The 226,827-nt window shown below is 37.0% G+C and overlaps 2 protein-coding genes and 1 long non-coding RNA gene across 3 annotated transcripts in view; 2 read left to right on the forward strand and 1 right to left on the reverse strand.

Annotated features, from left to right (window-relative positions):
• Nucleotides 1-12,320, forward strand: part of olfml1 (olfactomedin-like 1) — a 29,101-nt gene extending 16,781 nt beyond the window's left edge. The window contains exons 6-8 of the mRNA XM_030137444.1: nt 8,236-8,416; nt 8,500-8,659; nt 11,573-12,320. Of these exons, the coding sequence (XP_029993304.1) occupies nt 8,236-8,416; nt 8,500-8,659; nt 11,573-11,729 (498 nt within the window). The 3' untranslated portion in view covers nt 11,730-12,320. The remainder of the gene's footprint in view (nt 1-8,235; nt 8,417-8,499; nt 8,660-11,572) is intronic.
• A 4,696-nt stretch (nt 12,321-17,016) lies between these two features.
• On the forward strand, nt 17,017-183,060 carry LOC115421520 (rab GTPase-activating protein 1). Its single transcript, XM_030137443.1, has 15 exons — nt 17,017-17,217; nt 22,680-22,767; nt 22,881-22,988; nt 25,463-25,655; nt 27,872-27,997; nt 28,905-29,028; nt 29,227-29,296; nt 33,195-33,309; nt 35,938-36,055; nt 48,600-48,712; nt 103,042-103,137; nt 113,730-113,914; nt 122,263-122,378; nt 132,209-132,502; nt 182,623-183,060. Exons 1-15 carry the CDS (start codon nt 17,075-17,077, stop codon nt 182,687-182,689), a joined length of 1,956 nt encoding a protein of 651 aa, XP_029993303.1. The 5' UTR covers nt 17,017-17,074; the 3' UTR covers nt 182,690-183,060.
• On the reverse strand, nt 35,263-36,190 carry LOC115421522 (uncharacterized). The gene is made up of 3 exons (XR_003935693.1): nt 36,180-36,190; nt 35,436-35,438; nt 35,263-35,389 (listed from the first exon to the last, which is right to left on the reverse strand). It is a non-coding gene; the product is annotated as an uncharacterized LOC115421522 (long non-coding RNA).
• Nucleotides 183,061-226,827: the final 43,767 nt, after the last annotated feature.

Here is a 226,827-nt window from a genome sequence, read left to right on the forward strand (position 1 = left end):
ACATTAGAGTTTCTATAGTTATAAAGCGTAATGGCAATGGGATAAAAAACAAAACAAAACAAAACAAAACGTGGTTATAATGGAAGTCAATGGGGCATTTTTGTCCACGAGGGAAACCAGAGGGTGTATCTGACACTACAGAAAAAAATACTAATGCAATCAAATCAATTTTGTTGATAATCTTTGACCTGTCCAGGGCTCTAATAGCACTGGTCTACAAGGAAAATGCTTCCAGAATAAAAGTAATGAAATTTTACCACATGAGAGTCACTGATAAAGAAAAATCAAGTCAAAAATGCTGGTTGGCTGAACTTTCCAAGATACAGCCTTGGGTCAAAATGTGAAATTCAAGAATTAACGATAGAATGGGTTTGACTCAAAAGGAATATTTGTCTCAGAGCTACAAGATCTACTTCAAAACACTGTCTGCACATTAGAATACATTCACTTTACAGGTTCTATTTAGTGGAAGATTTCTAAAACTATTCTATAAATGTACATAAACCAATATATATGTGTAATAACACTTAATCATATACCTGGAAAACATCAGCAAACCGGCACTTTTGTCATTTATTTTCCAATTAATCTTATTAAAATAAGTAACATTTAGCACATTTAATCTCTGAAGCAAATCATTTCTAAAAAATTGTAGACCAGTGTAATCACCAAAGTTTCATCCACCTACTATTTATTTTATGGAAAATATTCAGTATTTTCAATATATATATATTTTTTTTTTTTTTTAATAATTCACTCAGAATTCAAATCATTAAACTGACTTTTAAAGGGTTAGAGTCCTGAAAAGTGTTGAATGTGTGGTAGTTTTGAACACAGCACAAGTTGTTTAAGAGATTTATTAAAAAAAAAAAAAAAACAATAAAAAATGTTAATGTATTATGATGATTTCATAGTAGCTTTTTTGTGTCCATGAGGGTGACCAGAGTTGTTTTTTTTTTCTGCGAAGCATAAGGATTAAAAACCACACTCAGTCATTAAAAACACAGTACAACAGATAAAAACAAAACTAAAAACACAGTCCAATCTGTTTTGTGTTGTTGAGAACATCTATTGCAGAAGAGATGGAAGGTTTTTAGTAGATGTTTTTCCAGGCCAGTGGGGGTCTGGAGCGTCTGAGAAAACACAAGATTTCTGCTCATCCATAGTGAGTGGAAGACTCAGGTCTGGATGATGCAGCTGAAACATCCTGTACAGTTCAGTTCAGTTTAAGACCAGCTGCAGCCCAGGAGTGATCCCATATGGAAGAATAGAAGAGCTCCCCTCAGGGAAGAAGAGGAAACAACAGGTCAAAGGTCATGAAAGGCACTGCAGAATGAAGAGGAGGTATACTATGTGTCTTTTGGCTGGATATTGATCACTTTAAGGGCTTTTAAATAACTCTTTGTTTTGTCATTTCCTTTGTTACCCCACCCCCCGAAGCGGAGGAGAAGGGTATTCTTTTTGATTTGATTTATTTGTTTGTTTGTTTGTTGTTTTGTTAACACTCTAGCAGGAAAGCTATTGGATGAATTCATACCAAATTTAGTTTATAGATTGTCAGTGACACAGAATACATGTCATTACATTTTGGAACAGTAGGTCAAAGTCCACACTTATAATGAATTTTTTTAATCTTTATTTTCCCCCCAATTTACTTATAATGGGTGAAATTTCAAATGTCTGTAGCAGCAAAACTATTGGTTGAATTCATACCAGACTGGGTTTATAGATTGCCAGTGACCCAGAATAAATGACATTTCATTTTGAGAAAAGTAGGTCAAAGTTACATTTTTTTATGAATTTTTAAAATCTTTTTCTTCTCCCATTTACTTATTATGGGAGAAATTTCAAATGTCTATAAAACATCAATTTTGTTTCAATTTACTTCAAACTGAACACATATATAGAAGCAGTTGGTATGTTGACATTACCACATGCACAGACATGATGACATCAGCTGGATCGATGTCAAAATAAGTTACAATACATGCGAGGGGCGGGGTTTGTTGTGCCTGGAACCACTTGTTTTCTAACTATCCACATCCTGTATATTAATCACTTTAAGGGCTTTTAAATAACTCTTTGTTTTGTCATTTCCTTTGTTACCCCACCCCCCAAAGGGGAGGAGAGGGGTATTATTTTTGATTTGGTTTATTTGTTTTTTTGTTAACACTGTAGCAGCAAAGCTATTGGTTGAATTCATACCAGATTGGGTTTATAGATTACCAGTGACCCAGAATAGATGTGATTACATTTTAGGAAAAGTAGATTAAAGTTCAAATTTTTTATGAATTTTTAAATTCTTTTTCTTCTCCCATTTACTTATAATGGCAGAAATGTCAAATGTCTGTAAAAACCAGGGTTATTATCGTTAATGAAAACTAACGAAATGACGAAAACTAGAATTGTAAAAAATACTTTTGTTAACTGAAATAAATAAAAACTGTAATTAAAATTAAAAAAAAAAAAGATAACTACGGTAACTGAAACTGTATTGTGTGTTTACAAAACTAACTAAAACATGTAAAAATGATGGATAAAATTCCCTTTGTTTTCGTCTTTGTCAATGTCGGATTGATATGAAATTGAATTATTTTCCTCAAGCAGTTTTAGCTGCTGGTACTGTATGATATTTAACGGTCCGTCACTTGTGGTTTACAGTCGTCTTCTGGTCTCCACTCTACCTGGAAACATGGGAGAAAGCAGCAGAGTCCTGTCTGGGATTTATTTGAATATGACGGAGAAGAAGACAAAAGATATAAAGAAACTAAAACTAAACTAAAACTAAGCATTTAGAACATAACAAACTAATAAAAAGTAGCAAACCTGCTCTAAAAACTAATTAAAACTAACTGAATTAGAGAAAAAAAAGTCCAAACTAAATAAAACTAAACTATAATGAAAATCCAAAACTATTAGAACTTTGGTAAAAACATCAATTTTGTTTCAATTTACTTCAAAATGAACACATATATAGAGGCAGTTGATATGATGACATCACCACACACTCAGACATGATGACATCAGCTGGATCGATGTCAAAATAAATCACAATACGTGCAAGGGGCGGGGTTTGTTGTGCCTGGAACCACTTGTTTTCTAACTATCCACATCCTGTATATTAATCACTTTAAGGGCTTTTAAATAACTCTTTGTTTTGTCATTTCCTTTGTTACCCCACCCCCCAAAGGGGAGGAGAGGGGTATTATTTTTGATTTGGTTAATTTGTTTTTTTTGTTAACACTGTAGCAGCAAAGCTATTGGTTGAATTCATACCAGATTGGGTTTATAGATTACCAGTGACCCAGAATAGATGTGATTACATTTTAGGAAAAGTAGATTAAAGTTCAAATTTTTTATGAATTTTTAAATTCTTTTTCTTCTCCCATTTACTTATAATGGCAGAAATGTCAAATGTCTGTAAAAACCAGGGTTATTATCGTTAATGAAAACTAACGAAATGACGAAAACTAGAATTGTAAAAAATATTTTCGTTAACTGAAATAAATAAAAACTGTAATTAAAATAAAAAAAAAAAAAGATAACTACGGTAACTGAAACTGTATTGTGTGTTTACAAAACTAACTAAAACATGTAAAAATGATGGATAAAATTCCCTTTGTTTTCGTCTTTGTCAATGTCGGATTGATATGAAATCAAATTATTTCCCTCAAGCAATTTTAGCTGCTGGTACTGTATGATATTTAACGGTCCGTCACTTGTGGTTTACAGTCGTCTTCTGGTCTCCACTCTACCTGGAAACATGGGAGAAAGCAGCAGAGTCCTGTCTGGGATTTATTTGAATATGACGGAGAAGAAGACAAAAGATATAAAGAAACTAAAACTAAACTAAAACTAAGCATTTAGAAGATAACAAACTAATAAAAAGTAGCAAACCTGCTCTAAAAACTAATTAAAACTAACTGAATTAGAGAAAAAAAAGTCCAAACTAAATAAAACTAAACTATAATGAAAATCCAAAACTATTAGAACTTTGGTAAGAACATCAATTTTGTTTCAATTTACTTCAAACTGAACACATATATAGAGGCAATTGATATGATGACATCACCACACACTCAGACATGATGACATCAGCTGGATGGATGTCAAAATAAATCACAATACGTGCAAGGGGCGGGGTTTGTTGTGCCTGGAACCACTTGTTTTCTAACTATCCACATCCTGTATATTAATCACTTTAAGGCAGGGGTGTCCAACTCATTTTAGTTCAGGGGCCAGATTCAGCTAAATTTGATCTGCAGTGGGCCGAACCAGTAAAATAATAGCATAATAATGTATAAATAATGTCAACTCCAAACTTTTCTCTATGTTTTAGAGTGGAAAAAAGTAAAATTACATTATGAAAATGTTTGCATTTACAAACTATCCTTTCAAACAATGTGAATAATATGAACAAACTGAGAAAAAAAATGTAATTTTAATAATATTCTGCTTCAGTTTATCATTTCCACATGTACATTTTAACTTACAAATCACAGTGGATCTACAAACACAGAAAACATTTAGTAACAGGTAGAATATTATTAAATTCTTTCTTTTGTGTGTTTTTCTTTTGTCAGTATTTGTCTCTGTATTTGTTCTTCGATTACCATTTAGTATTAACTTCGTATCTGTTTACCCGTTGGATGTATGTTTGTCCCTTGGTTGTTTATTGTAAAGCGTCTTTGAGTACTTAGAAAAGCACTATATAAAACTGACGTATTATTATAATAATAATAATAATAATAATAATTATTATTATTATTATTATTATTATTATTATTATTATTAAATTTGCACTTACTTCTCTTAAGACATTTCAGGTTGTTCATATTTGTTCAGGTTATTTTTGCAATATTATACATTGTTTTAGTGTAAATACATGAAAATATTTACATTTACAAAGAGAAAAATTTGGAGTTGTGAGTATTTATAGGTTATAATGACCTACCTGAGACTGAATTGGTCTGAATGTGGAACCTGAACTAAAAGGATTGTTAATATCTTAGTGGAATTTTTGCATTTCACAAATTCCTCCCAAGGGCCGGACTGGACCCTTTGGTGGGCCGGATTTGGCCCCTGGGCCGCATGTTTGACACCTGTGCTTTAAGGGCTTTTAAATATCTCTTTGTTTTGTCATTTCCTTTGTTTTCCACATCCTGTATGTTGATCCGAGTCGCTGAATTAACCTGAGCTTATTCTGAACACACGTAGTTGTTAAAATGAAAGACAAACACGGTCCACTTAGTCTGTTTTATGTAATTTCCTTATTGACAGTTCAGAGAATCAGAATCAGAGTCAGAAAAGCTTTTATTGTCATTTGACGGCACAGAGTACATAAAATGAAATTAGGATCGAGCCGCCAACTTCAGTCGTGCTGCCATAGAACCCTTTTCATGGAAATTTGCAGTGAAGAACAGAGGATAATGCAAACACAAATAGAAGACATCATACAGTTTTCACACTGTGGTGTAAAAAAATTAGTTTTATAATAAAAGTATTCCTTTTTTTATACACACGATCAAGAGTATTCATTTTATAATCAAAAGTATTCATTTGCATGCCATAAGTTAAATTTCAGTACAATGTGACGGTTGTAACAGAGTGGTTGACTTTTTTCCTGGGAGACCCACAAAAAGGACGAAAACGTGCAGCCATTGAAGGAACACGTCAATTCATGCAAAGTTACAAAGAACATGTGAGCTCGTGGAAAGTTCCGGAAAACGTGGTGTACAAAAGAAGTACACGTGAGTGGAAATTTTTGAACATTCTGGGAAGTACCTTACATTTTCCGGGAAAAAGTTAAATGACTTAATTAAGACTGGTTTTAAATGCAGATAAAACACAAGTCATGATGTTTTCAAACTCAAGGTCCAAAGTGTCAAACCTGCCTTCACTGATCACTACCCAGGGAACACAGATATAACTCGTCCCGACCTATAAATATTTAGGCATTTTAATTGACAGCTCCCTTTCTTTCTCTGCGCACATTCAGCAGCTTGTTAAAAAACTAAAACTAAAACTTGGCTTCTTCTTTCGAATTAAATCATGTCTGTCTTTTGAATCAAGAAGGAGACTGGTCTTAGCTACATTTCTGTCTGTGTTGGACTATGGTGATGTCTTGTACATGCATGCCTCCACCCATAGTTTACGGTCACTGGACACTGTGTATCATGGAGCTCTGAGGTTCATCAGCAATTTTAAATCTCTTACCCATTATTGTCTGCTTTATGATCGTGTAGGATGGTCTTCTTTGTCGGCTCGCAGACTGAATCATTGGCGTATTTTAATTTACAAGTCTATTCTAGGTCTGCTCCCATCCTACCTTCAGACCTACATCAGTCGGAGAACCACAGACGCTTATAATCTGCGTTCTCAGGATCTTTTCTTGTTGTCTGTTCCTAAAGTTAGAACTGAACAGGGGAAAAAGACCTTCAGGTGTGCGGCCCCATTCACCTGGAATGAACTACAAAAAGACCTGAAACTGAAGGATCTGGTTTTGTTGGACACTTTTAAGAGGATGCTGTGTGACTTAGAGAGGGAGATATCTGGCTGCAGATGTTTTACCTGACGCGCTTTTGTCTACATTTCATGGGCACTTTTTGAGTTGACTTTGGAAGGTTTGACTTGTCTATGTGCTTTTTATGTATTCGTTTTATGTATGGAAGTCTGTGTCTGTAACTATTTAATGTACTGCTGCCCGTCTTGGCCAGGACACTCTTGAAAAAGAGATTCTTAATCTCAATGAGGTTTTCCTGGTTAAAGAAAGGTTGAATAAAGAAAAAATAAAGTTACATATTTATATATGTTTGACCAATCCTGACCGACACCAAAGAAACCTCACCCTATCGAGAACAAGCTGAGAGGGGGGTTTCCGACGTGACTAGATTAATGTTCAAAATATGATAAAAAATGGGTATGGATTGTAGTAAACCCAACCTACTTTTGATGGTATAAAAGTGGTCTCCCAGAGCGAAAAAGTCAGTTGTTTCCGCAGATTTCAACTCAGTGTTTATTTTGTGTATGAATAAACACTTTTTGCGGCTCCAATTCTGCTTGATTTCTGAGTTTGTCTTTGACTCTGTGTGACTGTTATGTCATGAAAAATGTATCGCCGCAGGTGGGAGACATCTTTCGTCCCTTTGACGCTCTTCCTCACTGTCCTCTGGCATGTTGAATTTACGTCTCTTTACTCCCATCTACGTAGTGGAGCTTCATCAAGTAAATGCACACAGAGTCAAATCAAAGTCGGAGATCGAGCAGAATTGGAGCCGCATAAAGTGTTTATTCATTCATAAAATAAACACTGAGTTGAAATCTGCGGAAACAACTGACTTTTTCGCTCTGGGAGACCACTTTTATACCATCAAAAGTAGGTTGGGTTTACTACAATCCATACCCATTTTTTATCATATTTTGAACATTAATCTAGTCACATCGGAAACCCCCTTTTTTAGCTTGTCTCCGATAGGGTACGGTTTTCTTGGTGTCTATCAGGATTGGTCAGAGAATATACATATGCAGTTGATTCCTAGAATTAATTTGTCATATATTAATATTAAACTTTTATCCCAGAAAATGTAAATTATTTCCCAGAATGTCCAAAATTTTTCCTCACATGTACTTCTCTTGTACACCACGTTCGCCGAAACTTTCCACGAGCTCACATTCTCTTTCTGCCCGCCCCATTTTGTAACTTTCTACCATTTCATGTGTTCTTTCGATGGCTTCACGTGTTCGTTCTTTCGAGGGTCTCCCAGGAAAAAAGTCAGCAACTCTGGTACAATCCACACATTACACTAAGAATAACTTCTGGCATGCAAATGAATACAGGTTAAATACTTAATGAACACAGGTTAAATACTTTTGATTACAAACTGAATACTTTTGATTAAAATACTGATTTTTTGACACCACAGTTACTCGACAAAATTCCACTACATAGATAGGAGTACAGGCATAAATACAACTGGAGAAGAGCGTCAAAGAGACCAGAAATGTCTCCCACTTTCGGTCGTAAATTTTACACGACAACACATTACACGTGGACACATGTTGGTACTTTTTCGATGGATTTGGTAGGATTTGGGGGACAGGGTGAAAAAACCAAATTTGAGGGCAGACGGTTGGAGTGGGGAGGGGGGAAAATGTGTGTATGTTGTGTGTTTGTCCTTGGAAGATTGTGCGCAGTTGGGCTTCTAATGCGTTTTGTGTCGGTTCTGTTGGATAAAGGTGGACCTGCTGAACGGTACAGTGGTGGACAGTACGCTGCTACCTGGGTCCGGCCGTCTACCGGTCTACAGCCTGAACCCCAACACCTACCTGGACATGGCTGTGGATGAACTCGGCCTGTGGGTCATCCACGCAGACCCCGAGTACGGAGGGAACCTGGTCATCACCAAACTGGACAAAGGTAGAGGAGCCTCCCTGTCACCCAGACGTAGAAACAGAACCCACCGCTGCACACTTCTGTGTTTTCATGTGCTTTGTTCTCAGTCAGTTTGGCAGTAGAGTATACCTGGGACACACGGTGTAAGAGCCATGACGCTGAAGGAGCCTTTCTCATATGTGGAACCCTGTATGTGGTCTACAACACACGCTATGGAGGACGCTCCACCATCCAGTGTCTGTATGACATCCATGACACCATTCACAGGTTGGTTTGTTCACCTACAGACACAGATATTACACCTTTATTGGAAATATATATATAGTATTTAAATCTGAATGTATAGAAATATTTATATAAATAGTAGGTTTCTTTTGTTTCTTTATATTTTGTTTCACTCTGTATATTTTCAGCCTGTCTTCTCTGCACTTTAGTTTTTGGATTTGTTGCTGTCAACTGGGAAATTTCCCCATGGATGGATCAATAGTCTTATCTTATCTTATCTTATCTTAGCCTATCTTATCTTACTTTATTTTACCTTACCTTACATTATCTTATCTTACTTTACCTTACCCTTACCTTAGCGTTCCTTTCCTTACCTTATCTTATCTTATCTCATCTCATCTTACTTTATCTTATCTTATCTTATCTTATCTTATCTTATCTTATCTTATCTTATCTTATCATATCTTATCTTATCTTATTTTATCTTATCTTATCTCATCTCATCTTACTTTATCTTACCTTACCTTACATTATCTTATCTTACTTTACCTTACCTTACCCTTACCTTAGCTTTCCTTTCCTTTCCTTTCCTTATCTTATCTTATCTTATCTTATCTTATCTTATCTTATCTTATCTTATCTTACTTTATCTTATCTTATCTTATCTTACCCTTATCTTATCTCATCTCATCTCATCTCATCTCATCTCATCTCATCTTACTTTATCTTGTCTTATCTTATCTTATCTCACCTTACATTATCTTATCTTACTTTACCTTACCCTTACCTTATCTTTCCTTTCCTTTCCTTTCCTTACCTTATCTTACCTTACCTTACCTTACCTTACCTTATCTTATCTTATCTTATCTTATCTTATCTTACTTTATTTTACCTTACCTTACATTATCTTATCTTACTTTACCTTACCCTTACCTTAGCGTTCCTTTCCTTACCTTATCTTATCTTATCTTATCTCATCTCATCTTACTTTATCTTATCTTATCTTATCTTATCTTATCTTATCTTATCTTATCATATCTTATCTTATCTTATCTTATCTTATCTCATCTCATCTTACTTTATCTTACCTTACCTTACATTATCTTATCTTACTTTACCTTACCTTACCCTTACCTTAGCTTTCCTTTCCTTTCCTTTCCTTATCTTATCTTATCTTATCTTATCTTACTTTATCTTATCTTATCTTATCTTATCTTACCCTTATCTTATCTTATCTCATCTCATCTCATCTCATCTCATCTCATCTCATCTCATCTTACTTTATCTTGTCTTATCTTATCTTATCTCACCTTACATTATCTTATCTTACTTTACCTTACCCTTACCTTATCTTTCCTTTCCTTTCCTTTCCTTTCCTTTCCTTACCTTATCTTACCTTACCTTACCTTACCTTATCTTATCTTATCTTATCTTATCTTATCTTATCTTATCTTACTTTATTTTACCTTACCTTACATTATCTTATCTTACTTTACCTTACCCTTACCTTAGCTTTCCTTTCCTTATCTTATCTTATCTTATCTTATCTTATCTTATCTTATCTTATCTTATCTCATCTCATCTTACTTTATCTTATCTTATCTTATCTTATCTTATCTTACTTTATCTTACCTTACCTTACCTTACATTATCTTATCTTACTTCACCTTACCTTACCCTTACCTTAGCTTTCCTTTCCTTTCCTTTCCTTTCCTTTCCTTTCCTTTCCTTTCCTTATCTTATCTTATCTTATCTTACTTTATCTTATCTTATCTTACCCTTACCTTACCTTATCTTATCTTATCTCATCTTACTTTATCTTGTCTTATCTTATCTCACCTTACATTATCTTATCTTACTTTACCTTACCCTTACCTTATCTTTCCTTTCCTTTCCTTACCTTACCTTATCTTATCTTATCTTATCTTATCTTATCTTATCTTATCTCATCTCATCTTACTTTAACTTATCTTATCTTACCTTACCCTTATCTTAGCTTACATTATCTTATCTTACTTTACCTTACCTTACCTTTACCTTATCTTTCCTTATCTTATCTTATCTTATCTTATCTCATCTCATCTTACTTTAACTTATCTTATCTTATCTTATCTTACCTTACTTTACCTTATCTTATCTTACCTTACCTTACTTTACCTTATCTTGTCTTACTTTATCTTATCTTATCTTGTCTTATCTTATCTTATCTTATCTTATCTGATCTGATCTGATCTGATCTTATCTTATCTTATCTTATCTTACCTTATCTTATCTTATCTTATCTTATCTTACCTCACTTTATCTTATCTTATCTTATCTTATCTTACCTTTTTTTTTAAATCTCATTTCATCTCATCTTAAATACTACAACATACACAAACAAACAAACAAACAAACAAACAAACAAACAAACTACTAACTAGACTAGTAACTAGACACTGAGTATTTGATGATTAAGGGCAAAAAAAAAAAAGGTTTTAGGAAGCTGATGATATAGAAGTTAATGAAGAAAATTCCAATTTGTACATTTTTTTAATGTGCCACCTTCCAATAGACAGGGGTAGATTTCTCATTTTAATGCAAGTGACAGACTGTGAAATGAAAAGTCCCTTCTTTAGGAGTTCATTCTCATAAATTTTTTTACTTTTTTAACAGAAAATTATGACTTATTTCTCACAACATTGACATTTTCCAAGAAATACTCATAATTTACATCATGTCTCTTAAGTACGACTTTACCCTTGTATTTTGACTGTATTCTTGAAATACTTCGGCCTTATTTTCATGATATTATTTTTATTTTTAATGTGACTTTTTCTTTTTTTAATCCTCAGTTTGACACTAATCCTCTGTCGTAGTTTTCTCTCATTTTACACCGTTTATTTGAAGTGTAGTCATTTCTCAGTTGAAGTCATGTCATAGTTACTTCTGTATTTTCTGTTCCATCGTCTGCAGTGAAGAGAGTCCTGTGATGTTCTTCCCGAAGCGTTACACCACCCACAGCAGCATCCACTACAACCCCAAAGACAAACAGCTGTACGCCTGGGACGACGGCTACCAGACCATCTACAAAGTGCAGACGCGCAGAAACGATGAAGTCATTGCTCAGTGATGTTGACGTGGAGTCATGCTCTTACTCTGAAGTAATCAAGTAAATACAGACAAGTGACAAATTAAAGGAAAAAACTAAAGGTAGGATGATGATACCCCGTCTGAAGAGCATGAGGATTTGACGGGAATGACAATGAAACAAGAATGAGCTCTGTTCCCCTGCTACAGTTCAGCGACTATCACATCATCACCTTATTACACATTTTAATTCTTTAATCCTTGAATTTTTCTCTATTTTTAACCATGCATTATAACATAGTTTTCTGTATTTTCCATTTTTCAGTATAAAACAGGTATTTTCCCATATTTAATTTACTGATCATGTGGATGTTTATAAAAACTCAGCGTGAATTCAAAGCCTGTCATATCACAACAGAGAAAACCGAAGAAAAAGAGACTTCTTCAGCTAAATATATCATTAACTGAGTATAAAAATAAGTGGGTTTTCCTGGTGAATCAACGTTGCGGAAGATCACGTTTCCATGTTTACTTCAGAGCCTGTGAATCTCCAAAAGCAACACATCTGATACTGTAAAAAAAAAAAAAGCACAGAAACAGCATTTTACCTGAATTATTTCACTATATTAATAGATTTACTGGTTTAGAAGGGATTAAACATTTCAGATCAGTAGATGGTTTTGTTTCATTAGATTAGACTAGACTAGACTAGATTAGACTAGATTAGATTAGATTAGATTAGATTAGATTAGATTAGACTAGACTAGACTAGACTAGATTAGATTAGACTAGATTAGATTAGATTAGACTAGACTAGACTAGATTAGATTAGATTAGACTAGATTAGATTAGATTAGACTAGACTAGACTAGACTAGATTAGATTAGATTAGACTAGATTAGATTAGATTAGACTAGACTAGACTAGATTAGATTAGACTAGACTAGACTAGACTAGACTAGACTAGATTAGATTAGATTAGATTAGACTAGATTAGATTAGATTAGATTAGATTAGACTAGACTAGACTAGACTAGACTAGACTAGATTAGACTAGACTAGACTAGACTAGACTAGACTAGACTAGATTAGATTAGATTAGATTAGATTAGATTAGACTAGATTAGATTAGATTAGATTAGATTAGATTAGACTAGACTAGACTAGACTAGACTAGACTAGATTAGATTAGATTAGATTGGATTAGACTAGACTAGACTAGACTAGACTAGACTAGATTAGATTAGATTAGACTTTATTGATCCTACAACGGGGAAATTCAACAGTGGAGGCAGCAACAGAATAAAGTGTAGGAAAAAACTGTACATGCATAAGGATAGTACAAAAAACAAGATATTGCAAAAGCAAACAATATAAAACAAGAAAAGCACTCGGAGAGCGCAGACCTCCGCCAAAACAGATCTGCCCCCCCGACCCGATCACCACCTATACCACTGGTCTACAATTTTTTAGAAATGATTTGCTTCAGAGATTAAATGTGCTAAATGTTACGTATTTTAATAAGATTAATTGGAAAATAAATGACAAAAGTGCCGGTTTGCTGATGTTTTCAAGGTATATGATGAAGTGTTATTACACATATATATTGGTTTATGTACATGTATTGAATAGTTTTATAAATCTTCCACTAAATAGAACCTGTAAAGTGAATGTATTCTAATGTGCAGACAGTGTTTTGAAGTAGATCTTGTAGCTCTGAGACAAATATTCCTTTTGAGTCAAACCCATTCTCTCGTTAATTCTTGAATTTCACATTTTGACCCAAGGCTGTATCTTGGAAAGTTCAGCCAACCAGCATTTTTGACTTGATTTTTCTTTATCAGTGACTCTCATGTGGCAAAATTTCATTACTTTTATTCTGGAAGCATTTTCCTTGTAGACCAGTGCATTTAATCATTTCTTCCTTGTGCCAGTATCAACATTTCCTGAAAATTTCATGAAAATCCATCCGTAACTTTTTGAGTTATCTTGCTAACAAACAAACAAACACGCACACAAAGCAAAGTGATCACTATACCTCATGGTGGTGGTAAGAAGTGGTTTCAGGCACAACAAACCCCGCCCCTCGCACGTATTGCATCTTATTTTGGCATCGATCCAGCTGATGTCATCATGTCTATGCATGTGCTGATGTCAACATATCAATTACCTCTATATATGTGGCAAGTGTGAAGGAAATTGAAACAAAATTTCTGTTTTTTTACACATTTGAAATTTCACCCATTATAAATAAATGGGAGGGAAAAAAAATTGAAAAATTCATAAAAATTTTAACTTTGACCTACTTTTCCCAAAATGTAATCACATCTATTCTGGGTCACTGGTAATCTATAAACCAAATTTGGTATGAATTCAACCAATAGTTTTACTGCTAAAGTGTTAACAAACAAACAAATAAAACCGAACCAAAAACAGTACCCCTTGCCTCCCCTTCAGGGTGCCGGGATAATAATAATAATAATAGTAATAAAGGTCTTTGAGGGTTGAAAATCAGTTGTTGCTCAGTTTATGTGCCCCAAAATATTTAATCTGAAGAGAACTGTTCTGAATTGTGCAGGGATTTCAGCGACTGTAAAGAGTTTAGTTGTTTTTTTCCTTTAATTTGTCACTTCTCTGTATAGTACATACCAGGTTGATGAAGTTATTGTGAAGAGCTTTTAATCTAATATGATCCTTTGCTGGCAATGGACGCTATTATCATTGTTTTGGTTTTTTTTTCATATTTTCATTCGCATCAAATTCATTCTTTTCATTTCAGGTTTTATACATTTTGTAGACCTTACTTTGTATCAGCTCAATAAAAGCATATAGTGTGCGCGTCATTCGGCCTCGTAGGTGTGATTAAACAGTCCAGTGTGATGGAAGTGGGGACGGAGGATCTTTTAGTCCTGATTGTTTTAGTCACGTGGCGCCATGAGCTGAGTCGACCACTGCAGATGGAAAGATCACTCACAGTTGGCCGGAAAGTGGACACGACATCCCACATGTGTACTGAGCAGACTGTGGATCTGAATGGTACGTCAGTGGGAGTGAACATCACCGTGGTAACCATGTTTTTATAGAGTTTATATACAGGAGTGAAGTCCTGCCCTGTTCGGTTCTGCCCCATGAGACCTCAGTTTAAAAAAAAAACTAGTATTGCATTGAATTATGACATCATTTACACATATATGATATTTGACAGAGTTAAAGCTAATTTTATGTTTAGTTTTAGTTGCTGTTGAATGTTTCCCAGGCTTGGACAGATATCGGCAGAACAGTGTTTTCATATAATGCACCAAGATTATGGAATAAACTAAAAATATTCTTATCTGTTAATGATTTTATGAATGTAATGAGAGAGGAATGTCATTAGTTTTGTTGAGAGGCTGTTGTGCTGGAATAGCTATGATTCTGTTTCATTGTTCTGGTCTCACATGTAAAAGAGTTTTCTAGCCTCAATAGGACTTCCTGATTTTTTTCTTATAATAAAAATTAAACAAAGTAAATAATAATATACATAAAGAACATGAATCAAAACAAACTCAAACACCCACAGGTAAACTGGCACCAAATTATATATATAAATAAAGGACTTCCTGATCAAGTAAAATAATAATAATAATAATAATAATAATAATAATAATAATAATAATAATAATAATAATAATAAAATAGGAGCTGACTTCTGGGAATAGATGTTAGTCTATATCTTATAAGTACTGACATTAAAATTGTTTGGTAAATCATTCTTTTAAATCTAAATGACAATTGATATATTAATACTGCTATCTAGGGACTGAAGTTAGTGAATGTGTCGTTCTTGTTTTTAACTTCATTTCCCATCATGCAGTGTGGCACTGTGCTTCCTGTTAGCCATCATGGGCATAGCAACATGATTGCAAGGCTATTGTGTTCCAGAATTACTAATATCTCCCTAAATATTGGTCCTATCAACTTGCCATTTTTGTTAGTCTCTTCCTTAATCAAAAATACATAAACTAAAAAACAAAAATTTAAGGATATTTTTAATTTTTGGCCTATTTTTTTCAGTTGGGATTCTTGCACAGTGCTTTTTACTTTTTTTGTGTGTGTCAATTGAATTTAAACACATTTTTTAATGATCAGACATAGTGTTATGTACAAATGGCAAAAATGACAAAAAAAAGTAAAAAAAAAAAAAAAAAAAAGACAAATATCCCAAACTTGTAGTGTAAGTATGACAATCTGCAGCAGTCAGCTGTTTCTGGATTTTGCGTGATGCCTGAGAGACACACACACACACACACACACACACACACACACACACACACACACACACACATACAGAACCCATTTCCCTTTTTAACCCTTTCATGCATGAATTATGAGAACCTTAAACAAGATTTTTTTTTTTTTTTTTCTGAGTGTTTTTATTCCTCTTTAGGCAAAAAAACAAAAAAGCAAAAAAGACAATGTGATTGAATTTTTTTTTTTTTTTTTATGAACCTATTTTTCAAGAAGTTACAAAAAAGTCCACTCAGCTGGACACCATGCGTTTCATTTTTGAAGCAACATACTGTGTGAAAACTATGAAATAAAAACATTTTTAATGCTGCTAATCTGATGTTTTCTCACATTTTAACATACTCTAATACTAGTTATTACACACACAGATAATGTGCAAAAAAAACCAACATCTTTTTCTTTTTCTAAAAAAAAATTTTTAATTACAGTCTAATAATAATTAGCAGTTGATTTATACTCAAGTATGTCACTGCAGATCAGGTTTATCAAGAACAGGAAAGCTACAGTAATGGTATGAATTACAGTGTATGGGATGATGCATTAGTGTCCACTGTGTTGGCTGATATGGAACTAAAACAATAAAGTCCATAAATGTACAAGAGAACAGTTGTAGCATAGCTGTCCACTGGAGTGACCACTATGCATGAAAGGGTTAAAAAGAAAAAAAAAAAAGATGATGTTAATAATAATAATAATAATAATAATAATAATAATAATAATAATAATAATAATTTCTAACACTGTTTTGTGAGTCTGTGCAGTAGATGAACCCTTTCTTGTTCAGTTCCGTGGACAGTGTGTTCTGTTTGCCGTGGGCCTGGTGGACACAGTGTGTGTGTGTGTGTGTGTTTCCAGTGTGTGTGTGTGTGTGTGTGTGTTTCCAGCGTGTGTGTGTGTGTGTGTGTGTGTGTGTCTGACTCTCCTTTGTTTATCCGTCTATGAATCACTCAAGCCCCGCCCATTTTCGGTTGACCATGACGCTATCGAGGGGGCGGGGCCTCTGTGACGTCACAGCCGCTGACTTCAAATCTGTGAATAACAGTGACCAGTGCTGAGACTGACAAACGGACTAAGGAGTTTTAGAAGTGTGTTTTTAGAAATATGAGGAGGAGAAGCAGCAGTAACTCCAGCAGGAGAAGCTCCACGTTAAGAAGACGCAGTGAGAATAAACGGTTTGACGAGTTCGGCTTTGCTGTTAAGAAGAAAAAGGAGCAGAAAGTTCACCATCGATGTCACGAGTACAGGTGGGACACAGCTAGCTAACACTGAGTCAACATGCTAGGCTAGTATTATTATTAACCAGAAAGTTGTGTTTTATTTACGTAAGATAATATACTGCATATATTCTACTTAATTATTTATGTAGGGGTTTTAACAGCAAAACATATTTAACCCATAAAGACCCGAATATACACCAGTGACTAAAACCATCTACTGATTTAAACTGTTTAATACCTGCTGATCCACTAATCCTATTAATACATGTAAATAATTGGTGTAAAATACAGTTATTTATCTTTTCATGGTCATCAGATATGACCCATTTGGACGTTCAGAGGTTCCATAGTGAAAATGGAAAAAACATCTTCTACAACATTGATTCACCAGTAAAACCCATGGAGTTGGATCAATGACAGTGGATGGACACACTGGGTTTTTCGTTCAGTTATCGGTATCTTTGCTGAAAACGTTTTTTAAATAATTAACCCTCAACTTTAATCTGAGTTTTTATGAACATCTACATGATCAGTGAATTAAATATGAGAAAATACATGATTTACACCAGAAAAATAGATAAATAAATAAATAAACACAAAATACAGTGGATAATTTAATAATAAATGGTGACAAATCACTTAAGAAAGGTTAAATATAAAGATAAAAATATTTTGGAACTGCCACAAAAGTTAACACTGGGTTTTTATGGATTAAACTTTAAGGAAATATTGATGTTTAAAAACTGTACGGACAAAAATATTGGGACACATTGTGGATACAACTCAAAAGATGTCCTGTTCATGCTGATTTGAGATAAAAACATCAATTAATTTCGTCCATATAGTGTATTTTAAATGAGAAATAGTAGCTAAATGTCACTATATGTAAAATGTTAGATAAAAGCTTTGACAAATTATGCTCGAAATGTTGTTCAGTTAATGAGAGATTTTACTGAAAAAAGGCACTTTTTCCTCAAGTTTTTGTTGTTATTGTAAGTAAGCAAATTTTATTTATAGTGCACTTTTCAATGACAGAAAGTCACAAAGGGCTTTAAAGTGCAAAATAGAAATAAAATAGAATTAAAATACCATTTACAAATACAATTAAAATACCATTTACAAATACAATTAAAATGCAATAAATATATATTAACCCTCAAACATAATCTCAACATGATGATTAACCCTTTCATGCATGAATTGTGAGAACCAGAGTCAAGATTTATTTTTTGAGTGTTTTTATTCCTCCTTAGCCATGAAAGAAACAATGTGATCGAGTTTTGTTTTTTGTTTTTTTACTATGGAGTTACAAAAATATCCATGCATTTAATTTTTGAAGTGAAGAAACATGTGTTTAAAACCCAATATCAGAAAGTAATATGAAAACAATGAAATAAAAACATTTTTAAAGCTGCTAATCTGATGTCTTCTCACATTTTAACATATTCTATTGCTAGTAATTACTCACTTCATGGAGATAATATGCAAAAAAAAAAAAAGAACCTTTTTGTCTAGCAAATAACAATTGATTTACATTCAAACATGTCACTGCAGATCAGGTTTATCAAGAACAGCACAGTTACAGTAATGGTCTGAATGTCAGTGTATGGGATGATGCATAAGTGCCCACTGTGTTGGCTGATACGGAACTGAAACAACAAAACCCATTAATATACAAGAGAACAGCCGTAGAATAACTGTCCACTGTAGTGACCTATGCATGAAAGGGTTAAAGTACACGAACAGTAAAATAAATATGGGAAAATACCAGATTTTCGCTGAAAAAATGCAAAACGTAGAGAATAATATAATGATAAGAGGTGATAAATCACTTAAGAAAAGTTAAATAGAGAGAAAAATTAATTTGGAAACCACGACAAAAGTAGCAGGAGGTCTTTATAGGTTAAAAATAATAAAAAATACAGTAATTCTAAACTCTTTGGCCACCTTTAGCTTTATTTTTTTAGGGTTGAAATGTAAACACATTTTTTTCTTGTTCCCTTTTATTCAAATGCAACGAGAAAATACAGGGAATATGTGCACAGCCTGAAAAGCCTCAGCCTTAAAAACGGAATTAAATGGCTTGTAAAGGTTTAAGTCACTATTTAGTTTGACCTCTGACCCCATGACAAGAAGCAGCACAAACAATTAGAAACATCTGACATGTTTTAAATGAAACCTGATATAAAACATCAGAAAATTAATGCAATAAATCTTATATTTACCCATAAAGACCCAATGCAACTTTTAGGTCAGTTCCCAAATGAATTTTTTATTCTTAGATTTAACCTTTTTTTTTTTAATGATTTATCACCATTTATTATAATATTATCCCCTGTATTTTGCTTTTTTTCAGTGAAAATCATGCATTTTCTGACATTTAATTCACTGATCATGTAGATGTTCATTAAAGCTCAGAGTAAATTCAAAGGTTATTAAACCAGAAATACAGAAAACTGAAGAAAAAGTGACTTTTTCAGTGAAGATATAAATAACTAAATGTAAAAACAAGTGTGTCCATCTGCTGTCATTTATCCAACTTCATGGGTTTTACTGATGAATCAATGTTGTAGAAGATGACCGTAATCACGGAGCCTCTGAACGTCCAAATGGGTCATATCTGATGACCATGAAAAGATAATAAACTGCATTTTACACCAGTTATTTACATGTATTTATGGGATTAGTGGATCGACAGTTATTAAATAGTTTAGATCAGTAGATGGTTTTGGTAGATGGTGGCTGTTTGGGTCTTTATGGGTTAAGTGCAAAACATGGTCACACTAAATATGTCACTTTGGTTTATAGAAGCTTTTTTTCCCCTGAAACATTTGCTTTTACCGCTATGCATACTTCATATATATCACATATATTTTTTGTGTGTATTGTTTATTTGCTTGAGGAGGTATTTATATAAGCCTTTTTGGTTTGTGATGTGCAAATAAATAACAAATAAATATCCAGATTATATATTAATGCAGAGACTGAGAAATGCATGTGTGGACATTAGACCCCCCCCCCTCCCATTGTTTTTATTGCAGTTTTTTGTTTTTACATTTAACAGAACAAACAGTGTCTTCAAAAAACTAGACACAAAACATACACGACAGCTCTTACATGAAAAATAAAAAACAAAAAACAAAAACATATCTTAATACAGAAGGTGGTAGGTTAGACTTACAGTGTACAAAGTCACATTTATGAGTACCATTTAAGTGCATATCAGTCCTTTTAATAGGGTAGAAGAAGAGAGATCCAGTCCAATACACTGCAAAAATCAAACTCTTACCAAGCGTATTTTTCTCATTTCTAGTCCAAATATCTCATCGCACTTAAAATAAGACATAATCACCTAAAGAGTGACTTTTCAGTGAGATGTAAGATCTGATTTTTAGACAATAGATCTGGAAAATCTTATTTCAAGAAACCTTGCTGAGATAATGTTCACTTGTTCCATCGGCAGATTTTTTTTTTTTTTTTTTGCTTGAATTAAGCACACACAAAAATCTTGCATTAAAAAAAAACAATCTGCCAATGGAACAAGTGAAAATTATCTTGGTAAAATTTCTTGAAATAAGATTTTCCAGATCTACTGTCAAAAAATAAGTTCTTATATCTCACTGAAAAGTTATTCTTTAGGTGATTATGTCTTATTTTAAGTGTGATGAGATATTTGGACTAGAAATGAGAAAAATACGCTTGGTAAGATTTAGATTTTTGCAGTGTATAGTCCAAAAATGGGCGCCGTACTGTGTAGCACTGATCTACATTAGAACTTTATTAAACCAACAAGCCTATTGTTGGATGGGGACTTTTGCACAGTACTGTATTTACATACTAGTAACGTATTTTGTATTTGATTTAAGAGAGGACATTGTACCTAGCAATAGCTTTTTATTCAGTATGGGTTCAATGGAGGTGATAATTATTTCATTATTTTAGCTATAATACAAGTTATAGATGGGGGTGTAAGAAAATATTGGCTCTGCAATATATCGCTTTGTTTCATTTCACAGTACTGTATTGATATTAAAAAGTACTGTATCGATATTTTTAGGTATCTATTCAAATACAGATATTGTGGAGGTTCATTTTTTGTTTTTTGTTTTTTTTGTGTATATTTTATTTTTTATTATTTAACACTCTTTTATTAAATAATGTTAGTTCCTTTGTTGGGATTGCACAAAAATGATATTAGTTGTGAACTAATAGAATATGAACGTTTGAGCAGGATCTTAAACTGTAATGTCTGTGAAACATAATTCAAGTTTTAACACAGGAACATTTTGTGATATAGCATTAGAAAATTAAGTGTAGAACAAACATAAAAAGCCAATGTATCTCTGTCAGAGGGATACATCTGTGGAATAATCTGGAGCAAAACTTAAAAATGTCTGTGCATTTAAAAAGATGTATAAATCCACTATAATAACAAAATATAGAACAATATCTGAATAAGTGAAAATGTAGTTATAACACAGAAGTACGCATAAAATAAGATATTATTGTAGTTAACTGGTCATCGTGATAAGAAGATATCACATTTATTGATCATTGTATTTGGAGTAAATATTTAGAGTGCATATAAATATTATAGTCGATATTAAAAACGGTTGATCACGCAAATCTGATTGTGTGTGAGGTGACTAAAAAAGTGTATATGAATGGTTTGTATGGATGTTTTGTGTTACTGCAAAAATATACAGAGGAAAATGTGTGTTAACAAAGCAAAGGAAGCGGATCTAGTTTGATTATTAGTTTGTAAAAAGGGGGTGGGAGTCAATAAGTTATACTTCTTCCCACTCCTTTTTGAGTGCAGTAATGTTTTTTTTTTTTTTTTTTGACCATGTTGTATGATTCTTTGTTACCTGATGATTCTATGTGCTCGGAATAAAACTACTACTACTACTACTATTACTACTACTACTACTAGATCCTGTTCTGACCAAATAAAAATGTGTTTAGTATTTGTGCGTATTTCTGGTGTAATTAAATTCTTCAAGGAAATAATAAAAAAAAAAAAAAAAAAAAAAAAGAAAGAAACAAAAAATTGCCTTTTTAACAGTATCATGATATATTGTGATATATTCTATTGTGATCCTAGTATAGTTATTTGTATCGTATCACCAGTTTCTTGCCAATGCACACCCCTAATTATAGACGATTAGCTTAAATGATTAATTCAGATATCAATCAGCATTAAATTCCGTTGCTGTCTGGAGTGGAAAATATCTGATAGGATTATTGCGGCTTAAGAACTGGATAATACTGGGGCCTGTAGGTTCTCCTCGTGCCTCACGGGGATGAGATCAGTGTCCACACATGAGCGAGGGCAATAGAGAGATAGAAACGTGTTTATAAAATACACGTCTGAGGATTAGTCTCCTGTGAATCACCAGTATTTGCCTCTCCAGAAAATGTCAACATCTGATTCTTAAAAAAGTGATGGTGAATGCAGCTGACCATGTTGTGTTTGTGGTGTCTGTCAGTTACCCTCAGCTGAGCTCAGTGCGGGTCAAAGAGCTGTGTGAGCTGCTCAGCTACTGGAACGGAGCCAGTTTCATCTGCCGCAGCCAGGTGAAGCATGTGCAAAACTAATCATAAGCACTATAGCAGCACGTTCTCACCTCTGCTGGAGTTCTAATCCAGGTGCTCTTCTTTGTGTCTCCACATGTTCGTTACGGTTTCAGATTGAGCGGTTCATCAGGATGGGTATTCCCCCGAGTCTGAGAGGCCGAGTGTGGAAGTGTCTGCTCTCTATCGACCCTTTGAAACAAAACAGTGACTTTAACTACCAGGTAGAGTACAGTTAGGGGTTAAAACATTTATTCATGCATTGGGTTGATATATTTATGTTGTACTTAGTATATTATTGTTTTATTACCTCCGCCAAGGAGGTTATGTTTTTGCCAGGGTTTGTTTGTTTGTTTGTCTGTCTGTCTGTCTGTTTGTTTGTCTGTCCGTTAGTGTGCAACATAACTCAAAAAGTTAAGGACAGATTTGGATGAAATTTTCAGGGTTTGTTGGAAATGGGATGAGGAAGAAATGATAAAATTTTGGTGGTGATCGGGGGTGGGGGGGGGCCACGAGGGGGGGCCACTGATCGTTAGTGTGCAACATAACTCAAAAAGTTATGGACAGATTTGGATGAAATTTTCAGGGTTTGTTGGAAATGGGATGAGGAAGAAATTATTACATTTTGGTGGTGATCGGGGGTGGGGGGGCCCACTGGGGGGGCCACTGATCAGCCTTGGCGGAGGTCTGCGCTCTCCGAGTGCTTCTAGTTTCTATTGTCTTTCTTTATTCAATTCAATTTTATTTGTAGAGCCATATGTAGGGATGGGAATCGAGAACCGGTTCTTTTTGGAGAACCGGTTCCCAGTAGCTCGAGTCCCTGGAATTGTTTGTCTGCCTGCTTAACGATTCTGCTTATCGATTCCGCCTTCATTGTGCATGCGCAATGACGTCACACGTACACTGCAGTGTTTTGGTCAGAACGTAGTCAACATGTTGTTGAGGCAGAAACGGTCTAAACAGACGACACCAGGTCCACTGGAACACTGTCAAAGCTTCCATGTCTTCAAAAAGGTGGAATCCCTCCAATATCCTCAAACATTTGTCCACAGCATGTGACTCATTTACAGGAATGTCACGTATTTGATACTCTACTTAGTGGCGCTTGTGAATGTAGCGGCAGAGTGAACGCCGGGCCGGTTCCGGTGTGGGCAACAAACGTCGTAACTCCTCAAATACAAGTTTCTGAAAGTAAGAAGGGAAAGGAAATGAGGTGCACAACAACGGGAGACAAGCCGAGCCGAGTGGAACCGGTTCCATGTAGTAGAAATGTGGCAATAGAGGAATTAGTAAAGCGTCTTTAGTTTCACTTTCACTGCCCCCCCCCCCCCCCCCAAACCAGCCCGGTGTCATCTGTTATTATTATTTGTACATACCCGTTTCTACTCTTTTATTCCCTCACCCAAAGAGAATTGATAAGGAATTGGATCAATAAGCAATGTCGATATCGGAATCGTTACATTCTTAATGATTCCCATCCCTAGCCCTATATCACAACAAGGTTGCCTCACAGGCCTTTACAGAATTAGCTGAATATGGAAACAAACAGTCAAATAAATGGCAGGTGATTAGCTTAATGCTAATGTTGTAATGAAGTGAGATTACTTTTATAAGCCCCATGTGGTTTTCTGATCTCACCTGCACATTCTGTTCGTTTGCTTGACCTAATGTTTGATTTGTTGTTGTGTGCAAAATAAATAAAATAAGATAAATAAAATAAAACCAGTTAAATGTTCACTAAAAGGCAATAAGTGTTAGAGGTTGACCGATATGGGTTTTTCTAAGGGTGTTAAAGATTTTTAAAAATGTGGTTATACGATGGCCGATATCTACAGCTGATTTTTAAGGCCGATATTTAAGGCCTCTTCTTTTTTTTTTTTTTTTAGAATAGAATAGAATAGCCTTTATTGTCATTTGAACGCACAGTACAATGTAAAGGACATTGATCGTAAAATACAATTGAAATGCTTAGATAATTAAGATTTTTATGCAGCAATATAAATGAAATTATTAATACACATACACATAGTACTTTTTTTTTTGTTTTACTTGTCTTTTCCAGCATCATAACAGTAGAATGGTAGTCTGCCTTTTGGTGCTGAACAAATTTTCTTTGCCAAGGGAAACTTCAGAAAGTATATGAGGCTTTATTATGAGTTTTGTTGAACCACATTTCGGTGGAGGAACAGAGGGAGGAGAAGAAAGGGAGAGAAGAGAAGGAAAGAGTGAAGGGGGGAGAAAAAAGAAGAAGAAGGTGGCGAAGACCCTCACAAGAAAATATCAACAATACAACCATGTTGACAATTAACAATAGCTCGAACCAGAACTGAGTAAACTGGGCAGAAAGACATTAAAAAAATAAACAAAATAAATTACAATAAAATAAATAAGTCCTATTAAATGAGGAATATAAGAAACATAGTACTCATAGCACATAGAACTCTTTTAACATTTATTGAACTTCAAGTGCTGCCCACACAGATGCCTGATCAAATATCATAAATTTTTTACTACTGATCAAATATTGGCTTTCAAAAAAAAAAAATTAAGCCCGTTATTGAAAAAAATAAATATATCGGGCTGATATATTGGTCTACCTCTAATTAGCATTGATGCCACCATCTTTTACAGTAAATTGTTTGAAATAGTATAAACGTCCTTCCTCCAGTGATCACATGTGTTGCCTCCTCCTCCTCAGAACTGCTTGTCAGAAGTGCGAGGCCCCCTCGTGGACTTGGGCGTCAGTGAGTACGGCATCCTGTCGGCCATCGCCACCCTGAGTGACACCCAGAACGATCTGGGTTCGGACCATCAGCAGCCCCCCACCAGCCCAGAGCAACGCTACTCTGTGGATGACATCACACTGTTCCGGCAGATCGCCCTGGACCTGCGTGAGTTTAACCAGGACAATCAAACAGTTAATGACAAGGATGTTAGAATAGAATATATCTTTATTGTCATTGTACATTTGTACGATGAAATTAAAAAGTGCGATCCTAAAAGGTACAATCCCTGACATAAAAAAACACACATACACAATCACACTCGCATAATAAATAGATAAAGAAAGTAGAAACACACAGACACAATCACACTACCATAAAATAGATTAAAAAATAAAAACTCACAGACACAGTCTCAAGAAAAAACACAGTTCAACATTCAGTGAAAACGAATCAGCCGATGTTCAAATAGACTGAATCAACAAGAGAGAGAGAGGCTACCATTTACTGTAACATGTTATTTGAACCAAGCGGCGGTTAAAACAAGAAGATGCTTATTAAGACGACAACAGAAACTAGAGTTTTCTCTTCACTTATAACCCCTTGGCCCCTTACCCCTTGACTTTTGCACTTGGCACTACCCCTTGAAACAGAGTTGTAAGGGGTAGGGGTTGAAACATTCCCCAATGAAATGAGACGACCCTTCCAGACCTGTTCCGTCATCAGCAGTCATTGATGCCGCTATAAACAGATGCGACAACTTTGTTTCTGAAATAATTCCTGTAAGGTGGTTAGTATGTTTGTGAGATGATAAGTGGAGGTGACAAAGTAGCCAGAAGTAAACTTTACATATGTACACAATATTGCCAAAAGGATTCGCTCACCTACCTTGACTCACATATCAACTTAAGTGACATCCCATTCTTAATCAATAGGGTTTAAAATGACATTAATCCACCCTTTTCACCTTTTCCACCCTCTTCAACTCTTCTGGGAAGGCTGTCCACAAGGTTTAGGAGTGTGCTCATGGGGATTTTTGACCATTCCTCCAGAAGCACATTTGTGAGGTCACACACTGATGTTGGACAGAAGGCCTGGCTCTCAGTCTCCGCTCTAATTCATCCCAAAGGTGTTCTATGGGGTTGAGGTCAGGACTCTGTGCAGGCCAGTCCAGTTCATCCAAACCAGACTCTGTCATCCATGTCTTTATGGACCTTGCTTTGTGCACTGGTGCACAGTCATGTTGGAAGAGGAAGGGGCCAGCTCCAAACTGTTCCCACTAAGTTGGGAGCATGGAATTGTCCAAAATGTCTTGCTTCAGCATACCAAGAGATTTGGTATTGCTTCAGCATATCAATAGATTTTGTGTTCTTATTCTGGTTTTTGTCCCGGATTGTTCTTATCTTTTGTGGTTTTTATTGTGTTCTATTACATCTTGTTTTTATTTATTTGATCTTATTTATTTATTTTATTCTTTTACTTATCCATGCTGCTATACTGAGGAATGGTGGAACACTGAGCACTTTTTGTCTTTTTGTTCTGTCTGTAAGCGTGATCAAGTACCTGTCTTACATGTTCAACGTATGTATTGTTGTAATACCAAAGCAATCACCTAGACTGCAAAGCAAATCTGCCTACGGGTACAAATAAAGTAACATTGACCTTGATAGAAAAGAGAAAACACTGGGTTCATGCTGTGTTTTAGTCTAGTGTTGGGAGACAAAATGAAGTATTGATAACACTGGTCAACAACAAATTTATTGTTTAAGTTTTTTTAGTTGATTTTGGATAATTTTGGTGTGCTGAATCCAAAAATCACATTAATTTTGCTCAATCAGGTCAACTTTCTGAACTATGCTACATATTGGCTTTTTAACATTTTTGCTTACATTTATGGGCATTTTCACATCATATGATACAAAATTCTTTCATATTTCTTGCAATAAACGAGTTCTGAAGATTTTACTTTTGCCAATTTATGATTAATGGTTTTTTTAATATTACAGGTGAATGAAATGGCTTCGACTAGAAGATCTTGCAAAAATAAGCGTGACGTATTCTGCTACATCTGCAGTGAATACACCATTGTACCTAACAGGAATCCTGTTAGGAAATGATTTTTTTTTCTCTTCAAACCTATTTTGGGTGAGAACTATATAAAAAAATCAACTGATAAAGTCACAAAAATGTTATCAATTTTGTGAGAAGATCAAATTTTTCAAAATCAAATTAGCAAAAAAAACCTGACCTGATTGAGAAAAACATGTCATTTTTGGATTTAGCGGTGCAAAATGGTCCTAATTCAGTTGAAAAAACCTAGACAACTTGCAAAAAACATTTTTTTGTAACCCAGTGTTATTAATGTGATCTGATCTGATTTGCAGAGCGTTCCTTCCCCACCCACCGGACACTGATGGGGGACAGTCCAGAGGCCATAGAGGGCAAAGCTAAACTGTTCAGGGTCCTCATCGCCTACGCAAAATACAACCCACAGGTCGGATACAGCCAAGGTAACAGACTATATGAATGTGGTGTTATATAAACTCTACTGCTTTTATCATAGCAAAAGAAATGTAAATTCTGCATTTTTGGAATTTATTTTTTTGTTTTTGACTCTTGAGTTCATCTTAGTCCCTTTGTGTTATTATAATGTCTTTATTTTTATTGTGTTTTTAGTTTTATTCATACAGTCATGGAAAAAATTATTAGACCACCCCTTGTTTTCTTCAATTTCTTGTTCATTTGAATGCCTGGTACAACTAAAGGTACATTTGTTTGGACAAATATAATGATAACAACAAAAATAGCTCATAGTAGTTTAATTTCAGAGCTGATATCTATCCATTTTCCATGTTTTCTTGTTAATAACCAAAATCACTTCAGTTCTTACATCAATATCTATGGCATTGTACTGACAAAAACAGTGCTTTTAGGCATTCCATGTTTTCTTTTCTGTCTGTTTTAGTCACATGATACACACAGGAGTTAGAACTGGATTGCATAACCATTGTTTTTGATGACTTTTGATGGTCTAATAATTTTTTCTTCGACTATATGCGTTAAATCTCATTTAATGGAAATAGCTGCAGTAAATAATATGACCACTAGGTGGAAGCAGAGGATCACAATCACACAGTCACTGTTCAGCGGGACCTCATTTTTTGCTCATGTTTTATTTTGTGTGTGAGTAATAACATGAATTATTTTTTGCAAAACTTGAAAATTTGATGAAAAGCCACTGTTTCAAAAGTGTAGTTAAAAGTCAGCTCAAAGTAAGACCTCCAGAACTCAAACGTCCTACATTTTCTGTAAATAAAGTGGTTGCGTTCATGTTATATTTTCATCACAATACGTTGAGTTTAATGTAGAATTTGGATTAAAATCATGCTGCATCTGACGAGTGTGTATGCTCCACAGGTATGTCCTACATAGCGGCGGTGCTGCTGATGCACTTGGGAGAAGAGGAGGCTTTTTGGGCTCTCACAGCCTTGTTGGATAAACCCAAATATGTGGCAGAACTGTTTGATCTCAACCTCACCAAGTAAGAACCAGCTTACAGTTTAACAAAGGAAAACAAAGCCTAAAGCCACTAAAAAAAAACAACACTGGGGTTTCAATGTTTACTCCACGTGGTTCTGAAAGGAGTTATTGCAGCTTCTCTCAGAAATGTACTGTAATATTGTGTTGGTGAACTGTAAAACTAGACACGACTGTAAGTTGTATGTTTGTGACTAACCAGGGTCCAGCATCAGGTGGAGGTGTTTGAGCAGCTCCTGAAGCACAGAAAGCCAAAGCTCTTTCAGCACATGGTGAGTGCACCTGGATTTCTATTGAACCCAGTTAACCCAGTCCTTCAACAACAATAATAATAATAATAATAATAATAATAATAATAATAATAATAATAAAATATCCTAAAATGTCTTCAGTATGACTTAGAACTGTAGACTCAGTGCATTTTGTCAGGGGTCTTAAAAAGTCTTGAATTTACAAATCTGCATTTAATACCTTAAAAAAAGTCTTTAAAAGGTATTAAATATGATATGGTAGGTCTTAACTTCTGTTGCTATAAACTTGTTGGCTATGTTGTGGTTAAATGTGTCTGTTAAATGTCTAAGCTGCAAAGAAAGTAACGTCAGTTGACTCAGTTTGATTTTTTTTTCTTTTTTTGTTTTGTTTTTTTGATTGAAATTTTTATTTGGAACATGTAGACAGTGAAATCAAAACAAAATCAACCAACAAAATATGAGTAATGACACATAAACGTAAGATAAAGATAAGTAAACAAAAGAAATGAAATTAAACTCACTAAACTTTCAGGCACAACAGTTGTTCGTTTTTTTTGTTTGTTTGTTTGTTTTTTCTATTATTTGATTTTTTTGTGTATTGTTTATCATTATTATTATTTTTCTATTGTTTGATTTTTTTATTTGTGGATTGTTTATTATCATTATTATTATTATTATTATTATTATTGTTTCATATGTTTTGTATTATGTCTGTGTCTGAAATAAAGTTACCTAAAACTAAACTAAAAAAATTTGCTTGAAAAGGAGTAGGCAGAAGTAAAAACTTATACTCCTACCCTCAATCTCTATTCCGGTTCCACCCGTTCCAACTCAGTTTATACTGAAATTATTAATGACTTCTTCTTCTTCTTCTTCTTCTTCTTATTATTATTATTAATGACTTATTATTATTATTAATGACTCAGAAGGGTGGGAATCAAGGCGTTGGTGTAAATAATACAAACTGTAAAGAACTGGAAGTATTAAAAACTGCAGTGACAGGAAGGTGAAAGGAAAATTGTCTGTTTTGGACCAGGTGGCCGAGGGTAGGGGGGTGGGTGGGTGTGTGTGGAGGGGGCACTGTGGCGTATCCATCGTCGACTGGGCCTCTATGTCATTCACTGCATTAGGCTCCGGGCTGGTTATGGTAGGAGCAGAGGGGCCCTGTCCCTGTTTTTATTTAACTGTTTCCTGTAAATGTGCTTCAGCATCACCTCTGAACACTGTCATAGTCCTGAAACAGTGAGAAGTAGAGTCACTTTAATGTGCACTAATACTCGTTTTGAAGTTACCATGCAAATGTTTCTTTGATGAGTCATAACTGAGAGATGAACACTGGGTAAATATTGTCTAGAGACCAAGCAATGCATTTTTGTTCTCTGTACAGGACAAGAGTTTCACAGCTTTACGTAAAAAAACAGAAAAAACCAAACCAAAAAAAAAAAACGTCCATTGTAAAGGATATTCTAGTAAAAAAAAAAAAAAGTATCTTAAAATACCTGTTGCATTACACTGTTTCTAAACAAGACAATTATTTAATGTAAAAAGGCCAAAACTTTTACTTTTCTGGGTCTCAGCAGGACACAACACTGGCCTCTAAGTTACTGTATTGATTATTTATTTATTTATTTATTTATTTATTTATAACATGCAAAGAAACAAAATACAACAAAACAAAGCAAAATAAGACGAAAACAAAAATAACATAACATTTAAATGTACAGCATTTATCTTCAAGTACATGTCTGAATGTGCAGACTTGGCAGATTTTTTTTTTTTTTGCTTGAATTAAGCAAAAAAAATCTTGAATTAAGCAAATAAAATCTGCCAATGGAACAAGTGAAAATTATCTTGGTAAGATTTCTTGAAATAAGATTTTCCAGATCTATTGTCTAAAAATCAGTTCTTATATCTCACTGAAAAGTTCCTCTTTAGGTGATTATGTCTTATTTTAAATGTGATGAGATATTTTGACTAGAATTGAGAAAAATACCCTTGGTAAGATTTAAATTTTTGCAGTGTACGGTCCAAATACACAAATAAATGTACGCAAAGACAAATAAAAGTGGGTTTAGGAAAATATGACCCCTTTAAAGCCAAGTTTTATCATCCTGGGAAATGAATGAAAATGAATAGTCTGCACAGTTTAGGTTTAGGTTAGTTTATTTCAGACACAGACATAATACAAAACATACGAAACAAAAATAGAAATAATAATCATAATAATAATAAACAATACACAAATAAAAATTCAAACAATAGAAAAAAAAAAAAAAAGATAAACAATACACAAAAAATCAAATAATAGAAAAAAAACAAAGAGCAACAGTTACTAATACTGTATCACAAAACATTTGCATTTCCTTATGTGCATTTTATTTGATACCCAAGCATTTAATCTTATACTGTAATCCGTCATAATCAGTATGAGACGTATTCACCAAATGGTTCAGCTGTATACGGGAATGTGACCATCAAAGGAAAAGTCATACCTTCCAGATTTTGATTCTAATAAGATTAAGTCCTGCTATTCAGACACACACATCCCAAATCCCCATTCTTCACAGCCTTGTTACAACTTTGTTCCCTTCTCCACACGCACGCACGCACACACTCTCACACACACACACACACACACACACACACACACACACACACACACACACACACTCTGCTGCTGCTGTTTGTGCTGCTCATGTGTCTTTAAAGGGATTGTGGTGCTTCACGTCGACTCAGCAGGTCTGAGGAGAGGAAAGCTGCCCTTTTGGAGCCAAGACACACACACACACACACACACACACACACACACACACACACACACACACACACACCCAACAGGAGCTTATTGTAGGCACAATAGTTTCCCCCTTACTGAAAAAGCCTATTAGAGATCAGAGGTCAGCATTTTGTTTGTAATAGAGCTGTTCAGCAGAGTTAAGGCAAGTGAGCTGTAAACAGATTTTTGTACTTGTGCAAACACACACTCAGTGCATCCTGCCAGGAGAAAAATGCAAGACTTGTGTTTCTTTTTAACCTTTTTACCTTTTTTCTCTCCATAATATACCTTTTACTCTGTGACCAGTTAAGGCAGTGTTTTTCAACCTTGGGGTCGGGACCTCATGCGGGGTCGCCTGGAATTTCTAGTAATTGATAAAAATAAAAAAAAACAAACCTTAATAACAAAAAATATATGATGAGTTGAGAGAAACAATCACAATCCATAAAAGACATGACAAACTGTGAAGCTGAAACTGAAGCACTGTGGTTCTGTTTATCTGTCAAATGTTCATTGTGGTCGGTTTCAGATGCTGCAGCTCTTTCGTAATTCATAGTTTGAGTTCTTGTTTTTTCAGTATTAATTGTCAGCCTTGCAAATTCAAGTTGGACTGACTGTACGTATCCTGACCAAGGAAAATCAAATTCTCACTTTGTGCTGTGATCTCCACCAGGCTTTTCTGCCTCCGTCCATAATAATATACATTATATGGACTAAATGTCGTCTGAAATTAAGGTTTATTTGCAACACAGTATAGCAAACTATTGTGATACAGCAAAAAAAAAAAAAAAAAGTCTCTGTTTTGAATGTCTGGGGTCACCAGACATTTGTGATGTTAAAATGGAGTCACGAGCCAAAAAAAGTTGGGAACCACTGAGTTAAGGTTTAAGAAACAGCAAAAACATCACCACGTGTGACTTTATCCTGGAATACTGACAGACTGATTCCCTGAAAGGATACAGTTTTCGAAGGTCATTGCACTGGCAGCGGAGGTAACTTTAGAGCACACATGGACAGATGCTTCAGTCCACTAAGGAAGTTTGCTGACAGGAAAATGATGCTGACTTGAATGCATCGTTGGGGTTTTGTCAACCGTCTCCTCTGTGCCCCCCCCCCCCCCCCCCCCCCCTCCTCTCTCTGCAGGAGTCAGTGGGAGTCTTGTCAGTCCATTTTGTGATGCCTTGGTTTCTCACTCTGTTTACTTCCCTGCCCTGCTGGGACTCTGTCCTGGCTGTCTGGGATCTCATCATACTGCATGGTATGTACACACATGCACACACACACACACACACACGAGATTGGACAAAACTGACTGCAATTTTTTTTTAACACTGCGAAATATATTGCGATATGAAAAACTACTCAGGAGGATTAAATAGCTGTGTGGTGCTGACGTAAATGGTCAAACAAATTGGTTGTGTTGACAGATGCATGACACTCTCAACACTGAACACGTGTTTCAATATCATCCTTCTTGTAGCCAAAATAATTCCAGATATCTGACGTTGCTTTTCTTTTTGGCACCAAGTCTTCATTTTCAGTGATTTTTCTCTTGTTCGTTGCTTATTTTTCAGTAGTCGCTTTTCCATTGGACATCTGCGCAAAACTTCACCAATATTTACCAAATGTCGAAAAAACAGAAGTGCGGCATATCGGTTTTTCCGTTAAACCACAAATGCGATGATTTGTTTATTTATTATCGCGAGATGACACGAGAAGTCATTCCATAAACATGGCAACGAACGTAAATATGGTGTTGATTTACAGATATATTCATTATTATTATATATTACCCCTCTATCTCGTACTAAATTAAAAAATGATTGGGTTTCCTGGTGTGTTCACACATACAACAACATGTTTCTTCTTCGCTTGTAACATTCGTCAACATCATTTTTTTTTAATTCACCTGACTCTAGTTGCAAAAAAAGGTCTTTCCATTGCAGTTTTGTGTGATATACCATTTACGCTACGCCCGAAAAACCACCTCTTGCCAGCGCAAAAACTTTTAATCAAAAAATGAGACTTTTGGTGAAATTGTCGTTTTTCCATTGGGTAAATTTTTATACGCAAGTTATATTTGCGCAATTTGAGGGTCAATGGAAAAGCGACTAATGTTGTTATCAGTGACTCACTCCATGTGCAGGGGCGTGGTCTGCTTCAGCAAACTGATTAAGAACGATTGTGATTGGTGGATCGCTGCATGCACTGTGTGTCATGTACCCAGGTTGAAGTTAGATGAGAACACGTTGAGTTCATTGGCCTCCTACATCGCAGGACCTGCGATGTGACTATTGCGCACACGTACATTGCGATGATGATGCTCAAACGATATACTGTGCAGTGTGAACACAGCATTAAGTTGATTTTTAGACAAAACCTTAGTTTAAAGTCTGTTTCTTTTTTATTTTGTCTCTTTCTACACTGCAAATCATCTGGTTCTTACAAGATTAAAAAAACTCTTAGATTTAGAAGTATTATTTGATATTTGTTTTTTATTTATTTATTTTGAACATGCAAAGAAACAAAACAAAGCAAAATAAGACAAAAACAAAATAACATTTAAATGAACAGAATCTATCAAGTGCGTGTCTGAATGTGCATGGTCGAAAAGGAGTAGGAAGAAGTATAAACTTAGTGTTAGATAACTGATCTTGTTTTTAGAGTTAGTTTCTTATTTTAAGTGTTCATACATCGTAAACATTCTTATTCCTAGATTTAACTATCTTAATTCAAGAAATCATGTCAAGTGAAATTCTCTTGCTGCATGGACAGATGTTTCTCTTGTTTTGAGTACCTTTTCCCTCAGATTTAGTGTTTTTATCTTGTTTTTAGACACCCATTTTTTGCAGTGTACAGCTCCTTTGCCTCATTTGCATGCAATAAAATATTCAGATATTAGTTTGACATTCTGGCGAGTATGCGTCAGGGTTCCCACGGGGTCTTAAACGTCTTGAATTTACAAATCTGCATTTAATACCTTAAAAAAGAAAGTCTAGGTAAGGTATTAAAGTTGGCATACACTTGTTGGCTGTACTGTGTTTAAATGTGTCTGTTAAATGTCCAAACTGCAAAGAAAGTACAAGAGGTCCTCGGGTTACGCAGTACTCGACCTACGCTGTTTCGACTTTACGACGCCTGAGTCTCGTCCGCAGAGGATCCCAATATGGAACGATTTTTGAAAGCTTCAAGGGGAGTGATGGACAGTGTACAGTGCTACCGTGAGATCTGGGAGGAAAAGAGGAAGATTTCCTTCCAGACGGACATCTCCAAGTACTTCACCAAGGTGGAGAGGCCAGTAGAACCCGTACCTTCAACGTCTACAGAAGATCCTGCACCTGCTACCCCTCCAGATAATCCGGATTCCCCAGCAGCAGCTCTCACAGCCTCCCCTCCTTCTTCTCCAGCCACCTAGTATTAGGTATTTAGGGGGTATTAAAGGGTTCATTCTGATTTACGCGAAAATTCGGGTTACGTCGCCAGCGTAGGAACGGAACTCGTTCGTAACCCGAGGACCTCCTGTAACATTAGTCGACTCAGTTCCACCCGTTCCAACCTGATAATTTATACTAAAATTAGGAACCAGTTATCGCTAACTTCGCAGCCCCCGGTGAGAAATGATCGCAGAACATTTAGGCCAACATGTGCAGCTGTTACTCGCCTGGGAAAGCTGACTTTGGGAACTTTTAAGGGTCAACTTGCAAATGAAAAGTACAAATTTAATAATGCCTGGTTGGAGAAAACCAGGCTGTGAGATGGGCATTAAATTCTGTTCTAAGTCATCTTAAAAAGGCTTAAATTTAACTTGTAGGAGCCCTGATACATATTCCCATCAACTTGTTGTAATGTTCCAGAAACGACTACAGGGTCTTGTTTGTTTCCACAGGTCTGTCCGCTGTGTTCCGCACCGCTCTGACCATCATTGAACTCCTCGAGCCTCGACTGTTGGACCTGAATGATGAGGGAGCTGTGTTACCTCTGCTGCTCAGAGTACCTGTGGACATGTGAGTACAGTCACATTTAGTGATAAGTTATCTGTTGTTAGTGAAGAGTTAGAAAAAAGATGGAATCAAAGCACTTTATTTTAGAATTTAACTACTAAAAATAATTAACAAAGTCTCAATCTACCACCTAGAGTCAACATTTTCAGTCTATTTACCACAGAACTATGAGCACTGTTCACTATGTGAAGGACTGGTGTGTGTTTCTTCATTTGGTTATTGTGGCATTACTGATACCATGACACTCTCTTTTTTCTGGCGTTTCTGCAGAGTTTTGTTTTTTTTTTGGATTTGTGTGACCACTAGAGGGAGTCACTCTCCCGGTCTCCCATACTGATGAAAACTATTACCATGTAGATGTCAGGGTAGAGACTGCGATCTGGTAGGATCGGCGATTCTACCAGTAGAGACTCCGATCGTAGTCTCTACCAGTAGAAACTCCGATCAGAGTCTCTACTGGTAGAAACTCCAATCCGAACCCTAACCCTAACCCTAACCCTTCTACTGGCAGGATCGGAGTTTCTACCAGTAGAGACTCTGATCAGAGTTTCTACTGGTAGAGACTACGATCGGAGTCTCTACTGGTAGAATCGCCGATCCTACCAGATCGCAGTCTCTACCCTTACATAGACTTTGACCTAATCATCAGAAAGTGATCATATGGGATGAGAACCATTAAGAAACAACTTTTAGAGTGAGAGAACATAGCAAAGGGATAAAAGTTCGAAGCACTGTTACTGTTTTGGAGTTTGATGCTGAAATGGCAGCGTTTCTTCTACACAGGTGAGGTATATTATGAGGCTTTTGAAGGTATAAAGTTATTTAATTTTATTACCTCCACCAAGGAACGGCAGATGTTATGTTTTCATCAGGGTTTGTCTGTCTGTCTTTTTGTTTCTTTGTTTGTCTGTTTGCAAGATAACTCAAAAAGTTATAGATGGATTTGGATGAAATTTTCAGGAAATGTTGATACTGGCACAAGGAACAAATGATTACATTTTGGTGGTGATTGGGGGGGCGGGATCTGCCTTGGCGGAGGTGCTTTTCTAGTTATATTTGTCAAGTATCTGTCAGACTAATGTGCAACAGTTCTGACCTTGTTTGGACGATTTCAAACAGATCTTTAGTTCAGCTATTGACAACACACACCGCACAGTAAACAGAGGTGATTAGTGGTTTTACTGTGGCTGTTTTCTGTCTAAATACAGAGCTAAGCTAATAGAACTATAATGTGAACTATCAGCTGATGCAGTACATGAATATTATAAGACACAGTGTGAAAAAATATGGCTCTGAGTTTTAGTTTCAAGAAGAAAACTTGATGATACCATAATACAGATGTGCGTAAACAATGAGCTTTATACTTTATTCAGTGACTTCATATAGTCTGCCGATACCTGGAGTTGATTCATTGGTGGTTTTGGTCCCCACTGTATTCTAGTACATGATTTGATGCAGATAATTTGGAATATTAATTACCTTATAAAACTTTTTTAGCAAACGACAACTAAGTTTGAGAGTCTGGTTCCAACCGGCTCTATATGTTGTGTCATGAGATAAGTTTTGTTCTGATTTGGCACTATATGAATAAAATTTGATTAATGATTGATTGATTGAAATTTTTAGACCTTTCTATATATTCATCCATCAATGGGCAGGTGTAAATAGTTCACATTCTGTCTTCCACAACTGAACCATGAATGCAGTCCCAGACCACCATCACCAGTGTGTGAAAATGATGGTTCCCGCTGAAGAATGCGCAGCAGAGTTCTCACAGCTGAGTGTTCAGACTTGGCACTAAATAAAACCGCAGGCGGCTCATGAATATGAATCAGCTCATCAGGAGTGGACATGTTTTGACATTCCAAAAAAAGTAAAGTGTCATTGTTTGGTTTGGTTGCTTCACTTGTTGTTCGGTACATGTGGATTAAACATCTTTTATGCTAAATTAGTTCCTTCAATGGCATCCCACGCTGCTTTCAGTAAGACCCCTCCGTCTCTCTGTCCGTCTACGTTGAATATAAACGTCACATGTTTTGTTGACATGGAGCTGTAGTTATGGCAACTCAGCTGGGTCACTGGGTTTGTGTATGCAGCTTGTGTGTGTGTGTGTGTGTGTGTGTGTGTGTGACGAAGTGGTGCACAGCAGTTATTAAAATCCACTTTATCATATTTATTTTAATAGATAAGCTCGCTCAAACTACTTAAATTTCACAAAGAATGACCCACTGTTTGGACGTCGGTTTGTTTACTTTGGCCAAAGATCTGTGGAGCAGACTTTGGATAAATGGGCCTTACGCAGCCAAGTAGTTTCCACAAACGTAGTCCTGTCACATTTGGCAGTGATAAAGTACTTTATCATGAGCAGGCGGCAATGACTGGCAAATGGATTTATGAAGGACAAATCTGTAGGGTTGTTCAACAGCTACTCGACTGACTGTTTTTGTCGGTTTATCCACAGCACTCCAAGTGTTGTTCAAGTGTCAATGTAATGAGCAAATGTGTACAGCCAGCCCCGATTTCTGAGCTTTAAACAAAGGATCAGCGTATTTTGATCCACTTCTAGCTTTTAGCGTATGGAACACTCAAGGGCAGCACTGACAGTCCCATTCTGTTCTACCTCTGGTGTTCACTCGGGCAGCCTGCCATCACGTCACATTGAGAAGGCCTTGTTGCTGCCTTGGCATCATTATGAAAGCTTGGTTAGAAGTCAACACTAAGTGGTCCGACTGTCTCCCAGGGCGGGATCCCCTTACGCTGGGAAGACGGTGTGGAAGAAAAAGGGAAAGAAGCGAGTGGGGTAAAAAGAATGAAAGATGAATGAGGGGGCAGAAAGGGACACGGGTAGAAAAGAGGTGACGCTAATTTATGAAGGGACAGAGACGGAGAGGAGGGCAATTAGTTTTCTACAGTAATCTAATCCAGTAATGTGAATTTTCGAGCCTAAAGTAAAGATTACTAAAGGCATGGGGGTCCAACTTATTTGAGTTCAGAGGTCACAGACAGCCCTGTTCGACCTCAGACGGGCCACACCAGTAATGATGATGATTATAATAACAACCCCAAATTTTTCTTTTAGCTTTAATGCAAAAAAAAGTACAATTACAGTATGAAAATATTTATATTTGGATTTCTTTAAGGATAAGTGATGTGTGGTTTGTCTCAGTCCTGTGGAATGATATGTAGACTGCTGCTCTCAACATTTAATTGTGTAACTTGATTGTTATTTTGTTGATGTAACCTGAATTTCTTTATTAGATTATGTCTATATCCGTTGCCAACTGTTGTTTTTTATGTTCTGTTTCATCATCATCATCATCATCATCATCATCATCATCATCATCTTTATTTGCAGACTTGGGAGTCTATTTAAAAACAAACAAACAAGCAATCAACAAACAGAATACATTTAAAAAATACAGGGTAAAAATACAAACAAAACATCATCAATATTATAAAAGACAACTGTACCAGTGTCACCACAGTTGATGACTGGTATCGCACCGAACTATGACTGGGATTAATCAAAAGCTGAAGCTGTTTGTTGTGTATGTCAAAAATATAAATAATGAATAAAACTAAGTGTAAAAAAAAAAGAAAATATTTATATTTGGGTCTTCCCATGAAACTGGATTCATTTTGGTATCTGGCACTTTATCAGCTTTTTAGACCCAATATAAAAAGAGAAATTTAGACATATTTCCCCCAAGAATGTATCTAATGATGACCTCAGATAAATACAAAAAAAAAAAAAAAGATATACTCTAGCTCTGAGCCAGTTCCAAATTAATGAATTTTTAATCAAATATTGGAGCCAAAAATAGGACCAAAATTGGGACAGGAAAAGCTACACTGGAAAAAATCTAAGTCTTACCAAGTGTATTTTTCCTCATTTCTCATCAAAATATCTCATCAGTCTTAAAATAAGACATAATCACCTTAAGAGGAACTTTTCAGTGAGATATAAGAACTTATTTTTAGACAATAGATCTGGAAAATCTTATTTCAAGAAATATTACCAAGATAATTTTCACTTGTTCCATTGGCAGATTTTTTTTGCTTAATTCAATATATATATATATTTTTTTGCTTAATTCAAACCCTGTGTATGGTTCTGTTATTATATAGGTCATTGTGATGGATGGTTGTTTCAGAGGTTCATCCATTTCCTGTGATTGTCCATCTCCTCTGGGCTGTCAGTCAGCTGTCACCTCACACCCAACACCATATAAAAAAAACATCTTCTCCTACGCTCCGTGGACACATTTATCCCGTTTCTTGACTTCAGTTTTAGTAAAAATCTGTAAATGACTTTGACTGGCTTTCTCATCTCAACCCACACTTTCCTCCTGCTCGTCCACACACACATCCAGTCCACCAGTCCTACCCTTGCCTGTCTTTCTCTTTTGTTTCCCACCTCTTTCACAATTCCCAATTCCCATCAACCTCCCTGGGCCGTCCCTCCTCCCCTGTGTTCTCATTTTCTCCTCTGCGTCCCCCCTCTCCTCCTCTAGGCCTCCTTTCATTCATTCATTTATCCTCATTGACACATTGACACCCTCGTTCAGCAAGAAGGGGTTGACACATCATTTGTTTACTTCACACTGACGAGGCTGGCTTCAGTAAAGTCTCGGCTGTTTTTTTTTTGTTTTTTTTTCTTCCACTATTCTTTAACCTTTTGATAATGCTCAGCTGGCTCCAGACTGACGATCACTCACCAGGGGTTTCTGGCTTATGTATTGAAGAACATTTTGAAACAATATGATTCCCCCCCCCCCCTTTCCCATTTCACCGTTTCCAGCACTGTGACTTTGTTTTAAACGAACCTTTCCCTGAGTAATCCGATACAGGAAATTGTCCCCTCATCGCTTTTAACATCTTGTAATGTAATCCTTCCTCTAAGTTACACAAAGCATATACTGACGCTTTGACAGATCTATTCGAGGCATTTGCTTTGTATTTGACAGATACAAAGTTCATTCACATCGGGGGGGAAAAAAGCACTTAAATGGTGAAGAACAGGCAGCTAGAACACCCTTTAAAGTGTTTTACTTCTCCAAGTTCTCTCCAGACAGATTAAACCGTGCAGATAAGACACTTTCCAAACTATCGGCTGAAGATGGGACCAACAGCAGAAGTAGTCGTTTCATCTGGAAATGCTCTCTTCAAGGGAAAATCCCGTCGAGCTTAAAAGATTTAATTTCAAAATTCAGAGGGTGCGCACTACTAGGAAAAACTTTTAGCATATCTGTGTGTGGTGTTAATGTATGGAAACGATTGAGGGAGGAGCACAAGGAATGTTCAAACATAAGCCAATTCAAAAACACATGTTTTTCACAAGATATAGGGATGAGGGTTATTCATTGTCACCATATGTTCACTGTAGGGATGTGACGATATGAAAATTTCATATCACGGTTATTGTGACCAAAATTATCACGGTTATCATTATTATCGTGGTATTGTTGAAATTGTGCTCAAAATGTTGAAAAAGTACTAATACACACACTGAAATAATTTAACCAAGTAGTATTCTGAAAAAAAACAAAAAAAACCCCAAATAAAATAATTGTTACAATGTGTTTATGCATTTGGCAGACGCTTTTTTCCAAAGCGACTTATAGGGGAAAACCAATTAAATCACTCAATCAATCAAATTTTATTTATATGTTGCCAGATCGCAACAAAAAAGTGATCTCATGACACTTTATGTATAGAGTTGGTCAAAAACCAGACTCTAAGCCAATTTACAGAAACCCAACAGAAACAATGTACCTTCTGTTGCAGAAACATTCAAATATTAACCCTTAGCGGTCTGAGCCTATTTTGTCCGTTTTTCAGTCCTTTTGATTTTGCCTTATATACTATATAAACAAATGTTTACTATACCCATGTTTGGTATCTTTTTTTCTATCTCATCTGTCTATTATTTTTTCACTTTAACCTACTATATCAACACAAAAGGACAAAAAACACACAAAAAATATAAAATATATAAAATCCGATTTGAAAAATGTATTTCCTTTATTGCATAAATAACACACAGATGCTTAACGAACCTTTTCAAAGACCTTAAAAGTGAATATCGGTTCCAAATATTAGGTATATAAAATCGAAATTGTAATAAATTAAAACTATACTCAAATATTTGACATTAAAATATATCTTTACATAGGTGTTTTCTCTGGAAAAGTGCGGCAATCAAACACGGTGATCATGATAATTAGAATTTAAACGGTAATACTAACCGTTGGCAATTTTACCGTGGTTTATCGTTATACCGGTAATCGTTACATCCCTAGTTCACTGTTGTTTATGTATATAGTTCCTTCTTTGAGGTAGTTAGTTATTTGTTTATTTATTCGCCAGCACAACTAAGAAAGGCATTGGTAAAATATTATATGTGTATTTATATATTGTGTGTATGTATAAACGTATGTCTGTGTATATGGATGAATGTGTGTGTATGAATAGATATATAAATATAGAGGAGTAATGTAAAAGGAAGAGGGACATATAATAACATTTTAGAGAGAGGGGGTGGGATTAAATAAGTGGCACTTCTTCCCACCCCTTTTTGGGCATGTAAATGGAAGTATTGTGCTGTTCTTCTGCCTAAGATTGTTATGATTCTTGATATTTGTATTATTATGTATGTTTTGCTAGTTTGCATATATGTTAAGTTCAGTTTATGTTCGGAATAAATCACTAAATCACCAAAAAAAAAAATCACAAAAAGATAAAAATCACTCTCACCTTGATGTTTGTTCCTGAACTTATTGATTAATGACTTTGAGCTTGACGTTCAGGGATTCAGATTTACTTATGTAGTTATTACTTTGACTAGATGTACAGCTGGAGCCTCTTAAATTCAGGGAAGCTGCAGGTCCGTCTGTGTTGCCATGGTAATGCTTGTAGGAATATACAGTCACGGAAAAAATTATTAGATCATCAAAAGTCATCAGAAACAGTGGTTATGCAATCAAGTACTAACTCCTGTGTGTATCATGTGACTAAAACAGACAGAAAAGAAAACATGGAATGTCTAAAAGCACTGTTTTTGTCAGTACAATGCCATAGATATAGATGTAAGAACTGAAGTGATTTTGGTTATTATCAAGAAAACATGGAAAATGGATAGATATCAGCTCTGAAATTAAACTACTATGAGCTAGTTTTTGTTGTTATCGTTATATTTGTCCAAACAAATGTACCTTTAGTTGTACCAGGCATTAAAATGAACAAGAAATTGAAGAAAAGAAGGGGTGGTCTAATAATTTTATCCATGACTGTACACACTAGAGCCAAACCGATTAATCAGCAGGCCGATTATAGCGTATCACCGATTAATCAACATCGGTCAATATGTAACTGATGTGTTGACTTTTTTGCTGTGCGGAGATTCTGTCACTCTGCACCTGTGTGTCTGTGCTGCCTGGAGAGTTAGAGGAATAGTAAAGCGTGGTCAGTTTCAGTTTCATTTTAATAATCACAGACCACTATCTACCCCACCCCCGTCTTACAAAATATTCACCCTCCATGCCTGTCCCTGTACTTCCTGTGTACCTCATAATTTCATTCTGCAGGCGCACCTGGATATTAATACTGTATATTAACCCATAAGGACCCAGTGTGACTTTTGTGGGAGTTCTAAAATGTTATTTTCTCTGTATTTAACTTCCTTAAGGGGTTTATCTTCATTTGTTTATAATATTACCTTCTGTGTTTTTTTTTTTTAATGAAAATCATGTATATTCCTAAATTTAATTCACTGATCATGTAGACGTTCATTTAAGCTCAGATTAAAGTTGAGGGTTATTATATCAAAAATGGAGAAAACTGCTGAAAAAGTGACTTTTTCCAGTAAAATATATCATTAACTGAACATAACCCAAGCATTTCCATCCACTGTCATTGATCAAAATCCATAAGTTTTACTGGTTAATCCATGTTGTAGAAGATAATGGTGTTTCCACGTTCACTACAGAGTCTCTGAATGTCCAAATGGGTCATATCTGATGACCATGAAAAGATGAATTGTGTATTTTACACCAATTATTTACATGTATTGATTGGATTAACGGATCAACAGTTTAGATTTGTAGATGGTTTTGGTCGATAGTGGATGTTTGGGTCTTTTTGGGTTAATTGTCATTTACAGAATGATTTACCAAACAATGTTTATGTTTCTACTAGTGGTGGGCAGCGGTTAAAATTTTTAATCGCGATTAATCGCATGGCTTTCTGCGATTAATCGCGATTAATCACATAGTTGTTGGGGGGGGGGGGGGGGGGGGGGGGGCATGTATTGCCTTTCAGTGATATTCCAGACTGGAAGTACTCCGGTGATAAAAATAATTGCACGTCAGTGCTTCCAAACAACTGTGTCCTTCTCAACCCCACTATCTGAAGACATTTAAAATGAAAATGTCCATGTAAAAAACCACTACTTTTACACATGTTTATGTCCCCACCAGTGTATTTACAGTTGTGAGTGATTGACAGGAGTCTTAAGCCCACTAATCAGTACTAATACTAATAAGCCCATTAATATGGGATGTTCAGTTGTTCAAAGCAAGCAAAAGGGGCCCTGAAGTGGTCAGAATAAGTTGCACTAATGTATGTTTTATCCTTTCCGTGTTACCGTAGTTAGTTCGGACATAGAACTAACAGACATGTTTCTTTCACTCTGTTTGTATGGCCCCAAAAACGTTTGCCTGTGAGTATTTTATGTTCACTTGTTGTAAGAATGAATAGTATCAAATATCTCTGATGTGAGCCTTTGTTGCTGAATAAAAAGACGTTGTAAATCTTTAATTAACCTGTAAATGCTAATCGTTAGCGTGTCTATGGATTTTCCCATTCAAGTTAGCATCGAGATAAAATGACTGCTAATACAACATTCACATCGTAAATGAGTAAAGGTTAGTTCAAAGGTTGACATATTAGACCTAAACACAACCAATGAATTTACATAAACTTAGCATGAGCCTGCATAAAGAATTAGCAACCCATCTCCGACTGCTTGCATAAACAAATTAGCTTAAACATCAGCATTACTTGTAAAGTGCGCCGGTTTTCTCCTCTCAGCTGCACATACACACAGCACCGGTGTGTGGACCGGCAAAATAAAAGCATGAGTTTCAAAATAAGAGTCCGTATGTATAAATCAACTAAGACTTGCTTGAAAGGCAGAACAATAATAAAACGGCGTTAACGTGAGATAAAAAAAATTGTCTGCGTTATTTAATGAATGCGTTAATGCGGTAATAACGCGTTAACTTGCCCACCCCTAGTTTCTACTAATATATATAATAATCTATATATAGATAATATGATAATAATGTATAAATACAGAGTAGGGAAGCAAAATTTACAATATTTGAGGCAGGGATTGAAAGACAGTGTATGACCAATTACTTTATTGAAAGTCATGAGAATTTATTTGCCACAAGAAAATTGACATAATAGAAAATGTTTTTATTCTATGTGTCCTCCTTCTTTCTCAATAACTGCCTTCACACGCTTCCTGAAACTTGCGCAAGTGTTCCTCAGATATTGGGGTGACAACTTCTCCCATTCTTCTTTAATAGTATCTTCCAGACTTTCTCGTAACGGTTTTGCTCATAGTCATTCTCTTCTTTCCATTATAAACAGTCTTTATGGACACTCCAACTATTTTTGAAATCTCCTTCGGTGTGACGAGTGCATTCAGCAAATCACACACTCTTTGACGTTTGCTTTCCTGATTACTCACATGGGCAAAAGTTTCTGAAAAGGTATGGATAATAGTGTTAGGTATGATTATGACATCAATATATGTTTGGTTTCAAAACAATTGACGTAGTGCCTGCTTCCCCACCCTGTATAATATATGGACTTATGGACTTTTTGGCCAATGATGCCAAAAAACTATCAAGAACTGCAGCTTTAAGACAGGTGAGCTCTGACATACAATATATGGATAAGGGTATTCGTTGGGCCTTAACCAGGGGCTCCACCATCATCTGAGATTGTTACAAATGAGCTGACAAAAAGTCCCATCACAAACCTGTGTGTATCATTCATTCATCTTCTCCTGTGATCTGTGTTTATTTTCAATCTCACCCAGACTCTATCTATTTGACACTGTGATGATTTATCATTATGTACTGAGTTGGATCCCTGCACCATGTGATCTGTCCTTTGTCTCCTCAGTCACTGTCAGCTCACATTAGTATTATTCACCTGTTTGTCCACACACGGATACATTTGTTTTATTTTTATGTATTTTATTAAACATGTATTTAACCAAATAAAGTCCCATTGAGATCGAGATCATTTTTACAAAAGTGACGTGGCCAAGAGGTCAGCAGCACACACCGTGAAAGGATACAGCTTTAAAAGACAAGTAATAACAATAAATTAAAACATACAACAATTTAGTAATAACAGAAAAGTTTGACAGTTTTTATTGTGCAGTTAAATTTTTTTAGTGCAAATTTTGTCAGACATTTAACAGACACATTTAAACTCAATACAGCCAGCAAGTTTATGGGAACATAACTTAAAGGAGTGATATTTTGCTTCTTTAACCTCCTAAGACCCACTGTCCACATTTGTGGACAAGAGTTTCACAACTTTATACAAACAAAAAATAAAAGAAAATTGTCCACCACAAAGGACATTCCATAAAAATTTTAAAAACTGCATCTGAAAAAACTGTTGCCTCATGATGTTTCCAATACAGGCACTTATTTCATAACAAACAAAAAAGCTTGTACTTTGCTGACATTTCCTGGGTCTTAGAAGGTTAAATGGAGTTATGCATTTTAAAACATATCCTTGTGGTCTTTATAAACTGTAAATGCTATACTTGGGTCTGAATTCTTCATTAATTCAACTCCACAGGTCCATCTTCAACCCTATTTCTGAGTAATGACACCAGAAAGGTGGTTTTGAGTGCTGGCCCTTTAAATGCAAATGAGCCACTTCAGGCCCCGCCCCCTCCAGGTTGTTGGCTGTGCTGCTCTGTCCCGTTCAACCAACAACTGAACATTTTAGGTAATCGGGTCGAAGTTTGGACATATTTCCAACCGCTGCTTCTGATAAACAGTTATGTCGTACTCTGAGAAATGTTCATCGGAAGTCTTGACCTTATATGTGCAAATGTCATGACGCAACTACTTCTAATACATAACAAATTTAGCAGGAATTAAAACTGGTTGTAGAAATCCACTCAATTTTTGCCAGAATGAATATAAAGATAGCTTTGCAGCACCTGGAGGGTTCAAATTCAAACTTTTTGAACTATTAGGGTCCAAATACACAATTTTTTTTATCCGAAATCCTGATCTGTTCTGGAGCACTGATGATGACAAGATGAAATGGTTGTTTAGTTCAAATGTACATAAATTAGCATTATTTGTTTGTAAAGCCTGGAAAAAGCGGCAGATATGTTTGTTTAAATAGGTCAGTATTTTGTTTTGTTTATATACTCTGCCTGTTGTCTGGTACTTGATCTTTGGTTTGTATTTATGGTGTCTTGTAAGCCCATGGAAGGGCTGAGCATGTCTGTATGCAAGACACAATAATAAAAACATTCATTCATTCATTCATACACAAATAAATGAACCAAAGACTAATAAAAGTGGGTTTAGATCACAGGTGTCAAACATGCGGCCCGGGGGCCAAATCCGGCCCGCCAAAGGTTCCATTCCGGCCCGAGGGATGAAAGTGCAAAAATTAACCTGAACAGTCAAGGTTGTCAAAAATCATTTTGGTTCAGGTTCCACATACAGACCAATGTGATCTCAAGTAAAAATAACAACAAAATAACCCATAAATAATGACAACTACAAATTTTCTTTGTGAAAAACTGAAGTGAAAAAATAAGATTGCACTGTGAAAATATTTACATTTACAAAACTGTTTTTTCCACGATAAAATGCAAATAAATACATAAATATAAACAAAGATGAACAACCCGAAATGTGCAATTTTAACAATATTCTGCCCGTTACTAAATGTTTTGTGCGTTTATGGATCCACTGTGATCTGGAGTTGTGTTAATAACAAGAGGTGGAAAATTGCAGAAATTGTTCAAGTTTTAGTTCCTCCTAAACTCCTAAAAATCCTAAAATTTTAACACTATTCTGCCTGTTACCAACTGTTTATGTAATGCTGTGTGTAAATGTACATGTATAAATCATAAGTCGAGGTATAATATTGTTAAAATTGCACTAATTTTTCAAATGAAATTTCTGTTTTTTCAGGTTATTCACATCTTTTTTGTAAATGTAAATATTTTTATAATTTAATTGGGGTTTTTTTGTACTAAAACAAAATGAAAAACTTGGATTTGTCATTATTTATGGGTTATTAAGTCATTTTTTTTACTGGTGTGGCCGACTTGAGATCAAATTGGGCTGAATGTGGCCCCTGAACTAAAATGAGTTTGACACCCCTGGTTTAGATAAATATGAGCCCTTTAAACACCTCATTTTCTCTGGTGAAACTTGGATTGTGCTTTGGTTTCCTTACCTGTTGTCCCTTTGCCTGCCCACAGAGCCCAGTACACTGTGTTAATCCCTGCCCTGTGGAATACCGAGCTCCAAGACTGGGAGCTGAAATGTATGAACAACCTGGTTCTGGATGAGACCCACCACGGACCCACAGCAGGTAAACAGTCAAACCCACCGGGGACCACTCAGCAGACAGTCGCTCAAACTCGGCTAACTCTTTCAGCCTACATCACTTAACCTTCAGCACTACACATGAACCTGAGCCTGTTATACACACACACACACACACACACACACACACACACACTGTTTTGTTGTGTGGTTTTAATGTCAGCGTGTCTGGCGTTTGGACCTCTGGGAGGACATCTCTGGTTTACCCAGAACAATGTTTCAGAAAGAGGGAACAGTCGGTCTTTGTTCACCAGCCTCTCTCACTTTGTTCTGTTTGTTAAATGTTGAGTTACCCAGTAGGATGCTTACTTTTCACGTTACCAGCTTTACTTCCATCAGTTATCTACGTCATTTAAAGATTTGTAACAGAAGTTTGACTTTTAGATTGTAAAACGCTGAAAAGCTTCAAACAAAATCCAGGTACTCAAGGGAAAACTTGTTAACAACAGTAAGGAAATATAAAAAGTTTTACTATTTATTGCATAACATTTAAGCTGTTGCCTTCACTTCTAATTAAAAAAATGTGATATAGTGCAAAAACTGTAGACTAAAGCTGATAATGAAAGAATCTTTAATATTATCCATTTTTACCTCCGCCAAGGAGGTTATGTTTTTGCCGGCATTGGTTTGTGTATCTGTTTGTTTGCTTATTTGTTTGTCTGTCTGTCCGTGTGCAAGATAACTCAAAAAGTTATGGACGGATCTGGATGAAAATTTCAGGAAATGTTGATACTGGCACTAGGGCTGCTCGATTATAGAAAAAAAAAATCACTATTATTTTAGCAATAATTGAAATCACGATTATTAAAAACGATTATTTGTTAACCTTAAAGTTGTTTATTTTTTTCTTGCAAAACAATGTAAAATATACTCTTTAAACATAAATAAAGCTTTTAACCACTAAAACAAAGTATTTTCACTTTTGTACGAAACAAAAAAATCTTTGAAATGAAATAAGTATACTGTAAATTCAAGTATGTTTCCTTTTGTAAACAAATAATGCACTGTAATTAAACTGCTATAGACTTGCCATAGAACTGTAGCAATTAAAAAAAAAAAAAAAAAAAAAAAAACACGTAAAGTGCAAATTATAAATTCAAGTATGTTCAATGTAGTATGAAACATAGTAAATTCAGTGGCGTGCCGTGAGGTTTCAGTTCAGGCCTTCTGTATACATCAGCCATCTACAGGGTGTCCCATAAGTTTCCATACATAGGAGACATAATACATATTGTTCTAACATGTATTTCTATATATTTCTTCTTTATAGTTCTTCAGCAGTGGAGGACACGCATTGAAATGTGTTCCCAACAAAATGGCAGTCATATAGAGCATATTATATAAATAAAAATGGTTTATGTCAAGAAACGTTTATTTTTCCTATGTATGCAGACTAATGGGACACCCTATAGAATACGCACGTTAGGGTTATACGGGTTAGGGTTAGGTTAATACGGGAGTTGCAGCGTAAAGAGATTCGGAGACTGAAGATTGCATTGCGGACGAAGTTGTTTTTATGCATTTTAGTTTTTCATAAGATAAAGATTATGATAAAGGTGGCGGTGGTAAAACTTTAGATGGTTTAAAAGGTTTGTTGTGTTAGCGGTCGGTGCGGACACAACTACGAAACACTTTTTGCACGTGATGTGTTTTTGCTCTTCGTCGTCTTCATCAAACCCAAAGTGATTCCATACAATTGAATTTGACTTGCCTGTTTTGTTTACCAAGCACTTCTGCTGTGATTCTCTTGCCGTTTTTCCAGACCACTAGGTACAACTTTCCTCTTGGGGTGGACCTGCCGGCTAGCAGGCAGCAGTAGCTTAGAGGGGGGCGGGGCAGAGCAGCTCATGGTAGCTTGCGTGCGCGTGAATTAAAACAACTCAAAATTAATAATCGTTTTTTTCTCGATTACATAATTTTTGTAATCGTTGCGTGTAATAATCGAAATCGTAATTGAATTTCGATTAATTGCACAGCCCTAACTGGCACAATGAACAAATGATTAAATGTTGGTGGTGATGGGGGGGGGGGGGCGATTGATCTGCCTTGGCAGAGGTCTGTGCTCTCCGAGTGCTTATCTAGTTTGTTTGTTTATTTATTTATTTATTTATTTAGTTGTTTAGTTTATTTTGAATATCTAACAAGACAAAGTAATCTTACTTAGTCCTTAGAAGTAAAAGAGGTAGTAAGAAGTCATGAAAAAAACAAAAGTTATACATATACAAGATTTCATTTGCACATTCGAAAAGGAGTGGGAGGGAGTATAACTTATTTAATCCCGCCCCTTCTCCTTTATCATCAGCATTATCACTTGGTTTCCATTCAAAATCCCACACTATTTATTACATTACATACATAAAGTCCATACAGATGTTCAGCATAACCTTTTACCCAAACACTAGAATGTGCTTTTCTAGGAACACTGCTCCAGGAGTGAATACAGGCCACTTCCAGACATTCACTGGCCAGCTGGGTGTACCTAACCTTGGTCATCAGACAGTCTCACCTCTACCGGAATATGTGTAACAGGACTGCATACAACTGCATAATATTGCAGAAAGCACCTGTATGTACTGGCATCTGCATAATACTACAGACTGGGAATCGTTGACAGGTCAGTCATAATCAAATCGTGAAGCTAGTAGAGATGCCCCCCCCCCCCCCCCCAGCACACACACACACACACACATATTTAGTAGGCCTGTAACGGTACAGAAAATTTTCGGTTCGGTACGTTTTTGGTTTTGAAAGCCACGGTTCGGTTTTTTTCGGTTCGGGAGGCAAGAAAACCCCTCAAAATGTTTTCAATGCATTTATGAATTTTTGAAAAATTTTCCTCCAATTTTTAAAAAAAATTTGAATATAGACAAACAGGAATATAATTCTGCTGCTATAAATCAAATAGAAAATAAAATTAATTATTAATATTACTAAATGTGTTTTAAACATTAGTATTGCACTTTTCCCTAACAGGTAGTTTTGAACAAACAACAAAAATCTAATCACAGTTCTGTCAGTTCACATTCTGCATAAAAATAACATAAAAATTCCACCTGAAGTGCAACATTAACAAGAGGACAAACTGATATTCTCTTTAAACAAACTGAGGAGCAACATTGACAACAAAAAATTAATCAAATTATTTATTTAGGACAGAGAACAAACTGTTTAGGACACTGTGTGTACGTGCGCACGTGTGTGCAGGGTGCGATTTGTCGGGGGGATGTTTTTTTTGGTCGGAGCCGGGGGGTGGGAGGCCATAACTAACGTAACAAACGCTGGTGTGAAACGAAAGCGAAACTTTATATACTTTCAACGTCCAACTACGAGTTCTATTCCTCTGTTATACAGCGTGTGTGTGTGTGAGAGAGACAGACAGACAGACAGACAGACAGACAGACAGACAGACAGACAGACAGACAGACAGACAGACAGACAGACAGAGCAAGTTTAAGTGTTTTAGAACTACCGTAGTTCCTGGGGGCCAAACAACGTCCGCCTTGTTAACGTCTTTTTCCTCGTTGTTGTCTTTCACCTGAACCTGAACTGATCCCAAACTGGACTGTAATGATGGTGGAGGGTCTTCAGTCTCTTCTTTCCAGGTTCACATCATATATATTTTTTTTTTTTACTTTATATCAGCTGCTATTTTGTATTTCGGGTCAATGTGCACGTCCTTCAATATGTCCATGTAGAACTTGTGCAGATTTAAAGTTCCGCATTGAACAGTGTCTTTAGTTACTTTTTCTTTTTCTCAACATACTGTGCTGTTTCGGTACAGCTGTGTACCGAACCGAACAGGTGTGTACCAAAACGGTTCGGTTCGGTACGTGTACCATTACAGGCCTAATATTTAGTGTTCAAAATAACATACTAACACATTGTCTTGGTGTCCATAGTACCCAAGATTGTCAAGTTTCAAAAAAAATAAAAAAACTAACATGAAATTTGCTGTGATTAATCAAGATTAATTACTTTTTTTCCTCTTAAGGTTGAAGCTTGTAATTATGGATATTTGATTCTGTAATTTTAGATTTAATTTACAAGCCAAACAAAAGTATAGTTTGAACTCTGAACACTTCTTGTCTATGAACTGCACATTCCAATGAGCAAAAACACATCAATAGCCACAGGACAAATGTAATAAAACCATCAAGGCCATCAACATGACTGAACCGCACTAACAGAAACAACAAAACTTAGGTTGTTAAAGGCACATATATCACATTTTCCTAAAAAACTCTATATGGACTCTTATGAGTTCAGAATGATGAACCTTTTTCACTCTTTTGAAACTGCTGGCTTCAGTCCTTTACTGTCAGTTTTTGAGACAACACCATAGAATGTACATGTTGCGTGTCGTTTGATAGTTGGATCAGTAATCTACAATCAATAATCTTTGCTTGAATTAAGCAAAAAATAAAAAATAAATCTGCCAATGGAACAAGTGAAATTATCTTGGTAAGATTTCTTGAAATAAGATTTTCAAGATCTACTGTCTAAAAAGTTCTTATATCTCACTGAAAAGTTACTCTTTAGGTGATTTTGTCTTATTTTAAGTGTGATGAGATTAGGCATGTAATGATTACCGGTATAATGATAAACCACGGTAAAATTGCAGACGGTTAGTATTACCGTTTAAATTCTAATTATCATGATAAGCGTGTTTGATTACCACACTTTACTGGAGAAAATGCCTATGTAAAGATCTGCTTTTATGTCAAATATTTGAGTATAGTTTTAATTTATTACAATTTTGATTTTATATACTATAATACTATAATATTTGGAACCAATATTCACTTTTAAAGTCTTTGAAAAGGTTTGTTAAGAATCTGTGTGTTATTTATGGAATAAATTATATACATTTTTCAAATCAGATTTTATATTTTTTTGTGTTTTTTGTCCTTTTGTGTTTTTATAATAGGTTAAAGTGAAAAAATAATAGACAGATGATATAGATGAAGTTGTGCTGAAAAAAAAAAAAAAAAAAACAGATCCCAACCATGGGTATAGTAAACATTTGTTTATATAGTAAATAAAAGCAAAATCAAAAGGACTGAAAAACGAACAAAATAGGCTCAGACCACTAAGGGTTAATATTTGAATGTTTCTGCAACAGAAGGTACATTGTAACAATTATTTTATTTGTTTTTTGTTTTTTTTTTCAAAATACAACTTGGTTAAATTCTTTCAGTGTGTGTATCAGTACTTTTTCAACATTTTGAGCACAATTTCAACAATACCGCGATAATAATGATAACCATGATAATTTTGGTCACAATAACCGTGACATGAAACTTTCATATCGTTACATCCCTAGATGAGATATTTGGACTAGAACTGAGAAAAAATACACTTGGTAATATTTTGATATTTCCAGTGTATTTCTAGGTTGTTATGATAGTATTTTACTGATCTGACCCACTTGAGATTAAATTGGTCTGTATGTGGAATCTGAACTAAAATTATTGGTATCTTCAGTGTAATTTTTGCATTTCACATATTCATCCCTTGGGCTGGGTTAAAAAATTGATTTAATCAATCTTAGATCGATCTCATTTTAATTTTGTGTAATCGATTAATAGTGGATGAGATCGATTTTTCAGAGCAGGGGCGGGAGTACGCGGAACCGTGGGCCACTCTGTCTTGTGAACCCCTGGGGAAGACTTGGTCTTGTTCGCGAAAAAGACGTGGAAAAGACGCGGTGGGGGAACCCCTTCTGCTGGAGGTCCTCCGGCCTCAAACTTGAACCCGCAGTGTGAAAGAACTGGCCACCCGGCAAGTCGTGGAAGCCGGTTGTTCTTGGAATAATATCCCCGACCAACATTCACGGAGTGCGTGCACCCCCCTGCCCCGCTCTGCTCCAACCAACAATCATGGAGCACCCCCCCCCCCCCCAGTGAGTAGAAGCCTCCAGCCATAAAACAGAATAAAGGTGACGAAGTCCGTTCTGTACAAACATGGGAATGTTTCTGTCTTGTTCATTATTTAACTCACATTCAGCTAATTACTGCTGAAATGTCATATTTATTTCCCTTCTGATATCAATATTGATCCCAGTATTGATGTGTTGCATGACTGCAGTACTTAAATAATCAGGTTACAACTCAAAATTGTACTTTGGTATCACTAAATTACTCTAAATCAATCAGTCAATTAATACTGAATCGACTCAATATTGGATCGAATTGAATCGTGATTAATCGATTCAGAACCTTATGAATCAAAATCGAATTGATTATGGAAATTGGCCATGATACCCAGCCCTATTCATCCCACGGGCCAGACTGGACCATTTGGCGGGCCGGATTTGGCCCCCGGGCCACATGTTTGAGACCTGTGCTCTACAGGGATAATAAAGTGGGTAAATGTTTGACAGAGTGGCTCAGTGAAACATACTGCTGTAGTTCTAAATGTTTTATTTTTTGCTCTAATTAGCTGTTCATCATGGTCTTTGTCCAGTTGGATGTGTCCCTGAATAGGACCTGGAGCCACCCATGTTTTCTAAGATCACCATGACACCAGAGATGGAAACACGCCCACGCATGACTCACTTTCACTCCCACTCTGATCAATTTTGATGCCACAGGGAGTTTTCGGCCATGTTGGTAGCGTTGTCTTATTTTGCTGACAGTGATACATGTGGATTAATATGACCTGCACACACACACACACACACACACACACACACACACACACACACACACTGCGTCGGTGCTGCATCAGTCGACCGTATGAAAAAGCCTGTGAATGAGTGTGTGCTTGGCAGATGAAAGCACCTTTAATCTTTTGAAGGTTGTTCAGGTATCTGTAAACCCCTCACTACTGGAGACTCATCTTTACAAAGCACAGACAGATTGGAATGCAGCCCCTGTGTGCGTTCGTGTCATGTCAGTGTGCGTACATGCTGGTGTGTATGTGCGTGCAGACTCCAGTAGACTAGAGGATGAGTCACAGGTTGGTGGCTGCAGGGCTGTGTTTGTCAATGTAGAAGGAGGAAGGGGGGGGGGGGGGGGGGCATGTCTATGGGTGCTTCTACTTAAAAACACAAATTCAACCAAGATGTAGACAAATGTTATGAAGCAAGTTCGGAGGCACTTTGGGTCTATTTTAAAAAATAAATATTTACTGAGATAAAAGAGAAACCTTTTTTTCAGATAAAACACATTTTTCTAGTGTTAGCTTACCGGCCGATAGGCTGTAAGCTATTGTCGTCATGCGGCCTCCGTCGGCGTCATCTGTTGTCTGTCGTCGTCGTCTGTCGTTTGTTACAAATATTTCAATCATCTTCTCCAAAACTACAATTTCGATTGACTTCAAACTTGGTATACAGCTTCTTTATGATGATGTCAACAAAAGTTAGCGAAATTATTTGGATCCAGCTCTGATTCTGGATTTGGTGCGACTTTGAAACATTTCCCCATTATAAGAGATAGGAAATGCCGGTAGCCTACAGGGGCATTGGTCCTATTTTTTTCACATTATATTTAATACAAAAATCTGCATGTAACACGGTCAAAAGGACACGAAAATTACACGCTTAGATTTTTTTTTTTAATATCTCTTTATTTTCTCACAGGTACATTTTGAGAAGGGAACTAGTTTTGCATGGCAAAGTGATTCACAAAAATGACTGCTGTTGCAAAATCATTCGCGATTTATATGTGTTTAAAAGGGCAGGTTCTGCATGTAACGAAAGTGGACACGATGGGTTACATACAAAACCTGGAATGAGACTGAGATTCATGAAAAACCCACATGTCTGGATTAGATATAACCACTAGGATCAACAAATTTAACACGATGTCTTTATTTATAGCACTATATAAAGCCATTTACAGCCATGTTTTCCAGATCAAATGCACTGACACCTAGGTAGTTTTAATGTCCCAATTTTGGTCCAAGTTTTGGCCCCAATATTTTATTAAAGATTCATTCATTTTGGGATGGATCAGAGCAAGAGTATATATATTTTTTTTGTAGTTAGCTGAGGTCATCATTAGGTCCATCCTGGGGGGAAAAATGTAGAGCTGCAACCGATTAATCGACTAGGTGCTTGAAGTCAGTGCAAAAAGTCCCGATTCGATTAATCGACTCGAATTGATTGAAGGGAGATATTCTATTGCAGTTTTTCTGAATTGAAGCTTCTTTGTGCGTCACAAAAAGCGTCCGTGTGAAACACAACAGTGGAGCCAATGTTTAACACAGTGTTTCTCAAAAAGTGGGGCGGGCCCCCCCGGGGGGGGCGCAAAGGCTTGCCAGGGGGGGCATGGGGTCATTCCTAGGTGCTTATTTTTTCTTCAGGTTAGAACATGTAGCAGGTGGAACTAATGTTTTAGGGCTGGAGCACCATGGACTCATTTTAGGGACGTACAACAAACAAATCTACTGCCATGGTGATCTGTCACTAGACTAGAATTTAGGTTTGGAGAGTGGACAGGAATTTGACTGGAAAAGAAAAATGTGCAATGTTTCTGTTTTTGCACAGTTTGTACAGTTTGCACTTCGATGTTCTGAGATGTGCAACTGAAACAGGCTCATTGCAGCCACTGATATTGTTAAAATGTTCATCTTTGTTACCAAAATGTGTTTGTTCTAAAAAAAAAAATTTACCGTATTTTTCTGACTATAAGTCGCTCCGGAGTATAAGTCGCACCACCCAAACAATTTATAATAAAGAAGAAAAAAAACATGTATAAGTCGCACTGGACTATAAGTCGCATTTTTGGGGGAAATTTATTTGATAAAATCCAAGACCAAGAACAGACATTTCATCTTGAAAGGCAGTTTAAAATAATAATGGATTAGAGAACAACAGGCTGAATAGGGTTACGGTATGCTAACGTAACACATTCAGCTACATGACGCATAGACGACGAACTGAGTACATGTCGGTATGTTAACGTAACATATTAGCTGGGCGTGGAGACAACTGCGCTGTTGACAAGCCTCTTCCGGCAGCATATTGAACTCGTTCCTCTAGCTGTGGCCACCTAGCTTTTAGCCCGCGATTCGCTTTTTTTGTTTTCTCCATTGCAGTAAGAGTAACCTCCGCTTTTCGCCAGTCCCTCACAAGTTTCTCGCTCACTCAAAACTTTCTTTCTGCTGCTCAATTACCATTTTCGGCTGCATATTTCATCACTTGCAGCTTGTAATCTGCAGAATATGATTTTCTTTTTGATGGCATTTTATTCAGCCCATCTCAGTTGTCTTTATAAGTTACCGGTAACGTTGAAATTTAAAATTTTCAGGGGTACAGAAGTAGCAGGTACAGGTACACAAGCCTAGAGCGCCTTCTTGTGGTTATCAGTGTGAAAATAATGAACATGTTAAATTATATAATAATGTGTTAATAATTTCACATATAAGTTACTCCGGAGTATAAGTCGCACCCCCGGCCAAACTATGAAAAAAAGTGCGACTTATAGTCCGGAAAATATGGTACATTATTGCCATAGTTGTAAGATAATTACACATTTCCTATTTTATTTTGAAAATAATGTCTCAGGAGCAGTCTTGTTGAGTTCATTTGTATTGTTCAATCAAAAATCTACGTTATTTTTAATTTGCACAACAAATTATTCAAGGAAAAGCAAAAAGTATTTTTACGATATTGATGTTTCTTTCAATACAAGTAATAATTGCACCACAGGTACAATGTTGCTGGGGTTGAGGGGGGCTTGGAGATTTTTCGTGCTCCAAAGGGGGGCCCCGACAGAATAAGACTGAGAACCACTGATTTAACAGCAAAGAAATGAAGGAAACAAAGCTTTGATTCAGGACAATTGTGGTTGAGTGATTCTTTTGGATCACTTTGAGTCGATTAATCGGTTGCGGTTCTAGAAATATGTCTAAATTTCTCTTTTATTATTGGGTCTAAAAAGCTGGAAAAGTGCCAGATACCAAAATAAACCCAGTTTCATAGAAGCACCCATATGTGGGGGTAATAAGCATGTAATAACAAGTTGTGTATCTGCAGAAGCACAGGAGAATCCGAGCCTGCACGAGAGGTTTGCTTTTAGGCCAGTTGGAAGCCACAAAAGCATATTTTACAGCGGGGATAATCCATCACTCTTGTTTTTGTGTGTGTGCGCTCCCACCTGTATATGTAGATGTGTGTGTGTGAATGTGTGTGTGTGTGTGCGCGCGCCTGTGAATGAGTCACGATGAGTCATCCTTATTTGCTGTCCTGTTAGACGGTCTAGCCCTCAAGGCAACACAGAGAAACGAGCTGATTCACTGGCTGCCTCGTCCACACAACCCAAATCCATTTATTTATTTATTTTTTTTTTACTCTCACACACTTTCACTCACTCTCTGTCACTGACACACACCACCGTCATGATACTACACCAAGCTATTGCAATATTTGTGAGTCTGTGTCATGTACCTGTACTGTATTTTAACAACAGTTTCAGAGATTTGGACTCAGCAGCCTGTTCTGCGTTGTGCTCTAGTCTGACTCACAGGAAGTAGTCTGTTGGAATAAGAAGACCCTTAACCTTTTATCAGGCAAGTGACTAATTTTGGTCATTTCCACATGCATTACAAGACAGTGATAGCACCAGTTATAGTGAGGACAGTGAATCAACAATCTGAGGTCTAATGGGGTCTACAGGGTCTATAAGGTCCACTTCTGCATGAATAGTGAGTGGACCTGCTTAGTTAAGTACCATGAAGTAATGATGTTAAAGGGATAATGGTTTTTTTGTCAGTTAAGGGTAAGGAACCAAATATAACTTTACTGACCTTGATTTTCTACATGAAAATTTTAAAAAGTGAAAATTTCAGGAAAATAATGCAGTCTTGTGATGTCCTCCAGTAACACTAAGGTTGAAATTTGAATATCAGAGTATTTTTGACTGAACTATAAAGGGTTAAAAATGGCATAAAACATCAGAAAATTAATGTAATAAATCTCATGTTTGAACTAAACAACAGGTCACACTAAATATGACCAAGCTGTTTTTTTTTCCCTTAAACTTTTATTTTTCCTATTGTATATTGTACATATTTCCCATGTATCCAGATTGGATCTAAATACAGAGACAAATGCATATGTGTGGACTAGGGATGTCCTGATCCGATCTACAGATTGGTATCGGCTGCCGATCTGGCTTTTTTTTTGAAGATCCAATTGGGATTTGGGGGGGTGGGATGCACACCCTGCTCCCTCAAATTAAAGTTTCCGGAAGGTAGAGGAACAAGAAAATTAGCTGCACAACAGTGGGAGGCTTAGATAGGTTTCACTTTCACTTTAACCCTTCATGCGTAGTGGTCACTACAGTGGACAGCTATTCTACAATGTAATTTAACCTGAACTTCTATAACAGTACCTGCGTAATATCTGCATGAGTGAATATAAGGCAAGGAATAAAACGTTTATTAATATTGAACCCATAAAGACCCAGTGCTTCTTTGATGGCAGTTCCCAAATAATTTTTTCTCTCTATTGAACCTTTTTTAAAGTATTTATCCACATTTATTATTATATTATCCTCTGTATTTAGCATTTTTTTCACTGTAGAGTAGGTATTGTCGTATATTTATTCTGTCGATCATGCTGACGTTCTTTAAAACTCAGAGTAAATTCAAAGGTTATTAAATCAGAAACAGCAAAAACAGGAAAAAAACGTGACTTTTTCAGAAAATTTATCATTAATCAAGTGTCTCCATCCACTGTCATTGCTCCAACTCCATGTGTTTTACTGGTGAATCAGTGTCGTAGAAGATGATTGTGTTTCCACGGTAACTACGGAGCCTCGGAACATCCAAATGGGTCATATCTGATGGCCGTGAAAAGATGAAGAACTGTATTTTACACTAATTATTTACATTTTCATGGAGTTAAAAAATGTCCAGCTGAGTGGACATTTTTTAACTCCAAGTAAAATAGGTTCATAAAAAAATTTCAATTGCATAGTTTTTTTTTCATGCCTAAAGAGGAATAAAATCACTCAAGAAAAAAAAATTTGACTAAAGTTCTCATAATTCGTGCTTGAAAGGATTAAGGTCCAGTTAGTGATGCACGAGTCGGACCCGTGGGGGTTTTGTGGAATTATTTGACCCCGCCCCCGCCCACCCCACCAATAAACTGACATTCTTTTTGAACCCCCCCCCCCCCCCCCCCCCCCCCCCCCCCCCCCCCAACCCAACCCACAAGTAACACGCTGGGGTGCGGTGGGGTGTACTTCTTGGATTTTTTTTTTTTTTTTTTTTTGCCACTTATGGCTAAGGAACCAAATATGGTAACTTCATTAACCTTGATTTTCTATATAACAATAAAAAAACTGTAAAATTTCACAAACATAATTAAGTCTCATGTCCTCCAATAACACACTAAGGTTGACATGTTTCATTACAGAGTATTTCTTTGGGTGTCCTATAAAGGGTTAAACCAACCAATGGCACAATTACTTTAGCAGAATTCTACACCCCCCCACACACACACTACACTGCATGTTATCATTTTCAAGTCCCCCTCTCTACATGAACCTGCAGCATCCTCTGAGCTGCCATATGCAGGCTGTAAATGGCAGGTTTTCACAAAGATTAGGATCATGCTGTAATGCAGGCCTGTTCTGTTAAATGCGGGGTTTTTGAGCTCGGTACCCCACGTGGAAATGTACCACCTTAGTAATTTCCAACAGACACTTTTGCTGCACCCTTGGCTCAATTCCACACAAGATAATTTTTATTGATCTAAAAAAAAATCCAAACAAGCCAGACAGTTTGTGTCTCACCAGTCGATAAGCTATTGTAAAGGCACTGTGTCCACTGTCATTGTCGTGTTGTGGTCGGATTCATTTCATATTTTACATGTAGCTTCCCTGGGACGATGTCTACAAACTTTGTTCACAGTTTTGAGATATTTTGAGGAATTTTTGAGGGAATTTCTGAAATATTAAAAATTTGCCTCTCCTTGTAATGGTCCATATTTTGATGGCTTATAGCATAAAAATGATTAGAGATATTTATATAGTTACTATTGAGCACTGATGGAAGTCATATATGGGCTTTAATTTCATTTGTTGAGTTCTCCTCCAGTGGAAGTACCATCCACTTCTATTGGGAGATTGACCTTCTGCATCAAGACCACAGGACTCTAACATAGACCAGAACCTGACAACCTGGCAAATTCACCTTGTTATTGATTCTTGATAGAACATGCAGATGAGACGCAGGGACATTAGTTTTTCCGTTATTCCAGCATGGTAATCAGTTCAGCCCACAGACTGTTTATAAGAAGTGAACACAGCCATTATGATAATATGTTCAGGCTGCTGTTTTGTAGCATGAGGTGCAACTGAAAAGTAAAAAAAAAAAACACCACTCTCACTTTGCCTTGACCTCAATAGAAAACGTCTTAAAGAAAGATGGAACGGAGAATTCACTAGGACTTAAAAGACACCACAGTGTTCACAGAATCTGGTTGCACTAGGTGGATGTTTCATAGACTGTGGTGAAACTGGGATGTTCTGGAGATGGACTTAAAAGAAATGCATCTTCCCCTACTTCCCTGTGTATTCTGTTCAATGCAGGATATAAATGTGGAGGTAAAAAAACATTAATGTAACAATCTTTTTTTTTTTTAACAAAAAAATCAAAAATAGAAATAAAACACACACACAGCGTTATAAAAATAGCTTTGTTCCTGTCGCCGTCACTGAGCTCAATAAGAAATAGTGACATTGCACTTTACTAACTTATTTAGTTATTTATTCGATTTCTTTGCTCTATTTATTATTATTGTGACTTAAAATTTTTAAATTTTATGTTCTTATCCTGGTTTTTATCTCGGATTGTTTTTATCTTTTCTGGTTTTTATTGTGTTTTATTGCATCTTGTTTTTATTTATTTTATCTTATTTATTTTATTCTTTTACTTATCCATGCTGCTATACCGATGAATGGTGGAACACTGAGCACTTTTTGTCCTGTCTGTAAGCGTGATCAAGTACCTGTCTTGCATGTTCAATGTATGTGTTGTTGTAATGCCAAGGCAATCACCTAGACTGCAAAACAAATCTACCTACGGGTATAAATAAAGTAACCTTGACCTTGACCTTAAAATTAATGTGCATTATTATGTACCTACACGCATTAAGATCAGAGGATCTTCATACACAATAGCGCATAGGAGAGATGTAGTGAGATGACAATTAAGTTATGACAAGATGAAAACCATGTGAATTATTTAGGAAAGATAAAATTACATAAGACACAACTAATTAAAAGCTAAGAAGGTGAGAGCACAGTTATGGTCTCTGATGTCTGATGTAGTGCTTATTTTGTTCAATGTCAAATCAAAATAAAGACAATTCAAAAAATGTTTGGGAAAGAATGCTTCTCGGACCAAAAAAACAGTTTGTTCGAGGTGCTCTTTGGAAAAGGGGATTCAAAAAGTATTTATCACACTGGAAGAAAAATCCAAGGCACTCTTTTTAAACATTAAAATGCCTTTATTATCATGGCATGGTCATATCTAGACCTAAAAAACTTCAACATGTTTCGGCTTCAAGCCTTCATCAGGAAGTCAAAACCAAGACGAGATGAAAACCATGTGAATTATTTAGGAAAGATAAAATTACATAAGACACAACTAATTAAAAGCTAAGAAGGTGAGAGCACACTTATGATCTCTGATGTCTGATGAAGTGCTTATTTTGTTCAATGTCAAATCAAAATAAAGACAGTTACTATTACTACAGTTACTATTTAACTACTAGTTTCTATTCAACAGAAGTGAAAACGTTAACTTTATAAGGCGACAAAACAGAAATGAAAACTGGACTAGAAAAAGTGAACTTCATTATTATTTCATTATTAAGAAGGTGAATCAGTTGAATCAGTGCTGCTACTATCACCAAAGTGTTTTTTTTTTTTCCACTTCCACATGAGTATAGACCACAGGTGTCAAACATGCGGCCCAGGGGCCAAAACCAGCCCGCCAAAGGTTCCAATCTGGCCCGCGGGATGAATTTTCAAAGTGCAAGTTAGGGCATCAAACTCAAAAATAATGTTATAATAACCTATAAATAATGACAACACCAATTTTTACTATTTGATTTAATGCAGAAAACATTAAATTACAAAAATGTTTACATTAACAAACTATCCTTTAACAATAAAATGTGAATAACCTGAACAAATATGAACAACCTGAGAAAATTAAGTGCAATTTTAACAATATTCTGCCTGTTACTAAATGTTTTGTGCCTTTGTAGATCTGACCTGTAATGTATATGTATAAATGAAAAGTCGAGGCCAAATATTGATAAGATTGTATTTATATTTCTTAACAAATCTCATTTTTCCAGGTTGTTCACATCCTTTTTGTTTGGATAGTTTGTAAATGTAAATATTGGCATAATTGAATGGCATTTTTTTGCACTAAAACAGTTTGGAGTTGTCATTATTTATTGGCTATCATGCTGTTATTTTACTGGTCCGGCCCACTTCAGATTAAATTGGGCTGAATGTGGCCCCTGGAAGAAAATGAGTTTGACACCCCTGGTATAGACAGTGTGTCCTACTGCCCCTTCTGCAGAACTGGACCTGTCTTAACCTTGCTCTTGGTACAAATACACACATAGAACCGGAGTCGTATCTGTCAGCTTCACTGGACAGGTTTCACGTGGCGCTTTGCCCTAGTAAGCGTAGGCGTTGTGAATGATATTGTGGTTGAGGGTTTCAGCTGTGGTACCGGGGTCTCCGGGGACTGTCAAACAGTGGGCCGACTCAGCATTAAAGCACATAGTAGAAGTGACTTCAGGTTATGCTGAGTCAGACTGTGTCCTGTCCTTCTGCACACTCCTTTCCTATTGTGTGTTTTTTTTCCTGTTCTTTTCTCCTCCCCTCCCCTCAACACCTTCTACGTTATTCTCCCTTTAATTCAGCTCCTTTTTTTTTTTTTTTTTACCCTCTTTTGACCCTGTCCTCCTCTGCCATCCTCTATTATTTCCTCCTGATCCGATTCACTGTCTTTCCGTCCCTTACGTCTCCCTTTATTCCGTGACTCCTCCGGTAAAAGAGCAGATGCCAGAGTCCTGTTCTCCTCAGCGGTCTCCCATGATACCTACGCTGTTTCTTCCTGTCCGCCTGCTGCTCACACCTTAGTGCAGTGACTCAGCATTCATCATTTCAATGCCCCACAACAGCCTTCCACAGCCGGCGTTACATATTTCTTTTATAGTGAATTGCAGGGAATGGAGTCGGTGTATTTCATCAAGGTAATACGTCTTAGACAGAATCAAATCCAGTTAAAATTATAGCGACAGACAGGTGTATTTGTGTTTAGATTTTGCTATACACAGGTTATAGGCAGTGTTGTGCAAGTTACTTCCAACTCTAATCCATTACAGATTACTTTTAACTGTTTAAAAGTAATTCCTTATCTTATAATATTACTCTCTCAGAATTATAATGCATTACATGACTCCTGCATTACTTTTGAGTTACATACAGACTCTCGTCATAAATGGCGCATGCACAGTAGAACCCAACCCCCCAAAGTAAAATAACGCCCCAATACAAGAGATAGTAGAGCCTTGGGAGTCATAAATTTGCACCCCAAAGTACATGTGGACGGATAGCTTAGTAAGTAACACGACAGTCTATGATGTTCAAATCCCAGCAGGAGCATTAGCATTTTTTTCACCATTTTACATGTTGCTGTACCAAGGACACCAGTAGATATATCCACAATCGATAAAGGGTTCTAGCTAGTCATAGAAACGTTAGCTTACCTTCTCATTACTGATCACAGGGATCATGCTAATGCTAACTATCTTCTGTAAAGCAGGGACAGGGTTAGAAATGAGCATACGTCCATGTGGACAATGGACTGTCTTCTGTTGTCTGCATTGGCTGAACACCAACAGGAAATAGAACTGTACAGATGTATTTGTGATTCCTTAAGGTCTGACGGACTTGATGTCTTTTTTTTTTTGTGAGCAGTTAAATTATGGGTGAAAGTATGTTGTAACACAAGCACTATTGAACATGTACCAAGTAAAATGTTACTGAAAATTGTTCAGTGATGCCTTACACTACTGCGTTACAGCAGAAAGTAAACTGTTGCCGTAATGCTTGGGCGCCGTAAAGGGAGGGTAACATGACAAATTCATGGGGTCCAGCATTCCCAGGGGGCCCAGTGGATATAGATTAGAAGTTGTGAAAATTTCATGTAAGCTCCGGAGTAGAAGAGTGACATAGAAGCTGGGAGTCGGACGTCCAAAGTTAAGTTTCACTTTCGGTTTCACTGTAGATAGAGACAGCACTTAAGGAGCCCCCCCCCCCATGTACCTCCCGCCCGTACATTACGTACATAACCACCACCACCACCACCACCATCCCCCCTGCCCGCCACTCAGATGACAAATGGACGGGTACTTTATTTTATGAAGGGCCCACAGTGTTTACCTATCATTGGGCCCACAATTGCTAGCTGTGCCCCAGCTGTAATGCATTACTTTTGTAATGTGTTACTCCTAACACTGGTTATAGGTGTGATTCTTTAGGTTCCCATCAGTAGTCACTTTTCCATTGGACATCTGCACAAAACTTTACCAATATTTACTAAATGTCAAAAAAACAGAAGTGTGTAATGTCAGTTTTTCCACTAAATCACAAATGCGATGATTTGTTTATTTATTATTGCGAGATGACACGAGAAGTCATTCCATAAACATCGACATACGAACGTAATATGGTGTGATTTACAGATACATTCATTATTATTAGATGTTACCTCTCTATCTTGTACTAAATTAAAAAATGATTGGGTTTCCTGGTGTGTCCACACATACCGTGACATGTTTCTTCTTCTTTTCGCTTGTTGTACGTACATCTACATCCAGTTTTTTTATTCACCTGACTCTAGTTGTGAAAAAAAGTCTTTCCACTGCAGTTTTGCGTGATATACCATTTGCGCTACACCCGAAAACCACCTCTTGCCAGCACAAAAACTTTTAATCGAAAATGAGACTTTTGGTGAAATTGTCGTTTTTCCATTAGGTAAATTTTTATGCGCAAGTTATATTTGCGCAATTTGAGGGTCAGTGGAAAAGTGACTAGTGAACTCTGCGCCCATCTGTCCTCTGAATCTCTCTGTCACCCCATTTCACCCCCTCGTTCACACCTTTTTTAACCTTACTGTCCATCTGTTATTTGGCTCCAGCAGACACACTGCAGTGCTTTATGTATATTAATGTCTGCGCCTACGTACGTGAGTGTGTGTGTGTGGTCAGACCGGCTCCCAACGCGTTCAATATTATCGAGAAAACACTGACAAAGAGGATACATTTTCCCCATTTTCTCTTGGCTTCCATTACTTATGATAAATAGATGAGGCAACTTGGCGTAATGCATCTTTCATACTTTTTGCCCTTTCTCTTTCAGAGATAAACAAGAACAACAGAGGTAGATCTTATCCAAACTCGTGTTTCTTGCACAAGTTGGAGAAGCAGAGGCAGGAACAAAAGGACTCAAGAAAAGAAAGAGCAAACGGGGGGAAAAAAAAGATAAAACAAGGTCAGGTTAAAATGTAGGGTCAAAATAAATTGCCTTTGCTCGGGGCTGGGGTGACCACACACACAAACACATTAAGTGGAGAGACGTGATAACGGCTGTTTCAAGGGTCAGAACGTGGAGTTTATGACCTACAGAACCCAAGCCATGTTCTACTTGTTTAACTCGTCTTATTAGGATCAGAAACACAAACACAGAAACACACAGGTCAAAGGTGAAGCTCTGTGATGTTCGGCCGTGGTTGTTGCTGCTCTTGGTCATTGCCAGGTTGATGATGGCTTTTTAAAAGATGGTTTCACTGAGGATGAGTTAATAGAGTGTCTGCAGTTCAAGTGGTGCTTGTGTCTAAAGGGTGCTTCTCTTACTGAATGCATTTTCTTATATCCTCAGACTGAAGTACAGGATACATGTAGTAGAGGCTGACGCTTCTCTAGGACTCATTTGGATTAGAGCAGGGCTGTCAAACTCATTTTAGTTCCGGGGCCACATTCAGCTAAATTTGATCTGAAGTGGGCCGAACCAGTAAAATAATAACATAATAATAATATATAAATAATGTCAACTCCAAAATTTTCTCTATGTTTTAGAGTAAATAAAGTAAAATTAGGCAATGAAAATGTTTACATCTACAAACTATCCTTTCAAACAATGTGAATAACATGAACAAACTGAAACAATAAGTGTAATTTTAACAATATTATGCTTCAGTTTATCGTTTACACTTGTACATTATAACTTACAGATCACAGTGGGTCTACAAATACACAAAACATTTAATATCACGCAGAATACTGTTAAAATTGTACTTACTTCTCTTTAGACATTTCAAGTTATTCACATTTTTTGTGAAATTATACTTTTAGTGTAAAAACATGAAAATATTTACATTTACCAAGAGAAAAAAATTGGAGTTGTGAGTATTTATAGATTATTATGAAAGTATTGTACTGGTTTGACCCACTTGAGATTGAATTGGTCCGAATGCGGAACCTGAACTGAAAGGATTGGTAATTTCTTAGTGTAATTTTTGCATTTCACAAATTCATCCAAAGGGCCGGACTGGACCCTTTGGCGAGCCGGATTTGGTCCCCGGGCCGCATGTTTGACACCTGTGGATTAGAGGATGCCCCTTATACCTGAGGGATAGAAGGTGATTTTGATATTATCATATGAGCACAGTGGGACAGGCTAAAATAACAACAGGGAAATTAACCAAAAACCAAGATCTCCAATGTATTTGCTCTACAACAGGGGTCTCAAACTCGTGGCCCCGGGGCCAATTGCGGCCCGCAGGATGATATTTTGTGGCCCCCTACTTGACATCAATGTTTGGTGTTAGTGCGGCCCGCATGGAGTTCTCAAACGCACCTTTTTGCTGACTTTTGCCACGCTATTATTTTATTTATTTTTATTGCTTATGGGCTACCATAGATGGTCTTGTGACAGCTCCCAGCGGCATTTGTTGTCAACGGTTGTCAAACTAGCCAACCGCGAAGTACCTGGGGAAATGTGAACGTTACTCACTTAGTCACTTAGTTGAAGCATACCAAGTGACACCAAGTGGACAGAAAATATATGCCATCACCCAGTTCCAGTCATGTCTGTCTCAAAACGTGCCGCCATCTGACGTCATTACTCAACTAGACACGCTGAGGAGTATACAAAATACCTGGGAGACGAGAGAAAGAACCGGGTCACCAAAATTAAAAAATGCCTATTGAGGCAACAAGATTTATTCAAGAAAACAAGCAAAGAGAATGAAGCAGCAGTCAAAGCAGCTACGTGGTGAGTGAGATGATTGCTAGGGCCGGAAAGCCATTCAAAAAAGTGCATGTTACAAGCTGCAAGTAAAGTAAAGAAACCCTTTTTGTGGAATACTTAATGCGGCCCAGCTTGAGCCAGACTCTACCTCCAGTAGCCCCCAGGTAAGTTGAGTTGAAAACCCCTGTTCTACAAGATGAAGATATTCAATTTACTGCCATAGATGAGAAAAACAGGTAAAAATCATAATAAAGAAGATGGATTCAGCAAATTTTGACTCCGAACACTGAAAAAACAGATGTAAATTTTTGCCATATCACCCAGTTCTAATTTTTTTACACTTATAATGTTGCTAGAAGTCACAAAACACTGAATATATTGAACGCTAACACCAGTTTTCTGCCAGTTCAGAGCCAAATATGGAGGTGTTGGAATAATATCTGTGTCATTGTTATTATAATCTTGTGCTCCGGGGCCACAGTAAGGGCAGTCCCATGGGAATGTCACCTTTCTAACCTGGGTAAGACGTCTTAGCCACAGGCTCTTAGCCTACCTATGACCCCTTTGTTGGAACTGCTTTGTGGTAAGCTTTGCTCTTTGCAGGGGTTTGTTGTAATCCCCCCTCCCCTTCCTTCTCCATCTCCATTTGTTTCTGCTGCTTGAAGTGGAATACCACCTGCTTGATCAGCCCTAGGCTAACCCACTCCCCTCATTAGACACCTCTCCTCTGCCTAGGACCTTTACCGTCTAATTTGGCGACCGACTGAAGCACCAGGAGGTCCTCAATCACACTATAATAGTCTGGAATTACTTGGCCAGGCAAGTACAGAAAGGTGACAGTTGCAAGTCATTTGTGCTGTGGGTCACCTTTTCACAGCTTGTAAATGTTTTATATGACCCTCAAACATCCTCGTCTGCTCAGGCTTTTTAACACGCTTGCACAAAGCTTCAATACAAGGTAAAGAACTTTTTAGTATTAAGGACAAAAGGAGGAAAAGCGTATCAAACTTAAAAACTAATATCTTCAGGAACTGTGTATGTGCTTTTAAGGCCGATAGTATTTTTTTTACTAACCTCCTCTAGAACTCAGGACATGGAGGTCATACACTGAACTGGTTTGTGTACTTTTCCCCCAAACTGACCTAGATACTTCACCAAGTCTTCACCAGTTGGTAACAAATTGGCCCCTGGAGGCTCATTTTGCTGTAAAGTAAGACTTTTTAACTATAAAAATCCATGTGACTTGTTTGTATCGTGTTTTCTGGCTGTTTTTGCTGTAGTTTAGAGCAGTGGTTCTCAACTGACAAGCTACGACCCAAATCGATAAAAGTTAAAGGGGTCATATTTATCTAAACCCACTTTTATTAGTCTTGGGTTCATTTATTTGTGTATTTGGACCCTAATGGTTCAAAAAGTTTGAATTTGAACCCTCCAGGTGCTGCAAAACTATCTTTATATTGATTTTTGCAAAAATTGAGTGGATTTCTACAACCCATTTCAATTCCTTTTTAATTTGTTATGTTTTATAACTAGTTGCGTCACGACATTTGCACACAGACAACGAACATTTCTCCGAGTACGACATAATTGTTTAACAGCAGCAGCGGTTGCAGTAAAAACTGAAAATATGTGCAAACTTCGAGCCAATTATCTAAAATATTCAGTTGTTGGTTGAACAGGACAGAGCAGCACAGTCAACTACCTGGAGGGGGCGGGTCCTGAAGTGGCTCATGTGCATTTAAAGGGCCAGCGCTCAAAACCACCTTTCTGGTGCCATTACTCAGAAATAGGGTTGAAGATGTACCTGTGGAGTTGAATTAATGAAGAATTCAGACCCAAGCAGAGCATTTACAGTTTATGTAGACCACAGGGAAATGTTTGAAAATGAAGAATTCAATTTAAAAAAGGCAAAATATCACTCCTTTAAACTTCTCAAATTTACGTAATGAAAAGATGGTGTGCTTTGAACCTGAGATAATACAGAATATCACAGTATGAAAACACAGAAGACAAGTTTAATAATGATAAACCAAATTGACCAGCAGGTGGTGATGCTAAAGACAGAAATATTTCCTTCGACATTAAATTGAGTACATTTTAACTCTTTAATTGTCATCGCTGACGCACCCTGCGCAGATGCAGTTTGGATGGCTGTAACTCATTCACTGTTTGCGCAGTTGGAAAAATCCCAACAGTCTCTAACCTGAGACATTTTAGGCTTTTTAGGCTTTATTGGGTCATTATGGTAATTTCACTCTTGCCTGTACTAGAAGCTGGAGAAGAAGCCATTTTAGCAGAATTATAACATGCAGTAAGTTGTAAATGACTACTAGATTTTGGAAGATCTGGGGAAAAAAAAGTGCTCTGGAAAAATGGGCAAAACGGACTCAGTCAGCATTTTTTATAGTCATAATATGAAAACTAGAAGCACTCGGAGAGCGCAGACCTCCACCAAGGCTGATCAGTGGCCCCCCCACCCCCGATCACCACCAAAATTTAATCATTTCTTCCTTATCCCATTTCCAACAAACCCTGAAAATTTCATCCAAATCTGTCCATAACTTTTTGAGTTATGTTGCACACTAACGATCAGTGCCCCCCCCCGTGGGCCCCCCCACCCCCGATCACCACCAAAATGTAATCATTTCTTCCTTATCCCATTTCCAACAAACCCTGAAAATTTCATCCAAATCTGTCCATAACTTTTTGAGTTATGTTGCACACTAATGGACAGACAAACAAACAAACAAACAGACAAGCAAACAAACAAACCCTGGCAAAAACATAACCTCCTTGGCGGAGGTAAAAAAAAGTCCAGGCACACCATTTTAGGCTTAGGGTTTAAAGGGTTAACCAAAGGTATAAAGTGCATTCAGTCACTTATTCAAACATTAAACACACTGAGGTTTTTGTCCTAAATGTAGGTAAAACCATAGCTGATGTAGTCGTTGTTATACCTGAGTTTCACTATGATATGAATAGAAGCTTTTGGTTCTTCTTTTATGGTGTGAAATGTCTAGTGTTAATTAGCATTACAGCGCATTACCGCCACCTACTGTTAGGGAGTGTGAATGGATGGAGCTCTACTCCATAAAAAAAAAGACATAGCGTTATCTTTTGCCCAGACAAAGGCCCAGGACCCACTGAAAACAGGTTACCCACCAGTTGAGAATCACTGGTGTAGAGAATCTTGGTCATATTTTCCTTTTTCCTGTACACATCCCTTTTGTAGACTAGGACATTCACATGTGTAACACAACTTACTGATGTGATTATTGGAGCTGGCGCTGATCATTTTGCGTGGTGTTTAGCTTGGTTTGCATTCAGCTGCAGAAGGAAACGCCTCCATACAAATGTGACATATTCATCAGTTTTTCCATATCACCGTAGCACCTCCCCCTTTTGCTTCGGTTGAATGCCACCCACGCGGAGAGTCGGTGCCGCAAAGTGTTTAACTCCGTGCACTTAACTTCAAATTTGCAAGCAACCACATTTCAGTGAGCATCTTTTGACATTAGCTCGGATTTATCGTGGATTTAGTTGCAAAGCCAAACAAAGCAGAACCGCCGTGGGCACGTTTTAGTGAGCCCAGTAACTGACTGCACTTATTTTGCATAATCAGCAGTTTAAGATCAGCTAGATGGAGCTAATAGAAATGTCAGACATCATCACTATTTCCACATCATTTCTACCATTTCAGATTTCACTGGAGCTGTTTTAATGTTACTGTTTTAGTCCCAGTATCTCATTCTTCGCCTTGAGCGCCATTTCTGTTGGTATCTATAAATTTTGCTTTGTTTTCTGTAGTTCTAATCCAATAAAATGGCTCTTTTTCTTCCATGCATGTATATAATTATATTATTGTCAAACTCATATTGTTACACTGGAAAAAATCTAAATCTTACCAAGTGTATTTTTCTCATTTCTAGTCCAGATATCTCATCACACTTAAAATAAGACATAATCACCTAAAGAGTAACTTTTCAGTGAGATATAAGAACTGATTTTTAGACAATAGATCTGGAAAATCTTATTTCAAGAAATCTTACCAAGATAATTTTCACTTTTTCCTTTGGCAGATTTTTTTGCTTAATTCAAGCAGAAATATCTTGTATTGATTATTTTAAACTTATTTTTAATGGGGCATTTTTTTCCCCAGTGTATAGTGGCTTAAAATGAGCAAAGACGCGCAATTCACTTTTCACTTATTTGTGAAAATGTCGTGGTTATTGATCTTGACATCCCTAACGTAAACTGCCCTTTTGTTAGTTAGCATGTAGACTGCTTGTCATTGTTACCCCGCCCCCCAAAAGGGAGGAAAGGGGTATTGTTTTTGGTTCTGTTTGTTTGTTTTTGAACATATTAGCAGCAAAACTATTGGTTGAATTCATACCACATTTAGTGTATAGATTGCCAGTGACCCAGAATAGATCTGATTATATTTTGGGAAAAGTAGGTCATAGTTCAAATTTTTTATGAATTATTTTTAATCTCCACCCTCCCACCCCCCATTTACTTATAATTGCTGAAATTTCAAATGTCTGTAGCAGCAAAACTATTGGTTGAATTCATACCAAATTGGGTTTATAGATTGACAATGACCCAGAATAAATGTGGTTACATTTTGGGGAGAGTAGGTCAAAGTTTAAATTTTTAATGAATTTTTAAAATCTTTTTTCTTCTCCCATTTACTTATAATGGCCAACATTTCAAATGTCTATAAAAACATACTTCTTTTTTTTTTCAATTTACTTCAAACTTGGCACATATATAGAAACATTTGATACGCTGACATCAGCGCATGCATAGACATGATGACATCAGCTGGATTGATGCCAAAATAAGCTATAATACATGCGAGGGGCGGGGTTTGTTGTGACTGGAACCACCTGTTTTGATTGATTTTATGCCATTTAATAGTTTTCTCTAACTGAACCTATCCTAATTAATTACCAGGGCTGATTTTATACCATCAAACTAAAAACAACCCAAAAATAAGTATATGAACTATCACTCATCGTGCTGTGGATGCATCTGTTGGTTTATCCTTAATAGTGTAATTATAGATAGAATAACGTATCAGTTAACATAGTTACATCTTAGATTCTAAGGGAAAAAATGGTGTTACCTTGAATGTCTTCATGTCCCCTCATTAAACCAGAACAAGACAGATGGTTAGAGACTGTACTTGTTTGCACACAGTCCTTAATTATAATAAGACGGATAAATTATTTGTGATATGTGTAAAAATGTATTAGGTAATGGGTTGAGGAGAAGCAGGTCGGAGAGATGTGAGAAGAACAAAAGGAAAACTTTTTTTTTTTTTAAAGACAGGAAAGAAAAGCCGAGTTAGCTCTTGGCTCAGCCCCTGGATCCTCACCTACAGGCCTGGACCCTGGGGGGGTTCCTGCCCGACTTCTACATGTGCGCGAGTCTATCTGTGCACATGGTGAGAAGTTTTTCATCCTTAGCCTCTCTTCCTTTTGCCGCGCTTTGCTTTTTTTTTGTTTCCAGGAGCCCCCCCTGGCCATAACCGAATGCATGTGTGTATTATTGTATAACCACGATGCAAGGACGTGTGTGTGTATGTGCACTGCGAGACACAAACATACTCTGTTTTCCTGCTCATGCATGTGTTAAAGCAGCTTTGTTTGTGGGCTTTGTCTACGTGTGCTTTCTGAAATAGAAGCCCGTTCTCACACTCCAGCAGAGGAGTGGCGATCTCAATAATTAATGGACTTTCTTAATTATGTTTACTTGTGTTAAAATCTGGGACGTACTTAATTAAAAAGGTTGTGATTTAAATTTGGGTCGCCTTTTTCAGCACAGAAAAGAACTTTGTTTCTTGAACTTCGGCTATAAAGACATTTCTAAAAAAGCACGAGTGAATTGGAGAGAAAAGTTTTAGTTTAATTAAAGACAGTCCGACTAGAAAGAGGCCAAAGATTATTTAACAAACTGTATCTTGGCAATTAAGTATGTACGTCGTGCTTGGCTTGATTCCTTACAATTCGAACATCGAGACACTAAAAAAGTTGTCGAAACTAAGAAGCTGATTACTCTGATGCAGAACCAGTGTTTTGTTTTGTTTTGTTTTTTTTAATACTTTGTTTATGGTTAAAATGAACTAAATATATGCTCAATATTATCTGCAACATTTTATTCCCAATACTTATCCAGGGTTCCCACAGGGTCTTAAAAAGTCTTAAAAGTCTTGAATTTACAAATCTGCATTAAATACCTTAGAGGAGTGATATTTTTGCTTTTTTAAATCGAATCATGCATTTTAAATCATTTCCCTGTGGTCTACATAAACTGTAAATGCTCTGCTTGGATCAGAATTCTTCATTAATTCAACTCCACAGGTCCATCTTCAACCCTATTTCTGAGTAATGACACCAGAAAGGTTGTGTAAATCCAAATGAGCCACATCATGCCCCACCCTCTTCAGGATGTTGACCGTGCTTTCTGTCCCGTTCAACCAACAACTGAACATTTTAGGTAATCGGCTCGAAGTTTGGACATATTTTCAGTATGGACTACAACCGCTACTGCTGACAAACAGTTGTAGCGTATTCAGAGAAATGTTCGTCGGAAGTCTTGACCTTATACAGTCTACTCTCGTTATACCAGCAACTTCCGTTCACGGCCAAATTGGCGGTATAGCGAAAATGGCGTTACAACGGGTTGCGTCCATAATGTGCATGTCTTTACTATATGATGTCTATGCTGCCTCCGTTAACCCGTTCTAATTGCGTTTCTAAATAAATCTTGATTCTGATATGTTGTAAGGGATCATTTAAAGTGGGGAAACATTTTAAGCATTATTATACCGTGTTGGGAAATAACACCCCATCATCTTGAGGCTTTGGCTTAATCCCACGTCCTCTTCCCGACATCCTGACCCACTGAGTGTTCTGCGATAAATGAACGGTGGCCATTCCGTAGACCTACTCGTAGCTTGTAGCGATCAGCGTCTGGCGCGTTTGTTTCAGTTCATTGTTAAAATTTATGTGTACTCGATGGCAATCACGCTGGCGGTATAACGGTCGGGAAATCAATGGTATAAGTGTTGTTTGTGCATGGAACTGGGCTGGCGGATGGTGATAGGTGGAAATGGCGGTATAACGGCGGGCGGTTTAACGAGAGTAGACTGTATGTGCAAATGTCGTGACGTAACTAGTTATAGATGTAACAAATTAAACAAAAATTAAAACAGGTTGTAGAAATCCACTCGACTTTTGCCAAAATGAGTATAAAGATAGCTTTGCAGCACCTGGAGGGTTCAAATTCAAACTTGATGAACTATTAGGGTCTAAATACACAAATAAATGAACCGAAGACTAATAAAAGTGGGTTTAGCAAAATATGACCCCTGTTAAAGTCTTAAAATGTGTTAAATTTGATATGGTAGGTCTTAGGTTATGTTGCTATAATCTTATTCACTGTATTGTGTTCTAATGTGTCTGTTAAATGTCCAAGATGCAAAGAAAATAACGTTAGTCGACTCAGTTCCACCCGTTCCAAGCCAACAATTGAAAATTAGGAACCAATTATCGCTAACTTTACAGCCCCCAGTGAGAAATGACTCAGAACAGTGGGAATCAAGGGAGTAAATAAATACATTTTACTAAATTCTAGGAGTCACAAATTTTTCCAGTGTGGCTGTGAAATAAGCATTAAATTGTGTTTTAAGTAGTCTTAAAAAGATCTTAAAAAATCTTAAATTTAACTTGTAGAAACCTGTAGGAACCCTGTCTTCTTCAAAAGATGAAAATATAAATTTCTAACACACACTGACCTACAGAGAAGTCAGAGGATACATAAGTTCATTCAGTTGTGTTTTGCCATCATCATAAAAAAATAAAATGAAATATTGAATAATTGCAGTGAAAATTAGACGCCCCAGAGTCTGTTTAAATTTCCCTTCAGTCAGAGTTTGGCTGTTGTAATTACAGATTGGAAAGCCGGCATGTGGCTGTAACAGTCTCCCCATTCTCCTCTGTACTTCCACCCAATTATGACAGGTTGCACCAACAAAGCCAAATTTAATGAGTTTTGGTCTAATCAGAGTTTTGCAAAGCTTAGTTTAAAGATTCAATTTTCATACATGGGTTAGAGCAGTGTTTTTCAACTGTGGAGTCGCCGGGAATTCAAATGGGGTCGCCCGAAGTGTCTAGAAATTGATGAAAAAATTACTAATAAAAAGTATTTTTTAATGATTCAATATATATATTTCATTATAACTAAAACATCACACACTTCCTATAAAAATCCAGTTCAAATAAAATGCAGGATATAATATCTGAGAGGGCATATCTTGGTTGATTCGATCATGTGACCACATGTTACTACACAGTCACAGTCAGAAAACTAGACCGAACAGAGAATGGAAAGATTTCTTCGTCCACCTGGTCCCGCTAAGACATCTAAGAGAAAAAATGACTCTGTTTTGAATGTCTGGGATCAGCAGAAATTTGTGATGTTAAAATGGAGTCATGTGCCAAAAAAGGTTGGGAACCACTGGGGTAGAGTTTATACGCAGTTTGTGCTGAAGGTTGTACTTTGTTTATGTTGATGTTGGCTAAAAGCGTTTCCTAGGTAACATCATCTTGGTTGCGTACATCCACGATAAAGGACTGTTTACTGATTTCTGTGTATGGAAACAAGTGTCAGGAGGGATGTGTGACAAAAAGGCATCTGCAAGAACTAAAGGAAGGATCTACCGGTATAGGACGGTAGTGAAACCAGAGGTGTTCAGGTTCAATTCATTATTACACATGAACAGTGGCAGTGGTCGGGGTAAAACCATTATATCCCCAAAACTCTTATCTATCTATCTATCTATCTATCTATCTATCTATCTATCTATCTATCTATCTATCGTTCTATCGTTCTATCGTTCTATCGTTCTATCGTTCTATCGTTCTATCATTCTATCTATCGTTCTATCTATCGTTCTATCGTTCTATCGTTCTATCGTTCTATCTATCGTTCTATCGTTCTATCGTTCTATCTATTGTTCTATCTATCGTTCTATCGTTCTATCTATCGTTCTATCTATCTATCGTTCTATCTATCGTTCTATCGTTCTAGCAATCGTTCTAACTATCTATCGTTCTATCTATCTATCTATCTAGCTATCTATCTATCGTTCTATCTATCGTTCTATCTATCTATCGTTCTATCTATCGTTCTATCTATCTATCTGACATTCATATTCAGTACATCACATTTACATATAGTATATGTTTTTTGTCTGCTCTAAATGAACCTTTATCATGACTAAGTCCAGACTGAAAACTCCAAACCACTGAGACTGAAACCGCCCTTTACTGTCTCATGTTTACTCCATCTACGCCACTCGTTGCTGTCCATTGTTATTTGTTGCTAAACGCTCTGTGCCAGTGAGTCTTTACGTATCCCAGCCTCTACAGTCCCTGTTGACCTCCGCCCCGAGGGAATGAACTTTGACCTTGCAATAGGCCTTAAGGTGCATTAAGAGGCAGCGTCTGAATGATAGGGTGTAGTCAGGGTCAAAAGTCAAAGGTCAGTGGGGACCAGGGGCCAACAGACCCACTCCTTTCCATTATGGCTTTCTCCTCTGTGTCATCTCTCTTTCTGCTGGATTAGTTTGTCCATCGCCATCGTATTTTCTTCTGGATTCATTTGGGCTGTTGCTAAAGAACAGCTGTTTTCTCCTTCCAGGCCTTTGTTGACGATATCCTTTTTAATTTTACTTGCAAAACTACTCAGAACTCACAGTCATAGAAAAATTATTAGACCATCAAAAGTCATCAAAAACAATTGTTATGCAATCCAGTACTAACTCCTGTGTGTATCATGTGACTAAAACAGACAGAAAAGAAAACATGGAATGTCTAAAAGCACTGTTTTTGTCAGTACAATGCCATAGATATTGATGGAAGAACTGAAGTGATTTTGGTTATTATCAAGAAAACCATGGAAAATGGCTAGATATCAGCTCTGAAATTAAACTACTATGAGCTATTTTTGTTGGTATCATTATAGTTGTCTAACAAATGTATCTTTAGTTGTACCAGACATTAAAATGAACAAGAAACTGAAGAAAATGAGGGTGGTCTGATAATTTTTTCTGCAACTGTAATTATTCAGAAGTTAAATGTCTCTACAGTATCTGAGGTCCAGTTTACACGACAACACTCTCGGGGGGGGAAAATGTTAAAATATTTTATCAGATATGCCTTTTGTTTAGACAGCAACAGGGTTTCTGGGGGGTTGAAAACGCAAAAAAAGTGAAACTAACCTCCAGAGTGGAAACCTTAAAAACGCTCCACTCTCACATCACTGTCTAAAGGGTTAAAAACACAAAACCGCATTTTCTTGAAATTTCACACACTTTTGCGTGTCTGTCTGCATGCACATTTTCCCCCAAAACTCGCATCTAAACGTGGAATTAAAAGTGGAGAACGCAATGTCACTTTTGCGTTTTCGGTTCAGATCGTTGCCGTCTAAACGTAGCCTTGGTGAATTGTTGGTGGCTGCAGATGTCTGACATTCAGCAGATGTTTTGTTGAAGAAAACATGCAAAACACAGCATCAGAGGTCTTTAATGTTATTTTAAAGGCAAATGTAGATGGCTATATACATATATTAATATATTTTTGTCCTTATTGAACCATTGTGACACATTAGACTGCAGCATTCAGGTCAGTCATGTGAATTTAACAGCATTATTAGATCTCACTCAGTCATATGTACTCCTACAGTATGTCTGTCCAGTACAACAAGACATTTTATGATACTTCAATATTTTTATGACAACTACAGAATTTATCAGGGTTTGTACAGGTGCTTGAAATCCTTGGAAATGCTGGAATTTCAGTGTTGTCTTTCCAAGGTCTTAAAAGTGCTTTAATTTTAGTTGAGATGCTTGAAAGTGCTTGGAATTATAATTCTGTAATGTGATTTTTTTTTTCATATTATCTTTGTCAGGTTAGATGGCAAGCAAATAAAACTTTGTCCAAAAAAAAAATATTAGCAGGTGTTCTCAGGTCGACTCCAGGTACATTTTTATCTTAATCTTTGGCTGTGTGCGAGTGTACCCTTTTTTTTTTTTTAAATAAAACTTTGTGTTCTCCTTTAATTCCTAAACTTTTTTTTTGCTATTATGAAACATAATTTTAGATGTTTATAGCATAATATAATGTACATCATTGCAATAAAATGTGAAAAAAAGAATTAGGAGTATATGTAGATATGTATTTTTACCCCAGCGATGAAGTGACGCGCTGGAAAAATTTGAAAACGATCCTTAAAAGTGCTTAAATTTGACCTCAAAAAATGTGTACGAACCCTGATTTATGAAGTCCAGTATCAACCCTTTAAAATATAATTGGTTTATTATTAAATTACCTCCATAATTAATTGAATCACACTTGCACTATTGGTGTGTGCAGTTACACTATCACAAAAACCATTTAAAACATTAAAAATGATCTGTAATCTGTTCATTTTCTTCATAAGCGAGCAAACTACACTCAAACTGCAGTCACACACAATCACATTATTATCCACAAAAACCACATTATAACTTTTTCCACCAAACTGTGTCGCCCTAATTACATTAAACAAATTGTGCCACTATTTCACCAACAGTACATTAATTGGCCGCCTGCTGTGTTTCCTATTAAAGTCTTTTAATGGGCTTAATCTTTGACTTAATAAATCCCCTGATTCACATTAAATATGTTTCCTGTGTTTTTTTCCCATGATGGCGAGAACAGCTCGGTTTATGTCAATCCCCGACTCCTACCCCCATTCCCTTTGTCTTTCCTTCACCGCTGTGTGTTGTCTTTCTTCCCACAATCCCTCCCACCACCTTCTATTCTCTGAGCCATGCCCTGTCATGGCCTCCACACACTTAGACCATTGATTTACCCAAACACTGGAGGGACTTTTCATTTCTGTAAGCTCCCAGTGTGTGTGTGTGTTTGTATGTGTTTGGCCAAATCTGTGTGTACATATTCCTAATAAGGCCTCAGTGTTTTTCTCAGTTTGTCATAAGACTCATGTCGACCGCTTTGTGTTTTCTCAACAGCCAGTTAAATCCACAAGTCTTCTCACGGCAGCTCACATGTTACGCACAAAAACAAACAGCAGGAATAAATTGGCATGTGTTTGATTAATGTGGATACAGTCTGGGAGATAAGATGTTAATCCCCAAAGTATTAGAACAAATATGAGCGTGGGTGTTTGACCGGAATTCTGCATATTGTAAGAACTACCTAAGGACATGGATATTTGGATATTAACAAGGTATAGTTTTGAACGGAGTAAAATAATATTAAGTGATGAGTGATGGGGATATTTGTCCTGTAAGATAAAAGGAAGGAACCACCTGTTGGATTCAAGTGCAAAAATCAGGATGGTGCCGGGGCTTAAAGCATGGGTTTAGACTTGAAGTGTTTTTCTGTGACTGAATCCACTCAGTCATCATGTTTACATGCTCACTCATGTCCTACGATTATCCAGACTGTAATGATATTCTGAACTGGGCCTTTCTCCAAATGGAGCGTTTTCAGACTAATGCCACGTTTCCACTACATGGAACCGGCTCGACTCGACTCGGCTCAACTTGGCTCGACTCAACTCGGGTACCAGGTCTAATTCCTGGAGACCATTTCCATTACAGGATACTACCGATTTGACAGTACCTGGTCATCATAGCGATGCGGCGCGTTACTTCTGTGTCGTCTGCTCAGAGAGTTGCTGATAAACTCACTCGTTGCATGTTGTCTCATCAAGCTCATGCTGAATTTTTACATCTGAACCTTCTCGACAAACCATGGTGTAGTTTTGTGGGCTGTCATCATGTGGATTAACCTACCGCTATATTTACTGTCAACTTCTGCATCTTTTTTTTTGTAAAAGGGCGGGTCACAGAGACAACTCTCTGACCAATCAGTGGTCTGTAGTGTTTACACGTCACATTTTAGTATCTGGTCCCCAGTCCTGGAACCTCAGCGGAGGTGATACCAAAAAACTAGTACTGGGTACCAGATTCCAGGTCCTTTTTCGTAATGGAAACGCAACAAGGCCGAGTTGAGTCGAGTCAAGTCAAGTCAAACCGATACCATGTAGTGGAAACGCAGCATTAGACATCTGGAGTCTGCTGATATTATTCTGGTTTAACCCTTTCGGTGCCAGACAGTTAAGGGGCTAATAAGCCTTAAAAGTGCCACAGAATTTGGCCTTTTTTCAGTATTTCGTGTCGTTTTTATAATCGAAGTCTGAATCGTCATCAGAACTCATTTTCTAGCAGATGGGACTGTTTTGACAGATCGCTGTGTTTACGATATTACTACAAAATGGCCGTCTAATTTGCATATGATTTCATTCATAAATTCATTCATAAAATTTCCCAAGCAGAAAACGAAACGTGAGCTCTTCCTTGGTCAAAAACCGCTCGGTAACATCCGACCGATTGCTACTTAGATTCAAAACGCACCGGACGCAGCCGATTCATTATTGATTGTAATTTGCAAGAAGATTTGAAAGAACGTCATCGAAATGTGAGAAAGAAATGGGGGTGGATGGTTTGTTTGTACACAAATATGGCATGTTCTCCAAAGCTGATCTGATCGGCCCGTGGCACTTTAAAGGTTGTATTCGTAAAGCCGATTTAATCGGCCCATGGCACTGAAAGAGTTAAGGAGGATTATTTTACAACACATTCAGAATATATGTCCAGGCTGTGAGTTTTACCACAGGTTGCGACACACAGTCCCTGTTTTCAGTCGACTAAAGTAAAGATTTCCTCTGCTAGAAGTGGATTCTACATTTGAAAAGTCCACATATCAGGTCAGAAAGTGAAATACATTCAGATTTAAACATTATGAAAATGGAAAGCAACAGGGTTTTGTATATACACACATTAGTGGCTTTTCCATTGGACATCTGTGCAAAACTTTACCAATATTTTCTAAATTTTGAAAAACAGAAGTGCGTAATGTCAGTTTTTCCATTTAATCACAAATACAATGATTTGTTTATTTATTATCATGAGAAGACACGAGAAGTCATTCCATAAACATCTCAATGAACATAAACATCACATTTATTTTCAGATATATTCATTATTATTATATATTACCCCTCTATCCCGCACTAAATTATAAAACTAGAAGCACTCGGAGAGCGCAGACCTCCGCCAAGGCTGATCAGTGGGCCCCCCCGTGGGCCCCCCCACCCCCGATCACCCCAAAAGTTAATCATTTCTTCCTTATCCCATTTCCAACAAACCCTGAAAATTTCATCAAAATCTGTCCATAACTTTTTGAGTTATGTTGCACACTAACGGAGAGACAAACAGACAGACAGACAAACAAACCCTGGCAAAAACATAACCTCCTTGGCGGAGGTAATGATTCAGTTTCCTGGTGTGTCCACACATACTGCACCATGTTTCTTTTAAAACTCTTCTTCTTCACTTGTTACATCTGTCAACTTCCGTTTTTTGTTGTTTTTTTTTTTTATTCATGTGACTCTAGTTGCGTTAAAAGGTCTTTCCATTGTCGTTTTGCCTAATATAGCAATTGCACTATGCCTGAAAAACCACCTCTTACCAGCACAGAAACTTTTCATCGAAAAACACAAGTTTTGGTGAAATTGTCGTTTTTCCATTAGGCAAATTTTTATGCACAATTTATATTTGTGCAATTTGAAGGTCAATGGAAAAGCACCTATTAATATTCTTTTTCAAGACAAAGCTTGATGGAATTAGAGGGGATACATTGACACAAACTGTGAAAAACTTTTAAAAAATTGTGTTTTATTTTGGGAATAAGGTTATAGAACTGGAATATTTTGTCCATGTAAAAACAGTCAATCTTCATACATTTTTATTCTTTTCATAAATGTGGTTCTATTTTGTTATTAATGCACTTATCTGTGACTTGTCTTAAATTGTGCACATTCTTTAATATTATAAATAGTGTAACCTGGATGAATTGATGATGTTAGTTTTTATTTTCAAGTATTTTTACTTACCCTAAACTCCTCAAAGTTTTTCTCTAGGGCCTGAGAACACTATACTGCTTATATAGAAAGCATCACGATTAAAGTACAAAGTAAATGAATCGGCTAAACCATGAGCAGCTAGAGGCAAAATATGGAAATGAAACCTTCCAACTGCCCTGGAGGTAATGGTTAAGTAACTGTAAGCCTTTTCTACTGCTGTTTCAGGTGCAGGTGTTCAACAAATCAAACTGGATTTACCCAGACCTGTACAAACAGCTGACACCTGTGATGGAATAAAGTCCTCTGAGCATTTTCTAGATATTAAAAGAAAGTATAGTGGTGATGCAAGAGGTGGAAAAACCAGTGAGTGTATTTTAGATAAATACAATCCAATGTCGGTCCCACGTGACAAAGTGAAAGAGAATCCCCAAACCTTTGCATTTAATTCCTTCTGTTGAGTAGTATAACTTGTTGCTGGTATTTATTTATTTTATTTAATAGGGACAGTGCATATTAATGAACATCTACAACAATTGCAGCTGTAAATATGCCAGATTGTAGCAGCAGTGCTCATTTCCATCTGTAGTCCCGAAGCAGGTGACAAGAAAGACAGTTGACAAAAAGGCAAAATATCGTAAAAGACATCATAAAAAGACAGTAGACAGAAATGCAAAACATCCTAAAAACACACAGAACAACACAGTGAGGGTGATATACTGATGGTCACAGGCTTGGTTTTCCGTCATCCAATGTTTAAGTTGCGATGATGGTAAATGTTGTATTTATTATTACATTCAGGAAATTTGTGCTTGTGGTCATAAACACTGGTTCCTTTCTGTTTTTTGCTCAGCTCCATTTGGCATCTATTTTTAATATTTAATTCTATTTAAATCTACCGTCCTGTTCCTGTTGGCCTGTCAGCTTTCATTAAAAATGTGAATCCAACGTCTAGTGCAGAAAAACTGGTTAATCTCAAAAATAGAATGAGATTTATCGTCTGCTAATCGTGTCTGAGCCAGTTAGGAAGTGGTTTCACATTATTACCCCGCCCCTCGAAAGGGGAGGCAAGAGGTAGTGTTTTTGGTTCGGTTTGTTTGTTTGTTTTCCCCAGTTACATTTACATTTATGGATTTGGCAGATGCTTTTTTCCAAGGCGACTTATAGTGGAAAAAACAAAAATAAAAGAAGAATACAAGAATAGATTAAAAACATAAAACAGTTGTACAATTAAAACAGTGTCGTACAGAAGAATAAAAAGCAAAATGATGGACTAAAATAAAAGAATAGATTAAATAGACATAAGAGCAGCTGTACAATTAAAAACAGTGTAAAGTAAAACAATAGAATAAACATAATAATACATTTAAAGTGGAATGTTTGAAAGTGCATTTACTTCTAATGGGCGAAATTTCAAATGTGTGTATCAGCAAACCTATTGGTTGAATTCACACCAAATTAGGTTTATAGATTGCCAGTGACCCACAGGTGATGTGATGACATTTTGGGAAAAGTAGGTCAAAGTTCAAATTTTTTACGAATTTTTAACTTTTTTTTTTCCTCCCATTTACTTATAATGGGCGAAATTTCAAATATCTATAAAAAAAAACATCAATTTTGTTTCAATTTACTTCAAATTTGGCACATATATACAGTCACAGGAAAAAATTATTAGACCATCAAAAGTCATCAAAAATGCCTCTTAAGATGCTATTTAATATTAAATACCAACTTCATTTGATAATCTTAATGCCCTCCTTAAATTTACTGTACTTTGGTTACCTTTGTGACAAAAATGTAGACACACACAAAAAAACTATGAAATCATCATATGTCAACATTTTTTTTTTTTTTATAAATCTCTTAAACAACTTCCGCTCTGCTCAAAACTACCAAACATTCAACAGTTTTCAGGATTTTAACCCTATAAATGCCAGTTTAATTGCACTAATGGGGCATTTTAGTCCACGAACCTTGAGCTGTGACCTCAAAAACCTCATTGTCTCATCTAAAAAAATCCAAATTGAAAAATGAATGCTACCCTTGTTGCTGATAATTTTCTACCTGTCTGTCTTCCTATCTGCTCTGTGTCTCATCATGTGTTAGAACATAATTGCTGTGAAAACAGTCAAGAAAGAACATTGTATTTCTCTGCTCTACAGTTGCAGAAAAAATTATTAGACCATCAACAGTCATCAAAAACAATGGTTATGCAATCCAGTACTCACTCCTGTGTGTATCATGTGACTAAAACAGACAGAAAAGCAAACATGGAATGTCTAAAAGCACTGTTTTTGTCAGTACAATGCCATAGATCACAGGTGTCAAACATGCGGCCCGGGGGCCAAATCCGGCCCGCGGGATGAATTTGCAAAGCGCAAAAATGCAAAAATTACCCTGAAGATATTAACAGTCAAGGGCGTCAAACTCGAAAATAATAGCAAAATAACCTCGAAATAATGACTCCAAATTTTCTTCTTCATTTAACGTGAGAAAAATAATATGACATCATGCCTCTAAATAATGGCAACCCCAATTTTTTCTCTTTGATTTATTGCAAAGAACATTAGATTCTGATATCCTTTAACAATAAAATGTCAATAACCTGAACAAATATGAACAACCTGAAATGTCTAAAGAAAAATAAGTGCAATTTAAACAATATTCTCTCTGTTTTGTGCCTTGGTAGATCTGATCTGTAATGCACATGTAGAAATTATAAGTTGATGCATAATATTGATAAAATTGCACTTATTTTTCTTCAGAAATGTCATTTTTTTCAGGTTATTCACATCTTTTTTTTGTTTTGGATAGTATGGAAAATGATCATTTAATGTTATTTTTTGCACTAAATATTTGGAGTTGTCATTATTTATAGGCTATTATGTTATTATTTTACTGGTTCGGCCCATTTCAGATCAAATTAAGCTGAATCTGGGCCCTGAACTGAAATGAGTTTGACACCCCTGCCATAGATATTGATGTAAGAACTGAAGTGATTTTGGTTACTATCAAGAAAACATGGAAAATGGATAGATATCAGCTCTGAAATTAAACTACTATGAGCTATTTTTGTTGTTGTTATTATTATATTTGTCCAAACAAATGTACCTTTAGTTGTACCAGACATTAAAATGAACAAGAAACTGAAGAAAACAAGGGTGGTTTAAATTTTTTTCTGCAACTATATATGTAACTGTTTTTAATGGCTGGTAAAACTAGAGGAAACGGGTAAACTCAACAGAGAAACGCTCAGGTACAAGTATTAACTACACCACCAAGCCCCTAAAAGCCTCCAATTTGAGATCATAAAACAATGGCTTAATGTAAACCAGGTACAAACAACAAAAAAAGTTTTGTGCTTTAAGACACACGTCCCATTGTTTCACCAAATTTGACTGAAAATAAAGTAGTGTTTTTTGGTCTGCCCCAGTGGTTACTACTCAGTGGTTTAATCCTTGGTATGTCCACTCGTCTAAAATGACCATCAGTCAATGGGTTTATTAGTTTTTGACTAATTATGCGGACAGGAAAGCGAAGATAACGACTAATATCAAACAAATGAAAACATAATCTTCTTGGTGAAAGTGATTTTTGGTTATTATCAAGAAAACCATGGAAAATGGATCGATATCAGCCTCTAAAATTAAACTCTTATGACTTATATTTGTTGTTATCATTATATTTGTCCAAACAAATATACTTTTAGTTGTACCAGGGATTAAAACAAACAAAAAATTGAAGAAAACAAGGGGTGGTCTAATAATTTTTTCCACGACTGTATATAGAGGCAGTTGATATGCTGACATCAGATGGATCCATGCCCAAGTACGCTACAGTACGTGCGAGGGGCGGGGTTTGTTTTGCCTGGCACCACTTGTTCTAATCAGATTTCTACAGATGTGACTTTGTCCTTATGCTTTGGCAAATGGACAGGCTTGTTAATTCAGTTATAATCCACTGGAGGAGAATTATCAGTTATTATCCAACATGAACAGAGCAGGATCCATCAGTGCATATGAGACTGGACTGAGGACTAAAGGGTTCCCTAATATGTTGAGTTCTGCCGATGACATTGAAAACAGGGTTCGTGCGGGTGCTCGAAATCCTTGAAAATGCTTAAATTTCAATGTTGTGTTTTCAAGATCTGAAAAGGGCTTGAATTTTAGTTGAAGTTCTTGAAAGTGCTTGCAGTTCTAACTCTGTGATGTGATTTATTTATTTATTTTTACTATTAACTCAAGCCAAAACCACTAACAAAGAGGTGATACATTTTCAAAAATAAAACTTTGTGTCAAAAAAAGAAAATTAGCATGTGTTCTCAGGTCGACTCCAGGTACATTTTTATCTTCGTCTTGTCTCGGTGCGAGTGTGTCTGAAGAACGATAAGTGTCTCCCTTTTTTTTGGGTAAATCTTTGTGTTTTCCTTTAATTTCTAAACTTGTTGCTATTATGAAACATAATTTTAGATGTTTGTAACATAATACAATGTACATCATTGTGATAAAAAGTGAAAATAATAATCTTAAGTATATGTATTTGACCCTAGTGATAAAGTGCTGTGCTGGAAAAATTGAAAATGACACTTAAAAATGCTTGAAAAGTGCTTGAATTTGACCTTGAAACCCTGTGAAAACATCAACACTGACAGTTAATTCTTTATTTTTAGTGTATCATCACTGTCGGGCAGAAACCTCTTATGTCCAAAACAGTTATTTTTCAGGAAACTGGAAAAACGATGTATATTCCAAATAAACGAGTGGAGTTAAAAGATGTTGTCGCAAGCTGTTTTTAATACATTTTATTAGTTAAATATTTCTAAAACTGCCAGGCCAACGTGAAGACTGACCAATAAAATAATTTTATGACAAAAAAAAAAAAAGACCAAAAATGGACTTAAGAGGTTTCTGCCCAACAGCGCTGATATATGTTTTACTTATTTGAAGTGACAGTAACAATATAACATGAGTTTGATGGGAAATTCATGTAGTTCAGAAATGGGATTCAAGGCCAATTTTTTACTTTCATTTCAGAGCCTTTTTTGAGAGTCGGTACTTCTACTTTTACCAACATAGTTTTTTTTTTTTCACAAATGTCTGCAGCGTCAGTAAAGAATGATTCAACTCTAGGTTTGCACTATTTCCAACACGACACACAACGACAACGTGATATGAGTGACAGCGCTACAGCATTCCATCAGAGACATACTGAAATAAAGTGTCTGTTGGCACTTTGAGGTTTGGCTTCTATTTAGGGAAACCTGGAAGGAACAAAAAAGTGGTATCACCAGTACAAGTATGTGTTTACTGACTCCTTCCTCATAACAACTGCCCTGGCAGATGGTTAGTGATGGACACAAATCTGATCTGTCATTTACAAATGTCATAAACATGTTTCTACAATGCACATTTTTTTTAAACCCACTTTTATTAGTCTTTGGTTCATTTATTTGTGTATTTGGACCCTAATAGTTCATACAGTTTGAATTTGAACCCTCCAGGTGTTACAAAACTATCTTTATATTCATTCTGGCAAAAATCGAGTGGATTTCTACAACCCGTTTCAATTCCTGCTTAATTTGTTCCGTTTTATAACTAGTTACGTCACAACATTTGCACATATAAGGTCAAGAAAAAACTGTAGTAAACTGTAGTAAAAACTGAAAATATGTCCAGACTTTGAGCTAATTACCTAAAATGTTCAGTGTTTGGTTGAACGGGACAGAGCAGCACAGCCAACAACCTAGAGGGGGCGGGGCCTGAAGTGGCTCATTTGTATTAAAAGGGCCAGCGCTCAAAACCACCTTTCTGGTGTCATTACTCAGAAACAGGGTTGAAGATGGACCTGCGGACAGGGATGGGAATCAATAAGAATTTTACGATTCCGATTCCATTATCGATTTTGCTTATCGATCCGATTCCTTATTGATTCTCTTATTGACTCTCATTGGGTGAAGGAATAAAAGAGTACAAACAGGTGTGTTTGCATCAACTGTCTTTTATATTTCCATCTCAACACAGAAAATATAACACATACAGTATGCACAAATAATAAGAACAGATGACGCCGGGCCCAGTTTGGCATGGGGGGGGCGCGTCATACAGTGAAAGTGAAACTAAAGATGCTTTACTAATTCTTCTGTTGCCGCATTTCTAATACACAGAACCGGTTCAGCTCGGCTCCCGTTGTTGTGCACCTCATTTTTTGTCCCCTACCTTCGGAAACTTGTATTTGAGGGGATACAATGTTTGTTGCCCGCACCGGAACTGGAACCAGGCCCGGATAATGGCCTGGTGTTCACTCTGCTGCTAGATTCACAAGCACCGCTAAGTAATAATAATAACAGGTAAGTAATAATAAGTAATAATGATAACAGGTGACGCCGGGCTTGGTTTGGGGGGGGGTACAGTAAAAGTGAAACTTAAGACTCTTTACTAATTCCTCTATTGCCACATTTCCACTACATGGAACAGGTTCAACTTGGCCCGTCTCCCGTTGTTTCCTTTCCGCTACCTTCGGAAACTTGTATTTGAGGGGGTACGACGTTTGTTGCCTGCACCGGAACCGCTAAGTAGCGAATCAAATATGTGACATTCTTGTAAATGAGTCACATGCTGTGGACAAATGAACATATTGGAGCGATTCCACCCTTTTGAAGAAATGGAAGCTTTGCAAGTGTTCCAGTGGACCTGGTGTCGTCTTTTTAGACCGTTTCTGCCTCAGCATCATGTTGGCTACGTTCTGACCAAAACAATGCAGCATACGTGTGATGTCATCGCGCATACGCAACAAAGGCGGAATCGATGAGCAGAATCATTAAGCAGGCAGACAAACGATTACAAGGAATCAAGCTACTGGGAATCGGTTCTCAAAAAGAACCGGTTCTTGATTCCCATCCCTACCTGTGGAGTTGAATTAATAAAGAATTCAGACTCAGGCAGAGCATATACAGTTTATGTAGACCACAGGGAAATGTTTTAAAATGCATAATTCCATTTAAAAAAGCAAAATATTACTCCTTTAAAAAAAATTCAGAAGCAGGAAAACAACTTGAAAACTAAAAATGAACTAAATCAACACTGTTCAACATCAAACACACTCCTGTATATAAATTAAGACACATAATCATAATAATGTGCCATTATTTTCAGGTTTTGTTGCGAACTGTAGTGATATGATGAATTGTTATTTAGGATTGTTTTTCTTCAATTGGACCACAGCGTCTGTGGAAACCCCCTTCCTGTCACTCCTCTTTTTGTTTAGTCTCTTTGTCTCTCTTTATACCTTCTGACACATGAGGTTAAAATCTTCAGTAGACTCTTGTTTGATACCAAATAGTGTACTTTAGTCTTATTGTGGGATGCTGAGGGATTCCAACTATAAACCTGAACCGTAGCAGTTGTTTGGGGGGTTGTGCTGAAGTGTGTGGGTTGTGATTATCTTCCTGAGACCAGTCCTGCTAATCTTTGTTTTTCTTTTGTTGTTATGGTATCTTATCTCTCTTCACAAAGTCGACCTTTGCAGCATTTTTCTCTTTTCTCACTAATGATTGGAGCAAAAGGAAGAACAATATATTTTCTTAACCTTCAACTTTTTTTCATGCAATCTCTTCTTTTTCCCCTTCTCGTATCTTCACTGCTTTCTACCGTCTTTATTCAGTAGTAAAAAGGTGAAACTGTCCTTTGTGTTGTGTGACCAAATAGTAGGCAGAGGAAGGACATGGGATGACTGGAGGTTGATCTGAGTCATGTCCAGTTAGCTTAAAACAACAAATAACTGGGGTCGCTATGGCTGTTAGTCATTGTTCTGCGATAAGGACTGGCCAAGAGATTGTGGTTCTTTAGTCTGACTGTGGTGCTGTTATTGGCTGATAAAACCTCAGCCCTGTTTTTACTGGGATGGTAAATCTACCGTTTGAGAAGTGACGCACAACATTCACTGCTGCCAAAAATAAACATTTAGCTCTTTTTCTTCATGCAAAATGCAATAACAAGATAAAGACAATTAGAAGCTGAAAAAAAAGCACAGATCATCAACATTTATCAACCGAAATTATTCTGGGACATTGAATGTGATGGTGGTGATTAGCCGTGCGGTCTGTGTTTTCATGAAGTTAGCTGTATTGTTAGCTTCCTGAATTTTACCCATCATCCTTCATACTTTCTTAGGTGTTCCCTTTAGTCAAAATATGGTCACTTGTGGCTCCAAAAAGCCAGTATCTTTCACCTCCAAGACTTTCTTCCACGTCAGTATCCTACTTAGTGACAAATCAGAACCCAGATAATTGATGGCAGCCTCTACAGGCAGGACAGATGTCAGTATGACCTCACTTCCTGTTTGTACACTAAGCCACACTTAATTATATAAACATAATGATAGTAGTAGTAGTAGTGATAATAATAATGGATTGGATTTCTATGGCGCTTTTCAAGTAGTGCTGCGACAATGAATCGATTAAATTGATCCAAATTCGTTCTTAAGAGTTGGCAACTAATTCGGCAGTCAATTCGTTGAGTCTTAAGCATGTTAGTATTGACACATGCCCACACGCTGTGTAGTGTAACAGGAAAACACAAAACAGCATGGCTGAAGCTTCGGATGCTGGGTCAGATTTTTAAAGTTAGGTTTACATTATGTTCCCGGTGGCCACGGCAGCCCCGTTTGGCCGAAACATAGTGTGCCATTTATGTAACAAAACTTGAATATGGAGAAAAAAAATTGCCAAAATCCCACGCCGCTCTACATTTTGGGGCAGACGGGGCTGCTGTGGCCCCTGGGAACATAATATAAACCTATTTTAAGATAGCCTAAGTGTTGTGATTACATTAGCCCGCTAGGTAGTTTTGCCACGTTTCCACTATGTGGAGCTCGACTCGGCTCGACTCAACTCTGGTACCAGGTCCTATTCCTGGAGACCGTTTCCATCACAGGATACTACTGACTTTACAGTACCTGGACGTCATAGCGATGCGGCGTGTTACTTCCGTGTCGTTCTGCTCAGAGAGTTACTGATAAACTCACTCGTTGCGTGTTGTCTCATCAAGCTCATACTGAATTTTTTACATCTGAACCTCTTTGACAAACCATGGTATAGTTTTGCGGGCTGTCATCAAGTGGATTAACCTACCGCTATATTTACTGTCAACTTCCGCATCTGTTTTTTTGTAAAACGGCGGGTCACAGAGACAACTCTCTGACAAATCAGTGGTCTGCAGTGTTTACACGTCACATTTTAGTATCTGGTCCCCAGTCCTGGAACCTCGGCGGAGGTGATACCAAAAAACTAGTACCGGGCACCAGATTCCAGGTCCTTTTTCGTAATGGAAACGCAAAAAGGCCGAGTCAAGTCGAGCCGATACCACGTAGTGGAAATGCGGCATTCGACACTATCGTAATATTAATATTTTCATCCATCTCCGTTTATCAGACCACCAGACTAATGTAACCTATCGTTGACTAGAACTAATACATACAACACTAGTTTGATAGCCTATAACTGGAGCTGGTTGAAAACTGTAGTGTGACACTGGAGGCAATGTGGGTGAAGCACATAACTAGGACAGAGCAGTATTCGAACCGCCAACCTTCCTGTTGGACGCTCTACCTCTGAGCCATAGCCACCTGACGGTAGAAGAAAGGACAGAGAAGTTTTACTTTACCTCTACTTTCCCCTGACTCAAGATACTGATTATTTAATATGCGGTGCAATGATCGACCATTCACCTTTGCCGTCAGTCGGACAGTCTCGTTCACTGCATCCTGACCGTCACTGACTACTAAATGAAACTCCCATGACTGCCTCACCCATTTATATTAGGGGCTTTTTTCATGCAATGTGGCACCTCTACTCATTTTGCCTTAAGTTTAACATTAAATGTCACGCCTCCTGACTCAGCAGAAGTTTCTGTTTTGCCTTTGCGGTATTTTGGCGCTGGAGTGTTAGTGTTAGTGTTAGCTGAGCACACTGAGTGAATCCAACTGAACCAAGTGTGCACTGTACCATTACACAACCAGCCTGAATACTGCATGATAGATTTTCATTGGTTTTTAATCACACTGAAAAGCAAATAAATGCCATCCAGCAGATATCTTTGCCCCTTTACTTATAAAACACTGCTTCTATCATTAGTTCAGATTTCATGGTTATTCTCTCTAAACTGTCTGAGAGTAGGTTTGGTAAAGTAGAAAAGCCTTAATTTCCAGGTTTCTCTGTAACTGATCATCACTGTAATTTGAAGTTTTTGTTAAATTGTAAACATGTCTGGTGTGATTTCAACACACTGTAATTAGCTCTTTACCGAATTCGTCTTCTATTTTTCGCTTTTCCTTCCTTTTGGTTTTGAAGTCAAGTACTGTACCCCCACCCACCCCCACCCCCACTTACACCCCCACCCCACAGACTGTGTAAAAGATCAGCACTTCAAAGCTGCCACCGAGCAGTGTCAGTGCAGTCCCAGGCTACAGGATCTGCTGAGGCCAGCCTTTACATTAGAGCTTATTCAATCCCAGCTACAGGTGTGCCCGGCCCACCAACTCCCAGAGGACGGCAGACGCTTCAAACGCACCAAAACACAACCTTCAAAAGGCTGCGTGTCATCAGCATTAATTCCTGGACAGTGAGGAATCAGCAGAGTACTCTGTCATCTGAAACTGACTTTGACAGAGGGAGAGGGAGAGTGTGGGCAGTAAAATACACACTGTCATTCATACCTTCTCATTATATCCCTGAGTCATAGAGAAACCCTGGAGCTGAGCTCAGAGCTCACTGACGCTGACATTCTTAAATGTTTATGTAAGACTTGACCATATGTTTTCATTTTTATAGAGCTAGACTGAACTGTTTTCTGGTTATTCTATTATATTGTGATGGCTTTTAGACCATCTCAACATTTGTATTTATTTGTGTTTATTTATTTAGTTACAGGACAGTGTGTATTGGCATTAGCTACAAAGAACAAGATGCATGCACCAGATTTAGCGGAGAAGCTAATTTCCATCTGTTGTCCTGGACAAACGGACAAAAAAAACAGACCAATAATAGTCACAAAAGAGCACAAAGCACAGTGTTTCGTAAGTGTCGATTCAAGGGCAGTATGTTGAGTGCATTGTAGTACTCAAGGACATTTTGTGATAATTATTTCACAATGTTCTGCTGGCATAGACTAAAGAAAACCCCCTAAAATGTGTTTACAAAATAGAATATTTTTATAAATCAGGCAGCCATCCAAAAATCAGCCAAGGAGGGTCAGCCACCTGTCATACAGTCTGACAAAACGAAGCAAGCATTTCTCTGATACTATCATCCGGCACATCGTCCCCCCACCCCTGTCGCAATTTTGTTTTTGACTGGCAGCACGTACTCAATGATAAGGTGAAGGGAGCACATTTTCACTTTAACTTTCTCTCAGCTTTATCTACAGAGTTATATAACCCACCACATCCTCCACGTACAGGTCTGTTGTGTTACTTGTGGAAGTATGCCCCCCCACTCCCCCTCCCACAATTTTTTTCGGGCATGGGGGGGGGGGGTGCCAGTAGGCTGATGATGTCATTAGTGGGGCTTGGTTCAAAAAAGGCTGAGAAACCCTGACCTAGACTGTGACCCAATTTGACCCACTGGAGTTTCATAGCGCATCAAAAATAATTTTACATTGTCACGTAACTCTAAAGGATCTATGGAAATCTGTACCACCGTAAATCAGAGTTCAGAAGCTGGATTCTACAGGTTAAGGTGACACCAAAGATTTAAAGGGGTCATATTTTGCTAAACCCACTTTTATTAGTCTTTGGTTCATTTATTTGTGTATTTGGACCCTAATAGTTCATAAAGTTTCAATTTGAACCCTCCAGGTGTTACAAAACTATCCTTATATTCATTCCAGCAAAAAATTGAGTGGATTTCTACAACTTTTCTCAATTCCAGCTTAATTTGTTACATCTATAACTAGTTACATCACGACATTTGCACATATAAGGTCAAGACTTCCGACGAACATTTCTCCGAGTACGACATAATTGTTTGTCAGCAGCAGTGGTTGTAGTAAAGACTGAAAATATGTCCAAACTTCGAGCCGATTACCTAAAATGTTCAGTTGTTGGTTGTATTAACGAACACAAGTGGTTGAACAGGACAGAGAAGCGCGCTCTACAACCTGGAAGGGGTGGGGCCTGAAGTGGCTCATTTGCATTTAAAGGGCCAGCACTCAAAACCCCCTTTCTGGTGTCATTACTCAGAAATAGTGTTGAATATGGACCTGTGGAGTTGAATTATTTAAGAATTCAGACCCAAGCATTGCATTTACAGTTTATGTAGGCCACAGGGAAGTGTTTGAAAATGCATAATTCCATTTAAAAAAAGCAAAATATCACTCCTTTAACAATCACTATTCACATACTGAAATAAACTCAGTGACCTAGCAACCTGTGATAGTGACATAAACGCTGTGAACTCATAGGACGACACAATCTGTACATTCACTCTGAAAAGTAGACCATGTAACAAATTAAAATTGATCGCGATGTAAGATTGAGATCACCCTCCCGTAGTAGGGTAGGGTATCATGGAGTTATCAGCTAGCAGTTAAACCCAAAATGAAGCTGGTTCTATTACGATGAAGTTGTCGTGTTATACTGTACATATTAGCGCTCATCTACAGATCCTCTTATGAAACAGTCTGTGTGATGCTGTGTTGTCAGTGGTTTTGCTAAGAGCTATCATTACCACTTGAAAATAGGGTGTACATGTGTGACTGCACAATATGTGTGTGAGTGTGTTTTGGCATCCGTCATTAAAGACTAAACCTTTATTTTGGCATCAGCTGTTTAAAGAAACTGGCTGACACTCTTCTTTGGTGGATTGTCTGGCAGCTGTCAGAGCTAAGACTGTCATATGTAGCTGGGGTCATAATTCAAAGACGGCATTAGCACTAAAACACTCACACCGGTTATTTTTAGTCATGCGTGTTATAATATCAATCTGAAACCTGTCATTTCTAAGAGGTTTTTTCAGCCCGTCACCCTCAGTACAGTGTATGAGAACTACATTAAATACAACTGGGCCTCCATCAGTTTCCTTCAGTGTGATAGTAGTCTGTGTTACCATAAGCTAGCGTGTTGTTGGTCTGGAAAAGCCAGTTATGTTAACACTGGCACCAATTAAGGCTGATCAGGGCTTAAGACTAACTCATTTGGAGCAGGTTCTTTGATCCTCAGCCAACTTCTCTGGATTCCTAATAAGATTAGATCTTTTATTTTGTTTAAACTGCCATGTTTGATGTTTTCAAGGACACAGTTTTATCGTGATGTCAGACCACCTCTGAACCTTACGGCTTTGTGAAAATGAATGAGTTAGTGCTGGGTGGCAGAAGAACCTGCAGAGCGTTGAGCTGCAGCAGTAAATCACACACAGTCAGTCATTCAGACCTTGTCATTACAACCCTGAGTCATACAGAAACTGTGCAGGTGAGCTCACGCATCCGCTCTTTAACCCAATAGTTCGTCTGTGTTTGTTTATGTTGCTGTGGATTTTCTTCAGCTGTAACTTATTAATTTGATTGCAGCATACACCAGTCAGTCGTAACATTCTGACCACTGACAGGTGAAGTGGTATTAACCCTTTTTTGGGCAAAATTTTAACCTTGGTTTGTTCTTGGAGGACACAACAAGACTTTATTTTGTGAAATTTTTCAAAGATTTTTATTATGTAGAAAGTCAAGGTCAATGAAGTTACCATATTTTGTTCCTTACCCATAAGTGGCAAAAAAAAGGGAAATTTTAAAAATACAAGAAAAACGCATGTAATTTATAGAAACTGAAGAAGGTACAATGAAAGAATGTATGACATCCATTGATTTCCAAAACCGTTCTTATACTTTCATGTTGGTTTTATCCAGGGCTGGAGGGATTATGTTTTCATGTTGCCCATCTGTCCAATTGTTTGTGCTTTCATTTGAACATGAATTCTCAGGAAAAGCTTGGTGGAATGTCGTCAGATACAAACGTTCACTTTGATTAACTGGTGGACAGAGGACAAGACCTCTGACTCCAAAAACAGAAAAAAAAACAGGTTTTTTAGCCATAGCACAAATAGCACACAAATTGGACAAAACAATACATTGATTATATTTGATAACAAAAGGTCATCTTTGCTGTCACAGTATAACATTCTCTGTTTTTCTGGCCTTTACCAGTGAAAACAGCACTTTTCTCAATTGAATTGATTCACTGTAATCTTATGTAAATGTGGTGAAAATTTCCATTTTTGCAGTAAATACACTCTTTATTTAATTCTTCAATTAGTCAAGTTGTTAAACTCAGGGTTTCCGCAGGGTCTTAAAAAGTCTTAAGTGTTGAATTTACGAATCTGCATTTAAAACCATAAAAAAAGTCTTTAAAGGAGTGATATTTTGCTTTTTAAATGGAATTATACATTTTCAAACATTTCCCTGTGGTCTACATAAACTGTAAATGCTCTGCTTGGGTCTGAATTCTTCATTAATTCAACTCCACAGGTCCATCTTCAACCCTATTTCTGAGTAATGACACCAGAAAGGTGGTTGTGAGCGCTGGCTCTTTAAATGCAAATGAGTCACTTCAGGCCCCGTCCCCTCCAGGTTGTTGGCTGTGCTGCTCTGTTCCGTTCAACCAACAACTGAACATTTTAGGTAATCGGGTCGAAGTTTGGACATATTTTCAGTTTTTACTACAACTGCTGCTGCTGACAAACAATTATGTCGTACTCGGAGAAATGTTCGTTGGATGTCTTGACCTTATATGTGCAAATGTCGTGACATAACTAGTTACAGATGCAACAAATTAAGAAGGAATTAAAACAGGTTGTAGAAATCCACTCGATTTTTGCCAAAATGAATATAAAGATAGCTTTGCAGCACCTGGAGGGTTCAAATTCAAACTGTATGAACTATTGGGGTCCAAATGCACAAATAAATGAACCAAAGACTAATAAAAGTGGGTTTAGTTAAATATGACCCCTTTAAAAGGTATTAAATTTCATATGGTAGGTCTTAACTTATGTTGCCATAAACTTGTTGGCTGTGTTGTGTTCTAACGTGTCTGTTAAATGTCCAAACTGTAAAGAAAGTAATGTTAGTCGACTCAGTTCCACCTGTTCCAACCCGACAATTTATATTTAAATTAGAACCAATTATCTCTAACTTTGCAGCCTCTGGTGAGAAATGACTCATAACGGTATGAATCAAGGCATTGGAGTAAAGAAATACATTTTCCTAAATTCTAGGAGTCACGATTTTTTGCCAGTATGACTGAGAAATAGCCATTAAAACTGTTCTAATTAGTTTTTAAAAGGTCTTAAAAGTCTTACATGTAACTTGTAGAAACCTGTAGGAACCCTGTAAACGGCATCTTTACAGGTTTGCGGAGTTGACCGATCTGCAATTTACTAAAGGTTCAGTTCATTAGTGTTTTAGCGTCACTCCATAATTACCTTTTTGCATATTGTAATTCAAGTGGACTGAGAGGAAGCAAAACATCCGCATCTCCTCGACTCCATTTACAGGCTGTAGAAAATCTCCCCCTGTGATGGAAGGTTTTCACTAATCACAGGTGTTTTCAGACCGGGACAGGAGTTAAATATGTGATTGACAGCTGTTCAGATTCCATCAAACACTCGACTTTCTACTTCATGGCTAAGTACAAAAGCAGGGCAGCACATCCCCTAAACTTTATTGTATTTTGGCTTCACTTTTAGACGTAAGAATCAGCACCAAAAAAGAGGAGGGGAATACAGATGATTTTTGTAGTTTTTTTTCTTCAATTTTTCTCTCTGATTTCCACCTTTTGCAGCTTTAGAGGTCCCTGTTTAATTTTTTTTTCACCATAAACCAACATTATTTGTCAAACTAGCCTCTGAAGTTAAATCTTTCAATTATACATGTTACAGTGTTCATTGTCATTTTTCTAGTTTTCGTGTTTTGGTCGTTTTTTTTCACTTTTCATTATCGGTAATAGTGGTTCCCAAAGCTTTTCACCTACATCAGGACATAGCTAGATTTAATCAAATACAACTTGCCATGTCAACATTTTACTCCCTATTTCTTCATCAAAATAACATTTTCATTTTGCTGCATCATTTGCATTGTTTTCATTTCATCGTTTTGTCTTTCACATTGTATTTTTACATCTTTCACATAGTTTTTGTCTCGTGTTTCTTGCACATTTTCATCTTGTCGCTCATTTTTTTTTGTTTTTGTCTTATTGCATCTATTACGTTGTTGTTGTCTTTACACGTTTGACTTTGTTTTCGTCTTGTTATGTCTCGTCACTGAGGCCTTGTGCATTTCATCTCTTTAATCCAAAGAGCCGACGATGACCAAAATCATCTACTGATCTAAAATGTTTAATACCTGTTGATTCACTAATCCTATCAATACATGTAAATGCCATGCCATCTGCGGTCCATCTCATGCCATTTAAATGAGAAGGTGAGTCCAAACTTTTGACTGGTAGTGTAACTCTGGAAGAATTAAAACACTTGAGCTCATTTTTATGATTCTTGGTATGAAACCATGAATTCCACAATGATCAACACCACAATACCCAACTAATTTCCACTCGCAATTCATGTTCAAAGGCAGAGGAGCTAATGCAGTGTTTTTCAACCTTGGGGTTGCCTGAAATTTCTAGTAACTGATAAAAATAAAAATAAAAAATTTACTAATAAAAAAATCTATGGTGAGTTGACAGAGGTAATCACAATATAATAACAGACATGACAAACTGTGAAGCTGAAACTGAAGCACTGTGGTTCTGTTTATCTTTCAAATGTTCATTGTGGTCAGTTTCAGATGCTGCAGCTCTTTCATAATTCATAGTTTGAGTTCTTGTTTGTTCAGTATTAATTGTCAGCCTTGTACATCCAAGCTGGGCTGACTGTACATATCCTGACCAAGGAAAATAAAATTCTCACTTTGTGCAGTAATCTACACCTGACTTTTCTGCCTCCGTCCAGAATAATATGCATTATATACAAGGGCGACCCAAATGTTTGGAAACAAACAAAAACACATATATTTTAGTAATGGTATTATATTTTGAAAAATCGATAACTATGATACGATTGCTTGCCCCTCAGTACTACACGGCATATTCACTTTTCAAAGTGGTCCCCTTTGTGTTGGATGCAGCAGTGCAAACGTGACCTCCACTCAGAGACAGTTTTTTCAATGGTGTCCTTGGGAATACGTTTCCATTCACGCTTAATCACCTGCTTCAAACTGGCCAGCGAGTGATGAGGATGAGAGTTGACCCTTGCCTCTAACAGTCCCCAGATGCTGTAGTCCAATGGATTTAAATCCGGGCTCCTAGCAGGCCATTCTTGTTTGGTGATGAACTGAGGACAGTGCTCTCTCAACCAGGTCTGAGTGACATTCGCGGTGTGGGCTGGCGCTCCATCTTGCTGAAAGGTCCAATCACCATCTGGATACAGTCTGCGGGCTTCAGGAAGCAAGACCGACTCTAGAACTTCATTTATGTAGTACTCCTTGTTTACCTTGGTCCCTGAATCTACGAATTTCAGTTGCAATGCACCAGAACTGCAGATAGCCCCCTAAACCATGATTTTTGCAGGAAATTCAGCTCTTCTGACTTTTAAACTTGCAGCATCTGTATCTGCACGGCTTGTAGCATACACACGGCTATTTTGGCGGTTCAGTTTTGGCTCCACTGTGAACATTTTCTCATCTGAAAAAATCATCTTCTTCACATCGTCCTCCGTGAAACGTCCACGTAACCTTTTGCACTTAGTGACCCTATTGGCTTTATCAGCGTCTGAAAGCATCTGGACTTGCGACTGATGGAGAGCTTTGAGACCCAGGTGGACTGCTAAGACACGTTGCATGGTGGATCTGCTCAGTTTCATGTCACGAGCCATCTTTCTCCCTGATCGAGTTGGATTCCGACGAATTCGGAGGCGGACATTTTGAATCAGCCGTCTGGTGCGAACGGAGCGTGGTCTGCCTGACTTTGGCCTGTCATCTGTAGATCCAGTCTCCTGGTACTTCCTGATGACTTTTGAGATAAAACTGCGTGATACCCTTCGGTTGAGAGAACGGTAAATTTCACATTGGCGTTGACCTGCACAGTGCAGTTCAACCACAGCATGCCTATTCCCATGTTCTCTGGTCATTTTCTCTGGACAGAATGAATTACATTCAAGTTAAACCTCAGGCCTAGTCAACTATGACATAACGAAGCAAAGGAAATAATTCAATTGGACCCATTCATCACAGATTAAGTACAATGTTGTACCAAAGTTTGTTTCCAAACATTTGGGTCGCCCTATAGACTAAATGTCATCTGAAATTAACCTTTATTTGAAACATAGTATAGCAAACTATTACATGATCAAAAACATTATTTTTTGCAAAAAAAAAAAAAAAAACCCTATCCATTTTGAATGTCTGGGGTCGCCAGAAATTTGTGATGTTAAAATGGGGTCACAAGCCAAAAAAGGTTGGGAACCACTGAGCTAATGCTATACGTGCTCATGTAGTTTCCCATTGGGTGGCAGGCATGCAGAGACACGTCTGCGTTTTGACGCTGACGAGGGAAACCTCTGCTTTAACCAAAGTCTGACAGTGATTGAGATGGATCGGAGAGAGGGAAGGGAAAAGAGACATGAGGCAGAGGGAGAGGGCCATGGGCTATAGAAAGAAGAGGAGGAGGAGAAGGGTGTGTCTTGGAAATGGAGTTGTTTTAACATCAAAGATAACCTTACTCAGGACTCTGCGAAGACCTCACATTAGGCCGGGAGAAGCTCCACTTTATCATCGGCACTTCCTGTTTGGCGGAAGTGTTATCTTTGAAGCTGGCGTTAAAACACACACATACGCAGTTACAAATTAGAAGTCAGCATCAGCCGTAACCTCCCACATGAGCGCACACAGAGGCTTATAAACACCAACAAATAAACACAAACAGCTGGCATCAAATGTGCGATATTCATTAAACAACTCTTTTTTTTTTTTTTTTTCTTTTTTTTCAGAAAAGCAGGAGGCCACGGTGTCGGACCAAGACAGAGCAGTAACGGAGACAGAACATGTGTCCGCACCAACACAAGAGGAAAACACAGCCAAGAAGGGTGAGTGAGTGTCCTGTATGAGTCTACATGTACACACACACTTTATTTTATGTTCCATTTTGCTGTTTCTTAGGGTCGACATTAACCCTTTGTCGGGCAAGTGACTATTTTTGGTAACTTGCGTGTACATTACAAGACACTGAAAGCAACAGTTACAGTGAGTCAACAACCTCAGGTCCAATGTGGTCTACAGGGTCTGTAAGGTCCACCTCTGTATGAACAGATAGATAGATAGATAGATAGATAGATAGATAGATAGATAGATAGATAGATAGATAGATAGATAGATAGATAGATAGATAGATAGATAGATAGATAGATAGACAGACAGACAGACAGACAGACAGACAGACAGACAGACAGACAGATATTCAAAAATACAAAATACAGTCACCGCTCTACAAAAACAGTCATACCATATTAACAATCAATAAATAAATGCAGAGTATAAGTAGCTAAGAATAAGTTAGATTAAAAGGAAAGAAGAATTAAGAGACAAAATGTGTTTTCTACCTATCACACAAAAACCCCCCGAGGACAGAAGCGCCCCCTATGACCCCTTTACCACCACAGCAAGGACATCTACAAAACTGTTCTAAACCAGAGGAGAATGTTGGAGAAGGCATACCATTGGTTCATTGTGACGCATGTGACTGAATGTGTTCATTAGTCTCAGGCTAGCTCTAGTGTTTATACTGATGGTAAAAATAGATAGATAGATAGATAGATAGATAGATAGATAGATAGATAGATAGATAGATAGATAGATAGATAGATAGATAGATAGATAGATAGATAGATAGATTTGTCTTTCACAGGAAAATTGTTTCCACAGTCCGTACAGCCACAAGAATACAGGGCATCACACAAAAGAAACATATAACATAACACAAACCCAAAAACACCAATTCCACCACCATATACCCACCACCGCACATATCCAAATAACACATTACAGTCTCTTGAGCAATTCGTTCAGTTGTGTTCCTGCATTTGGATCAAAACTTGTGCTGAATTTGACTTTTTTCCTGTTTATTGACCTGTACCTGCTTTGTTAGGTACCCTGAAGTAATAGTACTAATGTAAGTAATGATGTTCAAAGGGAAAACTTTGCATTATTGAACCATTATTCATTCACTCTCATTCTCTGATTTTGTAAACTACGTTTGTAGCCACAGCTGCCCTGGGGCAGGTGGCCAATTCGGCCCCTCCGATCACCACCAACATTCAATACGCATTCATACACCAGTGTGAGTGACACTGGAGGCAAGGAGGGTGAAGTGTCTTGCCCAAAGACACAACGGCACATGACTAGGACAGAGCGGGATACGAACCGCCAGCCCTTCGGTTATTGGACGACCCGCTTTACCTCCTAAGCCACGGCCGCCCATATTGTACTTGTTTCCCATGTATCCAGGTTGGGTCTAAATACAGACAAATGCATATGTGTGGACACTAGAACTTTACTAAACCAACAAACCTAATGTTGGACTAGGACTTTTAACCAGGACTGTAGAGGAGTTGGAGGTTTTAACAGCAGAGGTGTGGTGGGGTACAGTCCTTGGATTATTTATTTATTTTTTGGGGCGGCTGTGGCTCAGGTGGTAGAGCAGGTCGTCCAATAACCAAAGGGTTGGCGGTTCAAATCCCGCTCTGTCCTAGTCAGTCCGTTGTGTCCTTGGGCAAGACACCTCACCCTCCTTGCCTCCAATGCCACCCACACTGGTGTATGAATATTTGGTGGTGGTCGGGGGCGCAAATTGGCAGCCACGGTTCTGTCAGCCTGTCCAGGGCAACTGTGGCTATAAATGTAGTTTACCACCACCAGAGTGTGAATGTGAGAGGTTAATAATGTAAAGCGCTTTGGGTGTCTAGAAAAGCGCTATATAAATCCAATCCATTATTATTTATGTTTTTTTTTTGTTTTTTTTTTATTTTGACACATACAGCTTAGGAGCCAAATATGGTAACTTCAGTAACTTTGATTTTCTTCATAACAATAAAAAATGTCTTATTATGTCCTCCAATAACACACTTAGGTTGACATGTTTAATTCCAGAGTATTTCTATGAGTGCCCATTCGAGGGTTAATCGGCGGTGAACAGTCTGTGCAGAATAAAGGATGTCACTGGTTGTAAATCATGTTCAATTCAACAGGCTCAGCAGAGGGTTGAGTTCCATGCAAAACACAGACAAGAACAAGCATGTCTAATGGGGTCATTAAATCATAATTCTGTTCTAAGACCAATCTGTGGTGATATTTTAAGGTGATGGCCTGTGACAGGATAAGCCACCGACTGAAGACCTTAAATGATTTGTTTCTATTGTACAGTCATTCCAATTTTTCCGCTGCAGTAAATCATCACCAAATACAGTAAACCAGGCACCTTTACTGAGCTCTGAAAAGGAACCAGGGGTCATTTAAAAAAAAAAAAAAATACTGAACAAGACCTCTGTTCTTTGACCCGAAAAAGTGCTAAATGACCCTAAAAAGTGCTTGAATCTGACCTTTAAAATGTGTACAAACCCTGCTTTTTCCATGGTTTTCACAGGCCATTGAAAAATCTGGAATCAAATCATCTTAATGTTAGGCTGACTGGTTTTAAATATTGATTATGGATAAGTTTTTGAAGGTGCATTAACCTCAGTCCTGCTGTCAAATGGGATTTTGGAAATAACAAACCCAATGAAAGCACGAAGCACAAATGTAGACTGTGCAGCTCAGTCAGGATTTACTGGAACAGATAAACTGCAACAAAGGAATTACAGGAAACAAAAAAGCTTCTAATCTCAAGCATGTTTTTCTTTAGAACACTAATCTCATATGAATAAAATATATTTAACTTTATCTTAATATGATATTCCAGTAGAGGTTGAACTAGTACTAAACCAAAACAATGGTGGGCAAAATCTTCCAGCAGAGAAACCAGACTGTTTTACTTTAAGAGTCAGACCAGTTACCCAACTTCTGAATAAAAGAATATTAACCCATGAAGACCATGTGACCTTACATGACCATACCGTGAAACTAAAGGCATTTTAACCCTTAACCCTTTCATCCATACTGGTCACTACAGTGGACAGTTATTCTCCAGCTGTTCTCTTGTATATTCATGGATTTTGTTGTTCTTATTGTTTTTTTGTTTTTTTCTTGTTTTTTTTTTTTTTTTACACATCTTCATTAAAGTTTTAAGACACTACATATCTTTTCTGACATGAATTAGTAACATTATGTAGATCTCTCCTGAGCATAAACCCCCAGAATCACAAGCCCTCCCCATAGTTTTCACACAATTTATCAGTAAATACATGTTTCTGTGCGTCAAAAATTAAACATGTGGTGTCCAGCTGAGTGGACATTTTTGCAGCTTCATGAAAATAGGTTCATAATTTTTTTTTTTCATTGTTTTTTTTTTTTATGTATTTTTGAAATTTTTTTAAATTATTTTTTTTACTTATTTATTTTTTAAATTTATTTTTCAGAAGAAATTTTTCAATTGCATTGTTTTTTTTCATACCTAAAGAGGAATAAAAACACTCAGGAAAAAATTTTGATTAAGGTTCTCATAATTTGTGCATGAAAGGGTTAAAGAGAGTGCCGTGGAGTTGTCTTCCTGTTTTTTACTTTATGAATCCCTTTTCCAAAGAGCACCTCAAACAAACTCTTTTTTTGAGTCCTATAAGCATTCCTTCCCATGATTTTTTTAAAAGATTTTATTGCTTTTGTGAAATGTTTCAAAATCTTTGTTATGTAGAAAATCAAAGTCAATGAAGTTACCATTTTTAGTTCCTTACCCATAAGTGGTAAAAAGAAGAAATTTAAAAAACACTAGAAAAACACATGCAAGGTGAAAGGAACGTGTATTTTAGAACATCACCGACAAATGAGGACAAATGCGAAGTCTAGATGGACTGGGGTTGCAGGTGTGAAATTATGGAACGGACCTGGTGATGAATTAAAGTTATTCACTCCTTTGACAAAGTTTTTAAAAAATGCCTGAAGTTGAAAATAATATAGGAATATTGAATTGAGATGGTAGATGTTTTTTGTTTTGTTTTTTTAAGGTGTGAATGCTTGATGCTGTACATATTTAATTTAATGTAGGCAGTGTTTCGGGTGAAAAGGATAGGCAAAAAAATAAGCTCTTGGTTTTTATGTTTATTATAATTATGGCGCTAGGTGCAATAATTAATGTACAAACCAAAAATAAATTAATTTGTTCATTCATCAGTGCTGATCCAGACTCCCGTCCACATCCACATTATCCCTTTGAACATCATTCCTTACATTAGTACCATTACTTCATGGTACCTAACAAAGCAGGTCCACTCACTGTTCATGCAGAGGTGGACCTTACAGACCCTGGAGACCACATTGGACCTGAGATTGTTGAGTCACTGTAACTGTTGCTGTCACTGTCTTGTAATATATGTGGAAATTACCAAAAAATACTTGCCTGATGAAGGGTTAGTATAAACCAATATGACGTGAGGCAGCTCCTTAATTGTTTTCATAGTGATGTTAAAAAGTCCTTCATTTTTCTTGTTGAAATTTACAGAAACTGTTTTAACCAATTTTTTTTAAAGTTATAAGTTCTAAATGAAATAGTTACTTGGACTTAAACCTTTTAACCCATAAAGATCCAAAGATCCACCAGTGACCAAAAGCATCTGCTGATCTAAAATGTTTTAAAACCTGTCTATCCACTAATCCTATTAATACATGTCAATAATTGGTGTAAAATACAGTTTGTCGTCTTTTCACGGTCATCAGATATGACCCATTTGGACGTTCAGAGGCTCCATAGTTACCATGGAAACACCGTCATCTTCTACAACATTTACTCACCAATAAAATCCATGGAGTTGGATCAGTGACAGTGGATGGAATGATATGTTTTACTGAAAAAGTCACATTTTCTTCAGTTTTCTCTGTTTTTGATATAATAACCTTGAACTTTAAAGCTATACCGTGTGATGTGGCATTTTTACACTTTTCTTTTGTCATCTTTAAATGCTCCTAATAAGTGTGTGTCAAACTAAAATGTAAAAGAAATCCACCAGGTGTTGAAACTCAAAAATGTTTAATTCTCATATATTTCTAATAAAAGTCTGACCAATCATTTTAGTCGGTCCGAATGAAATAATTGGCCAAACCTGACTGAGCCTCCTGTCAATCATCCATTACGGCTGTTCAGCATCCGATCCATTATCTCCGTCTCACATCCGATATGTGTCCCTCTGAATCTGACGCTTCACTCGCGCTGCTCCTCCTGTCACTGACCACAGTCTACTGTCTAGGATGTGTTTGGATAGAACTGACATGCACATGTGGAAGGGAAAAAACGGATTTATGAACAGAAACGACAACTGAGGGGCACAAACGGGAGTCTGATGAATGAAGGATGGAGATAAAAGTCCGGAAGTCAGCTGTACTGGACTGAACAGGTCTGCATAAAGCTCAGCTTTTATGACGGTGGAACTCATCCAGGTACATGTACATGGTGTCACACAATGTAAGATGATGTAGGATGATAATTGTATGGACTATGAAACCTCAAATGTCCACGGAAAATTCACGGAGGCCGCGCGTTCACAATGTGCGCGCCCATCCCCTGGGCACTGCAGTGAAGACACTGACCCAGTACTGCACAGACCAGGTCTACTGATGGAACAGGAGCCGCGGGCCCATGGCAGGTGGATGATGCATCTGATTACTGAGGGAGGGGTCCGCGGACACGCCAAAACGGACCGGACCTCCACTTCTGCTTCCTCCTCTGTTTCCATTGCGCATCAGGAGAGAGGAAGAGAGAGGAGGAGGAGCCTCAGAGCTCAGGCAGAGGGAAGGGGGCGGGGCTTTGAAGGGAGGTGGGTTGTTCATGTTCAAACTTTTACTAAGTGCTGTGAGAAATGCCACATCGGTAGGTATAGCTTTAACCCTTTCATGCATGAATTATGAGAGCCTTAATCAAGATTTTTTTTCCTGAATGTTTCTATTCCTCTAGGCATTAAAAAAAACAATGCAATTGGAAAATTTATTCTGAATCTATTTTTCATGGAGTTGCAAAAATGTTCACTCACCTGGACACCATGGGTTTAACTTTAGAAGCAAAGAAACATATTTACTGATGCACTGTGTGAAAACTATGAAATAAAAATGCAGCTAATATGATGTTCTCTCACATTTTAACATACTCTAATATTAGTCATTACTCACTTCATGGAGATAATATGCAAAAAAACAACTTTTTGTTAAAAAAAAAAACAAAAAAACCCCCTGTTAATTACAATTTAATAATAACAAGCAACTGATTTACGCTCAAGCATGCTATGAATTTCAGCGTATGGAATGATGTATGAGCGTTCACTGTGTTGGCTGATATGGAACGAAAACAACAAAACCCATGAATATACAAGAGAACAGCTGGAGAATAACTGTCCACTGTAGTGACCACTATGCATGAAAGGGTTAATATGAGCTTCAGTGAACATCTACATGATCAGTGAATTAAATATAAAAAAAAACCCTGATATTCACTTAAAAATGCAGAACATAGAGGGTCAAAACATAGTAATGTCCCGTCAGAGAGCGAACTTTAATTGTTTGCCATTCCAACACTGATTTCAATATAAAGTAGCTCCTTGTTTTCGGATAATCTTTTATGGTCCAACTAAAGCAAAAATGAATTTAGAAGTAAAAATGTGGGTCATTTAGCGACACTAATCTGTCAAATTGTCTCTAAAATGTCCCGTCGGAGAGATTTCGAATATGGTGTTTTGACCCTAGAGCATAATATTAGACTAAATGGAGGTAAATCACATAAGAAAAGTTAAATATAGAGGAAAAAAATATTTTGGAATTGCCACAAAAGTACTACTGGGTCTTTATTTGTTAACCCTTTCATGCACGAATTATGAGAACTTTGATCAAAATTTATTTTCTTGAATGTTTTTATTCCTCTTTAGGCATGGAAAGAAAAAAAAAAGCGATTGAAAATTTTGTTATGAATCTATTTTTCATGAACTTCAAAAAATGTCCGCTCAGTTTGACACCATGAATTTAATTTTTAAAGCAAAGAAGCATGTATTTACTGATAGATCATGTGAAAACTATGAAATAACAACACTTTCAATGCAGCTAATCTGATGTTTTGTCACATTTTATCATACTCTAATACTAGTCATTACTCACTTCATGGAGATAATATGCAAAAAAAAAAAACCTTTATGTAAAAAAAAAAAACAAAAAAAACCCAAAACTGTTTAATAATAATGACAAGCAATTGATTTCCACTCAGACATGTCACTGCAGATCAGGTTTATCAAGAACAGCAAAGTTACAGTAATGGTATAAATGTCAGTGTATTATTATGGGATGGTGCATTAGTGTCCACTGTGTTGGCTGATATGGAACTAAAACAACAAAACCCATACATACATACATACATACATACATACATACATACATACATACAAGATAACAGCTGGAGAATAGCTGTCCACTGTAGTGACCAGTATGCCTGAAAGGGTTAAACAAGTCATGTTAAACCCATAAAAAAGGACTATTTTAAACAGTGGAATCCAGCTGCTCTCTGTTTTTTCGGTGTTTTCTTGCAAACTGTGATAGGTGTGATGGTGGTGAAAGTATCCAACACAATAACAATGCTTCCTAAGCAGCGAGTTGTGTACAGTAATCTTCTCTTGTCCCATGGGAAAATGTCTCTGGGGCCATATTTAGGTAAAGCTCTGTGTTGGATCTTGCTCATTGGAGGAAAAAAAAAAAAAAAAAACAACACAAAGGTATCACTTTGCAAAATAGTTTCAAGGAAATGGTAGAAAAATGTAACATGAATCAGATGAAGCGCTTGTGTTATTCAGGTTGTAGAGTCAGAGTAGAGATGATCACAGTCTGAATCTGTGTCTCCTGGTGTTGTCAGTCATAACATACAGCATCTGTGATTGCATGCATGAGCGTGCTTGCACATAAACATGGACAGTTCACCGTATAAGTGGGTCTTTGTGTTCACAGCTTGCCTAAGCAGGCAGATTCTACCCCCTGAGTAAATATGGTGAGCCACTGATAACATTCATTTGTGTCGAACAAGGACACATTCTCAGACTAAAATACACATACCCTCACAAAAGCGTTGGGGCTGGGATACGCCTGTAATGGAATGATAACTTATTTTGTTACTCGCCGCTAAATACTGTATCTTCACAGAGTTGTCCCCAGGCTTTTGTAACTGACTTTTGAGTTGAAATATGTTTATTACAAAGGCCTGTGCATCCTCATACAGCCGACAGTTCAGTCTTTCACAGGATTCTTAACCCATAAAGTGTTCTCAGCTGCATTTGAATAGAGTTTTTATTCAGAAGTTCAGATCTGCACTGTTTATTTTAAGCTTAAAATTTGTATGTTTTATCTGTTTATCTGGGGTTTTTTTTCTCATGCCTATACTTTTCATTGCTTTCCTGCTGTAATGCTTTTAATGTTTTATGTAAAGCACTTTGAATTGTCTTGTACATGAAATGTGCTATATAAATAAACCTGCCTTGCCTTGCCAGAGCCACCAGCGACCAAATGCATCTATTGATTTAAAGTTTAAATCTAATTGACATCCAATATACGCGGTGGATTGTTGTTGCTTATAGCACAACACAATCCAGAAGTGTTTATAATCTCTTCCACTCGTCTGACGATGAATTATTTGAGTATTTTCCACATCGTTGTTATGACTTTTGCTACTTCCTGTTAACCATGGAGGCAGCCATATGTAGCGTTTGTTTACATTTTTCGGCCACCGCACTGGTCAGTTGCAATCATGTGACGACCGACGCACCGTCGCAGATGGAGAAATCGTATTACGCTAAAGCCCTCAGTCACACTGATTTGCAGTAAATATTCATTATTATTGTAGCCTGATAGAAATTAGGTGATGGGTGTGTGTTAAAATGTTAAAAGTGATAAATAGCATAAATACAATAAGTTCATTATTGGAATACATAAGGTTAAAAATTAAAACCATTTCAGTGTGGTAGTATTAAAAAAGGTCATGTCTTTGTGAAAAGGTATGTCATTTGTGAGTTCATGCACTGTATTGGTTTTGTTCTTTGAGCACAGTGATGTTAATGCACGGTTCATTTTGTGCACCAGTAAAACATATACTTGTGTCTTGAATTTTAAAAAAACATTTTATTTTTTAATAAAGAAGGGTTCGGTGAATGCGCATATGAAACTGGTGGGGTTCAGTACCTTCACCAAGGTTAAGAACCACTGATTTAAACTATTTAATACCCGTTGATCCATTAATCTGATGAATACATGTAAATAACTGATGTAAAATGCAGTTTGTCGTCTTTTCATGGACACATTTTTGTCTTATTGCTTCTATTACATTGTTGTTGTTTTGATACATGTTTGACTTTGTTTTCGCCTTGTTGCATCTTATCACCGAGGCTCTGTACATTTCATCTCTTTAACTCATAAAGACCCAAACAGCCGCCGCCGACCAAAACCATCTACTGATTTAAACTGTTTAAATCCTGTTGATCCATTAATCTGATGAATGCATGTAAATAATTAGTGTAAAATACACTTTGTCGTTCTTTCATGGACGCATTTAGACGTTCAGAGGCTGTGTAGTGAACGTGGAAACACATCTTCTACATTGATTCACCAGTAAAACCCATGTAATTTGGCAAATGACAGTGGTTGTAGATGCTTGTTTTTATGTTCAGTTAATGATATCTTAACCCATAAAGACCCAAAAATCCACCAGCAACCAAACACATCTACTGATTTAAACTATTTAATATCTGTTGATCCATTAATCCTATCAATACATGTAAATAACTGGTGTATAATACAGTTTGTTGTCTTTTCATGGACACATTTTTGTCTTATTGCATCAATTACATTGTTGTTGTCTTGATACATGTTTGACTTTGTTTTCATCGTATCACTGACGCTTTGTACATTTCATCACTTTAACCCATAAAGACCCAATCAGCCACTGATGACCAAAATAATCTACTGATCTGAAATGTTTAATACCTGTTGATCCATTAATCCGATTGATACATGTAAATAATTGCTGTAAAATGCTTTGTCGTCTTTTTATGGACATATTTAGACGTTTAGAGGCTGTGTAGTGAACGTGGAAACACTGTTATCTTCTACAACATTGATTCACCAGTAAAACCCATGTAATTTGGCAAATGACAGTGGTTGCAGATGCTTGTTTTTACGTTCAGTTAATGATATCTTTGCTGAAAAGGTCACTTTTTCTTCGTTTTTTTTCTGTTTTGCGATAATAACCCTTGCTTTTTACAGACATTTTTCATGAACATTTACACGATCAGTGAATTAAAAACAGAAAAATACATGAATTACAAGGAAAAATACAAAATAAAGACGATAGTATTGTAATAAATGGTGATAAATCACTTAAGAAAGGTTCAGTAGAGAAAAGTTTATTTAGGAACTGCCACAAATTAAGCACTGAGTCTTTATGGGTTAAACATACTGAAAAAACACTAATCATTATATTAAGTCCAAGGAGGGTTTGACTCGTTTTTGTTTTAACCCCTAGAGTCCCTCACCGGGGCTAAAAGTGTTCTGACCCGTGTGCTGCATCTGGCCCAGCGGTACCTACTGGACCCGATGACTCGACAAAAGGTGGAGGATCGGACTTCACAAACACACACCAGGACCAAACAGCACAGTCCTGCACCTGGACGGGGTCTCAGGGGTCGGACTTCACTAACACAGTCTCAGGTAAAGTCTTTCAGTGGTTTCAGGATCAGGATAAACTTTGTCTCATACGGGAAATTTGTTTTGGACGACAGTGCTATATGTGGCTGCATTCACATTCAGACACAGACAATAACAAAACACACTCAGTCACAAAATTTTGGAGTCAGCATAATCAATTCAGTTAAATTTTATTTGTAGAGCCCTATATCACAACAAGGTTTCCTCGCAGGGCTTTACTGAATTAGCTGGATATGAAAACAAACAGTCGAATAAACAGTAGATCAAGGAAATGGATTAATGTCCCAGGCATCCCCCGTCCTTAAACCCACCTTCTCAGCAAAGAAAAACTACATAAACACAATTATGTATTCCACCTAATCTGCATATTTCACAGCGGTTATGTTCAGACGCACAAATAAAAACACCCTATCGTCACGAAACCGTAAGAAAAAGTTCAACCAGACAGCGCACTGCAAGTAATGACACAGAGTGGAGCAGACATGGAACTGAAGGCATCACATGGTCTGTGTGTTTTTAGTCCAACGGCCTGAAGGGTCCAATGGACTGTTGGTATCAGTTGGCGTCCATCCGTCCGTCGTCCGTCCAGTCAGAATGACTTGATATTTGTTATAGAACATCTTTGGGGTAACGTCTACCAAGTTTGTTCAAAGAATTGGGAAATATTGATTTTTTTACATTTTTTTTATGAATTTTTGAAATTTTTAAAAATCCCCATTGGTTTATAATGGGACGCATTGGAAAGTGCTATGACCTAAAAGCAGTTGAAGGTATTGATATAACTACTATTGGCAAAAGATAGGAAGTCACATATGGGCTGTGTGATTTGGGGGAAGTAGAAAATGAATCACATTTTCTTTTGTGTTGTCCTCTAAATGATGAACTGAGTTTAATGAGATGTTTATCAAAAATCCTGATCTGTTCTGGAGCACTGATGATGACAAGATGAAGTGGTTGTTTCGTTCAAATGTATATAAATTAGCATTATTTTTTTGTAAAGGCTGGAAAAATTGTCAGATGTGTTTGTTTAAATTAGGGCTGGGCAAGGTAACGCATTATTACCGCGTTAACACATTCATTAAATAACGCCGACAATTTTTTTTATCTCACATTAATGCCGTTTTATTATTGTTCTGCCTTTCAAGCAAGTCTTAGTTCATTTATACATACGGACTCTTATTTTGAAACTTACACTTTTATTTTGGCTCTCCACATGCCCAAGCGCCGGTGCTCTGTGTACATACCGGCTGAGAGGAGAAAGCGAACTTTCCGAGTAATGCTGAATCAAACTTTGTTTAGCTCCTGCAGTTCAACGCCTGTATGTATCAATCATTCTGTTGTTTGCTAAATAATTTCACATGCAAATGTGCCGTTAGAAACATGTTTATGACGTTATTTTGGATGTGTTTATTACAATGTGTTATTAACATGTTTAAGCTAATTTGTTTATGCTAGCAGTCGGAGATGGGTTGCTAATTCTTTATGCAGGCTCATGTTAAGTTTATGTAAATTCATTGCTTGTGTTTAGGTATAATATGCCAGCCTTTGAACTAACCTTTACTTATTTACGATGTGATTGTTGTATTAGCAGTCAATTTAAGTTTATAACAGTTACATCCATGCATTCTCCGTGAATATGCATATAATTAATAGACATAACTAACTGAATTATTTTGTCTTTATTTTATTAGTTTGTTCCTTCTTATGTCCGAACTGACTAAGCTAACACCAAAAGGACAAAACATACATTAGTGACACTTATTCCCACCACTAGAGGGCCCCCTTTGCTTGCTTTTAACAACTGAACATCACATATTATTGGGCTTATTAGTATTAGTACTTATTAGTGGGTTTAAGACTCCTGTCAGTCACTCACAAGCAGAAATAAACTGGTTGGGACATAAACATGGAGAAAAGTACCGGTCTTTTACGTGGACATTTTCATTTTAAATGTCTTCAGATGGTGGGGTTGAGAAGGACACAGTTGTTTATGAGCACTGCAATGTGGAATTATTTTTATCAGCGGAGTACTTCCAGTCTGAAATATCACTGAAAGGAAATACATGCTGTTGATGCCGGCAACCCCCCCCCCCGCCCCCGGATATAACTATACGATTAATCGCAATTAATCGCATAAATCTACGCGATTAATTGCAATTAAAATTTTTAATCGCTGCCCAGCACTAGTTTAAATAGATCAGTGCATGGTCTTGTTTATATCTGTTGTGCCCATTATCTGGTATTTGGTCTTTGGTTGGTATTTTTGGTGTCTTATAAACTCATGTAAAGGCTGGGCATGTTCTTATGCAGGACACACTAATAAAATGTATTCATTCATGCATATGGGCTATCATTTGGTGCCATGACCTTTGACCTTGAGTGACCTTGAAAGGTCAAACTCTGGCCAAAGGTGGACATGATTAATTAAAAAATTAAACCCTTAATGTTACTCACAGGGTTCTCGTGGGGTCTTAAAAGTCTTGAATTTACAAATCTGCATTTAATACCTTAAAAAGTCTTTAAAAGGTATTATATTTGATATGGTAGGTCTTAAGTTATGTTGCTATAAACTTGTTGGCTGTGTTGTGGTTAAATGTGTCTGTTAAATGTCCAAGCTGCAAAGAAAGTAACATTAGTCGACTCAGTTCCACCTGTTCCAACCTGACAATTTATACTGCAGTTAGGAACCAATTATCGCTAACTTTGCAGCTCCCAGTGAGAAATGACTCAGAACGGTAAGAATCAAGGAGTTGGAGTAAATAAATACATTTTCCTAAATTCTAGGAGTCATGAGTTTTTGCCAGTATGGCTGTGAAATAGGCCTTAAATTAAGTTCTAAGTAGTCTTAAAAAGTCTTAAAGGGGTCATATTTTGTTAAACCCACTTTTATTAGTCTTTGGTTCATTTATTTGTGGACCCTAATAGTTCATAAAGTTTAACTTTGAACCCTCCAGGTGCTGCAATGCTATCTTTATATTCATTTTGGCAAAAATCAAGTGGATTTCTACAACCTGTTTGAATTCCTTCTTAAGCTGTTGAATTTAAATGTGTCTTGGAAATGTTCGAGTTGCAAAGAAAGTAACGTCAATCGACTCAGTTCCACCCATTCCAACCTGACAATTTATACTGAAATTAGGAGCTAATTATCGCTAACTTTGTAGCCCCCTGTGAGAAATGCCTCGCAATGGTGAGAATCAAGGCACAGGAGCAAATAAATATATTTTCCTAAATTCTAGGAGTCACAAATTTTTGCCAGTATGACTGTGAAATAGGCCTTAAATTCAGTTCTTAGTAGTCTTAAAAAGTCTTAAAGGGGTCATATTTTGCTAAACCCACTTTTATTAGTCTTTGGTTCATTTATTTGTGGACCCTAATAGTTCATAAAGTTTAAATTTGAACCCTCCAGGTGCTGCAAAACTATCTTTATATTCATTTTGGCAAAAATCAAGTGGATTTCTACAACCTGTTTGAATTCCTTCTTAAGTTGTGGTATTTAAATGTGTATTGGAAATGTTGATGTTGCAAATAAAGTAACATTAGTCGACTCAGTTCCACCTGTTCCAACCTGACAATTTATATTGAAATTAGGAGCTAATTATCGCTAACTTTGCAGCCCCTGGTGAGAAATGACTCGGAATGGTGGGAATCAAGACAGAGTAAATAAATACGTTTTCCTGAATTCTAGGAGTCACAAATTTTTTGCCAGTATGACTGTGAAATAGGCCTTAAATTCTGTTGTAAGTAGTCTTAAAAAGGTCTTAAAAAGTTTTCAATTGAACCTGCAGGAACCTTAAACATCATATGTATCACAGTCCGGTTCTGGTACAGTCTGGGTAAACCCTATCCTCCAACCTGAGCTGCAGTTTTCTGGAACATTCTGTGGTTCTGCTTCTATCTGAGGACTCTCTCACACTCTGTCCATTAAACAGTAGACGACTTCTTTCTTTAACCGCTCAAGAAATCCTGATCCATTGAGAGCCAGCGCTGTGAAAGCCTCGAACAAAGGGCCGAGTGTCTGACAAGCAGAGTTTCAACAGCTCCATTTAGATGCCAGCTCCTTGTGTTGGAACCAGACTGGGCCGCTGGGCTCACTAAGCTGGCATCTGATGGAAATAGTTTGGACACAACAGGGCTTATCTGTGTCTGACTGTGTGGACTTTTCATAATATTTAGTAATAAGCTTTTCCTGCACATTTGACCTGTGTTTGTGTTCTCGGTGCCAGCAGAACGGTGGCCGCTCTGGAGGGCAGAGGTAAATGTAGCAGCACCGAAGGAGGAAAATGAAAACATCCAACAGGGCGCCAAAGCAGACGAACACATGAGATTTATCGTGTTTTTTAGCTCCAATGATTGGCCACGAGCTGTTGGGTTTATCATCGTCGTCGGTAGCAATTTCTTCAAACATCTTCTGTCACAAAACTACTGGTCGGATTCGTTTCAAATGTTATATATACCTTCCCCGGGACAATGTCTACAAAGTCTGGTCACATTTTTAAGAAATTTAGTTTTTTGAATTTTTTGATGAATTTTTTTAGATATTCAAAATTTGCCTTTAACTTATAATTTTGATACTTAGAACACGGAAATCATTAGAGATATCAGTATAGTTACTGTTGAGCACTTATAGGAAGTCATATATGGACTTTCATTTGGGTTCATGACCTTTGACCTTGACTGACTTTGAAGATTCAAACTCAGGGTCACCAATGTCTAGATTTCAACAATTCTCCAAAACTACTGCTCAGATTCATTTCAAATTTTATATGTACCATCCTTGGGACAATTTCTACAAAAGTTGTTCACGTTTTTGAGAAGTTTGTTTTTGAATTTTTTATGAATTTTTTTAATTATTCAAAATGTACTATATTTACTAAATGTATTATATTTTAATGGCTTATATCATGTAAATGGTTACATATATCAATATAGTTACTATTGAGCACTGATAGAAAGTCATATATGGACTTTCATTTGGGTTCATGACCTCTGACCTTGAGTGACCTTGATAGACCAAACTCAAGGTCACCATTGTATAGATTTCAACAATGTCTTCTCCAAAACTACATCTCAGATTCATGTCAAATTTTAGATGTATCTTCCTTGGAACAATGTCTTCAAATGGTCTTCACATTTTTTTTTTTTTTTTAGAAATTTTGATTTTTGAATTTTTGACAATTTTTTTAAATGTTAAAGATTTGCCTTTACTTAATAATGGTCCATATTTTAATGGCTTATACAATGGAAATTGTTACAGATATGAATATTGTTATTATTGAGCACTGATAGGTAGTTATATATAGTCTTTCATTTTGGTCCTTGACTTTTGACCTTGAAGGGTCAAACCCAAGGTCATCAGTTTCTACATTTCAACGATCATTTTCTCCAATACTAATGGTCAGATTCATTTTTTTTTTAATGTTTTTTTATGTTTTATTTTGAATTTTTAATGAATTTTTTTGAAATATTTAAAAATTTGCCTTTACTCATAATGGGCCATAATTTGATGGTTTATAACATGGAAATCCTTTGAGATCTCAATATAGTTACTACTGATCACTGATAGAAGTTATATGTGGACTGTCATTTAATTAGTTGAGTTCTCCTCCAGTGAAAGTACCGCCCATTTCTATTGGGAGATTGATCTCCTTGAAGACCACAGGACTCTAACATAGAGGCAGAACCTGACAAACTCGCAAATTCAACTTGTTATTGATTTGTGATAGAACATGCCGGTGGGATACAGGGACATTGTTCCTATTTTCTGTTTGCATCTGCCTTCATTGGACGGTGAACAGTGGAGCACAAGAAGCCATCAGAACAGACTGATACAAAGGTCTCAGGAGTCACAAACACAGACATTACTTTTTATAGGTTCTCTGAGAGGTTGGCTTCCTTTGATCATCCAGGGAACGCAGCACTGTTAGGTGTGTTTCATTTGATGCCCGAGGAAAGATTTTGGATCATTTCCCAGGGGAATTTTCTTGAGATTGGAATATATATTGTACCATCTCATATGAAAGCTACTGATATTTGATTTTGGGGGTAAAAAGTTCACTTTTCAGTCAAAATATGTCTCCTGGTTGTCATCTTTCCCCTTTTTATTTATCCTTCTGTTGCCCTATTCAGATTCTTATAACACTCTAAATAAAACTCAGTGTAATAAGTGTTAATTAACCCATAAAGACCCAAACACCCACTGGCAACTAAAATCATCCACTGATCTAAAATGTTCAATAACTTCTGAACCACTAAAATTACTAACATGTTGAAATAATTGGTGTAAAATGCAGTTTGTCATCTTTTCATTGTCATCAAATATGACCCATTTGGACATTCAGAAGCTCCGTAGTGAACGTGGAAACACCGTCATCTTCTACAACATTGATTCACCAGTAAAACCCATGGAGTTGGATCAATGACAGAGGATGAAGACACTTGTTTTTACATTCAATTACTGATATTTTTCCTGAAAAAGTCAGTTTTTCGTCAGTTCTCGGTTTTTGATATAATAAACCTCAACTTTAATCTGAGCTTTTATGAACATCCACGTTAGTGTTTCTCAATGGGGGCGGCACAGCCCCCCAGGGGACATTGGGACAATGTTGGGGGGGGCGTTTGGAGGGGGGCGCTGAAGCACAAATGGGGGGTTGGGGGTGTTAGTCAATGTTATTCATCACAATGTTTAAGTATTCATATCAGAAGAAACTTTGTTTCCAGCGCTGCTTGTGCTGCCGCATTCGCACTACCAAAATTTTATCTCAGTGGTGAATGTATGTCTCCTGTACCCTCCAACCCACCCACCAAGGTGTTCCGCGTTGAGGTCTGTCACATTACTTACTTACTTACTGTACCCCTCCTCAAAGTCCCCCCTCTCAATAATTTGTTTCGGAGGGGGGATAGATGTCAGGGTGCAACAAGGAGGATAATGATGAGATGAGGGGCATTACCTTCAGAGCACTGTAACCCAGCAGGCAGCATGATGACGTAAGGGGGTGTTTGTTCAAAAAAGGTTGCAAACCACTGATTTACATGATCAGTGAATGAAATATAGGAAAATAGGGGATTTTCACTGAAAAAAAAACGCAAAATAGAGAAGATAAGACCACAGGGTTATTCAAAAAGAATGAACCGATTTCATGACGCATTGCTTCAGTTCTTCATGGAATGAGTCAGTGACCATTTGAAAGAGGAGTTTTCTAAGTTTGAGCTTTTTTAAATGAAAAAGTGCCCCAGCGTAGGATTGGTCAGAAGGGGGCCCAAGACTTTGCTCTTTGTGCTTGGCCTGCGAGATCCCCAGACCTCACCGTGTGTGATTTTTTTTCTTGTGGGGATAAGTAAAAGATCATGTTTATGTTCCACTGCTACTCACTAACCCTGATGACCTTAAACATTGAATAACAACAGTGATCAACTCAGTGGATCGTGATATGCTGATACATGTCTGGGAGGAATTCTCTTATCGCATAGATGTTGTAAGAAAGGAAATAAAAGCTGATTGTGAGTAGAATACTTGGGACTTGGCTGGAGTTTTCTATTGCTTTTCTTTTATAAAATATTGCGTAATGAAATCGGTTCATTCTTTTTGAATAACCCTGTAAATAGGGATATAAGAAAATATTGGTTTTGCAATATATCGTGATATTTCATTTCACAATACTGTATTGATATTAAAAAGTACTGTATCAATATTTTTAGGTATTTGTTCAAATGCAGATATTGTGGAGGTTCATTTTGTTTGTTTTTTTTAATATTTTATTTATTATTATTTAACCCTCTTTTATTAAATAATGTTCGTGCCTTTGTTTGGATTGCACAAAAATAATGTTCTGATGTTAGTTCTGAACTAATAGAATATGAACATTTGAACAGGATCTTAAACTGTAATGTCTGTAAAACATAATTTCAGTTTGAACACAGGAACATTTTGTGATATAGCATTAGATCCTGTTGTGATCAAATAAAAAATGTGTTTAGTATTTGTGCATATTTCTGGTGTAATTCAATTCTTCAAGGAAATAATCATTTTTACAAAATGGCCTTTTTAACAGTATCATGATATATTGCGATTTATCGTATCACGATCCTAGTATTGTGATTTGTATCATATCCCCAGATTCTTGCCAATTCACCCCTACCTACATAATAAATGGTTATAAATCACTTAAGAAAGACTGGAGAAAAATTAATTTGAGAAGTGCCACAAAAGTCGCTCTGGGTCTTTCTGGGTTAATGGTAAAAAGGCCTGGTTGTTACAAGAATGTTTATCTTTTTGTTTTTATCTCTCAACACTTTCACTGTCCTACTTCTACACATGTCATTACAATGTTTGCTCCTTATGTTTCCTCTCTCAGGTCAGATCCAGGAGGCGGAGCCAGCAGAGAGGCGGGGCCCCACAGCCAAACGGCAGCGACGTCACCGTGGCTCCTGTTAGCGTTCCAACCACAGCTGCCGGCGACAATACTTCCAGGTGAGGACAAACATTCAGCATGTTTTCACACAGTAAACATGACGGGGCTGCAGTCATACATGTTCAACCACGTCTGAGAACACGTGTTATGCGTTCAAGGTGGAGGAGAAACAGACCTGTGTGTGTCTACATACAATGGACTGTTTTTAGAAAGTGTACAGGGTGGGGAAGCAAAATTTACAATATTTTGAGGCAGGGATTGAAAGACAGTGTTTGACCAATTAGTTTATGGAAAGTCATGAGAATTTATTTGCCACAAGAAAACTGACATAATAGAAAATGTTTTTATTCTATGTGTCCTCCTTCTTTCTCAATAACTGCCTTCACACGCTTCCTGAAACTTGCGCAAGTGTTCCTCAAATATTCGGGTGACAACTTCTCCCATTCTTCTTTAATAGTATCTTTAAGAAAGTCGACATTGCTGTGTGATGTTCTATCGGTAGCATGTTCTAAAACGCCCCAAACAGCAGAATCCAGAGGGTTTAGATCTGGGCTAGAAGGCGGCCATAAACATGATTCCCAAAAATTGCTAAAGTTGGATTTGTTGCTGTTGTCAACAAGTGTTTTGGTGTTCTTGTGTAAGATTTTAACTTCAAATCATATTTTACTGCATTTCTAACGCTCTTGTTGTCTACCTCAAGTTCAATTGCCATTTTTTCTCATGGATTTGTTTGGATCCTTTAGGATTTTGGATTTGAGAGCTTTAATAAAAGCTTTGGTACGTTTTTTGTTGCTTCCTCCACTTCCAGACTTTCTCATAATAGTTTTGCTCATAGTCATTTTCTTCTTTCCATTATAAACAGTCTTTATGGACACTCCAACTATTTTTGAAATCTCCTTTGGTGTGACGAGTGCATTCAGCAAATCACACACTCTTTGACGTTTGCTTTCCTGATTACTCATATGGGCAAAAGTTTCTGAAAAGGTATGGATAATAGTGTTAGGTATGATTATGACATCAATATATGTTTGGTTTCAAAACAATTGACGTAGTGCCTGCTGAGAAAAATCAACTAAATGTTCATTGTAAATTTTGCTTCCCCACCCTGTACGTGACAGCGTTTCCACACAAACTCAGGACCACCACAGGAATTCTCAGTCTTTGCGGCAACGCCATTCTTTTTCCTCATGCGTCTCTGCTTTTGCTTTGATTAATTTTATCACTTCTTCCTCCTTTCATTATCACATTTTCTTTCTGCGCTCATAGATATCTAACAGACAGGACCATTTGATGGGATGTTTGAGCACCAGATTGACTTGATCCCTTAATGTTCTCCCTGCAGCCACAGCCAGCGGGCCGCCAATTACCCTTTGTACGTGCATAATTTAGGATCCAATTGGAACATGAGATTATTATTTTACCCAGAGGCCTTTTGTCACTCAGCCGCCTGTCAGAGCCCTAGACGTTTTTATTGCTCGCACTGATACCTCCTCTCAGTTTTATTTGGCAAATTCAGTCAACTTTTTTTTCCCTTCTTCTTTTTTCTGGGAATTTGCTGCTAGCATCGTAGAGTTTTTCTCAAATGTCAGCCAAGTTTTGTAATAGTGTAAGTGGTTTGACTTTCCTGAGTAACACGAGACAAACAAGAGATTTATATATTTGACACAGTAATACTTCTGAAGCTCAGTCACTCACTAATGTAACTTCCATCTTAAATATTTTTTGGATCATCGGGCAAAAAATCTATAATTGCATGTGATTCAAGTGAGAAGAAAAAAAACACCTCTGTACTTTTTCTTTAATAACTAAGTAAACTTCTTTCGATATCACTTGTCACACATAAAATCATAAAGTACTTTACAATAAAAGAATAGGGTAGCATAAAAATATAAATACACCAATTAAAGTAACACAGCATTAAAATACATTGCATTAACCTCCTGAGACCCAGCAATGCATTTGTGTCTTCTGTAGGGGACGAGAGTTTCACTGCTTTATTTAAAAAAAAATGTACTGCAAAGGACATCCCATAAAAAAAATCCACCATTGCTGGAGGACTGGTAGAAAATTGTTGATGAAAATTCACAAAATGGAGAGATTAATATTTATGCCGAGGCTGCAAACTGAACTTTACATAAGAAGATAAGGGCAAATGGATTAGTTTGTTTAAATACAATTAATGTGTGGTTTGTCTCATAGTCCTGTGAAATACTATATAAACTGCTGCGCTAAAAATTCAGTTAATTAAGTAACTTGATTGCTATTTCATAACTGTAACCTAAACTATCATTACTATTAGATTGTGACTATTATCTGTTGCCAATTGTTGTTTATGTTCTGTATGAAAAAATGGTTAAAAAAAAACCTAATAAAAACAAAGTGTAAAAAAACAAAAACAAAAACGTGTTTCCAAACAAAACCATTATTTAATGTAAAAAAGGCAAAACTTTTACTTTTTTGGGCCTCAGGAGGATATAATAATATACAATATAACAATATAATAGTATATATAATGTAATAGTAATATAATAGTAATATATAATAGATATAATAGTATACAATACAACAATATAATAGTATAAATATAATATCGTAATAATAGATATAATAGTATACAATATAACAATATAATACTATATATAATATAAATAGTAATATAATAATAATATATAATAGATATAATAGTATACAATACAACAATATAATAGTATAAATATAATATAGTAATAATAGATATAATAGTATACAATATAACAATATAATACTATATATAATATAATAGTAATATAATAATAATATATAATAGATATAATAGTATACAATACAACAATATAATAGTATAAATATAATAATAATAATAATAGATATAATAGGATATAATAGTGGACAACAAATTACAACTTGCAATGCATGGGTACATGCACGTCATTTAGATATTTAGGCTACGTTCAGACTGCAGGCAAATGTGGCCCAAATCCGATTTTTTTTTTTTTTTGCCCATATGTGACCTGTATCCGATCTGTCAAAGACAGTTTGAACAGCACAAATCGGATTTTTTTCCAAATCCGACTCATGCCACTTTCGTATGTGGTCCTAAATCCAATACGGATCTCATATTTTGTAATGCGACTTCAGTCTGAACAGCCAGGTCGCATTTATCCGACCTTTACATCATCGAAATACGACAAACGTCACAATTCTGCGTCCCAGGCAGAGGAGCGTCGAGGAAAACATATTTACTTAAATAAACACAGTGCGTGCCTTCATGGTCACATAGTACGTCAGGACCTCTTTTATGCATGCGGGTCACTTCAGGGTCACATTCAGTTCATAGCAAAAACTGATAGAAGTCACATTTAATGTGTAATATGAACGAGCACACAAAAAATCGGATTTCACCAAAAAGTTCGAACTGTGCGTTAAAACCTGCTGTCTGAACGTAGCCTCAGAGTCTTTGTAAATCCCTGCAGCTGCATGAGAAGAAACAGAAAGATGAGCTCCTTCAGTGCAGCTCATACTGTTTATTTGCCCACTAGGTTTTCCCACTCCTCTCCCCGTGTGTGTGTGTGTGTGTGTGTGTGTGTATATGTGTGTGTGTGTGTGTGTTTCTTTTTCAGTATTGCCAGTTCCATTTTGTACCGTGCTTCGGGGCATTTGAGTAACTCAGTCAGTTGTTTTCTATTCCTCAGCGTCTTGTTGCTGTTGTTTCTTGTAATCAAACCAGCTGCTCTTCCAGCAGCACTTAGAATTTCACAATAGACTCCTAATCCTGTCATTGTGATGTTGTTTTTTTTTTTTTTTTTTTCTGACAGGCACACCGCTCGTCACAAAAGCCTGACACTCTCATGTTAGTGATGTGTGCGTGTGCGTGTTTGGAGCATACTTGTCATTCCTCGCAGCTTTTGACTACTTGCCAAGTGGTTTAGGTTGTTTTAACCAGGCGGCAGGTCACTGGGGGTCACCAGGGGTCACTACAAGGATCATTGTAATTTGGGGGCAATGGACTGAAGAATAGGTGCTGAAAACACACGTCATCTTTGCAAACAATACCAAACATGATGAGCATGACAATGATTTGACAGAATGTGTAACAAGTAGAGAAACAGTCAAAAAACAGAAAACTTAGTCAAATACAGATATATTGCATTTTTAATATTTTATACCTTAAACAGTGAGTTCATTTTCAGATGTTGAAGTCCTTTTTTCATAGTTGTTTTTTCTTTTTATAGCAGTTTTCCTAATTCTTAACTCTAAACTCCAACTGTGAACCAAAACTACATCATAGTTTTATTTGTTTATATTGTTTAGTATAATAGTTTATTATATATTGTATAGCTTTTTATGCTTATTCTTTCAATTTGGATTTTAATTTCTGTTTAGATTCCACTAAAATAAAACAGAAACAAGTAGTTTGTATTTTAACCCTTTCATGCATGAATTATGAGTTGTAAAAATGTCCACAAAGCTGGACGCTATGTGTTTAATTTTTGAAGCAAAGAGACATGTATTTACTGGTATACTGTGTGAAAACTATGAAATAAAAATATTCTAATGCTGCTAATTTGATGTTTTCTCACATTTTAACATACTCTAATATTGGTCATTACTCACTACATGGAGATAATATGCAAAAAAAAAAAACTTTTTGTTGTTAATTACAGTCTAATAACAATAACAAGCAATTGATTTACACTCAAACATGTTAGATCGGGTTTATCAAGAACAGCAAAGTTACAGTAATGTTATCAATTGCAGTGTATGGGATGGTGCATAAGCGTCCAAAGTGTTGGCTGATATGGAACTAAAAAAAAATCCATGAATGTACAAGAGAACAGCTGCAGAATAACTGTCCACTGGACTGACCACTATGCATGAAAGGGTTAATTTCAGGAGTTGACTGCCTACTCCGTTCAGTCATTTCTTAATTCATTTGAACATTTATTTGACTTATGCAATGTTACAATAAATGTCACAATATTAATTTCCATCCAGAGTTGCATTAATTTTTCCTCCACATCTCATATTGATGATAGAGTCAGGCCACTGTGTAAAGTCTGATCATTAATCCTTAAATCTGGCACTCAAAGGTCACAATAAATGACACAATAAATAATTTTCCGATATTTGCTTTGTAAATCTTTGTAAAGAATTCATCAAATGTGTAATTAGTGATCATTTTAACAGAGATGGGAATGAGTGGAGCGTCCAACTAGAGCTGCACGATATATCATTTGAGCACCGTCATCTAACCTTGATATGATTTCACTAACCGGTCAGTACTGGAATGATTCTGGTGAAACTTTTGTGTGATATCCATGCACTTTTATGATTTTTCATGTTTTGAAAAAGTTTCTGTCAGGAAAATATAATTCACTGCAAATTATGCATTTATTCATTTATTAAAATGAACTTTTCTACTACAAACAACAGGTACAATCTCAACCAAAAAAAGTAGGAACGCAAGTATAAAAGTACATAAAGTCAAGGTCTGAGTAAAAAATCTCAGTTTTGAAAAAGTCTGGAGTTTTTTATTTGGATAAAGAGCAAACACCCTGTGTATAAAGTGTTGTGTTTGTGAATGTAAGGTCTTAAATGTAACCAAAGAGACCTTAAAAAATGCCTTAAAACAGACATAAATCCAGCTTCCTCTAACCTGCACAAACCCTGGAACCTTTAATATCGGTGACATTTTTTCACCTCTACTTTTAGTATTTAGTGCAGTCACTGAGATATTACTGTAAATACTGCACTATTCTGCTGAAGCCAAACAAACACACTGTGGATTAATGCTCAGACACTGAAACATTTAAACTTCCCTCTTGTCTTACTTTACTAATTTAACCCATAAAGACCCAAACAGCCACTGGCGATCAAAACCATCTGCTGATCTAAAATGTTTCATAACTATTGATCCACTAATCCTATCAATCCATGTAAATAATTGATGTAAAATGCAGTTTGTCATCTTTTCATGGTCATTACATATAATCTATTTGGACGTTCAGAAGGCTCCATAGTTACCATGGAAACACCCTCATCTTCTTCAACATTGTTTCACCGGTAAAACCCATGGAGTTGGATCAATGCCAGTGGATGGACACATGTTTTTGTGTTCAGTTATTGATATCTTTGCTGAAATAGTACATTTTTCTCCAGTTTTCTTTGTTTTTGATATAATAACCCTCAACTTTAATCTGAGCTTCAGTGAACATCTACACGATCAGTGAATTAAATATAGGAAAATACCTGATTTTCACTGAAAAAACGCAAAATAAAGTTTAAAAATCATCTCTATGTGGTGTATTTGTAAGGTTATACATTTATGTATGTTCCGCCTGTAAAATGCGCCCTATCTCACTGTAACGAGCTATAAACGTTTGCTAAACAGCATAAAAATCCTGTGACAGGTTCCGGTAACAAAAAAAAAAAAAAGGAAAATAAAGAAGATAATATTACAATAAATGGGAATAAATCACTTTAAGAAAGGTTAAATACAGAGAAAAAGTCACTTGTGAACTGCCATAAAAGTAGCCCTGGGTCTTTATGGGTTGAAAGTGGTGTCCTAACAGGCAGAAAGGATTACCTCTACCTCTTTCTACTCGGCTTAAATCAACAAAATTCAGCCGCAGTAAATATTTTAATTGTCTTTGTCACATCAGTTCTGTGTAACTTATGTGTTAATTCTATCCAGGGTTCACACGTTGCACCAGGACTTGGGAACTAATGAGCAACCATCAAAGAAAAAACCACGTACAGACCACTGACATCTTATCAGCCTCTGTTAAGTGTCCTGCTTTGAGGGGGTCAAAGTTCACAGTTCGGTGCCCTTACTCAGCCCTAAAGGTCAGACTGCTCGAATACCACGGTCACTTGACATTATACCATGACCATGTGACATATCTGCGGCTGTACAGTAACCGTCGAGGCATCCTAACTGGCTTTGTTTCTCCGTCTCAGAGGAATCCGCTCCGAATTATTGTCAGAGACGTTGAATTTGGGAAGAAGCCGATAGACAAAACACGGGAGTGAAGCTGCATGATGGGAACTTTTAGACAATAGTAGGAATGCTCTGCGGTCCACGGTGGTATTTGAGTCACAGAGGTTACGCCGTTTGTCTGCCTGCCTGCCTCAGCAAGTTTATACCGACCGGATAAAAACGATCATCACATCTGCAGATCAGGGGCGGGATTTCATTTATCTTATTTAAATGCAAATTTGCGAGTGACAATGCATGGAATGTATAACCTTTACATTGGAGTCTCACGTCTCAGTTTCCATAGACATTGCACTTTTACTACATCTCCACTGTCTGCGCTTTAAATTTCCTTTTCCCCGGTAGAGGAGTGGTGTTGGACTGAGTGTAAGCACCCCCCCACCCCCAGAGTCAATGCAGCACTGTAATGAGGTAACCACTATGCAGGTGTTTCCTGTGGTGTGTTGGCCCGCCTGCACCTGAGGATAAAGGGCATATCACAACACTGTGGAAATAGAGTTGTAATCCTGTGTGACAGCTGGGGGAAGTGAAGATGGAGAGGAAGACATTACTCTCGACGGTGTTTGCTTTGTAACATGTAACGCTGATGTGACAAGTTGAAAGCAAAGCAAGTCTAGACCATCCACTCCTACAAACTGGTCCACCGTTCACAAAGGGGTCGTCAAATACAGTACGGAATGTCTTTCACAGTCTTAAATCTGCAGTGGATCTTTGTACCATATAAAGTCCAGGGTTCCCGCGGTGCTCTTAAAAAGTCTTAAAAGTCTTGAATTTTCCGTGCTTAGCTTGTATCTTACTGGTCATTGGTGAAAAAGGAAATCAACAATATAATAGGAATGGACTTAAACTGCCAGTCAAAAGTTTTAGAACACCCCGATTTTTCCAGTTTTGTATCAAAATTCAAGCAGTTCAAGTCCAATGAAAAGCTTGAAATGGTACAAAGGTAAGCGGTGAACTGCCAGAGGTAAAAAAAAAGAAAAAATAAAGGTAAGGTTAAACAAAACTGAAAAATAATGTGCATTTCAGAATTATACAAAAAGGCGAACAAGAAATGGGTTAACAACTTAAAGCAGTTCTGCAGCAATGGAGGTTGATCAAGCCTCGAAAGTTGGTGCTACCAATTCCTACAGGTGTCTAGGGATGGGAATCGAGAACCGGTTCTTTTTGAGAACTGGTTCCCAGCAGCTCGATTCCTTGGAATCGTTTGCCTGCCTGCTTAACGATTCTGCTTATCGATTCCGCCTTTGTTGCGCATGCGCAATGACGTCACGCTTACACTGTATTGTTTTGGTTGGAACGTAGCCAACATAGTGTTGAGGCATAAACGGTCTAAAAAGACAACACCAGGTCCACTGGAACACTTGCAAAGCTTCCATGTCTTCAAAAGGGTGGAATCCCTCTAGTATGCTCAAACATTTGTCCACAGCATGTGACTCATTTACAGGAATGTCATGTATTTGATACGCAACTTAGCGACACTTGTGAATGTAGCGGCAGAGTGAACGCCGGGCCCGTTTCCGGTTCTGGTGCAGGCAACAAACGTCAGACCCAAATACAAGTTTCCGAAGGTAGGGGAAAGGAAATGAGGTGCACAACAGCAGGAGACGAGCCGAGTCGAACCGCTTCCACATAATAGAAATGCGGCAATAGAGGAATTAGTAAAGCGTCTTTAGTTTTACTTTCACTAGATCCTGCTGCCGCCGCTGCCACACCCCCACCCCACCCCCGAACCGGGCCCGGCGTCATCTGTTGTTATTATTTATACATACTGTATATGTTATATTTTCTGTGCAGAGATGGAAATATAAAAGACAGTCAATGTAAACATACCCGTTTGTATTCTGTTATTCCCTCGCCCAATGAGAATCGATAAGGAATCGGATCGATAAGCAAAATAGATAACGGAATTGGAATCGCTAAATTCTTAACAATTCCCATCCCTACAGGTGTCCCAACGTTTGTGAATTCCTTCCAACCCCCTCTGTCTGCATAAAAGTAGTGCTGGAACACACTTTGGTACCATACCATTGTGATCATTATTTGAACAGTATTGTTCTGCAGAAAGTAGTGTGTTACTATAAAAATGGAAAAGAGGAAAAGGCGATTAACAATAGAAGAGAGACGGACCATCAGAACACTTACAAATGTAGGTCTGTCCTACAGAGATATTGCCAAGAAAGTCCAGGTGTCAGTAAGTCCAGTTTCCTTCACCATCCAAAGGCACTCAGAAACTGGGGGAAAAGCTGACAGAAAGAGCCACAACAGAATCAGAAGACAAGTTTATGACAGTCAACACCTGGAGTGAGAGGAGACTCACAGGACAACAGCTTCAAGCACATCTCAATAGTGGTCATAATAAGCAAGTCTCAGTTTCAACTGTGAAGAGAAGACTTCCAGTTGCAGGTTTGATGGGTCGAGTTGCAGCAAGAAAGCGTATGCTGAGACTTCAGAATAAGAAAAAGAGGTTTGGCTGGGCCATGAAACACCGCCAGTGGACTACTGAAGACAAGAAGAAGGTGTTATGGGCTGATCAAACATGTAACAGCCCAGAATCTCCACCTAAATAGATGTGTTTTTCTTCCTCTTTGAAATGTATTTAGAGTGTATGTTTTTGCTAATGTGAGTTTTTTGTAGTGGCTGGTATAAGAAAATATTATAAGGTGATGCAGAAATGTCAGTAAAAATGGTCTGGAACAGCACTAGAGTCAGCAGCACACTTTTACAGATATGGTCAATTGATGATTTGTCCCTTCTAAAAAGTGTAGGAACAGGCATATTGATGATAAAAGTTTCTTAGAGAAATACATATGAATGGTTGAATTGATAAGCAGATATTTTAAAGCCGCTTAAATCCACTAAATCGCTTGTTTTTATGTTTTATTTTTGTGTCTTCAGATCCGATCAGACGTCAGAGCATAAGTTGAAGCAAACACCTCCAGGATCTACTGGTAAATCCACACATCGCCGTAGCAACCACAGCCTCATCCACCCCATCCGAGTCCGATCCCTCCGTCTTTTCCGAAACGGCAAGACCCCGGCGACCCAGACTCCTGTGTCCTCCTCCGTCCTCCCTCCGTCCCTGCGTTCATCCACCCTTCCTCCGTCGTCCTCCGTCCCACCGTCCAGCCCTCCAGGACCGGGCAGGGAGCAGCAGAAGCAGCAGGTCACGTCCAGGACGGCCTTCATCAAGTAAGAATTAATGACTTTACTCCAGCACAGTAAAATAATTAGACGCAGGCATTTCACAGGGGATGAAAATCACATGCAGAGCCCGCCCACACAGCCTACGGGCATAAACATTTTACAATTTAATCTCAGGACTGATTTGGTATTTTAATTTACATCCCCAGACAATAGGACAGAACTAATTTGTCTTAAATGTTTAAAGACTTGAGCTTCATTTTTATTTAACCCATAAAGACCCAAACAGCCACTGTCGACCAAAACCATCTACTGATCTTAACTGTTTAATACCTGTCGATTCGTTAATTTTATCAGTACATGTAAATAATTGGTGTAAAATACAGTTTATCATCTTTTCATGGTCATCAGATATGACCCATTTGGACATTCAGAAGCTCCGTAGTTACCGTAGAAACACCGTCATCTTCTACAACACAGGTGTCAAACATGTGGCCCGGGGTCGAAATCTGGCCTGCCAAAGGTTCCATTCCGGCCCGCGGGATGAAAGTGCAAAAATTAACCTGAACAGTCCAGGTTGTCCAAATCATTTTGGTTCAGGTTCCACATGCAGACCAATGTGATCTCCAGCAAAAACAACACAATAACCTATAAATAATAACAACTATAAATTTTCTTTGTGAAAAATTACGTGGAAAAAAATTAAGTGAATAAAATAAGATTACACTGTGAAAATATTTACATTTACAAAACTATTCTTTCACGATAAAATGCAAATAAATACATAAATAAAAACAAAGATGAACAACCCGAAATGTGCAATTTTAACAATTTTCTGCCTGTTACTAAATGTTTCATGCATTTATGGATCCACTGTGATCTGTATTTGTTTTAATAATAAGAGATGGAATATTGTAGAAATTGTTCAAACTTTAGTTCCAAACTCCAAAATTTTTAACAATATTCTGCCTGTTACCAAATGTTTATGGAACACTGTGTGTAATGTACATGTATAAATAATAAGTCGAGGCATAATATTGTTAAAATTGCTCTAATTTTTCAAATGAAATTTCTGTCTTTTCAGGGTATTCACCTTTGTTGTAAAATGTGAATATTTTCATAATTTAATTGGGGTTTTTTTGTACTAAAACAAAATTAAAAACTTTGATTTGTCATTATTTATAGGTTATTGAGTCATTATTTTACTGGTCTGGCCCGCTTGGGATCAAATTGGGCTAAATATGGCCCCTGAACCAAAATGAGTTTGACAGCCCTGTCGTACAACATTGATTCACCAGTAAAACCCATCTAGTTTTATAAGTGTCAGTGGATGGATACACTTGTTTTTACGTTCAGTTATTGATATCTTTGCTGAAAAAGTCACTTTCTCTTTTGTTTTCTATGAACAAGAAACTGAATAAAACAAGCGGGGGTCTAATAATTTTTTCCGCAACTGTATGTCTCTCAGATTTCCCAGACTGGCATTGCCCTTTTATTTATTTCAACCAGACAGATGACAAGTTGCATGTGTTAAATAAATATGACAGAATGCCAAACATAAGCTCCCCTCTGGTCCCGGTCGCTGTAATCTGACCTTATCTTTACTCGCTCTTACTCGTCCAGCAGCTGATGCCGACTTGGAACGAACTGCGCCGTTGTCATCTTGATAAATGCAGAGGTTTGAGGAGATAAATCTGACACCGACTGTTGAACTCAGCCCTTTTTTTTTTACAGATTCGGTTTACCACAGGAGGTACTGTCGTAAGTTTACAGAACCCTACTAGTAATTTGCGAGATCAAACATGCCAAATAAGCCCTTTTATTGGCAGATGACGGATGTCAAAGAAAGCTATGGTCCAGCTCAAAGTACGAGCGGTAAAAGCAGGAAACCACATCACATAGCATATCAGGTTTCCCAACTATCAAAAGAACAACGAGACTGTGTTGAGCTGGTTTGATGCTCTGGTTGGAGGAAGTGTTCCTGTTTTACAGACGGTAACACCCACATCAAACACCTTCCTTCTAATCAGTCCTAAAGCTGCTTCTGTTGAATCACTTAACAGGACAAAGTCAGTCACATGGCCTAAAGTTTGATTGACATGAAAATATTCACTAATACCTGAAAATAAATAGAGTAGAATAGATCTGTATGGTCACAGTTACAGGGACAATGAAAACCAGTTTAGCAGCAAACACTTAACCCTTTAACCCTTGCCATGTCTGTAGTGAGCGTTCTATTGTATGATTTATTGTCAGTATTCCTAAGAATTCAACCGTTTGGTCGATAAGAAAACATTCAAAACATGCTGACAGAATAGACCTTGTTCTTTCCATAGACATCTGAGCATGCTCAGTTTACCCCCTGCCACCGGTGTAACAGGAGGCAAAAAAAGAGCAGTGGATGAGACCGACTCACTGTAAAAAATAGACGGTTTGGGCTTTTTTAGCTTACCGGCCGACAGGCTTCTTTATGATGATGTCAACAAAAGTTAGTGAAATTATTTGGATCCAGATCTGATTCTGGATTTGGTGCAACTTCGAGAAATGTCCCCATTATAAGTGATAAGAAGTGGATCGATGCAATAACTCAGTAAATATAAATGATATCCAGTGTAAATTTCTACAGTCCAGCCCTGATGGGGAGATGACCAAAACATAATGTCCACATGCTGATCAGGATCTTCTTCTGGATCCGGGAACTTACGGAAAATTTAACATGGGCTCTTATGGTGAAAACATTTCAATCGTCTTCTTCTCCGAAACTCCAGTTCTGACTGACTTCAAACTTGGTATACAGCTTCTTTATGATGATGTCAACACAAGGTATTGAAATGATTTCCATCCAGATCTGATTCTGGATTTGGTGCCACTTTGAAAAATTTTCCCATTATAACAGATAGGGAATGGATTGATCCAATAAATCAGTATCATTGATATCAAGTTGGAATTTGAATTTTTTACAGATCTGATTGGAATATGACCAAAACATGGGCTATTTCTGTAATAGAATAAATACTCAGAACTGGGTGATAATAAATGGCATCTGGATACATTTCCCAAAGCTTTTAATTTGGCCGGTAAGCTACAGGGCCATTGGTCCTATTTTTTTTTTTTTTTTTTTTTTTTTTTTTTTTTTTTTTTTTTTTACACCGTTTTCATTGTTGTTTTTTACCCTCAGCTACACTGGCCACAGGGTATTGTCATCAGTTGGTCGTCCATCCGTCCGTCTGTCCAAAAACTTTGACATGCACTGATAAATCAGGCCACTGGGGGCACTAGTGCGCCTGATAAGACAGACCGAGGGTTTTCAAGTGCACTCACATTATGCTTTGTTTTTACTGTTGTTTGCATTGTTGTGGTGATTTTCCTTTTATACGGTATTTTTACTGAGTTTTGACCGAATAACTGCTTTTTGTAGATCAACCAGGTGTCAAAAAGCAGCTGGACTGATTTAGAAAAAAAAGAGCCCAAAACAAAAACTACTGGAACACAATTCAAATCCTTGTTGTTCAGTGTGTTCCAGTTCACAGTTCATGTTCAACATCTTAAATCTCCTATTAAATATACATTAAGTGTACATTTAAGTGCCTTACTTAGTAAAAAAAAAAAAAGAGAAAAAAAAAAATCCTGATTGATTGATACTGGGACAAAATTCTAATCCTTGTTGTTCAGTGTGTTCCAGTTCACAGTTCATGTTCAACATCCTACATGTCTTATTGATGTACATTCTGAGTGCCTTATTTACTAAAAACCTGTCAAACTTCTATTCCTCTCTTTGTCTTTTTCTGTCATTCCAAACTGTTTTGACCCATAAAACACACAGTCAAACAAAACCACTGAAGAAAAGGAACACAATTATTTCATTGAAATTATGTCTCAGAGGTTAAAGTATGGGGCCATTATTGTAGCAATATTATTTGCAAATGCGTGTGGAGAGTTGAGTGTCCGCATTTCAATCTGTCTGCGCAGTCGGATTTGCAAATGTGTAAATGAATCTGTAAATGCGTGATGAGATTTGTGTGTCCGCATTTCAATCTGTGTGTGTGGAGAGTTGAGTGTCCGCATCTCAATCTGTCTGTGCGCAGTCGGATTTGCAAATGTGTAAAAGAATCTGTAAATGCGTGATGAGATTTATGTGTCTGTACAACAATCTGCAAATGTGTAAAACAACTTGTGTGTGTGTAATCAGATTTGAAAAGTCAAAGTATTTTCACTACAAGACCCAGAAATACAGACAAATCATTGGTTACAAGTCAAGCGGCTTCTCGATTGGCTCTCTTTACACACGTGAATTTTGCTACACTTCTGCTGTGAGAGATCCACAAATCCGCAGCGGGATTTGTCTGTAAAACTAGGGTTTGCGTGCCTGGGCTCAGGCTCACAGGCTCCCTCATTCCGGCTGCGTTCGGCTTTGCTCGTTCTTGTACCTGACGTGAGTTTACGTGAGTTGTGCTTGCGAGGTTCACCAACTGCCACTAAAAATCGAAGACGAAGATTCACCTGGGCAAGGAAAGATGGCTGCAAACGACGAGACGGGTCAGATGTTTGGGGCTACGAATAATGGCCCCATGGATTATTCGTCTTCATCTTTCCTTGCCCAGGTGAATCTTCTTCTTCTTCTTCGACTTTTAGTGGCAGTTGGTGAACCTCGCAAGCACAACTCACGTAAACTCACGTCAGGTACAAGAACGAGCAAAGCCGAACGCAGCCGGAATGAGGGAGCCTGTGAGCCTGAGCCCAGGGCAGCCTAAGCCCAGGCACGCAAACCCTAGTTTTACAGACAAATCCCGCTGCGGATTTGTGGATCTCTCACAGCAGAAGTGTAGCAAAATTCACGTGTGTAAAGAGAGCCAATCGAGAAGCCGCTTGACTTGTAACCAATGATTTGTCTGTATTTCTGGGTCTTGTAGTGAAAATACTTTGACTTTTCAAATCTGATTACACACACACAAGTTGTTTTACACATTTGCAGATTGTTGTACAGACACACAAATCTCATCACGCATTTACAGATTCTTTTACACATTTGCAAATCCGACTGCGCACAGACAGATTGAAATGCGGACACTCAACTCTCCACACGCATTTGCAAATAATATTGCTACAATAATGGCCCCATATTAAAGGGTTAAAGTACAAAAAGACTGTATAAAAATATCGCAGAAAAAAACTGAAAAATATTGGCAATATAAAAAACTACACAGATAAAATGTTAAATATATAAATACTACTGAAATACTGCTAAATACTACTAAAGTATATAAAAAGCTAATTATACTACAGATACATATGTAGAACATATAAGGATATATACAAGTAATAAAGGATATATACAATATGAAACTAAAAACGAGGTGTGTGGGTTGTGATTCTTGCACTGAGGTCAGGTGACTAGTGCACTGTCCATTTGACTCAGGAAGTTTGCAGTTTGTATTTATTACAAAACACATAAAGAGGGAAACTCCACCACACTTAGAAAACAACATTCCTAAGTTAAAATCCAACCTTTTAGTCTGTCGTCAGAATGATATTTAGGGAACAAGTCGGGTAAATAATTGAACTCTGACATTCCTTTTGGAGTCTGTTAAATGTTTGATTCAGCGGAACAGTCATCTCTGACAGCCGTGTACATTTAACTTCTCATTTAACTCAGACAGTTATTAACTTAGGACAGTGTGCACAGTTACCCAGATACTGCACATTTATGTAAATCTATATTTTTCTCTTGGTAATAGTAGTTTATATTTATTATATTTTTATGCTCATTTTCTTTTGCATGCCATTATTATATGCCACTTTGTTTTGCTTGTTTTAATTTCTTAGATAACCCATGAAGACCCAGTGTTACTTTTGAGTCAGTTCCCAAATGAACTTTTCTCTGTATTTAACCTTTCTTAAATGATTTATCACCATTTATCATAACATTATTCTCTGTATTTTGTGTTTTTTCAGTGAAAATCATGTAATTTCCTATATTTAATGTACTGATCATGCAATTTAACCATCGTGCTGAGATTATATTTGAGGGTTATTATATCAAAAAACAGAAAAAAACTTAAGAAAAAGGGACTTTTTTTGGTAAAATGTATCATTAATTGAACTTAACCCTTTCATGCATAGTGGTCACTACAGTGGACAGCTGTTCAAAAGTGTTCTCTTGTATATTCATGGGTTTTGTTGTTTTAGTTCCATATCAGCCAACACAGTGGACACTTATGCATTATCCCATACACTGAAATTCATACCATTATTGTAACTTTGCAGTTCTAGATAAACCTGATCTACAGTAACATGTTTAAGTGTAAAAAAAAAAAAAAAAATTGGCAATTGTTATTAGACTGTAATTAACAGTTTTGTTTTCTGTTTTTTTTTTTTTTTTAAGAAAAATGTTTTTTTTTTGCATATTATCTCCATGCAGGTATGTTAAAATGTGAGTAAATGTCAGATTAGCGGCATTAAAAGTTTATTATTTCATAGTTTTCCCACTGTATATCAGTAAATGCATGTTTCTTTGCTTCTAAAATGAAATGCATGGTGTCCAGCTGAGTGGAAATTTTTGTAACTCCATGAAAAATAGGCTCATAAAAAAATCTAATTGTTTTTTTTTTCCATGCCTAAAGATGAATAAAAACACTCAGGAAAAATTTTTTGATGAAGGTTCTCATAATTCATGCATGAAAGGGTTAAATCAAGCGTCTCCATCCACTGTCATTGATCCAACTCCATGGGTTTTATTGGTGAATCAATGTTGTAGAAGATGATGGTGTTTCCATGGTAACTACAGAGCCTCTGAATGTCCAAATGGGTCATATCTGATAACCATGAAAAGATGAAAAACTATTTTGCATCAGTTATTGACATGTATTGATAGGATTAGTGGATCAACAGGTATTAAACAGTTCAGATCAGTAGATGCTTTTGGTCACTGGTGGATGTTTGGGTCTTTATGGATTAAATTATTCTATTTCTGTTTTTAGCTTACCAGCCGACAAGCTGTAAACTATTGTCATCATGCGGCGTCCGTCGTCCATTACAAAAATTTCAATCGTCTTCTTCTCCGAAACTACAATTCTGATTGACTTCAAACTTGGTATACAGCTTCTTTATGATGATGTCAACAAAAGTTAGTGAAATTATTTGCATCCGGATCTGATTCTGGATTTGGTGCCACTTTGAAAAATGTCCCCATTATAAGAGATAGGAAGTGGATCAATGCAATAACTCAGTAAATACAAATGATATCCAGTGTAAATTTCTACAGTCCAGCCCTGATGGGGAGATGACCAAAACATAATGTCCACATGCTGATCAGGATCTTCTTCTGGATCTGGGAACTTACGGAAAATTTAACATGGGCTCTTATGGGGAAAAAAATTTCAGTCGTCTTTTTCTCACAAACTCCAGTTCTGATTGACTTCAAGCTTGGTATTCAGCTTCTGTATGATGATGTCAACACAAGGTTTTGAAATTATTTCGATATGGATCTGATTCTGGATTTGGTGCAACTTTGAAAAATTTTCCTATTATAACAGATAGGAATTGGATTGATCCAATAAATCAGTATCAATGATATCAAGTTGGAATTTCAATTTTTTACAGATCTGGTTGGAGTATGACCAAAACATGGACTATTTCTGTAATAGAATAAATACACAAAACTGGGTGATAATAAATGACATCTGGATACATTTCCCAAAGCTTTTAATTTGGCCGGTAAGCTACAGGGCCACTGGTCCTATTTTTTATACTTCTCTTAAATTCTCTTGGCATTCAGTGTAGACGACAAAGTAAGAGTTTCATTGTACGGGAAAACCTGTTTCTTTACTGAACGCATGACAATAAAACCCTTTGAATCTTTAAAAACAAGCCTCGTCTCCAGCTGGTGACACTTGTGCCCCGCCCACTCCGACAGAACAGAACCCCAGCCAGGCTCCTGGGTGATTACTGTATCAGCCCTGGTGGTTTGTGACATGCCTGAGTGTAAACACGAACAGGGAACACACACTCACACTGATGTGTTTATGGCCTGTCTAATGGGTTCATGAGATGAGTGTGTATGAATGACTGAAAGACACAATGAGATAATGCCTGTCGGTTTTGTCGGGGTATTTTACGACAGAGCAGGGTGGGGACATCTCCACACTAAAATAGACGTGTAGTTTCCTGTTGAGTAGGTTACGCACCTTCTGTACAATATGTCCTTCCCAGGAATCTAATGGGAGGTGCTGTCATCTCAGTGTTATGTGTTCTAGTGTGTTCGTAAGCTGATTATGTCAGGTTAGTACTGACAATGAGTTGTTGTTTTCAGTACTTTACCCAGTTAAATGAAGGAATTAAGGACATGTAAAGAGTGCATACATTTGTTGTTTTATTTTTGTTTTAACCCATAAGGACCCAGCGCTGCTTTGGTGTCAATTCCAACATTAATTTTTCCTCAATATTTAACCTTTCGTAAATCATTTATCACCATTTATTATAATATTATCCTCTGTATTCAGTGTTTTTTCAGTGTAAATCATGTTTTTTTTTTTTTTATATATTTAATCCGCTGATCATGTTGATGTTTGTTAAAGCTCAGAGTAAATACAAAAGTTATTATACCAAAAACAGACAAAACTGAAGAAAAAGTGACAATTTCATCAAATAGATCGATAACTGAGTATAAAACAAGTGCGTCCATCCACTGTCATTGATTCAACTCCATGGGTTTTACTGGTGAATCAATGTTGTAGAAGATGACGGTGTTTCCATGGTAACTATGGAGCCTCTGAACGTCCAAATGGGTCATATCTGATGACCATGAAAAAAACAATAAACTGCATTTTACACCAATATTTACATGTATTGATAGGATTAACATATCAACAGGATTTTTACTCTTTAAATTCCAGTTTAACTATTTTAATTCAGTCATTTATTAAAAAAAAAAAAAAAAAAAAAACACCAAAAAAAAAAAAAGAATGTTTTTCATATAATAAATAATAGAGGATGAAACATTGGTGATGGTTAGTGTCTTCGATATGTCAACAATTAGCAACAAAATGGATTTGATTACATTAGTATTTTTTCTGTGGTGTCACATACTCCCTCTGGTTACCTTCGTGGACAAAAATGCCCCATTAGCATTATTAAACTGGCATTTAAAGGGTTAAAAATCACAAAAACTGTTGAATGTTTGGTAGTTTTGAGCAGAGCAGAAGTTGTTTAGAGATTTATGAAAAAAAGCAAGAAAAAATGTTGATGCATGATGATTTCATAGTAATTTTGTGTGTGTGTGTGTAACCAAAGTATAGTAAATTTGAGGAGGACATAAGGGTTAACAAATTGAGTATTTAACCCTTTCATGCATGAATTATGAGAACCTTAATCAAGATTTTTTTTTTTCCTGAGTGTTTTTATTCCTCTTTAGGCATAAAAAAAACTGTGATTGATTTTTTTTTTTTTTAATGAACGTATTATTCATGGCACTACAAAAATGTCCACTCAGCTGAACACCAAGCGTTTAATTTTTGAAGTAAAGAAACATACATTTACTGACATACTGTGTGAAAACCATCAAATAAAAACATTTTTTATCCTCCTGAGACCCAGCAATGCATTTTTGTCCTCTTTAGGGGACAAAAGTGTGACAGTTTCACTTAAAAAATGCTGTCCATTGCAAAGGACGTTCCATAAATATAAGTAAATAAATAAATTTATTTGAAAAAACAAACAAAAAAAAACTGTTGCATTGTGCAGTTTCCAATCAAGACAATTGTTTAATGGAAAAAAGCTAAAAATTTTCACTTTCCTGGGTCTCAGGAGGTTAATGTTACTAACCTGATGTTTTCTCACATTTGAACATACTATAATACTAGTTATTACTCACTCAGATAATATGCAAAACAAACAAAACTGTAAATTACAGTCTAATAACAATTAGCAATTAGTTTAGATAAAAGAACAGGAAAGTTACAGTAATGGTATGAATGTCAGTGTATGGGATGATGCATAAGCGTCCACTGTGTCACCTGATATGGAACAAAACTAAAACTAGAAAACTAAAACTAAAACAACAAAACCCATGAACATACAAGAAAACAGCTGGAGAATAACTGTCCACTGGAGTGACCACTATGCATGAAAGGGTTAATATTAAATAGTGTCTTAAGAGGCATTAAACTACTACTTTTTTTTCCCTTTGTCACAAACTAGTAGACAAACTCTGCCAATTCAACACTCTGCTCTAGTTGAACACGGCTTCCAAGTCTTTATGTACGTTCCAAGTTACATTTATGGTCCGTTCTCCGTATACATAAGTCATTTATTTGACTTTTACCGTGTACAGTTCCACCCTGATAGGCAGGAACTGCGTTCAAAACAAATGTATGCAAACACGTTCTTTGGCAGTCGTCATCCTGCAGAAAACGGGGTGTGTTCGGTTAATTAACTCTAATCATGACTTTGGCTGGCTCACTTCAGGAGTTGTTAAAGGATTTGTTTTAATCTGTTTTATATTACATTGCAATAAGTATTCATGTGATGTACTGGCTTGTAATTGCGATCTCTTTTCTGCCTCAGACCCGGCTGTGGTAGATTAATTTATATACCGAACATAAACCCTGTATTTAAGGTTAAACGAACGTGTTGCTCTCTTGTTTAGTGACACGTGAGTTCATAGTTGTGTACAAGGACTAAGTGTTAAAGTCAGTGACACAGTTGCAGTGTTAGAGCAGCAGCAGCATCAACATATGTGACCCCCTGCAGCATGCCAGAAGTGTAATGACTCAGTGTGTGTGAGAGTGTGTGAAAGACAATATCCATCACAGTGTTTTTTGTTTTTTTTTTTGTGCTGCATCTCTAAGGACAAACGGTGAGAAGTTTGTCCAGTGTATAAATATTTGTGAGTCATAAAGATCCAGGAAAGTGCTTCACATCTGTGTCTATACAGTGGGTACGGTTACATGATGTTTTTTAAATCCGATTTATTTTTCCAGAAGAAATTAATCCGGAACTCAAGTACTTTCTCTTCTGTTTACATGGAAATGTTAAACCCGAATAAAGGTTTACATGAGAAACGTTTATTCGGTTCTCGCAGCCCTTCTGTTAGCTTAGCTCAGCATAGTCACTGCATTGCCATGGTCACACCTAGCCAGTTTTTTAAAGGTGATTTGTTGTCTTTTGTAAGTGATTTTGTGAAATCTGATTCTCCATAATTATTTCTTTAGATCTGCGACTTACTGCACTCATACAATCTTGGGACTGTTGTGTTGACGGCAGTTGGAAAATCTTTTTGTTGGAAGGGATGCATGCGCTAAATTGGCTTTGCTTTACCGTTTTAGCTTGGCATTAGTTTTTATTTCCCAAGATTTTATTAGTGCAGTAAGTCACATTGCCATGATTTGAGCCTCAATTTGTGATCATACTGACCCCACTGGACTAAAGTAATGATTAGGGAGAACTGAATTTCACAAAATCCCTCATAAAATACTACAAATCACCTAAATAAGCCTGGCTACGTCTGACCCTAGGAATGAAGCGATTATGCTAAGCTAGGCTTAGCTAAGCTAACGGAAGGGCTGCGAGAACAAGGCAATCGGTGCACTGCAGTACAAACTGATTTGCCCACTTATCGAACTCATTAATATAATAATAATAATGGATTGGATTTATATAGCGCCTTTCTAGACACCCAAAGTGCTTTACATTATTAACCCATTATTCATTCGCTCTCACATTCACACTCTAGTGGTGGTAAACTACATTTGTAGCCACAGCTGCCCTGGGACAGGGGGACAAGACACTTCACAGGGTGAATTGTCTTGCCCAAGGACACAGTGGACTGACGAGGACAGAGCAGGATTCGAACCGCCAACCCTTCGGTTATTGGACGACCCACTCTACCACCTGAGCCACAGCCACCCCCCATTAGTGCATGACAAATGAATTAATAAAAAACAGGTGGTGAACTCTTCCTTCAGGGTTTTCCAGGCTGGTAGATCCCATCAGAATAGCCCACTGGAATGGTTTGGGAAGACTAGACTGCATTGCATATTCTTCCGCCAGCGCAGAATGTGTGCGTCATCGTGACGGGACAAGACAACGAGCATGTGCAGAATGGCAGGAGTAAAGTCCAAACGGAATAAAGGGTTTACATGTCCCAGGAAGAATTTAGTTCAGAATAAAAAGTGGATTAAACCAGTGACTTTATTTGGGTTTAAATTTAATCCGAACTATTCTTTTTCAACTGGAATAAGGTGTTTACATGGGCATCTGAAATAGGATCTAACCTTTAATCAGATTAAACCAGGAATAAAAGTTGTCATGTAAACGCACGGACGGTGTTTTTGTTTTGTTTTGTTTTGTTTTGTTTTTTTTGTGCTGCGTCTCTAAGGACAAAGGGTGAGAAGTCTGTCCAGTGTGTAAACATTTGGGAGGCATAAAGATCCAGGAAAGTGCTTCACATCTGCGTCTATACAGTGTGTGTTTGTGTGTCAGCTGAAGCTTGTCATCTGATCCGGTGTATGTTCAGCGGTGTGGGAGCCACCGTCCCGTCCCATACCCACATCGACACCTCTCCCAGGGGAGCTATGTTTGGGTACACATGTGTCACGTATGTGTGCACACTGCCGAAGCTAATATGCCAGCTTGTGTTTTCTCTATCGCGCTTGTTTGTTTGCGCACTGACGTGTACTTGACTTACACATGCCTCATATACCAAAACACGGCGCCTAACACGCCCGTTCAGATTGAAGTTTTGAGGTCGGTCAGGCAGACTCGTGGATGCGCTACATTCGTACACCCCCCTTCTCCTATTGTTAAGATGCAGGTGTAGGGGTGTTATGTAACAGCGGAGTGAGGATACAGGACGGATGAGTGATCAAACACACACATAAAGAGCTCATCCTATTTAAAGAAACAAAGAGACTAGTGCTGCAGTGTTTGGTGCATAAATCTGCTCAGTGATGCCTTCGTTCCCCTGACGACAACAAACAAATCACACCTACGAAGGCGTCTCAGATTATAGGACGGTTCACTCATCTGTCACTTGACTTGTATCCTAGGATACACCTGGATAATACTGACAATATAAAGACAAGGAGCAGAAATACGAGAACAAATTATGAGCTGGATGTTTACCGTAACCCATATAGTGTAAGAATAATAATGATAATAATAGGTTTTATTTGTGTAGCGCTTTTCATAGTACTCAAAGACACTTTACATACACTGTAAAAAAAAGTCTGTAATTTAACCCTTTCATGCATACTGGTCACTACAGTGGACATCTATTCTACAGCTGTTCGCTTGTATATTCATGGGTTTTGTTGTTTTAGTTCCATATCATTCAACACAGTGGACACTTGTGCACCATCCCATACACTACAATTCATACCATTACTGTAACTTTGCTGTTCTTGATAAACCTGATCTGCAATAATATGTTTGAGTGTAAATCGATTGCTAATTGTTATTAGACTGTAATTAACAGTTTTCTTAAACAAAAAGGTTTTTTGTATATTACCTCCATGAAATGAGTAATAACTAATATTAGAGTATGATAAAATGTGAGAAAACTTCAGATTGGCTGCATTAAAAATGTTTTTATTTCATAGTTTTCACACTGTAAATCACCTTCTGATATTGCGTTTTAAATAGCCTACATGTTTCTTTGCTTCAAAAATTAAACACTGGTGTCCAGCTGAGTGGACATTTTTGTAGCTCCTTGGAAAATAGGTTCATTAAAAAAAATTCAATCACATTGTGTTTTTTTCATGCCTAAAGAGGAATAAAAACACTCAGGAAAAAAAATCTTTACTATAGTTCTCACAATTCATGCATGAAAGGGTTAAACAGAATTTTCACTGTTTATTTTACAGATTTTTCCTGTATTTTTAAGATACAGGAACATATTAATGGAATTACAAAAATAGACTGTGATTTTACACGTCAAATGTAAAATGACATGAAAAAACTCTTAAATGTGAATAACCATAAAATTTCCATTTTTTTAAAGGAATTTTTTTTCTTTTTTCACAGAAAAATACAGTTAAAATATATTTGCAAATGTATCGTAATTTCACAAATATTTATTTTCTATTTATGAGATTAAACGATTAATTTAAAGTTTAATACTGTAAAAAAAAAAAAAAAAAAAAAAGATAAAATTACTGACGGTTAACTGTAAAAGAAGTATTTGTTCTGTAAGTTTAACAAGACTTGTTTAATTGACAAATATCTTGTGTAATTACACGAGGTTTCACAACAAAAATGTTGAATAAACGTGTTTTTGTGAATGTATAACATGTATAAGCACTGATAAACTGTCCAAATACAGTTTTTATCAGTGGATTGTACAACTTAGTCTCATTCAAAATTTTTTATGTATATATTTATAGGTAATTTGATGGTTTTAATACATGTAAATATTCTTTATTAAACATTAAAAAGGTAAAAAAAAAAAGCAAAATCTCATGTAAAGTTAGGGCAAAAAACTGTATTTTAATTATGGAAAATTACCGTATTTTTATGAGATGGTTATTTTCCATTATTTAACAGTATTTTTTTGGTGCCCCAGCTGCCGGAATATTATCGTTTTTTTACTTTTTTTTTTTTTTACAGTGTACAGCAGATAAAAACAGAAACCAAACACATTAAAAACAGATAAAAAGCAGGTGCAAAAGGCAGGTATACGAATATAAAAGAGTCTACAGCAGGGGTCACCAACCCTGGTCCTTCAGATCTATTATCCTACATGTTTTGTTTTATTTCGAACATGCAAGAAAAAATAAGACAAAACAAAGCAAATCAAGACATAAGCAAAATAACATTCAAATGGATAGAATCTATCCTCAAGCACATACAAGTCTGAATATTGCATGGTCGAAAAGGAGTAGGAAGAAGTATAAACTTATTTAATCCTACCCCTCAGTGCTTTTACACCTTTATCATTAACTTAATACAACAATCAGCCTATACTATTTCCCTAATTTTAGCATCGAACCACAACAATCCACAATGCAGTAACTGAATTATCCACAACAGTATGTTCATGTCAGTACAGTCATACAAACAGACTCAACAAATCAAACATTCTCTTCCGTAATTACAGCAGATTTATCAGTACGACATCATTCATAAACAAACAAGCCTCATTGTCATTATTAAATACTGTACCTCTCAAGAATCAATTCTTTAAATCTTTTTTTACACTGAATTATGTTTGATATTTGTTTTATCTCCACACACAATTTGTTCCACAGTTTTACTCCACAAATGGTGATACAGAAACTTTTTAATGTGGTGTGTACTTTATGAATCTTTAAATTTAATTTTCCTCATAAATCATAGCCTCCCTCTCTTTCACAAAACATTTCTTGAATATTGCCCGGTAGTAAATTATTATTTGCTTTATATATTATTTTAATAGTTTTGAATTCCACAAGGTCAATGAGTTTTAAAGTTTTAGATTGTAAAAATAGTGGCTTTGTGTGTTCCCGAAAACCGACATTGTGAACAATTCTTATTGCTCTTTTTTGCAGTAGAAAAATTCTATGTAATGAACTTGTATATGTGTTTCCCCATACCTCCAAACAGTAACTTAAATAAAAAGTTTTAGATGTATCCCTCTTCCAACACACCTGATTCAAATGATAAGCCTATCTTCATCAGATCATCAGTTTCTGAAGTACCTAGACGAGCCCATCTGACTTCAACAACCAATACACAGTAAAAAATCCGTGCCCTGTTTAACCCTAGTCTTCTTAATGAGTGTCCCAATGTTGATGAGTTTATCCAGTGCTTTGCCACACACTGCAGCTCTATTCTTGACCAGGTGGCTCCCGTGAAAACTAATGTCACTCGTAAGTGGTCTTGTCCCTGGATAAATGAAAACATCTTAAACCTAAGGAGAACTTGTCGCAAAACTGAGCGTCTTTGGAAATCAACCCAGTTGGAAGTACACAGGTTACATCTTAAAGATCTCATAACCTCATTAAATAAAATGATTAAGGAGGCAAGATCCAGCTACTTCCACAAACTTATAGCCACAAACAAGAAAAACCCCAAAGTAATCTTCGACACAATCCAGTCCATTGTGTCCCCTGCTGTCCCTGCTGCCCCTGTGCTCTGTAAAGCTGACAGCAATGACTTCCTAAACTTCTTCACAGACAAGATCAGGGATATTAAACACAATATCCCACCACCCTCTGGCCGTATGACCCTATCTGATCCCCCTCTGCAAACCTGGTCCTCTTTCGACCCTGTGACACTGGAGGACATCTCAGCACTTTTATCCAAAACGAAACCCTCCTCCAACTCTGCAGACATCCTCCCCCATAAGCTCTTTGTCGGTGTCTTTGACACTATTGGACCATGGGTCACAAAGTTTTTTAACCTGTCGCTCTCAACTGGTTTGTTTCCCAGCTCCTTCAAACAGGCCATCATAGAACCTAAACTAAAGAAAACCACACTGGACCCCACAGACTTCAAAAGCTACAGGCCCATTTCAAAGCTCCCCCTATTGGCCAAAATCCTTGAGAAGGCAGTGTCTAAACAACTTACAGCTTTTCTGGAGACACACCAGATCTATGACACTTTTCAGTCTGGGTTTAGACAACGCCACTCAACAGAAACCGCACTATTAAAAGTGTCTAGTGACATCCTGATGGCGGCTGACTCCGGGAAATCCACGGTCTTGGTCCTGCTAGATCTCTCCTCGGCCTTTGACACAGTGGACCATACCATAATGATTGAGAGACTGAGGGACCTGGTAGGGATGTCAGGTCATGTGCTAGACTGGTTCTCCTCCTACCTGACCGGCAGAAGCTTCACTGTGTCAATAAACAACTTCCAATCTGACTCAGCGGATCTACTGTGTGGTGTGCCCCAAGGCTCTGTCCTGGGACCAGTCCTATTCTTACTCTATGTCCTCCCACTTGGCCACATTATCCAACAGTATAGTGATGTCTCCTATCATCTATTCGCGGATGACATCCAGATATACTGCTCCTTTAACTCCTCTGAGCCCCACAAACTGAGTTCCTTAATCAACTGCTTGTCAGAGCTGAAGCAGTGGCTAAATGATAACAGCCTCCAGCTGAACTCCAGCAAAACTGAGACCCTCATCATTGCCCCGGATAGTGCAATCCCAGGGATCAAACATCACCTTGGAGACCTGAGTTCCTCGGTAAAGACAAAACTGAGGAATCTGGGTGTCATCTTTGACCAGGACATGTCTTTAGAATTCTACTCCAAACACCTAGTCAAAAACTGTTTCTTCCACCTACGCAACATCTCCAAACTCAGATCTATGGTGTCCACAAATGAGCTCGAGATGATCGTTCACGCTTTCGTATCTTCTCGCTTAGACTACTGCAACAGCCTGTTTACATGCTTAAACAAGAAGGAGCTGGCCCGTCTACAGTTTGTCCAGAACTCTGCTGCCAGGCTCCTGACCCGCACAAACAGGAGAACCCACATCACTCCCATCCTTAAATCTCTCCACTGGCTCCCTGTTCTATATCGTCTTCATTTCAAAATTCTTGTGCTAACTTTCCGGGCCCTACATGGCCAGGCCCCTGCATATATTGCTTCCCTGATCCAGCCCTACAGCTCAACTCGTAGCTTGAGGTCTTCAGGACAGCGCCTGCTGATGGTTCCACGGACCTGTTTTAGCACACGCGGTGACAGGTCTTTTAAAGCTGTGGCACCACGTCTATGGAATGACCTGCCTCTACACCTACGGTCCATGGACTCTGTAGAGAGCTTTAAGAAACACCTCAAAACCCTCCTGTTCACAAAGGCTTTTTAGTCTCCCACCTGACCCAGGACCACCACAGACTGATTACACTCTATGTATTCATCATAACGTACTCCATGTGTCATCCCCCCCCCCCCCCCCCCCAGTCTCTCTATATCTCTATCGCTCTCTCTTTTTCTCCTCCTTTACTCTCTCTCTCTCTCTTTAACCCCAACTGGTCAAGGCAGACAGCCATCCTTCAGGAGTCTGGGTCTGCTCGAGGTTTCTGCCCGTTAAAGGGAAGTTTTTCCTCGCCACTGTCACCAATCACAAGTGTTTGCTCCTGAAGGATTCTGTTGGGTCTCTGTAAACTTAATTTGATTCTGATTTGAATTGATAAAGCACTTTGTGACTCTGTCTGTGAAAAGTGCTCTATAAATAAAATTTACTTTACTTTACTTAAAAATCCTTTGAATCAGCGTTCGTCTTAACAGGGAATCACAGGTTGAACTCCAGCAGATCACCTTGACCTTATCTGCAGTCCCAAATGCACTGAGTGATTGACTTATTAGACATTTGCGTTAAAAGCAGTGGTTGTTGAGTGTTTCCAGCTCGTCTGTGTTGCGCATGTGTAAAAGGTGCTTATGATAGGACTTACGATTCCCAGACTGATTATTTCTGCCTTATATTTGTAGAGATAAGCCCCTGATAACAGCTTTTTTATCCCTTTACTTCAAAGTCAGTCATAGAAAATGTATAAGTGAAGGATAATCATCTGTGTTTATTTCTGTAACCGGTTGACCAGCATTTGTGTTCTTTTGTTGTTATTGCTGAAAGAGGTGAAGAATACTGTTCAGAGGTTGTTTTTCTCTTTAAAAATTAACTCCTACGTGTTAATTTAACAAAAACCTTATTATCTGTCTTTATTCTTAATGATGTGAATTTGTCGTCTCTGAAAAGAAGTATATAATTACTTTCCCCTCTGAGACAGTTTAATTATATGTAGATACGGTGATATTTGGGATAACCTGTTCTTAACACTTGTTGCACAATGTTTCAGGTACAACCATTGTGTACCATTTTAAAAACCTGCAGAAGTCTGGTCTCAACTTGTTATTCCTTTAACCAATGTTTAAGTAGTTATTATGTTATGTTAGCTCCATCATCACAGTCTTCTGTTCCCACCTGTTACGTTTCAATATCCTCATTTGGCACCGAGGTGCTTTACAAACACTGACCAGAGATCAGTTAGACCGTGTCAGCTTAGATATGTGCGTCCTCCCTTGACACACTACACCACTTTGATCTTAATCATTTATGACATCACTCCAGATTTCCCAGCGATGGCCAGCTGTTGCATGTTTTTTCTTGGGGTTTTTCAGCTGACAGCCACTGTAGTACAGTGTTCTCCACGTGAATGATAACATTCAGCAGACTTGCACTGATATCCCACACCACACCGGGAGTTTACTGGATCAAAGAGTCCGCCTCCAGCCTCAGAAACAATTGACTTTCTGAAGAACGTGTCAAACCACAGCCTCAAAGGTTTCTCAGACAAACAGTGGAGGTGAATTAACTGTTTCAACTGGAGCTGAACTTTATTTCCCCTTCATCAACTACTCATCATCCTCACTTCAAAGCGAACGTCATCAATGTAGACTACAGTCACTATTTACCCTACTAGTTTAGTTACCTTATTGCCAGTGTTGTGCAAGTTACTTCCAAACTGTAATCCATTACAGATTACTTGTTACTGTTATTTAAAAGTAATTCCTTACCTCACAATATCACTGTCTCAGAATTGTAATGCGTTACATGTAGGGATGGGAGTCGAGAACCGGTTGTTTTTGAGAACCGGTTACCAGTAGCTCAATTCCTTGGAATCGTTTGCCTGCCTGCTTAACGATTCCGCCTTTGTTGTGCATGCGCAATGATGTCACACGTACGCTGTATTGTTTTGGTCAGAATGTAGCCAACATGGTGTTGAGGCAGAAACGGTCTAAAAAGACGACATCAGGTCCACTGGAACACTGTCAAAGCTTCTATTTCTCCAAAATGGTGAAATCCCTCCAGTCTGTTCAAACATTTGTCCACAGCATGTGACTCATTTACTGGAATGACACGTATTTGATTCGCTGCTTAGCGGTTCCGGTGCGGGCAACAAACGTTGTACCCCCTCAAATACAAGTTTCCGAAGGTAGGGGAAAGGAAACAACGGGAGACAGGCCAAGTTGAACCGGTTCCATGAAGTGGAAATCTGGCAATAGAGGAATTAGTAAAGCGTCGTAAGTTTCACTTTCACTGTACCCCCCCCCCCCCCCCCCCCCCCCCCCCCAAACCGAGCCTGGCGTTATCTGTTATTATTATTTATGCCAACTGTATATGTTATAGTTTTTGTGTAGAGATGGAAATATAAAAGACAGTTAATACAAACACACCTGTTTGTACTCTTTTATTCCCTCACCCACTGAGAATCAATAAGAGGATTGATAAGCAAAATCGCTAATGGAATCGGAATCGTTAAATTCATATCGATTCCGATCCCTAGTTACATGACTCCTGTATTACTTTTGAATTACATATAGACTCTAGTCATATATGGTGTGTGCACAGTAGAACCCAACCCCCTAAGTCAAATAATAACCCCCCACAATGTAAGAGATAGGAGAGCCTTGGGACGCATAAATTTGCGCCCCAAGTACATGTGGACAGACACCTCGATAAGTAATGCTACGATCTACGATGTTCAAATCCCAGCAGAAAAGCTTGCATTTTTTTCAACATTTTACATGTTCAAACAGGGGGTGTGGCACCGAAGACGCCAGTAGATAAAACCAAAATCAATAACAACTTCTTGCTAGTTGCAGAAACGTTAGCTTACCTTGTCATAATCATAGGGATCATGCTAACTAGCTTCTTAAAGCAGAGTTAGGGTTAGTAATGCGCATACATCCATGTGGACAATGGACCGTCTACTGCCGTCTTCACCCAGTGGCTGAACACCAACAGGAAATAGAACTTTACCGACGCATTTTTGATTCCTGAAGGTCTCACGGTCATTTGAGCAATTAAATTATGGTAAAGTGTGTTGTAACGCAAGCACTATTGAACATGAACTGAGTAAAATATTACTAGAAAAGGTATTAGTAATGCCTTACACTACTGCGTTAGAACAAAAAGTAATCTGTGCATTACTCTGAACACTGGTTATTACAGTTTGACCAGAGGAATTCTGCTTCAGCTATGGTAAACCCTTGAAACATTCATCACATTGTTACAGCAGGACGTGTACATGTGTAAACAGAGCTAATGGTTGAGGTTTGCAGTGAGATGTGGGGTCAGCCTCAAGGCAGCGGAACAGCAGAAATGAATGGCAGCTTCAGCCTACGCCTCACTGTTTATCTACAAAGGTGAACAAAAGCTAACAGGTATAAATGTAAAAGCGAGTGAACCATGAATGGACCACACCTCACTGTTTTTTTAACAGCTGAATGGAGAGGCTTTCCCCGCTGCGATAAATACAACAGATTGAAAATAAATTGTCCTGTGAGGTCAGTGTTTCTTCAAGTGGAACAAAGAGACCTGTCATTCCTCACAGAAAAGATGGAAACGTGGAGATTTCACCATGTTTAGAGTTGTTGCTTATCTAACATCTGAATAAAAGGGGTTTAGTTTGACTACAGGAACTAGAGTGAACAGAAAAAAGTCAAAGTTCAGAGAGGGTGAAAGTGAATAGAGCCAGGATCAATGAAAAACAGAGATTCTAAGTCCTCACACGTACAGATAATACAGATGTTTGTACATTGAGGTTTACTGTACGCTTGGCAACGCGTCATACCTTACCTGTGAGGAAATGTTTTGAAGTTAGGTTTACACTCAGTCTGTTGTGCATTTGTTCTGTTTGGATTTGGGTTCAGTTGTCATGAAGATAAAGTCCATACATGTTGTTGACTGATTCATTGTGTCATTTTAGAAAAACATTCGACTCGTCTGCTCTCAGTGAGCTACGCCAATGACACTAAGCTCATGTTTGTAAAAAATACCACTTTTCAGTTTTGTAGAGGCCAGAGTGATACGGTACCACCTGATGATTCTAGTTACATACAGACTTTTGGAAGTTCCTTTGCGACCATGGACAGATATCAACATACTATGAAATAATGTGTTGCATTTCATTTGAGAATGTCTGAAGACTTGACATTTCATGACATTATAATAACCATAAGAACTGAGTAAATATTCAGTCCAAAAAGTTAAAGTACATTTGTAGAACAATTGTACAACATGTATCTTAGAGCTTCATTCACACCAGCCTTGGTTACTTCAAGGTAACAATCGTTAGCTAGCTTAGTACATAATAAATAAAAGTAAAGCTTACTTTTATTTTCTCTGTAGGGAAATTTAACCCATCCCAGCACACTCTAGGAGCAGTGGGTTGCCACTGAGGACGCTCTGGGACCAACTATAGATCTAAACCAATACCTCGGTCAAGGCCACGGACAGGAGAATTAACCTAGCATACATGTTTTGGATGGTGGCCAAACTAGAAGACTCAAAGTAACCGTGCATGGCAGCTTCGACTGGTGAAGCAAACCAAGTACATTATGTATCTTTCAACCAGAATTACTCATTTTTATGTATAAAGTGATAATAATTATATAGTGGTTGATTCATATTTTGCTGCAATGTATCATAAAAGTAGTGTCCAGAGCATAGGCACTACCTTCTGCTAACAATCGCACAATATTTCAGAAATCTGAAAATGATAATTGTATTCTACAGCATTCTACAGTTATGACACACAGTGACAATCATCTGAAATCACTGATCTGAGTGCTAAGCTAGGTCATATTAGTATCCTACTTCGGAGCAAACAAAGCACTTTTACTGATTAAATTAACACTATTCTGTGATTATGGCTCAAAAATGGACATTGTACTTTTGGTCCATTTATCTGTTGGTGTTTCAGAACTGTTGAGAGGGAATTTTAATGCCTCTGAAATATTTTACAATGATATCTTTAAAAGTGGCATACAGTGACGCACCAAGTGTTAAAGACTGCCAGGTGTAGCATGGAGGTTGGACTTAAAAAAGAGTCATAACAAACTCGGACAAACATATTTCTAGGAAGAATCATCTCTTTGATTTTACCGCAGACTGCTACTGATGTGAGGAAGAGGTTGAATATGGTAGTGAATACTTTCTGCATCCTTCATCTCCATCTGTTTGTTTGTTTTTCAAGTACGAGAAATAGAATAGAATAGAATAGAATAGAATAGAATAGCTTTTATTGTCATTGTGTGTACAGTGAAATTAGAAGTGCAACTCCAGTCAGTGCAGCAGTATTTCTAAACACCAGTGCTACTGAAATAAGAATAGAGTGAATATAAAATTACAAAAGCTAAAAAATATGATGAGAAAATTTAATAAAAACGTTTACAATTTAACAAAGTAACATTAGAATAAAGCTTAATAGAATAAAAAATATAAGTGGATAAAACATGAATAGGCTCAATTTACAGTATTAACAGTACTAACATATGTATTACCATGAATAACAGTATATGTTCCTTTGACGACAGTATGTATCTCTATTAACAGTATTAACAGTACTAACATATGTATTACCATGAATAATAGTATATAATCCTATGAAGATAGTATGCATCACTATTAACAGTAACATATGTATTACCATGAATAATAGTATATATACCTATGAATACAGTATGTATGTCTATAAACAGCATTAACAGTATTAACATATGTATTACCATGAATAACAGTATATATAAGTATGAAAACAGTATGTATGTCTATTAACAGTATTAACATATATATTACCATGAATAATAGTATATATACCTATGAATACAGTATGTATCGCTATTAACAGTATTAACAGTATTAATATATGTATTACCATGAACAATAGTATATATTCCTATGAAGACAGTATGTATGTCTATTAACAGTAACATATTTATTACCATGAATAACAGTATATATATGTATATATATATATATATATATATATGTGTGTGTGTGTGTGTGTGTGTGTGTGTAGTATGTATCTCTATAAACTATTAACATATGTGTTACCATGAATAATAGTATATATTCCTATGAAGATAGTATGCATTACCAGTAGCATATGTATTACTATGAATAACAGTATATATAAGTATGAATACAGTATGTATGTCTATTAACAGTATTAACATATGTATTACTATGAATAACAGTATATATAAGTATGAAAACAGTATGTATGTCTATTAACAGTATTAACATATATATTACCATGAATAATAGTATATATACCTATGAATACAGTATGTATCGCTATTAACAGTATTAACAGTATTAATATATGTATTACCATGAACAATAGTATATATTCCTATGAAGACAGTATGTATGTCTATTAACAGTAACATATTTATTACCATGAATAACAGTATATATATATATATATATATATATATATATATATATATATATATATATATATATATATATATATATATATATATATATATATTAGGCCTGTAACGGTACACAAAATTTTCGGTTCAGTACATTTTCGGTTTTCAAAGCCACGGTTCGTTTTTTTTCGGTTCGGTACGGGAAGAAAGAAAACCCCTCAAAATGTATTTCATACATTTGAATTTTTGAACATTTTCCCTCCAATTTTTGGACACAATAGAGTATAGAAAAATAGGAGTAATATAATTCTGCTGCTATAAATCAAATAGAAAATAAAATAAATTATTAATATTACTAAATGTATTTTAAACATTAGTATAACACTTTTCCCTGAAAGGTAGTTTTGAACAAACAACAAAAATCTAATCACAGTTCTGTCAATTCACAGTCTGCATAAAAATATCAACCAAAAAATTCTGCATGTAGTTCACCATTAACAGGAGGGTAAACTGGTATTCTGTTTTAACAAACTGAAGAGCAACATTGACAACAAACTTAACCAAATCATTTATTTTAGGACAGAGAACAAACTGTTTAGGACACTTTGTGTACTCGTGTGTGTACACGTGTGCGCACATGCAAGGTGCGATTTGTCTGGGGGATGGTTTGTTTGTTTGTTTGTTTTTGGTCGGAGCCGGGGGGGTGCGGTCCGGTCCATAACTAACGTAACTAACGCTGGCGTGAAACGAAAGTGAAACTTCATTTTTATATACTTTCAACGTCCAACTCCGAGTTCTATTCCTCTGGTATACAGCGTGCGTGAGAGAGAGACAGACAGAGCTAGTGTGTTTTAGAACTACCGTAGCTCCCAGGGGCCACACAGCGTTCGTCTTATCTCCGTCTCTTTCCTCGTTGTTGTCTTTCACCGGGACCTGAAGTGATCCCAAACTGGACTGTACTGATGGTGGAGGGTCTTCAGTCTCTTCCTTCCAGGTTCTCATCATATTTTTTTTTTTTTTTTACCTTATATCAGCTGCTATTTCGTATTTCGGGTCAATGGATGCGTCCTTAAATATGTCCGTGTGAAACTTGCGCGTATTTAAAGTTCCGCATCAAACAATGTCTTTCGTTCCTTTTTCTTTTTCTCAACAGACTGTGCCGTTTCGGTACAGCTGTGTACCGAACCGAACAGGTGTGTACCGAAACGGTTCGGTTCGGTACGTGTACCGTTACAGGCCTAATATATATATATATATGTGTGTGTGTGTGTGTATAGTATGTATCTCTATAAACTATTAACATATGTGTTACCATGAATAATAGTATATATTCCTATGAAGATAGTATGCATTACCAGTAGCATATGTATTACTATGAATAACAGTATATATAAGTATGAATACAGTATGTATGTCTATTAACAGTATTAACATATGTATTACTATGAATAACAGTATATATAAGTATGAAAACAGTATGTATGTCTATAAACAGTATTAACAGCATGTGCAGCCTTTAGAGGGAAAAGTGAAATAGCCTACCCTCATGTCCTTTATAACTAGCAGTAGAAGTAATACAGATATCAAATCACTTCTACCCTGTTGTACGTGGTTTTACTTTCAATGAACTGTCACGGCAGAAGTGTTTAGTAACTCCCCAGCACTTCCTTTGGCCCGTATCTCAGATTGTATCTGATGGATGCAGTGTCTTAGTGGGAACACCTGCCGAGGACAGGATGAGGGAGAGCAGCTGTAAAGGTCGACTCAGAATGACTGAGTCCTTTGTCTCCAGTTGTGAGAGGCAGAACCCGTGGCTGAGTTGTCAAATGAACCTGGTTAACGGCAAACTTCAGAAAGGCTGATTTCATGTCCATGTTTGAGATCAGATCCTCACCTTCAGTCAGTGTATTCTCTGTTCATTTGTTGTTTAACATGTGGTCGAGGCTCTGATTTCACCATTGTGCCACGTTGGAAATTCAATACAATCTTTCAGCTGTAGAACAAATCAAAAAATCTAATCTTTCATATCATTGTAATCACTGAGTTTGACAAACACAGCAAAGATGCATGCAAACAAAACACGCTGTGGTCCTTCAGTTAAAAAGGTTTATTTAATAGACCATATTTTGTGGTGAAAGTGTTGTCATCTTGAAATATTCCAGTGTTGTACAGGAAAACTGCAACATGAAAGGTATTTATACTATATAAAAAAGGGTATATACTGTGTATATAATATAAAAAAGCTATTTAAATAAAAAACAATTAGGTGTGGGGGAAAAATGTGGAATTAAAAACCAGGCAAAAGAAAGGATAGCCACTGTAATGTGTGTTCAGAAAGCTTTAAAAAAAAATGACTCATTACATACAGTACATCAGCCTTTTGTGCCCATGTGTTTTGAATGTCAAATCTCCTGCACAAACCAAGTAAAAAGACAAAATCTAGCTCAAAAAAACTGAACTAGCAAACCTGCTTTAAAAATTAATGGAAACTGAACTGCAATTGCAACAAAAAAAGATGAAATTTAAAAAAAAAAAAAAAAAATTAACTGAAAAAAAAAAGTATAACCATGGTATGTGCTACTTTATCGTTTCATTTTCATAAGAAAGTTCATCTTTTAAATGAGTTTGAGTGTTGTGTTGAATGTATCTTGCTCCCAAATCATGGTAATAAACTTTTAAATTACAGTTTTATGATGATATTCAAGGTTTATGAGGGTCATTAAATAGATTTTCTGAAAATTAAGGCCTTAAATGGGATTAAAAAGCATTAAATTTGATGTCCAGAAGCATTAAAATAATTAAATACACTTGATGGAAAAAAAAACATTGTTATTCACGATTTATTTTGATTCTATAAACATTTAATAATTTGATTGGAAGTATAGTGTGATGATTGGCAGGCCGAACCCTTTAATTGGCTTTTGTTTATGGTCGATACACGAAGTCGCAACACCGGATGCTGGGAATGCAACGTGCTGTGAGTGTGTTCATGCTGTGGCGAAAGAGCGGGGGGAATATAAGCAAATGTTGGAAAAATGGGAAAATGCAAGTTTCAGCAGAAGTGATGGGAGGAGGAACTATTCAGAACCTGGTTAAAGCCTGTGGACGGTAAACTGTCGTAAAACTACAGAGTGTATCAAAAAAAAATACACTTTTTGAAAAATTACCCCTAGTTCTGTATTTGATACTATTTGATTTTTTTTTTTTGGTATGGACATCAGTAGGTATGGGGATTGGTGGATATTTGTCCAAATTTACAGACCCAGGTTTTCATGCATGAGTGAGCAGGGGCAAATTGCGCAATCCAAGTTAAAACTGGTTTGCGCGAAGTAGCACTACCCTAACCCTAACTCTAACTTGGTCTGTCCTCAGTGACATTTTCAGGCCTAAACAAGTTGAATTAACTTTGAAAGGCAGGAACAGCTGCCATCAGTAAAGAAATGAAATTAACATGGTGGCCAAAGTGTTAATGCTGTAACCTGGGAATTTTGTGGAAAACAAGATGGATGCCCATTGTCCCCTCCCATGAACTTTGATTGGATTTAAATCCCACCGCTACTTTGCACAAACCAGTTTTTAATTGGATTGCACAATTTGCCCCTGCTCACTCATGCATGAAAACCTGGGTCTGTAAATTTGGACAAGTATCCACCAATCCCCTACCTACCGACATCCATAAAAGAAAATTCCAAAAATTATCAAATGCGGAACTGGGGGTAATTTTTCAAAATGTTGTTGTTGTTTTTTTTATACACCCTGTATATAAAAAACTGTATCTGCAGTCGGACTTGGGCATTAAATTTGATTAAAGTGGCATTAAAAAGGACCTTAAAAAGCATTAAATTAGATTTGCTGATACCTGCAGAAACCCTGGTATTAATAGGAATGGTCTAAACCCCAGGTGTCAAACATGCGGCCCGGGGGCCAAAACCGGCCCACCAAAGGTTCCAATCCGGCCCGTGGGATGAATTTGCAAAGTGCAAGTTAGGGCATCAAACTCAAAAATAGTATCATAATAACCTATAAATAATGACAACACCAATTTTTTCTCTTTGATTTAGTGCAAAAAACATTAATTTATTAAAATGTTTACATTAACAAACTATCCTTTTACAATAAAATATGAATAACCTGAAATGTCTGAGGTAAATTAAGTGCAATTTTAACAATATTCTGCCCATTACTGAATGTTTTATGCCTTTGTAGATCGGATCTGTAATGCATACATATATATGATAATTCGAGGAAGAATATTGCTAAAATTGTACTTACATTTCTAAACAAATGTCATTTTTTTCAGGTTATTCACATCCTTTTTGTTTGGATAGTTTGTAAATGTAAATATGGGCATAAATGAATGTTATTTTTTGCACTAAAACAATTTGGAGTTGTCATTATTTATTGGCTATCATGCTATTATTTTACTGGTCTGGCCTACTTCAGATTAAATTGGGCTGAATGTGGCCCCTGGAAGATAATGAGTTTGACACCCCTGGTCTAAACATTAAAAACAAGATTCCCTTCTACATGACACTTCTCACACATCCTCTAACCATAACGTTGAAAGTGTAAATCCCTGTATATTTCTCCAAACCTAACTCTTCATAGTGGATCCATTTGCCCATTGTTCAGAGATCACCTGCTGGTGCCGTCCTGCTCTTCCACCTGAGCTGTGCTAAGTGGCTGCTGGTTTCAGGTTTCTCCCATGCCTCCATGTGCTCAGACCTTAGTTAAGACAGAAGCGGCTGAGAAACTGAGCCCCGTCGGTGTGACTTTGCTGAGTCACTGCAAAGGAAATGGTTTTACTGGTCTCCTGTGCACCTCTCTCCAGTTTCCTCCTCCTTCTTGCAGTGTAATTGAATTTAAATTATGCATGATGTGTGTCTGCTGGAGCACAGACGTAATAATCACTCTCTTTGTTCAGGTTTCTGGGAGTGCGTTCGAATGGCACACAGCTGATTAGGGATTTGTTTATGCATTTATGTATAGAAATATATGGATTTTCTTAGGCCGAGCTAGAAGCTGTGTATACTGTGTTTGTGTCAGCAGTTTTATATGCGCCCTCTATGTGTGTGTGTGTGTTCATGTGTGTATGTGCACATAATCTTAAAAGCAACCTGAGCTCTGTCACCTGTCTGATGTTACCTGGCTAACACTTTCCCATTACTGTAGCAAGCGTACAATACACTCTACTGACTGTGTGCGTGTGTGTGTGTGTGTGTGTCCACCTGACTGATGTTACCCAGCCACCTCAGTCTAAACGATTCCCACCCCACTGTAGCGTGGACCCAACTTGACACCCACCCTTTATGTTCCAACAGACCCATTATGGTTCTTATGAATGGAAACTATATTAACTCGACAATTTGTGTCAACGGAGCAAATTGTCGTCGCCTACACATGACAGACACCCAGCTAGGGCTGCTCGATTATAGAAAAAAGTAGAAGCACTCGGAGAGCGCAGACCTCCGCCAAGGCTGATCAGTGCCCCCCCCCCCCGTGGGCCCCCCCACCCCCGATCACCACCAAAATGTAATCATTTCTTCCTCATCCCATTTCCAACAAACCCTGAAAATTTCATCCAAATCTGTCCATAACTTTTTGAGTTATGTTGCACACTAACGGACAGACAAACAAACAAGCAGACAGACAAACAAACAAACAAACCCTGGCAAAAACATAACCTCCTTGGCGGAGGTAAAAATAATCACGATTATTTTAGCAATAATTGAAATCACGATTATTAAAAACGATTATTTGTTAACCTTAAAGTTGTTTATTTTTTTCTTACAAAACAATGTAAGATATACTCTTTAAACATAAATAAAGCTTTTAACCATTAAAACAAAGTATGTTCACTTTTGTACGAAACAAAAAAATCTTTGAATGCAAATAAGTATACTGTAAATTCAAGTGTGTTTCCTTTTGTAAACAAATAGTGCACTGGAATTAAACTGCTCTAGACTTGCCATAGAACTAGAGCAATAAAAAAAAAAAATTCAAGTAAAGTGCAAATTCAAGTATGTTCAGTGTAGTATGAAACATAGTAAATTCAGTGGCGTGCTGTGAGGTTTCAGTTAGGTTAATACGGGAGTTGCAGCGTAAAGAGATTCGGAGACTGAAGATTGCATTGCGGACGAAGTTGTAGACGGAGTTTTTTTTATGTGTTTTAGTTTTTCATAAGATTATGATAAAGGTCGCAGTGGTTAAACTTTAGATGGTTAAAAAGGTTTGCTGTGTTACCGATCGGTGCGGACACAAGTACGAAACACTTTTTGCACGTAATGGGTTTTTGCTCTTCATCAAACCCAAAGTGATTCCATACAATTGAATTTGACTTGCCTTTTTTGTTTACCAAGCACTTCTGCTGTGATTCTCCTACTATTTTTCCAGACCGCTAGGTACAACTTTCCTCTTGGGGTGGACCTGCCGGCTAGCTGGCAGCTGTAGCTTAGAGGGGGGCGGGGCAGAGCAGCTCATGGTAGCTTGCGTGCGCGTGAATCAAACAACTCAAAATTAATAATCGTTTTTTCTCGATTACATAATTTTTGTAATCGTTGCGTGTAATAATCGAAATCGTAATTGAATTTCGATTAATTGCACAGCCCTACACCCGGCCGTTTTGTTTTTTTCACATGACCTCTACTTTTGCATTTTTCAACATCACAACATCTTTCAAGCCCTAATCGCAGTCTTGGCCTTGTGCTAAATTAAACAAATACTGTTCTGACAGAGTGTCACATGTTTTCATTACAAGCCACTGTCATGTTTACTCTTTGGCATGAGATAGAAGTTGGTTTCTCATTGGTGTGCAGCAGCTGGTTGGATGTCTCAGACAAACAGGCGCTGCTTTTCCTCTAACATCCAACAACTACAGTTTAACATGTTAATCGTCAGCAGCTCTCTTTAGCCACTTTTACACAGAGATCCCAGAAAAAAGGTGAGATTGTGATCCCACCTTTTCGCTACCATTGACAGATTTTCTTTTCTTTTTTTTTTATAATTATCTTTTTATTGAACATTATAAAATACATTCCACATACAGCTGGTACATAATGGCTGAGGTTTTTGTTTGTTTGTTTGTTTTTTTTCTCTTTCCACTCTCCTCCAAATGTAATATCTTTAAATTAAACATGACAATCAAAAAAATAGAAAATATAAAAAAAAAAAAAAAAGGAAAGATAAAGACATCTTCATTCTTTTACTTTAAATCAAATTAGGGAACGACCATTCCTTTCCAAGTACACAGATAAAATTATGCCCGGGACTTTGTGGTTCTATGCATTCCACCATACATTTTGCCCGGTTACACTGACAGAGTTTTACTATGTTACCAGTGCAGGGAATATATTACACCAAAACAAATACACAAATATAATTGACAAGAACAAACCAAGCCTCTGTAGCATGACCTAGGGATTTTTTGTTTGTTTGTTTTTTCCACAATATACAGGGTGGGGAAGCAAAATTTACAATATTTTGAGGCAGGGATTGAAAGACCGTGTATGACCAATTAGTTTATTGAAAGTCATGAGAATTTATTTGCCACGAGAAAATTTACATAATAGAACATGTTTTTATTCTATGTGTCCTCCTTCTTTCTCAATAACTGCCTTCACACGCTTCCTGAAACTTGCGCAAGTGTTCCTCAAATATTTGGGTGACAACTTCTCCCATTCTTCTTTAATAGTATCTTCCAGACTTTCTGGTAATAGTTTTGCTCATAGTCATTCTCTTCTTTCCATTATAAACAGTCTTTATGGACACTCCAACTATTTTTGAAATCTCCTTTGGTGTGACGAGTGCATTCAGCAAATCACACACTCTTTGACGTTTGCTTTCCTGATTACTCATATGGGCAAAAGTTTCTGAAAAGGTATGGATAATAGTGTTAGGTATGATTATGACATCAATATATGTTTGGTTTCAAAACAACTGACGTAGTGCCTGCTGAGAAAAAACAACTAAATGTTCATTGTAAATTTTGCTTCCCCACCCTGTACATCTCAGATAAAATCAGACCTAATTGGTTTTATGTACTCTATCCAGTTTTCCCAAATTCTTTTAAATCTCTCCACTTCCAGTCTCAGAGAAAAAGTTAGCTTTTCCATCACATAAATATTGTGTATTACCTCAACCCAGTCCTCAACCTTAGGTACCTCATTCTTCATCCTCATTGACGGATTTCCACAGCCAAGGAGTAACAAAGATGAGACAGGCTGGACTTTTACACAGCGGACCTGCGTTTCAGAATCAAAGGGGTGGTGACGCAGCGTATAGTGTGGCGTATATAACGTGCATGTCAGAATTACCTCGAGCATAGCAAGGTTATTATCGTTAACGAAAACTAACAAAATGACCAGGTCACGCAGAGTCCAACGTATATGCATAAGCGTCGACGCCATTCTGCTAACATTTACTACAACTAAAGATCGACGTAAAGGTTCCAAAAATGTGTTTATGTGTTAACCCTTTAACCCCTGAGACTTTATTCCAGGCCAATGTGCTGATGTGAATTGTTCCTTTTCTTCAGTGGTTTTGTTTTACTGTGTGTTTCAGGGTCAAAACAGGAGGAAAAACAGAAAAAGACAAAGAGAGGAGTTGAAGTTTGACAGGTTTTTAGTAAATAAGGCACTCAGAATGTACATCAGTAAGAGATTTAGGATGTTGAACATGAACTGTGAACTGGAACACACTGAGCAATAACAAGGATTTGAATTTTGTCCCAGTATCAATCAATCAATCAGTCAATCAAATTTTAAATATATGGCACCAAATCATAACAAAAGTTATCTCATGACACTACATATTGAGCCGGTTGAAACCAAGGTTATTATCGTTAACGAAAACTAACGAAATGACGAAAACTAGAATTGAAAAAACATTTTTGTTAACTGAAAAAAATAAAAACTATAATTAAAAGAAAAAATAATAATTAACTGGAACTGTATTGTATGCTTACAAAACAAACTAAAACGTATAAAAATTATGGAAAAAATTCTCTTCATTTTTGTCTTTGTCAATGTCTGATTGATATGAAATCGATTTATTTCGCTCTAGCAATTTTAGCTAGCGGCACCATATGGTACTTCACAGTCTGACACTTCTTGTCACTTGCCGTTTAGAGTCGTCTTCTGGTCCCCACTCTACCTGGAAACATGCAGACTAAAGTTGGGAGACAACAGCAGAGTCCTGTCTGGGATTTATTTGAATACGACGGCGAAGAAGATAAAAGATACGACAAGACTAAAATTAATACTAAAACTAAACTAAAACTAAGCATTTACAAATAAATGAAAACTAATAAAAACTAGCAAACCTGCTCTAAAAACGAATTAAAACTAGCTGAATTAGAGAAAAAAAAAGTCAAAACTAAATAAAACTAAACTATAATGAAAAATCCAAAACTATTATAACCTTGGAGCATAGCGGTGTTGCTAACCTCTCCAGAGTCTTTCACCGTTCCACAAATGTTAGCATGGATAGAGTCCTACGCCCAAAGTGAAAACACCTCGCAGATCTCGGCGTCTCCCCAGTTTGACATCTTTCTGGTCATGTTAATATGTTTAACTGTACAGAGCCCGAGCTCATTTTCAAATCCCCCCAGCATGGGGGTCGCACATGCAATACATCATCGAAACACTGGGGTGCCATGACAAATTCATGGGGCCCAGCATTTGTGGGGGGCCCATAGAGCAGTGGAAGGGGTCCAGTGGACACAGGTTAGAAGATGTGAAAATTTTACATAGAATCCGCTGTGTAATAGAGGCGTAGAAGTAGGGAGTCGGATGTTGAAAGCATGTTAAGTTTCAGTTTCGTTTAACACCAACGCAAGTGATGTTAGGTAGTTGGTTATCCTTTCCGACACATCAACTAGATTCTGAGTTTCATGAAGGGTCCACAACGTTTACCTTTCATGACGCCCCTGTCGAAACGTCACACCTTGGTTGCGGAATGAGAGGTGTTCCTTTTACATAGCGTTCCGGAATCATGGTTCCACCTTCATCACAGCTCCGCTACTACCTCCAGAGGCATTACAGAGGTGGGACCAAATGATCCCACCATTTCATTTCACCATTTCACAGACATCGATCCAGAATAAAGGTGAAATATTTCTGGAACAGAAGTGCTGTGGAAAAGGGGCTTTTGTTGCCATATGAGCAAAAATCTATTAGCTTTTCTTACAACAGTTGTTTGGAAACCAGAGGGGCACTTAAAAATCGACTATTTTAGTGCCTTGTCTCATATTCTGGGAAAATCGTTCAATACTTTAGTTTCATCCAAATCCTTCAACGCCAAACAAAACTTTTTCTTGGTACTGCAAATGAGCAGCTTTCAATAGAGGTGAAAGGAAAGTCACTCTAATTATCAGCTCCGCCAAAAAAAACATGTCTGGTGTGTTGTGTTTAGTTGCTCCAGTCTGTTTGCCAGTTGAGGCATGCGAGTTTCTAGCCCAACATGGCAAGCAGGCAACTCTGAACCATATTGGTTGATTTGGAACCCTGAAAGCTGGTTCTTGGCTCATACCAAACAAATAATAATGTTCCCCTTAAAATGAAGTATAATTGTGTGGTTGTGTGAGATGGAAACTGAGGATGGAGAAGACGACAATAAAAGAAAAGGCTCAGAATCCATTGGCAAAATGAATACATGTAATGTTTGCCAATGAAACCCAGTGCATATTGACGGTTTGGTCAAGTTGTGGGTAGCACGAGAAAGAGTAGACTGGTTTCATGCAACAATGAATAATAAGAAAACTAAAAAATATTAAAGGATTACTGTTGTCAAATAGTGGAATTGGATAGGCTGAGATGTTCACTGTAAAAGGCGTCCTGGTCCAAGAACCGCAATGAATTTAGTGAAAAAGTCCAAAGATGTCGTGGTCGGGTCATGTCAGTAGTGCATTACACACTGTTTGGAAGTTGCTCAAGATTACAGCGTATTCATGCTGTGAAAATAGCACATGTCCTGGTTGACGACAGTTTAAGTGATTTACACATGAAAGCCTTCAGATTTCAGCGTTTAGAGAAGATTCAGTTCATCCAGAATGGCAGTGAAGTCAGTGGGGAGTGGTACATCCATGAGCCACTGTTCATCATCTATCATCTACACTTCCTTCTCAGTCTGCAGAAGAAACGCTCCATGTATTTACCGTGGCATCTTCTTCCACAAACCTCCCCTTTAAGTTGCTGTATTTTGTAAAAGTTTGACCAAATTAACCCATAAAGACTAGGGTGTCAGAAAATATCGGTTCTCCAATATATCGCAATATTTCATTTTACAATCCTGTATCGATATTAAAAACCCCTTTAGCCCTATCAGCCCGCCAGCAGGTTGAAAAAATTATATTAATATTCATCTAGTATAAAAATATAATAAATCAGGACAATGAATGTTTTTTTCAACTTTTGCTCAAAGTTTAGACCCTAATGTTAATAAAAGTACATCAAAAGTGTATTTTAGTGCAAACTTTAATGTTCAAACATGATTTTTAATCTTTGTGGGGTGAAATATACGCTATTAAAAATCTCCGACACGAACAATTAATTTATGCATGTCATCGTCAATCCAGCCGAAAAAAAAACAGGCAAGGATAAAAAAATTCCAATTTCTCTTTTAGTTTGTTACAGTTTACTGAGGCATAGTAATAGATACAATATTTTAGACAATGGGAATAGATTCTGTGAGGTCTGTAAATGTCCATAGACACCAAGAACATCCATATGAACCTTATTATTGTGAAGTAATTCTTCATGTACTTTGGGTATGTCTTTTTAGGCGTTTTTCCCCTGAAAATATGGTCAGGGTTTAACAGGTTAAAAAGTACTGTATTGATATTTGTAGGTATTTATTCAAATGCAGATATTGTGGAGGTTCATTTTTGTTTTTTTGTTTTTTTTATATTTTCTTTATTATTGATTAACACTCTTTTATTAAATAATGTTAGTTCCTTTGTTTGGATTGCACAAAAATAATGTTCTGATGTTAGTTCTGAACTAATAGAATATGAACATTTGAACAGGATCTTAAACTGTAGTGTCTGTAAAACAGAATTTAAGTTTTAACAGGAACATTTTGTGATGTAGCATTAGATCCTGTTGGGATCAAATAAAAATGTGTTTAGTATTTGTGCATATTTCTGGTGTAATTCCATTCTTCCAGGAATAATCTTTAAAAAAAGAACCAAAACCAATAAAAATTGCCTTTTTAACAGTATCGTGATATATCGTATCGTAATCGTAGTATTGTGATTTATATCGTATCGCCAGATTCTTGCCAATACACACCCCTAATAAAGATCCAGTGCTACTTTGGTGGCACTTCCCAAAAGATTTTTTTTTTTTTATCTCTATTTAACCTTCCTTAAGGGATTAACCACCATTTATCATAGTATTATCTTCTCTATTTTGCTTTTTTTTTTTTCAATAAAAATCAGATATTTTCCTGTATTAAATTCACTGAATAGGTACTTTAATCATCATGCTGAGACTACATTTTAGGTTTATCATACCAAAAACAGACAAAACTTGAGAAAACATGACTTTTTCAGTAAAATTTGTCATTAACTAAACTAACTAAACTTAACTAACTAACTAAAAGATCTTAAACCAACACAATCAGTAAAAAATCTGGGCGTGATTTTTGACTCTGAGCTGAATTTTATCCCACATATCAAAATATAACAAAAACAGGTTTTTATCACCTTAAGAAACATAGCCAGAGTCCGCCCGTTTCTCTCTCAGGCCAGTACAGAGGTGCTAATGCATGCTTTTATTTCTTGTCGCTTAGATTACTGTAATGCCCTGCTCTCTGGTCTTCCCAAAAAGAGTATTTTAAATCTCCAATTATTACAAAACTCAGCTGCACACGTGCTGACAAGGACCAGAGGGCGGGAGCACATTACACCGGTTTTAGAGTCGCTGCATTGGCTCCCCGTACGCTTCAAGATCGATTTTAAGATTCTCTTGCTGGTTTTTAAATGTCTTAACGGCCTTGCGCCCTCCTATTTATCTGATCTGCTTTTACCATATCAACCCTCGTGGACCCTGAGGTCCTCCGGCACTGGCCTTTTAACCATACCAAAACCCAGAACAAAAACCCATGGTGAGGCAGCATTTAGCCACTATGGCCCCCACCTGTGGAACAGCCTGCCGGAGAGCCTCAGGACTGCAGAGACTGTTGTTATTTTTAAAAGAAGATTAAAGACACAGCTTTTTAATCAGGCTTTTAACTAATTTTTTAAACTCTTCTTGTTCTTATTTTGTTTTATTTATCACTGATACTTTATCTATTCTATTTTATTTATAATCTTACGTATTTTACTCTTGGTACTGTATTTATTTTATTTTATTTATTCTCTTAGTCCTATGTTATGCTTTTAGTCTTTAGCTTTTAACGCCAGTGTTTCCTCAGGGGGGTCCTCCACACTGGGAGCTGTGTCTGGTCTGCTAGTGGGGGTACTGTCCTTGGGTCCCTTTGGCCCGGCTGGCTGGGGGTCCTCCCTTCGATGTGGGGGTCCACCTGTCTGTCGGAGTCGGGGGGCCTGGGTGCCGGTCCCCCCGATGGCACGGCCTGCGGCTCCTCCCAGTGTGGACGGCCCCAAAGGTGGCGTTTCCTTGATCCTCAGTGCCATGCCATGTCTCCCTGTTGTGTGCATGTGTAAGTGTGTGTGTGTGTGTGTGTGTGTGTGTGCGTGTCTAGTATGGAGGGTGGGAGGGAGGGGTTTTCTTTGTAATTGTTTTTCTGTTTTTATTGTGTAATTGTTTTTAATTCTGTAAAGCACTTTGCGTTGCATCTGTGCATGAAAAGCGCTTTATAAATAAAGGTTGATTGATTGATTGATTGATTGATTAACTGAACATAAACCAAGCATCCACTGTTGTTGTGTTTGTATTTATTTATTCAGATACATGACAGTGTGTATTGGCATTAGTTGCAAAGAATAAGATGCATGCACCAGATTTAGCAGAGAAGCTAATTTCCATCTGTTGTCCTGGACAAACGACCAACATAATAAAACATCACATAGATCACAAAGTACTAATATACTGGAAGAAAACCGTTAAACATGACAGATATTGGAAACTCCATGGGTTTTACTGGTGAATCAGTGTTGTAGAAGATGACTGTGTTTCCATGGTAACTACAGAGCCTCTGAACGTCCAAATGGATCATGTCTGATGACCATGAAAAGATGACAAACTATTTTACTCCAATTATTTACATTTATTGATAGGATTAGTGGATCAACAGGTATTAAATATCATAAATCAGTAGATGGTTTTGGTATACAATGGATATTTGGGTCTTTATGGGTTAAGATAACATTCCCCTCCTATTGTGTACCAAAATATACGGTAAGTCTTTTCTCTTTTATCTGCTTAAAGTGCCATAATTACTTCTGGAAGTTCACCCAAAAATAATATATCCATAAAGTCAACACTAAAAGCTAATCTTGAGCCTCTTAGTGCGCCTCATACTGAGCTTCTTCACGCTGAAATAAGAGCTATAAAAGGTAATATATCAGTACTAATTTTGTAATCAGCCTGCACACACACTCATAATCCCCCCTGCTTTACATCAATACTGTTAAATGATAAGTGTAGGTTTGAGTCTGTCAAGCCTCGGCATGTCAACACATCTCCCATGTTAGATCCAACTGATCTCATCCACATTGTTTTTCTCCCAAGGTTTCAGACTCAGGTTTGTGTGATGATTACACAGTAGATATGGACTGTATGCTCGCTGAAGTCCAACCACACTGTCTGTGGGTTGGGATTGTTATCAAGCATCCAGCTTAAACCTGGTGCAACTTCAGAGCAACAAAAAGGTAGAGTTTTATATAACAACAAAAAGAACAATTTTTACAAATTATCTACAACAGTAAACTTCATCAAGTGACCCATTACAACCAGTTAACCCAGTGTTGTTCGACCTTGAGGTCGGGACCCCACGTGGGGTCGCCTGGAATTCAAGTGGGGTCACCTGAAATTTCTAGTATTTGATAAAAAAAAAAAAATCCTTACTAATAAAAATATGTGGTGAGTTGACAGACAGTCCTCGCAAAGGACATATTTACATATATTCATAGTGTTCAGCCAAGGTCAAAATGCAATATATACTTATCTCTACTGTTTCTTGGTTGGTGACATGCGTGTTTTTATTCTGTATATACAGGGTGAGTCAGAAAAAACGCTCTTTTCATTTAAAGAAATTGTACCACTGAAATGGAAATGCTTATTTTTCTTTTGATTATACAGTCATATTGATGTGGTTATTGAGCATGTCTGGCGATTGAATCATTGATTTATGGCATAGCATAACAGAGGGAATGTCCATTGTTTATTGTGCACCGAAATATCTGCCAACACAGTTTATGCCACCGTGAATGAAATTGAAATTGTCAACCATTACAGCATGTTTACTCGCCATCAAAATGTTTTGTCTCAACGAAGTCGTCCGGCACGACCTTCAACCTGGCTACCATTCAGATTGATGCAAATCTGTGCTCGTTGTCGCATCTCTAACACAGCTCTTCTCGCCATTCGTGTTCGTCGTAGGGCTTGGATTTCAGCCGTGATGCAATTTCGGAGTTCCTGAAGAGTTTGTGGAACAGTCTGATACACACGGTTTTTAAGATACCCCCACAAGAAAAAATCAAGGGGGGTCAAGTCCGGGGATCTAGGTGGCCACTCTCTCTCCTGACCCAAACAGACAACTCGATGAGGAAATAATACCTGCAATCGCTGTGGTCTCTCCATGATGAAAACTCCCTGGGCACCGTCATGTAGGCCTATGTCCTGAGTGTGAAAGCAAAGCCCCGACTCCTGTAATTGTTGTCAATTTCAAGTTTGTTCACTGTGGCATACATTGTGTTGGCAGGTATTTCAGTGCCCAATAAACAGTGGACCTTCTCTCTCTTATGCAATGCAATAAATCTATGACTACATCACCAGACATGCTCAATAACCACGTCAATATGACTGTATGGTCAAAAGAAAAATCAGTGTTTCCGTTTTAGCAGGACAATTTCTTTAAATGGAAAGAGCGTTTTTTCTGACTCACCCTGTATATTTTCTCTTTTCTTTCTTCTTCTTTAAACTGTTTACATTATGCGCCACTAGAGGGTTGTCTGTTGTTCTATTCTATTCTATTCTAATCCCAATCCATAAAAGACATGACAAACCAAAGCTGAAACTGAAGCACTGTGGTTCTGTTTATCTGTCAAATGTTCATTGTGGTCAGTTTCAGATGCTGCAGCTCTTTCATAATTCATAGTTTGAGTTCTTGTTTGTTCAGTATTAATTGTCAGCCTTGTAAATCCAAGCTAGACTGACTGTACACATCCTGACCAAGGAAAATCAAATCCTCACTTTGTGCAGTAATCTACACCTGGATTTACTGCCTCCGTCCATAATAATATACATTATATAGACTAAATGTCCTCTAAAATTAACGTTTATTTGCAGCGTAGTATAGCTGATCAAATCAAAACCAAATCAGATCAAAAACAAATTAGTTTTAGCAAAAAAAAAAAAAAAAAAAGAGTCTCCGTTTTGTATGTCCAGGGTCACCAGAAATTTGTGATGTTAAAATGGGGTCACGAGCCAAAAAAGGTTGGAAACCACTGAGTTAACCTTTATAGTTCACTCATAGAAATACTCTGAATTTCAATATTTCAACCATAGTTTGTTATTGGAGGACGTAACAAGACTTTATTGTCTTCATGAAATTTTTCAACATTTTTTATTGTCATGTAGAAAATCAAGGTCATTGAAGTGACTATATTTGTTTCCTGACCCATAAGTGGCAAAAATAACCCCAAAAAATCCAAGAAGTCTATATTTAAAAAAAAAAAAAAAAATACAATAAAAACACATGTAAGGTGAAAGGAACATGTATATTTAGAACATTAGAACATCACTTTCAGAACATTACAACATAAATACTTGTACAGACACCTGTCAAGATACATATTACCCCTTTGAAACATCAATACTTACATTAGTACCATCAGTGTTTTTATACATAGGTCTTTTTTTCTTTATTACCTCCGCCAAGGAACGGCGTAGGTTATGTTTTCATCGGGGTTTGTCTGTTTGTTTGTTTTGTCTGTTAGCAAGATAATCAAAAAGTTATGAATGGATTTTGATGAAATTTTCAGGAAACGTTGATACTGGCACAAGGAACAAATGATTACATTTTGGTGCTAAATGTGTGTTGGGGGGGACTGATCTGCCTTGGCGGAGGTCTGCGCTCTCCGAGTGGTTTTCTAGCTTTTATTATTATACAAAGGTGTTTTTCTTGTACATATTGGCTATTTATAGACTTTATTGGGCTAAATCTGGGACCTCGAGTACCAAACTTCGTGCCATCTCATGTAAATGTGTGCTGGTATGACAATAAAAACCCTTGATACCTAACAAAGCAGGTCCACTCACTGTTCATGCAGAGGTGGACCTTCCAGACCCTGGAGACCACATTGGACCTGAGACTGTTGCCTTGCTGTCCTCACTATAACTGTTGCTGTCGCTGTCTTGCAATTCATGCCGAAATGACCAAAAATAGTCACTATAAAGATTCCTTTTTCATTTCGTAAGACAGATTTTTTTTTTTTAAGTTGATTTTTTTCCCTTTACATGTTCCGGCTAAACACCTGTAGCCTTCATCAGAGGGGTCACATGATGTTACTGTGATGTGTCTTGTCTTTGTCAGCTGATGCCAGACAGCAGGGGGCATAGTCGTCCCCTGTTGTCTGATACACCTGGATAAAACAGCTGACAAGACACGTCACAGTAACGTCATGTGACCCTTCTGAAGGAGGCTACAGGTGTTTAGCCGGAACATGTGAAGTTAAAAACATCAACTTTTTCTTTAAAAAATCTGGAATCTTTATATTTTCAGTAGACAGTATGAACCTGATCGGACTAAAAATAGTCACTTGTCCAATAAAGGGTTAAGTGCTTGTTTCCTGCATTGGTAGGGGGTAACTTGAGTGGGATGGGTGGGATGGGTGTGATGGCAGGAACCAGCCTTTTGAATAGAGGTGGAAAGTAGGTGGTTACACGGACCAGTGTAGAATTCCATGCAGAGCCCATTCAATCCGGTATTTCTTATCTATATGTACTAGATTTGATTACATCTTCTATACATCTGTACATCTATACACCTCACTTGCTTCACTAAACTCTGCAGCAGAATTATTACCTCCACCAAGGAGGTTATGTTTTTGCCGGCGTTGGTTTGTCTGTCTGTCTGTCTGTCTGTCTGTCTGTCTGTCTGTCTGTCTGTCCGTGTGCAAGATAACTCAAAAAGTTATGGATGGATTTGTATGAAAATTCCAGGAAATGTTAATACTGGCACAAGGAACAAATGATTAAATTTTGGTGGTGATCTGGGGGGGGGGGCACTGATCTGATCTCCGAGTGCTTTTCTAGTTTGCATTTCTTTTTACCTGGAATTGATGTGTTAGGAGCTCAGAATAAGTCTTCTGAGTGTCTTCCAGTGTCTGGTAGGTATGATTGGAAGTTTCATATAACAAACTAGTCAAGTCATTACCCATGCAGGTGTGAGTTCAGCCCGTGGTGCTTGAAATCCTTGAAAATGCTTGAATTTCAATGTGTTTTCAAGGTCTGAAAAGTGCTTGAATTTCAGTTTAAGTGCTTGCAATTCGAACTCTGTGAAGTGGTTTATTTATTTTTTCATGTTAACTCAAGCCAAAGCTACTTACAGAGAGGTGATACATTTAGAAAAATAAAACTTTACGTCAAAAAAGAAAATTGTCAGGTCGTTCTCAGGTCGACTCCAGGTACATTTTTATCCTAATTTTTTCTCGGTGCGAGTGTGTCTGAAGAACGACAAGTGGCTTCACTTTTATTTGGAGAAAACTTTGTGTTCTCCTTTAATTTCTAAACTTTTTGCTCTTATGAAACATAATTTTAGATGTTTGTAGCATAATACAATGTACATCACTGTGATAAAAAAGTCTAAAACATAATCCTGAGTATGTGTATTCCTGTAGATATGTAGCGTTAAGGTGAAAAATTTGAAAATAACCCTTAAAAGTGCTTGAATTTGACCTTGAAAAACGTGTACGAACCCTGTTTCCATGTGGAGTTGTTTAGTAATCGTAGTTCGTGGGTGGCATGAGGTGTATTATTCACCAACTTCTCGGTTTTCTTTTATGTTCCAGCTTCGTTTTTTTGCGCATTTGCTCCTTTCTGTCTTTATGTTAGCCATAGCATTGTAGGTTTTTTTTTTCCCCCCTCAGGGTTTAAAGTGATTATCTGGGTTCATTTAAAGGCTGTGGACTGAATAGCATGGGGCCCACCTCGCTGGTTTCTCCACAGGCTTGTGCACACTACATTTTAATGGTCGGACAGACTGACTCGACCATATGCCGGTATACGACGAAGCCCGGGTTAAGGAGCGCCGTCACTATAGTGTCGGTCCTTCCATTGAATTACCTCCATGGGCTGGTATTGTGGTCGGGCCAGACTGGGGGTTGAATAGATGTTTACCATCAGGTTGGGTCTGTCTCCAGCCACATGCAGCTAAAGCCACCGTGGATAACCTGCTCAGGGTAATCGCTGCACGTACACACAATGAAAACGAGGCCGAACGACAACCCCTCAACCCAACACACACTCAACACACTCCCACAGATCTTCCCATACTGCTATTCCAGACGCAGATGCTGCCTTCACATGCCACAGTTTAAGGAAGACGTTTTAAGCCAACATCCAAGAGCCGCAGTGGTGTTTATGTCATGTGGAGTGAAAGCAGACTGAGCTGTAAGTGGTGTGATGGAGCAGAGTAAAAACAGCTCTGACAACAAATACCAGGTCACACAGAGTCCAACGTATACGCATAAGCATCGACACCATTCTGCTAACATTTACTACAACTAAAGATCGACGTAAAGGTTCCAAAAATGTGTTTATGCGTTTACCCTTTAACCCCTGAGACATGATTCCAGGTCAATGTGCTGATGTGAATTGTTCCTTTTCTTCAGTGGTTTTGTTTTACTGTGTGTTTTAAGGTTAAAACAGGTGGAATAACAGAAAAAGACAAAGAGAGGAGTTGAAGTTTGACAGGTTTTTAGTAAATAAAACATTCAGAATGTACATGAATAAGAGATTTAGGATGTTGAACATGAACTGTGAACTGGAACACACTGAGCAATAACAAGGATTTGAATTTTGTCCCAGTATCAGTCAATCAAATTTTAAGTATATAACACCAAATCATAACAAAAGTTATGTCATGACGAGGGATGGGAATCGTTAAGAATTTAACGATCCCGATTCCATTATCGATATTGCTTATTGATCCGATTCCTTATTGATTCTCTTATCAGTTCTCATTGGGTGAGGGAATAAGAGAGTACAAACAGGTGGGTTTGCATTAACTGTCTTTTATATTTCCATCTGCACAAAAAATATAACAAATACAGTATGTACAAATAATAATAACAGATGACACCGGGCCGGTTTGGGGGCGGGGGGCGTACAGTGAAAGTGAAACTAAAGATGCTTTACTAATTCCTCGATTGCCAAATTTCTACTACATGGAACCGGTTCGACTCGGCTTGGCTTGTCTCCCGTTGTTGTGCACCTCATTTCCTTTCCCTTCTTACCTTCGGAACCAGCCCTGCGTTCACTCTGCCGCTACATTCACAAGCGCCGCTGAGTATCAAATACGTGACATTCCTGTAAATGAGTCACATGCTGTGGACAAATGTTTGAGGATATTGCAGGGATTCCACCCTTTTGAAGACATGGAAGCTTTGACAGTGTTCCAGTGGACCTGGTGTCATCTGTTTAGACCGTTTCTGCCTCAACGCCATGTTGGCCACTTTCTGACCAAAACAATGCAGCGTACGTGTGACGTCATCGCGCATGCACAACGAAGGTGGAATCGATAAGCAGGCAGGCAAACGATTACAAGGAATCGAGCTACTGGGAACCAGTTCTCAAAAAAGAACTGCTTCCCGATTCCCATCCCTACTCATGACACTACATATCGAGCCGGTCGAAACCATGTGTCTCCCCCAACTTCTCCTCCTCTCCCCCAGTTGCTCTATCTCTCTCTCTTTTTCTCTTCCTTTACTCTCTCTCTTTAACCCCAACTGGTTCTGTCAGACGTCCATCCTCCAGGAGTCTGGGTCTGCTCCAGGTTTCTGCTGTTAAAAGGAAGTTTTTCCTCTCCACTGTCACCAGTCACAAGCGTTTGCTTAATAAATGTGCTGGAGACTTTCGTGACCAATTTTTCATCAAATCTGTAAAACCTCGGGTAGCACGGTAGCCCAGTGGTTAGCGCTGGGCTTCACAGCCTAAAGGTCCTGGGTTCGATCCCAGAGCCTGGCTGTGTGGAGCAAGCTCTCCCCGTGTCTGCCGCTGGCGTAAAAGCCCATAAAGAAAAAAAAAAAAAAGTCTGTAAAACCTCAGTCATATCCTCAGTATCATGAATCTGTAAGTCTTCCTGGGATTACTCACCTGAATCTCTTGCTTCATGGTGAGCAATTTCTTAGTGCCATCCACCATAAACAAACCATTTATTTACAAACAGAGCCAGGAGGAAACTCGGGCATCTTCGAAATTTTGTTGCGACGTGCATTGTGGGAAACGGAGGTTTGCACAGCCACCTGGCAGCAGTAGCTGCTGCAGAAACGACGCGATAACAGAAGGAGCTCCCTTCCCTCTATGCACATTCCTTCAGCCGTTTCCAAGTTTCAGCCGTTTCCACATCGTGTTTTGATTCATCCATGTAATATCATATGGTTGCACTGCCGCTGCCGCTACTAGGTGGCTGCACGAACTACCACAATGCATGTCGCGACAAAATTCCGAAGATGCCCGAGTGACCTCCCAGCTCTGTTTGTAAACACATGGTTTGTTTATGGTGGATGGCACTAAGAAATTGTTCACCGTAATGCAGGGGTCTCAAACTCATTTTCTTTCAGGGGCCACATTCAGCCCAATTTGATCTCCAGTGGGCCAGACCAGTAAAATAATAACATAATAACCTATAAATAATGACAACTCCAAATTTTTGTCTTTTTTTTGTGCAAAAAACCCCCATTAAATTATGAAAATACTTACTTTTATAAACTATCCAAACCAAAAAGATGTGCATAACCTGAAAAAAGTGAAGTTTCTCAAGAAAAATAAATGTAATTTTAACCATATTCTGCCTCAACGTATCATTTCTACATGGATCAGATCTACAAAGACACTAAACACTGAGTAACAGAAAGAAAACTATTAAAATTGTGCTTAATTTTCTTTAAACATTTCAGGTTGTTCACATTTTATTGTTACAGGATAGTTTGTACATATAGTTTTTTCATAATTTCTTTAATGTTATTTTTTTGCACTAAAACAAAGAGAAAAATGTGAAGTTGTCATTATTTATGAACATAATGTAATATTATTTTTTTTCTTTTTTTTTTTCACATCAAACCCAGAAGAAAATATGGAGTCATTCTTTTTTGTAGGTTATTCTGCTGTTATTATTTTACTGTAGATCATATTGGTCTGTATGTGGAACCTGAACTAAAATGAGTTTGACAGCTTTGACTGTGGAATTTCTGCATTTTGCAAATTCATCCCACGGGCCAGATTGGAACCTTTGGCGGGCCGCATTTGGCCCCCGGGCCGCATGTTTGAGACCCCTGCCGTAATGCAAGAGATTCAGGTGAGTAATCACAGAAAGACTTACAGATTCATGATACTGAGGATATGACTGAGGTTTTACAGATTTGATGAAAAATTGGTCACAAAAGTCTCCCGCACCGTTAAGGATTCTGTTGGGTTTCTGTAAATTGGCTTGAGAGTCTGGTTTTGACCGGCTCGATATGTAAAGTGTCATGAGATTACTTTTGTTATGATTTGGCGCTTTATCAATAAAATTTGATTGAATGTTCCAACCAAGACCTTCGGGAAGCAAATAGGACTGCCCAGGAATGGATTTGGCATTGGCGCGATAAGATATGATGATGACCTGGTAGAACTTCCAATAGCAGTCACACAGTCAAAACTGGAAAAATACAGTAAAAAAAAAAAAGGAAAATCACAACACTGCAAACAACAGTTAAAAAAAAAAAAAAAACACAAGGAAAACGCTGAAAAAAAAAAAAAAAACAACAAAAAAGCCCAAACCATCTGCTTTTATAGTGAGTTGGTCTCACTCATTGCTCTGTGTTTTGCCCCCCATTCTACAAGCAGCAGGGGGTGTACTGAGCATGCTCAGATGTCTATAGGAAGAACAAGGTCTATTCCATCAGGTCTATTCCTACTGAGCAAACGGTTGAATTGTGAAGGTTTAGAATACATCAGATATGCAGAACACTCACCACAGACATTTCAGGGGTTAAAGGGTTAAATCATGAAACAGTAAAACAAACAAGTGCTGATTTGTGATTTGGCATGACTGTTTTTCTGCTAATGAAGTGGTAAGATAGGGTGTGTTCACATGTTTGTGGTTTACTGGGCCTCCAACGTTTACTCTATTAGTTGGTTTTGGCTGGTGAGCAACAAGTCATTTGAGATGCTGAGAATGCGAATCTTGGTGGAGTTTCAGAAATATGTGGTGTTTTACTGGTAGGAAGAGATATGACATGAGAGAACTACAGAAAAGAATGGGTAATAATGAAGTGGACGGAGGGGAAGATGTGTTGTTTGGTTGCGCTGGTATGAAAACCAAAGGTGGAAACTGCAAATAGAAATATAATACAACATTTAAAACCCCAGGATTAACTGAGGCGGATGTTTTTGTATTCTGCTTCTTCCTGAAACTGAGGTTTTCTGCTTCTGTTGACACGACACAGTGATGTAGGAAACTTCTCCAACAATCTTAAATACTCACTTCTACTGATAATGGTCCCGATAGTTAACCCATAAAGACCCAGTGCTACTTTTATGTCACTTCCCAAATGAATTTTTCTCTCTATTTAACCTCTCTTAAATGTTTTATCACCATTTATTGCTGATATATTGGTTATTTACATATATTTTTATTAGTTTTATTATATTTTGCATTTTTACCAATATCCTTGTGCAGCACTTTGGACACTTTGTGTTGTTGTAAATGTGCTATAGAAATAAACCTGACCTTGACCTTGATTTATTGTAATATTATTCTCTTTATTTTGCATTTTTTTCAGTGAATTTCAGGTTTTTTCCTGTATTTACTTTCCTGGCCTCATAGATGTTCATAAAAGCTCCTATTAAAGTTGAGCGTTATTATATCAGAAATGGAGAAAACTGAAGAAAAAGGGACTTTTTCAGCAAAGATATCAATAATTTAATGTAAAAACAAGTGTCTCCATCTACTGTCATTGATCCAACTCCATGGGTTTTACTGGTGAATCAGTGTTGTAGAAGATGATGGTGTTTCCACAGTAACTACGGAGCATCTGAACGTCCAAATGGGTCTGTTTGTGTCAGTTCCCAAATGAATTCTCCTCTCTATTTAACATTTAAGTGATTTATCACTATTTATTGTAATATTATACTCTGCATTTATTGTTTTTCACTGTAAATAATGTATTTTCCCACCTTTAATGTCCTATATCTAATTTAGATGTTCAAGAAAACTCAGTAAATTCAAAGGTTACTATGTTTATGTTTATGTTTATGCATTTGGCAGACGCTTTTTTCCAAAGCGACTTACAGTGGAAAACCAACATCAAAAACAGAGAAAACTAAAGAAAACGTGACTTTTTCAGCAAACATATCATTAACTGAACGTAAAAACAAGTGTCTCCATTCACTGTCATTAATTTAACTCCATGGGTTTTACTGGTGAATCAATGTTGTAGAAGATGATGGTGTTTCCATGGTAACTACGGAGCCTCTGAACGTCCAAATGGGTCGGTTTGTGTCAGTTCCCAAATGAATTTTCCTCTCTATTTAACCTTTCTTAAGTGGTTTATCACCAATTATTGTAATATTATACTCTGCATTTATTGTTTGTCACTGTAAATAATGTATTTTCCCACCTTTAATGTCCTATATCTAATTTAGATGTTCAAGAAAACTCAGTAAATTCAAAGGTTACTACATCAAAAACAGAGAAAACTAAAGAAAACGTGACTTTTTCAGCAAACATATCATTAACTGAACATAAAAACAAGTGTCTCCATTCACTGTCATTGATCCAACTCCATGGGTTTTACTGGTTAATCAATGTTGTAGAAGATGATGGTGTTTCCATGGTAACTACGGAGCCTCTGAACGTCCAAATGGGTCGGTTTGTGTCAGTTCCCAAATGAATTTTCCTCTCTATTTAACCTTTCTTAAGCGGTTTATCACCAATTATTGTAATATCATACTCGGCATTTTGCGTTTTTTCAGTGTAAATCATGTATTTTCCTACATTTATTTTCCTATATCTTTTATAAATGTTCAAGAAAACTCAGTAAATTCAAAGGTTATTATATTAAAACGGTGAAAACTAGAGAAAAAGTAACTTTTTCAGCAAACATATCCTTAATTGAACGTAAAAACAAGTGTGTCCATCCACTGTCATTGATCCAACTCCATGGGTTTTCCTGATGAATCAATGTTGTAGAAGATAACTGCGTTTCTACGGTAACTACAGAGCCTCTGAACGTCCAAATGGGTCAAATCTGATAACTATAAAAAGATTAATAACTGTATTTTCACCAATTATTTACATGTATTGATAGGATTAATGGATCTACAGGTATTAAACAGTTTAGATCAGTAGATGGTTTCAGAGTCAGTGTCTGTTTGGATCTTTATGGGATAAAACTAACATATTTACCCAAAGGAAATAAAGTATAAAGCAGGAAACAGTCTTTCTTCGGCAGTCTAAGGTAGGGAAGATTTACATTTTTACTCCTGCTGTGTTAAATTACATTATCTTTACTTCTCCAATAATATGTGAAGTATTGTTTGTGGTTCAGTAAAAGTTTCCACTAAACTGTACGTCTCCTTCACGCTCTATAATTATCTGTCCTCCTCCCTTCTCCTTTTTTTTTTTTCTGTTTTCAGGGAGCTGTCGTCCAGATACCAGACCAGCCTCCCACTGAAGAACGTCAGGGAGTCGGCGCTCATCTGATCAAGTCGTGACCGAACAGAACGCACTCACTGTTTACACTGCATAACGTGGAAAAATTAATCCTCATTTTTAACCTCATGTGACCCCTAATGACTCACACCAGCGTCGCACGTCACCGCAGGATTTCCAAACCTGCCAGACCAGGTAGCGTGAAGTGAAGCTGATTTTTTTAGGTCACAACCAGATTTCAGGTCCGACCGTGAAATCTGGATCTGACAGAAGACTGACTCTGGCACTGGTTTATTTTGTGTACTGTACAGGCACGCACCAAGTTAATTTTAATACCACTTTACTCTATGTTGTTATTATGTTTTTACTGTTTACAGAGGCGGCACTAATAAAATACTGATTCTTTTTTAATGGCGACTTATTTATTTCGGAACTTGGTGTTTGGATGTACAGTATGGGTGTTTGTTTGTGCGTTTGTGCTTCCAAAACCACGCATGACATGTAATTATCTGGAGACGGGGGCGGGCTTTATTCCATCAGATCCGTCACAGCTCGACAGCGTTGGTTTGACAGTTCACACAGTCTGTGATGTTTTATTACACAATCTAATTGATTTATCACTGCTATTGAAACTGAAATGATGGTCAAAAGCCAAGCGGTGCTGGATGGTAGATATTATCGCTGTATTAGAAGTTTATCACCTGGAACAGTTTAGGATACAACTTCAGGCTTCATGCGTTAATGACACACCCATGGAAGTAATGTGAAAGTCAGTCACACACTCTGTTTTGACATTTTGGAAACTTTCTTCACGTTAAGTTGAAGCAGCAACAATTAACCCTTTAAACCACAGGTGTCAAACATGCGGCCCGGGGGCCAAAACCGGCCTGCCAAAGGTTCCAATTCGGCCCGCGGGACGAATTTGCAAAGTTCAAGTTAGGGCATCAAACTCAAAAATAAAATCATAATAATCTATAAATAATGACAACGCCAGTTTTTTTTCTCTTTGATTTAGTGCTAAAAACATTAAATTTGGAAAATACTTACATTCAGAAACTATCCTTTAACAATAAAATATGAATAACCTCAACAAATATGAACCTGAAATGTCTAAGAAAAATTAAGTGCAATTTTAACAATATTTTGCCTGTTACTAAATGTTTTGTGCCTCTGTAGATCTGATCTGTAATACACATGTAAAAATGATAAGTCGAGGCAGAATATTGATAAAATTGTACTTACATTTCTTAACCAATTTAATTTTTCAGGTTATTCACATCCTTTTTGTTTGGATAGTTTGTAAATGTAAATATTGGCAGAATTGAATGTTGTTTTTTGCACTAAAACAATTTGGAGTTGTCATTATTTACTGGCTGTCTTGCTGTTATTTTACCGGTCCGGCCCACTGCAGATTAAATTGGGCTGAATGTGGCCCCCGGAAGAAAATGAGTTTGACACCTCTGCTTTAAACCATAAGCCTAAAATGGTCTGACTGGACTTTTTTTCTTATTTTGATTATAAAAAGGTTAAAAAATATGTTGGGAGTGAGTCTGTTTACCCTTTTTTCCAGAGCACTTTTTTTCCCAGATCTTTCAAAATCTAGCAGTCATTTACGATTTACTGCATGTTATAATTCTGCTAAAACAGCTTCTTCTCCTGCATCTAATACAGGCATGAGGGAAATTACCATAATGACCCAATAAAACCGGTGAAGCACAACATCTCAGGTTTCAGAAACTGTTGGAATTTCTCCAATTGCACAAACAGACAGTGAGTTACAGCCATCCAAACTGCATATGCACAGGGTGCGTCAGAAGTGACACATCAGGTTTTAAAGAGTTAAGCGTTCACATCGTCATCATCAGTTAAGCGTATCACTCGGCTCAGCTCAACTCGGGTACCAGATCCTATTCCTGGAGACCGTTTCCATTACAAGATACTACCCACTTTGATGCGGTGTGTTACTTCCATGTCGTCTGCTCACAGAGTTGCTGATAAACTCAGTCGTTGTGTGTTGTCTCGTCACGCTCATGCTGAATTGTTATGTCTGAACCTCCTCGACAAACCATGGTGTAGTTTTTTGGGCTGTCCTCATGCGGATTAACCTACCGCTATATTTACTGTAAACTTCCACATCTGTTTTTTGTAAAACGGCGGGTCACAGAGACGACTCTCGGACCAATCAGTGGTCTGCAGTGTTTACACGTCATGTTTTAGTATTTTGTCCACATTCCTGGAACCTCGGTGGAGGTGATAACAAAAAACTAGTACCGGGTACCAGATTCCAGGTCCTTTTTCATAATGGAAACACAAAAAGGCCGAGTCGAGTCGAGCCGGTACCACGTAGCGGAAACACGGCAATAGCGTTCACATTTGCTGCTGTGTCTGACTGCCTCAATGATGTAAGCCGTTGGATGGCCCAGAACTTCCTTCAACTAAACAACTCCAAATCAGAAGTCCTACTGTTCGGTCCACCAAACTCCACCATTGCAATAAAAAATAGCCTCGGTCCCCTCTCCTCAAACATTACTCCCACCGCAAGAAATCTCGGGGTAATATTTGACTCAGACCTCTCCTTCCAACTACACATAAATAAAGTTATCCAATCCTGTTTTCTCCAGCTACGAACTATTTCCAAAATCAAACCAATAGTCCCAAACAATCATCCACTCATTCATACTCAGCAGACTTGACTACTGTAATTCACTTCTGTCCGGCATCAGCCAAAAATCACTGTCTCGCCTCCAACTGGTCCAGAACGCAGCAGCTAGGCTTCTCACTGGTTTTAGCAGACACCATCATATCACTCCTATCCTCGCATCCCTCCATTGGCTCCCTGTATGTTTTAGAATTGATTTTAAGATTTTACTGATCACTTTTAAAGCTCGAATGGGCCTGGCCCCAAGTTATATAGAAGAAATGCTAGTTGACTACGAGCCAGCACGCAGCCTTAGATCCTCGGGCAGAGGGCTCCTAACTGTTCCAAAGTCGAGGCTTAAATCAAAAGGTGACCGGGCATTTTCCATCAGGGCCCCTCGACTTTGGAACGGCCTGCCCGAGGAGATCAGGCTTGCGGAATCAGTAACATCTTTTAAATCACTTCTTAAAACACATTTTTATAGAATTGCTTTTATGTGATGTCTGCCGCCTTTTTAACCTTAATTTTTAGCTTTAATTTTAAATTTGATCTTGTTTGATAATTAACTTGTTCATACATCTCTCTAATTGTGTTGCTTCTGTTTTAGTGTTTTTATTTTCTTCATGTATCCTGCTGTTGTGCCCTCTGTCAAAGCACTTTGTAAACTTTGTTTTTAAAGGTGCTATACAAATAAAGTTATTATTATTTTATTTACAAATCATTTAAAATACGTATACAACTTGTATTCATAATTACCAGCAAAATATGATTTTGTTAAAAGGGTGACCCCGGAAGCTATTCATAGCTTATAAACGGGGGCCCAAGACATTAATAAAAACAGTTCAGTTTATTATGAAAACAATCCCTGTTTCTAACTAAGCTAAAACCTAACCCTTGCTCTAAAAACGACCTAAGGTAATTCCAATAAATACAGACAGTGCAGAATTTAGTCAGTATCAGCACATGAGGCAAAAATACAATAACACAGACTTAAATTAAACATATTTGAGAAGCAGTTTTTGTGTGAATTGCTTTTGAAATATGGACAGGGATGCAGACTCTTATGGTTAACTAATGATCATCTCATCTTTTTATAAAGGAAAATACACCACCCAGCCAAAACATTACAACCACTGACAGATGAAGTGGTCAGAAAGTCGATTAAAGCTATACCTACCGATGTGGCATTTCTCACAGCACTTAGTAAAAGTTTGAACATGAACAACCCGCCTCCCTCCAAAGCCCCGCCCCCTTCCCTCTGCCTGAGCTCTGAGGCTCCTCCTCCTCTCTCTTCCTCTCTCCTGATGCGCGATGCAAACAGAGGAGGAAGCAGAGGCGGAGGTCCGGTCCGTTTTGGCGTGTCCGCGGACCCCTCCCTCAGTAATCAGATGCATCATCCACCTGCCGTGGGCCCACGGCTCCTGTTCCATCAGTAGACCTGGTCTGTGCAGTACTGGGTCAGGGTCTTCACTGCAGTGCCCAGGGGATGGGCGCGCGCACTGTGAACGCGCGGCCTCCGTGAATTTTCCGTGGACATTTGAGGTTTCATAGTCCATACAATTATCATCCTACATCATCTTACATTGTGTGACACCATGTACATGTACCTGGATGAGTCCCACCGTCATAAAAGCTGAGCTTTATGCAGACCTGTTCAGTCCAGTACAGCTGACTTCCGGACTTTTATCTCCATCCTTCATTCATCAGACTCCCGTTTGTTCCCCTCAGTTGTTGTTTCTGTTCATAAATCCGTTTTTTCCCTTCCACATGTGCATGTCAGTTCTATCCAAACACATCCTAGACAGTAGACTGTGGTCAGTGACAGGAGGAGCAGCGCCAGTGAAGCGTCAGATTCAGAGGGACACATATGGGATGTGAGGCGGCGATAATGGATCGGATGCTGAACAGCCGTAATGGATGATTGACAGGAGGCTCAGTCAGGTTTGGCCAATTATTTCATTCGGACCGACTAAAATGATTGGTCGGATTTTTATTAGAAATATATGAGAATTAAACATTTTTGAGTTTCAAAACCTGGTGGATTTCTTTTACATTTTAGTTTGACACACACTTATTAGGAGCATTTAAAGATGACAAAAGAAAAGTGTAAAAATGCCACATCACACGGTATAGCTTTAACTCTTTACACTGGCACCTTTCAGTGTGGGGTGTAAACAGTGTTACAAAAGTAATGCATTACAGTAACTGATTACTTTTTGCTGTAACGCAATAGTGTAAGGCATAACTAATCAGTTATCAGTAATATTTTACTACACGTACATGTTCAATAGCACTTGCGTTACAACACACTTTTTACCCATAATTTAATTGGTCAAATGAAACAAAAAAATAAATAACAGCAAGACCATGAGACCTTAAGGAAATAAAAGTGCGTCTGTAAAGTTCTATTTCCTGTTGGTGTTCAGCCAGTGGGTGCAGACGGCAGAAGACAGTCCATTGTCCACATGGACCTATGCTCATTACTAACCCTAACCCTGCTTTACAGAAGCTAGTTAGCTTTAGCATGATCCCTGTGGTCAGCAATGACAAGGTAAGCTAACGTTTCTATTCCTGAATTTCTGTTTTTCACAATGTTTTGAAAATTTGAACGTAGTTTTACATTGAAATATGAGCGTGTCATCAGCAAAGAAAAAATCCACTCATGTTCAGATCTGGGGCCTCATGTATAAAGACTTACAGGGTGGGGAAGCAAAATTTACAATATTTTGAGGCAGGGATTGAAAGACAGTGTATGACCAGTTAGTTTATTGAAAGTCATGAGAATTTATTTGCCACAAGAAAATTGACATAATAGAAAATGTTTTTATTCTGTGTGTCCTCCTTCTTTCTCAATAACTGCCTTCACACACTTCCTGAAACTTGCGCAAGTGTTCCTCAAATATTGGGGTGACAACTTCTCCCATTCTTCTTTAATAGTATCTTCCAGACTTTGTCGTAATAGTTTTGCTCATAGTCATTCTCTTCTTTCCATTATAAACAGTCTTTATGGACACTCCAACTATTTTTGAAATCTCCTTTGGTGTGACGAGTGCATTCAGTAAATCGCACACTCTTTGACGTTTGCTTTCCTGATTACTCATATGGGCAAAAGTTTCTGAAAAGGTATGGATAATAGTGTTAGGTATGATTATGACATCAATATATGTTTGGTTTCAAAACAATTGACGTAGTGCCTGCTGAGAAAAAACAACTAAATGTTCATTGTAAATTTTGCTTCCCCACCCTGTATGTGGATTTCATACTGAAACCTGGCGTACGCTTAAATCCAGACAATTCTGTACACATAAAAAAAATCCAGATGAATAAAACTGAGCGTGTGCCTGAATCCAAGCACATTTCCTTTATACATCCCAATCAGCGTGGAATTGACTGCATATGTTGGAGAACCAGATGTTGGATTGATGTTGGAGTACTGCAGGTGGAATTCCCCTTACTGCATGATCAGATGACGTCAAGGTGGACGTGAAGCAGAGGCCAAAACAGGAGGAGAGAAGAGGATGAACTCACCCCGTTTGAGCAGAGAGTGGGTGAGACTACTTTACATCTGTTAAGGTTTGAATACAAGTCATTTTACTTACTGTGAGATACAGGGTTCCCGCGTGGTCTTAAAAGTCTTGAATTTCCAAATCTGCGTTTAATATCAAAGGTGTTCTCTTGTATATTTATGGATTTGTTGTTTTGTGCATCATCTCATACACTGCAATTCATACCATTCCTGTAACTTTGCCGTTCTAGATAAACCTGATCTGCACTAACATGTCTGAGTGTAAAAAATTGCTAATTGTTACTAGACTGAAATAAACAGTTTTGTTTTGTTTTTTTAAAACAAAAGTTGCTTGTTTGTTTTTGTTTGTTTTTTTGCATATTATCGGCATGCAGGTATGTTAAAATGTGAGAAAACATCAGATTAGCAGCATTAACAAGGTTTTTATTTCATAGTTTTCACCTAGTGTATTTGTAAATACATGTTTCTTTGCTTCTAAAATTAAACGCATGGTGTCCAGCTGAGTGAACATTTTTGTAACTCAATGAAAAATAGTTTCATAAAAAATCAATCGCATTGTTTTTTTTTTTTCATGCCTAAAGATAAGATAAGATATTCCTTTATTGATCCCACAATGGGGAAATTCACAGTGTTGTTAGCAGCATAAAACATACATAGACATACACGTAAAACAAACAGTCATATAAATTTTGAATAAAAAAGTGTTTAAAAGGAGAGTGCAATATGGTTTAATGTAGTATAAATGGTTATAAAAATGAAAAAAAAAAAAAAAAAAGAGGAATAAATTAGGAATACATACAGGGAAAAAAAAAATCTTGATTAAAGTTCTCATAATTCATGCATGAAAGGGTTAAGAAAAATCTTTAAAAGGTATTAAATTTGATATGGTAGGTTTTAAGGTCTATTGCCATAAACTTATTCACTGTGTTGTGTTTAAATGTGTCTGTTAAATGTCCAAACTGCAAACGAAAGTAACGTTAGTCGACTCAGTTCTTCCCGTTCCAACCCGACAATTTATATTGAAATTAGGAAACAATTATCGTTAACTTTGCCCCCGGTGAGAAATGACTCAGAACGGTGGGAATCAAGGTGTGGTAGTAAATAATTTTTCCTAAATTCTAGGAGTCATGAATTTTTGCCTGTATGTCTGTGAAATAGGCATTAAATTCAGTTCTAAATAGTCTTAAAAAGTCTTAAAGGGATCATATTTTAAAACTAAACCCACTTTTATTAGTCTGTGGTTCATTTATTTGTGTATTTGGACCCTAATAGTTCATACAGTTTGAATTTGAACCCTCCAGGTGCTGCAAAACTATCTTTATATTCATTTGGGCAAAAATCCAGTGGATTTCTACAACCTGTTTCAACCCTTTCATGCATAGTGGTCACTCCAGTGGACAGCTATTCTACAGCTGTTCTCTTGTATATTCATGGATTTTGTTGTTCTTTTCATTGTTGTTTTTTTTTGTTTTGTTTTTTTTACACATATCTTAATTGAAGTTTTAAGACACTACATATCTTTTCTGAAATGAATTGGTAACATGTAGATCTCTCCTGAGCATAAACCCCCAGAATCATAAGCTCTCACCAAAGTTTTCACAGAATTTATCAGTAAATACATGTTTCTGTGTGTCAAAAATTAAACGTGTGGTGTCAAGCTGAGTGAACATTTTTGCAACTTCATAAAAAAAATTGGTTCATAAGAATTTTTTTTTTCATTATTATTTTTTATGTTTTGTTTGTTTTGTTTTTTTAATTATTTTTATTTATTTATTTTTCAGAAGAAATTTTTCAATCGCATTGTTTTTTTCATGCCTAAAGAGGAATAAAAACACTCAGGGAAAAAATTTGATTAAGGTTCTCATAATTCGCGCATAAAAGGGTTAATTCCTTCTTAATTTGTTACGTCTATAACTAGTTACGTCACAACATTTGCACATATAAGGTCAAGACTTCGGACGAACATTTCTCTGAGTACGACATAATTGTTTAACAGCAGCAGCGGTTGTAGTAAAAACTGAAAATATGTCCAAACTTCGAGCCGATTACCTAAAATGTTCAGTTGTTGGTTGAACGGGACAGAGCAGCACAGCCAACAACCTGGAGGGGGCGGAGTCATGTCCATTTAAAGGGCCAGTGCTCCAAACCACCTTTCTGGTGTCATTACTCAGAAATAGGGTTGAAGATGGACCTGTGGAGTTGAATTAATGAAGAATTCAGACCCGAGCAGAGCATTTACAGTTTATGGAGACCGCAGGGAAATGTTTGAAAATGTACTAGCGGCATTGTACGATAGCATGAGAGGGTAAAATCGCCCAGCATACCTCATATTTTTAATATGGACATAAAATTGTGCCGAGTAGATAGTCAGGTAATGTTCCTATTTATTTGGCGAGTTTGGTGACAATCGGGCCTGTGAAGGCTGAGGAAACCCCGTACAAACGCCCACAAACGCCCTCCTGTGCTGCAACATCGATCAGACATCGGACGTCGGACGGACACAGAACGTGCATTATATAGTAGGATAATAATTCCATTTAAAAAAGCAAAATATCACTCCTTTAAAAAGTCTTACATTGAATTTGTAGAAACTTATAGGAACCCTGTATATGTTCACAGTACTTTTCTTTATCTCACTGCTTCCTCTGTTGATGTTTATAATGTATACGTGGTGGAATCATTGAAATAATACTCATGACATGACATTAATCTGAACTCTGTCGTCTTGTCTTATTAGTTTTAATGACATGTAAGTGTAGACATTAGCTGCTGTTGCGTCGCTGCTGCTGTTGGAAACCTTCATCATCTGTTCCCTGTTTTTCTGTCTTTCATGTGTTCGTTAATGCTCACAGGTACGATGTCAAGACAGGAGGGTTTGATTTAGTGCCTCTAATAATCTGTCACGCCACCAGTAGAATCCCAGGTAACTGGATTTGCAGCCAGTCAGCAGATACACGTGAGCTGGTGGTTAAAACCAGCACATGCTGATGCTTGGCTCAGTCGTCCTGTGCTGGGAATGGTTTTGATGCTGTGGGAACAGAATATATTAAAGCTGGCAGGTCTGTTTTTTTTTTTTGTTTTGTTTTGGGTTTTTTTAAGATACACTGCCTGGCCTGAAAAAAAAAAAGTCGCCACCAAAAAAAAGGTCACACACTCTAATATTTCAGTTGGACCGTCTTCAGCTCTCATTATTGGATGCATTTGCTGTGGCCTTGTCTTGATAAGCTTCTATAACAGTGGTTCTTAACCTTGTTGGAGGTACTGAACCCCACCACTTTCATATGCGCATTCACCGAACCCTTCTTTATTAAAAAATAAAATATGATTTTTTTCAAATTCAAGACACAAGCATATGTTTTACTGGTGCACAAAATGAACCGTGCATTAACATCACTGTGTTCAAAGAACAAAACCAATACAGTGCATGAACTCACAACAAATTACATGCCTTTTGTCAAAGACATGACCTTTTTTAATACTACCGCACTGAAATGGTTTTAATTTTTAACCTTGTGATCACCTGCAGCCAGTGATGGCCAAGTGGGGCGTGTCATCACGAATCATATGTAGGCCGTCAGGTCAACCCGGTTTTCGTTTCATCTCGCTCCGAACTTTCCGAACCATGCAATTTTGACATTAAAAAAAAAGATAATTGCATGTAGTGTATCAAAAAAAAGTTCTTGTTATACTCCTTCAGTATTTTTGTGATCATTGTTTTATTACGGCGCTAGCTTGGCTTTAGCGTAATACGATTTCTCCATCCGCAACGGTGCGTCGGTCGTCACATGATTGTAACTGACCAGTGCGGTGACCGAAAAATGTAAACAAACGCTACACATGGCTGCCTCCGTGGTTAACAGGAAGTAGCAAAAGTCATAACAACGATGTGGAAAATACTCAATTCATCATCAGACGAGTGGAAGAGATTATAAACACTTCCGGATGTGTTGTAGTGCTATAAGCAACAACAATACACCGCGTATATTGGATGTCAATCAGAGAAAGTGTCCGAAGCCGTTTGTTTACATACACGGACCTAGCCCGACACACACACCCGACTAATGAGTCGAGTGTGTGTCTTGACCTCCGCCGAACCCCTGAGACTGACTCACCGAACCCCTAGGGTTCGATCGAACCCAGGTTAAGAACCACTGTCCTATAATGTGACAAGATTTATTTCCATCCAGTGTTGCATTAATGTCGCATTTTTTCACCAAGATCTTGTATTGATGATGGGAGTCTGACCACTGCAAAACAGGGGTGTCTAAAAACAAGATAAAAACACTAAAACTGAGGAAAAAGGTACTCAAAACAAGTGAAATATCTGTCCATGGAGCAAAATAAGTTAAACAGACAAGATTTATTGAATTCAGATGGTTAAATCTACAAATAAGCATGTCTACAGATGTATGAAAACTTGAAATAAGAAATTAACTCTTAAAAAAAAAGATAAATTATCTAACACTTCTAAATCAGTTTTTTTTTTAATCTTGGTAAGAACCTAATAATTTGCAGCATTCTCCATCACTCCATCAAATAAAATCTTTTTTTTTCTCCCATTCACTTATCATAGGAGAACTTTTAAATTTCAATTTACTTCAAACTTGGCACATATATAGAGGCAATTCATATGCTGACATCAGCACATGCATAGATCAGCTGGATCGATGCCAAAATAAGTAAGTAAATTTTATTTATAGAGCACTTTTCACAGACAGAGTCACAAAGTGCCTTACCAGTTCAAATCAGAATCAAATCAAGTTTACAGAGACCCAACAGAGTCCTTCAGGAGCAAACACTTGTGATTGGTGACGGTGGCGAGGAAAAACTTCCCTTTAACAGCAGAAACCTGGAGCAGACCCAGACTCCTGAAGGATGGACATCTGCCTTGACCAGTTGGGGTTAAAGAGAGAGAGTAAAGGAGGAGAAAAGAGAGAGCGATAGAGATATAGAGAGACGGGGGGGGGGTGGATGACACATGGAGTACGTTATGATGAATACATAGAGTGTAATCAGTCTGTGGTGGTCCTGGGTCAGGTGGGAGACTAAAAAGCCTTTGTGAACAGGAGGGTTTTGAGGTGTTTCTTAAAGCTCTCTACAGAGTCCATGGACCGTAGGTGTAGAGGCAGGTCATTCCATAGACGTGGTGCCACAGCTTTAAAAGACCTGTCACCGCGTGTGCTAAAACAGGTCCGTGGAACCATCAGCAGGTACTGTTCTGAAGACCTCAGGCTACGAGTTGAGCTGTAGGGCTGGATCAGGGAAGCAATGTATGCAGGGGCCTGGCCATGTAGGGCCCGGAAAGTTAGCACAAGAATTTTGAAATGAAGACGATATAGAACAGGAGCCAGTGGAGAGATTTAAGGATGGGAGTGATGTGGGTTCTCCTGTTTGTGCGGGTCAGGAGCCTGGCAGCAGAGTTCTGGACAAACTGTAGACGGGCCAGCTCCTTCTTGTTTAAGCATGTAAACAGGCTGTTGCAGTAGTCTAAGCGAGAAGACACAAAAGCGTGAACGATCATCTTGAGCTCATTGATGGACACCATAGATCTGAGTTTGGAGATGTTGCGTAGGTGGAAGAAACAGTTTTTGACTAGGTGTTTGGAGTAGAATTCTAAAGACATGTCCTGGTCAAAGATGACACCCAGATTCCTCAGTTTGGTCTTTACCGAGGAACTCAGGTCTCCAAGGTGATGTTTGATCCCTGGGATTGCACTATCCGGGGCAATGATGAGGGTCTCTGATTTGCTGGAGTTCAGCTGGAGGCTGTTATCATTTAGCCACTGCTTCAGCTCTGACAAGCAGTTGATTAAGGAACTCAGTTTGTGCTATAAAATAAGCTATAATACGTGCGAGAGGCAGGGTTTGTTGTGCCTGGAACAACATGTTTGTTTATTTTTTTGAATTTTGAATATCAACATTTCAAACCAAAAACAAGTGTATTTTCCTGTATTTAATTTACTGATCATGTAGATGTTCGAAAAAGCTCTGATTAAAGTTGAGCGTCATTGTATCAAAAACAGAAAACTGAAGAAAAAGGGACTTTTCTGCAAATATATCAATAATTGAACATAAACGAGTGTCTCCATGGGTTTTACTGGTGAATCAATGTTGTAAAAGATGACGGAGCTTCTGAATGCCCAAATGGGTCATATCTGATGAACATGAAAAGATGACATGGGGGGGGGGGGCATACATTTGCCATTGAGATGAGATAACATGCTGGTTGTAGGAAAGTGGCATTGTGTGGCATAACACTGAGAAACGCCCCCCCATTTGAGCCTTAGCGCCCCCCTTTCAGCTTTCTTCTTCCAAACGTCCCCCAATGGTCTCCCAACACCACTTGGGGGGGGGGGGGGGGTTGACTTAGATGTTTTCTCTGCTTGATGCATGCCAATGACTTGACCCTTCTCAAACAGACTGACATCTTTTCTGTGAACACATGATGTGTCTTTCCACATTGTTGTTTAAGAAATGAGAAGCCACTCGTTGCATATGTCGGGGTTAAATAACTTGTTACCTGCTCAAACATAATCGTCCACGCAGTAATTATCCAATAGGAGGCTTGTACCTGTTTGTTTGGTTCAATCCAGGTGGCGATTTTTACCTCCGCCAAGGAGGTTATGTTTTTGCCAGGGTTTGTTTGTTTGTTTGTCTGTTTGTCTGTCCGTTAGTGTGCAACATAACTCAAAAAGTTATGGACAGATTTTGATGAAATTTTCAGGATTTGTTGGAAATGGGATAAGGAAGAAATGATTAACTTTTGGGGATGATCCGGAAGAAATCCTGGATTCTGGATCACTTTGAAATTTTCGTTAACATTGTGGTAAATGGGGCCAAAATTTTCGTTTCCCAATATCTCGCTTAATTATTGACCAAAACTCATGAAATTTAACTCAGGAATTGACAATGGGGTCCTCTATCACATTTCAAAGGCTGATCCGGATCTGATCCAGAAGGCGGATTTTATCTCAATTTATTTAAAAAATGGGGGTGCCCTTACTTTTTGGCCTACTGTGCCTTTAATATTAAAGGTAGAAATTTCTGACAAGCACCATCGTGTAGCTCAGTCAGTTCCGCATCGGGAGTATGCCACCGGATTTCATGTAGCTTTAATACTTAAGGAGCTAGATCCAGAAGAAAACCGCCATTACGAGAAATGTGATTTTTGTGAATAACTACTGAACTAATAAGGAAATAATTATGAATCCAGTTGCTAATGGTATGTTTTCATGGTCAAGGAATCTTAAAATATAGGTAAAATAAATATGGGACTAATATTTATGGTGGAAATCACAATATGGGGGAATTGTGCAAATCTCATGCAATTTGACTCAGGGATTTACAATGGGGTGTTCTATCAAATGGCAAAGACTGATCCGGATCTTTCAAAAAGTTATGGACAGATTTGAATGAAAATTTCAGGAAATATTGATACTGGCACAAGGAACAAATGATTAAATTTTGGTGGTGATTGGGGGGGCACTGATCTGCCTTGGCGGAGGTCTGCGCTCTCAGAGTGCTTTTCTAGTTAGTTTGTTTGTTTGTCTGTCTGTTAGTGTGCAACATAACTCAAAAAGTTATGGACAGATTTTGATGAAATTTTCAGGGTTTGTTGGAAATGGGATAAGGAAGAAATGATTAAATTTTGGTGGTGATCGGGGGTGGGGGGGCCCACGGGGGGGCCCATTTCCAACAAACCCTGAAAATTTCATCAAAATCTGTCCATAACTTTTTGAGTTATGTTGCACACTAACGGACAGACAAACAGACAGACAAACAAACAAACAAACCCTGGCAAAAACATAACCTCCTTGGCGTGGGGGGGCCCACGGGGGGGGCCACTGATCAGCCTTGGCGGAGGTCTGCGCTCTCCGAGTGCTTCTAGTTTTTTTTTTGTTTTTTGTTTTTTTCAGCCAGTCAGTGTATCTTCCTGTAATTCCTTTTTTCATGCACTTACTCTTTTTTTCCCTCTGTGAACATTCCTGTAGTGACCCATTAAAAGCTGTGGAATGCAGCCATCAGACTCACTAACCCTGGAATGGTTTGACCCGGTACTTCAGGATCACAGATGAACTGAACACCTTGGTCGGAGTCTTGGCGTTGAACTGAAAGGTCACATACCTCTGTTCCACCTTTATGAAATCTGAGCCTAAGTATCATTAAACATTAACCTCCGCTCAGACGTGTCGAATCCTGCGCTGTGCGTTGGAACTGAAATGACAGGAAACTACATCTATTTTAAATGAAACTAATACCAAAGCTCTCATTTCAGTCAAATGTTAACACGCTCATGTGTCGATCATATTTCCCTTTAAGTCCCTAAAATATAGTTATTCTGCTCAGAGGATTTGTATTTACATTCAGGGGGTTTTAACGTTACAAAACCCACACCTGCCTATGTGGAGCAGTTTCACTAAGTCACCCTGATTAACACGGTTGTATTTTCACTGTTGTGTGTGATCTGTCATTTCCAGGAGGATTTACCCCAATGACCGGTGTTTTACCTTTGTGCTGGTTCACATGAAGAAGCCACTGAATTACTGTTTGGGGTCAAATGGAAGTTTGAGGAAAAAAGAGGTAGTGTATTATTATTATTATTATTATTATTATTATTATTATTATTATTATGATAATTACTACAGGGTCAAAACACAGTAATGTCCCGTCAGAGAGCGAACTTTAATCGTCATTCCAACATTTATTTCAATATAAAGTAGCTCCTTGTTTTGGATAATCCTTTATGTTCCAACTAAAGCAAAAATGAGATTAAAAGTAAAAATAGGACCAATGGCCCTGTAGTTTACCGGCACTTCCTATGCGTTATAATGGGGAAATTTTTCAAAGTCGCACCAAATCCAGAATCAGATCTGAATCCAAATAATTTCACTAACTTTTGTTGACATCATCATAAAAAAGCTGTATACCAAGTTTGAAGTCAATTGGAATTGTAGTTTGGGAGAAGAAGACGATTGAATGTTTTGTAACTGACGACAACAACAGACGACAGAAGACAACGACAGATGACAACAACGATAGAAGACGACAGAAAACGACAACGACACACGACAGGAGACAATGACGACAGATGACAGAAGACGACAACGACAGAAGACGACAACGACAGATGACAACAATAGAAGACGACAGACGACGACAACGACAGAAGACGACAACGACAGATGACAACAATAGAAGACGACAGACGACAGAAGACGACAACGACAGAAGACGACGACAGAAGATGACAACGACAGAAGATGATGACAGAAGACGACAACAACAGACGACAGAAGACAACGACGACAGATGACAACAACGATAGAAGATGACAACGACAGACGACAGAAGACGACAACGACAGATGACAACGATAGAAGATGACAACGACAGACGACAGAAGACGACGACAGAAGATGACAACGATAGAAGATGACGACAGACGACGACAACGACAGACGACAGAAGACGACAACGACAGAAGACGACAACGACAGACGACAGAAGACGACAACGACAGATGACAACGATAGAAGATGACAACGACAGAAGACGACAATGACAGAAGATGACAACGATAGAAGACGACAATGACAGAAGATGACAACGATAGAAGATGACAACGACAGACGACGACAACGACAGACGACGACAATGACAGACGACAGAAGACGACAACGACAGAAGACAACAACGACAGATGACAACAATAGAAGATGACAACGACAGAAGACGACAACGACAGAAGATGACAACGACAGACGACAGAAGACGACAACGACAGAAGACGACAACGACAGACGACAGAAGACGACAACGACAGAAGACAACGACAGAAGACGACAACGACACACAACAGAAGAAGTGAAATTATTTGGATCCAGATCTGATTCTGGATTTGGTGCCACTTTGAAAAATGTCCCCATTATAAGAGATAGGAAGTGGATCGATGCAATAACTCAGTAAATATAAATGATATCCAGTGTAAATTTCTACAGTCCAGCCCTGATGGGGAGATGACCTAAACATAATGTCCACATGCTGATCAGGATCTTCTTCTGGATCCGGGAACTTACGGAAAATTTAACATGGGCTCTTATGGGGAAAAAATTTCAATCGTCTTTTTCTCCCAAACTACATTTCTGATTGACTTCAAACTTGGTATACAGCTTCTGATTGATGATGTCAACACAAGGGATTGAAATTATTTGGATCCGGATCTGATTCTGGATTTGGTGCCACTTTGAAAAATGTTCCCATTATAACAGATAGGAAGTGGATTGATCCAATAAATCAGTATCAGTGATATCAAGCTGGAATTTGAATTTTTTACAGATCTGATTGGAATATGACCAAAACATGGGCTATTTCTGTAATAGAATAAATACACAGAACTGGGTGATAATAAATGGCATCTGGATACATTTCCCAAAGCTTTTAATTTGGCCGGTAAGCTCCAGGGCCATTGGTCCTATTTTTAATGGTTAAACCAGTGACTTCATTCTGTTTCTCGTCCTTCTTGTAGAAAATGTCGTATTCCACATAAATTGCTGTTTTCGCTGAAGTACCAGTGCAGTTAAAGGACACATGCACCTATCCGGTCCAAGTGTTCTTTCAGATTTTATGACCTTTTAATAACAGGTTCCACTGTCCCGGTAGTCATGAGGGGGGCTTTAACATTTCACACAAATCATCCGTGTACAAAGGTCTGTATAATCTCAGGGTTAGAGCGTTCGCCAAATGTCTATTATGTAATTGTTAAATGGCATATTTAAACACATTAAATAACACGTTTAGGGGATTTGTGGTGTGGTGCAGATTCCGGCGCAGTTTTTTTCTGTACGGAAGCAAAAGGCATTTATTCAGGAAGGAATACAAGAGAAATGATGAGAAAAACCAATATTCAACAAACGTCCTCGGGCTGGGAGGTTGTACCAATTTATACCAGTGAAAAGTTTACTCTGCATGTATTTGAAGGCATGAGTTTTATCAGAGGATACGTGAGAAAGTGCAGTTTATAGAGAAGTCTGCTTTAGGAATTGGCAGAAACTGAATTTTAACAAAAAATGTGAAATTTTATAAAAGATAAAGATGTTCAGCTCTATCCAAATGAAGTCAAATATGCTGTAAATGTTAGTATTTACTAAGATCAAGTATTCAACAGTTATTTTATTTCATACAAGTGACTTTTTTTTTTTTTCAGTAATTTATTTATTGAGATTTTTACATGCTATACATTAGGCCTGTAACCGTACACAAAATTTTCGGTTCGGTACGTTTTCGGTTTTCAAAGCCACGGTTTGGTTTTTTTCGGTTCGGTACAGGATGAAAGAAAACCCCTCAAAATGTCTATTAATGCATTTATGAAGTTTTTAACATTTTTCCCCCAATTTTTGGAGACAATAGAATGTAGAAAAACAGGAATAATATAATTCTGCTGCTACAAATCAAATAGAAAATAAAATATATTATTAATATAACTAAATGTATTTTAAACATTAGTATTGCACTTTTCCCTGAAAGGTAGTTTCAAACAAACAAGAAAAATCTAATCACAGTTCTGTCAGTTCACATTCTGCATAAAAATAACATAAAAATTCCACATGAAGTGCAACATTAACAAGAGGGTAAACTGGTATTCTGTTGAAACAAACTGAAGAGAAACTTTAACAACACAATGAACCAAATTATTTATTTTAGGACAGAGAACAAACTGTTTAGGACACTGTGTGTATTTGTGTGTGCCTGTGTGCACGGGGGATTTTTTTTTTTTTTTTTTTTTTTTTTAGTCGGAGCCGGGGGGTAAGGGCGCAGTTATATACCTGGAGTGTGGTCCATAACTAACGTAACGAATGCTGTCGTGACACAAAAGTGAAACTTTATATACTTTCAATGTTCTATTTATTCCTCTATTATACAGCGTGCATGACAGACAGACAGACAGACAGAGCTAGTGTAAGTGTTTTAGAACTACCGTAGTTCCTAGGGGCCAAACAACGTCCGTCTTATTAACGTCTCTTTCCTCGTTGTTGTCCTTCACCTGAACCTGAACTGATCCAAACTGGACTGGACTGATGGTGGAGGGTCTGCAGTCTCTTCCTTCCAGGTTCACATCATATTTGTTGGTTTTTTTTTAACCTTATATCAGCTGCTATTTCATATTTTGGATCAATGTGCGCATCCTTCAATATGTCCGTGTGAAACTTGCATGGATTTAAAGTTCCGCATTGAACAACGTCTTTCATTCCTTTTTCTTTTTCTCATCATACAGTGCCGTTTCGGTACAGCTGTGGACCGAACTGAACCCAACAGGTGTGTACTGAAACGGTTCAGTTCGGTACGTGTACCGTTACAGGCCTACCATATATACAAAATAGAAACATATAAACAATCAAACAAACAGACTAAAAGGTGCATTTAAAATCAGGGCTTGAATTCATGAGTCCTTCCAGATGATGAGTAGTAGTATTGTCAGAATACAAAGTGACTGTTTAAACTAATGTGCAGTTATTTAACCCATAAAACCAGAACCATCTGCTGATCTAACATGTTTAATACCTGTTGATCCATTTATCCGATCAATACATGTAAATAACTGGTGTAAATGCAGCTTCTCAGCTTTAAATCACAATCACATATGACCCGTTTGGACGTTCAGAGGCTCTGTAGTTACCATGGAAACAGCGTCATCTTCTACAACATTGATTCACCAGTAAAACCCATGGAGTTGGATCAATGACAGTGGATGGAGACGCTTGTTTTTACATTCAGTTAGCAGTAACTTTTTCTTCATTTTTCTCTGTTTTGACATAATTACTACCACCAGGAGGTATTGTGATCACTTTGCTTTGTGTGTTTGCGCATTTGTTTGTTTGCTTGTGTGCAAGATAACTCATGTTTTCTATAAAGACATATATTTTGTTTCAATTTCCTTCAGACTTGGCACATATATAGAGGGTATTGATCTGCTGACATCAGCACATGTATAGACATGATGACATCAGCTGGATCGATGCTAAAATAAGCTACAATATGTGTGAGGGGCGGAGTTTGTTGTGCCTGGAACCACTTGTTTCTTTGTTTGTTTGTTTACACTGTAGCAGTAAAACTATTAGTTAAATTCATACCAAATTGGGTTTATAGATTACCAGTGACACAGAATAGGTGTCATTACATTTTGGGGAAAATAGGTCAAAGTTAAATTTTTTTATGAATGTTTTAAATCTTTTTTTTCCCATTTACGTATGATGGGCAAAAATTCAAATGTCTGTAGCAGCAAAACTATTTATTGAATTCATACCAGATTTGGTTTATAGATTACCAGTGATGCAGAATAGATGTCATTATATTTTGGGAAAAGTTGGTCAGAGTTAATATTTTTTATGAATTTTTTAAAATCTTTTTTTCCCATTTACTTATAATGGGCAAAATTTCAGATGTCTATAAAAACATCAATTTTGTTTCAATTTACTTCAAACTTGGCGACTGATCTGCTGACATCAGCACACGCATAGACATGATGACATCAGCTGGATCGATGCCAAAATAAGCTACAATACATGCGAGGGGCGGGGTTTGTTGTACCTGGAACCACTTGTTTCTTTGTTTATTTGTTAGCACTGAAGCAGCAAAATTATTGGTTGAATTCATACTAAATTTGGTTTATAGATTGCCAGTGACTCAGAATAGATCTGATAATATTTTGGGAAAGTCAGGTCAAAGTTTGAATTTTTTTTTAAGAATTTTAAAATCTTTTTTTTTCTCCCATTTACTTATAATGGGCAAAATTTCAAATGTCTGTAGCAGCAAAACTATTGGTTGAATTCTTACCAGATTGAGTTTATAGATTACCAGTGATGCAGAATAGATGTGATTATGTTTTGGGAAAAGTAGGTCAAAGTTAAAATTTGTTATTAATTTTTAAAATCTTTTTTTCTCCCATTTACTTATAATGGGTAAAATTTTGAAATGTCTATAAAAACATCAATTTTGTTATTTTATATAGCCCCTTTAATCTCTTTCTTTCTGCAAAAAGTGCTATATAAATACATTTTCTAATTACCCCACCCCCCGAAGGAGAGGCAAGGGGTATTGGTTTTGGTTTGGTTGGTTTGTTTGTTTAACACTTTAGCACCAAAAAGTATTGGTTGAATTCATACTAAATGTGGTTCATAGATTGCCAGTGACCCAGAATATTTTGGGGAAAGTAGGTCAAAGTTAAAATTTTTAACCTTTTTTTTTTTTTTTTTTTACATCTTTTTTCTTCTCCCATTTACTTATAATGGGCAAAATTTCAAATGTCTATAAAAACATCAATTTTGTTTCAATTTACTTCAAACTTGGCACATATATAGAGGCAATTGATTTGACCTGACATGATGACATCAGCTGGATCGATGCCAAAATAAGCTACAGTACATGCGAGGGGCGGGGTTTGTTGTACCTGGAACCACTTGTTTATTTGTTAACACTGAAGCAGCAAAATTATTGGTTGAATTTTATTTTTTCTTTCTTTTCTTTTACATGTATCATTATTTTATGTGTCCTTGAATTTTCATTTCTATAATATGTTGTGCAAAGAAGTCATATAGTAGTAATCAGGAAGCTTGTATCATATCCATATTTGAAATAAATCAATTTAAAAAAAAAAAAAAAAATCATACTAAATTGGGTTTATAGATTGCCAGTGACTCAGAATAGATCTGATAATATTTTGGGAAAGTCAGGTCAAAGTTTGAATTTTTTTTAAGAATTTTTAAAATCTTTTTTTTCTCCCATTTACTTATAATGGGCAAAATTTCAAATGTCTGTAGCAGCAAAACTATTGGTTGAATTCATACCAAACTGAGTTTATAGATTACCAGTGATGCAGAGTAGATATGATTACGTTTTGGGAAAAGTAGGTCAAAGTTAAAAAAATTTTTGAATTTTTTAAAATCTTTTTTTCCCATTCACTTATAATGGGCAAAATTTCAAATGTCTATAAAAACATCAATTTTGTTGTTTTATATAGCCCCTTTAATCTCTTTCTTTCTGCAAAAAGTGCTATATAAATACATTTTCTAATTACCCCACCCCCCGAAGGAGAGGCAAGGGGTATTGGTTTTGGTTTGGTTGGTTTGTTTGTTTAACACTTTAGCACCAAAAAGTATTGGTTGAATTCATACTAAATGTGGTTCATAGATTGCCAGTGACCCAGAATATTTTGGGGAAAGTAGGTCAAAGTTAAAATTTTTAACCTTTTTTTTTTTTTTTTTTTTTACATCTTTTTTCTTCTCCCATTTACTTATAATGGGCAAAATTTCAAATGTCTATAAAAACATCAATTTTGTTTCAATTTACTTCAAACTTGGCACATATATAGAGGCAATTGATTTGACCTGACATGATGACATCAGCTGGATCGATGCCAAAATAAGCTACAGTACATGCGAGGGGCGGGGTTTGTTGTACCTGGAACCACTTGTTTCTTTGTTTATTTGTTAGCACTGAAGCAGCAAAATTATTGGTTGAATTCATACTAAATGTGGTTTATAGATTGCCAGTGACTCAGAATAGATCTGATAATATTTTGGGAAAGTCAGGTCAAAGTTTGAATTTTTTTTTAAGAATTTTAAAATCTTTTTTTTTCTCCCATTTACTTATAATGGGCAAAATTTCAAATGTCTGTAGCAGCAAAACTATTGGTTGAATTCTTACCAGATTGAGTTTATAGATTACCAGTGATGCAGAATAGATGTGATTATGTTTTGGGAAAAGTAGGTCAAATTTGTTATTAATTTTTAAAATCTTTTTTTCTCCCATTTACTTATAATGGGTAAAATTTTGAAATGTCTATAAAAACATCAATTTTGTTTCAATTTACTTCAAACTTGGCACATATATAGAGGCAATTGATTTGACCTGACATGATGACATCAGCTGGATCGATGCCAAAATAAGCTACAGTACATGCGAGGGGCGGGGTTTGTTGTACCTGGAACCACTTGTTTATTTGTTAACACTGAAGCAGCAAAATTATTGGTTGAATTTTATTTTTTCTTTCTTTTCTTTTACATGTATCATTATTTTATGTGTCCTTGAATTTTCATTTCTATAATATGTTGTGCAAAGAAGTCATATAGTAGTAATCAGGAAGCTTGTATCATATCCATATTTGAAATAAATCAATTTAAAAAAAAAAAAAAATTCATACTAAATTGGGTTTATAGATTGCCAGTGACTCAGAATAGATCTGATAATATTTTGGGAAAGTCAGGTCAAAGTTTGAATTTTTTTTAAGAATTTTTAAAATCTTTTTTTTCTCCCATTTACTTATAATGGGCAAAATTTCAAATGTCTGTAGCAGCAAAACTATTGGTTGAATTCATACCAAACTGAGTTTATAGATTACCAGTGATGCAGAGTAGATATGATTACGTTTTGGGAAAAGTAGGTCAAAGTTAAAAAAATTTTGAATTTTTTAAAATCTTTTTTTCCCATTCACTTATAATGGGCAAAATTTCAAATGTCTATAAAAACATCAATTTTGTTGTTTTATATAGCCCCTTTTATCTCTTTCTTTCTGCAAAAAGTGCTATATAAATAATAAAAAAGGGTCAAAACATGGTATTCAAAATCTCTGTGGCGGGACATTTTAAAGACAACTTGACAGATTAGTGTTGGCAAATGACCCACATTTTTACTTTCATGTGTATTTTTGCTTTAGCTGGACCATAAAGATCACCCACAACAAGGAGCTACTTTATAATGAAATAAATGTTGGAATGACAATCAATTAAAGTTCACTCTCTGATGGGACGTTAGTGTTTTGACACATAAGCACTTTGTAGAAAGTTTCACAAAGTGCAATGAAATCAGTAAAATACATAGACAAAAAAACATACACAGGTATAAAAAAAATACACTTACTATTATTATTATTATTATTATTATTATTATTATTATTATTATTATTATTATTATTATTCAGATTATTATCAGAACTAAACATGGAGAATCAGCTTTCAGTTTCTATGCTCTGTATATCTGGAACAAACTACCAGAAATAATAATAATAATAATAATAATTATTATTATTATTATTATTATTATTATTATTATTATTATTATTATCAGAACTAAACATGGAGAATCAGCTTTCAGTTTCTATGCTCCGTATATCTGGAACAAACTACCAAAAAATATTATTATTATTATTATTATTATTATTATTATTATTATTATTATTATTATCATTATTATTATTATCAGAACTAAACATGGAGAATCAGCTTTCAGTTTCTATGCTCCGTATATCTGGAACAAACTACCAAAAAATATTATTATTATTATTATTATTATTATTGTTGTTGTTGTTATCATTATTATTATTATTATTATTGTTATTATTATTATTATTATTATTATTATTGTTATTATCAGAACTAAACATGGAGAATCAGCTTTCAGTTTCTATGCTCCGTATATCTGGAACAAACTACCAAAAAATATTATTATTATTATTATTGTTGTTGTTATTATTATTATTATTATTATTATTATTATTATTATTATTATTATTATTATTATTATTATTATTATTATTATTCTATAAGTGACTCATAGCCCCAGAGTTGCGGCAGATTTCCACTTTATCTGACTTTGTGGAGCTCTCGCTGGTGAGCTGGAGCGGACCCAGAGGTTAATGATTGCCTCCTGTTTCCTCACATCCTCCCTGTCGAGCTAATCTACAAACCCATTCTTTCATTGCAGGGGAAAGTGGAGGAGAGTCTGAACCTGATATCCTGCTGCTGGCTGGAGGAGCGCTGTATGTTCTGCAGAGCTGGGAGTGTCTCCATTTCAATCCAGGCCAGATCTGCGGTTTCATACGCAGCGATAACCTCATAAATAATGAGTCGAAATGTTTGTAGTTTAAGTCCTGGCACAACAACACAGAAAACAGAACACTCATAACTGTGTTCCTTAGATTACTGACTGGAGGAATGGACGACCTGCTTTAAAGAGCACAGGGTCACGTCCACATGATCCTATTAAAACTATGAGATCGTCACTGTCGGGTAGAAACCTCTTATGTCCAAGACGGTTATTTTTCATTAAAGTGGAAAAACGATGTATATTCTAAATCAGGGGTGTCAAAGTCATTTTAGTTCAGAAGCCACATTCAGCTAAATTAGATCTGAAGTGGGCTGAATTAGTAAAATAATAACAGTGAAAAAAGTGAAATTCTGTTATGGTCAGGTTTACATCTACAAAGTTTCCTTAAAAATCTGAATAACATGAACAACTTGAATTCTTAAGAAAAACGAGTGCAATTTTAACAATATTCTGCCTCGGTTTATCAGTTTATCATTTACATATATGCGTTACAATCACACAAAACATTTAGTAACAGGTTATTCACGTTTTTTTGTAAGTTTTTACACTATAACAAAGAGAAAAATTTGGAGTTGCCATTATTTATTTATAGATGTAATGTAATATGATGTTTTTCACATTAAACTAAGAGAGTTTGGAGTCATTATTTATAGCGGGGGTGTCAAACTCATTTTAGTTCAGGGGCCACGTTCAGCTAAATTAGATCTGAAGTGGGCCGAACCAGTAAAATAATAACAGTGAAAAAAGTAAAATTATATTATGATCAGGTTTACGTCAACAAAGTTTCCTTAAAAATCTAAATAACATGAACAACTTGAATTGTCTAAAAAAAAAACAAGTGCAATTTTAACATTTTAACAAAATTCTGCCTCTTTTTATCAGTTTATCATTTACACATGTGCGTTACAATCGCACAAAACATTTAGTAACAGACAGAATGTTGGTAAAACTGCATTTACTTTTCTTATGACATTTTCATTTGTTCATATTTGTTCAGGTTATTCACGTTTTTTTGTAAAAGTATAGTCTGGTAATGTAAACATTTTCATGTAGTTTTACTTTTTTACACCAAAAAAACACAAAGAGAGAATTTGGGCTTGTCATTATTAATAGGTTATTATGATAATATTTTACTGGTTCTGACCCACTTGAAATCTAATTGTATGTGTCTGTACGTGGAACCTGAATTAAAATTATTTTGACACCATTGGTTGTTAATATCTTCAGTGTAATTTTTGCATTTCACAAATTCATCCCGCAGGCCGGATTGGACCCTTTGGCGGGCTGGATTTGGCCCCCGGGCCACATGTTTGACACCTGTGTTCTAAATAAATGAATGGAGTTAAGAGATATAGTCTGTAAATGTTAATATTTACATAATTTAATGTAAGTTTTTACACTAAAACAAAGAGAAAAATTTAGAGTTGTCATTATTTATTTATAGATGTAATGTAATATGATGTTTTTCACATTAAACTAAGAGTTTGGAGTCATTATTTATAGCGGGGGTGTCAAACTCATTTTAGTTCAGGGGCCACGTTCAGCTAAATTAGATCTGAAGTGGGCCGAACCAGTAAAATAATAACAGTGAAAAAAGTAAAATTATATTATGATCAGGTTTACGTCAACAAAGTTTCCTTAAAAATCTAAATAACATGGACAACTTGAATTGTCATAAGAAATTTACATAATTTAAGTTTTTACACTAAAACAAAGAGAAAAATTTAGAGTTGTCATTATTTATTTATAGATGTAATGTAATATGATGTTTTTCACATTAAACTAAGAGAGTTTGGAATCATTATTTATAGCGGGGGTGTCAAACTCATTTTAGTTCAGGGGCCACGTTCAGCTAAATTAGATCTGAAGTGGGCCGAACCAGTAAAATAATAACAGTGAAAAAAGTAAAATTATATTATGATCAGGTTTACGTCAACAAAGTTTCCTTAAAAATCTAAATAACATGAACAACTTGAATTGTCTAAAAAAAAAAACAAGTGCAATTTGAACATTTTAACAAAATTCTGCCTCTTTTTATCAGTTTATCATTTACACATGTGCGTTACAATCGCACAAAACATTTAGTAACAGACAGAATGTTGGTAAAACTGCATTTACTTTTCTTATGACATTTTCATTTGTTCATATTTGTTCAGGTTATTCACGTTTTTTTGTAAAAGTATAGTCTGGTAATGTAAACATTTTCATGTAATTTTACTTTTTTACACCAAAAAAACACAGAGAGAATTTGGGCTTGTCATTATTAATAGGTTATTATGATAATATTTTACTGGTTCTGACCCACTTGAAATCTAATTGTATGTGTCTGTACGTGGAACCTGAATTAAAATTATTTTGACACCATTGATTGTTAATATCTTCAGTGTAATTTTTGCATTTCACAAATTCATCCCGCAGGCCGGATTGGACCCTTTGGCGGGCTGGATTTGGCCCCCGGGCCACATGTTTGACACCTGTGTTCTAAATAAATGAATGGAGTTAAGAGATATAGTCTGTAAATGTTAATATTTACATAATTTAATGTAAGTTTTTACACTAAAACAAAGAGAAAAATTTAGAGTTGTCATTATTTATTTATAGATGTAATGTAATATGATGTTTTTCACATTAAACTAAGAGAGTTTGGAATCATTATTTATAGCGGGGGTGTCAAACTCATTTTAGTTCAGGGGCCACGTTCAGCTAAATTAGATCTGAAGTGGGCCGAACCAGTAAAATAATAACAGTGAAAAAAGTAAAATTATATTATGATCAGGTTTACGTCAACAAAGTTTCCTTAAAAATCTGAATAACATGAACAACTTGAATTCTTAAGAAAAACGAGTGCAATTTTAACAATATTCTGCCTCGGTTTATCAGTTTATCATTTACATATATGCGTTACAATCACACAAAACATTTAGTAACAGGTTATTCACGTTTTTTTTGTAAGTTTTTACACTATAACAAAGAGAAAAATTTGGAGTTGCCATTATTTATTTATAGATGTAATGTAATATGATGTTTTTCACATTAAACTAAGAGAGTTTGGAATCATTATTTATAGCGGGGGTGTCAAACTCATTTTAGTTCAGGGGCCACATTCAGCTAAATTAGATCTGAAGTGGGCCGAACCAGTAAAATAATAACAGTGAAAAAAGTAAAATTATATTATGATCAGGTTTACGTCAACAAAGTTTCCTTAAAAATCTAAATAACATGAACAACTTGAATTGTCTAAAAAAAAAACAAGTGCAATTTTAACATTTTAACAAAATTCTGCCTCTTTTTATCAGTTTATCATTTACACATGTGCGTTACAATCGCACAAAACATTTAGTAACAGACAGAATGTTGGTAAAACTGCATTTACTTTTCTTATGACATTTTCATTTGTTCATATTTGTTCAGGTTATTCACGTTTTTTTGTAAAAGTATAGTCTGGTAATGTAAACATTTTCATGTAGTTTTACTTTTTTACACCAAAAAAACACAAAGAGAGAATTTGGGCTTGTCATTATTAATAGGTTATTATGATAATATTTTACTGGTTCTGACCCACTTGAAATCTAATTGTATGTGTCTGTACGTGGAACCTGAATTAAAATTATTTTGACACCATTGGTTGTTAATATCTTCAGTGTAATTTTTGCATTTCACAAATTCATCCCGCAGGCCGGATTGGACCCTTTGGCGGGCTGGATTTGGCCCCCGGGCCACATGTTTGACACCTGTGTTCTAAATAAATGAATGGAGTTAAGAGATATAGTCTGTAAATGTTAATATTTACATAATTTAATGTAAGTTTTTACACTAAAACAAAGAGAAAAATTTAGAGTTGTCATTATTTATTTATAGATGTAATGTAATATGATGTTTTTCACATTAAACTAAGAGAGTTTGGAGTCATTATTTATAGCGGGGGTGTCAAACTCATTTTAGTTCAGGGGCCACGTTCAGCTAAATTAGATCTGAAGTGGGCCGAACCAGTAAAATAATAACAGTGAAAAAAGTAAAATTATATTATGATCAGGTTTACGTCAACAAAGTTTCCTTAAAAATCTAAATAACATGGACAACTTGAATTGTCATAAGAAATTTACATAATTTAAGTTTTTACACTAAAACAAAGAGAAAAATTTAGAGTTGTCACTATTTATTTATAGATGTAATGTAATATGATGTTTTTCACATTAAACTAAGAAAATTTGGAGTCATTATTTATAGGTTATTATGACATTATTTCAGTTGAGATCACATTGGTCTGTATGTGGAACCTGAACATCCTTGATTGTTTATATCTTAAGTGTAATTTTTGCACTTTGCAAATTCATCCCGCGGGCCGGATTGGAACGTTTGGCGGGCCAGTTTTGGCCCCCGGGCCACATGTTTGACACCTGTGCTCTAGAACATAGTGCAAAGTTTAGAGCTGACATTTTTCCACATATGTTATGTTATTATTTGACCGGTCAGATCATGTTTTACTAAATGAACTAAAATGAGTTTGACAGCCTTGTCCTAAATAAATGAATGGAGTTAAGAGATGGAGTCACAAACTGTTTTCAACACTTTTCATGGGTTCAGTATTTCTAAAACCATCGGGCCTACGTGAAGACTGAATAGAAACATTTTAGGACCAAACAAAAAAAAAAAAAAAAGACCAAAAATGGACTGAAGTGGTTTCAGCAACAATATGAAAATGGAAACTTCACTCACACACACGCCAACGTTTCCAGCTGTGTTGACGTTGATGAGCATGAAGGGAAAGTTAATAGAAATCACTTCCCACACACACACACACACACACACTAATAGGCAGTGGCAGGACAGGAAATGAACGGGAGCATCTGTTTCCTTCTATTCATCTGCAGAGGAAGACGATGATGAGGATGGAGTCAGATGCACGTCCTGATGTCGCTCTAATATACACACATATGCACACACACACATACATACACTCAGAGTGCTACACAACGACAACACAATAAACATAAGTCTGTCCTGCACAGATGAACAGCACTGGGCAGAGTCGTGTACAAACAGCTGTGGAAGACTCACCTCTGTACAGCAGAGTTTTCATGTTGCATTTCGTCATTTTTGTTTGATTGTTTTTCATGTGGGCGACACGGTGGTGCAGTGGTTAGCACTGGTGCCTCACAGCAAGAAGGTCCTGGGTTCGATTCCAACACCAGTCGACGGGGGGTGGGACCTTTCTGTGTGGAGTTTGCATGTTCTCCCCGTGTCTGCGTGGGTTCTCTCCAGGTACTGTGGCTCCTCCCACCATCCAAACACATGCACTGATAGGTTAATCGGTTAATCTAAATTGCCCATAGGTGTGAATGTGAGAGTGATTGTTTGTCTCTATATGTTCAGCCCTGCGATGAACTGGTCACATGTCCAGGGTGTACCCCGCCTTCACCCATAAGTAGCTGGGATAGGCTCTAAGCGACCCCCGTGACCCTAGTGAGGATAAAGCGGGTTCAGAAAATGAATGAATGAATGTTTTTCATGTTGTTTTGGTCGTTTGTTATCTCCACCAGGAGGTATTATGATCACTTTACTTTGTTTGTTTGTGTGTGTTTGTTTGTTTGTTTGTTTTTTTGTTTGTTTGTTTGTTTGTTACCAAGATAACTTAAAAAGTTATGGACGGATTTGGATGAAAATTTCAGGAAATGTTGATACTGGCACAATGAACAAATGATTAAATTTTGGTTTTGATCGGTGTGGGGGGGGGCTGATCTGCCTTGGTGGAGGTCTGCGCTCTCCGAGTGCTTTTCTTGTTTTCATCTTGTGTTTTCTTTGCCGTTTCTAGTTTCGTTTATTTTTTTTTTACCCCTCAGCCAACTTCAAGCCAAAGGGGTGTCGTAATCGTTTTGTCATCTGTCTGTCCATTCAACAACATCGTCACATTTTCTGTAGAATGCACTGACATATCTGGTGCAGATACATCAATGCATTCGACAGAAAATGTGATTTTTTTCTGTAGAATGCATTTCTACACCAGGGTGACACAGTGGTGCAGTGGTTAGCACTGGTGCCTCACAGCAAGAAGGTCCTGGGTTCGATTCCAACACCAGTCGACGGGGGGTGGGACCTTTCTGTGTGGAGTTTGCATGTTCTCCCCGTGTCTGCGTGGGTTCTCTCTGGGTACTCTGGCTCCTCCCACCATCCAAACACATGCACTGATAGGTTAATCGGTTAATCTAAATTACCCATAGGTGTGAATGTGAGAGTGATTACACTGGTCTACAATTTTTTAGAAATGATTTGCTTCAGACATTAAATGTGCTAAATGTTACGTATTTTAATAAGATTAATTGGAAAATAAATGACAAAAGTGCCGGTTTGCTGATGTTTTCAAGGTATATGATTAAGTGTTATTACACATATATACTGGTCTATATATACTGAACAACAAAAGAAACGCAAGTATGTTTCGGTATTGGTTTATGTGGGAGTTTTATTCTGAATATTGGTTTCATATGAGATATTAATATCCAGCTGTGAAATTTCCAGTGGGTCTCTCTTGCTGTCCTTGTTGCACTGAGTTGACGGTCACGGAGATGGGCCAAGCGAATATGGCGATCCTGATTACGGGTGGTCACACGTGGTCTTCCGGATCTTGGTCTGTCCCGAGTGGTCCCTGTGTCACGGAATCGTGTCCGCAGCCTACTGATGGTGGACTCGTGCACTTGCAGACGTCTGACAACGTTGCGAGCCGTTAAACCAGCATCAAGCATACCAATGGCGCGTTCTCTCAGATTATCGTTACGGCGAGGCATCGTGGTAATGCAGTAACTTTTCAATCTTACCATTTCTTTTTATAGCCCCCGGATAAACAAAGGGAATTGCCACTCCCATTTGTTGCTCCCACTACCATATCACTCAAAACGTACCGCACCTCCGATACTTTGTACACGTGCTCAACACCACTCGTGGTCGTGTTTGCCTGCGAACACACGCTCCAGTGGTTACAACTCACTTATTGTAATGTGTATCTCAGTTGACAACTCAACAGGACAGCTGAACTCTTGCCTAAATTAACGACCAAAACTTGTGTTTCTTTTGTTGTTCAGTAACATTTATCACCATTTATTCTAATATTACCCTCTGTGTTTTGCATTGTTTCAGTAAAAATCCAACGTGATATCCTCCTGAGACCCAGCCATGCTTTTTCGTCCTCTGTAGGGGTCAAGAGTTTCATAGCTGTATTGGGGGAAAAAAACCCAAAACTAAACAAAAAAGACTGTCTACTGCAAAGGACATTCCATAAAAATTAACGACCAAAACTTGCGTTTCTTTTGCTGTTCAGTATACATTTATATAATAGTTTTATAAATCTTCCACTAAATAGAACCTGTAAAGTGAATGTATTCTAATGTGCAGACAGTGTTTTGAAGTAGATCTTGTAGCTCTGAGACAAATATTCCTTTTGAGTCAAACCCATTCTCTCGTTAATTCTTGAATTTCACATTTTGACCCAAGGCTGTATCTTAGAAAGTTCAGCCAACCAGCATTTTTGACTTGATTTTTCTTTATCAGTGACTCTCATGTGGTAAAATTTCATTACTTTTATTCCGGAAGCATTTTCCTTGTAGACCAGTGTTGTTTGTCTCTATATGTTCAGCCCTGTGATGGACTGGTCACATGTCCAGGGTGTACCCCGCCTTCACCCTTAAGTAGTTGGGATAGGCTCCAGGCGACCCCTGTGACCCTAGTGAGGATAAAGCGGGTTCAGAAAATGAATGAATGAATGAATGAATACCTGCACCATGACAGTGAAAACACTGTCGTGCTAGCAAAGGTCAGCCCGTACATAGTGCAGTGTTTACGTGTGTATGGGAATTGTAAATGCATTAAACTAGTTGGAAACTCAAATAACATACCTCCGGGTGTCTGTGTTTGCTGTGTCAATCACAGGAGGAACTGAAAAGGTCAGATAAATGTGACCTGGCCGTTCAGACTGAAGTCACATTGCAAAATACACTGGTCTACAAGGAAAATGCTTCCAGAATAAAAGTAATGAAATTTTACCACATGAGAGTCACTGATAAAGAAAAATCAAGTCAAAAATGCTGGTTGGCTGAACTTTCCAAGATACAGCCTTGGGTCAAAATGTGAAATTCAAGAATTAACGAGAGAATGGGTTTGACTCAAAAGGAATATTTGTCTCAGAGCTACAAGATCTACTTCAAAACACTGTCTGCACATTAGAATACATTCACTTTACAGGTTCTATTTAGTGGAAGATTTCTAAAACTGTTCTATAAATGTACATAAACCAATATATATGTGTAATAACACTTAATCATATACCTTGAAAACATCAACAAACTGGCACTTTTGTCTTTTATTTTCCAATTAATCTTATTAAAATACGTAACATTTAGCGCATTTAATGTCTGAAGCAAATCATTTCTAAAAAATTGTAGACCAGTGCTATTGGATTTAGGACCACATATGAAAATGGCCTGAGTCGGATTTGAAAAGATCAGATTAGAGTTCAAACTGTCTTTAACAGATCGGATACAGGTCACATATGGACAAAAATCAGATTTGGGCCACATTTGCCTGGAGTCTGAACAGAGCCTAAGACGATTTTCTGTCATGACAGACAATAAAGCTTTTCTGATTCTGATTCTGGACAGAATCTCATACTGTATTTATTTTGGAGTATTAAAAGTGCGCAGCTCGTTATGTTTTTTTTACTTTTTAATCTACATTATTTGTATCCTTTCATTTTTTCACATGGCGTTTGTCTCGTTTGCATCTTTTCTGTCATTTTAATTTTGATTCTCTGTTTTCATCAGTGTCGTGTTGTTTCATTTTTCATTTTCTTTTATGAAATAACCCTTTGACTTGTGCACTTTTACCTCAGGACCAAAGCTCAACCTTTAAACTTGACTGAGTTCACGACTTGACATTGTGATGGTTAGAAGCGTCCACATCAGCTGATATGAAACTGTTTATCCTGATAACATTCGGCCGTATCGCACTGCCCTCCCTGAATACACAGCGATAGTGTTGACACAGTGTTCCTTACACTAAATCAATAACTATCTAAGGCACAGGTGTCAAACATGTGGCCCGGGGGCCAAAACCGACCCGCCAAAGGTTCAGATCCGCCCCGCGGGATGAATTTGCAAAGTGCAAGTTAGGGCATCAAACTGAAAAATAATATCATAATAACCTATCAATAATGACAACACCAATTTTTTCTCTCTGATTTAGTGCAAAAAAAATGTAATTATGAGAATGTTTACATTAACCCTTTCATGCATGAATTATGAGAACCTTAGTCAAGATTTGTTTCCTGAGTGTTTTTATTCCTCTTTAGGCCTGAAAAAAACAATGCAACTGATTTTTTTTTTAATGAACCTATTTTTCATGGAGTTACAAAAATGTCCATTCAGCTGGACACCATGTGTTTAATTTTTGAAGCAAAGAAACATGTATTTAAAACGCAATATGTGTGAAAACTATGGAATAAAAACAGCTTTAATGCAGCTAATCTGATGTTTTCTCACATTTTAACATACTCTAATACTAGTTGTTACTCACTTCATTGAAATAAAATGCCAAAAAAAAGTCTTTTTGTTTAACAGTATAACACCAAACTTCATATTTGATCCATGAGTGTTGAAGCCCTCTACATGATCAGTGTGATTTTTTTTTCTTGAAAAACCTGATGTATCCAATTAGATACATGTAATACACAGATAATCCACCAGGGGGAGGAATTCATTCACCAGAGGCCTTTCGAGTGACACTAATGAGGAAGGAGGAAGAACTTTGCCAATTTTGAAAAGGAATTACCAATTTGTTAGACATATTTGTGTTATATTATGTTTTGTTTGTTCAAAAATAATAATATTTGAGAACTGAGACCTGATGGATCAAATATGATTTAAAAAACTGAAACTCATACATGGAAATTGATATTTGAAAAAAAATGTTTTTTGGTTGTTCAGATGGACCAATAAAGGCTCCAGTTTGAAAGAACTGGAATTTTCTGTCAGTGATTTAATGGTTCAGGCTTTACAGGGTTAAGAAACCTGTTAATTACAGTTTAATAACAATTAGCAATTGATTTACACTAAAACATATTACCACAGATTGGGTTTATCAAGAACAGCAAAGTTGCAGTAATTATATGAATTGTGGTGTATGGATGGTGCATAAACATCCACTGTGTTGGCTGATATGGAACTAAAACAACAAAACCCATGAATATACAAGAGAACAGCTGGAGAACAGATGTCCACTGGAGTGACCAGTATGCATGAAAGGGTTAACAAACTATCCTGTAACAATAAAATGTGAATAACCTGAACAAATATGAACAACCTGAAATGTCTAAAGAAAATTCAGTGCAATTTTAACAATATTTTGCCTGTTACTAAATGTTTTGTGCCTTTGTAGATCTGACCTATAATGTATATGTATAAATGTTAAGTCGAGGCTGAATATTGATAAAATTGTACTTATATTTCTTAACAAATTCCTTTTTTTTTTCAGGTTATTCACATCCTTTTTGCTTAGATAGTTTGTAAATGTAAATACTGGCATAATTGAATGTTATTTTTTTGCACTAAAACAATTTGGAGTTGCCATTATTTATTGGCTATCATGCTATTATTGTACTGGTCCGGCCCACTTCAGATTAAATTGAGCTGAATGTGGCCCCCGGAAAAAAATGAGTTTGACACCCCTGGTCTAAGGAGTAACATGGACTTTCAGACGCTTTTTAAAGGAGTGATATTTAGCTTTTTTTAAACTGAATTATACATTTTCAAACATTTCCCCGTGGTCTTCATCAACTGTAAATGCTCTGCTTGGGTCTGAATTCTTCATTAATTCAACTCCACAGGTCCATCTTCAACCCTATTTCTGAGTAATGACACCAGAAAGGTGGTTTGGAGCGCTGGCCCTTTAAATACACATGACTCCGCCCCCTCTAGGTTGTTGGCTGTGGTGTTCTGTCCCGTTCAACCAACAACTGAACATTTTAGGTAATTGACTCAAAGTTTGGACATATTTTCAACTGCTGCTTCTGATAAACAATTATGTCATACTCGGAGAAATGTTCGTCGGAAGTCTTGACCTTATATGTGCAGATATCGTGATGTAACTAGTTATAAAACATAACAGATTAAGCAGGAATTAAAACAGGTTGTAGAAATCAACTCGATTTTTGCCAAAATGAATATAAAGATAGTTTTGCAGCACCTGGAGGGTTCCAATTCAAACTGTATGAACTATTAGGGTCCAAATACACAAATAAATGAAGCAAAGACTAATAAAAGTGAGTTTAGAGAAATATGAGCCCTTTAAGTTTTTTTGAAGAAAATATAGAAAATAGACAAGACATCAGACACATTCTTAGAGCCTTAAGTTTAATCCATATAAGAATTAACGAGACAGTTGTTAAATTTGTGTTGTGAAAAGTGAAGTTACTCATTTTCTATTTGTTACAAAAAAACTTAGATTAATTTTTCATAACTGGGTGCTTCAATGAAACTGGTCCTAAAAACAGAACATGGGGTTAAAAATCCAAACCAGATGTAGACTAATGTTATGAAGCAAGTTTGAAAGCACTTTGGGTCTGTTTAAAAGTAAATGTTTACTGAGATAAAAGAGACACTATTTTTCCAGATAAAACACATTTTTATATTATTTTACATAATTTTTTAAAGAAAAATCCGCATGTAACACAGTAAAAAAAAAAAAGAACATGAAAATTACACGCTTTTTTTTTTTTTTTTAATATCTCTTTATTCTCTCACAGGTACATTTTGAGAATCAAACTAATTATGCAAGGCAGAGTGTTTCACAAAAATCACTGCTGTTGCAAAATCACTTGCGATTTACATGTGTTTAACTCTTTCATGCCTGAATTATGAGAACCTTAGTCAATATTTTTTTCTTGACTGTTTTTATTCCTCTTTAGGCATGAAAAAACAATGCAAAATATATATATATTTTTTTTATGAACCTTTTTTTCGTGGAGTCACAAAAATGTCCATTCAGCTGGGCACCATGCGTTTAATTTTTGAAGCAAAGAAACATGTAATTAAAACGCAATATGTGTGAAAACTATGGAATAAAAACAGTTTTAATGCTGCTAATCTGATGTTTTCTCACATTTTAACATAGTCTAATACTAGTTATTACTCACTTGATTGAAATACAATGCCAAAAAAAAGTCATTGTTTAACTGTATCACACCAAACATATCATATTTGATCCATGAGTTTTGAAACCCTCTACATGATCAGTGTATTTAAAACTCATCATCAAAAGGTGATATACTGTGTGAAAACTATGAAATAAAAACATTTTTAATGCCACTAATTGCTAAATCGCTAATGTTTTCTCACATCTTATCATGCACTAATATTAGTTATTACTCATTTCATGAAGATAATATCCTCCTGAGACCCAGGAAATTGACAGTTTTAGCTTCTTTACATTAAAAAAAATTGTCTTGATTGGAAACTGCATAATGCAACAGTTTTTTCAGATACATTTTTAAAATTTGTATTTACAGATTGATTTTTTAATGGAATGTCCTTTACAATGCACAGCATTTTTTAAGTAAAACTGTCAAACTTTTGTTCCCTACAGAGGACAAAATGCATTGCTGGGTCTCAGGAGGAGATGCAAAACAAAAAAAAAAAAAACTTTTTGTTTCAGAAAACTGTTTATTACAGTCTAAAAACAATTAGCAACTGATTTACACTAAAACATGTTACTGCAGATCAGGTTTATCAAGAACAGCAAAGTTACAGTAAATGTATGAATTGCAGTGTATGGGGATGGTGCATAAGTGTCCACTGTGTTGGCTGATATGGAACTAAAACAACAAAATCCATGAATATACAAGAGAACAGCTGGAGAAGAACTGTCCACTGGAGTGACCACTGTGCATGAAAGGGTTAAATGGGCAGGTTCTGCGTGTTACGCAAGTGGACACGAAGGGTTACATACAAAACCTGGAATGAGACTGAGATTCATGAAAAACTTGCATGTCTGGATTAGAAAAACCACTAGGATCGACAAATTTAACACAGTGTCTTTTTTTTTTATAGTCTATATAAGACCATTTACAGCCATGTTTACAGGTCATATGCACTGACACTTAGGTAGCTTTAATGTCCCAATGTTGGTCCTATTTTTGACCCAAATATTTGATTAAAAATTCATTAATTTTGGGATGGCTCAGAGCAAGAATATAATGTTTATTTTTTTAGTTTTAGTTTTTAGTTTACACAGGTATACTATAGTTTATACACTTAATTAATTGGTGTTGTCCACGATACAATAAACTAAAAAAACTAATTTTTTTTTTTTTTTTTGCATTTATCTGAGGTCATCATTAGGTCCATCCTGGGGGAAATATGTCTGAATTTCTCTTTTATTATTTTGTCTAAAAAGCTGGTACCAAAATAAACCCAGTTTCATAGAAGCATCCATATATTCTATGTCAGAAAACACTGTAAAAGTTTTATTTCTCGTCTCTTATTCATATAAAAACCTGATTGATAAGGTTTTATGCGTCTCCTCTGACCCCGCCCACTCATGGGAACTGGTTTTAGTGCAGTTTGCGGTCTCCGGTCTCTGGTCCTGGATGAGACCGAGGTGAGGGAAGTCTTAACGCCGTCCCAGACTCAGACCTGCTTCTTGTCGTGGTCCGCCTGTTTGAAAACCTTGACATTCGTGCGTGTGTTTGTCTTTGACAGGAACGTGAGGTCAAGGCAGCTGCAGCTCTGTGTGTTTGAGTCCTGGTTGATGTTTAATCTGGAGTTTACATTATTGGACAGGGTGGAGATCAGCCCCCATATGGACCTGCATTCAGCACAGGAAGACCAGCACAGACCAGGTCAACATACAGGACCACAGTGAGACCACATGAACACACAACAGGGATTTAGGAAAAAAAAGAAAAAAAAAAAGTTCTATCTCTAAATTTATACAATATTTTTCATGCTCTGACTGTAAATAATAATTTTCCACCACAACTAACCATCTACTTCAGTGGCGATTTCTCACAGACTGCAGTGGAAGCCCGGCTTCCCCTAAAATTCCGAAAATTAAATGGTTAAATATGTTCGGTTGTGTTGACATTTCATTGACTCCAAATGTGTTAGAACACGTTCATCTCACAGACGAGTTCGTTCAGAATCAGCTTTATCACAAATCAACAGATTCGATGTTGTTCACTTCTCCTCCATTCCCGTGTCTCTGTTTTCTCCTCCATCTCTGCTCAGTGCATTTGTCCGTAGACTGTGGGCGTCTCTGGGCTTCAATGGGACTGAGTGGAACAGTTTTTTTCATTGCCTCAAAACTGGACCGTAATTGGATAAATGCCACGATGTTGTACCGCCCCCGGATGCTTGGCGTCTCTGGGGGTGAATGGAGCTGTGGGCGGAGCTCGGCCGGGCTGGATGCCAGAATCCCACGTGCTGATTGGAGGATCGGTCGAAAGGCTGAATCCCGTTTGATTGACAGCTAGTTTGAGATCTCCTCCTTCACTGACACAGTTCAGTTTAATACCGTCGCACATTCTGCTGTGAAATCGAGAGAGAAACCACTACGAAATTACTCGTTCATTTCTTGCACTGTAAATAAAACCCACTCATTGGACTTCCTTGTTTCAATTTAACATAATTTCAGCGTTTTCTTGTTTCAGTTCCATAATTTAATCATTTCTTGTTCAAGTTTAATATCGTTTTGTAGATAGTTAAATCAATCAAACTGTCGGCTAGGTCGCAGTGAAAGGAGCATCTGTTTAAAAAGGCTGAAGTCTTACACCCACAACACACTGGGCCAAGGCCGTCTGAGCAGCCCAGCTCTGCTGGACATTCAGAGGACACTGGTCCAGTCCCTGGAAAAGACGCCTACTGGTACGATAAGGTCACTGAGCATTTTCTTAAAAAGGAACGGAGGACCGAATGTATGTTTAAATAACTTAACAATTTTTTTTTTTTTTTTAAGTAAGCCGACAATGAGCTTCCCCTGTCTGAAAGACGAGCAGCCGCCAGTGATTTACTTTCATCACATCTCAGTGAGGAAGAAAAATCTCCCACTAACCCATAAAGACCCAAACCTCCACCGTCGAACAAAAGCTTTGACAAATTATGCTCCAAAGAACATTTTATGAACAAGAAACAACATTTTTGTACCTGTTGTAGGAAAAACCCAAGTGTCCCTGAACACAACCATAAAACTGATGATACATACACTATGTGGACAAAAGTATGTGGACATGTTGAATTCAGGTTTTTCTTTTCTAACAGGGGTCTGGGACACAAAACAATAATAAATGTCATACTATAGTTTTATATTGGGATTAATATCATTACATTGGTTAGTTTGGTTTAAACTGTTATGTTTGCTTCTAAAATGCCTCAGAGATGGTTTTCACTTAATATCTCTTAACGTTTATTTTGTTGTTTTTTTTTGTTTGTTTGTTTGTTTGTTTGTTTGTTTGTTTGTTTTAATGATTTTAAATGTTCTACCTGATGTTTGTAAACTATATGGACATAAATATTGGGACACATCATGTCTACAGCTGTAAGATGTCCTGTTCATGAGGATTTCAGATAAAAACATCAATATTTCTTTAAAGTTGAATTTGCTCCACATAGTGTATTTTTAACCCTTTCATGCATACTGGTCACTATAGTGGACAGCTGTTCTACAGCTGTTCTCTTGTATATTCATGGATTTTGTTTTTCTTTTGGTGTTTTTTTTTTTTTTTTAAACACATTTTTATTAAAGTTTTTTAGACACTACATATCTTTTCTGACATGAAGTGGTAACATTATGTAGATCTCTCCTGAGTACAAACCCCCAGAATCACAAGCCCTCCCCATAGTTTTCACACAATTTTATCAGTAAATACATGTTTTTGTGCATCAACAACTAAACGTGTTGTGTCCAGCTGAGTGGACATTTTTGCAACTTCATGAAAAATAGGTTCATAAGAATTTTTTTTTTTCATTATTAATATTTTTTTAATGTATTTTTAATTTTTTTTTTTTTTTTTTTGTCAGAAGAAATTTTTCAATCACATTGTTTTTTTTCATGCCTAAAGAGGAATAAAAACACTCTGGAAAAAATTGTGATTAAGGTTCTCATAATTCATGCATGAAAGGGTTAATTAGAAAAAATAGCCAAATGTTACTATATGTAAATGTTAGATTAAAGCTTTGACAAATTATGCAAGAAACAACATTTTGTACCCGTTATAGGAAAAACCCAAGTGTCCCTGAACACAACCATAAAACTGATAATACTGTACACCACAGGTGTCAAACATGCGGCCCGGGGGCCAAATCTGGCCCACCAAGGGGTCCAGTCTGGCCCTTGGGATGTATTTGTGAAATGCAAAAATTACACTGAAGATATTAACGATCCTTTTAGTTCAGGTTCCACATTCAGACCAATTCAATCTCAAGTGGGTCAGACCAGTAAAATACTATCATAATAACAGATAAATAATGACAACTCCAAATGTATCTTTTTGTAAATGTAAATATTTTCATGTATTTACACTAAAACAAAGTATAATTTTGCAAAAAATGTGAATAACCTGAAGTGTCTTACGAGAAGCAAGTACAACTTTACCAATATTCTGCCTGTCATTAAATGTTTTGTGTGTTTGTAGATCCACTGTGATCTCTAAGTTCTAATGTACATGTGTAAATGATAAACTGAGGCATAATATTGTAAAAATTACACTTATTCTTTCAGTTGGTTCATGTTATTCACATCTTTTGAAAGGATAGTTTGTAGATGCAAACCTGTTCATAATGTAAATTAACTTTTTTTGCTCTAAAACATAGAGAAAAGTTTGGAGTTCACATTATTTATATATTATTATGTTATTATTTTACTGGTTTGGCCCTCTTCAGATCAAATTTAGCTGAATCTGGCCCCTGAACTAAAATGAGTTTGACACCCCTGCTGTACATTCACACACTATATGGACAAAAGTATGTGGACACGTTAAATTCAGGCTTTTCTTTTCTAACGGGTCTGGGAGACAAAACAATAATGACAAATGTCAAAATATAGTTTTATATTGGGATAAATATCATTGCATTGGTTAGTTTGGTTTAAACTGTTAACTTCAGATGTAGAGATGTTGTTTGATATCCTTATAGTCGTCTTTTTAAGGATAGAGGCGGTAAATGTGAGTGGTTTTCTGTCCGGATCATCCACCTCTTGTTCGTTTTGTTCCACTGAACTCGGCCCAACCCCGTCCATCTGGAAAACTACCGACTAAAATAGAAGAACACACTTCCTCTGTGACGATAGCGAAGGCAGGTTGACACCAGATGAAGCGCTCTCATGGTAAACAGTCCATTTTCCCAAAATGCTTTGTTGTTCTTCACATCCTGTTTTTGAAGCAGATGATGCACCAACGTGAGCCACGGGTAGAAAACCTCCAAAGTCCTTATGTGACCTTTAGGGTCATCCAAAGGCCACGTTAACGTCTGTTTTATGTTTGTTTGTTTGTTTTGGGGGTTTGATAAAAGAGCAGAATTTTACATTAATGTAAGTAAAACAACAGCATTTATGTCATATTTTGACTACATTTATGGCCTTTGTTTATCAGAAAATACATATATTTATCAAATCACTATAGTTCCAGACTGTTTTACACTGAAAGAGTAAAAAGAACTGGACATGATGAGTAAAAGGTCAGAGTTAAAGGAGTTTTAAAGTTATGTTTTTAAAAAAAAATTTATTCTTTATCTTTCTATTGTATGATATGATGCCTCTTTTCTTGTGCTGCTGTACCTTTGAATTTCCCCCTAGGCAGATCAATAAAATATATCTTATCTTATCTTAACTTATTTTGCCTGATCTTAAATTATTTTATCCTAACTTAACTTAACTTAACTTATCTTATTTTCTCTTAACTTATCTTATTTTCTCTTAATTTAACTTAACTTATCTTATTTTGTCTTAACTTGTCTTATCTTATCTTATCTTGCCTTGTCTTATCTTATCTTATCTTAACTTATTTTGTCCTAACTTATCTTATTTTGTCTTATCTTATTTTGTCTTAACTTGTCTTATATTATCTTAACTTATTTTGTCTAAACTTATTTTATCTTATTTTGTCTTAACTTATCTTATTTTGTCTTATTTTGTCTTACCTTAGCTTATCTTATTTTGTCTTAACTTGTCTTGCCTTATATTATCTTATCTCATCTTAACTTATCTTATTTTGTCTCAATTTAACTGATCTTATCTTATCTTATCTTATCTTGTCTTGTCTTATGTAACCTTATCTTATCTTATTTTGTCTTATGTAACCTTATCTTATCTTATTTTGTCTTATCTTAGTTGTGGTTGCATTTGAGAATAAGTTGTTCATTTTTATAGGTGTGTTATGTATTTCTTTATTTATATTCAGTTATTATTGACAAATATCAGGTAATAGGAGATGTTTTCTTCCTGTTTCTCTTTTGATCATAAATATGAGTTTCAGGTTTCAGTAGATTATAAGTTTTTGGAGGTCGTGAGGATCTGCATCTGAAAAACTACGAATTACTCCGACAAACAAGTACAGAAACTGGCTTTGTTTTCTGTTCCATAAGCTGGTGATTAAAAATGCACATGTTGGAAACAGTGTGTCTGTGTTTGTGGTCACTGTGGTGTGTAATGAGTTCAGAGAAAATCCTCTCACAGCGTGAAATATTCAGTAGTGAACATATGGGTGTGAATGACAACGGAGGAGGGGGAGAGTTCATGAATAATTAGAATAGGCATAAATTTACAAATGTTTTCAAGAAAAGTGACTGGAATATCTGAGATTATAAAGGAGAAAATCCCCCAAAATTGGGAGAAAAAACACAAATATTCTCTGAAATTAACAGAATTTTGTGAGGAAAAAATAATCGACTAAACTGGTGCAGAACTAAAACAAATACGATCTGATATTAAAAGAAAAAACTTGGAGGAAAAAACAAACTGTCAGAGAATAAAGTCATTACTTTGTAGGAAAAAGAACAGAAGTATGCTAAGATAAACGTGGCGAACTTTCAAGAAACACAAGAAAAAGAAATTCTTAAATGTTAAAATCGTACATTTGAGAGAAAACATTTTCTCAGACTAAAGTCCCATATTTACAAGAAATGTGCAAAACATTCTCTAAGATTTAAGAAATAAATGTTCATGAATGTATTGTCTGAAATGAATAGAAATTTGTAAGAAAAAATGTTCGACATATGAACACCGATTTAGCTCAAATTTGAATCAGTGTTCAAACTCCCAGTCCTACACCCATTTATCAGAAAAAATGTACGTGTTGCACTATAGCGCCCCCTACAAATGTACCTTTAGTAAAATGGCGTCAGTTTGGACATACAAACACAGATTTGGCTCAAACTTGAATCGGTCGTCCGTATCCCAGGCCTACACACGTTTATCAGAAGACATTGAAATTTTGCACTATAGCACCCCCTAAAAATTAACCTTTGCGAAAATTGTATCAGTTCGGACATACGAACTCCGATTGTGCTGAAATTTGAATCTGTTATTAATCTCGCGGGCCTACACACATTTATCAGAAGACATTTAAATTTGGTGCTGGAGCGCCACCTGCTGAATGATGGACATACATGAACTGGACACGCCCACAACAAAGTCCTGTCACTGCTGCAGGCTTCACTGTGGTTCTTCAGCTCTGACTGTTTTCATTCTGTAACATCTGCCTGTCTGTCTGTCTGTCTGTCTGTGTCTGTCTGTCTGTGTCTGCCTGTCTGTCTGTCTGTCTGTCTGTCTGCCTGTCTGTCTGTCTGTGTCTGTCTGTCTGTCTGTCTGTGTCTGTCTGTCTGCCTGCCTGTCTGTGTCTGTCTGCCTGTCTGTCTGTCTGTCTGCCTGTCTGTCTGTCTGTGTCTGTCTGTCTTTCTGTCTGTCTGTCTGTCTTTCTGTCTGTTTGTCTGTCTGCCTGTCTGTCTTTCTGTCTGTCTGTGTCTGTCTGTCTTTCTGTCTGTCTGTCTGTCTGTCTTTCTGTCTGTTTGTCTGTCTTTCTGTCTGTCTGTCTGCCTGTCTGTCTTTCTGTCTGTCTGTCTGTCTGTCTGTCTGCCTGTCTGTCTGTCTGTCTGTCTGTCTGTCTTTCTGTCTGTCT

This window comes from Sphaeramia orbicularis, chromosome 6 (assembly GCF_902148855.1).
Source record: "Sphaeramia orbicularis chromosome 6, fSphaOr1.1, whole genome shotgun sequence".
NCBI classification, from domain to species: domain Eukaryota; kingdom Metazoa; phylum Chordata; class Actinopteri; order Kurtiformes; family Apogonidae; genus Sphaeramia; species Sphaeramia orbicularis.

Excerpts from the sequence above, each read along its gene's own strand:
- LOC115421520 (XM_030137443.1), top strand. The coding sequence starts at position 17,075 with ATGAGGAGGAGAAGCAGCAGTAACTCCAGCAGGAGAAGCTCCACGTTA. Across the intron at positions 22,989-25,462 it reads ACAGTGACTTTAACTACCAG|AACTGCTTGTCAGAAGTGCG; the intron begins GTAGAGTACAGT and ends CCTCCTCCTCAG. Across the intron at positions 27,998-28,904 it reads ACAGGTCGGATACAGCCAAG|GTATGTCCTACATAGCGGCG; the intron begins GTAACAGACTAT and ends TATGCTCCACAG.